We start from the raw sequence: 288358 nt of genomic DNA on the forward strand, positions 1-288358 counted from the left end.
CTCTAATAACCTTTTCCATTCCGCAGAATATGTTTCCTGTACTGTGGCATCCCTTCCCTCTAATCCTGTGCAGCATTCAAAACCCCTAACGAGGAGTGAGCACGCTTTGTTTATAATATGTGTTTTATGTTGTGTCTGTTTTGTATTGTTTAATTTGGATCAAGTTGTACTTCTAGCACGTCGGTAATCCTTGGCACCATCAAAATATAAGATATGAGTAAATCCTAGGCACGTACTAGTTTGCCGAAACGAACCGATAGTCAATAGACCTTGCTGGTTCCCTTTCACACTTATATTGATAGGTGTGTCTACAATCAACCCCAAAATCTTCACTGTTAAACAACACTCAACCACCGCACTTGAGTAGTCCGCTTTAATTGGATGTGGGATGATTCACAGAAAGAGCAGATCCGCCACTTCACTACGTTGCAGGCATGTAACTAGTTTTTTGACTTAAAAAGTAAATTACTTTTTCTCCACAGGTTTTTTCTGCTCTTAATGCAACCACTTTTGGGTTGCCTATTCCTCTGCCCTATAACATATTTGTTATTTGGGAACAAAGGGTTGCAGGTACGGCAGGGTGTTAGTGTACCCTGACCACCCAACACCTTTATTTTGGTCCTGATGAAAAACCGGTAACTTCCCTGACGGTTTGAAACATGTAGACCTCACACATACCTCACAGATACATTTGGTCAGAATAAAACCATCACTGTATCGACACGCACTGTTTTTACTTTTGTCCAGTAGTCTTAGAATAAAATATTGCATAAGCCATACCAGGACAAATTTTAACTCACTGACTTTTTTCTTTACATTCATCACTCACATACCCGCTCCACTGTATCCCAGGTGTTGCAGCACACCTTGATGGCATTCGGCTGTCAAGGTGGCCCCGATGATGAAGCATGTCACCGACCAGGTCGGTGAGTGAGGGGTTCATTAAAAACAAAGAAGGACTTCTTCTTTTTTCATTAGAATTCCATCCCACTGTTATCGCTCTTCAGCCTTATCTATGGTGATACTCCTCCTTTTGTTATATAGTTTCCTACCCAGGGGATTAGGAGTACCCTTCCGTCCACCGAGGTGGATAAAATCCCTTTACTCTCCACTTTTGTTTGTACTAAGCAGTTATACACCTTCTAAGGTCCGAAACATACTGTTGCTGACCACGTGTCCCAAGTAGGCAGTTTCTGGGACTTTCCACTGTAATGTAAGATATCAGTCTGGTACAATTCCAGTTAATAATTGCAACATAATAGTAATGACCAGAAATATTGTGAAATGGGATGTGCTGAATAGTTTGTGTCTAAGCGAGCATCTTCCTTTGTCACGTATCTTGGTTCGAACAAGCCTTGCGTTACTAAAGCCATTTCTCTGAAGCCAATTAGAAGTGCAAGCATCTTGTGCAGTGATTTTTATGTCAACTTAACAGAGCCTGGAAGCTTACTGCATTTGGTATCATAAAGAAAGATGTTTTCTACAAAGGTAGCTGTCACGAAAGATCAAGTGTGAAGCTTAACAGATTACGGAACCTTAGGACTTCTTCTTGTGTGGGTACGAGCGTCTGCCAGTCCGTATCTAGAGAGATGGCCTCGGAAGGACAGTTTTGCTATCCACCTTGCACCCAGGGTAGACATTCTGCTATGCTGATGAGGATGGTTGTTTGCTGCTGAGCTCTGAGTGTGGAGCAGCAGCGTGTTCCATCTGTGATTAGACCGGCCCGTCTTTGGGGTGGGCTCTGTAACTGCCCCGGTATCCAGTCACACATTTTTGCAAGAGGAAAGAGGGGCAAAGCTAATGAGGCAAACACATGCTTCCCCTGTGTGAGGGTTGCTCCACCCCTTTCCCTTGTCCTGAGCAGTTTGGTGGATGGGTTCCACAAAATAACCAGAGGTGCAGACACTGCCCACTCTCTGACTGTAGGTTAAGTCTGCCCGCCTGGAAGAGCTGAATTCAGCTCTAGGCTGCCCGGACTGGAAGAACTGAATTCCTCCTTTGTGGGGGAGCTACAACATACATTTGTGGTTTACTAGGCTATATTTTGTAAGCTGTTACTCCTGCTGCTGCAGGACATGCGGTTACTCAGAGGTTCCGATGTTTTATCTGCAAGTCAGAACGGGATGCTGGAGGTTCAGTGCCCTGTATGGATCCTCATCAAAGCAGGGGCCTTGAAGAGCAACAGAACTTGATCTATCCTGGTCTGCTACTAGATGGAAGATGGCTGCCTGGTGGGGCAGATCAATCACAGCCCTATTAGACTCCTGGGTTGTAGCAGGAGCCAGGGGATTAATGTGCGAATTCTCCAGGCATAGGCTCATGAGGAACTGGCGTTTCTTAGACAATCTCACACATTGTGCGTCTTTTCACCATGCTCAGTTTCTCCTAGTCATGTAAACCCCTCCCCATGGTCATCATGGAACGCAGGCCTCTTGAAATGCTGACAAAGACAGGGAGTGAAGAGTAGGAAGATTCCACACTGGGGATGTGTGTAGGTGAACTGACAGGAAGTAGGACCTACAGGGGTTAGCCTCTGGCTTGGAGCCTTTGGTTTCGGAGCCTGACATAGCATGCCAACATAGTTTCTAAAACCTCCTGTGTTGTGGTTTGGCCCACAGGCTGGAGGCTACCTAGCACAGGAGTGGGGATTTGCAATGTGGTGGATGAAAGAAGCCAATGCTTTATCTTTGTTCTGTTATCACATTATACTGCTTCTTCAAAAGGTCTGGACCCTACTAATGTGCCAGAATATATGATTCTTCACAGTTTGAGGAGCAGTCAAGAGGGTATGCTGCCTCGATCCGCGTGGAAACTGACCTATTCCGGACGGCTCCTAGATGGCTGAGTGGGTGGGTCAGAAACAGTTACTGTTGGGACTTAGCAATGCTGGTCCAGGGTGGCTCTTTAGAAAATTCATACATTCGGTCATTTTGTTACATGCCATAACATTCCACGTATGTTTACTTTTAGCATATTAATCCTTACTTGTTGTGTTGTTTGGTGAGAGAGCCCAGGATAGGCACATACAATAGCAGTCTTGTGTTTGTTTCTGGAACAGTATCTTTCTATGACCATCCAATTCCGAAATTATGTCAGTCATTCTTACATGGCAAGTGTCTATTCTTAGTCATTGTTAGGTCTGGCCTAGACAGCTTTAGCTGTTTCATCGGACTCGTATATTAAAAATATACAAATATACATTTAGTGCCTTTGGGATAGCGCTCTTCATCCAGTGGGCTGTTAAATTATCAATCACAGTTTGCTTCTGGCCACTACTGCATACTTCATTTGAAAATTGGTCAGCCCACTTCAGCGACTGGCTCTTGCTCTGTAAGTAACAAGTGTCAGCATTTTGCTGATCACAAGTGCACAGCTGTTTAAAAAGTAGTATATGTGGGGGTTGGAGGGGGCGGAGTGCAATCACTCCTTTATTTTCTTATTTATTGACTGCTTATTGATTGCTTTTACTGTAAAACATTTAATTGAAAAAAAACATAGCACACTTGTCAAGGCATGACCTACTGGATTGACCAGTGCTTGTTTTACTTCCTAGGCAGAGATGTATTTAATTGGCAACTTCTGGATCATAATAGAAATAGCCCAAATCTGCACTGCAAAAACCAGCATTTCCTCGGACACTCATGTAATTGCATTTCTTTTGTTGAGTCTAAGACTGTTTCTATCTGGTTGGATGTAAGTATGGTAAAAGAAGCCAGAAGTACAAACCCTATTGCAATCACCAAGAATAAGTTACTGGTCTTCGTTAAAGCTCTTTCTGGTGGTTACTCTAGCTAAAAGCATATATTTCACCGTAAGAATATCCTGAGGTGCCACAGTGGATCTGGAGAATTATCTGAGCAGTGGTCCTGCGTGCCACCAAGTAGCGCCATGTGACTCCGCAGTGACTCCGTTCTGCCCCAGAAGTGATGGGGCAGAGCAGCATATAAGCACTACCCTTGTGTGCTGACATAGGTTATTTAATCTTTCGCCTTCCACACCCCATGTAACACTACAAACAAATTGCAGGTGGCAGTATGCTAAATTCTCACTAAGAGCCCAATTATGATGATCCACAGAAAGGAGAGGTGGAAGGGAAGTGAGGGATCAGCAGTTCCAAAGGTAATTTGTTCTTCTGATTGATACTTCTCACTGTAGATTAATCACCGGAAGAATAGATACCAAGCAGCACCTCCCAAAGCAGGAGTGTCTGGGGAGTGGACCCAGACCAGAAGGTTTGCAACACTGAGCGGGCAAAGGCTTATATGGTGGCATTGGCAAAGCGGGGTGCAGATTCCGGACATGTCAGGATGCGATGTGGGCAGTGGCTCTTGAAACACTAGTTCCATGGCCGCCAAGTCCGACAGGCGAGCTATGGGGCCCAGTCTTCAGTGACTTTCATCAGAACTCTAAGAAGAAGAGGCGGTGGGCTGAACACATACAGGAGGCCTGTGTCCCATCGCAGTTGGAATGCGCCTTCTAGTAACTTTCCTGAAGGAAACTCCAGTGGGTTGTAGAGTTGACACTGTACGTTCTCACGGGTGGCTAACAACTAGGGCATACTCACTGGTCTGAGATGTCCTTTGCCACCATGGGGTGGATATGCCACTAATGATCCTCAACCGAACATCTGGTCAGGCACTTAGAGACCCTCCAAGATGGGTGACTACCAGAACGAGGTCCTCTGGTCCAGCCACCACCATATGAGCAGGAGCAGGGCATCTTGGCACTGAACCCAGTACCCCACTCTGTGCCCACAGGTACAAAAGGTTGATGTGGAGCTGGCTCTTTGCCCAAAATCAGAGGTCTCTGATCCCCACCTCCCCCTCATCTCTGCACCCACAAACTGTGACCTGTGTGTCAAAATAGTGAAGTTTGGGTGGGGAAGAAAGAGTGACCTGCCACATGACAAGCTGGTGTTTACCTGTCACCACAGAATATCCTGAGCCATCTCCTAAGAGATCTGCATGGAGTTGGAGAGGTAGCTCTGATGTTGGGCCCATTGAAACCTGACATTCCACTGCGAGGCCTGCATATGCCACCTACAGTTTGGGGTGACCTCGTTTTATGAGGCTAGGAATCCATGAAGCTTCAGAGACCCAGGATTGAGGCCGAAAAACTGGGATTTTATCCTGAATGTTACGGACTCACTTCGGTAGTGGAAAGGCCTTACACGAAACTGTGTCCAGGACCGCACCGGTGAAAGGAATCCTCTCTCATGGGCGTACGGTGATACTTCCGCTTGTTGATGACAAACTCCAAAGATGTCAGGTTTTGTTTGCTGTTCAGAAGTGGTCTACAAATGTCTGTGGCCAGCCCGACTTGAGCATTTGGTCATCAATGTACAGGAACATATGTATCTCCGACCTCTGAAGATGGGAAGCTGCCACCACCATCTCTTCAATGGACTGAAGCCTGAAAGGGAGCACAGTATATTGGAAGTGTTTCAAACCAACTGTGAACTTCAGATAGGTCCTGTGGCATTGTAGGATGGGTATATGAAAGAACACATCCTCGAAGTCCAGAGACACCACCCAGTCTCTTTGGTCCAGAGCAGAAAGCGTCTGGGACAGGGTTAGCATCTAGAATGTGTCCTTGTGCATAAAAGCATTCAGTGGGCGGAGGCAGGGGCGGCTCTAGGCTCATAGCGGCCCTGGGCAGGGAGCGTAGGTAAGGGGCCCCTGAAGAGGGGGTCCGGGCGGGGCGGAGCGTGGTGACCAGTGAAGGGGGGGGGGGGGGCAGGGTGTTTGGAAGTGGAACAGAGCCGGAGGCCCCAAATCGATGCCAGGGCCCACCACACAAATATGTATCCACCCTCAGAGGATTATTATATTAAGGATATATATTGGCGTGGTGGCCCCTGGGGTTTGGTGGCCCTGTGCAGGTGCACAGCTTGCACATGCCTAAGGCCGCCCCTGGCGGAGGTCAAGTGAAGGCCTGAGGCCTTCAATGCAAGGAAGTAGCACAAATAGCACACTTCTCCTCTCTCCTAAACCAGCGCCGAATCCAGGGCACCCTTGGGCAACAGAAGGTCAACTTCCTGCTGCAAAACTGCAGAATGCTTTGCTAACAGTTGCTTTGAGTGGGCCGGAAATAGGACAAGGAAGAAATTAAAAGCAGGACCTATCCCCTTTGAATAATTAGTAAGATCCATCTCTCCAATGTTATGGTTCTTTAGACAGTGAGGAAACTTTGTATTCTGCCCCCTATCGCGTATGGGACTCTAAGAGCAAAATAAAGCTGCTTGGCAGTCACTGCAGCAGCAGAAGAAGAAGTAGAGGAGAGTTATCCCTACTGGTGCGAACGGTCTTGGCTATGATCTTTTCCCCGATGCACAAGTGGAAAGACTGGAGATGTCTGTAGGTTACCCCCTGGAAAAACTACTAATATTCCTGTACCTTTGGTGGAACTGCTTGGTGGGAGACAAGAGTCTGAAGGATCTTCACATGGCTCAACTGTCCTTAAATTGTTTGAGGGCCAAATCTGCCTTCTCCCGAACCTCCCTAAAACCATCAGAATGCATGTCCATAGGGAATCTTTGCATCCCCTGCAAATCCATTTGATCGCTTTCAGACATGCCTTCTAAGCCCTACATGAATCCCATTAGCTCTACCCACACATTAGAAACTAGAGCCAGGGTTTATGTGTGTAGTTAGAAAACGGCGCCTCCCCCTAATGTACGCTAATCACCGTTTCTCTTATCTCTTATCTTGGACGGTGCCAACAGGAAGGGGTTGACCCAGAACCCCCTTAATTACAGACTGAAGGCCTGCTGCAAATGAGAAAGAGCCTGTGCACACCTAAACTCTATAGTTGAGTGAGTACTCTGTGTATAACAATCACAAAAAAACATATATATGTCATGCAAATATTTCAAAAAGCAATAAACATTTCAGAAGTTCTTTTTATGTTCTACTTTTAATCTTGCAAGGTTGCCCAGCCAACACGTGATTTGTCTCGGAAGTGGACCCAAGACTTTATCAGGGCTTGAGGCAAAGTTTAAGATAAAGGGAATCTAATACTCTCAGCCGGTTGTAATTCCATCCCGGCTGGCCTGAAGGTGAATGATGGGGAAATACTGGCATGCAAATGAATTTATATGGATATTCATATATATTTTGTAACAGTGAACGTGTGTGATCCTTCAGCAATATTCCAACCAGGTTCACGGTGAGCAGATGAACAGTAGATGAACAGGCAGTGCGGCCATGATAACGTCCGTTGTAACTGCTGGAAAAGTGATGCCAGAGGAGTACCTCGGCTGACCAGCGAGTGAGCTGCTTCTCAGAAAAACTGGCACTGTGTCTGTGAACCTTCCGGCATCACTTTTCCGGCAGTTCCAACGGACCTTATCGTGGCCGCAATGCCTGTTCATCTACTCACTGCGAACCTGGTTGGAATTTTCACCAGTTCGCAGAGCATGGTTATTAAACATTGCTGAAGGTCTACATACGCTAAACCTTTAGGGCAGCCAGGACGGACTTAGAACCGGCTCAGAGATTCCCTGGGTAGAGTATTGCTGAAGGATCACGCACGTTCACCTTCAGGCCAGCCGGGACGGAATTACAACTGGCTGAGAGTATTAGATTATCTTTATCTTCAACTTTGCCTCAAGCCCTGATAAAGTCTTGGGTTCACTTCCCAGACAAAACACGTGTTGGCTGGGCAACCTTGCAAGATTAAAAGAAGAACATACAGAGAACAACATGGTTACTTACTTGTAGGAGCAGTTTTGCAACCTGAAGAATTTTCTCGATTCACAAGCTGTACATTATTCTGTCATCTAGTGGTTGGGTCTAAAATTCTCCTTTTGCCCAGTAGCCTCTTCTCTTTTTTGGGGAGGGGGGGGGGGGGGGGGGGACGGGGGTTGTTGGGCGTAGACGGTCCTCACCATTTGGTGTTTAGACCAGCTGCTCCTGACATCAAACACCCTCCCGGGAAGTCTCCATCCATGATCACCATCTTCAGATTGTTTTTTTTGCGATTTATGATTGTTTGTCTATTTAATGTCTTATGGCTGTTTCTTTTGACTGTACCCTCTTTATGTCCTGTGTTTACTTGTCTCACCTTATTTCTTGGGGAGGCGGGCGGATCATATGTGAATCCAGAAAAATCTTCAAGCTGATAAACTGCTCCTACAGATAAGTAACCATTTAATTTTTCTGTGTGAATTTTGGATTCACATGCTGTGCATGGACTTCGTATCAGTTTCCTCATTGTGGTGGCTTGACTGGAGATGAAGCTGAGCTTGTAAACAGAGGCTGCAGTACTCTCTGTCGCACTTGTGACTCTCTGTTGACCTATAAATCAAGGCAGTGGTGTTTTGTGAAAGTGTGTACTGACAACCATGTGGCTGCCATACATGTTGTCAGAGCCGGACTGGCCATAGCGGGCACTGGGCATTTTCCCGGTGGGCCGGAACGGTGAGGGACGGTTATGTCACTGGCGGTCGGTTTGCAGTTTCGGGCCATGCAACAAAAGGGGGAGTGGTGATTTCTACTAGCATCCATCCTTCCCACCCCCCGCCCCGCTCCCAGGGCCAGTCGGGCAGCAATCCGGCCCTGTATGTCGTTAATTGGAACGTTAGCTAGGAAGGCAATGTAGCTCTCTGATTTCTTGTCGAATGTGCTCTTGGTTTTGTCTCCAGCTATATGCCAGCTGTCTTGCGACAATTTGGATTGTCTGAGTTATCCACCTTGTGATGGTGTTCTTGGCGACCGGTTCTCCTTTAGTGTCTGCAAACGATGCGAAGAGTTGCTTTCCCTTCCTGATTGACTGTGTTCTCGCCATTTAATACATTATCACCCTTGGGCTTTCAATGTGTGTAGTGTCCTTTCTGCTTGAGTCTTTGGCTCTTGGAAAAAACTTGGAATCTGGATAGCTTGGTTAATGTGAAAGTGGGATATGACCTTTGGAAGGTGTTGTGGGTCAGTCTTCATGCCCACTCCGTCCTTGTGTATTTGCCTGTATGGTTACTTTATGTTGAGTGCTCCCAGTTTGCTTACTTTGTGGAGTGACATCATAGCAATTAGAAATGTGTTTTTTAGCTTGAGGTTTTTCAAGGTGGCCCTATAGAGTGGTTTGAATGGGGCTTTCATCAGTTGTGTTAGCACCACGCTAAGGTTCCACAGGGGCATAGACACACTCCTTGGTGGGGTTATCTTTTTTGCTCCTTCCAGAAACCTTTAGATTACTGGTGGTGTGAAGAAGCTTCTTCCTTTGCATCCTCTTGTGTAGGCCACTATTGCTGCTAGATGTACCTTTAGTGATGCATAAGTTAGGTTTCCTCCTAACAGATGTAAGATATCTGATGTCTTTAGTATCACATGTCCTGTCCTGAAAAATACCATATCTCTGGCGCCATTGTGTGAATCTCTCCCAGTTGCTGTGTAACATCTTCTAAATCTTCAGGCATCCCTGAATACTGCCATTCCTTTCTCTGGCAGTCCCTGATGATCGAATTCTATGTGTTCAGAAGCCATGCTGCTAGACTCAGTGTGCTTGGTTCTGTATGAAGAACCGTCCCTCCCTGTATGGAATGCAGGTTTTGTGACACTGGTAGTCTCTGTGGCATCTCTATTAGATGCAAGAACCACGTTTGTCTTGCCCACTGGGTAGTGATGAGTACCAGCATCATCTGCGATTGTCTGTACTTGTTGATCACCATTGATAATCGTGGCAAGGGGGGAAAAGCGGAAGCAAATCTCCATGACCAGTCCATAGACAGCACATTCCCTAGAGAGTGGGGGTATGGGTGTATGGTTGCAAAGAACTGGAATTTTGAGTTTCCTGGTGTTGCAAACAGGTCTATTTCTGGTTTCCCCACTTTTTGATCACCTTCTCTATCACTGCCGGATTTAGCCCCCAATCATCTGAGGTGGATACTTGCCTGCTCATTTTGCCCGCTTCCACTTTGTCTACTTACGGTAAATGTATTGATGCTATGGTTATCTGTCTGTAATGGCGAGCTTCTTGCATTATAGCCAGAACTCTTTTCTCGCATGGTAATGTTTAAGCTTGTGCTGTGTCTATTTTCACTCCCAAGAAAATCTCCTGTTCTGGTGTGCATGAAGATTTTTCCATGTTTATGGTGAAACCCAGCATATGGAGTGTCGTCATCACTGTTATTATATTGTCTGTACATTTGTGTGCATAACTTGCCTTCACCAGCCAGTGCTCCGAATAAGGGTACACATGTATTCTCTTTCTTCTCAGGTGAGCAGCTACAGCCGCTAAGCACTTTGTGGAAACTCTATGAGCTGATTTTATCCTGAATGGTAGCACTCTGATTTGGAAGTTGCTTTGACTATTATGAAGCGCAGAAACTTCTTGTGCCTGTGATATGTCAGAATGTGCGTATAGGCGTCCTTTTAGTCCAGAGGTCTTCAAACTGGGGGGCGGGCCCCCCTAGGGGGGCCTCAAGTGATCCCAGGGGGGGGCACCAGGCTCTGGCCAGAAGAAACATTATGCTTTGTTTTCAGCCTAAAAAAATGAGCAGCAGTAAGCACGTCTGTAATGGGCCATCATTAACATCCTTTGTCATTTAAATCCTGGATGGGAGAAGGTGTCAAAAGGGAAGGGACTTCAAATTTTCTCCAAGACCCGCACTACCATTTCAAATAATCACACTGTGGATCGTTTGCTCAATAGTAAGGCCTGCCTCACCGGAATAGTATTCATGGACTCATGTATTTGTTTGCATTTCCAAAACAGTGACAGAACTTAGCTGCGATGTTTAAATAGACATATTTAAACATTGCCAGTTAAATAGAATAATTGGGAAAATTTTTGAGGGGGGGGCCCGGCGAATTGTTTTTCTACACTGGGGGGCGCGGAATTAAAAAGTTTGAAGACCACTGTTTTAGTCTATGGTTGCCATGTAATCCCCCTGCTGGAGTTGAGGGGTAACTTCTTGTAGGGTTGTCATTTTGAACTTATGTGTTTTTTATTGAAACTGTTTACGAAATGGAGGTCTAGTATGGACTGTAGTGACTTGTCTGCTTTCTGTACCAGGAAGCTTGTTGGGTAGATTCCCTGGTTGATCTCTTTTAGGGTCACCTTTTCCATTGCCTGTTTTTGTAGCAATTCTTTTACTTCCTAACGAAGATAGTTTTTCTCTTCTTTCGTGTAGGTTTTATGCTTTGGGCCCCAACTTGGTGGGTGCCTTTCAAGTTCTATGCAATAGTCATGTTGGATAATGTTGAGTATCCACTTGTCTCATGTGTCCTCCCTCCACTCCTGAAGGAAGGCTCCTATTCCCAACCCAACAGGTGTTGGGTGTGGGTGGGACTACTGATTTTGCGAGTCACTTGTTTTTGCCACTGCTGTGTTGGTGCTTGTGCCTGACCTGTGTGTTTGAAAGCCAGATGTGTTGCAACGGTTTGAAAACTTCCTTTTCCTGTCAGTCTTCTGTCAGCCCCCCTTCTCCTCTGCCCTCTAAACTGTAGGGCCCCCATAGATTTTGCTGCATTGTTGTCCTTTTTGAGTTGTTGCAGTTTGTCATCTACTGCACTACAAAACAGGTGTTCTCCGTTGAAAGGGGTGTTGATAATGTTGGTCTAAACCTCATTCTTGACCTCGAGATTCGCAGTCAAGCGTGTCTCCTTAATGTTGTTCGTTCCACTAGCTGTCTAGTCACTGTGCTCATGGGGTTGAGTGCTGATTTTGGGCATGTGTTAGTTATGCTCTTCCCTTCCTCTGCGAGGGTGCCTGTCCTCTTCTGGTATTACTCTGGCAGGTGCCTCATTAATTCAGTCATCTTCTCCCAGTGTTGATGGGTATACCTGTTAAGCAGGGCGTTCGAGATTGCGCTGCACCGCTGTGTTGCTGCTCCCCTCTCAAACTTTCTCCCCACCATTTCCATCGTTTTACTCTCCATATTGAGGGGTGGCCCAGAGGTAGTCGGTACATTGGTTCTTTTCTTGGCGGTGCCCACAATGATGGAGTTTGCCACTGCATTGTCCTGAATGTATGCAGGTTCCTTTGAAGAATGTTTGTATTTCTTCTCGACCAGAAGTGTTACTGGCCTGCAGGTAGCTGCTTCCTTGAATAGTTCGCTCACCTGATCCAAGATGCTTGGGAGTATTGGCAGGAATTGACTCTTACTTTGTGAGGGTAGGAGTGTTTCTACCAGAAAGCATGGCTGCGACTTCTCATCCAACTGGACTCCATACCGCTTTGTAGCCTTTTTTACCAGTTCATTAAACATGGAGATGTCATTCTGGGGCAATGGCCTCGACAGATACGGGTACACGTCATCCTCAAGTGAATCTGCATCGAGGTCTTGCCAATGATCTTCGATGTCTTCTATCTGCTTGATGTCCTGGAAAAGGCCCTGTGACTGCAAGATTTACCACTGGGCCAGTTGCTGGCTCATATCACAATACATATGATACCCACTTAGTGGAACAACAACGTGTTCCTATGGTATAAAATGCTTATAGTGTTTGCTCATAAACTTCATATTGCTTAAAAAACTCAGAAGAAATATTTCTGAAAATAAAAGGTTTAAAATTATTAGTTCTGAAAATGTACACTTCGAAAAATGACCACATTTTAAAGTTTTTGTTTCCATATTATACTGAAGTAGGGACAGTTTGAGAGTGATTAGGGCTTTTAGATTAAGGATATACATTTAAGGTTTAGAAGGGGAGATTACGTTTTTAAAGCAAAGGGGCTAAGAATCAGGATTTATGCATTGGGGTATTTGGGTTAAAGAAATAGGGGTTACAGGTACTAAATCAGGGTTTTAGGGTTAAAAGACAAAGCTAAGGCCTTGGGGTATAGGTTTAATGTTTAAGATGTTGTGTTATACAGGTACAGGGATTACAGGTTAAAGATTACTGGTGCACTGAGTCTTAGCGTACCGGGGAAAGAAAGGGTATACAGGTATGTGGTAAAGGTTAACAGTATGTGGTTATGGTCTTGGGGCATAAGGTTACAAGTAAAGGATTCGTTTTCTGGTAGCAGTTAGGGGTTGTCCATTAACTGTGTACGGCTTATGGATAGTGGTAAAGAGTACAGGGCTAAAGGTATTAAGGGTTAAAGCTATGGGATTAGTAATGCTTGTTAGAGGTTAAGCTTCAAGTTATAAGTTTATAGGTACACAGTTTGTGATATAAAGATATGGGGTTAAGAGTTATGGGGTTAAGAGTATAGGGTATAGGATTATCCCCATAAATTATATCTGTTTCATAACAATGTTGTAAATGTGTTTAAGGTGTGTCAATGAGTGTTCAAGTTATGTTTTAGCCTATCTGTATGAGAGAAAAAAGCAAAGTGTTGTTTTTAACTGTAATGCGCACATAATTTATTTTGGTGGAACACACTTCAATTTCGAAGGGATTCAATTCAAAGTGATATATATGAACTGATGCTATTTCTCAGTAAATAAAATGCATATCATATCACACACTGCAATCTATAATTCTAAAGAAATGGCGCAAATCTGGTTTGTTTATGATACTTACATACATTTATTGTTTTTGCACAAAAATGCAGCTCCAAATTTCCCCCAGCTTTCAAAAAGTTTCAAATAAACCTGAGTTCATAATTCAAGTTACAATTTGCAACACAATGAAGTATACACAAGAATCTGCTGTTATGCCAGAGGCATGCACGGTTTAATAAGCAGGCCGGTCCGGCTACACGCATTACCAACAAACACGAAATACACTGTACATTCCGTGAACTTTTAGGATAGCTGGAAAAGTTTGGCAAAAGATGTGACTTCGAGCTCGCACAGCGTATAGGCACACAAGTTACGAACAAACAGAAAGTGACAGCTGTATTTGACAATGCCAGCTCCACAGCCGCTACGACAACCACCGTAGGTGGACGCTAACCATACAACAGATGGCACCTGGTCATGATCCAATAAGCGATGTTCCATACCAAATGCTACTACGCATGTCTAACTGGGAGCAACAGCAAGCGGTGAATGTGCAATTCCAAATAACGAGACACTCAACCGGGAAATGCTGCGAACACACAACGATGAACATTGCTGCGTACAGAAACACAGACAACAAAGAAAATAATCTTTGGTTTTGACCAACTACAGTTAAAACCGGTGACAATTTGATTCGCACAAAGAAAGACTTGGCTACAATTTTGATAAAACTGCAGCAACATTTAATTTTACAAAGTGAACAATACCCACATGAGAACACTATAGGGCTTCCGAACACTTTGTTCAATATGAAAAACGAGTCCATGTAGGGGAGTGGATGTATTGATTTCCCGTATTTATTGCACGCTGTGCAGTTTGCCATTATACTATTTCCAGTAATTAACTAAATATTTAGGTGTTACATCCCTGGAACTCTATGTCTAGGAACGTGAATTACATGCAGTTTTGTCACTTTCTTATGGACTAGGACATCGGAGTGGATCCATGTCCATTCCATTTAGAACAGCAACTATTCCAGTGGTAGATAAAGTCTGTGCTTGCGCTAACAGCCACTAGCTCAGGTGGGTGTGACAGAAATTATTGGGTGCTTTAACAGGACACTGTGAGTCAGATAACACCAGCAATATACTTCCTACTAGAAATCTGTAAGTTCCACTCAGATCTTTAAAAATATTTGGTTAATGTTTATGAGGAAGTTATTTTTCATCATAAAAACTTAATTTCGATCACCAGGATCATAAAAGTACAACATACATGTACTTTTTCAAAAAGTGTCAATTCAGGTGTAGTGGGGGGTCTCACTGGGTGTAGTCACCTGTAACAAGTTGTACTTGGCTGGAAGTGAGCAAGCACATTTTTGAAACTACTGTTGATTTAAAGGTCTAGTGCAGCTGTCTTCTTCTACAGATATGACTCACACTCATCCTGTTGGGACTGCGCTGGGAAGAGAAATTAAGAGGAAATGGACAGCATCTTGCCCCAATTGTCATCATTAATGAACTGAGCAGCATGTTTCATTTATATCTGTGTCCATATAAATCTGTTCCCTAGTCGGTCTTCTTACCAAAACAAGAATCCTTTCCTAGAATCCCGTGTCACTGTGTACATCAGAAAACAACCTTATTTAGGTTTAGGCTTCACCAAAAATCACCCATCTTACTGCTTCGTGAACAGAGCACAAGTGCAAATCGAGGTGGAACAAAACATTTTTTCACATTGAACAGATGGCTGGCTTCTGATCAGAACACTTTTTCTAGCAAACTCTTGTGTGTAAGTAACAGGCTATATCTGTTGCTGCCAAATGGTTAAAAACAATAAAATGTGTATTCTTTCAAGAAACAACTTCCACTGCATGTTCCATTCTTAAGGATCGTACAACAGAAAGACAGTCTTGACAACATTACAGCACAACTTCTGATGAAAAGCAGTCCTTCAAGCGGAATGTCTAAACTTGCGATGGACATTAACGATACATGCTCGCTGTCAGAATGTCCGCTCATCAATCCCACCTCCATCACTCTGCTTTCCTCACTTTGCAGATGATTTTCTGTACACACTCTGCTTAACTTCTGACTGTCCTCCTAGCCACAGCCAATGGTCCCCTTATTACACTTGCCCGAAACATGTTAGCTGCGATACCGTAAATCAAAACACGAGTTTGATGCATGTGTCCCAAATGCAAAAGTCCATTCCATGACAAGTATCTGATTAAAAATAACAGTTGCTTTGCTGGTTGATTCCATAATGTGGTGCGCGTTCAGTCTCTTAAAGAGGCAGCAGCAGTTTAAACGTGCTTCATCAATGTACCTGCCAAACACCATTCAAACGCCTCATAATTGCACTCCATTTCACAGCTTTGTACAAAATGGTCCTATTCCAGCACTCAGTTTGAAAAACAGCCATTTGCGAAAGATCCTTGTGCAAACTCTCCAGGAAAGGTGTATTCAGTGGCGGTGAACATGCCTGTCCCTTTCCCCACCCAAGTGTCAGTAGAAAACGGCCTGGCAAATCCTGGCTGTGAACAATGCTGGTGCAACCCTGAGGAAGCCAGCATGTGAAAAGAAGGACCCTAGGGCTTTTTACAAGCCGCGCTGGGATCCGAACGTGTGTAAGTCTGTCCTGGTATCTCTCCAAAAATGAGCTTCTTGATACTCCTGGAGTGACCCTCCGCCATTTTCTATCAAGCAAAGGCATGAGCCTATATGTACTTAGAGACAGCAACAGTTAGCACACACCGGTCACAGGCTCTGGTGTGTCGAATGCAAAGTAGGCCGGATTCATGTGCTGCAGCTGAGGCATTCGGGCTTCCAGGGGCTTTTCCGACTTGGGGGAGGTCACCTGGCTCTTCTTCCTCAACATCTGTCCAATTCCCATCATGGGGAATCTGCCTCTGCTCCGCACACAGTTAGGGCTGCCCAAGTGGCTGCCATAATTGTTGTTACCAGATGGCGATGAGGGGGATATAGGGGAAACAGGAGAACTGGGGGAACCGGGGGAAAAGGGAGAAGATGGGGAAAGTGGGGAAAATGGAGAGGACGGGGACATAGGGGAGAAAGGAGACATGGGAGATGTGGGGGTGAGGGACATTGGTTCTGGGCTGGAAGGGTTGCTTCGGTCTTCATATGTGAAAGAAGCCTGGCTGAGGTGAACTGAGACCTTAACAGGGGTCGTACTCCCATTGGGAAAGACTGGAGAGAGTGCCCGTTCACTGGAGTGCTTGGGGGAAAAGCTCACTGGGGAGCTCAAAATCCTGTAGTGGTGAGACGGGGACACTGGCTCGAGTTGGTCATCTCTGTCCACGGACGTGAACGAGCGCACAACGTTCACTATGAGGTGATTGTCCTTCAGCCGGCATACAGGGTTGACGTTTTCCTGAAGATCAGAATCTTGGCTCCGGGTGATCTTCGGGGTCCGCGGAATCGGGTGTTGGATCTCCAGATATTCCAGGGAGCAGGACGTGACACAGCCGGTCTTGGTCGTCATGTTGTCGTGGAATGGACTTAGATAGCTACTCGATGATTCTGGAAAAAAAAGGAAAGATACAAATGAGAGAGACACCCAATGCAGAGTGGAACAAAAATAACATCTAATTTTCTTGCTCTGTAGTTGTCTTGCATCTGAACTTGAAAATGTGAAGGCATGGGCACAGGCAAAAGGATTGTAGTAGTGAATATTCACCCACCCAGAATACTATGGAACAAAGATTTTGAGGACAAAATATAGAGGGAGAAAATGTCTAGAGGTATACAGAAAATATAGATTTACTATTCCGAACGCAACATCTCAGTGCCTTAAAGATATAGATAATGTGTATGTACACACATGTGGAATTAGGTATAGAAACTCTATACTTACCTGTAGATTTTTTTAAAAAAATATGTTGTCCACAAAATTGTGTCCCATCAATATCCCTGGCTCAGTAATTAGGGTGCACATTGGCAAAAGGTGACTATTAGAGGACATATGCATTTGATGTTGACAGAGGGTGGCAAATCATCTCCAGGCATTTTGGTACTGGGAACGCGATACAGCGGTGGCAAAGGATACGTTTAAAGAATATCCTAAAGTGAGATGGGATTGCATTGTAGCAGTATGACAGCAGGAACTGTGTTCTGAAATTTCAAATGCACGCCAGCGGCTCCAATGAATGTAGCTCACCAAGTCATGCTGTATTACAGCAAATATGGTTAAACACAGAAATATCAGGGATCTGATAGTACTTGCTCCATTAGGCTAAAAGGGTCAAACACGAAGAGTTACATTTTTTATTCTTTATTTTATTTATTTACTTTCTTTTTATTTTTTCTTTATTTATTTTATTTTATTCAAGGCCATACCTGTCTGCGCTACCACACTCCAAAAGATCCAACTTCTGCTTCTCTATAGGCCCTGACACTCGTGGCCCCCCTGAAACCTCTGGTGCACTTCCCGCCACAGGCTCTCCTGCTCCAAGAACAAGTTTGCTCATACTCCTTTTAAAGCCTTATTGTGCACAGCCTATTTCATACTTTGCCTCGTGTAATGTCGATTCAAGGTACCTGAACACAAATGTTGTGTTCAGGTCACAAATTATTTGTGCCAGACGAGAAAAATGCATCAAAAAATTAAAGTGTGCATTTTTATTTAGCACTTGCTACGACATGCCGGTTAGTGGCGGTATCGGAGCATTCCAACCTTTTCAATCGAAGGGAGCTCCAGCAGCTTGGGTGCGGTGTCCCTCTATGGAAAGAACTTGGAGCTAGTAACTTCAACTAATGGGAAGCTAGGAGTATTCATATCATGCTCTGTCCCCTATACCAGGGGCTCACACTGTGCTAGTAATCGTGGTTTATTTGAAGTTTTTATTTAATGGTTTGTTACACTAGTATATGCATAGCACACGTCCAGATTGGAGTGGGCACCTCTTTATCTTCCGGAGCCCCTGATGCCGGCACGATTCAAAACACCAAAGTAAATTAAGTCATTAATAAGCTGATGCGTTGGGTGGACAGCCATGTTGTCCTGATCTCTGACTTTCAGATGAAACTTGAAATCACTATTAGTAAGAGTGAGAGAATTCCATGTTTTCCCTATACTACCTGCAAGAGTCATTTTCAGTGGTGTTGTTTCAATAAAATCAATTAAGTTACACAACGTGGCTTCTGATACACCTTGACATCACAGGAAGTGGCCTCACACAAATCTGACCACTAAGAGGTGCCCTTTATACTCTACTTTCGCTTTAAAGCAATCTTTACTGAACATAAAAAATGGACTGACGTGACAGTTCGAAATCCATAAAACGAACAAAAGCTAACTTACTCTCATAAACGGTAACAGTAAGTCACCGGCAGGCATACGGGCTGGGGGGGTGGTGGAGGGCGGGGTGGGGGAGTGGGGGTTGGCGAGGGGGCGAGGGGGGGTTGTGGGAGATTGACAGCTGGAACGTCATGCCTCCACTCTCTCATTTTAGGGAAGCGTTCTAACTTGATTTGAGGCAGAGAGAGGGGTGGCCAATTTGTCAGTGACGACGACGCACTTCAAATGCTAGACCAAAACGACACCTGCCTCCTCATCCTTCTTGATCTCTCCTCAGCATTCGACACCGTTAAACATGAGAATCTATTAGAACTACTAAACACAAGAATGGGCTTATCTGGAACTGTCCTCAAATGGTTCACTTCCTTTCTTCACAACAGGTCGCAGAAATTCAAGAGCAACAACCTGATGTCCTCGCCAATACCTGTAACGCTAGGCGTCCCCCAAGGATCCTCTCTATCCCCAACTTTGTTCAACCTAGTCATGGAACCTCTCACCACCTTGCTACAAGCATCCAATGTACACTTTCACATGTACGCCGATGACACCCAACTTTACCTCAAATTACAATCACCCAATGACATCCTGCTCCTGAACTCAACGATCAGATGCACCCAATCCTGGCTTGCCGACAATCACCTCAAACTCAATGCCCTGAAAACAGAGTTCCTTCTGATCTCACCTCCAGCGAAGATATCCACCACTCAACATTGGCTTAAACTCCTAACCGCACTCAATGTCCAACCCACCATCGTGGACTCAGCAAAATCTTTAGGCATAACACTCGACACCAATCTCAACATGCAGCAACATATCAGCAAGGCAACAAAGGGAGCGAACTTCCAGATCAATACTCTGAGGAAACTTAAACCCTACCTCCCAGCCAAAGACTTCCAAACTGCAGTACAAGCACTAGTCATCCCACGAATTGAATACGGCAGCACCGCCCTCTGCGGACTCCCACTAACTACAACCGCACCACTAAAAGCGTCTCTAAATGCTGCAGCGAGACTCATCACTGGATCAAAAAAGCACTCCCACATTACCCCTGACTTGAAGTCCCTGAATTGGCTGCCTTTTGAAGCCAGAATACATCTGAAAATCGCCTGCATGACACACAAGGCGGTACACCTAAACTCACCCGGCTACCTTGCTCAGAAATTGACAATCTCTGGGGGAATCAGAAACACGAGAGGCACAAACAATCTTCTGCTGAAACCTCGAAGATTCCGGAAGGAAAAAACATACAAGCGCTCCTTCTCAGGAATGGCGCCTAGGATTTGGAACTCACTCCCTCCCGAAACCAGGCTTATCTCCTCCACTACACTCTTTAAAAAAGAAGTAAAAACTATCCTCATGGCTAAATACACTTGAACTACTATTTCGAACCCTATTAACACCCTGCACTGATCTGTATTACATGCTTGACCCCTTTACTTATTTGTATGAGTTGTCTTATTACTCACATGATTGGCTTTGCAGTCACCTATTTGTATTATTTGTACTGTGTGATCTATTGATTTACCTATTTGACTTTGTTCCCTCATGTACCCTTCTATGTAAAGCGCTCTGATATCTGCGAAGATCTTGTTCGCGCTATATAAAACTTTGAAAATAAATAAATAATAAACGCCCAAAAATTAGGTTAGACAATTTCTGTCATAAAAGGTTGAGCTAAAGACAGAGCTTCTTCCCTCGTGAGGCTAAAAAACACAAAGGTGTAGAGGCTCCTTTAACCGTCTCTTCAAACTGGCAACTTTCTGTACATGCACCACAATAATCCTACATCGTTTCATTTTCCAGAAAATCCACACGCTGAGCATTGCTAAAAACGTTTGTAGGCACTTTAACATACCTTTCTCAGCGCTTCCAGCCTTTGGCACTTTTCGGTCCTTGACTTGAGCCTTGGAGTTCTGAGTCTGCCCATGGTGATTGACTTGCTGTTTGTGTGAGGGGGGACTTTTCTCCGCTTTCTTCTGTGGCCGCTGGACCTCCCCTCTTTTCTCGGAGTCTTTAGACTTCTTGTCCTTTGGGGAAAAACAAACAGGGAATTAAAGAGTTTCAGGTCAGATTACACATGCATAGCAGAAGAAAGTGAACATGATGGTATGCTCCTGCCTCATGATGGTGAAAGAATCGCACAAAATGGCTAGCACAGGACTTTCACATAACATCCCCTAGTTCAAGGTCATAGAGAGCATAATCCCTGAGGTCACAGATAAAAGACATACTTAGTTTTGAGTTTTAGACTTTTCTAGAGTCACATAGTGTCTAGTGCTAGGAAATGCACAGTGTTATTTTGAATAAAGTTTTTTTTGCATTGAACATTGATGGAGTCTGCAGGAATGCACAGCACGTGCATCCAGAATAAGTGCTCTCAGCAAAGCCTCCTTTGACTACATCACTTTAAAAAGCCTTCTTCAAAAATATATGCAGTGTCCACCAAATGAACAGCTTTGTAAGTAAAGTCGAAAACTAATGGGCAGACTCATCAAGGGTTGCCCAGGAATGCATATTAGCCTACCTGCACTTATGCATCTAATGCACACTGAGCAACTGTGAAAGTTACCCAATTCAATGGTGGAAGTGCACAATTGGGAATAGTCAGCAGCACTGCACCACTGCAATGACGACTGAACTGTCGGAGCAGGGAGTATCCTCTGCTCTTGTAATCACTGGCCCACTGCCTCAGGAGTTTTGTACACATAAAATGGAAGTGCTTTCAATGTGTATATGACTACAGCTTCACACTGGAGTGCTACACCCTGTAGTGGTCGGAACTGGTCCCTGTAAGAAATCTATCGCCATTTCAAAGTACTCCGAGTACTTACTGATGTCGGTGCACACAAATGGAGCACATCCCTTAGTGATGGGACAGTCATGCCACAGAATGTTTACGTCATGTGCCCTTCTCACACTGCAGGGCATAGAAGAGGCCAATCACATTTACACCTTGGTCCCCCGGGTTACACCTATCCAATTGGCGTGCATACCTTCATATAGTTCTGTGCATGCATCTGTACAGAAAGCATTGCTGTGCACATTCACAATGGCTCTATGAGTTTGGCCAACAGTTACTTAACCTATCCCTGAGAAATCTTAACATTTTCGTCTAAAAATAAAAGACCAGGTAACTTCTACTACATGTATCGTAAATGTGATCATTGCTTGAATCAAAAAGCACTTTATTTACCCGCTTTATTTTAAAATGAGTACTTATTAATATAGACTTTGTTCATGATTGACTTACAAGAAATTTCTTCTATTCTGAAAGGATCTTTAGAAAATATTAGCTTTGCAGCATGACAACTCCGCCCTAACACTAGCACTGGGCGTAAAACTGCGCTACGCTTGCGTAGTTTGTACTACTTCGCACTACGTGAGTTGCACGTAGCACAGTGCAAAAACGCATAACGTAGTTGGCATTTTTTGCTCGATCGCGGTCCCCAACGTCAAGTTGGCGACCGTGAGCGAGCAAAATGAGATCCCGGTGAGACTTTTTCCTCGTTCGCGATCAGCATCATCAAGTTGCCAATCGAGAGCGTGGAAAATAAACCTCCCGGCAAGATTCTCAACGCGGGGAGGTTAGATTTCTCATTGCAAGTGGTCGCGTATGCTCGCGACCGCTCGCGATGAGAAACTACCAGTCCGCGTTGAGAAAGCTGCCGCTCGAGTAAAAATCTACTTGAGCGGCAGAAAATGACCGCTTGCACTGTGCAAGATGCCGTTTGCAATGATTGCACAGTGCGGACAAGCATCCGGCACTGTGCAATCATTGCGAACAGCGCACTACGCAGTTCACGTAGTGCTACGCGTAGCTCGAGTAGTGCAAAGTGTACTTCGCATAGCTACTCGTAGCGCTACTACGCGAACTACGCCCAGGGTTACCTAACACCACCCAAAGCTGGGAGACTTCCAATACGCAAAGCCAGAATCATATGGCTGCACTTGAATATATCTACTGCCTATTTAGAGGGTAGTAATATCCAAATTATATTTTGCAGTGAAAATTAGGTGACTTATTGGACAAATTAAAGCATGCAGGCTCACACGCCAGAACGTGTCACCTTAAACTGAGGACTGTGATGGATCAGTTACCAATGAGAACAGCTATATCAATTTCCGCAAGTCGCTAAAAACCTAGCTGTTTCACAAATAAACCACGCGCTGTCCATCTTGCCTTGACCTGCCTCATGCGCCGGTAAACCCTTGTTGGGTAGCTGATGCGCTTTATAAATTTAAAAACTAAACTAAACTAAACTAAACTAAACAGCCAGACCTTTGATGGACTTATTGGAAACAGTTTTCAGTGCATCATGTGGTTACAGATTAGGCAATGATATTACACAGTACAGTAATTACATAAGCATCACATTTTTGGTGTGTGGAATTATGGTGTGACGCAAACAGATTATATCTTTACCCTCAAAGACCACTTAGTATGAGTGAAATTATTCCTGTGAAAAGGGGCGTGAAAAATATAAGGGCCCCATAAACTATGTAAGACAAATGGACTGAAGGGCTCAGTTAACCAGTGTCCCACTATTAGAGGTAGAAACTTGTTAAATATAATCAACCCGAGGGTTTCACGTAAAAATATATCCTAAAGAAATTGGAGACAACAGAACAATTCAAATGCAAGGAAACATTTCAGAGAAGCCCTCCATTCTCGGCAGGACAGGTAGTCCATTGGAAAAACTGAGTTACGTTAACAAAATTCGTGCCTAACTATCAGTTGATAATTGTTCTCAAGGGCACTTCAGCTGTACAGAGGCAATGGTCTGAACACAAGACAAATACCTCACTGAAGAAGATTCCCACTGTTACAGGCCGAAACGTGTCAATTACAATTTCGCTGAGAGGATCAATTATCTCTATGTACTAAACAATGGGGGGTAACTGGGCAATTCAAATGAAAGGAAACATTTGAGGTGGGAGTTCACCCATAGTGGGACAGATTGTTCATTGAGAAAAACTGAGTCATGTTAAAAAAAATAACTCATTGATTATCAGTCCACAATTGTTATCAATATTGTACATTATGTGTCAAAAGCCATGCAGTATATTTTGAAACTTTTTTAACGTTAAGTGTTATTGCAGTGGGTCCCGATAAGCCACTTTGCAGGTGGGTAGGAACATCAAAGCGTGTTTCATTTATTTTGGCCATTTTTTTGTGATTTCTTATTTATGGGTTTAAAAAAATCTAATTGGAAATGGGACACTAGGGCTGAGTTTGAGTGTGCTATCAAGATAAAAAAAAACGTAATCAAAGTCATAATTCAGCGAGAAGGTAGTTTCCGTGGGCAGCTGCGAGTATGACTACATGCTGAAAATAAAAAAAGACACTGAATATGCAAGTTACATAGATTAGAAAGGACAGCCCTCTACCCAGTCTTGTGTGGACCTTTTCTCAGCCTGACTGATTTTAACAGGTAGGGTGTTGCTGCTCTCACTGTGAAATAATCTGCTATCACACCTCTGGTAGTTTATTGTTCTTGATTTTTGGAAATTCTAAGAGTCAGTCTAATGAAGACACCGAAGGACTTTATTAACCAAACAAGTCCTATCTAAAATGCATCCTTTGAGAACGCAAGAGGAGTGAACACCACAGATCTTTGGGGCCATTGTGGACAAGTCTGAAGTCTGAGAAACTGGGTAGCTTTAGAAAGAGTAACAAATTACACGCACCCCTTCATATAACTCCCACTGAGGCAGTTGGTATAACTGAGTGTGCAGAACTGTGTGTAGGAAGGCAATCTCAAGGTTCTGTTTACAGGAACATTTCCAAGAAAGACAAGTTAAACTGTGCCCACAACAAATGAACGACACTTGCGTTCTATTAAAAGGCTGAAATTGAGATTGCGGCAACTGAAATGCACCATATTGCGTGCTGTACATTAATCACTTCCCACTCTTGGAACACTGCCAGCGAAGTTAATGACTTTGGCAATTAGCTGCCACTTACTCTTCTCTCTTATTCTCTTGAGCATCTACCCTTCCTGCCTGAGGCACTTGTCAAACATCTCGGATATTGAAAGCTAAGGAAGCCGCCTCGGAACCTATTGATCCTCCAGCGAATAAACACGAGAAAGCACAGCGATGAAGGGATCACAGGCGGCTGCTTCTCAATCTTCTGATCAATCCTTCATCGCTGCAGGCATGGTAGTCGTTCTTTTCTCCTCGCATGCCAAGGATTTAAGGAAGGCGGGATCTTATATATATATTTTTTTATTTTTTTGCTATACTTTACACATTGTGGAGAGATCTGCATACATTTAACATCTTGGTTGGGTTTGATTTGAGTGAAAATGGCCTACCAGTACCCAACACAAAATGTACCCGAGTGGAGGCGGATGTAGACCACACAGTTAGGTGCGGACGGGTGAAACTCATAAGAATTGCAAAATCCTGCGGATCAAAAAAGCAATTTAAGATGGATTTAAAGTACATGGAATATGTCATTGTGACTTCTTGGTGCTGGACTTCAGTATGTTTGCGCTCGTAAAGAGTAGAAACAGCTGTTTGAAGTCACTCAAACCTTTTACCACCCTGCAGAAAAACAAAACCACAACAAATAAAACAAGAAGATGCTTTTCAAGACGGCACAAAACTAGAAAACAGCTGCCTGCACAGAGAAGGGCCTTGGAGCTTAATTTGTGCCAGGTGGTGGGCACTGGAACTCATTACTGGGGACTGGGGCTTATTTTCCATCATAAGACATTGCCGCAGACCCAGAGAGAAAAGGGCAGAAATTAGAGGAAGATCAAGATGGGAAATCAACAACAACAGGAGAAAGAAGAGATGAAGATGACTTTGTAAGAGCAAGATCAAGAAACCGGAAGCGTAGAGCGGTGGAAGAAAGAGTCATTATGTGGGATCTGCCTGGGTGTTCGACAACACCGGCATTTGGAAGAATACGTCTGGTCCTGAGCCTTTTTTTTTCTTTTTCAACAAATTAGACACGGAAGGATCCGCTTCCCTGTCCCAATTCTTTAATCAGGGTAAAAGGCTGGGAGGTGGCAGTCTAATGTAATGACCGAGCAGTAAGTAGAAAGTGAAGTAGAGAGTTGCAGTACAGCAGACAAGTACAATAACAATCGTCTGCCTCTTGACGGAGCAAGAAAGGAGTCAACTTGTGACTGATAATCCCACAATGAGCTGCTGGACTCTGGGTTAAGGTGACTAGAAAAAAACTTAGATGATTGGTGAAAAAAAAGTTTGACCCCTCTATTACCCACTGCCAAATATTTTGAGTACGATTTTGGTCCCAGCTCATAATTTTGCTTTCATTACGAGTTGGGGTAAATTTTTGTTGGAAATGAACACAAATGCACCTGGTGTAACAACCAAAAGCTGTGCATGAACGGTTAGTGTATAGCGTATATATTCCTCCAAATGCTCTTAATGTGCCAATTCTGTGTACGCTTAGCCACTGATACCATGGTGGCATGCTGGAACCAAAGATCACAACCCCAACACGAACCCATCCATGCAAGATGTGTCATTGCACACACAAGCAGCATGCAACATTAAGGTAGCGCTGAAATGCTTGGAGGGGGTTCGCACTGAACTCCAACGTGGAGTCCCATGACGGGCTGGACTGCACCAGCTCTCCATCACTGCGCGTCCCCATTCACAAGGCGCGTTTTCCCTCCTTATGCAACATATTTGCACATTTTTCATTATACCAGAGGCAGCTAAAAGACCAGAAACAACGTACAACGAGCAGCCCCTCGGTGACCCTAAGCACAGGTTAGGCAGCGGAAGCGCCCAATTTTTTTTTATTTAAACCCTGCCAGCTGGTAGGTTGGCCTGAATGCCATTTTAAGAAGCAGGCAGAGAGGAAAAATACATTGGCAGCATGAGGGAGCGGGGTTTCAAGCACAGGACTGTGACTTCACTAGCAATCTGGAACAATCCCTCAAAGGTGTAGGTTCATTAAAAAGACCGCAGAGTGTTATTTTTACAATTACGCCTCTATGTGCTCGCTAACCGCCACCTATTTCCAGCAGGGGCGGAGGGCACTTTATTGGCCACGTGTGTACTGACAGCCCCGTCCAATTACACACGTTCAAATAAAACAGCCCTTTATAGCAACAAGGGCTGCAATTTGCCCCACCACAAGCCTCCTTCTGAAGCCACGGGAAAGGTGGGGCCTGCGAGTGATTTTACATGATGTGAACACTCTTTTACATCTGTTCCAAGTAGCAGAAAAACACACAAGAAATGTAGGTCAATGGGCAATGCTGTTTTTCTCACTTTTTACGTGTTTGCTCTGTGATCACATCCTTCCTTCAGAGCAGCAAATAAACGTACTCAGAGGAGAATAACATGTCGGTCTGCTGAGCGTAAAGGTGCAAAGTTATTCCTTCATCAGGGAGCAACTTTAACGTTAGCTAATGTGAGCTTCTGCTGTAGCATGTGAGAATGAAAGTCTCTACTCTAATGTGCGCTAATGTGAGCTTCTGTTGTAAAGCACGCTTACGCAAGCTTCTGCTGTAGCACATGCTATGATGAGTTTCTGCTGTAACTAGGTCCAATCCCTGCATATGCTGTAACATTTTTGCAGTGATGTGTGCTAATGTGAGCTTTTGTTGTAGCATGTGCGAATTAAAATCTCTACCATAATGTGTGCTAATGTGACCTTCTATTGTAAAGCACGCTTACGCAAGCTTCTGCTGTAACACATGCTACAATTAGTTTCTGCTGTAACAAGGTCCAATGCCTGGATATGATGTAACATTTCTGCGGTGACGTGTGCTAATGTGAGCTTCTGTTGAGGCATGTGCTAATGAAAGCCTCTAATCTTATGTGTGCTAATGTGAGCTTCTGTTGTAATGCACCATTACGCAAGCTTCTGCTATAATACATGCTACAATGAGTTTCTACGTGCAATGGGGAGCTTCTCCTGTGACAAGTGCCGATCCCTGCATATACTGTAACACTTCTGCGGTGATGTGTGCTAATGTGAGCTTCTGTTTTAACATATTGGAATGTGAACTTTTGCTGCAACGAGCTAATGTGAGCTTATGTTCTAACATGTGTTCAAGTGAATCTCTGCTGTAACGTGCTCTATTGTGTGCTTATTCGCTAACGTGCTAATGTTAACTTCTGATGGAACACGCTCTAACGTGAGCTTCGGCTGTAGAGTGATCTAACATGCGCTTCTCTTCTAATGCATGCTAATGTGAACTTCTGATGTTAAGTGCAATAACGTGAGCTACTACTGTAACGTGCTCTAACGTAAACTTCTGAAATATATGCGTAATACTTTGATATACTTCTGTACTGTGCTCTGGCCTGAACTTTTCCTATAATGCAAGCCAAGACACTCTCACATGAGCTTTTCCTCTAACACATGTTAGCACAAGCTTTTTGTTATAACATGCTAACATGAACTTCACAATTGCTGTAAAACATACTCATGTGAGCTTCTGCCCCTACACGAAAGCTGAAGGGCGGTGAGCTCAAACGGAATGTCAAGTCAAAGACACAAGCATCAGCTGTACGAAGCTCACCGGGTCGGCTACAGCGACTGCCATCTTCAATAGGTTCAAACGAAGTAATGAACTCCAGAGGAGGCTAATACAGTCATCAATTGGTTATTCTTGGCCGAAAAGAAAACACAGAATAAACTTGTCTTTCAAGAAATCATTTTTACAGAGGCCCGGTGGGCGGACTTCTATTTGACTACTCTCCTGGTGCTGGGGTGTGAAAAGCTTTCTTCGCCACAAGAAGCGTTACCCAAGTGATGGCAAGCTCCCTGATCATCTGGGGTGAGTGGATGTACATGAAGCAAGGGTATCAGCGGAGCGGTACGTCTGTGATTGGCATGCAATCAAATTTAGCTGCAAGATGGGAAGAAAGCAGAAGCGGGCAAGGATATTGCGGACAACAAAAAAATCTAATTTCAAACAGTAAAGTGGAAAGTGTGCAGTGAGCCTTGATGGGCCAGTATTGCCAGTCTTACTGCTTCCACTGAAGATTTATCGACTGAATCTTACAAATAACACAACCTGAACATTGGGATGCCAAGCTAGGATGCCTTACACTCCCCACAACCAAAACTCCCCTTCGACCAAAGATGGTTTGTGAACTGTTGCACTCAGTGTGGACATTACACAATACAGGGATAAAATTGGTTGTGCTATGTAGACCAAGGCCAATTTGGCTTTACACAAGCAATCATTTTGTCTATTACTCGATTCTTGGGATGAGCATATTTAACATAATTTGTGCTTTTTATTTATGATTTAAACGTAATTTTCTCCCACAGGAACGTTGTTCAAAGAGAAAATGCCTAACTGGAGCCTGTGAAACTAGATGTGTGCCGCTAGTAACGTTCATTATTTGACTTTAGAAACGCTATAAAAAATACATGCTGGTTGCAAAATGAATGCCTGCCAGCACTTTGGAAAATGCTTAATACCATGCACAACATGCTTTCTTGTTCAGCACTCTCCAGGCCAGTGCTAAAAAATCTATCTAAGGCTATTATGTCCCTTGAGTGGTGCATACGACTCTGTCTGAAGTTAAATATCCCATAAACCCTCATGTAAGAGCCAAGTCTCTATCACTTGGCAAACCCCAGACGTTGGTCTTTAAACGGTACCACACTGAGAATGCTATTTGCTGACCCTAGAAAGAAGATGTGGTCTAGGTACTAAGTCGTTCACTTCGAAGCCTAAAGACTAGGGGTGGGCAGAAGTTGTGGAGTTTTACTCTGTGCACTTACATAAAACCTTCACGACATTACGAGGAGTTCCTCGAACGGGCAGAAGTTGGAACTTCGCACGGCTCGTGCTGATTTTTAGTGCCGGGAGCTTGTTCCGCGCTGCAAAACCAGCGCGAACTGCACCACGTGAAACAACGGAGGGTGCTGCTTCTTTGTTGCATCTCGAGTAGACTTTCTACGCAAGTGGCAGCTTTCTCATCGCTAACGGTCGCGCCCGCCCATGTTGAGAATATCTCACAAGGTGTACTTCTAGCACCCGAAAATCACATTACAAGACCCCATTTCTAACTCACTTCTGCCAACTTAATGTTTCAGAGTCGTGTGAGAGAAAAAACTCAGCCACACAGTGGTTGGTGGAATTTGTCCATAACTCCACGTTCCATGCATAATGCGTAGTGCCCAAAACTCGGTCAACTCCGCTGGCAGAGCTGAATTTATCGCCCACCCCAACTAAAGACCTGTGCTCAAATCCTGATTTTGGCAGTTGATTGATAATGTTGTGATTTGGGTCAAATAACTTAAGCTGCACGCAACTAATTATGTGAAAGGTAATATCTTTTAAAGTTTTAACTCCTCCCCCAACTTCCCAACAAATGAATATGATATTGTATAGCCTCCCAACAGCTGCCTAATCTACAGTGCTTTGTTTCTTCACAGACAGATGTTTTCTCTATTAATACCAATATATGTTGATTCACAATACAATAAAATTATAAAATACATGAGGAGTATACATAAGAGGTGACCGACCATGTCATATGGTCCAATCTTGCCATCAAGGGGTTCTGGTGACACAAATATTGCCCATATTTCATGTTTCCCTGCGAAAGATGGGATTTATACCACTGCATGTGTGCAATGAAAGCACCAAAACTTTAGTAGAAATAGACAGACAGATCAGGTTAGGTCTGCATCCTGCAACTCTTTATGTGCACGCCTTCATTGAATGACTTTTTCCCCACCCATGAATTTTAGAAATCATCCTCATATATATATAAAATGCAACACAAATTAACAGATTTATTCCATGCAAACCTAAGAAGAAACCAACTTAGCGCAGAATTCTTTGGTTTCATCTTCTCAGCCTTGTGTTTACACATTGAGGCCTTCTCTGCCCCATTGATTGCACATTGCTTAGGTGAACTTTCTCGTTGTTAACCCAGTACATTTCGTACTCCTGTAGATGTTAAAGTGCTGTTTACTTATACCTATTCCACCTATTTTCAATTCCCGAGATGACTAGGATACAATAATCACAAACCCCCTTAAATAATGATCTCCAGTAACCAATCTGATGTTGGAGTTTTTCTGCTGTCAGGTTGATTTTCACAGGGAAACCTGTGAAAGCTGAATATTATTTTTAAGATGCTCTTGCATTGACCATCAGCAGCACTCTACAGTTAAGACAGGCATAAGAAGTTTACCTCATAGACGTTCTTGTTCATTTTGTGCAGCTGGTGTAGCTGGTTCCTGTGGCACACATTGTCATTTACGTCGGGTTTCTGCCAGAAGAAAAGAAGTGAATGTCATGCACTGCCTTCACTTGCATTGAAATAAAAATAACAACAACCAAGTACAAAAGCTGCCATTTCAAGCCTGGCCCAGCATGCAGGAGAGAAGCGACAGAACTCCCATTTCAACCCTTATTCACACTGAGCGCGCGCAGGGTCCCAAAGGAACTGAATTTAACTGAGTGAGCAAACTCACCCCTAGGGCCTGAATTCAAATGAGTGTTGACCCTTTTAGACCAAGTACCTCATTAGTAGATCCAGACACATGTATGCCCTGTGTTGCACTAATGATCCCAGAAACATTTATGCCTTGTTTTGCCCTGAGCAAGCAAAATCACATTTAAGCTCAATATATTGAATGAGACGTCACCGTTATGCCTCATTTTGCCTCAAGAAGGTGCAGTCATTCTATGTTGCATACTGCACCAAAGAGGTCGGTTGGGGTATGATAGAGCCACACCATCCTGTGCAAGTCATACTTACTCGAATGGACAGCAGGTAGTTCTCTAACTTCCGGTTCAACAGGAAGTAAACGGCAAGTGTATGGCACGCTCTGTTGGACAGCACTGTGTTGATGACATCGCTGTGCTTGTAGCCCAGTTTTTCAGACATGTGGAGAATCACACTTTGGCTGAGGTCTTCCAGGTGAATCCTAGAGGTGTGGTGAGTCAGAGGCAAGGGAGAATGTGCAAGTGATGATAGGAGGAGGGACAAAAACGACAGGCAAAGCAAGAGGAAATGGATGAAAGCAAAAAAACAGGAAGATAGAGAGCAGTAAAGATGAGCCAAAGGAGAAAGGTAGAGATGATGAAAAACAATGGAAATGAAAAAAAAAATGCATTTGTTATTTATTTAAAACATGTATTTAGTCAAATTCAAAGCACGCTTTATTCAGTTCTTTGCTTAAAAAACATAAAAGCATGAAACAAGAGCAAATATAGGCGTTAAACTAAATACATAAAATATGTGGTTATAAAAACAAAAAAATATCCTGGCTCATAAAAATCCTTCAGTATTCAAATGAATCACAAGTTTTCCTCAATCTCATGGTGGCTTTTAGAAAACATACCACATTAAAAATAACGCCTTCCGGTAGCAATTGTAAATAGAAGAGAGCGGGATGCACTTGTCGGATGTTCCGTTTTTTTAATACTGGTATGATAAACGCCTTCCTCTGTACCTCATAGTATTTACAAAATATTAAAAAATGCAGGGTATCCTGCGGAGACAGTCCACTGCAAGGCTCCAGAGGAGGACCTCCATTCCTCGCCAGGTGATATGCCAACATAAAATGTAAAGTCTAGTCAACAAAAATCTCTCATATGTGCTTTTAACAATAAAAAGATAAGGTTCAATAACAGGGGTAGACTTCAATAAAAGATTGGCACATATACAAGATTTCATAAGAGTGCCCTTTTCTCTAACAGAGGACCTACGACGAAAAAAACTTTCTTTGGCCCACTTGCGTTCCGAGATCACGATTCCCTCCGGTGAGCTATACAGCTCACACCTTCCTAGACTCTGAGAGTATATATTTAATCATTAAATCATCCATCCTCTATAAACATTTTTCACTCATTATTTCAGTTCCTCTCCGGGTCTCTTAGTGACTAGAGGTATATCAGTTTGTAATGTAATCGTTGAAATAATGATAAGTTATATATAAAATATTGCATTGTCAATGTTTTAGGTTTACTACCCATGTGACCTCATGAGTGTTGCACTGGCACTTTAAAAACAAAAATATTGGCACAGGATGGCGTCATGTGATCAAGGACTCAGACGAGTCTGAAACGCGTCGTGGTGGAGGTACGGGCAGTTGCTAAATAAACACGTTATTTGCACATCAAAGCTGGGTTTGCCTTCGTTCGTTGGTGGAGAGGATTGTACACAACAACGTTTCCTGAAAATGCGAGCTGTATATATATATATATATATATATATATATGTATATATATATATATATATATATATATATGAAAACAATATCCAGCTCTCACAGAAACATCCATGAAAAAAGGCACGGACTTCAGGTTGTCAGGATCCGGCATTAGTTTAATGTCATAGGTCACCCTCAACCCATGAGACAAGAGACGCGTTTCGGCTTGCTAGAAGCCTTTGTCAATCTGTTTGTCGCCAAAACTTACAGCATTATATATAGCCCTTCCCCCTTGAAAGGTATACATAGACAGAGAAAACATACTGTTGAGTACGTAATCAAAATATACAACCAAAATGGCATATGAATTCTCTCAGCAGCTACTTGTCAGCAAAGTTACAGGTAAAGATAATTGTTAATAAATTGCATAATGCAACTATAAATCGACAAATGTACCATTGCTATGACGAGCATAACTAAAAGTGAATTGCATACATTGCCAGTTTAACTCCAACACTCACGGGAAAATATGTACATTTAAATGCGACGCCAAACAATTTATCTCGTGTCACCTGAATTATTAAAACAAAATAAATAAATGTGTTAAAACTGCGTGCTGCTGAAAGTCACTTCATTGTCAAAATGAAAAACAGCTTCTGACCCAGGATATCTGCCGGGACACAGATTACTCCTACGTATAATATAGTACTTTCTAACTTGGCGAGGACATCTAGGGAATTCAAGCAACAATAAATCTTACCCTATGGAAATCACTATCAATTTCTCAACATCAGGTAGATGAAAGGCTGAGTCGACCCCATTAGCAATTGACGGTGTTGATGAAGGAAACCCCAGACAGCTGCGCTACCACCATTCACTGTACTGAACAATTGTTACTATAACTTTGCCTACACACTTCATCCACCTCTACTGAAGAAAGGCCGAGCAAGCCCTATTAAATACCACTTTGTGGCAGGTTATACAAAGACCTAAGCACCGAGCCCATCTCTCCCTATGTTGTCCTGTGTTTTTGTTACCATGGTCTGAACGCCATACACAAAACAAAAGCCCTTTATTTAGGTCGAGCATTCGAGACCTTTTGTATATACTTTAGTAGATATTTATATGTGTATGTACTTTGTGTCCCTCTGCTTAGGGACTTTTTTTCTGTTCAACTCCCTCTATTTAACTGCCTTGATAGAAAACGACCAGTAGAGGTCAGTAAAATACCAGAATTGCTTTCTGCTGAGGGGCTTTCTTTTTTTAACTTTTCTGGAAGCTGCCTCTTTTTAACTTTCGTGATAGAAAACAACCAGCAGAGTCAGTAAAATACCAGAATCACTTTTGCCATTCTCTAGTTTCCAGTCCATAGAAATTGTCATCCACAGGCACCCGTAGACAATAACATTTTTTTCAAATCTCGTGTATTCAGTGATATGACCACCGAAGGCCCCGATTTTATATTAAAAACAGAGCTTTGGACTATACTATTTCCCGCTGAAAGGCAATATTTCTCTCCATGTGTTCCCATACCTGGTGTGTCTCGCAGTTTGGTGCTTACTTTCCATTCATGTTAACCGCATCGCTGCGGCGGCTTTTCCCGCTGTGTGCGGCGTTTTTGAAAATACTGTGTTACATGACAAGCTCAGCTCGTCATCAGCATATGAGCGCCGTAGCTGATGACGAAGGGGTTAAAGAACAGTAGATGTCTCAGCACCCAGCTAATGTGCTACATAGCTAAATACATATAGGGTCCGGAAGGCGAGACCGATTGCATTGCAAATGCTTATATTATACTGCAGCTTTGCAGCTCTCCTAGCCCAGTTTTTGCGCCTAAAATCCATCCTGAATGCCAGAGTGTCATTCACAATAACCCAATGGATGCATTACAAAATATGTAAAGCGGTCAACCCATTTAATGCCACAGGGTAACATTCAAACATATGTTGTTGTTTTTTGCTAACAACTGCAAGCACAATTCATATTTTTAGATTCAGTTTCACCTTTCCTAATAAGTACGTCAAGTCACAGATTTGTTATGCCAATGGCTGAAAGTTTCCCACCTGACATGAAGTCAGATGACATATTGGCTTCAGCGTCCTGTATGTTTATATATCGGAATGCAAATTTTACCCTAGCTCGCTCTGACCTGCGGGATCGCGCGTCATTTGAGGGGGGTCATTCTCGCAGCACGCAGTAACCAGACAGGATTCTGCTCTCCCCTTCACCCGTTTGCCTCCGCTCATAATTAACTGAACCCATCCGAGGGCAATTTGCTTCAAAGCCTAGTAAATGAAGCGCGCATCAGTCTACCTTTTGGGAGTTGGAGATCGCGCCCCCCTCTTCATTAATGGATTCGTCGGGGGACTGCCTGCCTGCCTGGCTGATTGATGGCCGCGCTGCCGCGTTGTGAAGACGCGAGAGCGCTGCATTTCATTCTCCTGTTTGTTTCTCTGAGCCAATTACACGCGTACTCAGGGCGATTATGGAACCCCCCGCGGGAGGCCTTACAGTGACGACTCGAGCTCTGATGAAAGCAGCTTTCATTTCTTAATATGACGAGTCAATCTGCCACATCAAAGCCTGAGCTGACGAGGGCCCGCCCTAGGGCCCAGGTTTCAGAGGGCAGTAGATAAACACAAAACATACCCGAGGCCTCGTAGCCAAACACAACGGAGTTGATTAGAACTTTTACCGGACAACTGATTGCGCGGCAAGCGGTGCTGTTTTCAAAGACATTCTTCATAAGTCTGCCATTTTAAAAGAAATCCTCTTTTAGGATCTGAAGCGGGCCCTGGGGATACAGTAACTACATTTGAGAGCATCAATTTTAAGGCCTATTTCTAAAACTACATCTAATTACAATCAAACAGCAGCGGGTCGGTCTTCCCACGAATCGCAAAACATATCCTGTCTTCTAAATGTGAAAGTCTGTTTTCAACTTACATGGACACTACTAGCAAGAAAGCCCCCGGCCATATTTCAGAATCCATATGGGTGCGCTTCAACGAGGCCCACTGGTAAGGGGGCACCCACTTCTCGCCACGTTATATGCCCTTTTGTTTTGCAGTTTTATATAGCGCAAACCTGACCCCAGGATACTGGAGCGCTGTACACGAGCAACTGTTACATTACACAAGGACACATTCAGTTTTGATAGGCACGGGGAGATTAAGTGATTGGCCCAAAATAACAAGATGTAGAGCCGACATAAGCTATGGTTGATGTTGGCTTATGGTTAGTATCTGTCTGATAAATTACAAGGTGCTAAGATCAGCATGGTGATGGACATAGCTGTAGGGTTAAGGCAGATCCATTCTCCGTTTGCACCCTTACCAGTCTTTGACTGAGACAGCATGCCAGTACTAGGATATGCTTTTCTTCCTTGTGTATACGTTTGGCAGATTTCAACCATGGTGGAGATGAGAAAAAAAAAAAAGACGTAGAGCCGAGACCCGAACCTGGATCCTCAGCTCCAAAGTCGACAAGTCTGGCCGTTATGCCACATCCTCTAGGGAATCTGGTGACTATCAAACAGGCTTGTGCCCCAGAAGGCCCGGTAAAGATGTAAAGTTAATCAGGACATTAAAGTCTGGTATCTGACTGAATCCAGCCAGACCTAACATTCCTTCAGGCACAGTGGTACCCTTTAGGCACAAAACTTGCCTGTTACCTGCTCTCTCATAACAAATGGACAGACATTAGACTAGAGCAATGGAGTATGTAACGACCTGTGGAACATTCCTGCCAACTGATGACACACGTGTAGGCTACACACAATCAAAAAAAGAGCTCATGCTGCGTCAGTTTTCTGTAACCACATACAACTGAGAGCAGAAAGAACGCTCAAGGGCCCTTGATTTTTCGACTGGTAAGGTAGCAGGGGCTTTGGAAGTTAAGGTAATTTGCACAGGATCACAGGTTAGGTAAAGTGGCGAGAAGCCGAGATTTACAGCGAGTATTCAATGTGGGAAACCGTTTCTCAGCCGGTAATTCACCCCAGCAATACCCGGGATTTGTGGCCACCACTGCCACCTCCGAGAGCTCGTGCCGGGTGACGAGGACACTGTTTGACCCAGTTAACTCTTGAAATGCCGGTCACACAGGTCAGAAGAACAGCACCACCTCGTGTCCTCCATTCCCTCAACTCGCCTGACCTTCTTCTTACAGCTGAGCCGACTGCGAGCCGTGCCTGGCTGCCCCTCGGTTTCTTTCCAAGCGCCCATCCCCCCACGGTATCCCACTGTACAGAGAAAACCCCGCCGCCTCAGCCAAATGGAAACCTCCCCGGGCACAACACTCATCCGAAGTGACAGCCATGGAAACAGATGCAGCCTTGTTTATCTAGCAGGCCGTGTTTTCGCTAACACTCCTTAATGACAAGGCTTCTGATACTAGGTCAGCCTAGAGTGGGTGGGGGTGACTGGAGGAGCGGGTTGGGATGGGGGGGGTGGTTAATACCCCCTCAACTTGCCTTAGGCCAGCCCCCTCCTTTCCACTATTAGCACAGAGATCCTCCATGCGTTCACACCACCAGTCAGCTTCCCGCTCAAGTACATGGGCCTTTGATGGACATGGGAGGGTGCCCAATGGGGTGAGTGCATATGGAAAATCAACAGTGTTGGCGCAGAGTCAGTCTCATGCGCTTCCTACCGGGCTCCCAGAGGCACTGACAGGCCCATCTAGATAAGATATACATTCCATAAAAAGGAGCACTATGTCTTCGTCCAGCCCTCCGTTCCTTACCTGTTGGGGTAGATCACAGCATTCAGGACCTTGCCCGGATAGTTGTCATTCAGCCAGCGGTTGGCAAGGGCCTGCTGGATGTTGGGCCTCTTCAAAGGGTCGGGCTCGAGCAAGGAGCGAAGGAAGTTTACAGACACTGCAGAGAAAAGAGCCAAAGAAAACGTGAGTTCCACTTATAGGCCTTATAATCAACCTAGCTAAGAAAAAGACACAATGACACATGCTGTGCCCAAAACAGACAGGTACTCTTGAGGGGAAAGGACAATGCACATTCTGTAGTATACTTTTTCAACTCCTGCTAGTAATAATAATAAAAAGGCATCCAGGGTTTTGACGTTTCGGCTTTCTATTGCTAACTGATTAGCAGAGCATTCTTCAGGGCTTGGGGAACCAAGCAAATAGATGCGCTCTCTTTCTTACACTTGGATCCACCACATCCAAAATACTGCAAGGCTGAGCATTGATCTGGGCAGAGGCACTGTTTATTCTTACATCTCACTTGCAAGAATGACTCCATACACATCAGATAGTTTAAAAGAGCCAATCATGGCGAGATCTGAATCAATTCTGCGAAAAGGAGACAATTCCACCAGATCTTGCGAGTAAATGAGCTAGCTTTTTAATTTTCCAACAAGAGCAAGCACCCTGACTTAATGTTTTCTTGCCCATGCTCAAGCAATTTAATTTATTTTCTGCAAATAAGCCAGCTAAAGAATACAGAGCTGCAGAATACTGATTTACCACACCTTCAAGTTCATAAGAGTCTGCTCTACTAAAGTGACATGCCTGATCCGTGATGCCCCAAAATACCTTTAAATGAAAGATAGACTCTACACTAGACAAAGGCGGTCTGGACCACTTGACCAAGCGCTCCAAGGACACCACTCTACTACAACCCCCCCCCCCTCCCCCCCCCCCCCCCAGGTGACACACTCCAAGCAGCATCACAACCATATATGAGGAGCAAGTTAATTCTCTAGTATTCCGTGCCCTAACCATAAAAAGTGAACATTAGCCTTGTGCAACAGTTACACACAGTAGATGTGATCATGCAGAGCACACCCTGGCATCTCAAACCATCTCTTTATCTGTTTTTCTTTTACACTATGATTGTTTAATTTACATTTTTACCATTTATATAGCACAGAAGGAAGGGGAGGACAATACATCCCCAACCTGGGCATTAAACCTATGTCAATGTTAAGGCTTCCCTGGGGATTTTCATACAGTTGGGCTTCGGAAGAGGGACTCTTCCATGATCTCATGTCTGATGGTAATCTTCTTTTACAAAAAACACACACACAACCAAACATGTTCTAATACATATTCTAATGCCCCAGCATGACCACCTACTGTTGGCCTTTGATTCAATAATCCATACCCTCATTTCATGTATTTTACTAGTGTGAGATCTGTTTTCATCTAGGCACCCTCTGCACATTTTAAAGCTGGCAGGCACTTGCACAGAAAGTCAGATGGGGAGGTAGTTTCACACCAAAACAGCTATCTTCGAACACTGTCCTCATATTTCAGCAAAGTAATATTTGACTTTAATCCCCCCAAAATACACGTGGTTTATCATAAAAGGGGCTCTTCAGAATGCGCTCATGCCATCATAAGACTTGGATTTGTATGTAATCCATATTAAAGTATATAATGAGCAGGCAATTTTTATAAGCTACTTGTGCCTTTCTTGTGTTCGCTAGACTCCAATATTCGCCGGAGCTGCAGCTTACAAAGTTTCTGAAGCTGAGCTGAAGTCGTAGGGCGAAGAAGGACACATTTCCTCTAGCATGACACTCTGCTGATATGTGTTCTGTGAGGACACGAATGTAAGAGAGTTCATAACGTCCTTCAACGTCATTAGTTAATTCAGTGCCGGTACCCAAGAGTACCAGGTACAGGAATTCCCAATCCACTCTACTGGAAGCCTTTTCTTCATCCAATGATATTTCTGCTGCTAGCTCGGATTTATTCCTTGACCGGTGCTGCAGACTGACTGCTGCGCCACTATATTCATTAATAAACTAGCCTTTGGGACAATGCTTTCAGATAGTTGTAATTTCAAAAATACCTTGAGTATTGTTTTCTAAAGGGTAAAATCAATATTACTATGCAAATCTGTCAACAACTGTAGGATTTCCACTTTTTTGGGTGAGCACTATACATGCTTTCCTCTGTAGTACACTTTGGTATAATTCAGAGGTACTTTTATATCAGCATTTAAGAGCACAGGTTCCATTCTCTGACATCTTGCGTTCCCATGACACAGGGAGCAGTGGATCTTTATCCAATGTATGCTTTTGGATAGCAAATGAGATTATGCCTTAGCAAGGGAATTTGCATCATGTGTACACTAATCACTGTAATGATCTCAGAAGGTGTAATAGGGGTTTCCAGAGACTGTTTTGCTCAGCCTACTATGAAAGAGCTGATCCAAACGCATTTTTAACCCTACTCTCAATAGTTTCATATTGTTTGGGTACAGCTAAAAGAAGAATTTTAACACCTCAACTACTGGTGAAATTAGATGCACTTAATAAGGCGCCACTCACTAATTTAACACAAGAACAACTTTCAAAAGCCCAATGTTGCATTAATCAATAGATAGCATTGTTCCCACCTTTCTGTGTGATTACCTGAACTTTGACATCAAAAAGAACAGTGATGGTAAACACTATTCATTTTTTCAGTGTATGTGAGCCCCCAGAATTAAATGCCAGTCCGCGAGGCTGGTGAAGTGGAGGACCAGAAGTAATCAGCAAATAGTATTTAATGGAAAGTGTAATCCATATATAAAGCAACCTGTCACCCGCACAAAACTGAGACACATATAAATGGAACAGACTGGAGCAAAGGCAGGGAAACAGTAGTGTAAACGACGCGTACATAAATTCTGTGGGCAAAGTTCAGGTGGGAGATAATCTGTATATGAATGCTTGCTGGGCTTTCTCTGAAGTCATGATTTGTATTCAGATGGGGGCACATTCTGCCTTTTCAGCATAAAGTTTGTTAATTTCTGCATCTGACACGGCCTATGCTTCCTGGCAACAGAAGCAGAGTATTGTCTGAAGTTACTATGTTAATGTTTATAATTTTAGTTGCAGATGTCACATTCACTAAATGTTGTGCAACCAAGAACAAGTGCTTTGAGGAGTGCCGCTACATGCATGGACGGCGGACTCTCTACACAAGATGCATTATCAGCTATATGTCTTGAGGGCTTATATCCCCAGGCATTTCGTTCTGAATCCCCACCTTTCCCTTCTCACGCAGGCTGCTACCAGTGGCCGATATAAGAGAATGTTAGGGCGAGTCTGTAGGCAACTGAGAGAAGCATCTTCAACAAAACCGGATCTGCCCCATTTTGGGAGTACTGCTTCCGGCTACAAAGCTGGAGCTACACAACTAAACTTCCAGGGATTCCAAATGCTCACCTCTAGACTCAGTGAAAGTCGTTGTTTTAAAAAAGGAAATAAAAGGCGCAGCGTCCATGGTGTGGTCTGGCTTTAGGATTTGCTGCAGTTTTGAATATGTGCTTCCATGGTGTTGCTGCATCAAGACCTTGGCACACACCAAACCACACACAGCAGCACAACACTACCACTGAGCTCCGCCTCACACATCGGCTCAGAAGCGAGAGGGCATCACCAACGATGGGAGTCTCTCCTTGCCCCCCGCAAGGGTTGCAGAGGCCCAGGTTACTCTCATATCTTCCATTCCTCACCCACCCTCAAGCATAAGGGGACACGTGCGCCCTACTCACAATCCTACTCTGGTGGTCAATGGGTTGCAAAAACCGGCACACAGTATTCACGGCTAGCCTGACGTATCATGGGAGCGTCCTTGCAGGGGGGCAGAAATTAAGCCCAGTTGCCCAAAGTGTGACAACATGACACAAGGTGAAATGTGTTTCTATGCGTGCAATTTCCACCCTCCATGCAGTGTTGGGTGGAGAGGACGCTGTTCGTATCATGGGAGGGTACTTGCAGGGGGTAGAAATTAAGCCAAGTGTGGCACCACGAAACACTGTAAAACGTGTTTGTATGTGTGCAATTTCCACCCTCCATGCAGTGATGGGTGGAGGGGAGGCTGTCCTGCCAACAAAGGTACTCAGGGGTTCCCGCTAACAGCTTGGTGAGCATTGCAAAGTTGACACATTCTAGAAACAAAAGCAGAAAAAATAAAGAGTCTTCTGTTAAATAATGAACAGGTCACATCACAGGCTAGGGGAGGGGTGCACCTCGCCCACACACACAAAGAAAGGGGCCGTGCAAATCTGGTACGATCAGAGATCGGAGTGATCCGACACAAAGAGTCTGATCAAGGAGATTTGGAGAGCGGGAACAATATCCATTATCCGGGACATTCCGTTGCCATGGGTGACGTAGGCAGGCATGCGCGAGCGCAGGTAGCATTGCTGCTCAATCTTGTGAAGAATTCGTCCCTGGCCGATGGAGATCTCTGCCCCGGGCCTGCCCGGGCGCGCGCCGTCACGCGCCCCACATGAAAGGAAAACACACACCGGGCGAATCAGGCGCAGGCTCGCACATCAAACAAGCCTTGACAAAGCCCGCAGGCCTCGCTGTGTGTTCAGAGGGAAATGTTAGCAAGTACTGAGCACAGTGATGTGTTTTGTTCAGAAAGGTTATAATTACGTAAGGTAGCACTTTGCCGTGAACGCTACTGTCAAAGATGTTATGTGTGAAACAAAAAGAATGGGGACATGTAAGCTGTTACCAGATATGCCTTAAGAAATTCAAAGCAAACACAAGATGATGGAGAGGGCACTGAAACTTTCCAGACACTCACCCCCAGTCACAGATCTGGGTTGAATCCATCATCATTCTTTAGCTCACTTCGCCACCTCAGTCCAGACCCAGCTATATGCAAATCAGTCTTGACCCTGCGCCTCATGGGAACAGTCCAGCCCGAACTACCAAGCCAGGTCCTCCCTGAACAGGAAACAAGCATCCTGGGACTGGTTTCTGGGTAACACCCTTCATCAGCCAGGCTAGCGTGAATCCAGTGGCACAGTGAGCAAGGGCCCATGTCTGGGCATACCCTGAAATTCAACCTGCACTGACTTTCAACCAAAATGACAGCAGCATATAAAAGCAAAGGTAGAGCTAGGAGCCAAGTAGTGCATGCAGTTGAAGTAGGCATGGGCGCAGACAACATGAGCTGGTGGTCCTCCTCTGATGGATTATATCTATTTATTTATGCACCCAACACTACTTGCTTCCCAACTTTTTGTCTTTCTTGCACTTGATGTCTCGTCTGCATGTTGTATGTGAGGAAATCACTTGAGACACAAGGTCACTGCTTCACTTCCTCCGCCCTGACCTAGTGGTTTATGTCCTAGTGTAACTAAACAGTGCTTTAAATGGGCAGGTACTGAGTACATACACTACTTTATTTTTTTTTAAAAAGGACTGTGCCAGCACTTCCAGTCAAGATGGAATATTTCCGATCGGGAGCACTGGCACTTCTAAGTAGGGGCACTGAGTAACTGCACTTCTGTCATTAAAAAAGTGCACCAGAGCACCAGCACCTCTCAGCCTGGGCGTAATGCCTATATTGGCAGAACACAGGCACTCCTCAATAGAGGCACTGAGTACCTGCATATCTTTAACTTGAAAGGAAGCGCACCAGCACTTCTCTGTTGGGAGTGCAATGCTTACAATTTCAGAGTACCAGCACTTCTCAATAAGGAAACTGAGTACCTGCACTTCTTTAATTTAAAAGAGAGTGTGCCAGCACCTCTCAGTCTGGGTGCAATAGTTGTAATGGGAGAGTTCCTGCACTTCCCAGAAGGGGCCCCTAGTACCTGCATTTTTTTAATTTAAAAGGCATCGCGCCAGCACCTTGAAGCTGGGGTGCAATATGGGAATGTACCCGCACTTCCTCAGTAGGAGCACCAAGAACCTGCCCTTCTTTCATTTAAAAAGGAGCCCGCAGTACCTCTCAGCTGGAGTGCAATAAATGTAATGGGACAGTACCAGCACTTCTCAGAAGGGGCACCTATTACCAGCACTTCTTTAATTTAAAAGGGAGCGTGACTGCACCTCACAGCTGGGGTACAATACTTGTAATAGGAGAGTGCCAGCACTTCTCAGAAGGGGGCTGCACTTATTTCAGTAGTGAACTGAGTTCCTGCACTTCTTTCATTTAAAAGGGAGTACTCAGCACTTCTGGGTGCATCGCTTACAATGGCAAGGTGCCGGCACATCTCAGTAGGGGCACTGAGTACATACACTCCTTTTATTTAAAAGGGAGCGATCCAACACCTCGCAGCTGTGGTGCAATACTTGTAATGGGAGCGTGCCAGCACTTCTCACTAGGGGCACCGAGTACCTCACTTCTTTAATTTAATAAAAAGGAGCACGCAGTACCTCTCAGCTGGGGTGCAATACTTGTGATGGGAGAGTACCAGCACTTCTCAGTAAGGGCACTGCATACCTGCACTCCTTTCATTTAAAAAGGGAACACAACAGCACTCTTCAGCCTGGGTGGAATACTTTTGATGGGGACTACTGTCACTTCTTAGTAGGGTGCTGAGTACCTGCACTTCTTCAATCTGAAAGGGAACATGCCAGCATTTCTCAGTTGGGGTCCAATAATTGGAATGGAGTACCTGCACTTCTCAGTAGGCGCACTGAGCATCTGCACTTTTATACTTCTGCTTCAAGCACATTGTAGCCTGACGAAAGCGCCCCATCCCATACCATGGGGCAATTTATTTGAGGGATAGAAATGCAGCAGAATGAGTCTTGAATTAAAGTTTGGTGGGTAGGTTACTCAGTCACAAACACAACAGATATCCAATTTGCCTTATTGCAAGTGCATTATATCCGATGGCGATATTACGAGTTGTAATAAGGCAGTGGGATATTAATGAAAACATTTGGTATGTGAAGTATCTGTTATCCCTTTTCATGAATGAGCTCAGACAAAAATATATACATTAAAAACATGCAGCTTCGGTCTGAGATCAGAGACCTTTAGTTTTCTCAAGCCAAACACTTCTTGTTATGATAGTACAAGAGGGCTTTTATGCTATAGGCCTAACATGGTGGATATCCCATCCCCATAGATAGGAGGCATACCTCTATGGTGTTTGCAATGATAAAAGTGGAGTTATGTCATAGTAACACAAGATAATGGCACAAAATACATGTACATTCAAGCGCACCCTCTCCCTGGCAACCAGCGCTGGTGCTTTCACATAGGCTGAAAGGAGAGGATGCCGCTGGCAGGCACTGAATGCATTCCAAGCTGCAGAAGGTGATTACCTGGGGACAGGTGGGTGGGCAGGGGGTTCATTTCTTTGTCCACCATTTTCTGGTACAGCGCTCTCAGACTGAATGGCTCCACGGTAAATGGTAGCGTTCCCGTTAGCATCGCAAACATGTTCACACCGCTGAAAGAGTAATGAAAGAAACATGAGATTCAGCTGATTGGCCCGCATGCAGGGCGTGAGGGGCGCAAGGGGCGAGTGACGCAAATGCAATGACTCGCCGACTGGCTAGGGGATGGGGGCAGGCGGCTTCTGCAGATGTGAGGGCGCTAGGACCTGCATCTTTCCATCCAGGGACCCAGTCTCTCCCCAGCATCCTCGTCTTCCACATCCACGATGTTACTGCCGTCTACATAACACTGACTACCATTGTTAGGGCATGTTAGTGCTTTCTCAATCTGTGTGCCCTTTCCTCCGGACCTGACGTGTCATAATTCACCTGTGTCTATCATCTGTAAGAGTTTGTGTGTGTGGAGCTAATAGTAGAGGGTTAGTTCGCTGTTCACTACAGAAGTGCTTTGTGAGACTAGTGTAAACGTAAAATGATTTTGATGTTGGGAGATCTTGGTTGGATCTTGTGTGTAGGGTGAAGCGGCCTGGCCTATGCGGAAGAAAATCAGGAGTTGAGATCACAGTCTAGTGCTTCTAAAGGACTGGCAGGTCTGAGGCAGAGTCAGTCACATACCAGCATTTGGCAGCCTTAGACAGGGACCTGCCTTTTGCAAAATCTCCGATTCTCTATATCTGGCTTTCTGCCTTTGCACCTGCATCGCCTGTTCTTCCCTAAAAGAAATCAGTATTGCCCAAAGATAATAATTCTGTGTTTAATGTGTTACAGTATGTAAAAACAGCAATGCACAAGCGTGCTTTTGCGCATGCGTCGACATTGAGGGGCAGAGAGAGGGGTAAGTACGGACAGTAAAATAGTCCCTCATGCATTACAATAGCACGGAAGGTGGAAGGATCCTCTAATTAGCTAATAGCATAGGGTGAGAGAAATATACTCAGCTGAGCCAAGAGGTGACAAGGCCTTCCAGGCAGTGGTTGAACCCTGTTGGTTAAAAAATGCCAATGGTTGAAAGGGACGGCTAAGAAACCCCACTGTAGTACAGTGTGTGCTCCAGTGAAATGTGCCACAGACTGTCTACGCGGATCCCTCTTTCCTCAGCGCCGCCCTTCCTGTCCTTCAAAGGCGCCATTTTGAAGGTTCACACCCAGCAGCAATGATTCATGCTGACAGCAGGTGTCAGACAAAATACAAGCGTGCGCCTCGGGGAGTGGTTTTGGTTAACAGAGTGTGTCTCTTAAAAAAGATCAACACGAAGAACCTTTTCCTAATACTCAAAATTGAGAAAAAAGGTCCATGTGAGAGAGCTTGCAAACTATCGTTCAACTATTTGAACATAGATAGCGCTGCTACTAACAGGAGGTCTCACTACGTTGAACAACCTGCAGACACGCAAGCATGTGCATGCTTTATGATTGAGAAAATGCTGGGGCTGGGGTGACGTGCAGGAGAGTACACAATGAAGCATTCTATGCCAGGGCCTGCTGTCCAGCACTGTGTGTCCACAATGCCCCCGGAGAGGCACAGGGAAGGGCGTTGTGACGTCAGCCGAGAGCAGCCTGCAGGTGCGCTCCACCCCTACTCACATGGGTCCAGGCTTACAGCTGCACAAGGAAGCTCCTTTTAGACCCAGCCAATCAGGGGTGCAACGTGGACACCTCCAGCCCCTATAAACCTTCTAGAAAAACCCCATTTAACCCAAAGACAATGAGATATGGGAGACTAGGGGCCCGCTCTTCACATTATGCGGCGGATGGGGGCATAATTTTGTATTGTGGCACTGGATATGACATATTTTCCTTGCAATGAAGCAGACATTTCCCTGATATCCTGTGCATCTTAATTCTCAAGTTACCCTTGGTGCAGTCAGAGCCCAGAATCCCTCCCCAGAACCCATGGCAAGAGGGAGACTATGGAAGGAATCCTTTTTTGTTGGTGCTTTGTTGAGGCGGTCTGGCGCCTGCTTTGGGAGGTGGATACACCCTGAGAGAAAGTGAAACTTGAACAAAGCTGAAAACATTTGAGGCTTATACTGTTCCTAAGTGCTTAAAAGTTTTTATAGTTCAAGGGGCCGAGGTAAATTAGACAAAGAGATCTTCACAGCATCACACAATTTGTCAGGCGGGAAGCTGGGACTGGAACACTGGTCTCTTATTTCAATGACACTTGATCACTTGGCCTCCATTTGGCTCTGACCATGCCCAGGTTGGTGACAGATAGTACAGTGGAGACAGTGGTGAAGTCATCCTTCTCTTCTCCTGTCTACCTTGGAATGTTTGTGTTCGCCACACTTCATGGGTGCAGGGATGTAACACACGCATGTACAGCTTGCAGTGCAGCCGGGCCATGGCCTTGGATATGTCAATACCTCCCAGGAGTACCATACACTGGCAGTTAGCTTAAATCCCACTGTCACAAAAAATGTCCCAAGCTACTTCCAGCCATCTAGACCCCCTGTCAGTGCAGCTTAGGGCATTGGACACCAGCAGCAGGCCAGAAACTGGCTGCTACACCCGAGGGTGCCGGCCACTACTGCAGGCCACGTGAAGGCTTCGGACACGGGCAACATGGCCAGACCCCCGTTGCAAGTACAACCGAGAGCCTCTGATAATGGCAACAGGCTAATCCCCCACTTTCGGTTAAACGGAGGGCTTCAGACAAATGCAACAGGTCAAAGCCCACTGGCAGTGCAACGGAGGGCCTTGCACGACAGGCTGAACCCCTTTTCATCGCTATACTAATTCACCACTAATCCTTTATGGGTTCCTGAGTAGCGTGCAACTCGATGAAAAAGCACTTTTGACGCCTCATCATGGGTAGTAAGCGCTATGTGAGTGCAATTACAACTGAGGGCTGTGGATGCCTTGCACGACAGGCTGAACCCCTATTCATCGCTATACTAATTCACCACTAATCCTTTATGGGTTCCTGAGTAGCGTGCAACTCGATGAAAAAGCACTTCGACGCCACATCAGGGGTAGTAAGCGCTATGTGAGAGCAATTACAACTGAGGGTTGTGGATAAAGGTAGAACTGAGGGCCTCCAAGTTCATCCGTGGGTTAAAGTATGTCCTTTGCGTGCAGAGAGCAGTACGGTTATGAAAGAGTGGGAATATCTTGTGTAGAAGGGTCTCGGGGACCCCTCCACATCCAGGGGGGGCCGAGGGGGGGCAGGTTATTTTGTGTTAGATGAGGAGAGAGAGGCGAGAGCGCCTTGAGATGGGGTGGGCTTCAGTCTGTGTATCAGCCCACATCCATCTGCTTCAGATGCATTTCCCATGTGCTTTGCTTACAGCCTGCTTACTGCTAGTGATGTCACTGCCGTGGAATGTAAACAAGCCGGCTGACACCAACACACCCAAACAGATGCTAACAGTTCACTCCCCGGCCCAGCACCTCACTTACATACAGTTCAGGAAAAATTGACTCCCCGATTGGGTAACTTCGTTAGAGAGTACGTGAAAGGTTGACGTGGTGTCTGTGGGAGGAGTCCTAGGGGTGACTGACAGGCAAATGTGTAAGGTAGTGAAACAATCCTATCTGGCCGTATCTTTTGGCGCAGAGGCATCAGTCACGCAGCTGATAACAGGGCATTCGAGGCCTTCCCAAGAGACAAAAGCTAACACAGAAGGCGCCATATTAGTTCCAAGCCGAACTGTGCACACCAATCTCAAAAAGTGACGTGTCAAATCTTACACCCAGTGGTCGCTGCGTGGGGGCTCGTCGGCTCCCAGGCCTCAACATAAACAAACACAAAACCCACGTCCTGGCTGTCGTCCTCCAAACAGGCCTTTAGAGAGCTATTCTTGGCAGCGCGAGCGTCCCGAAGGCGCTGCTTAGTTGCGTCGGATCTGCTGGCTCAGCTTTTCCCGCTCTTTTCCAGTCATGGGTGTTTTTAAACCTCAGGCGCCGCAGGGGAGACCCACAGGCACGAAACCATGTCAGAGCCACGGCTGCCTTTAAGTGCAGCGAAAAAAGCATGAATCTGAGCTTGCAAATGCAAAAGATGACGTCAACCTTCATGCCAATGTGCCTAAGGAAGTCATGAGAGGAACTGTGACGAGCACTAGCCAGACATCGATTTGTAGAACAAGGAATAATAGCGTCCAGATTATGTTCCAAACCGAGGCGCTGTCTAAAATGGACAACGGGAAAAGTCTCGACTCGACTTTGAATAGTAGGTAGGGCTGGTGTTGAGTCAGTCACACAAGACTGTACATCTCAAGAGTATGTTGGCCAACTTATGCAGTGAGCCCACTGTTTGTAGAGACCGGAGGCCAGAACACGAGACTACACCACCAGGGTGAGTTTAAGCTACTCAGTAGACCTCAGAATATTGGGACCTCCTACCCATCAAATGAAGATGAACCCCTGTAATCCAGCGGTGTGCAACAAAATGACAAAACCTTCCTAAAAAGGATGCTGCTGGGACACACGCTACCCACCGAAGCCCCCTAAAATACTCCTTCTAATAGGAGTGGTCTTCAGGCATGTAACTATATTTGGGGCTCAGTATGAATGCACATGGGGAACACGTGTGCTGCAGTGTCTGGGTTCCTCAGTTTTAATGACAGTGGGGTTCTGTCCGGCTGTCCCCGTATGCACCCCTTCATTTTTGAGTCTAAATGGGGCTCTGGTCTGCAAGTGCTTTAAGTTGTCCTCAGATTTAATGACACAGGGGCCCAGCCTTGCTCTCTGTGGTCCTTAGTGTTAGTGGGGTTTTGGCCTCTTGCTCCTTTGTGGGTCCTAAGTTTTAGGGCCAGTGAGGTTCCGGCTTGCTGCTATTTTGTGAGGTGTTTATAATTAATTACACTTAACCGCATCGCTGCGGCGGCTTTTCCCGCTGTGTGCGGAAAATTTAAAAAAGCCGCGTTACATGACGAGCTCAGCTCGTCATCCGCACACGACCACCGTGGCTGATGACGAGCTGAGCTCGTCATCAGCAGCGTAGAGGGTAATTCCTGGCTGCCATACAGAATTTGAGCCCCTCAGCGTTAGCGACAGGGAGGTCCTAGGCCTGCTGCCACCCTGTAGGCCTCTCAGTTTTTATGACAATGGGGTCTGTTGCCACCTTGGAGGGGGAGGGGGCTGAGGTTCCGTGACAATTGTAAGTGGTGTTTTCGACTCACACGAATATGGTCGAGTCTAGTATCTATGAACCGCAAATGACGAGTTTAGCAAGTGTGCGCAGTTTCGCTGTGCTAACTTAAACCGTTCGTTTGTTATGTGGGTTTGTCATCTGTACCCACGGGTTCCATCTTAGATACGGCATCCATTTTGTCTCTTGCCCTCAAGTAGCCAGCGAACGGACGCTGTCCGCTTCGCGACCCTGGGACTCCCAAGATATTTGCGGAAGACACATGTTCTTTGAAAGTGTCTTTATGACGAGGGGGATGCTACTGTAAGGCAGATGGCGCCGCTCGAGGCTCATCTTGCCGCACGGGCTTATTGTCTCAGCCGTGCATCTCATTAGGCACGTCCCTTTGATGCCTGTATCTCGTGCTTCTCGACACTCCCCTTTTACACCCTTTCCGATCTCCCCCTGTCCCCGTCTTCCTCTGCACCTGTCTTCGTTCCTGTTTCGATCTACTTTACTGCTGATTGGAATTTGCTAATGGTGGGAAGATGGGTTTTTACAGTTGGGAACCGCCAAATGTTTCCGCACTTATGTTCCGGATCTTGTGTGTTTCAAAGTGATCTAAGCGACCCCTCTGAGAGCGACTTGTGGGAACCAGGTTGTAAACTATTGTGTATCATGTTATCCTATGGGTAGAAACTGTATAAAAGGAGCGATCCACAAATACAATTTGAAGCAGTCTCCCCGAACTACACTCGATGTACTTCTTGTGACTTCTGTGTTCCCTGCAGTAAATAAACCTTGACTCTTTGACGCCGAAGGAAGTGTCCCGTGTCTCTGTGATTTGTACGCCGGAGCAGGTTACCCACGAAGGTTTCAGGTGTTGTGCCCTGGCACCGCTGGGTCCAAAGAACCCAGTCCTTCAGTTGGCGCCCAACGTGGGGCCGCATCAGTGGTACCGGTCCAAGCCTGACGATCGTGAGGAACTTCGTGTGAAATCTCCGAGGGAAGGTGCACCCCGCTTCATCGATCCTGTTGTCGAAATAAGTGGCCCGAAGACTTTTCCCGCGAAGATTCCCGCCTCCTAACGGCTGCGACGGACTGCTACCCTGACTGTAGACCTGTTTTGGCGCCTGGCGTAGACCTTGGTATAGCGAGACGATTGACGGGCCTTCCTGAGGACGCCATTGATCTTTGAGTTAAGTATTTGTGGGTCGCTCCCAGAGTTCTTGGTTGTAGACACTTTAGCGAGTGTCTTTGTTGTAAACACTTTAGCGAGTGTTTTTGTTGTAGACACTTTAGCGGGTGTCTTTGTTGTACACGCTGTGTGAGTGTTTTTGTCGGTGACACTTTGCTAGCGTACTTTGTTGTTGTTGTATTTGTTTGACGACTGCAGCCGCCAAAGACCGAGGGTTTAGTTCTTTGCTGGGACTTGGTAAATCCCGAAATCCCGTAACCCTTGAAGTTTGTGAAACTCGGCTAGTGTGCAAGATGCCTGGTCGCAGTACTTTGTTCAGTTGCTTTAGACCTTGTGGTGCGGATTCCCTGCTGGAGGACTCGTGTCCGATACCTCCGGTTGGAACTCCTACATATGACCTATATAGCAAACATGGGCTAGGCCCGATTGCTTTTAACGATTATTGGATCAAATATACAAAGAAAGACGGCGATCTTCGTTGGCCACCTCACGGTAGCTTCGAAGCGTCGATCTTAGATAATTTGGAAATAAAGTTGTTCGAACGTAAATCAAGGCCGGCCATGTTTGATGCCTTTCGGTTCTGGCGCAAAGAAGCCCGACAGAAAGAGATCAGACAAAATAAACGTAGTCAGCGAGATACTGTTGCTACTATAGTGAAGAAAGCTGAGCAGTTTCAGCGTGATAAGGAGGATAAGGATAAGGAAGTGTTTGAGAGATTACAGCGTATGTCCATAGACAAATGCTATCCTGTTTTGTCTACGGAGTCGGATAAGAAGGAAGAGGCAGTTGAGGATTCTTTAATGTCCTATCTTATGAAGTCGCCACCTCCGTACGTACAGGGTACCGCAGCTCCTGTGGTCCCTGCCGTACCTGTTCCACCAGTTCCTCAACCTGCACCCGCTCTTCCGACTGTTCCTGCTCCTGTGCCTGTTTCTATCCCTACTGCTCCTCCGCTTCCACATACTCCTGTTCCCGCTACTGCTCACGCTACTGCTCCTGTGTTGTTAACCCCTGTTGCTGCTAATGTCTCTACTCCTTCTCTTGTTAGTCCTGTGTCTTACTCTTCTCCCTCTACTCGTAATCGTGATTCTCCCCTTGCGACAAACTTCTTTCAGTCGCTCGGACCTGTTTTTGGGTCTGCTGGTTCTGATGGTCCACAGAGACGTAGCCAGCTTCCTGGTAATAGAGAACGTGTTGCGCTATACAATATGGCGATGGGTTGGATGATAAACCCTGTTAGAAATCCACCTCGTGTTGTCCTCGAAACGTTTGATCAATTCAACATACCTACTCAGAGATATGTGTTTGATGAAATGTGCAAGTTCTTACATGATCAGATAGCGGCTGTTGCGCCTGACGAGGTGCTGACCGCCCTGTCTAATCTTCGGCTTCAGTTCGCAACTGGACTGATAGTCGATACTAATGTCCGACGTGCTATTGAACGGTTGCTATCTCTTCGTCCTGCTCCTATTCCTCATGCATTGTTCGTTGAGGACATTGAACAACGAGATGGGTCTGGCCAATATCCTATGCGAGAAGTTCCGCCAGTTTGGGTACCCGCTGATAATACTAATGCTAATGCTCCAATACCAGCACATTTCCAGAGAGTGTGGATACACCTCCCTTGGAAACGATCGGAAGTGCTTCAGGTGAAACAAACTTTGCCTGATCCTCGCAAAAATCCTGCGGGGTATTACAAAGAATTATCGCAGCTCGTAGACGCTACGATAATGAATCTGGCCGATATCGACATGTTGTTTGGCAATGTCGTACCGCAACCGGTATGGGCCAAGATTCGTCACCAAGATCACGCGAATGAATTAGGTGGTGATTGGGCTGCCATTACAGCGGCAGACGCTGGACAAGTGGCTGCTACTAAACCCGATCAGTTGATTGAACTTCTTCCCCAGCGAATCATTACGTTAATGAAAACGCTTATGCCAGCTATGAGGGTAAATTGGGACAAGTTGTCAGCCTGTAAGCAGAAGAAAGATGAGAGTGTTTCAGACTTCTTTACGAGGTTTGAGGAAACATTCGTCGATCATAGTGGGCAGGATATGGGTACTGAGGGTGGACAGAGGTTGTTTGTGGATAAATTTGTATCGAACTTATTGCCCGACTTGTGCAATAAATTAAAAAATTCAGAGAGTGCGTGGGCCGTTTCTACCTCAGCTCAGATTCTGGCTACGGCACAATATTACGAAAATAGAGAAAAAGAGGAAAATGACCGTGCCGATAAAAAGACGAAAGAACTGAAAACTAAAGTGTTGTTACAACAAGCATATCCGCCGCGTTCTAATCAGAATGCGCCTCAGCAGACTAGATCGCAGTCGCAATCAAATCGATCGCAGCCGCGTAATGATTCATCTTTTCAGAGATCTTCGTTGGGGTACAACCAATGTGCTTATTGTAGACAGGAGGGACACATTAAATTCAATTGTCCTGCTTTAAATGACCGTAGTGGTGGTAATTCGTCTAGAGGAGGTCGTGGTGGTGCACAGCACGCATCACGTGGTAGAGGTCGTGGTGCTCAGAACGACCGTTCTGATAACTCGTCAAATTCTAATAATTGTTTCGACCAACGTGGATCATCGCAAGGACGATCTGCGCAGTACAATGTAGACGATTATTACGTCGATCAGGGAACTGACGATAGTAATTACTAGGACAGCCAAAGACAAGGAGAGGGAGTGGTATCAGTTCCGGTTGATCAGAGAGGGCCTTACGTCGCAGTTGCTACATCGGGCGTCGTTGAGCCTTTTCTGTTGGACACTGGTGCAGCGAAAAGTTCTATCATGCATTCGAAACTCCCTGGCGCACCTTTGTCTGGCTTAACAAATGTATCTGTTGGATTCTCTGGCGCCCCCGTTAGCAATCCAGTTTCGCGCCCTTTGCCCCTTAAAATTGGGCCTCGTGAGCTCGAAGCTCCGTTGATTTTAACCACTGGTTGTGGTGAAAATCTTTTGGGTCTGGATTTGCTTAAACGCTTGTATGCGACTTTGTATTGTTCTCCTGCGGGTGTAAAGCTTACGTTCGGAGAGAAAGTAGTCTCTCCCATGTATTTGTCCCTCGATAAGCTTCCACCGGAATTGAGTTCTCTTCCTGCATCTTTGTGGGCGACGGGTCCAAACGACGTGGGCCTACTTGATATCTCCCCTTATGTTGTTCAGTTGAAATCGAATGTGCGATTGCCACGTATTCCCCAATATCGTATCTCCCTGGATGGTGAACGAGCTTTGTTAGCGATCATCTATGATTTGATCGAGAAAGATGTCATTGAAGAAACTCGGGGAAACGTGTGCAATAGTCCTGTACTGCCCATTCTTAAACGTACTGATCCTACCAAACCGCCTGTTTATCGTTTTGTTATTGATTTACGGGAGGTGAATAAAATTGTGGTTCCTCAATTCCCTGTTGTGCCTGACATTACGGCGCTACTGACTCTGATTCCAGCTACGGCTTCATGGTTTTCGGTGATTGATTTGAAAAATGCGTTTTTCAGCATCCCGATTGCCGAAGAGAGCAGGGACCTTTTCGGTTTCTCTCTTGGTGGACGTAGCTTCCGGTTCAAACGCGCTCCTCAGGGCTACTGTGAAAGTCCATCGATTTACAGTCAAGCTTTGAAGGGTCAACTAGATGCGTTTAGGTTACCGGTTGGTGCGGCTTTAATCCAATACGTCGACGACTTATTGGTGGCTGCTGATACTCAGGACATTTGCAAAATTGCTACAGTGTCGTTGCTGCAACATCTCTGTGAGTTAAATCACAAGGTGTCACCTTCTAAACTCCAATATTGTTGTCAAGAAGTAACCTATCTAGGTCACTTATTGTCAAAGGAGGGAAGGAGATTGACCCCAGAGAGAATTGCAGCGATTGCGCGCATGGCTGTGCCACAAACCCAAAGAGATGTGCGTGCCTTTCTAGGTATCACATCGTACTGCAGGCAGTGGATTCCTAATTTTTCATTGCTAGCGAAACCATTGGTGGCTCTTACGTGCAAGGATGTTTCGACTCCTTTACCATGGACGGAAGAATGTCAGAAACGTTTTTCTGAATTACGTGATTCATTGTGTTCGGCCCCTGTGTTAGGTACCCCTGATTACAGTAAACCGTTCACGTTATATGTTCACGAGAGGGAAGGTTGTGCTTTAAGCGTCTTAACGCAACCTTTTGGTGGTAAGCAACGTCCATGTGCATATTTTTCCTCGACCTTAGACCCAGTAGCTAGAGCATTGCCGAGTTGTTTGAGAGCAACTGCGGCAGCTGCGGTCTCCATCCGACAATCAGCAGGATTGGTCATGGATAATATGCTTACGGTGATGGTTCCGCATGCAGTCGATACTCTTTTGAACCGTACGAAAACTCAGCACTTGACGAGTGCGAGGTTATCTGGGTACGAATTGACGCTCTTGGCAAGCCACATTCAGATAAAACGTTGTAATGTCCTAAATCCGGCAACTTTGTTACCAATTAGTGCAGAGTCAGATGCAGTAACAGAACATGACTGTTACTTGCGTACAGAGGAGGAAACAAAAGGTCGTGTGGACCTTAAAAACACCCCATTGGAAGACCCGGATGGCACCCTGTATGTGGATGGGTCATGTTTTAAATTGCCGAATGGTGATGTGACTACTGCTTATGCTGTGGTGACATTGAATACTGTTGTTGAGACTGCGAGATTGAATCAGAATTCTGCCCAAGCTGCAGAGCTGATCGCTCTTACTAGAGCATGTGTATTAGCAAAAGGTAAACGTGTGAATGTGTACACCGACAGTCAGTATGCTTTCGGTGTAGCGCATAGTTTCGGACGATTGTGGCGAGAACGTGGTTTCTTGACGTCACATGGCACGAAAATACAGCATGGCCAGCTTGTGAACGATCTTTTGGATGCATTGACTTTGCCTGCTCAAGTTGCAATTGTTAAATGTAGTGCGCATCGTAAGGTGACGGATGATGTTGGTCGTGGTAATGCGTTTGCAGATGAGATTGCTAAGGAGACTGCCCGGAACCTTAGCACTCGAATGTATGTGACGAATTCGGTTAGGTGGCCTACAGAATCAAGTATGTGTGAGAATACTATAGAGAGTGTGAAAGCAATTCAGAATGAGGCCACCGACACTGAAAAGATGAAGTGGAAAGAAAGTACGGGAAGGTTGGATGTGAATGGTTGCTGGATTGATTTGTCAGATCAGAAAAGATGGATGTTGCCTGATGCGTATGTACTGGCCGTTGTGCAAATGGCACATGGGTTAGCACATATTAGCGCGAAAGGTATTTGCAAGTTGTTGGCTGATGTGTGGAAGAATGATGGAATTACTAAGTGTGCTGAACGTTTGGTGAAGAATTGTATGGTGTGTATAATGTACAATCCTGGCAAAGGAACCCCAACTCCCCCTGGCAGTTTTGCTCCTCCTTCGTATCCCTTTGAGGTGATCCAATTGGACTTCATCCATATGGAGCGATGCAATAACCTGAAATACGTTTTGGTTGTGGTTTGCGCATTCTCCCGATGGATCGAGGCCTATCCCCTCAAAGATAATACTGCTTTGTCTACTGCGAAAATCCTACTGAAGGAATACTTTCCTCGGTATGGAATGCCTAGAGTCGTGTGGTCAGATAACGGAAGTGAGTTTGTTGGAAGTGTGATGAGGAGTGTGTGTAAGGGCCTTGGAATTAATCAGAAATTCCACAGCGCCAATCATCCCCAGTCAGCTGGATTGGTTGAAGGGTACAATGGCACCCTTAAACTGAAATTAGCGAAGATCCAGGCTACGACTGGACTTTCGTGGCCTGACGCTTTGCCTCTAGCATTACTGTCAACTAGGGCGACTGTACACTCCCGAATAGGGCTTAGTCCCTATGAAATAGTGTTCGGCCGTCCTGCGAATGTGTGGGGGGTTCCTAGGCCAGGTATATTCGTTGATCTTGAGTACCCGATGTTGATTGACTACTTACATGACTTGACTGCTAAACTGAGGTTAATTCATCAACAGGTTTACGACGCCTTGCCGACGCAGACGGAGGGTCCAGGCCACCAGCTCCAGCCTGGTGATTGGGTTGTCACCCGAAATTTTTCGCGCAAGAAGAATCTGGACCCCCGCTTTGTTGGACCTCACCAGGTGCTTTTGGCCACGAGGACTGCCGTTCGTCTTGAGGGACGGAAGAACTGGGTACATGCTACCCATTGTAAGCGAGTCCCTATTCCTTTGCCGGCAGACCCGTGGGTGAGGAAAGGCATTGCGTCAACAGAAGCAGCGACATTGCCGGCGTTTGTACCTTTCAGTGACGCACAACTTGTTGGTGAACACTCAGCGCAGCAGAAAGCCATTGTTGGAACATTGTCAGCAAAAGACTCAAGACCAAATCAGCAAACTGATCAACAGGACGCTGTCTCTTCGACAGATCCTTTGTTTGACGAGCAGACACGTCCTGGGAAACATCGATATTCTTTGCGTTCTCATACTAAGGACAAATAAATTTTTTTCTTGCTTTGCTGAAATTGATAACTGCAATATCTTCGTTTCCCATGATCAACTTTGAACATTCGTATCATTGAAAATTGTTTTGTACATATATCAAGATTTTTTTCTTGTATCTTTTTCCTTCCACAGCTGAATTATTTGTGCTAAATAAAATACATATTGTGTATTGAGGGCCGTAGGGCCGCGCGCGTACTTCCTTCTGGACAGTAGGTCTTGACGCTAGGTTAAAGGCCGTCGGTTCCTAGGAACTCCTGGGAATTGACTATTGCTGCACAGAACGAAGTGCGTCAAGAAACGTTGCGGACGGTCGTAGGGAAATGGCATTTTTGAAGCTGAACGATTTGGAAGGAACGCAGGCGTATAGAGTCAAACTGCAGAAACTTAGTCGTACTAAATGTTTTGTATTCCAATTGTTTGTACTGTTTTTAACTGCTTCCGCATTTTTGGCGGGTGGGGTGTATTACACTATGTCTTACTTCTTACTTCCTACCCCTACTCCTACTCCTTACCCTAATATTACTTCTACTGCTTCTCCTCATTCCTTTCATATGTTACCAGAACACGAACAGGCTAGACGTGTAGAATTCCGCAACAATTCCTTTATCCAGCTCCTCCATCAGCATCAGTTAGTGGTTAACACTACTAATTGTTGGGTGTGTGGGTTGATGCCACATACTACGGGTAAGGGAATTCCATATCTGGTGTTACCGTATAGTTCCCAAGGGTCAGCTCGAGCATACCAAACAATGCTTCGAAGCGCACTAGGTTTCCACCCCTCTCCAGAACGTTCCCCCAAACCGGGTCCTACCTCATGGCAGTGGGTGGTATCGATGATAATACAGGATTTGGAAGATGAGATCCATGATGCTTATCTCATCCCTAAGGCAGAGGTACAAGCCTATAGGGCACCGAATAGAGGGGAATATAGTACGTTCACTAATGAAAAGCAGCTTAAAAGCTCGTCTCCAATATGGGTCGTACCCCACACTGGTAATCTTTGTCTTGTGGGTCGTGGCTCGCAAGCCTCACTTGGAGTAAGTGCTTGCACTGAAAGTTACGTTCTGTCAATGTCCCCGATCCCTGTGCTTCTGGCTGCCAAGGGTACGTACTTCATCTGTCATGATCGTGCATACACATGGTTGCCCGCAGACTTCATGGGCTCATGTTTTGTTGCAAATCTGTTGCCTCCGACGTTTACTGTAGATGCCGATTATCATAAGACTAGAGTTGTACGAGGCGTAATTAGTGAAGAGGATACTGCCGGTCAAGAGGCAGGAGACTTTTTCAAGGGTTTCCTCCCGTTTTGGGGACCTATGGTTAATAGTAGGAACCTGAGACATTTGACTCGAGTGGTAGAATCGACAGCTAACATTACTGCCAGTGCCCTTGGTAATATCACCACAGAACTTCAGGCGGAGAGACTTATGACATTACAAAACCGTATGGTTTTAGATGTTGTCTTAGCAGATCGCGGTGGGGTATGTAAAGTGATCCATTCGAGCTGTTGCATTTTCATTCCAGATAATGCTCCTACTGTCTATCAAGCCATCTCGAAGTTGCACAAGATCTCCGAATCCATACACGTGGATGTAGGGGATTGGACGCTACTTGGTTGGTTTTGGGGCCTGGTGTCGACTTGGGGTTGGAAGATTCTGACGATCATCGGGGTTGTGGTAGTGTTCCTGTTCACGTGTTGCCTTTGTGTGCAGTGTGGTCCTGCCTTATGTGGCCTCTGTGCTACAACGTGTATGAGACAACCATCTGTTACCAAGGGGACTCGGTTGGACAGAGCTATGCTACAACGACATCTTGATGGTCTGATGAATATCGAGTATGATTCCGACTAGTGCTTGCCTACATGAGGGCAAAAGGAGCGTCTGAGGTTCCGTGACAATTGTAAGTGGTGTTTTCGACTCACACGAATATGGTCGAGTCTAGTATCTATGAACCGCAAATGACGAGTTTAGCAAGTGTGCGCAGTTTCGCTGTGCTAACTTAAACCGTTCGTTTGTTATGTGGGTTTGTCATCTGTACCCACGGGTTCCATCTTAGATACGGCATCCATTTTGTCTCTTGCCCTCAAGTAGCCAGCGAACGGACGCTGTCCGCTTCGCGACCCTGGGACTCCCAAGATATTTGCGGAAGACACATGTTCTTTGAAAGTGTCTTTATGACGAGGGGGATGCTACTGTAAGGCAGATGGCGCCGCTCGAGGCTCATCTTGCCGCACGGGCTTATTGTCTCAGCCGTGCATCTCATTAGGCACGTCCCTTTGATGCCTGTATCTCGTGCTTCTCGACACTCCCCTTTTACACCCTTTCCGATCTCCCCCTGTCCCCGTCTTCCTCTGCACCTGTCTTCGTTCCTGTTTCGATCTACTTTACTGCTGATTGGAATTTGCTAATGGTGGGAAGATGGGTTTTTACAGTTGGGAACCGCCAAATGTTTCCGCACTTATGTTCCGGATCTTGTGTGTTTCAAAGTGATCTAAGCGACCCCTCTGAGAGCGACTTGTGGGAACCAGGTTGTAAACTATTGTGTATCATGTTATCCTATGGGTAGAAACTGTATAAAAGGAGCGATCCACAAATACAATTTGAAGCAGTCTCCCCGAACTACACTCGATGTACTTCTTGTGACTTCTGTGTTCCCTGCAGTAAATAAACCTTGACTCTTTGACGCCGAAGGAAGTGTCCCGTGTCTCTGTGATTTGTACGCCGGAGCAGGTTACCCACGAAGGTTTCAGGTGTTGTGCCCTGGCACCGCTGGGTCCAAAGAACCCAGTCCTTCAGGGCGAGTTTTAATGACAGTGGGGTGCTGGCCAGGTGTCATCGTTTGTGTTCCTTGAATTTATTAAAACTGGGGCTCTGGCCAACGGGTGCTTTGTGACGTCCTAAGTTTTAATGCCAGTGGAGTTCGGGGTTACTGCTTGTTATATGGTCCTCCTTCTAAATTAAATGTAAGATTATGGCTTGGTTTTAGTGGCAGCAATGTTCTAGATCTTCTGGTGGAACTTGTAGGTGGAACTCCAGAGGCCAGAGCTGCAGGGGTGCTTGGATTCCACCCCTGCTATATTAACTGGACCTCTCTTTCGCGATCTATTATTATCCCCTACCGACACCCGAAGAGGACATACAACAGTAAGGACCTCTTATGGAGGAGACTCCGTCCTGTACATCTAGTGCCACCGTCAGGCCATCAGCCACATTCTGTATTCACCTTTCATCCGCCTCAGTGCTCGCTGGATAGAGCTCTCGCTTGAGAGGGGGAACGCATGTCCTTGTGGCAGCCATTTCTCTGGGGTGTGAGAACCTGAATAGTGCGTTCTTGCATTTCAGAGGCGACTCGACACACTGGCATCACAAGTGGAAAAAGAGAAGCAGGATTCTTCTTTTCAAACTCACATTGACCACACGTCCACTTTGGGGCCATACTTCTTCCTGGCGAGCAGCTCGGGGGCCGCGTAGGCTGGGCTGCCACACTGCGTGCTGAAGGGGTCCGAGTAGCCCAAGATGCCCGCACAGTTGCTTAACCCAAAGTCTGCAGAAACAGAAGAAGCAATACAGGATCAGTCGACAGGCCCGAACAAAATGGGCGAGTAAAGACAACAAAATGGCATGTAGCGTACAATACATAAAAAATGTAATTGAAAGGAAATACATTTGTTCCCATATGTTAATGCCTACATTTTGAGTAAAATATCAGACTTTAAAGAAATTCTGAAGGAATTCCTGGAGCACTTATTGGAAGCTAAGACTGTCACAGATTCCCAGGACTATGGTCATTGACCCCAATTTAGGCACACGGAAAAGTACAGGAGTATTAATGCATTTGCACTTTCCAATTTTTCCATTGGGGATCCCTTTCTGACCCCCAATTTTTGAGGGTGTTCTCTTTCCAATACCACAATGAAAGGAGATTTAGCCCTGCCCTTGTCAAGAGTGGATGTACCAAGATGTTTGGGGTGGGAAACTGCCTGAAGAAGGTTAGTCACCATTTAAAAACTCTTAAAGATGCTCCCCAGGTTTTAGAGGCAGTGCCACCCTAACACACTACAACACACCCCTCATTGCAGAATTGCTCCCACAGAAATTCCACCATATTGTGAATCAAGAATGGGATTCTTCCCCTGTAGATACTTGTATTTTGGCACCTTGGTTCACACTTAAGATACACAAACTCGTTTGTTAAAGACAGAGCACCATTTGGTCTCAGCATTAAGAAAACAGTATCACATTTGCTGAAAACAAAAAGGATGTTTGGTTTAGCCTAAAGAGACCCTTAGTAACTTAGCTGAAATATTTTATATTTTCCTTTCCCTTAATGGCGAGAGAGAGTTTAGGTCACACACTGTGCCAAATAGACTGTACAATAATACAATATTGAAATAGTGTTCTGTTATCAATGGTGTTTTAACATGTATTAGAACATTGGAATGTTGGGAGCTCCATTGCAGACAATGGAGTGCTCCCTGCTTCTACGGGCCGGTAAAGGCCTGCAGAGCAACATTCTAATGTTCTACAAAGGCTTCTCGAAGCTCGAGGGGATTTATATCCCCTCAGGGTTCGAGAACCCTTTGTTTAATTTGTTAGAACATTCTGCCCTCTAGTGGCAGAATGTTCTAATAGCCTTATAGCCCTTCGTAGCAGGGCTATACCGGCAATTAAAGTCCCGCTGTCTCTTTAAAGTCCCTCGCCTTCGGCTCGGGCCTTTAACGATTCAGCGGGCCTTTAATAGCCGGTATAGCCCGAAGGCTATATTAGAACATTGGAATGTTGGAAGCTCCATTGAAAACAATGGAGTGCTCCGGGCTTATAATGGCTGATATACGCCTGGAGCTCCAACATTCCGATGTTTCTTTGTACACAGCTCTGGCTGTGAACAAAGGCTTCATGGAGCCTGATGGGATTCCAATCCCCTCACGCTCCCATAAGGCTTTGTTTTTTTTGTTAGAACATTCTGCCCTCTGGTGGCAGAATGTTCTAATAGCCTTATAGCCCTTTGTAGCTGGGCTATACCCGCTATTAAAGTCCCTCTCCCTTGTTAAAGGCCCTCGTCAACGCTGGAGAAGGTCTTTAATAGCCGGTATAGCCCTCTACGGCGGGCTATAAGGCTATGTCGCCTGCCATGATTCCCCCCTCACAAAGGGGATTAATTTAATAATGGGAATCTATGAACGATCCAAGTCTGGAGAAAAGTATGTCAGAATGAAATGATCCCAATTTAATATCTGTAATCGCATGGCTTCTGGTGAGGTTTTTAAAAAAACATTTCATGAGATAAGCTCTCAGATTATGACTGTGTGGTTGTTTCTACTGTGTCAGAGCCATGGTGGTTAGCCTGAACTATTTCCCTGCTACCCTGGATGATTCAAGGCCTTGAAAAAACAGAGCCAGGTTTGCCTTTCGGGCTTGTGGTGACCTTGGGAAAACAAAGGGCTGCAGAGTCAGCAAAAGGCAGAGCACGCCTAGAAAAGAGCAGGCCTTCAAAGGAAGGCAAAGTTCATTTGGTTTGAATTTCTCCAAGATGGTACAAGTTCACTGGCTTGCATGACTTAAGGGAAGTTGGCCATCATGCTGAACTCATTAAAGGCGGCTGTGTGCTTCATTCGCAAGGGCCCTGAAAATGGTGCTCGCGTTACAGGCACGTACACACTTATGAACTCCCTCTAGTTTTGTGGAACAACTATTTGTGCCTATTTCTTTCCCAGATTTATTATTATTTTTATGGTTGTGCTCCTTACTTCTGCAGTAATCACTTTCCTTCAATGCATCTTAAAGGGGAGATTAGAGATTTTCCCCAATGTTCCAGACAAATTTCCCTGAAGTGATCTGATAAGTACCGTGAAATGTGCGCCCCTGTGGGATACCTGGATTAAGAAAATGTTTTAAAATGTGAATTACTGACGCATAGGAGGCACACGCCCTGTCTCTGGGGGTAGAACACATTCATGACAGGACTGGGTCGAAGATGGGAGAAGTAGTATTGTCCTATCGCCGTAGAGTATCACTTCCTACAATTTCTAGAAAGTGGTAATAGGGCAGATAAGGGCAGGAAGAAGTCACAGCAGACAAATGATACAAGGAAGCCACTGAGAGGTTTGATATTGCTGTCATTGTACCTTATAAAGACTATCCTGAGATATTTTTCAAGAATGGAGTTTCAGTTGCACTTCTGAGACTGTGCCACACTACGAGAATCACAAATGACGCCTACTAAATGTAGGTGCTCTTGGGAGGATAGTTAGTAGCTTTCCAGGACACTAATCTAGCAGATTAGCTTCCTGGCAAAGTTCTCTGTGTGGCTTTTGTGGCATGATTTGCAATTGTGGAAATCTGTTTCTACAACATAATACATGTGTGTATGTAGTGTGTGATAATGGTCTCGGTAGCCACAATTCCACTTAAGGTATCTGTTTAACCCAGGTATTCCACGTGGGGTCTGGTGGCTTAGTGGACTAACGCGTCCACTATAGGGGCCTGTGTTTGACTCGTGGTCACAGGCTTAAATCTTGGCAGGCCCACTCAGCCTTTCATCCTTGTGAGGTCGATAATGTAGATGTAAAAACATCTTTTTGAGTGCAGGGGTGGCCGCACACACACTATTTCTGTACCATAGGCAGGGTCACAGGAATTTTGCAGCAGGGCAGAGGCAAATTATGCAGCATGGTTGACTAAATTATGTGGCAAGAAAAGCCAAGCGTAAATCAGTATTTTTTTGATAGTATTGCTCCGTTATTTTGCCATTTTAAAAGTTGTTAACACTGTTCATGGGTTGCACCTATTTAGTACCAGTTTAACCCCCAAACATAGCAATAAACTACAGAAAGGTGAGCAGTAATTAAACATTTGCAAAGGGCCCTACACTGTGTGGCAACACACGTTGCTGCATTTTTAGTAACTTTTGAACCGCTTAACCTAGAAAACATTTTTTTTGTTAAAATCTGCAGATCATGCAGATTTCGGATAACGCGGCAAAAGCGGCAGGTCCATAATTATGCCAGAAACGCCACAGCCGCACAATTGCATAATTCATGTGGCCCTGAACATATAGTGCTCGCCTTCCATCGCTCCACAAGATTCACAGTTTGCAACATACCTCTCAGAAGCATCTGTGCCGAACCCACCTTTGCGACCGGAAGTCCTGCTGTGCACAGGCACGCTATCCCTGCACGCTCTTGTTCGCGCGCCCCCCGCAGCTCCCCCCGCCCTGGGGCCCAATGCTCAGGTTGTGCAGGCCTCTCGCGCGAAGTTTCCCCTCAGGGCTCTGATGAATAGGTCTCAGAGCCATTCATTTCTTTCAGAGAAACGTTTTGCTGGCAGGGGCTCAAGAAAAGGCCTCCGAGTACTTCCTGTTTGCCACAGAAGCCGCACAAGCTGGTGGAAAGGGCGCGCACTGTATCCTGCCTGGAATTAGCAATTCAGATGAACATGACAACGCCCACGTGTGATCGTGTAATTATGCAGACCTGGCATATTGGACAGATGCACACGGGGTGGGAACGAAGGCAAGAAAGCGACAGAAGGGGGCTGGGTACACTACACACAGTGTACCAGAGCAGATGCAATCTGGGGTATGCAGGGGGAACCGGAGACTTCACACAATAGCGCTCTTAAAGGCAGGCTGGCGTTGGGCCACACACAACTGACCCCGACACAGCCCCATCGGCCTATCTTTTGTGGAATCTCACAATCTTCTTTTATAAAAAAAATATGTCTCCCTATACCAGGCCCTGGGTAGCTGTGTGGGCCTCTGTAACCAGCCCACTCGGTTTATATACTTCATTACCTTGTTTTTTATTTTTTATTTTTAAATGGCTGAATGTAAGGCCGAAATTTCTGGTACGAATTTGTGGACTCAGGAGGGGAGAAGTACATTTTTGTGACTTATAAGGAACTTAACATAAAGCAAACAGAGACAATAGAATAATATAACATGCTGGTCATCATAACATCTGAGCTCCTGAGCTTGCATTGAAGGAGATCAAAATATTACACAATATGGCTATAAATACGTTTAAAGGCCCTGCAGCTGGTGCAGCAAAACAGGATATGCTATTACCACCATTAGAGGACTTCAAAGCTAACCTCTGGAGTTGGCAAGTTAATTTCGATTCCCTTTCATTAAAAGAACAAAAACAAACAAAAAAAGATTAAACGATCATCAAGTATTTCGTCCTGAAAATATATTCTTGGGATTAGGTTTAGAATTGCTAATTATAACTTCTAAAAAGTTTAGGGTCTAACTAGATAATCCAGAGGCCGCCATGCAGCCTGACACGTTAGCTGAGGTAGGCCCAAGCCTCTGTTCCTCTGGGAGAAGGCTGTCCGCCATGTTATGAGATCCTGTTATGGCCTGGTGGAGACCTCTGTACCTCCAGTGCTCTGGGGGCGCCATCTTAGTTTGGCTTTCTGTGCTTTTTGTTTCTGTTATATAAACAGTTTGTGTGTTTTTTGTTTTTGTTATATTACCTCCTTAAGTAAGAGTGTGTTTAAAAAACCCAAAAAGGAGCCGTCTTGGCACGCAGAAGGTTGTCTACCTGCATCTCAGGGCCTTAGTGTGTTTTCCATGGCAATGGCTGGCGGGGACCGTGAGACCTGGCGGCCCAGTGGTTGGTGGGTAGCCCAGTAAAAGGTTTCCAATAGCAAAGCCATATGTGGTTCCACTTACATTAACCCAATGGTCCCCCCACCTGCAAGTGAGGTGGTAGAACCCGAAGACAGGTTCTGCTGACCTTTAAATGGTCACTTAAGGTACTTGAAACATTAAGATAGACGTAAGAAGGGAAAAAAGGGATTATCTGTTTAGGCAAAATGGCCCTTTTTCATTCAACTAGGTAAAAAGGCATCAGCAGGCTAGATAGCTCTCAACTTTAAGAAGGTGCCTACCAATCAGTTTGATGTTGTTGTTTTCATCCAGTAGAAGGTTTTCGATCTTCAAGTCCCTGTAGAAACAGAATAAGACACCATGGCGTCAAATGATGAAAACCAGCAGGCTACAAAAGGTAACTGAATCTCACATGCTCCTCTATAAAACTGCCCATTCAACAGGTTCATGACTATATTATTTCATCTCTTACCTCACCAATCCTCCCCCACCACAATTGAGCTCCACATCAGTGGCATCACGAAAAATGCTACGGTCCCTTTTAAAAGGTTAGGGGAAAAACTAAAAAAATCCACCACCCTGGATGTAAGCGGAAAACTTGAGTCACCTCTAGATATGCAAAGGCTTCTGTTCCAGCGTCCTAAACAGCTTTCCCATTGGGATCCCTCATGAACAGTGCCCCTACCTGCAGAAGCCGATATTACACATTGCACAAAAGTAGACACATGGCTGAACTGTCAACACCCGCAAATACAATTCACTCCATTTTCATTGGTACCTGCTTTCAAAAGATGTAAATCAGGATTTAAGTGGAACAGCACCGCCTCCACAGCTCTGGTCTAAAGACTAGGCTTTTAATTGAGGGTTTCAAATCCAGTTCAATCTCCCGCTGAATTTATATCAGTTTACACTTCCTGAAGTTGTCGGGTTTCCTTGGGAACATATTCTGAAGTTTCAATGCTGCCACTCCAGTGCTTTATAAAAGAGCATCCCTAGGGCGAGCTGGAAGGTGTACATGTTACCAGTAACTAGTGTAAAGTCAGTTGTTTCAAAGCAACTCTGATGAAGCATGACACTAAGAAGTGTGTGAGGTTTCCTCTTCCAATAAGGATGACTTTTCACAGATAACAACCTAAGTTGAAGCTCGTGGTGTTCTATATACATGTATGAGCCAAACGCCTTGGAACATTGTATACATGGCTTATCATTCCATCACAGGTGCCACCATACAATTATTTTGTGTTATGTGTGCAGCTTTAGGTCCGCCATTTTGTATCCCCGAACCTCTATGTTTGTTTATTCAACTACAAATGTTGGAGTGTGAGGAACAGGGGGGCATCTGGATGTGACCAGCCAGAGACAGTCAGACCAATATTATGTCATGGTAGTGAGTCAAGAATGAAAGAGGGTGCGGCAGGACATAGTGACACAAAGCGGGTGGTACTTCTGAGAAGCGGGGCAAGGAAAGGGTGGGAGGCTTCAATAGAGTAAGGGCAAAGATGAAGTGTGCCCCAGAGAGAGTAGGGGCTGGATCTGGGCAAGGGCAGAGGTACAACATTAAATTGGTAGGGGCGCGACTGAAATGGCGAAATAAGTCCTTACTGAACACCTGATACAGTAAAGCATGAATTCAGTTGCTGTGACAGTGATCAATCACCCTTGTGACAGTAGTACATGGGACATTCTTTATAATAAACATAAAGATTACAAAGCAACGGTTGACATTCACTCTAAAATGATTTGTGCCAGAGCTGAAGCACAGGAAGGCTAGATTACAAAATGATAAGTCTAAAAACAGAAAAAGGACACGATTTTGGGGGCTTAGTTTGTTTCTAACACCCTTGAGTACTGTTAGATAAACCTTGGGATAAATTGTGATTTGTCCACTCACCAAGGGAACAAAACCGGATTTACAAATTCTTCTGGTTCAACATCATCCCAGAACACATTTACACCACAGATGCCCTCCAAACCTCAATGACGTATTAAACATTTTTAGAGTTCTACTGGAAACAACGAAAGAGCATTGGCAATCTCGCATTATTCCAGCTGCACAGCTGTTTCCACCCTCAACAAAATGATAGGGTGGAAGGAAAGTCGTCAAACTGCAGCCAGTAACTAGATACTTGCACACATGGAAACAAAGCTGCCTCCTCAATAGCAGGAGCCTTCAGAAGAAGCGGCTCATCGGACTCCGGCATGTTTCTCATGGGGTGTAGCGCTGTAATCAAAGTCTCATTCATCCCCTCCTTCATGTCCTAAGCTAGGAGTCTCTGTAATTGCATCTTAGGCACATTTAGTTGTGAAGATATGAATGCATTTTGTCAAGCACAGGACAAAAAATCTGGGGTTGTCGACAGCCCTCCTCCTCCAGCGGTACATTCTGGGACTCGCGTCAGTGACAGCCTGACAGTAATTGCAAAGAACGTATCAGAATTCGGTCACAGTCTCTTTAGTGTGGCAGGTTAGGCGCTCCGCGTGGGATGCGGGCCTGAGGAAGCGCGAGCTGCGGCAGCAAGTCTCGCTCGTGCACACGCTCCTCTAACATCTAGACTTGCTGTTTGCCTCTTTGATCACAGAGGACTGGTGAAGGCCTCGTCCCAATCTGAACTCCATCAAATTTAAGTCGAGTAACACAAACTTTATATAATGGAAAAAAATAAGGTATCTATTTTGGCCATAGAGTGCCTAGGCGGACACCAACAATTCAACTGGCTTGTGTGGGTGTCACTGCACTAAATGCCATGAGTTCTAATAAGGACTACGGTGATATATCTTTCCTGCTGTACTAGAATTGATACTGTAGCCCTTTCTAATTCCGCTAGAAGCATGCCGACGTCACCGGAAATACACCAAAGGTGGGATGTTGACGCCCACCTGGCTACGAAAAAAAAAAAAAAGAAAGAAAGAAAAGACTACGAATCCGAACCCAACCACAAGTCTGCGGAATAATGCACAGCATAGTGAATCCAGAAAGATTCACGCTGCAAAACTTGAGGGTACAGGCATGTTTGGTGCCTCAGAAGTGTGCTTAGATGTTTTGTTGGATACTGTCACACTGCAGCTATTTCAGAGGGCACTTCAGCTCGGCTGGAGTAAGGACAGAAGTTCTGACCTATTGATGGTTGTACTACCAGATCACACATCCCAAATGGACTGTATTGTGAGTGGTGGTCCACAGTGGTGGCTTGTAAGGGCTTGATTTGGTTGCTAAGAGCCAAAAGCTGTGCCTCGGTCATTTAGCTGCAAAAGCTGAGAGCACTTAGACTGCAGGTCAAGGGTAAGCACTATAAAGCAGAATCAGCCCCAGGAGCATACCACTGGGGCAATACCTGACAGAAGAGGTGGACAGTAAGCGGAACGAGAACCTGATAATGAGTCAAACATCAGGATCATTGATTTGCATCCATGATGTCAGGAAAGGGAATAAGTGCCCCTTACTATGTTGTTGCATATATGCTCTTAAAAGCACTCTGGTTTTTAAGACAAGAACATTCTTTTCACAATTCTCCTTACAAACGTGAATTCCCAGTAGTTGGTAAGGAGGCGGGCTTTTTCATGAAGGTATACAGCAGTGCATGAAAAAGCCATCCAATGCCTTGCGGACTGCGACAAGGCAACTCTTGGTCCAGCTGGGCCTGGACGTCAGGAACATCCGTAGTGAACTAGGGCTATCAATGCGCTTCAAGCCGAGAGTACTGACCAGGATAAAACAGAGAGGCACAGAGACTGTTAACCTACAGGTAGTAAAACCAAGCTAGACACATCTTCGTGCAGGGGCTGGTGCCAGAGCGGCAGATTCAGGTGCAAAAGTACTTCCAGGAAATTTACTCTATCAATACAGGAGGTAGGAGCAGGCAATCTTTAGTAACTGGTGCTTCTGAGAAACCTGAAATTCGAGATTCTGGTGCCAGAAATGTTGCAATAATGGAGGAAAGGAAAACTGCATAACCCTGTTGAGTCCAGAAATAAAGTGAGCTTTAAACTGAAAAAAAATGATTGCATTTTGCATGGTTTATGGTGAGAGAAGGAGAGAGAGTGACCCCCCAACATGTGGCGCGGATCAGAAAGAGATTGACATGATTGCATCTGTTGGTCTATGGCTCCATGACGAGTGGGTTTTATGTGCTCGACCTGCTCAAAAATAGAAGCTGGTGTTTAACAGTTCTCCCGAAAAGTTAGCAAGTGGGCAAAAACGTCCTGATGGGAAAGATTCCAGTATTTGAGTTCTGAGGCACAGGGGGAGAAGTTCTTTTTTTGTCGGATTGATAAATGACTGACCATTGGGTTCTGGTTTCAGAGAGTCTTTCGTCACACCTGTACTAGAGTGTGCTTTGCGAATCACTGTGGCTCTAAGAAGCGACAGTGAGCACAGCCTCTACCTGGACAGTGGGTCTGCTGACCAGCAGGGTCCACTGCCCTGGTAGAGGACAGGACGGAGGGAAGGCACAGAGCACTTCAACATGGCACCCTTTCAACAAGAGGCTCCATTTAACTTCTGTCATTGAATTGATGCCCTATGTCAATCAATCAATCAATCAATCAGTGACACTTGTAAAGCGCGCTACATACCCGTAGGGTCTCAAGGCGCTGGGGGGGGGGGGGGTGCCGCTACCGCTCGAACAGCCAGGTCTTCAGCTTCTTCCTGAAGGAGAGGTGGTCTTGGGTCAGGCGCAGGTCGGTCGGGAGGGAGTTCCAGGTCTTGGCGGCCAGGTAGGAGAAGGACCTTCCTCCTGTAGTCGCTCTTCGGATGCGGGGGACGGCGGCGAGGGCGTGGTTGGCTGATCGGAGGTGGCGTTTGGGAGCGTAGAAGTTGACTCGGCTGTTGAGGTAGCTCGGGCCTTGGTCGTGTAGGGCTTTGTGTGCGTGGGTGAGGAGGCGGAAGGTGATTCTTTTGTTGACGGGGAGCCAGTGAAGGTCTCTCAGATGTCCAGGGATGTGGCTGGTTCGTGGGATGTCGAGGATGAGTCTGGCTGAGGCGTTCTGGATCCGCTGGAGTCTCTTCTGGAGCTTGGCGGTGGTACCGGCGTAGAGGGCGTTGCCGTAGTCCAGTCGGCTGGTGACGAGGGCCTGGGTGACGGTCTTCCTGGTCTCGGTGGGGATCCACCAGAAGATCTTCCGTAGCATACGTAGGATGTTGAAGCACGCCGAGGAGACGTTGTTGACTTGCCTGGTCATGGAGAGGGAGGAGTCCAGGATGAAGCCCAGGTTGCGTGCATGGTCTGTTGGTTTGGGTGCGGTGCCCAGGGCGGGAGGCCACCAGGAGTCGTCCCAGGCGGAGGGTGAGGAGCCCAGGATGAGGACCTCCGTCTTGTCCGAGTTCAGTTTCAGGCGGCTGGTCGTCATCCACTCGGCTACCTCTTTCATCCCTTCGTGCAGGTTGGCTCTGGCGGCGGCGGGGTCGTTGGTCAGGGAGAGGATCAGCTGGGTGTCGTCGGCGTAGGAGATTATGCTGAGGTTGTGTTTGCGTACGATGGCCGCGAGGGGGCTCATGTAGACGTTGAAGAGGGTGGGGCTCAGAGATGATCCTTGAGGGACGCCGCAGATGACTTCGGAGGCCTCTGACTTGTACGGTGGTAGGCGGACTCTCTGTGTTCTTCCGTCGAGGAAGGAGATGATCCATTCCAGCGCCTTGTCCTGGATTCCGATGTTGCTAAGGCGCCGTACTAGGGTGCGGTGGCAGACCGTGTCGAATGCCGCGGAGAGGTCTAGGAGGATGAGGGCCGCTGTTTCTCCATTGTCCATCAGGGCTCGGATGTCATCGGTGGCGGCGATGAGGGCGGTCTCGGTGCTGTGATTGGCTCGGAAGCCGGACTGTGAGGGGTCGAGGGATCCGTTCGTCTCGAGGAAGGCGGCCATCTGCTTGTTGACGGTCTTCTCGATGACTTTGGCTGGAAACGGGAGGAGCGAGATGGGGCGGTAATTCTTGAGGTCGGTGGGGTCCGCTGTTGGTTTCTTGAGTAGAGCGCTGAGTTCGGCGTGTTTCCAGCTCTCAGGGAAGATGGTGGTGTCGAAGGATGTGTTGATGATGTCTCGTAGGTGGGGTGCGATGACAGCGTCGGCCTTGTTGAAGACGTGGTGAGGGCAGGGGTCGGTCGGTGATCCGGAGTGGATGGAGTTCATCGTGCAGATGGTATCTTCGGTGCTGATCGGGGTCCAGGCGTGTAGGGTGGTGGTGGGGGGTGGTTGTTCGGTCATGGTGTGCGTTGGTTGGTTGTTGAAGCTGTTGTGTATGTCCGCGATCTTGTTGTGGAAGTATGAAGCGAGGGAGTTGCAGAGGTCTTGCAATGGGGTGATGTCTTTGTTTCCTGCGCTGGAGTTGGAAAGCTCTTTCACGATGTTGAAGAGTTCCTTGCAGTTGTGTGCGTTGTTGTCCAACCGGTCCTTGAATGCTGTTTTCTTGGCGGCGCGGATCAGCTGGTGGTGTTTCCGGGTGGCAAGTTTGAAGGAGGTCCTGTTGTCCGGTGTCGGTTCCCTTCTCCAGACTTTCTCGAGGGCTCGGCAGTTCTTCTTGGAGCTCTTGAGTTCGTCGGTGAACCATGGGGCCTTCTTGCTGCCGGGTCTGCTAGGCGGGGTCCTCAGTGGGGCGAGTTCGTTCGCGCAGTTGCTGATCCACTTCGTGAGGTTGTCGGCGGCCTGGCTGGGGTTCGCTGAGCTGGCAGGAGGGTGCTGGCTCAGGGAGGTGGCGAGCTGGTCTGCTGTGATCTTGTTCCAGCTTCTGCGGGCGGCCTGTTGCTGGTGTTGGTGGGTCGTCGTTCTCTTGAAGGTGAAGTGGACGCAGCTGTGGTCCGCCCATTGAAGCTCTGTGGCGTGGCTGAAGTCGATGTCTGTGCTGGAAGAGAAGACTGCGTCGAGTGTGTGTCCGGCGAGGTGGGTGGGGGTGGACACCAGTTGCTTGAGTCCAAGGTTGGCGAGGTTGTCGAGCAGGGTGCTGGTGTTGCGGTCGTTGTTGTTCTCCAGATGGAAGTTGAGGTCTCCCAGGAGGATGTAGTCAGCGGAGGGGAGGGCATGCGGGCTGACGAAGTCGGTGATGTCCTCGCTGAATTGTGTGCGTGGTCCAGGGGGTCGGTAGATCAGTGTGCCTCTGAGGGTGGTGTTCGGGTTGGTGTGGATCTGGAAATGCAGGTGTTCGGCGCTGGTCAGGGTGTTGTCGGTGCTGGTCGTGAGACGGATGGTGTTCCTGTGGATGATGGCGATGCCTCCTCCCATCTGGTTGGCGTTTCGGTCCCTCCGGACGATCTTGTAGCCCTCTGGGATAGCGATGGCGATGTCGGGAGCTGAAGAGGCGTTCATCCAGGTCTCCGTGAGGAAGGCAACGTCAGTGGCTGTGGCGTCTAGAAGGTTCCAGAGTTCGATGGCGTGTCTGTGGACGGAGCGGGTGTTGAGCAGGATGCACTTGAGGTGGGTGCTGCTGGTGTTCGTCTTGGCGGGTGCTGGTGCGATGTCCATAATCTGTTGCTATAATATATTGGCACAGTTCTTGTACAAATAAAAGAAGCGGCCTTTGTGAGAAGAAACATGGCATCTACTCATTGTACATGGACTCATGAAATCTGGGCCCAAACTTCAAATAAATCTTCTTGTGAACATTTTTTGATCTGGAGTCTGAAATTACTAATTTCTCTAAAGTATAAGCAATCAAAAATATTTAAACTAATCAGTGTTTGGAGGACTCCAGAGATTTGGTGGGGGACATTTGCATTTGCAGATCTCAGCAGCATGGGTGTTTAGATATCTCAGCCTATCCAGGAAAGGGTATTGATGTTTGGAGGACTATAAAGGTCCATGGAAAAGCATTGCTGTTTGGAGAGCTCGACAGGGCCAATGGAATGCATTAGTGTTTGGAGGGCTCTGCTGGACCAGCGAATGGCGTTAAGAGTTTGGAAGACTCTGCAGATCCAGGAAAAAGCAATACTGTTTGGAGAGCTCTACACGGCCAATGGAATGAGTTTGTGTTTGGAGGGCTCTGTGGGTCCAAGCAAAGGCACTAGTGATTGGACGGTTATTTAGGTCCAGTGGCTTTCATTAGAGTTTGGAAGACTCTACAGATCCAGGGAAAAGTAATACGGGTTGGTGAGCTCTGCAGGTCTAGAAGGAGATTTGTGGGTGGAAGGCCTTAGAGGTCCAAGGGGAGGCATTAGCATTTTGGAAGGCTCTACGGGTCCAGGGATTGGCCTTAGAATCTAGAAGGGTCTACAGGCCCAGGAAACAGCAGTAGCCTTTGGAAGGTACTGCAGATTAGAATGGGGAGATTACGGTTTGTACAGCTCTATAGGTATTTATGACACAGCAGAGGTAGTTTTGGACTGTCAGAGCAGCTGCCATCTTTTTATCACCATCTCCAGAAACGGTCTTAAGGTGAGTTCCCCTTCGTGACTACATATTTCTACCTGCCTCGCTTTCACCTCCGATCTACCTCTCACTGGCAATTCTGGATCTTCCAGGTTTCCAATAATAAACACTTGACACTGCTGAGATGTATGTAGATATTGTTCGCACAGAAGAGCCTGTGACTCATGGAATGTCAACTTACATCATTTTATTTTGGGCTACTGGAAAATACGTGCTATTTTCTGCCATTCCGCCCTCTATAAGCATCATCGCGGAACAGCATGGGCGACGGGTTACGTGGGTAGGAAAACACTGTACATAAACAGCTTTCTGTTCCCCTGGCTCAAGGTAGGGAGTTGACAGGAAACCAAGCAGGCCATGTAAAGGCACATACCGAATTTATTAACCTCTTGCCCGCCATCACACTGGGCTCCCACTTCGAGCTTTAATATATTGTGAATAAGACATCGGTGATACTTGCCACAATTGAACAACAGACAACAGACGACAATAGTCCTGGGACAAACATATCGGTAATACAACTTCATATACTAAAACATGGGAATGGGGTGCACGCACATACTGGAAGTTAGGGCAACGAATAGCAGAATATATCAATTTAAAGAGGGAAACATTTAAAAAAAAGAAAAAATGCAAGTTATAGGGAAGAGGTAGGAAAAAAAGTAGCATAAAAAAAGTAATATAAAAAAGGAAACTCCAATACTAATGAACGTTAATTAATGAAAAAAGGACGGAAATAAATTAGTTCCCGATATTAATTGCACCAAGATGAATTACCGACATTAGTCTCAGAATGATTAATACACCAGATGTAATGACATTAACCCGTATCCCCTACTCCTCCCTCTCCCCACCTCCCAGGAACTGCAGTTGTTGAAAAAAAAGAGCCCACAGATGGAGTCTCTCAGATATTTTTCATGAAGGTTCCTCTGAAGCATGTCTTTGTTAATAACAGTGGACATCTTTCGAACATGTTAGACCTCTTTGGTACTCAACAGTATAATGTCTGGGTTGGAATATACTGCAGCCCGCCCTGATCTTCCCTTGTGCTCACATTCTGTCTCATGTAGTGACATTTCATTAAATCCCCTGGTGCCCGCTGCAGTGGCCCTCCTAAACTTGGCCCTCCTTATCTTGTGCTCCAATGCCAGCAAATAGGGAGTGAGCTCCCAGATCCGTTCTGATCTCACTGAGGTCCAATGGGCCCTCCCATGCAGAGATGTCACTGAGAACCAATAGGCCCTCCCATACTTATGCTACACTGCCAATGAATGGGGAGTGAGCTCCCAGATCCGCACAGACGTCACTGAGCTCCAATGGGCCCTCCGAAGCTTGCGCTACACTGCCAATGAATGGGGAGTGAGCTTCCAGATCCGCACAGACATCACTGAGCTCCAATGGGCCCTCCCATGCTTGGGCTCCTCTGCCATTGAACGAGGAGTGAGCTCCCAGATCCGCACAGACGTCACTGAGCTCCAATGGGCCCTCCCATGCTTGGGCTCCACTGCCATTGAACGAGGAGTGAGCTGCCAGATCCGAGCAGACGTTACTGAGCTCCAATTGGCCTCCTATGCTTGGGCTCCACTGCCATTGAACGAGGACTGAGCTCCCAAATCCGCACAGACGTCACTGAGCTCCAATGGGCCCTCCCATGCCTGGGCTCCACTGACATTGAACGAGGAGTGAGCTCCCAGATCCGCACAGACGTCACTGAGCTCCACAGGGCCCGCCCATGCTTGGGCTACAATGCCAACAAATGTGGTGTGAGCTACCATGTCAGTGCATATGTCACTGAGCATATTTTATGAGGCGTTTCTATTGCAGCAAAATTCAGGAAGTAGGTCTAGGGCACGTCAGTATGCAGATTAGTGCCTGTGCATGAAACGTCACAAGGGGTATGCAGTCAGTTGAGTGCATCGTCAAGGAAACAAGCTTGCGTAGGTGTGCAGTATACGTATCCCTGATTTTGAAGTAAAATGGGTGCAGTGCTGTGCAGCTCAGTGCTTGTGCAGGAAAGCGCCCCTAAGGACGTGCTGCACAGGTATAAGCAGAAACACCTCTGCAGAGGTGCACAGGCCTGGTTAGTCCTTGTAAAGGTTGTAGGCGTGCCAATCTGATAAGTACCAGATAATTCATGCGTGGATGTGCACACATGCCCACGCGTATACACACAAACATAAGCAAATGCGAACAAATACACTCAGACTGCAGAACATTTCATGCAATTATTCGTGCATTGAGGCTGTGAAATTCAACCTTCAGCCTACAGGCATTCAAATGCAGCTTTCAACAACTTTCACTGAGAGAAGTGAAAATATCACTGTTCCATCAGACCTCTTCCACCTCCTTTTGCATTTCCACCTTACTTACATACATGTGACACAATGCCCCCTCCCAGGTAGCCTTAAGCAAGTACCGTGCAGCCAGCGAGCTGCCTAGTTCCAGGAATGAAGCCTGTCTAGCATGCAAAGATGGAAATACACATGTGCCTGAGTGCTCCATCTCCTCCAGATTCTGAGATGAATGTGAAAATGAGAGGGACGTGTTTAGATCTGGCTGAGGTTCCTCACCTGTGCACCACGCCAGCACGGTGGAGGTGCTCGACGGCCAGGATGAGCTGCCGGATGTACTTGCGCACTTCGTGCTCCTCTAGTCGCTTCTTCTCGTAGATCTTGTGCATGAGGTTCCCTCCGGAGCACAGCTCCATGACCAGGTAGTAGCTGTTCTCCGTCTCCAAGATGTCCAGAAGTTGCGTGATGTTGGGGTGCCGGATCATTTGCTGGATCTGCCCTTCACGCCGCAAGTTCTTGGTCACATAGCTGTCCTTCTTGGCCTTCTTCTTGTCAATCACTTTGACCGCCACCTGCCACAAAGCAAATATTCTCTCAGTTACTAGGCCATCGGGAAACATTCAACAGTACACACAAGGTATACAGGTACTAACTTTTTTGTGACCAACGGAAAACAGTCATAAGAACTTCATGATAGCTGTCTACGCATAATATCGACTATTTAAAGAGAATTCAGTATGGACTGACTTGTCTCTTTGTGCTTGAAAATCAGTACGAATTGATATTTCATTCAAGGGTACTCACTTTGTAGAACCCAGAAGGGTGAAAGGGAGGGTGAGTTCTTTTCAGGGCTGAAACCTGTGACCTGTAGGCAACTCATTACTGTAACTAGCATAAGGAGTCATTAGGAGTCAATGTGACTTTATATAACATATACATACTATGGGACAGAGTGGTGCAGAGACAAAAGCATGCAGGGAGCAAAGAACAGTGTTTATGGCAGGGTAATAGAGCTCTATTGAAGGCCGTACTTATGCACAAGGGAATTAAAACCAATGTATAGGATATAAGTGACCAGAAAATACATCCAATCTTACAAACAGAAGGAAAGCGAGATGTAAAGTCCAGCTGACCAAATTACAAATGGTTTCCAATGGTTCTAAGTTGGTCAAGCATGTCTTGTTGGAACATCCACCTAAAATGGTGTGCCCCCTGAATATCGGATCAACAGTATCGAAGGCACAGATTATTGAGGCTACAATATCGAAAATAAAATATTGACAGGTAAGGCTAGACTTTCTATACCTAACTCCACTAATATGCAAGTACGCAATTCATATATCTTCAAGATACGTAGATGTGGAGTTAGGAATAGTAAATATATAGTTCCTTAAAAAATCCATTCAAGCAGCGGATTCAGCATCTCGCAGAAGCCAAGTAAGCTTTTTTACTCACTTTCTTTTGGGGTAATCTTTATGAGACAAAATGTGCCACTACCTGCTGCCACTAGATTCAAGCAAGCCGGGCTGAAGAAGGCTGGAATGCCAGAAACCAGTCCTCGGAAGCTTGTTTCCGGTCCAGGGAAGGCATGGCTTGGCAGCTCGGGCTGGACTGTTCCCATGAGGCACAGGGTCAGACTGATTTGCATATAGCCATGTCTGAACTGGGGTGGCAGAGTGGGCTAAAGAACGGTGATGGATTAAACCCAGATCTTTTGACTGGGTATGAGTGTTTGATTGGTTCAGATGCTCCGTCCATTACCACCCCCTTTTGTACCACTTTTGGCCGCCATAAGTGTGGCAGGGTATGCTCAGACGTGAGTCCCTTGCTCACTTTGCCACTGGATTCAAGCAAGCCGGGCTGAAGACGGCTGGAATGCCAGAAACCGGTCCTCCGAAGCTTGTTTCCGGTCCAGGGAAGGCATGGCTTGGCAGTTCGGGCTGGACTGTTCCCATGAGGCACAGGGTCTGATTTGCATATAGCCATGTCTGAACTGGGGAGGCAGAGTGGGCTAAAGAACGGTGATGAATTAAACCCAGATCTTTTGACTGGGTGTGAGTGTTTGATTGGTTCAGATGCTCCGTCCATTACCACCCCCTTTTGTACCGCTTTTGGCCGCCATAAGTGTGGCAGGGTATGCTCAGACGTGAGTCCCTTGCTCACTTTGCCACTGGATTCAAGCAAGCCGGGCTGAAGACGGCTGGAATGCCAGAAACCGGTCCTCGGAAGCTTGTTTCCGGTCCAGGGAAGACATGGCTTGGCAGTTCGGGCTGGACTGTTCCCATGAGGCACAGGGTCAGACTCATTTGCATATAGCCATGTCTGAACTGGGGTGGCCGAGTGGGCTAAAGAACGGTGATGGATTAAACCCAGATCTTTTGACTGGGTGTGAGTGTTTGATTGGTTCAGATGCTCCGTCCATTACCACCCCATTTGTACCGCGTCGCCATCAATGCCTGGGTCGCCACACTTCAGGCGAAACACACTCAGGCTCGACAAACGGAGAGGGGTGTTCAAATAACAGCGCCTCTGGTGGCAGCCGGAAGCACCTTCACCAAGCCCACTTTGCAGAATTGATACTGAGATTGACTGAAACCGTGCCAGCCAGTGTCAGCGCCCTATGATGAGTGGTGTCAGAAAGGTAACACGTGCCCACTGACAGACCATGGTCATCCCTATCCAGGCGGCACAGGGTCACCGAAGGATGACGAACTGAGGGCCTATGCTCGCCATGAGCGGGTGACCCGTGGGTGACAGCAACCACTGACGGTGTTCAGAGCTTTTCTACCTTTCCAAAGTCTGTTTCTGAGGCTCAGTGACAGATGGACAGCACGGTACAGGGAGAGCAAAAATCTAAGGGACATGTGCCTTGCCCAGGATCACAAGCAGTGTCAGTGGAAAATGGAAACCCAGGACTCTAAGGGGCTTATCTACAAGCCGCCGGTGCGTCACCTTTTCCCATATTAAAAGTGACGCACCGGCAGTGCAACGGCCTTGTAAATAAGCCCCGCAGTCTCTCAGCCCACTGCCCTGACAAGACTGGTTCCTGAAGCTCTGAGTACTTGGAAACATCGTTTAACCTTTTGTTCCGGAGTTTCTTTTTTCAACAATGTTCCAAAGTGTTTATGCAAATAATAATAAGGACCTCGGAGAACATTTGTACAATGTATTCATGAGCACGGTACAGGCAGCGGGCGGCTGACTTCACGTTACAAATGCTTCACAATGTCGGAAAAGGCGTACAATATTCGGATTGTGTATAAGGAACAAAGGAGAGAAAAGCATTCTGCTGGGAAAGGCACACAAGCCGATTCCCGCCTTCCAATGAACTGCGGATTGGACCGTCTTGTTCCTCCCTCACGAGGGCGTCCGCCGTGGAAGACTCGTCATTGCAAGTACATTTGTTGCATCATTAACATTAATGAACACCTGCTATTGCGGTAAAGGGAAAAGTGCATGCTGGTAATATAGCTTGGGAGGTTGAACACCTACTGTTGCGGTAAAGTGAAAAGTGCATGCTGGTAATATAGCTTGGGAGGTTGAACACCTGCTATTGCGGTAAAGGGAAAAGTGCATGCTGGTAATATAGCTTGGGAGGTTGAACACCTGCTGTTGCGGTAAAGTGAAAAGTGCATGCTGGTAATATAGCTTGGGAGGTTGAACACCTGCTGTTGCGGTAAAGTGAAAAGTGCATGCTGGTAATATAGCTTGGGAGGTTGAACACCTGCTGTTGCGGTAAAGTGAAAAGTGCATGCTGGTAATATAGCTTGGGAGGTTGAACACCTGCTGTTGCGGTAAAGGGAAAAGTGCATGCTGGTAATATAGCTTGGGAGGTTGAACACCTGCTATTGCGGTAAAGGGAAAAGTGCATGCTGGTAATATAGCTTGGGAGGTTGAACACCTGCTGTTGCGGTAAAGTGAAAAGTGCATGCTGGTAATATAGCTTGGGAGGTTGAACACCTGCTGTTGCGGTAAAGTGAAAAGTGCATGCTGGTAATATAGCTTGGGAGGTTGAACACCTGCTATTGCGGTAAAGGGAAAAGTGCATGCTGGTAATATAGCTTGGGAGGTTGAACACCTGCTGTTGCGGTAAAGTGAAAAGTGCATGCTGGTAATATAGCTTGGGAGGTTGAACACCTGCTATTGCGGTAAAGGGAAAAGTGCATGCTGGTAATATAGCTTGGGAGGTTGAACACCTGCTGTTGCGGTAAAGGGGAAAGTGCATGCTGGTAATATAGCTTGGGAGGTTGAACACCTGCTGTTGCGGTAAAGGGAAAAGTGCATGCTGGTAATATAGCTTGGGAGGTTGAACACCTGCTATTGCGGTAAAGGGAAAAGTGCATGCTGGTAATATAGCTTGGGAGGTTGAACACCTGCTGTTGCGGTAAAGGGAAAAGTGCATAATTGTAATATAGCTTGGGAGGTTGAACACCTACAGTTGCAAATCCGGGAACTTTTGAATCCGTGGAACGGACTCACTTAGCCTGCCACGCCCCTGAGCTCGAGGAAACAAGCATTGCTTAGGTTAGTAAAATAGTGAATTTTCAGTTTTGAAAATGGCAAGTTACTGCAAGTTCTGTTTGCTTTTTCACAGTTCTCCTTCACACTATAGTCAGCTGAGCATTGGCCAGGAGCTCTCTGCGCGCCCCTAGAACGGCATATCTGGCCCCCCGTTCCAAGAGGTGGATACGCCCCAACAATTATGGAGAGGGTTACGGCTTGGCTCTAAGAGCCAGAACACGAGCCGAGTCAGCAAAAAATGGTCATGTTGTGCAGGCTGGTGGTTGGGTGGGCAGTCGGTCTGGACAGTGGAGCCGGAGGCAGGCTGGCCCAGGTTGGGTAAGGCCATGCTGTGCCAGACTGAAGCCCCTAATAGGCCGGTAGCACAGGCAGGCCCAGTCAGGCATGTGCCACGCTCCTGACTCTCCCCATCCCTACCAGCCTGTCACAGCCTCGCCACTCTTCCATGGCATTGCTTTCCTCCCTCATTTCTTACTGCTACCCATGCCAAACCCCTCTCTTCTCTCCCTGCTATGCCCTCGCCAGGCTGTCACCTGTATCCTTCTATGCCCTGTCTCTTCTTAAACACTATGCATGGTCTTCTGCCCTGTAACTCTTCTTTTCTCCTGTTTCTTCTAGTGCAGTCTCTCCCTCCTCTTTCACTCATACCGCGCTCTAGAGGTTCATGGGTAGGCGCTCAGAAGGGGAGCACCTTGAGGCAACAACAGCATCGGTGGAGCACAGCCGTGCAAAAGATGCGTGGGTTTGTGCGCTTTGAAATGTTTACACTCACAGCTCGACTCGGCTCGTGTTTTGGTCAAGGGTAAAGAAGGAGCTCAGATCAGGCCGAGCCACAGCCGGGCGTCCAGTTCACGCCAGGTCTGAGCGTTCAGTAACCTGCTCACCTCTATCAATCCACTAACTCTACCCGATCATCATCATGGTGGTGTGCCCCACCGGGTCAGCCATCTTGGTTTCACCTGGGTGTCGAAGGCCGGCTTGGTAGCTCCAAGGTGCACAATGTAGGCCTTTACGCCAATCATAATTAGCAGGATTTACAGCGCTGCGTTGGAAGCGAAGGGCGGGCACCGCCAGTATAGGGGCCACTCCAACAACAAAAGACCACCAGGGCAGTAATTTCCTAAAACATGTTCAGTTTCATATTCACACCAGCTCTGTGGTCATATATCCCACAAGGCAATGACCATAGTGTGAGCAGAAACTGAGCAGGAGCCTAGGCTGTAGCAGGAATGGCATTTGTATAGAGACCTCCATCTGACTACATGTGTTCATCGTTTGCCAGAGATGACACGATTGCAAGTCGCTGCTCGTCAGCGATGGAACAGCGAATATAGCGGTGGGAACCTCCTGTAGAGAGAGCAATGCTCTTTTCCAGTCTCTGCTCCCTGGATGGCACATGGTTAGTTCCACATGCCCACTTCCACTCATGTCTACGTGCTGGGACATGCTTTCTACTACTGCCCGCCAGCTGTATGGGTGATATGGTCTCTTCTAACACAGTAGCCTGATGCATGAAGCGTCCCTACCAATAAGGACCTACAATATGTTTTACAGTAGCTGCTGCAAAGTGGATGGATGCTTGCAGAAGTCCCTTCCAAACACCGAGGTTTGCATAAGGACTGCGGCTGGCGGAATCCATTAGTGGCACGCTTTTGGCAACATAAGAATGAGGGACTGGGAGCGTAATATAGAGAATCTCAGCCTCTGTGATTGGCTAAATTGGAGGACCTCCCTCTTCTTTCTCCCACTTACCTGTCAGTGCCATGTAACCTCATTGTGTACAGGTGCTTAAGACATAATATGAACATAACATAGCTGGTGGCGAAGCATCATTCTTCAATATTGAACTTTCGCTTTTTCGCCATTCTAATAGGATATCGACTGTTTTCACCGGTACTGCAGGGTAGTAAAGTGTGCAACCTCGCAGTGGCCATAGCTCAGTGAGTCAGTGGAGGAATCTTTCTTTGCAGTACACAACTGTCTAACTCAAGTGTGTTTGTGTGTATTTTCGCCGTTAAACAAAGTGAATCAATGTTTACCCAAAGAGGCCTCTTTTATCCCACCATCAATTCGTTCATTTTAAAATGCACGTTATACGAGTATATATCGCATTAAAAAGATTTGCTAAATGTTTTCAGTGATGTTAGAAGCACACCTGACACTTTTAAAAATATTTTTTTTATTTGTAAAGTACCAAAAAAGATAAGAACACATTTCTGATACAACTGCAGCAAACTCCCACGTATAAAATGTATCACACCACTAGAGAGCAGAAAAGCAAAAACAAGTCAATTTGTCAACATCATAAAGAGTACTTTTCTGCTGCTCAGAAATGCTGGTACTCTTCCTTTCAAATTGTGCAGGCTCTCAGTGCAAAACACCTGTACATTTAAAGCAACGCCTCGTGTCAATCCTGACTGTCCTCTTATAAGCAGATGAACACAAAGTATTTCAATATGCTTTGCATAAATACGTTTATTATAAAGGCCCATCAACACCATGTCAACAGTTCCGAAACAGTCAACAGTTTCAGGGAAATCTGAACTCTTTTCTTGCTTAACAGAGCAGCTGTCTGCAAGGCCTACTGTAAACATTGCTTTAAAATGTACATGGAACGTCCTGGGGACTATTCTAGAACCATAGCCCTCTCTGTCTTCTCCTGCTGGCTCGCTCCAGTATGCCTCGCTCTAGTATGCTGAAACGCATGCGTCAGTGCGTTAAGCCCACAACTATTGGCTTTGTCAATCTTTTTTGCATCTGCTTTTTCTAATCATTCAGATTTTTAAGGAGGGCAGTAAAACTAAAAGTATAATGTTGAAAAGAAAAGAACACAAGCCAAACAACTGCCCACCTGTCACGAGAACACTTGAGAATACAGCAAGAAACAAGGCTAAGGCTAAAAGAAGTGGATGGAATAAAAAACACACAAGAAGATACAGAGTTCTGTTATTGTGTTTTGATATTATTGAAGTGTATTACACTGTTATTTGATTTGAGCAGCGCGTGCTTCGAATGTTGGGAATTGCAGCAAGAAACACGTTCTTCTCCAACTGGACTAGCACTAGCACAGGCGAGGAAGCTCCGATCTTGTGCAGAACTACATTTGGAAGTTCTGTCACACAGAGAGGAAAGGGGTGAAGTAATTATGTTCCTTTAAGACTGCGTTCCACATTAGGGAACATCTAAGAAGATCATGAAACAGAATGGGGCAAAACTATATTCCGCCACTGGCGGACAGTCATGTGATGAACACATACTGGGGAAAAAAAGTAACAATAAGATGACCAATGTATATAAAAAATAGGCTTAACAGCCTGTGACTAATATCATAACAGGATTTTAAAAAAAACAACCAGACACATCACCAAACAAATGGAAATTCCTGAACTCTTTTTATTGTCCGTTCTTGATGATGCAAGTATGGGGAAGAGAGCTAGATTTTGATATTTTTATGGGATGGACCCTTTAATAATCATGAGGAGCATTCACCAATAAGCAGAGTTACTGTCAGCAGAGTCTTATAAACTGTGGCCTAGTTCTTATGGGGGCATCTGGCTAACGACCAAACGAGCAGTTTTCATGGAAGCCCTAGGATTAGTGGAATGACTTTCTTAATGGAGAACATTTTTTAAGTAGCCTAAGGTGACTGGGAAATTTGATTTCGTTTATACATTTATGGAAAGAACCTGTCTTGACCAGCAGTAAACAGGCCAGACGCATTCCACAACAGACTCTCCCAGTCATTATCTGTCACAACAATCATTAATGTATTATTATTAATACTGGTAATATTGATTACTGGCATGTTATATTTCAGCACGATGTGGCAATTATTTAATATTCATGATTTAGTGGGAATGTGACTGGGAAGTCGCTGAAGCTGAAGCTGGTTTAGCCAGAGCAAGGTATTTTAGGAATTTTAAGATTGTGGCAACAGAATATGGTTTCATTTTATTGTTTGACCGTTTGTATGGCCGTGAGAGAGCGTAATTTGAATAAAAAAATATGTATGAACCATATTTACAAGCATATCGCATAAACGTAGAATCTATAACGTGAAGTTAACACTTGTAGCGTAAAGTTAGCCGATGTAACATGAATAATAGGAAATGTATTTTGTATTCACTTTAGAATGTATTAGGATTTAGAAGGCCTGTATACATAGTGGACTAATGTAGTAATGTGTAGAAATGCTTACGAACAAAAGAACGTGCAAAACAGAATCCATGTACGTGTAATAATTAACAAAGGAGAAAGAAGACGACGGAAAACGTAAAGCGAAGAAATGTGTAGAACCTGTATAACACGGTGTAAACACGAGAATATAAAAGTTGTATTCTATGTAAAATGTATTCACTTATAATCAAAGGATTTGCTAAATGCGATTATATATAAATGTGTGTTAAAGGTTATAATGTGTAGAGGAGTTTGTAAGAATGTTAGAGAAGGTTTAGGTCATATGTGATTTTAACCTGACTGACCAAGGGTTCGCAGGAGTGTAGTCCGCTGTATATAATTTAGTGGGCTCACAGGAGTCGTGAATAGCTTGATCGAATGTGCGAGCCGAGAGTCAAAAGGTCTTGTTAGATTTAAGGTGACAATGTTGGACGAAGTTTATGACCTAAACGTGATAGGAGACGCTTGGAATTTGAGTCTTGTTTTGAAATGACCATTCACAGGACCAAAGAAGGTTACGAATACAGTCGTAAAGAGTAGAGTTCTGCTGAGGTGATAGACTTTTGCTTGGAAAGTGTCAAATGGAATGTCAATGAAGTCACCAGCACGAAGACGAAGATGGCACCGAGAAAAGGGGTCAACTTAACGGACGAAGCAAAGAGATGAAGTAATGGAAAAACCCAAGATGTGTAAATGTATACGTGGTGGGCGTCACGGGGCGTTCCACCCATACTGTGATTGTGTATTTAGGGACAGCACCCCGAGGAGAAGATAGCGAAAGGCGAAAGGAGAAGTTAGGAGCGAGCGCTGAGAGAGATCAGAGCGCAAGAGAGCAGTAGGCCGAGGACCCTTAGAGAGCGGATGGGTAGGCAGAGAGGGTACTGCTTCTCGATAAGTTATCATTAGAGGCTAAGAGAGTTTGAACTTCTTTGGAAGTCAAACTGCTGACACCTTTTTAGGTAAGGAACTTGCGAAGTAGGGATGTCACTTAGTATAGAGTAGGGACAGACTTAACTTGTTTATTCTTTCTTTAGATGATGAAACGGAACCACTTAGTGTATATGCTTTAATCTGTAAATCCTGAAATTGATATTGATCGTGTACTTGTTGATTATATCCTGAGAGGATTGTATATGCCTATAACTCTGATTTTATATAAAATCTTAAAACTTCATCAGTTGTAAGTGGTTCTTCAGAGTTGTGTCCGTTTATTTGGGGTTGATTTGACCTATGCGGGGTTTGTCTTTTACTCAACGACAGAAAATAATCGATCCAAATTTGACGAATGAGATAGGTATCAAAGTAATCAGAAAAGATATTAAAATCTCATTCCCCGCAGTTGGTAGCAGAGAAAGATGGTTTTCTTCTTGAGGAAGACAACCTAGGTCAGGTCTAGATTACCCCAAGGTCCCTAGTCATCGACGACCAGAAGAAGAATCCCTGCCGAAGACGGTGCTGACGGTGCGTCGAGAGAAAAGCAGCAGAGTCGGTCGAGAGTGAGTATAAGGGTCATGCGTTGTAAGATTGCGGTGTTTTATGTTGTACTTGTGTTGTAATGTCAAGCGGAGTTGAATGCCTGTAGTGTGATTGAGGGAAGGTTGTGAGCGCGCGCAACCGGATAAAATCTTAAGTTCAAGGAAGGCTTGAGTGGTTCGGGTGTATCGAACACCCAGAGTAATTGTTCACCATTGTAAAGGGGGTCATGAGGTACCATTGATCGCCCGTCGGACCGATGATAGGGGGAGCGTAAGAGTGAGTGTATGAGTAACGGACGCTGGTCGTACGTTTACTGTGTGTAAGTAACCTATCAGTTAAGGCGAGCGTCTGACCGTGAGAGGAAAGACGTCTCGTCAGTTGAGGTGACAATTACAGTTAGACTGTGGCCGTACAGTCAGAGAAAAGTGATCGCTTGGACGGAAGTAGTCATTTTTCAGTGTATGAATGAGACGCATGCAAGACCGCGAAACGAGTTGAGAAAGGAAGGGAACTGCTGCAGAGGGGACGAGTGACGTCAGCGTAGAGCCGCGCTGAGATTGGTCGGTCAGTGTAGAGTCGCGCTGGGATAGGCTGATCAGCGAGAGCCGCGTAGGGATTGGTTGGTTGTCATCGGGACGTAAATAAGGAAGAGAATAAGAGAAAATCGTAGATTATCAAAAATGAAGTGTTTTAAGCGTTTAAGGGCGATCTTTAAGAGGGATAGAAGAAATTTGTATGCAGGAGAAGAAGCTCCACCAGAAGGCACACCAGCTTATCATATGGCAGTGAATGTAGGCTTACACTCGATACTATGGATCTCCGAGTGGAATAAGCTAACAGAAGGGAATAAGGAACTGACGTTTCCGAGATACGGAACGTTTAAGCTAGAAGTTTTGAACCAACTGAAAGCGGTAATGCTCGCAACGAGACCTCTACCGAGGCCAACACAGTTCGAAGCCCTTAGTGCATGGTTTAGAGCAGCACACGAAAAGAGCTTAAAGAGGCGCCAAGAAAGAGTGAGACGATCAGTAAAGGCAGTGCAGGATGCTAAATGGGACGATGAAGCTAAAAAGTGGAGAGTGCAAAAGATAGAAGCAGACAAACTGTTCACCATGATAGAGCCTACGGGAGAAAAGAAACCTCTAGAAGAAGATGAGGATAGCGAGCCAGATGAGGATCTGATAGAGAGGCTATTAACAGATAGACCACCTCCGTACAACAGCGAAGTCGCAAGTTCCGTACTACCGCAAGGGGACGGAGCTAGATGGGGAGAATATAAATCGCTCCCAGTAACAGAGTGGGATCATAGGAAAGGTGACGAAGTACCTCAAGCAAGTCCTCAACAGAGAGTAGTTGGAAGATTTGTGGTCCAGAAGGTACCAGAGACACAGCATGTAAGGTCGTATCAATTGCCAGATGCTCTACAAGTACCTGTTACCATAGGTCCAATAGTGTCAATCTACAACCCGGAGGGAGTCCAGCAGGAGGAACAGGCACAATGGGACAGGGAAAGGGCAGAGATGGAGAATAGGAATAGAATGATCAATTCCCAAAGGCAGTCGCTAGGACCAATGAGTCGGAGTACCACATTAGATTCCGCAACGGGTCCCAGGATAGAACAAGGGGGTCAAAGAGGACAGATGGATTTGAGGGGACCGAAACCGAAATCCTTTAGGGAATTAAGTGAGTATTTGAGAGAATGGGATGCTGCCGAAGAGACTCAGAATAAAAAGTTAGAAACGGAAGCAGAATGGAGAGATCAGGATAACAGGATTCTCTCGCACTGTGGTGCTGGCGAAAGCAGCCCGGAGTGGGAGAGAGGGAGTCAAGGAAGCAAGGGAGACACTTGCCATACCACCAGTGGCAGTAGGCAAGTGTGCGACGACAGGAGTACAGGGTGTGGGGGAGTGCCTCGCGTTATCCTTAGTGAGGGAGAACGAAAGACGCAGGATTACCGAGATAGTTTCAGGTGCACTCATCATGCCCCGGGAGAAAATGCGCGACATTGGAGTCACGAGAATATAGAAAGTCGTGAAATGTCTCGCCATACATCCGGTGATCACGGACGAGATCACGGGAACATGGAGGACCGTAAAGGACCCTTCATTTTATTGAGCGACACCAGACAGCAAGGGAATTTCAGTGGGTTAGAACAGAACGATGGATCCTATCTCGTATCTGGAGAAACCGAGCCGAAGAGACGGAATGTAGTGATGGGGGATGGAGCATTGTTCCACCATACCCCAAGGGAAGATGGAAAGGCTTGGGATCTAGAGAGGTGGGAACAAAGAGATGGAAGAAGAACTTCTCATAGCTCACCTGTGCGTAGGCGTAGGGCGCATAGTGGGGGCGAAAGGAACGTAAGCGAACAACCTAGGACTGACGTACTGAGAGCTGAAATAAAAGCCAGACGGCTTGATGTAATGAGTTTAAAATCAGACTTGGATGAGATAATTGACGGCACAGTGGCAATAGAAAGGTTAGAGCTGTATGAACCAGACGAAATACTGTTTTTATCTAAGGATGTTACTCGAAAAGCAAGGGCAGCTCATGAAAAATTATCTGAATTAGCAGACAGGTATATGATAGACATGTCTCGAACTAAAGCTTTACAGGCAAACCATAGGCTAAACTGCACGGATCAGGATCTAGATGAGCGGAGGACGATTGGGCTAAGAGTACACATAAGGGAACTAATCATGTGTATCAGAATATGGAGGGATCTGGATAGATGGGAGGAAAGAGGGTCCAAGAGGGGAACCGTCAGAAGGAGTACACTTGCGAAGTCCCAGGATGGAGACCTAATGCGAATGGAAGCTTTCCCTTTGCGAGAAATCGCGAACGGAAACTACGTTCATGTGCCCTGGAGTAGGGGGGATTTAGCGGCCTTCACTAATTCCTTCCCAAAGTTAAGAGAGAACCCCGTGGAGTGGTACAAGCAGGTAGAGAGATTTGTGAAGATCTCTAAGGTACTGTGGATCGATTTGAACACTCTGTTCGATATCGTAGTACCCGGAGATTTGTGGACGGCATGCAAACTTAGTATCGAATGGCCCACTTGTGAGCCTCCGAGGGATGCTCAGACGAACGGTCCATCAGATAGAGTCATGGAAAAGTACGAGAGGGTCATTGCCTGGTTAAAAGAGAAAGTGCCGGTGCAAGACATAGACTGGGTTAAGATAGATCGAACAACTCAGGAGCCTAAAGAGACAGTTCACGAGTTCTACGAGAGATTGCTGAAAGCATTCAAGCAGTACAGTGGTTTGGATGTGATGGATCCTAAAGACATAGGACAGTTCGTGTCGAAGTTCGTTCTAGGATTGAGGCCAGACATAAGCTTAATGATTCAACAGCACTTGATTTGTTGGCAAAATAAACCTTTAGATGAGATTCTGAGGTATGCGAGGTACTGTAGCGACGAAATAGATTCAAAGGCAAAGAAACTTAAGGAAAAGCTGATGTTGGTGCAGATGCAGTCAGCTGGAAAGGGTGGACAGCGACAACAGGGAATAGGAACACAAGGAAAGAAACAGAATACTCAAAATAGAGATGAGGAAGAAAGACCGAGACCGAGAATAGATATCGCGACACTGAAAAAGACAACGAGATGCCATCAGTGTAACGAGGTGGGACATTGGAGACGCGAGTGTCCTTATAATGTTGAGACAGGGGAATTAGAACAGGAGGAGGATGAGGTTCAGAACAACGTGGTTAAGGGAGCAGCAGTCCAGAAGGGAAAGTTTGTCAAAGGGGGGACTCAGACTCCTCGAGCCCCGTTTCCTCAACCGCCTCGCATTGCAAATGGAGGGAAAACCTATAGACAAATGCCATTGTTCGTAGGAGGAGAAGAATGCTACTACGTTGATCCTCTTACAGGGCAACGAGTGAATAGGGAAGAAGACTGTACTTTAGGAGCAGCCCTGGAAGTAGATCAGAGAGGACCATACGTAGAGGCTCAAGTGGCTGGATGTCCTACGACCTTTTTGGTAGACACGGGGGCCACTCGATCCACGTTGAGATCAGCGGTAGTCCCAGGTTTGCCAATGTCGGGAGAAACGATTCAGGTGGTAGGAGTCGCAAACAGGAGAATGACGAATCCTCTAACAGAACCAGTGTCAGTGAAGATAGGGAACTACAGTGATGAACATCAGTTTGTGATCTGTGATTCTAGCCCTGTGTGTTTGTTAGGGAGAGATCTGTTGTGTAAACTGAATTGCACAATACATTGCACACCTGAGGGAGTAGAAGTGCAGACCAACGATGAGGATGCTGATTTTAAGGTTGTAAACTCGCAGGAATGTGTGGAACTATATCCTACCTTGACAGTGGAGGAGCTTCCACAGGACTTGAGGGAGAAAGTGTCAGCTGAGGTGTGGGATTTTACTGGAGAGGAAATAGGATTGATTAAAGGGGTAGAACCGGTAAAGATCATGGTAAGACCCAATGCTGAGTATCCAAGAACACCACAATACAAGTTGACACCGGAGACGATTGCAGGAATAAAGCCTGTGATCGAATCCATGATTAAGCAGGGAATACTGAAAGAGATCGTGGGTAGTCCATGCAACTCCCCGATTATGGGTTTGCAGAAGCCTAGTGGGAAATACAGAATAGTGCAGGATCTTCGAAAGATTAATAATATCGTTGTCTCATGTTGTCCAGTGGTACCGAATCCATCAGTGATAATGTTTCAGATACCGTTCCAAGCTGAATGGTTCACCGTGATAGACTTGTGCCAGGCTTTCTTTTCGATTCCTTTAGATGAGGAGAGCCAGTATTTGTTCGCTTTTAAGCTGGAAAATCGCGTTTTAACATGGTGTCGTATTCCCCAGGGGTATATAGAAAGCCCATCGATTTTTAACCAGCTGCTGAAGAAAAATCTTGAAAGTATAGTACTGCCCAAGAACTCAGTTCTAGTCCAGTACATAGACGACCTCCTAGTTGCGTCAGAAACTGAGGAAGCTTGCAAGGTAGACACCATCACCTTACTAAATCACTTGGCCGAGAACGGACACAAGGTGTCTCCAAGTAAATTGCAATATTGCCTGACCGAAGTGCAATACTTGGGCCACAGGATTGAAAAGGGAAAACGGAAGGTGTCTCCAGACAGAATAGAGGCGATCATGAAAATGAACGCGCCTAAAACACAAAGAGAAGTCAGGATGTTTCTAGGCATGGTCGGTTATTGTCGGCAGTGGATAGCCAACTTTTCACTGAAGGCAAAACCTTTACTACAACTGACGCACAAAGGAGTGAGTGATCCGGTACCATGGGACAAAGATTGTTTGATGGCATTTTTGCAGCTGAGGGAGGACTTGTGTCGTGCCCCGGCTTTGGGAATGCCTGACTATGAAAAACCATTTTTGCTTTATTGCTGCGAAAGAGAGGGTTGCGCTTTAGCAGTTTTGGCCCAGATACACGGAGATGCGCGTAGGCCAGTTGCTTATTTTTCGGCTACATTAGACCCAGTAGCCGCAGCGTTGCCCGGATGTCTCAAATCCGTAGCTGCAACGGGTGTCAGCATTGAAAGGAGTGAAAGTGTGGTAATGGGACATCAGTTAGTGGTGTACGTACCGCATTCTGTGGAATTGTTAATGACCAGGACTAAGACTCAGCATCTGACGAATAGCAGGCTCACACGCTACGAGCAAGTCATATTGGCTGCCGAGAATGTGACCCTAAAGAGATGCTCCGTCTTGAATCCTGCTACGTTGATGCCACCTCCAAATGATATTGATGATGAAATTTGTACAGATCATGACTGCCTTGATGTGACTGAACTATGCACCAAACCGAGACCTGATATCGTAGATGAGCCATTGACTGACCCTGATGAAATTTTCTTTGTTGATGGTTCATGCGTAAGAGACGATATCGGTCAGCTGAGAGCAGCATATGCAGTTTGTACTATCACCAGAGTTGTGGAAGCCGCTTGCCTGGAAGGAGTACATTCCGCTCAGGTAGCTGAAATTATTGCTTTGACGCGTGCCTGTTTAGCAGGTAACAAAATTCGAGTCACCATATACACCGATAGCCAGTATGGTTTCGGGGTAGTTCATGATTACGGGCAGTTATGGTCTCAAAGAGGTTACATGACCTCCTCGGGTTCTCCTATTAGGAATGGAGAATTCGTGAGACTATTGTTAGAGGCATTGCAAGGCCCGACAGCCATAGCCGTAGTCAAATGTGCCGCGCACACGAAGAATGTAGACTTTGTGTCGCAAGGAAATCGTTATGCAGATGAAGTTGCACGTTACTGTGCAGAACAGGGATATTCTCACACCAATGTAGAAGTGGGGGGAATACAGGAAAGAACTGAATTAACAATGTTGTTAGACACTGTGGATACGTGGGACGAGTTAAAATGTGTTCAGGAAAATGCACCAGATGATGAGAAAAAGGGCTGGGAAACAGCTGGATGTACTAAAAGTGAGATGAACTTTTGGATTTCTGCAGATGGGAGAGCAGTTTTACCAAACGAACTTGTTAGTCCAATGGCAAGGAAATTGCATGGATCAGCACACATAGGAAGAGATGCCATGGTGAGAGTATTCAGACAGACGTGGTTTAATCCAAAGTTTAGAGTAGCGGCAGAAGCAGTATGTCAGCGTTGTGCAATCTGTCAGCAACTGAACGTGGGAAAGAGAAGACCAGTTACTTTGAGTCACATAGGAAGGTCTGGGGGGCCTTTCAATAGAATGCAGTTGGATTTTATTGAAATGCCAAGGTGCAACAGACTCAGATACGTTTTAGTGATAGTCTGTATATTTTCTAGATGGGTCGAAGCTTATCCTACACGTAGATGCGATACACTTACAGTAGCAAAATTGTTGCTTAGAGAGTTGATACCGAGGTTCGGGTTGCCATCCTCTTTGGAATCGGACAGAGGAACTCATTTCAACAGCGAAATAGTGAAGATGCTGTGTTCAGCTTTGAGTATCGATCAGAAGTTACACTGCAGCTATCGACCAGAAGCTTCAGGGATCGTAGAGCAAATCAACAGTACGATAAAGTCTAGACTCGCCAAAGTTTGCTCATCGACGTCTCTGAGTTGGCCTGATGCACTTCCATTGGTTCTGATGAGCATACGTAGCACACCAGACAGAAAAACAGGTCTCTCTCCACACGAAGTGCTAATGGGGAGAGCTATGAGATTGCCATCGGTTCCGACTGCAGCGTTATTGAACATCACAGACGATTTGATCTTGGACTACTGCAAGGGACTATCTGATGCCATTAATTCTGTGTCCCTCCAGGTCCAGGCTGCAGAGGTTCCATCAGCACAAGACTTGTGCCATGACCTGTGTCCGGGGGACTGGGTCCTGGTGAAGAAGCACGTCAGGAAGAGCTGTCTAGATGTGCGCTGGCGAGGACCATTTCAAGTCATACTAGTTACGAACACTGCAGTAAAGTGTGGAGGCTTGCCCAACTGGATACACGCCTCACACACCCGAAGAGTTCCAGCACCTCTGGAAGAAACAGCCCCTCTCTCGGATGAGAATCCAGCAGAAAGTGGAGAAGCCACAGAGAGGGAAAGCCAAGCTGTACAGGTGAACGAAGAGGCTGAGCCTGTGTCGGAACAGGTTGACGACGGTCAGGACACCAGTGGGACCGAAGTCGTCTCGGAAGAAGAAAACAGCTGGGAGTTCGAGTCAGATACCGAACAAGCTGTAAGCGATCAAGAAACAAGTCCAAGAACAAGGAGCAGGAGGACAAGGAGTGACGAAGCTAGTTGGCCAGAGAGAAGGAGAAGGCCAAGCTTAAAAGCAAGTCAAGAAAGAACCCTTGTCCCGATTTCTGAAGAATCGGATCAAGAAGAAGAAACTACAGATTCAGGATCTGAGAGTCCAAGGAGATCAAGAAGGGTACGTGTGCCCTTCAGAAGGTACGCCACCCCTGAATGGACTTATTTAGCAGATGTCTTGGGGACAGAAATCTGGGAGAGTGAGAGAAGTGAAGGTAATCGATCTCGATCCATTTGTGGCAGTGGAGATATGGATGTTGACACCTGGACTCGAGACTGAGGGGTTACTGACTTTCACACTTCCCATACCCCCTTACCTGAGTCGGATCAAAGATCTAGTGCTAAATAGATTACAGTTTCCGACTTTTGGTCATCAAATACCAGAAGAAGAAGAAAAAGTTGTTCGTTTTGAATTATTGGAACATGTTATTAAAGCTGCAGGTACGAGAATAATTGTAGATGCATAAAGACTTTTGTGTTTAAGTTATAAAGAAGAAGATAACCTAGAGCCGAGTGGAAAGAAGAATAAAATTAGGGATTACATTTAGAGGACGGAGAAGGGTTAGGGTTGTCTGTTGCAAAGATAAAAAGACATTGTAGAGAAAAAGAGACTTTGTTGATAAAGAGCACTTTACAGACTGAGAAATTGAAAGCAAACAGCAAACAAAGACCTGAAGAAGAAAACTTTCTTTGCTAAGGAAGGAGTGACGCTGTTTGATGACATGGAGAACGGCAACCCAAACCGAAAAGCCAAATGCATAATAGGTACACTAATAGCAGTAGTAATTTTTCTAATAATTACAGTAGTAACCATATCATACATAGTAGGACATGAAAGTGAAAAAGAGATAATAGATGTAAAGCCTGTAACGACTTTGAAACCTGCTCTTGTTGGGAAGAAGGAGGAGAGCAATGTCATCCGTGAAAAAGCGTTACTGGCAGGTGAAGCTCGTAGGTTACACGTAGACGAGTCACAGGGAAATTTTAGATCAAATGCATATGCCAAACTATTGTATGAGTATATCGATGCCATGGAGGCCAAAGAATGTTACGTTTGTATGCAATTGCCGGCTTCCGTAGACGAAGGCATCAGATATCATCATCTCCCACTAACTTATGGGATAGCATGTAGTTTACTGCTTAGTATATTTTATGGTAGAGAAGGATTCGAGTACTACTTTTCAAATTATGATTCGGTACTGCCTGAAGTCCCGAATTATAAACAAATGAATAAGTGGGACTATCACAAAAAGGAGGATAGACTAGCCAAGTTCTTTCTTCCTTGGGATACATTAGATACATCATACGCACGCAGAAATAATCTGACTTGCAAAGTGTCAGAGGTTGAGAAAAAGTTCATAGGACAAGTAGATGACCGATACAGAAGGCAGAAGATTCTGAAAATGTCAGGACAGTGGAAAACTGATTGGACCGAAGAAGAAAAGGCACATAAAAAGAAAGGTAGCAATGGTCCAATAGCTTTGGATAGAACGCAGAAAGGAAAGTTATGTTTAACTCGAAGCAAGACATATTATGAGAGTGTATTTGTAGGTGAAGTTAATTGTGAACATGCATTCAGATTAGAGTACTATACGAAAGATTTTATGAAAGGGATGCAAGCGATTCCTAATGTATATTTTGTATGTGGAAGAAATGCCTATGTAAAACTGCCTGACAATTGGTATGGTTCGTGTTACTTGGCAATTGTCTTCCCCAAAATATATCATGCAAAGGATTTAGCGATCATAGAAGGAAAGGCTTCGATAAGAACGAAAAGGGAAGTAGGTGATGCAGAGGTAGTAGGAGACATATTTGGAGCGATGTTTCCTATGTTAGGTTTAATACTTAACGATGTTAAGATCAGGAGACTAGCTACGGTTGTAGATAGATTATCTGCAAGTACTGCAAGGTCATTAATGCTAGTAGAAGGAGAGATGCAGTCGATTAGAGCAATGGTTCTTCAGAACCGTCTTGCTTTAGATGTTTTGCTAGCAAAAGAGGGCGGAGTCTGCAAGGCTTTGAAGGTCCAAGAATGTTGTACTTACATTCCAGACAATTCAAAACCACTTGAGAAGGTCATACAAAACATTACACAGATACATAAAGAAATCGAAGATTTAACAAAAGTGAATGTTTGGGAAAAAGTAGGTCATGGAGTAGGAAAGGTTGGGAGTTGGTTCGCCAATCTTGGTAAAAGCATTATATGGTACATATTAAAGCCTGTATTAATAGTATTAATTTGCATAATCACATTGTTAGGTTTAGTGAAATTGTATAAATGGTATAGGTCGAACCGGTTACAAAGGTCTATGAGAGAGCAAGAAAGGAGATTAGCTGCTTTACAAGACCAACAGTATAAAAGTTTAAGAGCTCTCGAGACGATAAAAAGGGGGAACCTTGTAACTAGTTCTGTGTAAAAATGTTATTCAAATTGCATTTTAGTGATGACTCCTAAAAGTCATCAAAGGGGGGAACTGAGAGAGCGTAATTTGAATAAAAAATATGTATGAACCATATTTACAAGCATATCGCATAAACGTAGAATCTATAACGTGAAGTTAACACTTGTAGCGTAAAGTTAGCCGATGTAACATGAATAATAGGAAATGTATTTTGTATTCACTTTAGAATGTATTAGGATTTAGAAGGCCTGTATACATAGTGGACTAATGTAGTAATGTGTAGAAATGCTTACGAACAAAAGAACGTGCAAAACAGAATCCATGTACGTGTAATAATTAACAAAGGAGAAAGAAGACGACGGAAAACGTAAAGCGAAGAAATGTGTAGAACCTGTATAACACGGTGTAAACACGAGAATATAAAAGTTGTATTCTATGTAAAATGTATTCACTTATAATCAAAGGATTTGCTAAATGCGATTATATATAAATGTGTGTTAAAGGTTATAATGTGTAGAGGAGTTTGTAAGAATGTTAGAGAAGGTTTAGGTCATATGTGATTTTAACCTGACTGACCAAGGGTTCGCAGGAGTGTAGTCCGCTGTATATAATTTAGTGGGCTCACAGGAGTCGTGAATAGCTTGATCGAATGTGCGAGCCGAGAGTCAAAAGGTCTTGTTAGATTTAAGGTGACAATGTTGGACGAAGTTTATGACCTAAACGTGATAGGAGACGCTTGGAATTTGAGTCTTGTTTTGAAATGACCATTCACAGGACCAAAGAAGGTTACGAATACAGTCGTAAAGAGTAGAGTTCTGCTGAGGTGATAGACTTTTGCTTGGAAAGTGTCAAATGGAATGTCAATGAAGTCACCAGCACGAAGACGAAGATGGCACCGAGAAAAGGGGTCAACTTAACGGACGAAGCAAAGAGATGAAGTAATGGAAAAACCCAAGATGTGTAAATGTATACGTGGTGGGCGTCACGGGGCGTTCCACCCATACTGTGATTGTGTATTTAGGGACAGCACCCCGAGGAGAAGATAGCGAAAGGCGAAAGGAGAAGTTAGGAGCGAGCGCTGAGAGAGATCAGAGCGCAAGAGAGCAGTAGGCCGAGGACCCTTAGAGAGCGGATGGGTAGGCAGAGAGGGTACTGCTTCTCGATAAGTTATCATTAGAGGCTAAGAGAGTTTGAACTTCTTTGGAAGTCAAACTGCTGACACCTTTTTAGGTAAGGAACTTGCGAAGTAGGGATGTCACTTAGTATAGAGTAGGGACAGACTTAACTTGTTTATTCTTTCTTTAGATGATGAAACGGAACCACTTAGTGTATATGCTTTAATCTGTAAATCCTGAAATTGATATTGATCGTGTACTTGTTGATTATATCCTGAGAGGATTGTATATGCCTATAACTCTGATTTTATATAAAATCTTAAAACTTCATCAGTTGTAAGTGGTTCTTCAGAGTTGTGTCCGTTTATTTGGGGTTGATTTGACCTATGCAGGGTTTGTCTTTTACTCAACGACAGAAAATAATCGATCCAAATTTGACGAATGAGATAGGTATCAAAGTAATCAGAAAAGATATTAAAATCTCATTCCCCGCAGCCGCGTATTTGGAACAGATGGCATTTAAGCTGAGCCAAATCCAACATAAATGAATAAAAATATATATGTGTTACTAGTAATAAAATATTAAACAGTGCAACCACCTGAAATAAATAAAATCTAACAATAACACAGGCAACGGTGAAGTGCCGCATATGGGAAGCAAGAGGGATTTCGAAAACGGACTACAGACATGGTAAATCACAAGGAAGGCCTCTTTATAGCATCAGGGTCCGCGTGAGCACCTTCCCGTCATGCAACACTCATCATTTTGGTAGATGGGAAATTGTCGGCGGGGGCCATTTTGATCTCGCGATGAGGGATGGGTGCACGTGCGTGGCCTCGGCTGGCTGCACGAAAAGGCGGCCTGACAGGTCTGTTACAAAGCACAGCCCCCCACAGATTGAAGGCCAGATGTACAGGCTCCAAGGGCAACTGATTGCAAGAGTGCTTTATTCCCGGTCACAGGTAGGCCGGGCCACGACCCCAGATGTTTCCGATAAAGAATGGCTTTACTTTCCATGCTGAAAATGTCATCTGTCACCGTGAGATGGATAAGGCCTCTCCTGTTACAGGAAGCGAATTAAAAAGGGGGAACTGGATATGAAACAGTCAGAGCTCTCTTTCCCTGGGCAGCAAGTGGTGCCTCTGAGGCCTCATTTATTAAGCTTCCTGCGTTCCCACCTGCAAGGCCTTCTAATGAGTAACATATTAAAATGTTCCTGTTTCACAGAGCTGAGCTTCGGCAGGTCACAACGTGTTTATTTATTTTTACTAGACCGATATCACTCTCACACACACACGTGCACGCACGCAATACATCCCTGCTGGTACGGGCGGTACCCGCCTGAAAGGGTCAATGTTTAGGCTTCTTCACCGGATGTGCAGATGTGAACTGACACACTGTAAAATGTGGAAAGTGACAGTTAGACATGTGTCTCTGATAAGCCAAAAGGGCTAACGAAAAGTTAGTCAAATGTCAGGGCAGGCACGTGACTGACAGCTCTTAAGACCTGCTGACCTGTCGTAGGCTCCAGCCTATGTGTATAGCTTCTATACAGGCATGCAACCTAGTAGTGATTGTGTTTTTATTTTTAAGTAGTGCAGACTGAGAGCGGGGAGGTGGGAGGGAGACAACATCCAAGGGGTGCAGAGGAGAGTGGAGGGCTCCTATGGGGAGGGAGGCTTCGATGGAGGGGAGTGGAAGAGATGGTGGCAGAATAGGAAGTGGGGGGATGGGTGTGGGAACTCTTCAGGTGTGGTCCAACTTATGAGTCATTACCCTATGATGACATATTGACATTTACTGCTCAATTTACCTGACATGTGACAGACATTTTCCCAGCCGTACTGAGGGGATACCTTTACATTTCCAAATAGCTCAGGCGGCCTCTGTGCACATTCACAGATGGTGTTTGGATTACAAGTTTACAGATGTTGAGGTTTATGAACTGGATGGATGACACCTACTGTCCAGTGGGAGAATGTCCATGTTTTCCTGCCCCAGCGGACAACAATATAGCATGCTGCATTGGATGACCCATTTAAGCATCTGGGCTTAAACCCGGTCAGATGGCTGCGTTAAAGGCATTGAGACCGGTTTCGGATGGTTGAAGGATGCTTCTTTGCATAGAATCACATACAGTGTTCTGTGCATCACTACAAGTAAATGTGCGCCTTCTGCCCTCTCCCAACCTCCTTTGTGAACGGAAGCTGGCCACTTAAAGGCACCTGGAGTACTGTATGCAGCGTATTGTTCTCTCTTCCAATCTCCCAAGTAAGTAGATGCTGCCCACTTAAAGGCACATGTATGCAGCTTATGTTCTCAAGAGTGTAGGGCTTTGCAAGGGGCTTCTTGCTCGGCCCACTCAGATATTCCATCTCGACCAACGTAGGTATCCCAATCCACTCCTGCCCTAAGACAAACTTCAAGAAACCTCATTAGGTACCATTGGCTGCTGAAACTGGGAGAGGAGGAAAATGGCACTCTGGCTAGCCCAGGCCAGGGTGCTTAAAGTAGCCTAGCGTGAGCTTCACAGCCTCTTAAACTTAATTTTCAAATCTCCCTTATTAACTTATTTGATGTCCTGTGTCTTCTACTCCAAGTGTTGATAGATGCTCTTTCATGTATCAGATTTCTTTACTGCATTCAGAGAAGGTCTAAACTCATTTCGTGACCAAGAACTGGAAGAGAGCACACCTCATTACCTATCCCAGCGTGCTTCTTCAGGGTGATACACCGTTTGCCCACCACAAAGCTTGGAACAGGAGTATCTAAAAATCTGATTTGTATAATTCTTCCAATTTGATATATGCTCTAGGCTGAAATCAGATTACTGTGGGGTCCCGGCACATGCTTTTTTGTCTGTAAAACTTGTAATGCCTTTTGCACTGCACAATAATACTGACATAGAACTGTGCTGTGTGCCACCAGTCTCATCCTCGGGTCTGAACACGGGTTTGATTCTTGTAAGAGCCTTGGCGTCCCTGGCGTATGATCATTGAGTACCTATCCCCAAAGGCTACAAGATCTTGAAGGGTGCCTCAATGTTTAAATAAAGTCTATTTATTGATCTATGCCCATGATTCTAGAGCAAGATGTCCCAAGGGCATGTGTAGCCACAATCCCCTGATACCAGTACAAGAAGCTCCATCAGTGTCTGGTTATAATGTGGTTCTATGACAGGGGAAGGTAATAGGAGCCAAATAGCTAGCAAAAAATACCTTTAGAATTAAGCACAAACAGCAGATTAAAAACCAGACTGTGGGTATGTCAGCCATCACCCAGGACAAGAGCACTATAGATGAGATATATTTTCTCACCTGATATCTTTTCCAAGTGTCAACAATTGGTCAAGGGAACTAATGTTTTGTCCCTGTGATAATATGTCTAAGCAATCAATGATTCGCATTTTACTTTTTTGTAAATTTTACTCTGATCTGAAGAGATCTTTTATTGTACCCTTAATGAAATCTCTACATTTTAAGCAATGTAGACCAAGGTTATTGTATTTGCAATTACTTCCTAATCTGCATATATGTGTGATACTAGCAAGGTTTCTCAAGGCTTTTTTAACCAGAAGAAAATCAAGTCAAGTCAAGTCAAGTCAGAGAATTTATATAGCGCACTACATACCCGGAGGGTCTCAAGGCGCTTAGGGAGGGGAGGAGGATTACTTGTCAAATATCCACGTTTTAAGTTGCTTTCTGAATGCTAGGTGGTTCTGGGTAAGGCGAAGGTAAGTGGGGAGTGAGTTCCATGTCTTAGCATCCAGGTGAGAGAAGGATCCGCCTCCCATGGTGGTCTTGTTGATGCGAGGAACAGTGGCGAGGGCCTGGTTGGAAGAACGTAGTTGGCGGGAGGGGGTGTAGAAGGACAGTCGTGAGTTGAGGCATTCTGGTCCGATGTCGTAGAGTGATTTGTGTGCGTGGGTTAGCAGTCGGAAAGTGATCCTCTTATTGACGGGTAGCCAATGGAGGTCTTTCAGGTGAGCAGAGATGTGTTTGTTGCGCGGGATGTCTAATATGATCCTGGCTGATGCGTTTTGGATTTGTTGTAGTTTCTTCTGGAGTTTAGCGGTAGTACCTGCGTAGAGGGTGTTTCCGTAGTCCAGTCGACTCGTGACCAGGGCATGGGTCACAGTTTTTCTGGTTTCGGTGGGGATCCAGCGAAATGTTTTTTTGAGCATGCGAAGAATGTTGAAACAGGATGAGGATACGGCGTTGACTTGTCTGTTCATTGAAAGTGAGGAATCCAGGATGACGCCCAGGTTCCGTGCGTGGTCTGTTGGGATGGGTGCTTTTCCAAGGGCTTCTGGCCACCAGGAGTCGTCCCAAGCGGAGGGGGAGGAACCTAAGATGAGGACTTCTGTTTTATCCGAGTTCAGTTTCAGACGGCTGTGTTTCATCCATTCTGCAACTTCTTTCATTCCTTCGTGTAGGTTAGTCTTGGCGGTGCTGGGGTCATTGGTGAGAGAAAGGATTAGTTGCATGTCATCCGCGTAAGAGATGATGTTGAGGTTGTGTTGGCGGGCGATGGCCGCGAGGGGGCTCATGTATACATTGAAGAGGGTGGGACTGAGTGAGGATCCTTGTGGTACGCCACAGATGACTTCAGTGGCCTCGGACTTGAATGGTGGGAGGCGGACTCTCTGGGTTCTTCCGGTGAGGAACGAGGTGATCCATTCAAGTGCTTTTCCTTGTATTCCGATGTTTCTGAGGCGTTGTAAAAGGGTGCTGTGGCAGACTGTGTCGAATGCTGCAGAGAGGTCGAGGAGGATGAGGGCGACTGTGTCTCCATTGTCCAGTAGAGTTCGAATGTCGTCTGTTGCTGCGATGAGGGCGGTCTCAGTGCTGTGTTTTGCTCGGAAGCCAGATTGTGAGGAGTCGAGGGATTTGTTGGCTTCGAGGAAGGCGGCGAGCTGGTTGTTGACAGCTTTCTTGATTACTTTGGCCGGGAATGGAAGGAGCGAAATGGGGCGGTAATTTTTGAGTTCGGTGGGGTCCGCTGTGAGTTTTTTCAGAAGGGCGGTGAGTTCAGCGTGTTTCCAGGTTTCCGGGAAGGCGGCGGAGTTGAAGGAGCAGTTGATGACGTTTCGGAGGTGCGGTGCTATGACGGAGTCTGCTTTGTTGAAGATGTGGTGTGGACATGGGTCTGTGGGGGATCCTGAGTGGATGGAGTTCATCAGGCGGATGGTGTCCTCAGTGGAGATTGGGTTCCAGTCGTTAAGGGTGTTCAAGGGGGGAGAATGTTCAGCATATGGTCGGGTGGGTTGGTCTCCGGGTTGGTTGTCGAAGCTGTTGTGGATGTCTGCAATTTTGTTGTGGAAGAATGAGGCTAGGGAGTCGCAGAGGGCTTGAGAGGTGGTGATGTCGTTGGAGTTGGCCGAGGGATTGGTAAATTCCTTGACGATGTTGAAAATCAAATCCTGCTGTCGTTAAATTGTGACTGCATTTCTTTTCTTCTGTTTTGGGATTTTATAATACATTGTTACTATATGTTTGTGATACACTCTGTGAATAGAATAAAGATAAATTGAATTGAATTGACAAGAACACTGCAGATTAACACCTTCGATGCTGATGACGAGCTCAGCTCGTCATCAGCTACGGCGCTCGTATGCTGATGACGAGCTGAGCTGGTCATGTAACGCGGGTTTTTGAAAAACGCCGCACACAGCGGGAAAAGCCGCCGCAGCGATGCGGTTAAAGCATGGAAGGTGTTGATTGCAACACGTTTTCACATATTTGCATATATTATGGATTCTGAGGAACTGCTCCTCTGTAGTTTTTTAGATTTCAGCCTCAAAGCTTTAAAACTAGCTCAGCAGATCATGCACTCTCATTCCAGTAGGACATGTAGGATCTCTGAGGGGCGTGGGTGATTCAATTTATTCTGAAACCAGCAGGCTTGTAGACGTTCCATCAGCTACCTGCATATGGTTGCCCACGGGAGCTCGCTCGGAACCATAGGTTGCCCTGAAAGAATGAAGAAGGGCTGCAGTAGGAACTGCTGTGTGGTTACTTTGCTACCTTGGGTTTATGTCCATGTTCAGAAAATATTGAGGCTTGAGTGTTATGAAACGTGCCACGACACAACTGCGTCTTCGAAAGCAGTAAAAGGGGACAGGAAGTGTTTTAATCATGTACACAAAAGACTTTTGTACGGCTGTGTTGAAAAATATAAGATGGAAATCGAGATGAGGCAAATCCTACAGCACTTTTACAGATGGAGACTTAAATAGTCAGACACACAGAACAAAAGAAGTTAGGGTAAGGATCCCACCACTTTGTGACCACTGAGACTTCCTCTGGGCGGAATTCCATTCCACCGTTTGTTAGTTCCTGTGCGACATTGCAGAAGTGACTCTCTCTGTGTTAATTTGTCTGATCCCCAATTCCAAACAAGCAGCATGTCAGAAATACCGTAGTGAGTGGGGAGTTCAATGACTTCTCAAACTTCAGCCTAAACTTTGGAACAACCTGTTTTTAGGGTGCACGTTCCACATACTAGCCATATATTAGAGGAATTAATTTAGGAAATGTACTCTTTAAAGACCAACTAAAATCACACAACCTTTAGGAGCCTTTTGGGCACTCACACTGCTATTGGGAAGGGTGGGCACCATCTTAACAACTGGCAAAAGCAGTGTGGAAACAGATTTAATGCTTCCGGACCACATTTTTCCACACGGAAACCAAATGGGAATTCACTAGGACTCATACTCCACTAGTACCTTTCTCTCAATCAACTCACTGGCAAACAGCTGAATCAGCAAAATGCCATTCACACACGCTCAAGAAACTAAAAAAAGTATTAATCTTGAAATCCGCAAAAATCAACAGGTAATAATTTCAAGAAATCGGTTATGGCAAAGCATTTTCAGCAGGACCTCCAGCCGGACACCTTTCTCCCCTCAAAGCAGTATTCCATGCTTCTGCAAGACCAGTCACTGATAAAAATAAATTCACCAAGTCAATTCAATTCTATCTGATCTCCATTGGCTTCCACTAGAGGCCAGAATACAATTCAGAATCAGCTGCATAACTCACAGAGCAAGTCTTCAGAGAAGGCCAAAGTATCTGGCCAACCTCTTGAGATTGTCTGGTGGATCCAGAGTTACAATAGGGAAAACAAACTACTACTGCTACCCCAGGTTAAAAAAAAACAAGCACAGAACAAATCCTTCACCGGAGCAGCAACATTTCTGTGAAACTCTCTGCCAGTCCATCTGTGACAACCTGACTTTCTCTCCTTCAGAAAGGGCTCAAAATCTTGAACTGCGCTTTTCTCACCACTGCTGAATCAACTTTTTTCTGCCTTGTTTTCTCGCTAGTCTTAACTAAGCCTCTATCCCCCTATGTTTTACCTTCAACATAACACCCTTATCTCAGCCCAACCTCAGCACTATAATATGCCTATTGCAAAAGTTTTGCCTCTATATACCTTGTATAGGTTGTTTAACCCCTCCCATGCTCGTGACGGAACTATTCCGTCACGAGCCTCGGGTGGGCTGTGCTGGTGACGGAACAGTTACGTCACGGCCCGCTCGCCGCGCCTGTGCGCCGCAAATTCAGCACTGACGTTCTAAAGAGCGGGCGGGGCCGTGACGGAACCGTTCCGTCACAAGCACAGCTCACCCGCGGGCCGTGACGGAGCGGTTCCGTCACCAGCGCGGGAGCGCCGCACGGCCCCACCTCTCCCTTAGCGCTGTGGCGGAATAGCCGCCGCAGCGAAGGGGTTAAATTAATACGGCGCACTAATGCCGCAAGGTGCAGTCATGCTATATAAAAATGTCAAATAGATAAATAAAAATTCTCCTTCTTGTACCAACATCCTAAAGCTTCTTGCTGGAGGCAAGTCTCTTGAGGGAGGTGAGGTGTTTTCCGCACACAAAGTGACATTTTGCCTGGCTGAAACGTAGCAGTAAATCAAAGGGCAGGAAAGTGCTGCTATGGAGATAGCGACAGAGCTGATGCCTTTTGATGGTGACCTTGAACTGACGATAGGAGATGGCTGTCTTTGTGGCAAGCGAAGTGACAGGCACAACAAAGAGCTGTCTGAGCATCCCTGCGAGAAGTGTGCCGCCCTGTCACTGGGTCGGCCCAATCGCACAGGGGCAATGATGTTGCAGCACAGCAGGGACTCCGGTGGTATATACACTCGGCAGGCCTGTGTTTTTGAGTCTGGGCTTCGATGGACTGAAGGAAAGCAAACACAACAGAGGCAGTGTAAAGAAGTACGTCATTTGGATGTGTGGTAAGCTACCCATCGATTGGCTCTTCAAAGTGTCCTGTCACCCTAGGGCTCACAGAATGTCCTGAACCCCCTAAATAATGCAAAACCCAAACAAATAAAATGTCGGCAGACCACTTCGCATTCTAATGATGAGGAACCTAGAAAAGTAAAGGGCGCAATTTCGAAAGTGCTACGAGGCCATACAAATGGTAGAAATGTGCTATACAAATACACACAATATAAAACCACATGTGCAACCTTGGTCCACTGTGACAGTGATATATATGGCTTAGTTTTTAGGGCGCCGCTCACTTTGTAAACTCTATGCATTTAGAGTCACAATAAGTGAATTTATCTCATGTGGATATATTCAACCTCTGGCACAGTTCTGACCCATGAATGAGGGTGTGGGTGGGACGCTCCAAAAGGGACTATTTCAAAATCGCCCTTTCTCATTCCGAGGGTCTTAAGCTAGGCACCTGCTTGTGTCCACTGTAAGGTTTACCACCTAACTACCACTCGAAACTTGTGCGTAGTCGGGCATACATTTGAGGCTTGCTTTGTGAGCTGACCTCCACTAAGATGTGCCGGGGGAACTTCTGACTGACGATATGATTCACAAATTCTTAATTTCAATTTTGTCAATACACCGTTTCAGATTCTGAGTAGTGTGTGAGGTGAATTGATGCAGTAGAATATATACAGTTCCATAGCCAGAGCTGGTAATGAATACCTAGAACACAGTTCTAGGTATAATAACAGATTGTGTTTCACAAGAGCAACTCTAATCTGGCCCTTGGTGCGTCCTGGTTGGACATATAGCTCCAATCTCATATTAAATCAATAGCGCCATCATGTAAGACAGTCGTTGTATTCCAATACGTGTCTCAACTATTGGTGTAGCCTGTGCATAGTAGTGTGGCTTGTGTAATTGTAAGAGTTAAGCTTCCGCCAAATTGCATGGAAATAGCAGGCGGTTGAGGCGTCCCGTCTTCTCTTCTTGGTACAGACTGTGGCCAACTGGAAGAACAGGAGGCAGTCGGCTGAGTCAACCGCAAGACTGGGAAGGCTGCCGCTTTGAGCAGCTGATGGCGATGGGCCGCTGCGGCATCCTGATGATTTGTGGTCCAAAGGAATTGTTATTTTATGTAGTAAAAGCCAGACAAGAAGCAAATAACCCAGACATTAAAAAAAAAAAGTGATCACGCATCTGAACATTTATGTTGAAAATAAGTTGGACAGCACAAAAGTGGTGGAAAGCCTGAAGCAATTCGAAACACTAACAAATAATATGGATGCATTCCATTCCTTTGTTGTTTAGTTTGTTTGCTCTACTGCAGAGAGGGATAAATCAGTGCAAAGTATTGTCCGGCCTCTCAATGGACCAGTCCAGCCTGACCAGCCAGGACATGTGCCCACTTCTTGAGCATGCAAGCAACCTCAGGCGTGTTTCGGCCTTACTGGGCCTACTGTCTTTGGTGCAGCGTCAGGTCATGATTGAATATGTTGTTCAAATTAACAGATAAAATATGAATTCTTCAAACATAGGAAAGTCAAATTTCTGTCCTATCAGAAGCACCAGTTAAAGAAGCAGAAAACATCGAAGAGCAACTAGCCGTAACCAAGATATTAGGATGCCAGGATTTTAACGGATGCTTTTACCAGCACCCAAGATACAACGTGCATACAAATGCCAGGTTTGAGATGGTAAATTTTCAATATCTTGAATAACTACTCAAAAGGTCACTGTACTATATACAAGTTCTGGGCAGAGCATGGTGGAGCTGCTGGTGATTTAAGGAATGTACATATAGCGCTCTTGATTACACCATGACTCACTACAGTGAAAATGTTGGGCGTCTTAATCAACCTGTGATTTTGAAAGCAAAATATTACATTGAGTACTGCTCAATGTAAACTAAAATGCAATGTTTTATCCACGACTTAGATGTTTAAAGAGATGTAACAGATTGATTGACAGGGCTGCCTTTTAAACTGCTGAATGGGAATCTTCAAAGCAGATTACCTCAAGCGGATCAGCGCCTCCTACAGGAGCGCCCATTCAGATCTGTACGCAGCCACTCCCTCATGTAAACAACATGACTTTTTTCACAAATACCAGATCAAATAGAGGACACGTGTCCCCGTGCACACAGTTACTTACACACCCTCAGAAGAGGCTTAGTTTTAGCAGAGGTCATGCCACAGCCTCAAGGTGCTAGGGGTGGAGTAAGTACATGCTAAAACGGAGAACGGTGAGAGGCGCAGACAGCTCGGTGCAGCACGTGCACGCAGTCTTGGGTTCCAAGCCAACAATGATGCATGTCAGCTCAATTGGACACAGGTGAGAAGCACAGGTGAAGCGCGTGGACAGCCCGGTGCAGCGCACGCACACAGCCTGGCGTTTCAAGCCACCAAAGCTGCACAGTAGGTAAAATGGAGGCAGTTGAAGCACGCAGACAGCCCCGGTGCAGAACACGTACATAATAGAGTTGTGTTACCAAGCCGTCAGTGCTGCAGCTACAATGGAGACAGCTGAGAAGCGCAGAAAGCCCGGTGCTGTGAATGCACATATCCTTGCATTTCAAGCCACCAGTGCTGCACAGTAGACAAAATGGAGTCAGATGAGACCCGCAGACAGTCTGGTGCAGCACGTCTACTTTGTTATCAAGTTGTGTTATCAAGTTGTCTGTGCAGCACGGCACGTAAAATGGAATGAGGTAAGAAGTGCAGACAGTTCAGTGCAGCTTATGCAGGCATCCTTTCCTTTCAAGCCATCAAAGCTGCACTGCAAGTGAAATGGAGACACGGGAGGCATGCAGACGGCCTGGTGCACGCGTGGCGGTTGCCTTGTGTGTCAGGCTGTCAGTGCGCTGCACCTCTTGTTAGCCCACGCTGCTCCAACTGTTCAGAAAGTGGATTACTAGCTCCTCCCACATGCATTAAAAGCAATATGAACAACCACGACTCCCACACCTGCCTACTCTGCTACTCTCTACACGTGGGCTCAACATTGATAATGCATTGTCCAATTCTTGGAAGCCCCTATGACTGGGGTCTTTTTTAAATCCACCAGGGGCACTTTCGGAGAAATGTTTACAGCATACATACAGGCTGCCCGACAGGGTGCAGCAGCAGGGCGACGTCTATAAATACCAAGATTGTAAGAACTGGAACAATCAGACCTTTAACAAAACACTTAATGTTTCGGCACAGCACGTAGTGAGGGCTTCATCAGGGAAAGGCAAGCAGGACATTTACACAAAGTCTGATGGATTTCACAAAGTGCTCACATGGCTGCCCACTTTGCATGTGACACGTAAATATAGCCTGCTTACTGAGGCAAGCTGTTCAGAATGAAATAGAGTTACCTGGCAACAGGTATTTTAAAAATTCAGACATTCATTAAGTCCTGAGAAAACTGCGCTATGGGGTTCCGTGAATACTGAACGCGCTGCTTTTCTGTCACCTTCCACACGGCGCTAATTCCGATATTAATGTGTTAGGAGTGTTGCTGCACACTGCTCACACCCCCGGAGGCGCCCACCTCTCCCACACGGATGCCAGGCTTGGCTCGGTGCTGCAGCAGTGCCCTGTGCCCATGGCAGCAGCGTGAAGCTTCCTTCAAAACGAGTCTGAAAAGCTGCTCTTCAGCCGTGGAGTGGGTGTTGTCATGGCAGCCGTGCTAAGCTCGACAGCCCCTGCACCCTGCGAATGGCTGCGAACCGCTTCAACAATACAGCAAACAACCCTTGAGCCAGAGAAACAAACCGCATCTACCCTCGGTCGGAACCTGCACCCAAACTAATGTGCACCCCTGGCCATGCCACAAGATGGAAACGAAACAATGTGTACCCCACACCCATGCCAAGAGCTGGAACCGAAACAATGTGTCCCTCACACCCATGCCACGAGCTGGAACCGAAACAATGTGTACCTCACACCCATGCCACAAGATGGAACCGAAACAATGTGTACCTCACACTCATGCCACAAGATGGAACCGAAACAATGTGTACCTCACACTCATGCCAAGAGCTGGAACCGAAAAAGTGTGTTCCTCACACTCATGCCACAAGATGGAACCGAAACAATGTGTACCTCACACCCATGCCACAAGATGGAACCGAAACAATGTGTACCTCACACCCATGCCACGAGCTGAAACCGAAATAATGTGCACCTCACACCCATGCCACAAGATGGAACCGAAACAATGTGTACCTCACATTCTTGCCGAGACCCGGAACCGAAACAGTGTGTACCTCACACTCATGCCACAAGCTGGAACCGAAACAATGCGTACCTCACACCCATGCCACGAGCTGGAACCGAAACAATGTGTACCTCACACTCATGCCACAAGCTGGAACTGAAACAATGTGTACCTCACACCCATGCCACGAGCTGGAATAGAACCAGGGTGTACCTCACACTCATGCCACTAGCTGGAACCGAAACAATGTGTACCTCACACCCATGCCACAAGATGGAACCGAAACAATGTGTACCTCACACTCATGCCAAGAGCTGGAACCGAAACAATGTGTACCTCACACCCATGCCACGAGCTGGAACCGAAACAATGTGTACCTCACACTCATGTCACAAGCTGGAATAGAACCAGGGTGTACCTCACACTCATGCCAAGACCCTGAACCGAAACAGTGTGTACCTCACACTCATGCCAAGAGCTGGAACCGAAACAATGTGTACCTCACACCCATGCCACGAGCTGGAACCGAAACAATGTGTACCTCACACTCATGTCACAAGCTGGAATAGAACCAGGGTGTACCTCACACTCATGCCACTAGCTGGAACCGAAACAATGTGTACCTCACACTCACGCCACAAGCTGGAACCGAAACAATGTGTACCTCACACCCATGCGACGAGCTGGAACCGAAACAATGTGTACCTCACACCTATGCCACGAGCTGGAATAGAACCAGGGTGTACCTCACACTCATGCCAAGAGCTGGAACCGAAACAATGTGTACCTCACACCCATGCCACAAGCTGGAACCGAAACAATGTGTACCTCACACCCATGCCACAAGCTGGAACTGAAACAATGTGTACCTCACACCAATGCCACAAGCTGCTACCGAAACAATGTGTACCTCACACTCATGCCACAAGCTGGATAGAACCAGGGTGTACCTCACAATCATGCCACGAGCTGGAATAGAACCAGGGTGTACCTCACACCCATGCCTCGAGCTGGAATAGAACCAGGGTGTACCTCACACCTATGCCACGAGCTGGAATAGAACCAGGGTGTACCTCACACTCATGCCACGAGCTGGAACCAAAACAATGTGTACCTCACATTCATGCCACAAGCTGGAATAGAACCAGGGTGTACCTCACACCCATGCCACGACCTGGATTAGAACCAGGGTGTACCTCACACTCATGCCACGAGCTGGAACCGGACCAATGTGCATCGCACACTCATGCCACAAGCTGGAATAGAACCAGTGTGCACCCATAACCCACGCCACAAACTGAAACAAATAAAATGTGGGCCCTTTAAACGGGAACAATGTGAAACTGAAACAACGTGCACCCCCTAACCCATGTTAAAAGCTGAATCTAACAATGTGCAACCCAAGCCAGTGTTAGGAGCTGAAAGTGACAAAATACGCACTCCTAACCCATGTTAGAACCTGAAACCAAAACAAAGTGCACCCCAAATCATTGTCAGAAAAGGAACAAACAATAAAGCACACCACAAACCAGTGACAGAAACTGAAGGACTATGCACACCCATGACCCCACCTGTGAATGGCTCATGCACAAGCTGAACCCAAAACACAGTTAATCTCAAATCCCTGTCAGATACTGAACCCAAAACGAATCACACACCTATCAGTGCATCAAACTCCGAGCACAGCCTGAACCCACATCTATTGGTGTCAAATCTTTAGGCACAGGCTGAACCTACATTTATCATTGTGCAAGCACCAGGCACTGCCTGAGTCCACACCTATCAGTGTTCAGGCAATAGGCACAGGCTGAGCCCCCGCCTATCGGAAAAACATAACCTGGGGTGAAAGGGTAAAACCAGAGGGTGCAGGAGGTTTGCGCAAAAGGGTGGAGCGGACGTTGAATTATCTGAATTGGGCCATTTTCCTGCATGAGAAGAAAGGGCAGTGAGTGGCAAGGGTGTCTACAAAGAAGGAGAGACGCCTATCAGTCTGTGAGGCTGCAGGCTCAGGGCAGGCGAAGCAATGACTTGGAAGGGCCCACTTGATTCCAGAAGCCCATGAACCGCCCTAAGACACTCTGGAAGGAATTGCACAAGAGCAGGGGTCACAGGCAACCCTTGCACTGTTGAAGCTACTGAGACTCAAAGTGATAAGGAAGGGTGGAGATAGCTGGGCCTTGGCTCCTCCTGGTGCTCAGACATTTCCAGGAGAACCTTCACACGGGTTGGCACTGTGTATCCACAGTGTGCCTCGCATGCAGAGATCATGGCACTCTCCAATGACCACTGTGTGCCTTTCACAGGCTGCAGTAGTGAAAGGCTGGGAGGGTCACTCTTCCTGGCTGCCTCTTTGCTACCCTAGCAGAGATATTTGGCTCAGAAGTACTTAGGACAGGTGTGTCAAATGGAGGTCCCAAAAGGACAGACCCCTGTCATATTTTCAGGGATATCACATTACATACATGTATTTACATGCAATGGAGGCAAAGTGAACTAACGTAGATGGTCTGCGAGTATCTTGAAAATATGCTACAACCCAAAAAGGGACTAGGGTCCAGAAGGAATGTTGCGACTTCCCAATATATAATATAATAAAGAAGGAGAGACACTCTCCTATCTGTCTCTGACTCTCCCTAGAAATGGACTGGGAAGTCCCTTTGTTATTTAAAAGGACTTTCACCATCATATGCTCATGTGGCCTTCTTCGGCATAGAGTCCTCATCCAGATACCTTCTGTATCTGGACGTGCTCAACCTTGAGAAACAAGGGAGCTCTTTTAGTAAGGAATGGGATTTTAAGATTAAAAAATGCCTGGTGAGTACGTCTATCATTTCCTTTTATTCAAAAGTACCCTTGCATGGGCGGAAAACGAATTTGGAGGGCTTCCTACCTGTGGGCAGACGCTGGTTCACTTGCTCCTGGGTTCCTGACGCTGTAGTCTCGCCGCCGCCGCTTTCCACCTCGCGGCTTGAGACTACAGCTCCCAGGGTGCTTTGCGCCCACTTCCTACTTCCGGCTTCCGGCCACAGCGCGCCCGGAGGCGCTACTTGAACTGGACGCTCCCTCGGTGGAGCGGGGGCGGAAAACGAATTTGGAGGGCTTCCTACCTGTGGGCAGACGCTGGTTCACTTGCTCCTGGGCTCCTGACGCTGTAGTCTCGCCGCCGCCGCTTTCCACCTCGCGGCTTGAGACTACAGCTCCCAGGGTGCTTTGCGCCCACTTCCTACTTCCGGCTTCCGGCCACAGCACGCCCGGAGGCGCTACTTGAACTGGACGCTCCCTCCGCGTCGCGGGACGCGCGCGGGACCGCGCCGGGCTAAGCCCGGGCAAAGGGCGGGCCCTCTGTGGCCCTCAGAGGCACGAGGAGGCCGGGACGGGCCACCCCACTAGGCCTTCTATGAGGAGGTAAAACCACTTATTGCCTACTCCACTGACTATCACAACTGGCCTGATACTATTACTTATACCTATAAGGGAGTTGTTACATATTATATCCCCCTGGTTGAACTTATGCCCTAAGACACAAGACGGGCTTGACATTGTCTAGGTGGTGCGAATGTACAAATAGTACAGCTGTTTGTTTTGTTTTCTTTTACATTGCTCACCTTAAACATACCCCCACCAGTATGGATACCCCTTCTAAAACGTCTAGTACAGCGTCCAATCCCCCCTGGCTAGACGATCTAAACAGCATGTGCAATATCAGGTATACCCTAGTTACTTCACCCCATCTGGTATCTAACGCCAGCTCGCTAGCCCACATCGTTAGCACACAGGGGCTTCTACCGACACCCACAAAAGCAAATGCAAAAAGTACAACTCCCGTTAAGGTTACACCTGGTAAAGGGAAACATGACGGGGTTGGAAAAAGTGGGTCCCCAACCAAAACATCGAAACTGCAAAGTGCGCCATCAGATTTTAACCCGCCTGTTAACATGGCTCTGTTAACGTCAGAGATGGGCAAAAAACTTGATGACCCTGCATCCTCTCCCCAATTGGTCTTACTGACCATGATCGAACAGTTGATCAAAACTATTATCCACCCCCTGATTGACAAAATCAACATCTTGGGGATAGATTGACGGGGATTGAGGAAACTGTTAAACTGTTGGCCGCTCCATTTGTGTCCATCCTATTGGGGGTTCCTCCCCTGAAACATGGGAAATCTGAGAGAACGACTGATTTGCTAAATAAAGTTAAATTCTGGCTATCAAAGAATAGACCCCTACCCCACAACCTTGATGGCAGGATAGTCAGCGTGAGGAGAGTGGGATGGTTGAGTCCCCTTCGTAAAGATATCGGTGGGGATCTGGTTTTAATCAGATTCAGGAGCAGACAAGTTGTCCCCTATCTCCAGTCTTGGCAGCCCCAGGAAGGTGATGGTCCTATAAAAACTTGGGACCTACATGACTTTTATCCAAGTGAATCATATACCCCCTTCCGGAAACAAACTGTCGATCACAACAATAAGCTGGGTTATAGATTCTGCCCACCAAACGAGCGCCTTTTCCCCTCTCTTAACTTTTATCCGCAATGTCTTTTTAAGCATAGCAACCTACCTCAATTTAACCCTTTTACGCCATATAACAACTGTCAATATTAGGCGGGTGCATACCGTGTAAACTTCTTAGACATTAATAACAACTGGATTAGCTAATTTTACTGGACCTATCGAGATTTTGTTGCTTTTAAAATTGTATGTTGTTTGTTAAATTTTGACTGTATTTTTTATATTGTATGCTTTTATGGTTTGAAACAAAATCGAATAAAGCTTAATGAATGATTAAAAAAGATGATGCATAGGAAGATTAGAAGTTACAGCATAACAGGGGGGTCTACATGTTTCAGCCACATTTTTGCAGATACAGGTTGTGTGTCTTTCTTCAGGACCAAATAAGATCCTTCTATCACCCTACTTTGATAGATATGTATTTATTTGTGCATTTGTGCACACTCGCACACCTGCAATTCATACAAGTCGGTCAAAAAGAACTTCTCTTCTGTACATCCGGTATTTCCTACTTGCCCTATAAGGCACAAGTGACGGGCGTACCTTATCATAAAATAGTCTTCAAAGGTCTGCGCTCGCTTTTGCACCTATTTGAAGACTCGAGCTCTTATGTTTTTTAGGTCGAGCCTGGGCAGCGCATGCGCTGCTCTGCAATGCATGCTATATTCAGGTAGGGGCATGAAGCTCCGCCCACATTTTTCATTGACTTGTTTCATTGTCCACTGTAAACGGTGAGTGTTCATTGGTCAATAGGCTTAGAAATCCCTCCTTAGTACCACCTTGTCTCATTTTGTAACCTCCCATGGCAACACCCCATTTCGTGTTTTGTTGTTCGGTAGGCTTTAATTACAGCCTCCGAGCACTATTTTCTCAAATAGCTTTGGACACGCTCTCTCCTAGCACTTTAAAAAAAGTTAAAGCACTAACGCATTTGCAATGCAAAAGGTCTCGCATTTATGAGAGTTTAAGCTGTAGGCATTGTAAATGACAATGCCTTATATTTATCTGTTTTGAAAACACCACATAAATAAAAGGCATTGTTATTTACAATGCAAATAGCTCAAACTCTCATAAATGCGAGACCTATTGCATTGCAAATGCTTGTTATATCCTGGAACTTAGTCCTGATTGGACCTTCCTGGCCCTGACCCACAGCATTTATATAGCGCCCACCCCCCTGTAAAGCTATCTTGGCGCTTGGTCTCCATTTGGGCACCACTAATCTAGGATCCTCCTGTTCTCCAAGTAATGATCACAGATCTATTGTGCCTACAAAGGAACATTAACAGCCATTCTTTGTCGAGCGTGAGAGAGAATGAAAACAGCGAGGCGGGAACAGAAAGAGGCGGGGGTGGGGGAGAGAGAAGGCAAACATTACATTTCTATCAGTAAGAGCATCGCCCCTCACTGTGTTTCTCCCATCATGACAGCTGAGGAGGCAGCAGCTCGTTACCGTCCCTGGGTGAGGCGGGATATAAGAGAATGCACCGCTCACCCCCCCACCTTCCTCTGAGCCTATTTCGGTTTCTGCGCCTTTGCGATTTAAGGACATTTTTTTTGTTGCTTTTACACAAATCTGAGCGCGGGAGCGTGTCAGCGCCTGACAGGCTCTAAAAACAGCCGCTCTTCACAGAAGGGCACGGCTATGAATAGCCTCACCTCGCCATTCAGGCGCTAATTTTAGAAGCTCTTTCCCGTGTACCTGCCTGATGAAGCAAAACACTCGCCTCGGCCGCTGCTTCCACCGCCAGCCCCGGACGCGCGGATTTGTACCTGCGTCACCATTGCAAGCAGATGCGCCCTCCAAATGAAGTGTCTCGAATCTTCATGCGGTGCAGAGGAAATACACAGTGATCACTTATATTTTGTTTCTTTAATGCAAAACACAGGACTGGCAACATACATGTTCACACTGTTATATAAACTCTGTAACAAAGACCGATGCACTATTTCCCAAAACAAGAAGTCGTTTGTGGAATCGGAGCTTTGTGTTTTCTCGGTGGGGGGGTGGGGCTTCTTTCAGGCTCCACAACCACCTCATCCCTGCACTGAAGGGCCTGTCTGGCTGGCCACAGTAGAGAAAACGCATTAACAAACCCTGCTCATTGCTCAAAGGGTCTTACACAGAAGGGCCCCATCCATATATCTGGTGGCCACAGCCACCCTCTACCCAATGTCGCCTGCCTGGCACCTGAGGTCCTCCTGACCCTACCTGCAATCCAGCCTCACAGGCGCGCGGGACGTAGAGGGCTACGGGGAGGTACACTCAGATCCAAGGATCCTCCCTCCCTTCTCGCCCATTAATACCCCAAAACAGGGTCCTCTGAGTCCACAAAGGCCTTGCACCTACCATCCCTGCCTGCCTGTGGCCCCCACGCCATACGACTGAGGCAAGGACTCGCGTGAGCCCAGGCTGTCCAGACCAGGGGCCCAGTCATCTTGAGCTCCTTATTCCTGAACTCTAACCCCTCCTTTGAGTGCTTGAAAATGGCTGGTAAGCAGCGTAAGCGCTAGAGCAAACCCCACTGTTTGCAACATAGAATAGTATGCTTAATCTGTAACACACAATGATGTGCATAATGCACCCACTGAAGGTTATGCTTTATCTGTAACACAGAAGGGTATGCATTATGGCCCCACTTGACGCTCTGCTTCATCTTTGATACAGAGGGGTATGTCTTATGGACCCAGTGAAGGTTATGCTTTGTCCCAGCACACAAAAGGCTATGCATTATGGGATCACTGGATGTTATGCTTTATCTGCAATAAAAAGGTGTGCATTATCGCCCTACTAGAGGTTACGCTTTATCTGCATCACAGAAGGGTTTGTAGCGTGACACCACTGAATGTTATGTTTTATATGCAACACAGAAGAGTCTGCACTATGATCCCACTGAAGATTATGTTTTATGTGTAACACAGAAGGGTACGCATTTTGGCCCTACTTCAGGTTATGTATTATATGTAACACAGAAGGGTACGCGTTATGGACCCACTGGAGCTTAATTGGCAACATAAAAGGGCGTGCATCACCTTCAATGTTGAAGGGTATTCTCTATATGCAGCACAAAAGGATATCCATTATGTGCGACACAACACGGTGTGCACTATCTGCAACACAGAAGAATGTGTGCTATGTCCACACAGATGGGTGTGCATTATCTGCAAAACAGAAGGATGTGCATTAACTGCAACACAGAATAATGTGTGCTATGTCCACACAGATGGGTGTGCATTACATGCAACAGATTCCATTGTAACTGTAACACAGAAGGGTGTACATTATCTGCAGCACAGAAGGTTGTGCATTAACTGCAACACAAATGAATGTGCATTATCTGCTACACAGTAGAATGTTCATTAACTGCAACACAGAAGAATGTGCATTATCTGCACCACAGAAAATATGCATCATCTGCAACACACAAGAGTGTGCATTATCTGCAACACACACTTGACTTGCAACACAGAAGTGTGTGCACTGTCAGCAACACAGAAGGGTGTTGTGAGAAGTTGGCCTGATATATGATGTCTCCAATTCTGGGGGCACCTTGTATCAGTCCAAACAATCCCTTATGGTGGTGGTTCATCCATAATTGTGCAACTTTCATATGTTTTACTATGCTTTTGTTTAAACGCTTGTGCTTCTAGACTCATAAAGAGTATAGAGGATTATTCTGAGAATAAATACATATATTTTTATAATATATAACTTGTGTGGTGTCCTTTCATTTGATATTACAGGATTGTGATTGGTAAAACAGCTGGCTTCACATGCCCTCTTGAGTTTAGCCTGAAGGCTGCTTAGTCCATGCTACCCCTAGGATAGCTTGTCTATAAGGTTGACTTACAACCACCACCATAAGGGATTGTTTGGCCTGATACAAGGTGCCCCCAGAATTGGAGACATCATATATCAGGCCAACTTCTCACATTGGTGGCAGCGGTGGGATTATAATGCACTTAAGAGAATATGGTATGGCAATATCCCGGAACAGCTAAAGGAGTTGGTCCCAACAGCTGCAGACAGGCTCAGCTCATGCTAGAGCACCATCTCACATAAAACCAAGCACTTTTCCTCCAAGATTGTTAAGGCCTGTCATAGGAGTGACTTATAGGTATATATGTGTCCAGATATAGGTTTAGATATAGGTATACTATATCTAAGCAAGGGGTGATTACACCACCTAGCCCCAGGTGAGTGAACAGCCAGTTGTGTCAATTTAAGGACCAGCCAGGGGTGGCAAAAGATATGCTGCAGCCCCTGGTAGGCATTGGATGCACCTATGCCCTGGGCACCTCTAGTGCACTGTATAGGGGCTGACAAGGTGTCCAGTACCAACTTGGTTATGTACCTATAGTACATGTATGTGAATTTAGAGAGAGAACAGCAGGCTGTGGGTCTGGTTAGCAGGCCCACAGCCACATTAAGTCGAAAACCAGTGAAGCAAAAATAAAAATTGAGGCGACCATAGGAAAGCAGACCCTACTCTCCTACAGGTGTGCACTATCTTCAACACTAAATAGTATGCATTATCTGCAACACATAAGAATGTGCATTATCAGCATCACTGAAGAGTGTGCTATATCTGTAACACAGAAGAGTGTGCACTGTCTTCAACACTAAATAGTATGCATCATCTGCAACACAGAAAGATGTGCACTATCTGCAACACAGAAGAATGTGCATTATCTGCAACACAGAAAAGTGTGCACTGTCAGCAACACAGATGGGTGTCCATTATCAGCAACACGGAAGAGTGTGCATTATCTGTAACACAGAAGAATGTGCATTATCTGCAACACAGAAACGTGTTCATTATCTGCAGCACATAAGGGCGTGCACTGTCTGCAATGCAGAAGGGTGTGCATTGTCTGCAACACAGAAGAATGTGCATTATCTGCAACTCAGAAGCGTGTGAATTATCTGCAGCACATAAGGGCGTGCACTGTCTGCAACACGAAAGGGTGTACATTATCTGCAACACAGAAGAATGTGCATTATCTGCAACTCAGAAGAGTGTGAATTATCTGCAACACAGAAGTTTGTGAATTGTCTGCAACCCAGATGGGTGTGCATTATCAGCAACACGGAAGACTGTGAATTATCTGTAACACAAAGCAGTATGCATTATCTGCAACACAGAAGGGTGTACACTGTCTGCAACGCGGAAGGGTGTGCATGATCTGCTACACAGATGGGTGTGCACTGGCTGCAACACAGAAGGGTGTGCATTGTCTGCAACACAGAAGGGTATGCATTATCTGCAACACAGAGGGTGTGCATTATCTGCAACACAGAAAGGTGTGCATTGTCTGCAATACCGAAGGGTATGCATTATCTGCAACACAGAGGGTGTGCCTTATCTGCAACACAGAAGTATGTGCATTATCAGCATCACAGAAGGGTGTGCACTGTCTGCAACGCAGAAGGGTGTGCATTTTCTGCAACACAGAAGAATGTGCATTATTTGTAACACAAGGGAGTGTGTATTTTCTGCAACACAGAAGTGTGTGCACTGTCTGCAACACAGATGGGTGTGCATTATCAGCAACATGGAAGAGAGCATTATCTGTAACACAGAAGAATGTGCATTATCTGCAACACAGAAGGGTGTGCATTATCTGCAACACAGAAGGGTGTGCATTATCTGCAACTCAGAAGGGTGTGCACTGTCTGCAACACAGAAGGGTGTGCATTATCTGCAACACAGACGGGTGTGCATTATCTGCAACTCAGAAGGGTGTGCACTGTCTGCAACACTGAAGGGAGTGCATTGCCTGCAACACAGAGGGTGTGCATTATCTGCAACACAGAATGGTGTGCATTGTCTGCAACGTAGAAGGGTGTGCATTGTCTGCAACACAGAAGGGTGTGAATTGTCTGCAACACAGAGGGTGTGCATTATCTGCAACACAGAAGGGTGTGCATTGTCTGCAACACAGAGGGTGTGCATTATCTGCAACACAGAGGGTGTGCATTGTCTGCAACAGAGAAGGGTGTGCATTGTCTGCAACACAGAGGGTGTGCATTATCTGCAACACAGAAGGGTGTGCATTGTCTGCAACACAGAATGGTGTGAATTGTCTGCAACACAGAGGGTGGGCATTATCTGCAACACAGAAGGGTGAGCATTATCTGCCACTCAGAAGGGTGTGCACTGTCTGCAACACAGAAGGGTGTGCATTATCTGCAACACAGATGGGTGTGCACTGTCTGCAACACAGAAGGGTGTGCATTGCCTGCAACACAGAGGGTGTGCATTGTCTGCAACAGAGAAGGGTGTGTATTGTCTGCAATGCAGAAGGGTGCTCATTATCTGCAACACAGAAGGGTGTGCATTGTCTGCAACACATAGGGTGCGTGTTATCTGCAACACAGAAGAGAGTGCACTGTCTGCAACACAGAAGGGTGTGCATTGTCTGCAATGCAGAATGGTGCTCATTATCTGCAACACAGAAGGGTGTGCATAGTCTGCAACACTTTGGGTGCGCGTTATCTGCAACACAGAAGGGAGTGCACTGTCTGCAACACAGAAGGGTGTGCATTTGTCTGCAACACAGAGGGTGTGCATTATCTGCAACACAGAAGGGTGTGCATTATCTGCAACACAGAAGGGTGTGCATTGTCTGCAACACATAGGGTGCGCGTTATCTGCAACACAGAAGGGAGTGCACTGTCTGAAACACAGAAGGGTGTGCATTGTCTGCAACACAGAGGGTGTGCATTGCCTGCGACACAGAGGGTGTGCACTGTCTGCAACGCAGAAGGGTGTGCATTATCTGCAACACAGAAGGATGTGCATTGTCTGAAACACAGAGGGTGTGCATTGTCTGCATCACAGAGGGTGTGCAGTGTCTGCAACACAGAGGGTGTGCACTGTCTGCAACGCAGAAGGGTGTGCATTATCTGCAACACAGAAGGATGTGCATTGTCTGCAACACAGAGGGTGTGCATTGTCTGCATCACAGAGGGTGTGCACTGTCTGCAACGCAGAAGGGTGTGCATTATCTGCAACACAGAAGGATGTGCATTGTCTGCAACACAGAGGGTGTGCATTGTCTGCATCACAGAGGGTGTGCATTGTCTGCAACACAGAAGGGTGTGCATTATCAGCAACATGGAAGAGTGCATTATCTGTAACACAGAAGAATGTGCATTATCTGCAACACAGAAGGGTGTGCATTATCTGCAACACAGAAGGGTGCTCATTATCTGCAACACAGATGGGTGTGCACTGTCTGCAACACAGAAGGGTGTGCATTGCCTGCAACACAGAGGGTGTGCATTGTCTGCAACAGAGAAGGGTGTGTATTGTCTGCAATGCAGAAGGGTGCTCATTATCTGCAACACAGAAGGGTGTGCATTGTCTGCAACACATAGGGTGCGTGTTATCTGCAACACAGAAGAGAGTGCACTGTCTGCAACACAGAAGGGTGTGCATTGTCTGCAATGCAGAATGGTGCTCATTATCTGCAACACAGAAGGGTGTGCATTGTCTGCAACACATAGGGTGCGTGTTATCTGCAACACAGAAGAGAGTGCACTGTCTGCAACACAGAAGGGTGTGCATTATCTGCAACTCAGAAGGGTGCTCATTGTCTGCAACACAGATGGGTGTGCGTTATCTGCAACACAGAAGGGAGTGCAGTGATCGTGGTGGAACTCGGCGGTAAGTGCACAGTAATCGTCCCTCGCTCTGACAGCCAATGCCCTCAGGCACGCGGCTCCACGGCCGCGGCTCGCTCCCGGTGACACCACCCCCGAGCCCGGGGAGCGGGGCAGGCGCATCTCGCTCGAGTATCTCAAAGGGGGCGCTGCCTACGCATTCGACATTAGCGCCTGCGGGCACAACTTCCTTTCAGATCTATTTTTAAGTCTGACTCATGCGGCGGATTCTTTAACAAAAAGAAAGTAATTCTGAATCAAAGCTGCAGCCCGGGAGTGAGGACGTCTCGGGGCAGACTTCGTGCTCACAGGAGAGATTGCATCGACCTCCTTAAACCGGGGATTTAAATGCAAGCCTCGCGTGCTTTGTATGAGCTTTGCATCTACTATTTGACTCGGATTTAGACTTCAGACGGGGATGGGGGTGCGGGGGAGGGGGCAGAGGCAACAGTGCTGTGGAGATGGGTAGTGTGGTCGAATGCTCGCTGGTAACAGCAACGCAGTGATGTAAACTGCGCGAAAGGTGCATTTCTACAAATGTAGGCCTTTAAGTGCCGTACATTGTTTTAGGTGCTTTTTGAGACCAAGAAAATATTTTTACTTTTTGCCATTTATATAATTTTATATTTGTATGGGGGGAGCAGTTTCCCAGCAACAACGGTTTAAAACAACAACAAGACATGAACAGGCCCTGACAAACCCAAAGGTCTGCAGCCAACGACAGACCGAGCATTGTCTATAAAATGTAGCCAGCAGTGAAAACGAAGCAAAGCATTTACGTTGTTGGTTTCCTGCAGCTCGTTCCGATTCCCCACCATAGTTGCACACTGTGAGCTCCTAAAGCGCTCTAACAAGTTAAGTTGCCTGACTCGTGAATGAAGCCAGCCCTTCATGGCTTTTAAGTTATTCGCACTAGGCATTGTGGGACTTGTGGTTTTGCTTTTATTATTATGTTATGGGCACTTCTATAGCGCAGAGACTCACGCTAGTAGGTGAATCTTGGCGCTATGCTACTCGGGGTCAGGCCGTGTCACAAAGCTTTCTGAAAGGTAAGCAAGGCCCCTGGAAATATTAACAGTGGAGTGTCAAATTAATAGGGTAGATTGACTAAAATACACGGTGGGGGAGGGGGGGGGCAAACAATGCAACAGTTATGTCTGATGGCTGCAATCAACAACTGAGGGTGACCAGTAATCTTTGGTTACGTGTTGCTACACTGATCACCTCACCCCATGCGAACAACTTTTTCACTTTTTATCCGTTGGAGATAGAAATAGATTATGCATGCAGAAGATGATACATTATGCGGCGAGTGTGGCAAACTTAAATATATGGAAAAACACTGGGGCAGCACAGTCACGTTTTTCAGTGGCCCGGGGTGTCGTGAAAGTCAGCCTCAACTGAAAGTGATAATATACGCATGCGCACACGATTCATAAAAAGATCCTGTTGCATATATGTAAATAATGTACATTACCCTAGGCATATTTAAACGTATTTCGCACATCTCATTCAGAGAGTGTCAATGCTGCTTAAGAAAGCACACTGCACAATCAGTGCACGCCCACAATGTAGTAACTACTTAGCAGTTGCAAATTGAGGGAAACGTTTTTACATATATCTGAGCTCCCACTGCACACCCAAATGGGCCCGGTGCAACACGTGCACCAATAAAAGTAGAATATTCCCACCCCATGGCCCACCCCTTGTCAGTGGATTACGTATTGCTAGGAGACGGGAGGGGCTTAGCAGCTACAGTAGAAGGTATTGCTGCGCGCGCGGACAGCCAGACAGGAAGTGGTGGAATGAAAACTACATGTCAACAAGACACAGGAGCCCCGAGAGACAGGACTAGGCCAGATTTTGAGATGGTGAAGGGTGCACGTGAGACGAGGCAGTGGTCGCTGGGCCTGGCTGCGCGCGCCTGGGTCGCTCTGCTGTGGCATCCTGTTTCCATGGCGACGCTAAGGCAGGGATCTGCAATATGCAGATGACTGTAAGGCAGGCAATGGGGGAGGCGTGCGGAGGAGGAGAAGGCAGGTCACCCGGCGTATAATAGAGGATCAAGCAATTGCTAAGTAGGTAGTTCAAGTGTAAAGTATTGTTTCCCACGTGCTTGGAAGGAAGCAGGCGGGAGTGTTGTCTTTTAAATGTAAATGAGGGAGACAGAGGAGGGTCCCGTGCAAAGGGAAGAGAGAAGCAGGTCCTGTGAGGAGCTATGACCTTATTGTCTGGGCCACTGGAATGACACAATTCTGTGGCCACGGCTGTTTTAGCATATTTATGGATTTGCTGCATATGTCACATAATCCATAATCTGCTGCATAGATTTTAACAAAAAAAATTGTTTCTAGCTCAAACTGTTCATAAATTACTAAAAACGTGGCAACCTCTGTTCACCAGCAGTAGAATGCCCTTTGCAAAGTTTAACTGATCATATTTCAGTTGCTTATTTCTGCTTTTGGTTTTTAAAGTGTTACTAATGAGGTGAAATATTTGCCCCAGTCAGTATTAGCACGTGTAAACATTACAAAATAATGAAGTAATACTACTGAAAAATGTGCCGCATAATTTGCCTCTCTTCCTGCACAATTTAGTAAATCCTGCGGCATAATTTGATGCTCCCCTGCCTCATAATTCCGGTGAGCCTGCCTATAAACAGTGAATATGAGGGACAGTGTCGGGCCCTGTGAAGAGATGTGGTTCAGCCTGTGAACACGAGGGGCAAAGGCAGGTACTTTGAGAAACTGTGGCCTTTTGTCATTGCACTTAAGGGACAGAGTCAGGCCTTCCAATGAAATAAGGGCCCCGATCAGTGGATGTGAGGCACAGGGGCCTACCTTTACTCTGAATGAGTGACAAGGGCAAGACCTGGGAGAAGCTATGGGCTATTGTCCGTGAGCATGAGAGGCAGAGCAGGCCCTGCGAGGAGCTGAGGCATATAGCGAGTGAATATCAGCGGCAGAAGCAGCCCCTGGGAGGAGCTACCTTCCCATCGGTGATTGTGAACCACATCCGGGAAGGAAATGTGTCTGTGATTGGAAATAGGAGAGAGGCGCGGGCGGGGGTGGGGGGGAGCTTTGTTCTATAATGAGTGGGTGGGGTGGACAGAGGCTGGCCCTGGGCGGTGAGCCTGCCGTAAATTATGCGAATGGGAAACTGAAAGGCGTGGCAATCTGTCCTGCAAATACCTATGCAGCGCTCTGTTGGTATTCAAACAGGAAAAATACCCCTCAGGGGTGCAACCCTTAACTGGGGTGGATCAGAGTGGACAAGTGCTGGCCCGCGTCCTTCTTTGCAGGTGGAAATCAGGAAATGCAGGTTGCTTGTCTTCCTTCACATCTCCAACTATCTTTCATGACGCAATAAACCATAAATACAAGTGGCCACCCTCCCTGCGCAACAAATAAACTAAAGCTCAGATGGAGCAATGATGCACCCTGCCACAGGGGGGCGCGGCAAGAGACTGCACGGTTCCTCCCTTCTAGCGCACTGAAGCGAAACTTCACACAGAGCCTTTTCGTTCTGCAAACTATACTAGTTGCAGAGGAGGCCTGTGCACGGCCACCACCCGGGGCATTTGTCAATCCATTCTGCAAAGCAGAGGGGGGGCCGAAAGCCAAGCCCCTCGGATTACCAATCTAGTCAGTGTGGCAAAGTGTGAACTCTCCAGCCACCAGTGGGACCAAGAAGAGATATCCTTGCTTCTCTATCTGATCTCGGGCACAATGTTTCGGATGACCACAGAGACAGAGGCATCCCCATCCTGCCCAACAAAGTACCAACTATGTGAGCCGCATTCCTGTCCCATGGTGAGGGCAGTTGTCCATTTGAATAAAGCAGGCCTCCTCGACGTGTTCAGACATTAACACGTGTCACTGGTGGGACACAACCACGTTCTGTGCAGACAAGTGCACACAGCACGGACTAACGTGACGTCTATTTTTACGCCAGAACGCTCTTTAATGGACTACAGTGTGCTTAACACATTTCTTAACATAACATTTTGAGTCCTGGTGTTCTCAGAACTATACCCAGCCCTTGACACCGTCCACGATGACCCTCCATGAAGAGGCCTCCACGCGTTGCCATCTGGGAGCACGCCTGGCATGGGAGTGCCCTGCCCTACATACTAATCGCAGACGTACTCACTGTCTTGGGGTGCCACTGATGTATAGGGTTCTGCACTTTGTTTCATACTACTTTAAATCCCCTTCACTCCCCCTGATTAAGCTTGAAGTTCTTCAGGGTTTGTTTCTGTGACTGCGACTCTGAGTTATGCCTGCCTCAAACCCTCCTCAAGATCCCTTCTTCCACTGCCGTCAGCTATCCACGGTTGGACGTGAGCAGAAATCTCTAAAGCAGAGATACTTGGGTTGGGATCATCTACAAAGTTCTGGCCAAGGGATCGGGGAGCCTGCCCAGCACCATCAGTGGTCGCACAGGACATGCGTGTCTTTCCAGGTGTTGGTTTTTTTCTTGCACCCCCAGGGTAGCACCATGAGTCAAGACTCAGGGAGGCCACTCATGCATGGGACGTGAAACGGGATGCTCCCATTCCTCATGTAGTCCAAAGAGCACTGGCCGTGATCCACCTCAAGAGTAGGTAAGGTGAAGAGTCTACACCAGGGTCACCGCCTCAATTTGGTGGGTCGCCAAGAGCGAGTAACGAATGCAGTTGCACATGCCCTCCTCTGCCTGAAGCTGATAGGTCTCCTTAAGACGCTGCATCGACTTCTAGGCTGGAACCGGATCCAGAATACAATCTGGGCTTTTGACCATCAGGCCCACCATGTGGTAGACCTTCCATGTCTTGCGGATCCAACGCGGACCTAGGTTCTCTGCGGAAGCCTACGATCCTCAGCCCTTTTTCAGCATCGCCTTCCTGCAGGAAGGAGCGCGTGGGCTGCCCACGCTTCGTTGCTCGGGTAACCACCCTCTGGAACGTATTTCCTACTAACATAACTGCTACCGGGAAATTGCTGAGAACTTTGCTCCATCCTCTGAAGTCCTTCCCTCCTCCACTTATCCTCCCCTGCTGCTCTGCTCTTTCCTTGGACTTCACATGCAAGAGGCCACTAAAGAAGTCCTGGAATTAGAAGGATCTCTGACTTGAGGCATACTTTGATGTAAAACTGGTGCACAATTTCAGGCTATCTGGGGCAAATTCCCCAAGGGAAAGCAGAAAAGAATATTCCTTCTGGAATCCCTTGGCCAATACTGTGAAATCTCTCTCTTGTGAAGGTGTTCTACAAGGCTCGTGCGCCCATTCCGTATGTTACAGCTTTTTACGGGAGGTGAACGTAACTGACGAATAGGAGCTGCAACACCCCGTGTCAGTAGGGAATAGACTGTTGTTGATTCGAATGCCAAGCTGAGGTTTGAGAGCTACCTCTGCAGCCAAATACAGACTAATTTCCAAGAAGAAGCAAGTCGTGCGCAGCATTCATGTGCCCAAAGCAAAGTATTGTGCCATGCAAGGGGTTACTATGCGCCCCCACGTGTGACCCGACTACCCCCAAAAGTGGTGCAACAAATGCGTTGTGAGCCTCAGCCTGTGAGCTCTTGGCTGAATCTGGAGAGGCGTGGGGTCTCTCTGTGTACCTGCCCCCCCCCCCCCCAAGTTTCATTACGCCAGGGACCCCTAATATACAGCGCGCGCTAAAGTTGGCAGGGTATGCTCAGACGTGAGTCCCTTGCTCACTTTGCCAATGGATTCAAGCAAGCCGGGCTGAAGACGGCTGGAATGCCAGAAATAGGTCCTCAGAAGCTTGTTTCCGGTCCAGGGAAGGCATGGCTTGGCTGTTCGGGCTGGACTGTTCCCATGAGGCACAGGGTCAGACTGCTTTGCATATGGCCATGTCTGAACTGGGGTGGCAGAGTGGGCTAAAGAACGGTGATGGATTAAACCCAGATCTGTTGACTGGGTGTGAGTGTTTGATTTGTTCAGATGCTCCGTCCATCACCACCCCCTTTTGTACCGCTAAAGTCCTTTAACTTCACAAACAGATTCCACCTCTGAGCAGCGAGATAGTGCATCACAGGTCACTCAATGCACGGTGAGCTCGCGCGCGTGATGCGCTGCCAAGGAACTCTGCGCGTGCGGCGTAGTTTGCTCTGTAGTGGGACTACTACGCACGTTGAAAGCTTTGCGCTACAAAGGCTGAAAGTGACATTTGCTCACGCGCTTCTGCCCTGAACATGGCTGCGATCCCTAGAGTGCACGAGCTTTGGCTGTACTAGGGTCACCTGCATAACTAGTCAAGACGCTATACGTAAAGACAAACTACAGCATCCGGAGCATACCAATAAAAACAGTGCAACAAATGTAACTATACAACTGATCACGCCAAATGGATGTGTTTGTTTTCGCTGTCTGCATGCAAGCATCGCAAAAAAATAAAAACTCGTAGATACACAGCATGCAATGCAACAATATAAGATTACAATGCCGAACGGAACACAGATAACGGACATGCGCTGTGTGCGCGCCAGCAATGTCCTGGTATTCAATGCTGTACATTAAGCTACAACATAATGTCACAGTGTACTACCGGTGACAGCTAACAGTTACCAGCTGCTGCCACATGAAATCAAGAGCTTGCAGACGGTGACCAGGTGATCTGTCACTAGGGCACGAGTTACTCCCTGTGAGTTCATCTAACAAACCATTGCAATATCCTTCAGCTCGCAGAACACCTCTACTGGGTGCAGTCTGCTGAACAGACGAGGAAAGGGCGCCTAGAAGGCTCACCGGGTGCAGCATTGGCAAAAATGTCACCAGTCCGTGCCGCTGCTGTCAACACGGTGACTCTGGCAGCGCCCCGCCATGCTCTACAGAGCACCCAGCACAACAGCGGGAGGGCGGTGTGAGCCTGCAGGGCTGGGAGCGACAACAGGACTCCCGGCATGTCCTCGGGCTGACCGGGCTCTCAGGACTCGCCTCGCAGCTGCAGAGGCCCCCATCCCTCTGGGCGTCGCGATTGGCAGAGGAGATGTCCCCATTTCTATGTTTTATCCTTTCTATTGTACTCTTCCTATCTGCGTTCTGTCGGCCAATCACTTGTTTTAACAACCGGTCAAATACAAAAATGCGCACAGTACGGGGTCGCTTTTTGCACGTGGGTCAACCTGCATGGCCGTGAAAATAACATGCACAAAAGGCCGGAGCAACGTTTTGGGCACCCGTAACCTCATAACTAAACTAACGTCTGCATAGTTTCACCCAGGCACTAACCCGAGGAACTATCCTTTTGGCAAAACTCGGGACTGAGGCCAAAAACCGTGTCCTCGTCTTTACCACACCATTTCACACTAAGCCAGGGGCTCATAATAAAGCATTTTGGTTCGAGACAACCCCCCCAATTACACTCTCCCAACAACTCTATGCTACTTATCTGGACAGCACCTATAGAGCCCGCCACTCTCCCGGGTACAAACAAACGCGCGACTTACCTTCTCCCCGGTGACCACGTGCAGCCCCTCGCGCACCTTGGCGAAGGAGCCCTCGCCCAGCTTCCGGCCGATGAGGTAGCTGCCCACCCGCTTGGTGTGCTGGAAGCTGCGCAGGCTGTCCCGGGACACGGTGCTGACGGAGGCCGGCAGGAAGGAGGACCCCTCCTCGGGGACCGAGAGCGAGCGCTCCCCGCTGCCGCTCCCGAAGAAGCAGTCCGGGGAGCTGCTGGTGGGGGAGTCTCCGAGCCCGTCCCCGGCTGCGGCCGGCATGGTCCCGGGGCGGAGGGGCGTGTGCGGGGCCAGGGGTGCGGGCACACAGGGCGATGGATCGCCGAGCAGGAGAGAGACAGTGTCCAAGCGCAGTCCAGCACGCGCGCTCTGAAGTGCGTAAATGCGACTCTAAACTGCAACGCAGCCTTTACTCCTCCAAAATAGTGTGTCCAAAATGTGTGCACCCACAGCAGCGCCAATCACGAAAAATATCCCAGGAGACAGTCTAGGCGCTAGCAAGCTCCAGCGCTTTTAATGGTGTCCAGCACAACTGTGCGCGGTGGCGCTTCAAATGGCACAGCAACGGGACAGCAAACGTTGCGACACCGAAGATCTCTGAAAGCAGCACTCCCGGAGTCGTCTGGGCTGCGCAGAGGTGATCTCCCGCTGAAGACGACGGCCAATGTGCGTGTGTGCAGGGCAGCGACTCGGGCACCACGGGGAGACTGCGCCACACGTGTGCGCAACGAGCAGAGTCTGGGAGCTGTGCGCGCAGAGCGGCTGTGCCAGGCGCCCCTCCTGAGATCGGAGTATGCTTTGAGCGCGTTGGCAAGGAGGGGCGACAGAGGCGGGCGCAGGCGTGCAGCAGCAGACTGTGCCAGGAGGTTGTATACACGGCGCGCACACACTGCAGCCTCTCAATTGTGCCACAGTGCGCACCGGCGTGGAGTGAAGGTTGCAGGGACTGAGGGCAGCTCTGCAGGTTCTAGCCTGGGAGCGAGGGTCGGTTTGCAGGGTCCGGGCTAGGAGAGGGTAGAGCCTTGCAAGGTCCAGGCTGGGTGGGAAGAGAGCTCGACAGGGTCCTGGCTGGCACTGGGACGAGGCTCTGTCTGCAGGATCCAGGCGGCGAGAGGGGTCGAGGCTGCCAGGGAGGCAGCATTTGCTATGTTGGCAGCAGTCCCACAGCTTTCTCGGTGTGAAGTGGGCTGGTGCGGGGCTCCTTCCTGGAAAACCTAAATATCCGTCTGTGTGACAGCGGGGCTGGCTCTGCTGCTCAGTGTAGGAGGCGCACGTGCCCCCCGGGCTGCCTCTCAGCCTGGCCTGGCTCCCTGCCCCCAGTTCAAGGGCTGTGCCAGGGGAAGTAGTGGGCGCAGCTTGCAGAGAGGGTGCAGAAAGCCCGCTGCGCACCCGGACAGGCGCCTCTCGCCCGAGGTTTGAAGCTGCAGTAACCTAATCCGCTCACCGTCGGCGGCGGGAACAGATGTGCTCTGAGCTCAGCCTTTCGAACAGCTCCAGATCCCAGCTCCCTGCTGCAGTCCCCGCCCTCCCCTCCCCTCGCACCGGGAGCCTGGGAACAACAGGCTGTGTAGACACCTGAAGCGCCCGCCTGCCTCGCTGCCCACTGGGCCTCTCCACACGCTCCGCTGCTGCCTCGGGGTAGCGCGCCCTCCACCCACAGACCTTTATTTTTGTCTGATTTACCTGTGTGTGGAGGGCGGGGGGGTCTAATTCAGACCTATTTAGCATACACAATTGTGGCCTCGCTTTCTAGTTAAATAACATCGAGGGGGCGTGGTGCTCAGGACCGTGTGTCCATCGGTTCTCACCTGGATGGCGAGGGTGCCGCCCTTCCAGCACGTGCGTATGCACGAGGAACGCCTCTCCACCCATCTTACAACTGGCACGTGCCCTTCAGCATTTTAGAGCTTGTAGCAACCAGAGCTCCAGAGACCCCCCCATCAAAGTGCTGTTTTTATGCCACATTCGTTCACCACCCTGGCACTTTACACCAGGATGTGCCTGGCACTGTAGCAGATATCGAGTTTCAATATGTAGAAATCTTGTGCATGCAGTTTTATACAGCATGGGCTCACTGTGCCACTGGAACCAAGCTGTACCCAGCTGATGAGCCCATAACTAGGGCGAAACCGGTTCTAGGTGATTGTGTTCTGGTTTGGGGAGTTCCCGGCCTGGCAGTATCGAGCTGGACTGTTCCCATGAGGAGCCGAGTCTAGACTGATTTGCATATGGCTGGGTCCAAACTGAGGTGGCATGGGGAGCAAAAGACAGATGGGCTGAAGTGCTTCTCCGAGCTTTTGTCAGTAGTTGGACTTATAGCAAGCTGCCTCCATCACCTTTTGTGTGTTTTATGCAGCGCGAGCATGACCTAAAGACGTCAGAGCACTTTCCACAGCCAGGAGATGCCAAAATGAATGAGATGAGCAACAACAATAACAGTAAGGGTGAAAAACAAAACAAGCAATTGAATGCAAATACTGATCCCTACATTATATATACAACAGTATAAAACGTATTCTACAAATCGTGCACAAAAGTGAACAAGCATTTGCAATGCAATAGGTCTCGCATTAGGAAAGTGTGAGCTATCGGTATTGTAAATGACACATTTTTTTTAAATATGTGTTGGCTTTGAAAATATATAAATTAATAGCATCGGTATTCACAAAGCCAATAACTTACACTTTCCTAATGCGAGTCCTATTGGCTATGGCAATGCTTGTTGGTAGCAAGCAAGGACAGTGCTGTTGTGGAGCTGAGTGATGATATGGTTGGGCTGAGTGATGTGGTGGTGTATTAGAGTGATGTGGTGGTGTATTAGAGTGATGTGGTGTGCACCTGAGTGATGTGGTGGTGCCCCTGAGTGATGTGGTGGTGTCCCTGAGTGATATGGTGGTGTCCCTGAGTGATGTGGTTGTGTCCCCGAGTGATGTGGTGGTGTCCCCGAGTGATGTGGTGGTGTCCCTGAGTGATGTGGTGGTGTCCCTGAGTGATGTGGGGGTGTCCCAGAGTGATGTGGTGGTGTCCCAGAGTGCTGTGGTTGTGTTCCAGAGTGATGTGGTGGTGTCCCCGAGTGATGTGGTGGTGTCCCTGAGTGATGTGGTGGTGTCCCTGAGTGATGTGGGGGTGTCCCAGAGTGATGTGGTGGTGTCCCAGAGTGCTGTGGTTGTGTATTAGAGTGATGTGGTGGTGTCCCTGAGTGATGTGGTGGTGTCCCTGAGTGATGTGGGGGTGTCCCAGAGTGATGTGGTGGTGTCCCAGAGTGATGTGGTGGTGTCCCAGAGTGATGTGGTTGTGTTCCAGAGTGATGTGGTGGTGTCCCTGAGTGATGTGGTGGTGTCCCAGAGTGATGTGGTGGTGTCCCCGAGTGTTGTGGTGGTGTCCCCCAGGTGATGTGGTGGTGTCCCCCAGGTGATGTGGTGGTGTCCCCGAGTGATGTGGTGGTGTCCCCGAGTGATGTGGTGGTGTCCCCGAGTGATCTGGTGGTGCCCCTGAGTGATGTGGTGGTGTTCCTGAGTGATGTGGTGGTGTCCCTGAGTGATGTAGTGGTGTCCCTGAGTGATGTGGTGGTGTCCCCGAGTGATGTGGTGGTGTCCCTGAGTGATGTGGAGGTGCCCCAGAGTGGTGCCCCTGAGTGATGTGGTGGTGCCCCTGAGTGATGTGGTGGTGTTTCTGAGTGATGTGGTGGTGTTCCTGAGTGATGTGGTGGTGCCCCTGAGTGTTGCCCCTGAGTGATGTGGTTGTGCCCCCGAGTGATGTGGTGGTGTCCCCGAGTGATGTGGTTGTGTCCCCGAGTGATGTGGTGGTGTTGCCCCTGAGTGATGTGGTTGTGCCCCCGAGTGATGTGGTGGTGTCCCCGAGTGATGTGGTTGTGTCCCCGAGTGATGTGGTGGTGTTCCTGAGTGATCTGATGGTGTCCCCGGATGATGTGGTGGTGTCCCCGAGTGATGTGGTGGTGTCCCTGAGTGATGTGGTGGAGCCCCAGAGTGGTGCCCCTGAGTGATGTGGTGGTGTCCCTGAGTGATGTGGTGGTGTCCTTGAGTGATGTGGTGGTGTCCCAGAGTGATGTGGTGGTGTCCCCGAGTGATGTGGTGGTGTCCCTAATTGATGTGGTGGTGCCCCAGAGTGATGTGGTGGTGTCCCTGAGTGATGTGGTGGTGTTCCTGAGTGATGTGGTGGTGCCCCTTAGTGGTGCCCCCCAGTGATGTGGTGGTGTCCCCGAGTGATGTGGTTGTGTCCCCGAGTGATGAGTGGTGGTGTCACCGAGTGATGTGGTGGTGTCCCTGAGTGATGTGGTGGTGTCCTCGAGTGATGTGGTGGTGTCCCCGTACATGTATGTAGTGTGGAATTATGTAGGTTGGGTTGGAATTGTTAGTTGTGGAATTGTGTGACGGGTAAATGTGTGGTGTGGAGTGGATGTGTGTAGTGGAATTATGTGACATAGAGTGCAGTGGCATTGTATGGATAGTAATTATGTGATTTTGAGTGTACTGGTATTATGTGTAGGTGGATTGTGAGTTGGAAAGTCTGGAAGGGCTGGGGCAGTATTAGCGGAATAGCAAAGCCTGCTTGACATGCAACTCACTGCCACTGTAAAAGGTGAAAACTGTGGTGCCTTCTAGTAAAAGTAAACAATTCCATGTTGCCATTTCAGATACACTGTAAGGGCTGGGGACAGTGTCAGTGGCATGGGAAGCTCCTGCTTGAAGAGCAGCTCCCTGCCAGTGTAAAATACGAAAAATATGGTGGCTTTTAAAACTAGATATGCTATAAATGCGTGTCTGCACACAGACCGCATACATGAAGGGCTGCATATTCTGTAATCAGTAGTTGCACACAATATATCTCTTAATGCAAACAATATATCTCTTAACACAGCTGTTCGTTGCCATTCATGTCACAATGTGAAGTGACATTGAAAATGTGCTTGTTGATGGAAAAAGATTTGACTTCAATATACAAACACTTTGAAATAGCATTTGCGCCTGACTAGATTTGTGCGTGTGTTATCTCCAAGCCACAAAACACGATGAACTTAAGCACTTATAAAAAAAGACATTCATATCATGAGCCAGTCGTGTTTCGGATCAAGTTTCTGAAAGCCCAGCTATTTGTCCTCAAGGCCTCCCTGGTTGACACAGGCGCTCTGTCAGATTAATTTGCAAATATGCTTTTATCCTTAATGAACGATTCAAATGTGAATTTATTTCATGTATGTATTCCCTGCTTTTTAGGAACACTTCCATTTCGTTTGTGTGCACAAATACAATATTATTGTATGCAAGCAGGAATTCACATTCAGGATTAAAGTGAATAGAACAGCACCGGGCAAATCAGTTTGAAAGGAAAACGTTTCTCTCCTGGGCAGAGTTGTGAGAATTCAAAGTGGAAAACATCTATTAGAGTGTCAGCATCACTTGAACATATGGCCACTTTGTGTGATCGACAGTGTTTGGGGCCCATTTGTGATGGAGATGGTTATAGAGCCGATAAGATCTCTGCAGACTCCAGAGCAGCCAGCCGCTTTGTTTCCGCATTGTCACTTTCATGTGCACAACACGTGCTGTAGGCTTTCAACCTATGTGTCACTTCCTTTTACAACCAGGGGCACGTGAAAGGGGCGTGTCTTTCCGTTCTTATCTATGTTTTTATTTTAATTTGCAAGCCTTACACTTAAATTAAGGGGACAACTTGAAGAAAACAAGTCTGACTATGCTGCTGGGCATCTCTGCCTACTATATTATAATGTATATTATTTGTACGAAAGGCTGTGTGACTACTGGCTGTAATGGGAAGCAGAGTAAACAAAACATGAACATTAATTAACACGGCACCCAATGTAAACAAAAAAACAAGGGGCAGGAGAGTGAGACGGAAACTGAAGAAGAGTGGAGAGGCCAAGACAGTGAAGGGGCAGGAGAGAGTGAGACAGAAATAGAGGAAGAGTGGAGAGGCCAAGATAGTGACGGGGCAGGAGAGAGTGAGACAGAAATAGAGGAAGAGTGGAGAGGCCAAGATAGTGACGGGGCAGGAGAGAGTGAGACAGAAACTGAAGAAGAGTGGAGAGGCCAAGACAGTGAAGGGGCAGGAGAGAGTGAGACAGAAATAGAGGAAGAGTGGAGAGGCCAAGATAGTGACGGGGCAGGAGAGAGTGAGACAGAAATAGAGGAAGAGTGGAGAGGCCAAGATAGTGACGGGGCAGGAGAGAGTGAGACGGAAATAGAGGAAGAGTGGAGAGGCCAAGATAGTGACGGGGCAGGAGAGAGTGAGACAGAAACTGAAGAAGAGTGGAGAGGCCAAGACAGTGAAGGGGCAGGAGAGAGTGAGACAGAAATAGAGGAAGAGTGGAGAGGCCAAGATAGTGACGGGGCAGGAGAGAGTGAGACAGAAATAGAGGAAGAGTGGAGAGGCCAAGATAGTGACGGGGCAGGAGAGAGTGAGACAGAAATAGAGGAAGAGTGGAGAGGCCAAGATAGTGACGGGGCAGGAGAGAGTGAGACAGAAATAGAGGAAGAGTGGAGAGGCCAAGATAGTGACGGGGCAGGACAGAGTGAGACAGAAATAGAGGAAGAGTGGAGAGGCCAAGACAGTGAAGGGGCACAAGAGAGTGGGGCGGAAACTGAGGAAGAGTGGCGAAGCCAAGACAGTGAAGGGACAGGAGAGAGTGAGGTGGAAACTGAGGAAGAGTGGAGAGGCCAAGACAGTGAAGGGGCAGGAGAGAGTGAGACGGAAATAGAGGAAGAGTGGCGACGCCAAGACAGTGACGGGGCAGGAGAGAGTGAGACAGAAATAGAGGAAGAGTGGAGAGGCCAAGATAGTGACGGGGCAGGAGAGAGTGAGACAGAAATAGAGGAAGAGTGGAGAGGCCAAGATAGTGACGGGGCAGGAGAGAGTGAGACAGAAACTGAAGAAGAGTGGAGAGGCCAAGACAGTGAAGGGGCAGGAGAGAGTGAGACAGAAATAGAGGAAGAGTGGAGAGGCCAAGATAGTGACGGGGCAGGAGAGAGTGAGACAGAAATAGAGGAAGAGTGGAGAGGCCAAGATAGTGACGGGGCAGGAGAGAGTGAGACAGAAACTGAAGAAGAGTGGAGAGGCCAAGACAGTGAAGGGGCAGGAGAGAGTGAGACAGAAATAGAGGAAGAGTGGAGAGGCCAAGATAGTGACGGGGCAGGAGAGAGTGAGACAGAAATAGAGGAAGAGTGGAGAGGCCAAGATAGTGACGGGGCAGGAGAGAGTGAGACAGAAATAGAGGAAGAGTGGAGAGGCCAAGATAGTGACGGGGCAGGAGAGAGTGAGACAGAAATAGAGGAAGAGTGGAGAGGCCAAGATAGTGACGGGGCAGGAGAGAGTGAGACAGAAATAGAGGAAGAGTGGAGAGGCCAAGACAGTGAAGGGGCACAAGAGAGTGGGGCGGAAACTGAGGAAGAGTGGCGAAGCCAAGACAGTGAAGGGACAGGAGAGAGTGAGGTGGAAACTGAGGAAGAGTGGAGAGGCCAAGACAGTGAAGGGGCAGGAGAGAGTGAGACGGAAATAGAGGAAGAGTGGCGACGCCAAGACAGTGACGGGGCAGGAGAGAGTGAGACAGAAATAGAGGAAGAGTGGAGACGCCAAGACAGTGAAGGGGCAGGAGAGAGTGAGGCAGAAATAGGGGAAGAGTGGAGAGGCCAAGACAGTAAAGGGGCAGGAGAGAGTGAAACGGAGAGAGTGAGACAGAAATAGAGGAAGAGTGGAGAGGCCAAGACAGTGAAGGGGCAGGAGAAAGTGAAACGGAAACTGAGGAAGAGTGGAGAGGCCAAGACAGTGAAGGGGCAGGAGAGAGTGAAACGGAAACAGAGGAAGAGTGGAGAGGCCAAGACAGTGAAGGGGCAGGAGAGAGTGAAACGGAAACAGAGGAAGAGTGGGGAGGCCAAGACAGTGAAGGGGCTGGAGAGAGTGAGACAGAAATAGAGGAAGAGTGGAGAGGCCAAGACAGTGAAGGGGCAGGAGAGAGTGAGACGGAAACTGAGGAAGAGTGGAGAGGCCAAGACAGTGAAGGGGCAGGAGAGAGTGAGACAGAAATAGAGGAAGAGTGGAGAGGCCAAGACAGTGAAGGGGCAGGAGAGAGTGAGACGGAAACTGAGGAAGAGTGGAGAGGCCAAGAGAGTGAAGGGGCAGGAGAGAGTGAGACAGAAATAGAGGAAGAGTGGAGAGGCCAAGAGAGTGAAGGGGCAGGAGAGAGTGAGACAGAAATAGAGAAAGAGTGGAGAGACCAAGACAGTGAAGGGGCAGGAGAGGGTGAAACGCAAACAGAGGAAGAGTGGAGAGGCCAAGACAGTGAAGGGGGAGGAGAGAGTGGGACAGAAATAGAGGAAGAGTGGAGAGGCCAAGACAGTGAAGGGGCAGGAGAGAGTGAGACAGAAATAGAGGAAGAGTGGAGAGGCCAAGACAGTGAAGGGGGAGGAGAGAGTGGGACAGAAATAGAGGAAGAGTGGAGAGGCCAAGACAGTGAAGGGGCGGGAGAGAGTGAGACGGAAACTGAGGAAGAGTGGAGAGGCCAAGACAGTGAAGGGGCGGGAGAGAATGAGACGGAAACTGAGGAAGAGTGGAGAGGCCAAGACAGTGAAGGGGCATGAGAGAGTGAGGCGGAAATAGAGGAAGAGTGGAGAGGCCAAGACAGTTAAGGGGCAGGAGAGAGTGAGACAGAAATAGAGGAAGAGTGGAGAGGCCAAGACATTGAAGGGGCAGGAGAGAGTGAGACGGAAACTAAGGAAGAGTGGAGAGGCCAAGACAGTGAAGGGGCAGGAGAGAGTGAGACAGAAATAGAGGAAGAGTGGAGAGGCCAAGACAGTCAAGGGGAAGGAGAGAGTGAGGCGGAAACTGAGGAAGAGTGGAGAGGCCAAGACAGTGAAGGGGCAGGAGAGAGTGAGACAGAAATAGAGGAAGAGTGGAGAGGCCAAGACAGTGAAGGGGCAGGAGAGAGTGAGATGGAAATAGAGGAAGAGTGGAGAGGCCAAGACAGTGAAGGGGCAGGAGAGAGTGAAACGGAAACTGAGGAAGAGTGGAGAGGCCGAGACAGTGAAGGGGCAGGAGATGGTGAGACAGAAATAGAGGAAGAGTGGAGAGGCTAAGACAGAGACAATTTATGGAGGCTTTGAAAAAAAAGTCAGGAAAGTGAAAATCAGAATTAGAAGCTGAGATAAATTCTAAAAAATGTGCCTTTAAGTTCAACTACAATGGCAGTAAGTGCGCGTGAGTAGGGGGGGAAGGGGCACAGGTCGCGGGCGGAGGGAGTAGCCAATAGGCTGTCTCAAGCAACTAAACAAGATGGAGGGAGGCCCATGTGCCAGCCTACTCTATCTGGAGTACATGCGGCATGTTTTAAGCAGGCAGTGGCACATGTGGTCTGCAGAATCACAGGGCAGGTTACCGAGTGTCCCACATGATATGCATGTTTTTATAGCTCGCTGTCTCTTAGCTCGTATCGTTCAAGCTGCACAGCACTAGCTAGATGCAACAGTGTCACAACACCCGCTATGAAGAGGGGTTACAAATAAAAACAACAAGTCATTTTGCGCAGAAGAATTATCACCAGCATCACTAAGGAATGTAAAAGGTTTTTCATCAAAACACTGGGATGAAGAGAAACGGGTATGTGGTTGAGAAAACATGGTTTATCAGCAAAACTATAGTATTCAAAAGGATGACAATGACTTTGGATGCATTTTGGTTTATGTAAGAGATTTTGAGCAGTTTCTTGAAAACCATGTTTTTATACCAGAAGCATGTTAGATGGTGGGTCGGGCTCGACCTAATTAATAATCAATCAATCAATCATAGACATTTATAGAGCGCTCTACTTACCCGGAGGGTCTCAAGGCGCTAGGGGGGGGGGGTGCTGCTACTGCCCGAACAGCCAGGTCTTGAGCTTCTTCCTGAAGGCGAGGTGGTCTTGGGTCAGGCGCAGGTCGGTCGGGAGGGAGTTCCAGGTCTTGGCGGCCAGGTAGGAGAAGGACCTTCCTCCTGTTGTCGTTCTGCGGATGCGGGGGACGGCGGCGAGGGCGTGACTGGCTGATCGGAGGTGTCGTTTGGGAGCGTAGAAGTTGATGCGGTTGTTGAGGTAGCTCGGGCCTTGATCGTGGAGAGCTTTGTGTGCGTGGGTAAGGAGACGGAAGGTGATTCTCTTGTTGACCGGGAGCCAGTGCAGATCTCTTAGGTGTCCGGAGATGTGGCTGTGTCGTGGGATGTCGAGGATGAGTCTGGCTGAGGCGTTCTGGATCCGTTGGAGTCTCTTCTGGAGCTTGGTGGTGGTTCCGGCGTAGAGGGCGTTGCTGTAGTCCAGTCGGCTGGTGACGAGGGCCTGGGTGACAGTCTTCCTGGTCTCGGTGGGGATCCACCGGAAGATTTTCCGTAGCATGCGCAGGATGTTGAAGCATGACGAGGAGACGGCGTTGACTTACTTGGTCATGGAGAGGGAGGAGTCCAGGATGAAGCCCAGGTTGCGTGCGTGGTCTGTCGGTTTGGGTGCGGTTCCCAGGGCGGGGGGCCACCAGGAGTCGTCCCAGGCGGAGGGCGAGGATCCCAGGATGAGGACTTCCGTCTTGTCCGAGTTCAGCTTCAGGCGGCTGGTCGACATCCACTCGGCTACCTCTTTCATTCCTTCGTGAAGGTTGGCTCTGGCGGCGGCGGGGTCGTTGGTAAGGGAGAGGATCAGCTGGGTATCGTCGGCGTAGGAGATGATGTTCAGGTTGTGTTGGCGTGCGATGGCCGCGAGGGGGCTCATGTAGACGTTGAAGAGGGTTGGGCTCAGCGAGGATCCTTGGTGGCCTTTGATTTGTACGGTGGTAGGCGGACTCTCTGGGTTCTTCCGTCGAGGAAGGAGATGATCCATTCCAGTGCCTTCTCCTGGATTCCGACGTTGTAGAGGCGCTGCACTAGGGTGCGGTGGCAGACGGTGTCGAAGGCCGCGGAGAGGTCTAGGAGGATGAGGGCCGCTGTTTCTCCGTTGTCCATCAGGGTTCGGATGTCATCGGTGGCAGCAATGAGGGCGGTCTCGGTGCTGTGGTTGGCTCGGAAGCCAGACTGAGAGGGGTCGAGGGATCCGTTTGTCTCGAGGAAGGCGGCCAGTTGCTTGTTGACGGTCTTCTCGATGACTTTGGCCGGAAACGGGAGCAGCGAGATGGGGCGGTAATTCTTGAGTTCGGTGGGGTCCGCTGTTGGTTTCTTGAGTAGAGCGCTGAGTTCGGCGTGCTTCCAGCTCTCAGGGAAGGTGGCGGTGGTGAAGGAGGTGTTGATGACGTCCCGCAGGTGGGGTGCGATGACAGCGTCGGCCTTGTTGAAGACGTGGTGAGGGCAGGGGTCGGTCGGAGATCCGGAGTGGATGGAGTTCATCACGCGGACGGTGTCTTCGGTGCTGATCGGAGTCCAGGCGCGGAGGGTGGTGGTGGGGGGCGGTGGTTCGGTCGTGTCGGACGTGGCGTTCGTTGGTTGGGTGTTGAAGCTGTTGTGTATGTCCGCGATCTTGTTGTGGAAGTAGGAGGTGAGGGAGTTGCAGAGTTCTTGCGATGGGGTGATGTCGTTGTTTCCGGCGTTGGGGTTGGAGAGGAGGAATGCCGAGGAGCCAAGGACCCAGAGGGGGGAGGAGGGAAATGCGAACAGACTTCAAAGGGATGGGCTGAAAGGGAGGGGAGAATGCACGGAGCGCATTCCAATGAAGTCCTGGTGCGAGTCGTGGGGGGCGGGGGAGTGGGAGCAGGCATATGGGGTGTGAGTGAGGCCAAGCGCGCGCCTGGGGAAGCTTCACGCTCCAGTACACAACATGCATTGTGAGAAATCTGCTTGGTCAAGAGAATAGTTTTGAGTAATAAATTACTCGACCTAAAAACAAAAATGTTCCAGAAATCCACTCACTACACAAGAGTGAAACTGGCACTATGGAGCCAAAGAAAGGTGGGGAGAAACTGAAGGAAAACGGACTCTAGAAAAATAAACAAAGCAACAGGTTTAACTTTAGTTGGAATTGGATTACTTTTGGAAGAGTTAAATCTTCACCTCTTTCGTAAAGGTGGGCAAAGAGGTGGTGGACCCTAAGCGGGGGCCATGGGCACTACCAGACAAGATCTGTGCCGCAAGGTGTTCTCATCTGAAAGCTGGGTTTCTAAGAGTTTCAGAACTACAAAAGCATCTTGGACCGCATGAACTTTTTAGTTTTGAGGCGTTTTTGGGGTAGATTTGTGAAGTATCATATTGAGGCATTTGTATAGCAATTACTATCCCTAAGTGAGGCTCTGAAGCATGTAAGTACCTCTTGTCTCCAGTCCTGAAATGTTTACATACAAATAACTGATTCCAGATCTGTTAATCTAATTAGACAAACAGAAGCAATACAAAAGGACAGTACCCAAAACTAATTCGACTGTCACAGTGTCCATAATGAGCTGGAGGAAGGTGGTCTCCCTTGCCTCAGTTGAAAGTGAATGCTCTTGGCAATCGCATTATTTTGTGTTAGTAGGTCATGTGCCGTTCCTACGCACACAAGGTATAACGTGTCCGTCTCGTAGGCATCTCTGCATTTCTTCAGTGCTGCACCTCAAAAAATGTGTTAAATACAGCAAACAAATGATGGACGGAATGCTGACAATGCAAACATTCTCCCACAGTCAAAAGATCTGGGTTAAATCCATCGCTCGTTTGCCCATTACGCCACCCAGTTTTGACCCAGCCATATGCCAATCAGTCTTGACCCTGTGCCCCATGGGAACAGTCCAGACCAAACTGCCAGGCCAGGTCCTCCCTGGACCGGAAACAAGCATCCTAGGACCGGTTTCAGGGTATGTCACCCTTCTTCAGCAAGGCTAGCTTGAATCCAGTGGCACAGTGAGCAAGGGACCCACGCTTGGGCATACCATCCCACTTAGGTTAAAAAGTGTTACAGCAAACAAATGATGGACGAAATGCTGACAATGCAAATTTTCTCCCCCAGTCAAAAGATCTGGGTAAAATCCATCGTTCTTTTGCCCACTACGCCACCCTAGTTTGGACACAGCCATATGCAAATCAGTCTTGACCCTGTGCCCCATGGGCAGTTCGGGCTGAACTGTTCCCATGGGGCGCAGGACCAAGACTGATTTGCATATGGCTGGGTCCAACCTGAAATGGCATGGTGAGCAAAAAAACAATGGATGTAGGCCCAGATCTCTGTACTGGGGTGAATGTATGACATTGTTCTGCATTCTGTCCACAATTGTTCTTTTTTGCATTTGGCACCTCAAAAATGGCAGTGGGTAACTTTGTTATACTTTAATTCTAAAGTCCAGGCAAATGTATTTCTATGTCTTGTTATTTCAGATAACACTTTCGTTGAAGTTTAATGGTATGTGTGTTACGTTGAAGGCACCCTGGCACCTGGGGATTTTGTGGTCATCTCCTTAGGATAAAAAGTCATCTAAATCTGAGCTCACCCTATAGATTTACTCCTGTGAGTAATTTTGTATCTAGTCCTAGGGCAGCTGCATTACAGTTATGATGTCAACCCCATAGATCTACTACAATGGAGGTCTGTTGCCATCCCCCTGGGTGACTATACATCTTTTTTTAGGGCTGGCCCACTAGACCTACCTCTGCGGTTCTGCACCTATCTCTGTGGTAGATGCATCTCAGCCTTGCTCTGGGTGGGCTGTATAGACAGTGGGATGTGTGGTCATCCCTCTCCTGGGTAATAACATATCTGCTATTGAGCTTACAACCATAGAGCTACCATTGTAGGTTTATTAAATAAAATAATTTTCTGCCTACTCAAAATCTGAAATATGTTTATTAATAAAAAGTGCGAGCGTGGGAATCAATTTAAATACAAATTGTTCAACATCTCTATCTCACACTAATAAGGTTGATTCCCACTTTCTCTCTCCGGGTGGGCTTCACTCCCATGCGACAGACCTGTGCCACCGTTTTTGGGAGACCAGAAGCTAAAAATCAAAATAATTTTTAATCACAATGCTATTTCTAAGTTCAGACAATAATGATATTTTTTATATGTTTTAAGCATTTTATTATAGTTGAAAAGGTTTAGTAAATTCTTTTTCTTTTACTCAATCAATCAGATTACAGAGTTGACAATAAAAATATGGTTAGAGCAAGTCATAGCAAATAGTGAATTAGAGAGTGTTCTATAAAGGAAAGACTCTATTCTGAAGAATGGGTGAAATGGGTGTTAGCAAGAACCCAAAAAAGAGCTGAAGTTTGAAAGGCAAGAGTGAGAGTCAGAGCATGAAGCGTACATTCAATTAATCAGTATCAGCTGAACTTCCTATAAAGAGAGGTAATACAAAAGCAAAAATGATCATGAAGGATCAGTAGCGACTGCAATCAGCGATAAGATCAGGTAGTATAACAAATCAGCCTTCAGCATCAAGCTGTTAGCATTCATTTTTGATGCAGACAAATAGTATGGGTATGGGAAAGCATCAGGTAAAAGCATGATACTCTACTCTATGAACACACACTAATATAATCAGTCAAAAGAAATGCTGCAGTTAGTTTAGCAGCTTCTGGGTTCAGTGACAGAATATCGAAACCATAAATATCATGCTGCCAAAATATTGCGGCAAAAATATTGATCACAAAGATATTGTTTCTCTGTACATATAATGGTAAGTACAAAAATATTGAAAAAAACGGTCGTTATACACTAATATTGAAAAAATATATATATATATTCACTGAAAAAAACATAGGTTTCAGGGATGGACATTTCGCTCGTATAAAACCATTTAAATTCCCCTGTTATAGTTAGTTGTACTAACTATAACTTGCGCACCCGCAATCCACTGCTGATGATGTCACATATTACATCGTTCATGACATGGTCAGTGACATCACTGATGACATCTCAAATTACATCACTGATGACATCATCCAGTGAATGTGGTTTGGTTCGATAATTAAATAAGTATTATATATATATATATATATATATATATATACATATATATATATATATATATATATTCTCACAACGTGTCAGCATCCATTTCGAGCTGAAAAACATGGAAAGCACTTTGGTCTCCGATTTCAAAAGTGTTTATTGCAGGTCCCCTGCCCCTCCAAAAAAAAAAATATATATATATCCATACTAATATAATAAAGAGAGAGTCCAAACCTTTGAGGCGGGTAATCTCAGGAACCACAGCACCAATCACAACACCCAATACAGCGTTGGAAAGGGCAGTTGCAGCAGAAGGACATAGGCTATGCAGACACCCACCATATACATTGAAAAGGTAAAAGAACTGTGCCAGCGAAGTAGTCCCTTGTGGGCGTGTCTGCGTTGTGCTGTGGGCGTGTGCTGGGGGCGTGACAACCGCTGGGGGCGTGTGGTTTGTTCCGCCCTTCATGCCATTTCTCATATTGTGTGGTAAACCCACCCTGCTCCCTTTAAATACCTCTGCACCCCATAATCATAACCCACCCATACTCCTTAAAATACCCCAACACCCTTAAACACTAACCCATCTTAACCCTATAAATATACCCTGTACCCCAAAACCCAAACCTATCCCTAAACCCTAAAAATACCCCTGTACCCCAAAACCCAAACCTAGCCCTGAACTCTAAAAATACCACTGTACCCCAAAACCCAAACCTACCCCTGAACCCTAAAATACCCCTGTACCCCAAAACCCAAACCTAGCCCTGAACCCTTAAAATACCCCTGTACCCCAAACCTACCCCTGAACCCTAAAAATACCCCGTACCCTAAAACCCAAACCTAGCCCTGAACCCTAAAAATAACCCTGTACCCCAAAACCCAAACCTACCCCTGAACCCTAAAATACCCCTGTACCCCAAAACCCAAACCTAGCCCTGAACCCTAAAAATACCCCTGTACCCCAAAACCCAAACCTAGCCCTGAACCCTTAAAATACCCCTGTACCCCAAAACGCAAACCTACCCCTGAACCCTAAAAATACCCCTGTACCCCAAAACCCATACCTATCCCTAAACCCTAATACTACCCCTGTACCCCATAACCCAAAACTATATCTAAACCCTTAAAATACCCAAACACCCCAAAACATATACCTCAGTGCCCCAAAACATATACCCCTATACCCATACTTACCTTATCCAAACATAAAAAAAAACGTGCCTTTACCATTCATGCATTGACAACAAATATTGTTGTAAATGTATGCGTGGTAAAAGCATATAAAATGTAATGCCATGCGTTATAATGGCATTGCGGAGTCATTGTACTTTTGTAATGTAAGTATGCGAAGTGATGGTATGCGGAAAGAAAGTTGCAGAATAATCGGTGTTTACCCTCCCCCGGTAAGTACATTGGTGGCACGGCGGCCCACATCTTCAGCAACATACTCATATTTTTTCACCACCCATTTGAAAAATGCACAGGTCTCTCTCTTTGATGGCCAGCACTGACATACACTTTTAGACACACCTCCCGTTCTAGAATTGCGAACTTTAGAGCTGGGGAGCTACGTTCGAATCTTGGCATCAGCTCAACATCCTGTGATTTCAGGCAAATCGCTTTGTCTCCCCGTGCCTACCACAAATGAATGTGTTCTTCTGTAATGTAAATTGTGCTCATGCCATGTTGTCGAGTTCGCGCTATATAATATTGCAAGGAAAAATAAAGTAGGGAAACTGGAGTTCACACACTACTGAACGCGCACTCTTAAGTGCATCAGCAGTGCACGGTGAATCGGAGCGTTTCACAGACCTGTCACAGATAAGAAATGCTATCAAAACGAAATCCTACAAAACAATATACTACTGGCCGGCAGCAATTCATACCCGGACAACGTCGGGACGGGCTGCTAGTATATATATATATATCCACACTCCCTTTCTGTGAACAGAAAGTAATCAGGTCGTACTCCAGTAATGATTTCAAAGTTCCATTAAGTTTATTTTCAAAAAGGTTAACAAACTTCCAAACACCAACGCGTTTCGATCTCTGACTGAGATCTTGCTCACGAGCATCGGAAGCATATATATATATATATATATATATATTGTAACTTGTTTGGAATTGCAGAAGACGCGAGGCAGCCGTCGCCATTGAAAGGATACTTTGTAGCTATCGAGCAAGCCGAGGAAAGGAGAAACAGCTCAGCAAGCCGCATACGCAATAGAAACTGACATGGACAGAAGACAGCACATGGCGGAGGAACCGAACCGGAGGGTTTGAGACCGCGTCGTCTACTGAATTCTGGTAAGAGCGTCAGAAATCAGCTGCGTAATCTCCAAAGGCTTTGTTTGAATGCAGCAAAACGAAGTATAATAAGTGCGATTAAAAGCGTCCACGGAGCAGTATTGTAATCACAATATTTGCCATAAGAAATGCCAGCAGACCGGTGTTGAATTCTAAAACTTTATAAAACTTACAACACGATCATCTAAACATACGAACTGGGCAATTCTTAATCAAGGGACTCAGATATACAGAAGCAGCGCCTCATTACAGATTGACAAATCAATCATACCACAAAAAGCTTTTAAGCCATGGAGGTAAGGGAAGCAAAACGGATAGCAGAAATAAGAAATAGGGGAAGAGTGGAGAGGCCAAGACAGTAAAGGGGCAGGAGAGAGTGAAACGGAGAGAGTGAGACAGAAATAGAGGAAGAGTGGAGAGGCCAAGACAGTGAAGGGGCAGGAGAAAGTGAAACGGAAACTGAGGAAGAGTGGAGAGGCCAAGACAGTGAAGGGGCAGGAGAGAGTGAAACGGAAACAGAGGAAGAGTGGAGAGGCCAAGACAGTGAAGGGGCAGGAGAGAGTGAGACGGAAACTGAGGAAGAGTGGAGAGGCCAAGACAGTGAAGGGGCAGGAGAGAGTGAGACAGAAATAGAGGAAGAGTGGAGAGGCCAAGAGAGTGAAGGGGCAGGAGAGAGTGAGACAGAAATAGAGAAAGAGTGGAGAGACCAAGACAGTGAAGGGGCAGGAGAGGGTGAAACGCAAACAGAGGAAGAGTGGAGAGGCCAAGACAGTGAAGGGGGAGGAGAGAGTGGGACAGAAATAGAGGAAGAGTGGAGAGGCCAAGACAGTGAAGGGGCAGGAGAGAGTGAGACAGAAATAGAGGAAGAGTGGAGAGGCCAAGACAGTGAAGGGGCGGGAGAGAGTGAGACGGAAACTGAGGAAGAGTGGAGAGGCCAAGACAGTGAAGGGGCGGGAGAGAATGAGACGGAAACTGAGGAAGAGTGGAGAGGCCAAGACAGTGAAGGGGCATGAGAGAGTGAGGGGGAAATAGAGGAAGAGTGGAGAGGCCAAGACAGTGAAGGGGCAGGAGAGAGTGAGACAGAAATAGAGGAAGAGTGGAGAGGCCAAGACAGTGAAGGGGCAGGAGAGAGTGAGACGGAAACTAAGGAAGAGTGGAGAGGCCAAGACAGTGAAGGGGCAGGAGAGAGTGAGACAGAAATAGAGGAAGAGTGGAGAGGCCAAGACAGTCAAGGGGAAGGAGAGAGTGAGGCGGAAACTGAGGAAGAGTGGAGAGGCCAAGACAGTGAAGGGGCAGGAGAGAGTGAAACGGAAACAGAGGAAGAGTGGGGAGGCCAAGACAGTGAAGGGGCAGGAAAGAGTGAGACGGAAACTGAGGAAGAGTGGAGAGGCCAAGACAGTGAAGGGGCAGGAGAGAGTGAGACAGAAATAGAGGAAGAGTGGAGAGGCCAAGACAGTGAAGGGGCAGGAGAGAGTGAGACAGAAATAGAGGAAGAGTGGAGAGGCCAAGAGAGTGAAGGGGCAGGAGAGGGTGAAACGCAAACAGAGGAAGAGTGGAGAGGCCAAGACAGTGAAGGGGCAGGAGAGGGTGAAACGCAAACAGAGGAAGAGTGGAGAGGCCAAGACAGTGAAGGGGGAGGAGAGAGTGGGACAGAAATAGAGGAAGAGTGGAGAGGCCAAGACAGTGAAGGGGCAGGAGAGAGTGAGACAGAAATAGAGGAAGAGTGGAGAGGCCAAGACAGTGAAGGGGCGGGAGAGAGTGAGACGGAAACTGAGGAAGAGTGGAGAGGCCAAGACAGTGAAGGGGCGGGAGAGAATGAGACGGAAACTGAGGAAGAGTGGAGAGGCCAAGACAGTGAAGGGGCATGAGAGAGTGAGGGGGAAATAGAGGAAGAGTGGAGAGGCCAAGACAGTGAAGGGGCAGGAGAGAGTGAGACAGAAATAGAGGAAGAGTGGAGAGGCCAAGACAGTGAAGGGGCAGGAGAGAGTGAGACGGAAACTAAGGAAGAGTGGAGAGGCCAAGACAGTGAAGGGGCAGGAGAGAGTGAGACAGAAATAGAGGAAGAGTGGAGAGGCCAAGACAGTCAAGGGGAAGGAGAGAGTGAGGCGGAAACTGAGGAAGAGTGGAGAGGCCAAGACAGTGAAGGGGCAGGAGAGAGTGAGACAGAAATAGAGGAAGAGTGGAGAGGCCAAGACAGTGAAGGGGCAGGAGAGAGTGAAACGGAAACTGAGGAAGAGTGGAGAGGCCGAGACAGTGAAGGGGCAGGAGATGGTGAGACAGAAATAGAGGAAGAGTGGAGAGGCCAAGACAGAGACAATTTATGGAGGCTTTGATAAAAAAGTCAGGAAAGTGAAAATCAGAATTAGAAGCTGAGATAAATTCTAAAAAATGTGCCTTTAAGTCCAACTACAACGGCAGTAAGTGCGCGTGAGTAGGGGGGGGGGGGCACAGGTCGCGGGCGGAGGGAGTAGCCAATTGGCTGTCTCAAGCAACTAAACAAGATGGAGGGAGGCCCATGTGCCAGCCTACTCTATCTGGAGTACATGCTTCATGTTTTAAGCAGGCAGTGGTGCATGTGGTCTGCAGAATCACAGGACAGGTTACCGAGTGTCCCACATGCTATGCGTGTTTTTATAGCTCGCTGTCTCTTACCTTGTATAGTTCGAGCTGCACAGCACTAGCTAGATGCAACAGTGTCACAACACCCGCTATGAAGAGGGGTTACAAATAAAAACAACAAGTCATTTTGCGCAGAAGAATTATCACCAGCATCACTAAGGAATGTAAAAGGTTTTTCATCAAAACACTGGGATGAAGAGAAACGGGTATGTGGTTGAGAAAACATGGTTTATCAGCAAAACTATAGTATTCAAAAGGATGACAATGACTTTGGATGCATTTTGGTTTATGTAAGAGATTTTGAGCAGTTTCTTGAAAACCATGTTTTTATACCAGAAGCATGTTAGATGGTGGGTCGGGCTCGACCTAATTAATAAGAAGCGTGGGCGAGAAGTGAGGAGGAATGCCGAGGAGCCAAGGACCCAGAAGGGGGAGGAGGGAAATGCGAACAGACTTCAAAGGGATGGGCTGAAAGGGAGTGGAGAATGCACGGAGCGCATTCCAATGAAGTCCTGGTGCGAGTCGTGGGGGGCGGGGGAGGGGGAGCAGGCATATGGGGTGTGAGTGAGGCCAAGCGCGCGCCTGGGGAAGCTTCACGCTCCAGTACACAACATGCATGGTGAGAAATCCACTTGGTCAAGAGAATAGTTTTGAGTAATAAATTACTCGACCTAAAAACAAAAATGTTCCAGAAATCCACTCACTACACAAGAGTGAAACTGGCACTATGGAGCCAAAGAAAGGTGGGAGAAAACTGAAGGAAAACGGACTCTAGAAAAATAAACAAAGCAACAGGTTTAACTTTAGTTGGAATTGGATTACTTTTGGAAGAGTTGAATCTTCACCTCTTTCGTAAAGGTGGGCAAAGAGGTGGTGGACCCTAAGCGGGGGCCATGGGCACTACCAGACAAGATCTGTGCCGCAAGGTGTTCTCATCTGAAAGCTGGGTTTCTAAGAGTTTCAGAACTACAAAAGCATCTTGGACCGCATGAACTTTTTAGTTTTGAGGCGTTTTTGGGGTAGATTTGTGAAGTATCATATTGAGGCATTTGTATAGCAATTACTATCCCTAAGTGAGGCTCTGAAGCATGTAAGTACCTCTTGTCTCCAGTCCTGAAATGTTTACATACAAATAACTGATTCCTGATGTGTTAATCTAATTAGACAAACAGAAGCAATACAAAAGGACAGTACCCAAAACTAATTCGACTGTCACAGTGTCCATAATGAGCTGGAGGAAGGTGGTCTCCCTTGCCTCAGTTGAAAGTGAATGCTCTTGGCAATCGCATTATTTTGTGTTAGTAGGTCATGTGCCGTTTCTACGCACACAAGGTATAACATGTCCGTCTCGTAGGCATCTCTGCATTTCTTCAGTGCTGCACCTCAAAAAATGTGTTAAATACAGCAAACAAATGATGGACGGAATGCTGACAATGCAAACATTCTCCCACAGTCAAAAGATCTGGGTTAAATCCATCGCTCGTTTGCCCATTACGCCACCCAGTTTTGACCCAGCCATATGCCAATCAGTCTTGACCCTGTGCCCCATGGGAACAGTCCAGACCAAACTGCCAGGCCAGGTCCTCCCTGGACCGGAAACAAGCATCCTAGGACTGGTTTCAGGGTATGTCACCCTTCTTCAGCAAGGCTAGCTTGAATCCAGTGGCACAGTGAGCAAGGGACCCACGCCTGGGCATACCATCCCACTTAGGTTAAAAAGTGTTACAGCAAACAAATGATGGACGGAATGCTGACAATGCAAATATTCTCCCCCAGTCAAAAGATCTGGGTAAAATCCATCGTTCTTTTGCCCACTACGCCACCCTAGTTTGGACACAGCCATATGCAAATCAGTCTTGACCCTGTGCCCCATGGGCAGTTCGGGCTGAACTGTTCCCATGGGGCGCAGGACCAAAACTGATTTGCATATGGCTGGGTCCAACCTGAAATGGCATGGTGAGCAAAAAAACAATGGATGTAGGCCCAGATCTCTGTACTGGGGTGAATGTATGACATTGTTCTGCATTCTGTCCACAATTGTTCTTTTTTGCATTTGGCACCTCAAAAATGGCAGTGGGTAACTTTGTTATACTTTAATTCTAAAGTCCAGGCAAATGTATTTCTATGTCTTGTTATTTCAGATAACACTTTCGTTGAAGTTTAATGGTATGTGTGTTATGTTGAAGGCACCCTGGCACCTGGGGATTTTGTGGTCATCTCCTTAGGATAAAAAGTCATCTAAATCTGAGCTCACCCTATAGATTTACTCCTGTGAGTAATTTTGTATCTAGTCCTAGGGCAGCTGCATTACAGTTATGATGTCAACCCCATAGATCTACTACAATGGAGGTCTGTTGCCATCCCCCTGGGTGACTATACATCTTTTTTTAGGGCTGGCCCACTAGACCTACCTCTGCGGTTCTGCACCTACCTCTGTGGTAGATGCATCTCAGCCTTGCTCTGGGTGGGCTGTATAGACAGTGGGATGTGTGGTCATCCCTCTCCTGGGTAATAACATATCTGCTATTGAGCTGACAACCATAGAGCTACCATTGTAGGTTTATTAAATAAAATAATTTTCTGCCTACTCAAAATCTGAAATATGTTTATTAATAAAAAGTGCGAGCGTGGGAATCAATTTAAATACAAATTGTTCAACATCTCTATCTCACACTAATAAGGTTGATTCCCACTTTCTCTCTCCGGGTGGGCTTCACTCCCATGCGACAGACCTGTGCCACCGTTTTTGGGAGACCAGAAGCTAAAAATCAAAATAATTTTTAATCACAATGCTATTTCTAAATTCAGACAATAATGATATTTTTTATATGTTTTAAGCATTTTATTATAGTTGAAAAGGTTTAGTAAATTCTTTTTCTTTTAGTCAATCAATCAGATTACAGAGTTGACAATAAAAATATGGTTAGAGCAAGTCATAGCAAATAGTGAATTAGAGAGTGTTCTATAAAGGAAAGACTCTATTCTGAAGAATGGGTGAAATGGGTGTTAGCAAGAACCCAAAAAAGAGCTGAAGTTTGAAAGGCAAGAGTGAGAGTCAGAGCATGAAGCGTACATTCAATTAATCAGTATCAGCTGAACTTCCTATAAAGAGAGGTAATACAAAAGCAAAAATGATCATGAAGGATCAGTAGCGACTGCAATCAGCGATAAGATCAGGTAGTATAACAAATCAGCCTTCAGCATCAAGCTGTTAGCATTCATTTTTGATGCAGACAAATAGTATGGGTATGGGAAAGCATCAGGTAAAAGCATGATACTCTACTCTATGAACACACACTAATATAATCAGTCAAAAGAAATGCTGCACAAAGGAAAAATAACTATTAGCAGTGGGCAAAATGCCTCCGAACGAATTTGTCTGTTATAATTTGTATACATTTTTTAAAACTATGTTGCTTTTATATTAATTTGTGATGTATACTTTTGTGGTCCTCTGTTGAGTACCAAAACAAATAAAAACTTTTGACTTTTGACTTTGACTGCAGTTAGTTTAGCAGCTTCTGGGTTCAGTGACAGAATATCGAAACCATAAATATTGCGGCAAAAATATTGATCACAAAGATATTGTTTCTCTGTACATATAATGGTAAGTACAAAAATATTGAAAAAAACGGTCGTTATACACTAATATTGAAAAAATATATATATATATTCACTGAAAAAAACATAGGTTTCAGGGATGGACATTTCGCTTGTATAAAACCATTTAAATTCCCCTGTTATAGTTAGTTGTACTAACTATAACTTGCGCACCCGCAATCCACTGCTGATGATGTCACATATTACATCATTCATGACATGGTCAGTGACATCACTGATGACATCTCAAATTACATCACTGATGACATCATCCAGTGAACGTGGTTTGGTTCGATATTTAAATAAGTATTATATATATATATATATATATATTCTCACAACGTGTCAGCATCCATTTCGAGCTGAAAAACATGGAAAGCACTTTGGTCTCCGATTTCAAAAGTGTTTATTGCAGGTCCCCTGCCCCTCCAAAAAAAGAAAAATATATATCCATACTAATATAATAAAGAGAGAGCCCAAACCTTTGAGGCGGGTAATCTCAGGAACCACAGCACTAATCACAACACCCAATACAGCGTTGGAAAGGGCAGTTGCAGCAGAAGGACATAGGCTATGCAGACACCCACCATATACATTGAAAAGGTAAAAGAACCGTGCCAGCAAAGTAGTCCCTTGTGGGCGTGTCTGCGTTGTGCTGTGGGCGTGTGCTGGGGGCGTGACAACCGCTGGGGGCGTGTGGTTTGTTCCGCCCTTCATGCCATTTCTCATATTGTGTGGTAATCCCACCCTGCTCCCTTTAAATACCCCTGCACCCCATAATCATAACCCACCCATACTCCTTAAAATACCCCAACACCCTTAAACACTAACCCATCTTAACCCTATAAATATACCCTGTACCCCAAAACCCAAACCTATCCCTAAACCCTAAAAATACCCCTGTACCCCAAAACCCAAACCTACCCCTGAACTCTAAAAATACCACTGTGCCCCAAAACCCAAACCTACCCCTGAACCCTAAAATACCCCTGTACCCCAAAACCCAAACCTAGCCCTGAACCCTTAAAATACCCCTGTACCCCAAAACCCAAACCTACCCCTGAACCCTAAAAATACCCCATACCCTAAAACCCAAACCTAGCCCTGAACCCTAAAAATACCCCTGTACCCCAAACCTAGCCCTGAACCCTAAAAATAACCCTGTACCCCAAAACCCAAACCTACCCCTGAACCCTAAAATACCCCTGTACCCCAAAACCCAAACCTAGCCCTGAACCCTAAAAATACCCCTGTACCCCAAAACCCAAACCTAGCCCTGAACCCTTAAAATACCCCTGTACCCCAAAACGCAAACCTACCCCTGAACCCTAAAAATACCCCTGTACTCCAAAACCCATACCTATCCCTAAACCCTAATACTACCCCTGTACCCCATAACCCAAACTTATATCTAAACCCTTAAAATACCCAAACACCCCAAAACATATACCTCAGTACCCCAAAACATATACCCCTATACCCATACTTACCTTACCCAAACATAAAAAAAAATCGTGCCTTTACCATTCATGCATTGACAACAAATATTGTTGTAAATGTATGCGTGGTAAAAGCATATAAAATGTAATGCCATGCGTTATAATGGCATTGCGGAGTCATTGTACTTTTGTAATGTAAGTATGCGAAGTGATGGTATGCGATGGTATGCGGAAAGAAAGTTGCAGAATAATCGGTGTTTACCCTCCCCCGGTAAGTACATTGGTGGCACGGCGGCCCACATCTTCAGCAACATACTCATATTTTTTCACCACCCATTTGAAAAATGCACAGGTCTCTCTCTTTGATGGCCAACACTGACACACCTCCCGTTCTAGAATTGCGAACTTTAGAGCTGGGGAGCTACGTTCGAATCTTGGCATCAGCTCAACATCCTGTGATTCCAGGCAAATCGCTTTGTCTCCCCGTGCCTACCACAAATGAATGTGTTCTTCTGTAATGTAAATTGTGCTCATGCCATGTTGTCGAGTTCGCGCTATATAATATTGCAAGGAAAAATAAAGTAGGGAAACTGGAGTTCACACACTACTGAACGCGCACTCTTAAGTGCATCAGCAGTGCACGGTGAATCGGAGCGTTTCACAGACCTGTCACAGATAAGAAATGCTATCAAAACGAAATCCTACAAAACAATATACTACTGGCCGGCAGCAATTCATACCCGGACAACGTCGGGACGGGCTGCTAGTATATATATATATATCCACACTCCCTTTCTGTGAACAGAAAGTAATCAGGTCGTACTCCAGTAATGATTTCAAAGTTCCATTAAGTTTATTTTCAAAAAGGTTAACAAACTTCCAAACACCAACGCGTTTCGATCTCTGACTGAGATCTTGCTCACGAGCATCGGAAGCATATATATATATATATATATATATATATATATATATATATATATATATATATATACTAGCAGCCCGTCCCGACGTTGTCCGGGTATGAATTGCTGCCGGCCAGTAGTATATTGTTTTGTAGGATTTCGTTTTGATAGCATTTCTTATCTGTGACAGGTCTGTGAAACGCTCCGATTCACCGTGCACTGCTGATGCACTTAAGAGTGCGCGTTCAGTAGTGTGTGAACTCCAGTTTCCCTACTTTATTTTTCCTTGCAATATTATATAGCGCGAACTCGACAACATGGCATGAGCACAATTTACATTACAGAAGAACACATTCATTTGTGGTAGGCACGGGGAGACAAAGCGATTTGCCTGGAATCACAGGATGTTGAGCTGATGCCAAGATTCGAACGTAGCTCCCCAGCTCTAAAGTTCGCAATTCTAGAACGGGAGGTGTGTCTAAAAGTGTATGTCAGTGCTGGCCATCAAAGAGAGAGACCTGTGCATTTTTCAAATGGGTGGTGAAAAAATATGTGTATGTTGCTGAAGATGTGGGCCGCCGTGCCACCAATGTACTTACCGGGGGAGGGTAAACACCGATTATTCTGCAACTTTCTTTCCGCATACCATCACTTCGCATACTTACATTACAAAAGTACAATGACTCCGCAATGCCATTATAACGCATGGCATTACATTTTATATGCTTTTACCACGCATACATTTACAACAATATTTGTTGTCAATGCATGAATGGTAAAGGCACGTTTTTTTTTTATGTTTGGATAAGGTAAGTATGGGTATAGGGGTATATGTTTTGGGGCACTGAGGTATATGTTTTGGGGTGTTTGGGTAGTTTAAGGGTTTAGATACAGTTTTGGGTTATGGGGTACAGGGGTAGTATTAGGGTTTAGGGATAGGTATGGGTTTTGGGGTACAGGGGTATTTTTAGGGTTCAGGGGTAGGTTTGCGTTTTGGGGTACAGGGGTATTTTAAGGGTTCAGGGCTAGGTTTGGGTTTTGGGGTACAGGGGTATTTTTAGGGTTCAGGGCTAGGTTTGGGTTTTGGGGTACAGGGGTATTTTAGGGTTCAGGGGTAGGTTTGGGTTTTGGGGTACAGGGTTATTTTTAGGGTTCAGGGCTAGGTTTGGGTTTTAGGGTACGGGGTATTTTTAGGGTTCAGGGGTAGGTTTGGGGTACAGGGGTATTTTAAGGGTTCAGGGCTAGGTTTGGGTTTTGGGGTACAGGGGTATTTTAGGGTTCAGGGGTAGGTTTGGGTTTTGGGGTACAGTGGTATTTTTAGAGTTCAGGGCTAGGTTTGGGTTTTGGGGTACAGGGGTATTTTTAGGGTTTAGGGATAGGTTTGGGTTTTGGGGTACAGGGTATATTTATAGGGTTAAGATGGGTTAGTGTTTAAGGGTGTTGGGGTATTTTAAGGAGTATGGGTGGGTTATGATTATGGGGTGCAGGGGTATTTAAAGGGAGCAGGGTGGGTTTACCACACAATATGAGAAATGGCATGAAGGGCGGAACAAACCACACGCCCCCAGCGGTTGTCACGCCCCCAGCACACGCCCACAGCACAACGCAGACACGCCCACAAGGGACTACTTCGCTGGCACGGTTCTTTTACCTTTTCAATGTATATGGTGGGTGTCTGCATAGCCTATGTCCTTCTGCTGCAACTGCCCTTTCCAACGCTGTATTGGGTGTTGTGATTGGTGCTGTGGTTCCTGAGATTACCCGCCTCAAAGGTTTGGGCTCTCTCTTTATTATATTAGTATGGATATATATATTGTAACTTGTTTGGAATTGCAGAAGACGCGAGGCAGCCGTCGCCATTGAAAGGATACTTTGTAGCTATCGAGCAAGCCGAGGAAAGGAGAAACAGCTCAGCAAGCCGCATACGCAATAGAAACTGACATGGACAGAAGACAGCACACGGCGGAGGAACCGAACCGGAGGGTTTGAGACCGCGTCGTCTACTGAATTCTGGTAAGAGCGTCAGAAATCAGCTGCGTAATCTCCAAAGGCTTTGTTTGAATGCAGCAAAACGAAGTATAATAAGTGCGATTAAAAGCGTCCACGGAGCAGTATTGTAATCACAATATTTGCCATAAGAAATGCCAGCAGACCAGTGTTGAATTCTAAAACTTTATAAAACTTACAACACGATCATCTAAACATACGAACTGGGCAATTCTTAATCAAGGGACTCAGATATACAGAAGCAGCGCCTCATTACAGATTGACAAATCAATCATACCACAAAAAGCTTTTAAGCCATGGAGGTAAGAGAAGCAAAACGGATAGCAGAAATAAATGATCTGTTTTCAGTCGCAGTGACAACTCGAGCTGAGAGAGGCCAAATTACAACTCCTACTAATACAAACAAAGATAAATTAAGGTACTGGGAAAGACTTTCCAAAAAAGAAATAAACAAATGGTGGGAGTTACTAACCTTACAGAAATATGTTGAAGTTAAAAGGATCCCACGAGGCCTTCGCCTAACATTAATGCCTAGCCATCAGGATACAAGCGGTGACCTACTCCAAGAGTGGGGGGAACACTTACTGGAATCCTCCACAAGACTAATGATTATTCTGATCAAACATATTGACAAAGCTTTGAAGGAAATAAAAAATGAGTTGAAAACTGTGGAAGAGGAAATAAACAAACTAACTCTCACTGATGAACAACAAAAACTCAAATCAGACATTCTTAAAAACCTGGAAAAACGTGAAGCACGAGTAAAGTCACGCAAACAATTTAAATTCCAGAGGGACAAAGCGGACTTTGAAGAAGGACGAATCTTTACATTCGGGAAACAATATGAGCTGAGAAAGAATAAAACACAATCCAACAAGACAGGAGAGGAAACCTCAAGTTTTGAATCTATATCCAGCACTGACATAAGTGAAACAGAGGACAACACTCCACAAACATCAGAACTGACAAAAAAATCAATTTTTTTAATGGAAATGCGGCTAGAGCTAGAGCAGCAAAACAAAGGAAATCAACCAAAGAGAGACAGAGGCAGGGGACGTTCCAGAGGAGGAACAATAAAACCAGACGAGGCCAGAGAGGCCAGGGTGGAACCAAAGGAAGATACTTGGTCGAAAGAGAGACTGAGACAACCTCGGCGATAAGAGAATTAGATCAAGACTCACAAGAATTAAATGTTATCAATCTTTCAACAAGAACTTTAACGACAACAGAAAACAAAACACTGAAAAAAGGTTTAAACTTTTGTCCTACATCCCACCTGAACGCTGCAGAAACACGCATTGATCTGTACAAATATACTAGAAAGTTAAAGCTAGCAAAAATATATGCTGAAAAACCATCTCAAAACAAAGAGGCTAGCAAAAGATCAATGAGCGCGCTTAATGTGGAAGACATGGAAGGGCTAACCTCTCTAATGACAATGTGTACAACATCTTTATCCCAAGAAGAACAAGCACTAATGGAAATTGAGGAAACACTCCAAATGGAGGGAGCAAGTGAAAGTGGTTTGAAGCAAAAATCAAGATTCAATCCGATATTACCACCAGGAAACAAGATTGATATATTCCATGAGCTAATAGTTGAGGAATAATATAAAATTACACCAAAGAAAGGACACAACAATTTAACAAAAAAGGAAGGAAAAATGTAAAAAAATCTGGCAGAAGACAAAACCATAGAGATAAAGCCGGCAGATAAAGGCGGCAACATAGTAATTATAAACAAAATTGAATATGTTGCAGAAGCCGAGCGCCAACTAATGCTGTGCATTCCAGCATATATTGAAAGTGAAAAAATGAGAAGTGAAAACAATTTTCCTCGTTGTGCTTTGCTATACCAATAGAAGGATGGTGTAGCATTCACAAACATGTCCAGATTTATGATAAATCTGGAAATGTGTCTTCTTTTATGAGTGCTCTGTGCAAACACGCACAACAAAACCTATAGAACACCTTTTCAACACAAAGTACTGTGTATAATGAGATTATATTTACATGGAAAAGAAAAGGTATACAGAATGCCTTTTCCTCACCTTATAAATAAGAAAGAGAGTTAATGGCTAGGCCATTCGTTATTATAGGAGTAAATTTCGGTACTGATAACAGAGAACAAGATACATTTACAACTGTTTACATTTTAGGGAACTAATAGGACATGTTTATATATTACTGAAAGGAAGAGATGTGACCTAATATGACATTTGCAAAAACACTGACTGATGTGGTTTAAATTAAACAGTTTCATTTCTTTTAATTCTAAATTACCAAGACCTCCAAAAGAACCATATTAGTCTATTCTGTAGTATACCATATATCTTGCAGACAGGTGTTCTGAAGCTGTCCCCTATTTTATACCTTTAAGCATTCCAATTTTCTGACAGAAATCTAGTCCATCCATGTTCCTTTTCTTCCACTGTGTGGAAACACAGTCATTCTCCATTTTAAGACTTACTAAAACTTGCCTCAACAGTAATACACGTAAAAAACAGAACACATTTTATTCACTTGTTTTTTATAATCTAAATGGTGGTAAATATGATAAGATCTGTAAAAAAAAGAAAAAATAGTTATAACATATAATAATAAATTTTAACAGCACAGCATAATTTGAACATTTTACAAAGTAATTTCTTTGCCTTTTTTGCTGTTCTCAGATTATATTGAATTTCACTAGAAACAGTGATTTCAATTGTACTCATCACATAACAGCGGGCAAAAAAAACCAATCAATTAGATTGTTTAAAAAAAAACAATAATACATCTATAGTAAAATATTAGATAATACAAATCACACGTATATTAAATGATTACTGCTAAGAAAATGTTATAACTTAGATTTATAAACACTATAAATAATGCCACTTAGAATTATACATCGAGACAATGTGCAACAAAAAGTCCATAATTCAAATAAATACATTTCCTTGAGGCCAAATTTTATTTTTGCAGTAATTGTTATGTAAATTGTCCAATGATAATCCTATAAAATGATATCAATAAATTCCTCAAAGGCTGAATTATCTTCTAAAAACTTAAAAATATTAGATAGGAATTTGGCAATTCGAAAGGCAAAGGTTGTTTGAAAACCCACTCAGCATCATTACAAAAATTCCAGCCTTTCTCACTTTTGAGATATGCAGTGTAATGTCCTGATGTTATTGAAGGACCATTGTGGAAAATTATTGCTACTGCTACAAAAGTCCTTCCAGATATTGATAGTTGTGCAGGAACAAAATGTTTTATTAAAGTGTCTAATTTTCTTCCATCAGCTGTACAACGTTACATCATTAAAATTAATACATTTTCTATATCTTTGGATAAATAATGTTGATAACATTTCTGATTTGCATTGCCTACACTCAATGTTTTGGTTTTCAGCTTTAACTAATTTACTGAAAGACACTGATTTACAGTCCGGTAATGTCAAATATAAAAATCTTTGTGTCTACATTAGTGCTACATGTATACATACAATTTTCACATTGATGTTCCCATTTATAACAAAGGCCAAAATATTCTCTATATCTACACATTCATTTTCCAATTCTGTAAGCAAATACACTAGAAACTCCTGAGCATCTTGTTGGATATTTTGTGTAAATTGTGTAGAACCAGAACATACATCCAAAAGATTACGAACATTAGAAACGCTTTGTATTTTACTTTTATCTGTTCTCATTTTTTCATAAAGAGCATGTAAAAAAAACAAAATCTTTTTTCCTGATTCTCCATAATTTGCTGTTGGAAACCTTAAAAAAAAAAAAACAACATTGACGACTACATTAGCATAGCAGTTGACACCAGAACTGTTTTCAAACTGAAAACCAACAATCTCTTCAACAGTGTCCTTTTTGGTTCTCGGCTAGAAGCGCGCGAACCATAGTCGTCGGCTCAGCCGACAAGACCCGACAAGGAGTGGAGACAAGAGCTGGCTCGCGCGCAGCATTGTCTATGGGAAAGGCGGATTGGGTCGCGTGCCTTGGGATTGGGGCACGCGCGTGAGCTTGTAACTTAGACAGGTCACGGGCGCAACCCAATCTCAAGGCGCGCGTCGGAATGTCGGGCAGGCACGGAGCTCACAGGCGCAGGGTTCACGGGGAGGACAGAGGGATCCCGGCAGACTCCGAAATTCAAAGACTGCTTCGTAAGCAAGTAGTAAATTATACACCGCCATCCCTTCCTAAAGCCTGCATCCCTTCTGCTCACCAGGGCTCAGGGCTCAGTATTGTAGCGTGCAGTACACGGTCTGCGAGCAGAGGGACAGCGCTGCCTAATTACATACGTGAGTATGTAAAGTATTTTTGTCTCATGAGCACTGATCGTTTCCGTTTCCGGGCTAATATACGTCTATCCTGTTAATGCCCCAATGCCTCTTTTAGGCATTTCCTTAGATTTATTTTGATGCGCTACCCTCTGTTTCCATCAAGGGGCTCTTATCGTGGGTGTGATATGGGCTCTTCACAATGACTTATGCATTGCATATTTAATGTGGGTGTTTGGAATAAGTTGTGGTGAAGGGTGAAGTAGGGATTGAGAGACTTTCTCCGAGTCGAACGCTGGCAGATCCTGTCCTGCACAAGGTTGTGGTTTAATCTAGTACCACCCCTTTTCCCCTTAGATCAGCGGTTCCCAAACTGTGCGCCGCGGCGCCCCGGTGCGCCGTTATGAGTTGCCAGGGGCGCCGCGCATGATGTGGGAAAATAGTGTCTGGCCGTGTGCTGAGCAAGACTCTCTACCAGGGCCTGAATGCAGCCAGCAATTGAGGGTTATTGTAGCCGCAGCGCGACATAAGGGGGAGTTAGAAATGCAGCCTGCACAATCCAGGAACATGGTTTGCCCAGTAAGAGCGCACTGCCGCCATACGTGCATACCTACGTGCTTGCTTTCCTTCACAGACTTAGACCTCCGCATACGCTGGCATACACAGCAGATTGTTCAGCGTTACTGCTGCCAGCCGTGTTCTGCCGTGCCTCGTGGGACCCTCTTCTCAAGTTACATTGGTAAGAGGACAGAATCACGGCTCACTCATGGTTAACAGGCACGCACTGTATCTTGTATGTACCGGAGCAGCCTGTGACCCAGATTTGAAGGACACAAGCCGTTAGCAGAAAATGCGTTTTGCACATAAACTGCTGTCAAAAAGGAAAATTGTGTAGTTTGTTTGCTTGAGCAGCTGCACTTATTGGCTGCAGGAAATGCAAGTTTCTTGGCACCTTTGGCACCACTAATGACAAGATGGTGAGAGAGAGATAAGATGTGTGCGCCATGGAGTCGGTAAGTCTGCTCTCAGGGAGGCGCACATAAATGCTCCACTCTGTCGCCATCATCAGTAGTAGTTGAGCAGCACCTGCGCTGCAGCACAGACCACCACTTCAGCTACCCAGCTACCTGTTCGAGTGCTGGCCTGGTGCTGTCCACAGCAGAGAAGTTCTGGTACTCAAACGAAAAAACATATGAAGTGCCGACCTAATTAAAGAACTGTTGGCAATTCCAAACAGCAACTTGACAAGATGGGACGAATTAGAAACAGGATAATTTCATATTAGAGCTATAATGAGAGCTTGGGATTTCTTTACCACATGTTTCAGTTGTTGGGCAACATCTGTGCCATTAGCGGGAATTGAAATCCGCAGCAAGACTGACAATATTCGCTGTTTGCCAAGTAGAGTGTACATTTTTAGAGGCATAAAGTCATGGTTGCTCTTCGTTATCATGTTTCGAATTCCACTTGGGTGAGTTGATTAAAATCTGTACGGGATCTCCTGATCGTGTCAGTGTCTCAGTTTGGAGCAGAGCACAGCTCCCACTGGCTTACGCTGCTGCATTCTGGCTCCAGTTCTAGTTTAAATATGCCAACATTACATAAAGCATTCGGTCTCATTATACCATGGTATGCATTTACCAAAAGGTTGCTTCTTATGTTATTGAAAACAGCTTCAAATTGCCTCATCATTCTTTTTCCTCAACAACTCTCTCGATGTATTGCTTATTCGTGATGTAATGTGTAATTGTTATCATTTTCCATAACATTGTGCAACCTAATGTAAAGCGCTCTGATACCTACGGGTCTAGCCAGCGCTACATATGTAATGTTTATATCCATAAATATCTGCTATTCTTGTTCATTGTCTCTGTGCCTTACCATGCTTGGATATAACATGTAACTTGTAATTCAATTGATCCTCATGTAAAGCGCTCTGATATCCTTCAGGATCTGGTTCACGCAATATACAACTTTATAAATAAAATATATCAGTGCCCTCCGTACCCAATGCACATGAATACAGAGTAATCCAGAGATGTGGATGTGGAGAGTAAGGAATATTCTTTAATTAGGGCTCTTGTATTGCAGGATATAATGCACAATTAGGCTGGCTCTACTCCTGGAAGCAACTGGCAGAAGCCCAGGCCTGCATCCACTACTACTGTACTAGCCTCTCATGCCACTTGTTCTTCTGCTGCCCTGCTGTCTTGCCATGTGACTTGCTCGGTTAAGATGTACTGAACGGTGTGCAAAGTGACTTTCTCTTCCACCATCCAGCAGACTTGGCTTGTGACATGCTCGCCACATGAACTTACTTTGTGCCTGACTGTAACCCAGACCTACTTGTCTGCCCTGCAAACAGAATTAGCTTGGTCCGCCTTATTCACCTTCCAACTCACTTTGGCCAAGTTCTTCTTGCTTGTCCCACTGACAGTATATTACTTGCTGTTCACCAGCCCTCCCAGTCTGCCATCCAACTGACTGCCCCATCCCTACTGTACTAACTTTACTAGGTGACTGACTCTGCCCATACACAGCGACATGGCATGCGACTGTCACTGCATCACCCGGCATACTGGCATAAACCCATTTTTGTAGTAACTTCATCTGACCTGGTTTGGCCTGCCAGGGAATCTTTAACGATCATAAAATGCTCCAAAACATGACTTCCTCTGCTTGTCATCAATTGGAAAATCCAAAAGCGTACTCACATATTCGACAACAATTTGAAAAATGAAATAAAGTCAACAGGTGATTGTATCGTTCCTCACTTAACGAGTTCTTATTTAACAACTGTTATATTTTCATTTTGTTACAAATATGATTATAATACATTCATCACATCCCAATTAATTTCAGGAAGATAGCTGGAAGTACTCCTGAGGTCGGGCTTACATCCCCCCACCGGTAAAAAAATGGTGGGGAGCCACGGCCAACTGACAATTAGGTCAAGGGAGCCACAGGTCAAAAAAGTTTGGGAACCACTGCCTTAGATCTTTAGCACACATTTGAGGCTGGCATGGTAATACCATGCTGTTATGATTTTGGGCATGTGCTGTTACAACCTAAATTAGCATGATCTTATCATCAATGGAAAATAACGGGTAATGCTGTCTTTCAGCCGTGGTGCAGAACTCAGTGTGTGCTAATTAGCACGTGTGTGTACGCCTTCTACCGCTTTCTCATGCTGTAACGCTGATTTTCGGTTGTTGAGGGTGTATAATTATGCAAACGCTTTCATCACATGTCGGAGTCGGGTTCAGGTTTGTGGAAGCAGGAAGCCAGCAGGATGAGTGTCAGTTTTTGGTGCATCAGACGAGAGTGCTGTGCCATATTCCTTACGTTTCCTCAGTTGGTAGGAGTGCATGTTTTCCGACAAATGAAGTTGCGTTGTATGTATTGGCCTGTAGCAAGTTTTATTTTTGGATGCTTTAGCAGACAATAAATTGCATGTTCATTCTGTCTGATGATGCACATCAGGCAGGGGCTCACAGCTGTTATTATTCACACAGCTCTGATGATGCACCTCAGGCACGGGCTCACAGCTGTTATTATTCACACAGCTCTGATGATGCACCTCAGGCACGGGATGATGCACATAATATTCACACAGCTCTGATGATGCACCTCAGGCACAGGGCTGATGCAGTTATTCACACAGCTCTGATGATGCACCTCAGGCACGGGGCTGACACTGTTATTATTCACACAGCTCTGATGATGCACCTCAGGCACAGTGCTGACGCTGTTATTATTCACACAGCTCTGATGATGCACCTCAGGCACGGGCTGACGCTGTTATTATTCACACATCTCTGATGATGCACCTCAGGCAGTGGCTCACAGCTGTTATTATTCACACTGCTCTGATGCGCTCTCTAATACTCTTTACTAATACCTCTCTCCTACTCACTATCAACTTCTCACTCTACTACTTACTCTGTGTGTGGCTGCCTGCTGTTATTATTCACACAGCTCTGATGATGCACCTCAGGCACGGGCTGACGCAGTTATTATTCACACAGCTCTGATGATGCACCTCAGGCACGGGCTCACAGCTGTTATTATTCACACAGCTCTGATGATGCACCTCAGGCACGGGCTCACAGCTGTTATTATTCACACAGCTCTGATGATGCACCTCAGGCACGGGCTGACGCAGTTATTATTCACACAGCTCTGATGATGCACCTCAGGCACGGGCTCACAGCTGTTATTATTCACACAGCTCTGATGATGCACCTCAGGCACAGGCTCACAGCTGTTATTATTCACACTGCTCTGATGCGCTCTCTAATACTCTTTACTAATAACTCTCTCCTACTCACTATCAACTTCTCACTCTACTACTTACTCTGTGTGTGGGTGCTAATGCAATAGGTCTCGCATATGCAAGCGATGAAGCAATTGGCAATGTAAATGACAATGCCATTTATTTATGATTTAAAAAAAAATCATGAGCAATGCCAATAGCTCTACCTTTAATGCTGCCGAGACCATTGCATTGTAAATGCTTGTTCTTTTTGCTTGCAATCACAACATTTTCTTGTTTTTTCCCTTCTCTACACCTTCAGGACAGATATTCTCATACTTTCTTTTCCAAGCAACCACACGCTTTTCAAATTCAGGATATTGACCTAAATTAGGAGCATAAGTTCTTCTTAACCTATTGTATTCTTTGACACAGTTGGCATCTGCAGTAATCTTGGTATCATCAAAATCAATCAAAAACAAACCAGATAATGTTCTGACTCTGTACAAAGCAACATATGCCATATCCTCTTTAAACACAGTACTTCCAATGTTCACCAAAGCACTGTCAACACTTAAACCTTGAGATTTATGAATAGTCACTGCATATGCCAGAGAAAATGGAAACTGTTTTATACGGACATATAAATCTTTAACAAGCAGAAAACAAACAGAACAATGACCAATTTGTTTCACTTCTTCAATCTGATCAAATTTAATCTTTAAGAATTCAATACTAACTTAAATTTGGTAATAAACAAAATCCACAACTTTGCCCATTGCTCCATTAACTAAACCTTTTTCTACATCCAAATTACACCTTAAAATGATCCGACAGTTCTTACATGCATAAAGATTCTTTTCTAAACCAGCAGTTTTAGATATTGATTTTTCTAAAGAATCCAATTTTGTCTTCAAATTTTCGTTCAGAATAATAGTGATTCCTTCATGTTCTATTTTATCGATGGCTTCCAATTTTATTATTTCTTCATTTTCCAGTTTCAAAAGTTGTTAGTTGAATATAGAACACTCACGCTGTGTTGGCATTAAGCAGATTACAGATTTCTTATCTGCAATTTCCATGTATATTTTCTCAGGTACTATATTTTCATTTGGAAACAAATTGGAAAGTAATCGAGTCTGTAAAGCCATGTTCTGTCAGTAGTCCAATTCTTATATCTTGGAGAATAGTTCCATAATCAACATCATTTGCCTGTCGCATATTTGTAATGAGTTCTTTGTATTCAAAATATGACCAAATGTTCACGTTTCCAACACTACCCAGAGATTTTCTGGTATCTTCATGCACAAGTGTTTTAAAAACTGGTTGTCCTTTTACAGGAGTCAGTTGCAGTAGATCTCCAAAAACTAGGACGCGTTTTTCTCCAAATTATACATCATTCTCTGTTTTAAGAATTTGCTGCATTCTTAAATGCACAAAGGCAAGCATTAAGTTTGAGACCATGCTTACCTCAACAATAATGAGAAGTTTCATTTCTTCAAGACTCTTGAAACTTCACAGCAAGCTTCTCCAGATAGCTTGTGATATTCCAATTTGTTTTCATGCTCTCCTGGTAGCATTAGTAAACAATGTAAAGTAATTCCTTTAATGTTGTGTGCTGCCAACCCAGTTGGAGCAGTGACAACACAAGACAAATGCGACTCAGTTGTTTTCTGTAGATAACTTGGAATTACTTTAATTAAAAAACTTTTTCCTTTTCCAGCATGTCCACTCACGTACATTCGGATAGGTTGAAATGACGTACAAGAGCACTCTTTCTTTTCATGAAGTAATCCATGGTCAATCTGTTGTCTCACTTGCTCACATATTTCTTTCTAGTCAACATTTAGTTGTTCTTCCAAATTTCCTAAGTTTGTTACATCTTCTTGAGCTTGATACATTACTGTTTCCACCTCATTCATGGCGATTGCTGCTTTGTTTTCAACAATTGATTGTCCTAGTGGATCTTGACTCTGCGCAGCAGAACTTTGACTGTCTTGAGAACTGTCTCTAGCAATCTCAGCTGCAATTGTAGCTTCTTGATCAATTTCATTGTTCAACATTTTCACATAATTTGCAAAAGCACTGCATTGTATGCTATCTTTACAAGCATTAAAGGAATCTTCATAGCTCTGGAAATCTCCAAGTAATTCCAGTTCTGAACGCCATGGTTTGAATAGTTGTAAAAGAGCTAAATAGTAAAATTCCCTTTTATCAGCAGTGTCACAACTCAGCTTCCTGTGATTAATCAAATTTCCTTTTGTTTGTTTCACCAAACATCGTTCGCAATCAATGACTCCATATTTTCCATCATTAATGTTCTCTATAGTATTCCGTTTAAAAGTGTAGTTTTGCTGCACTTCATAGAGACACATGTTCTCAGGATGATGACTTCTGTTTGGGTAATATGTGTCCAACATATTCGTTTTCAAAATATATGTACTTTCTGGATCTTTTTCTGCTAAATATTAAATTTCTTGAACAGATTTCAGTACCCGATTTCTTATTGCTGCAAGACCTAGACTCACATAAAGGATTGTTCTAGATTTGGAGTATAGACTTGCCGATGATAACCGATCTGAGCATTCATATGCTCCGATTTCTCGATGCAATAACATCTTCAAACTGAAACTGTATAATTTCTTGAGTCTTCTCGTGAGAAATCTCTTCCCACATTTCTTTCAATTCTGTCTTTTCTGATTTTGTAATATAAGATGTTAAATATCGAGCAACAGCAATGGAATTGTCCGCAACACATTGAATATCCATGTTAGCAATCCACATGGAAAAAATGACTGGGTTGTAGTCAATGTATTTTGACTCTTTATTTCTTAAGTTGTAGGTATTTTTTGGGGACTTTCTTGTGATAGCATGTCGCAAAGATGACATAGAACTATTCACTCTTCCTTTCGATATTACAGGACGCGGAAATCCAAAACAACATTTGGTGTAGAACTAGATTTGTACTTTTGTCGGCAGTATTTTCCACATCGGTGGCTTTGGAATCGTAACACTTGTGCTCTTAAGTTGTTTTCTTCTGTGCTTTTTGGTACAGCACATGTTGCATATTCTTCAATAAAACTCAAAACAATATCATCCGCATCTGTTCCAAATTTGGGAGCGTCCTTAATCCATAACAGCATATGTATATGAGGAGCACCTCTTGCTTGATACTCCTTTCTCCAAATGAAATCCACAACTTCTCCAAGAGGAGGATCTTTTTTATTGCAGATAAAAGACATCATAGCCTCAAATCTATGATTGAAATACCTGCATACATTAACAGGATCCAAAGAGCACAATTCTCCAGGTGTCTTGTATTCAATGTTTTTTATATTCGAATTTGCCTCTCGAAGAAATTCTAGCAAATCATCCCAAGCGCACTCAGCACAGCTTAGGGTAAGGAACCATGTTGGAGTTCCTAAGTTCCGTAGCATACATTTCAGTTCTCCATGACAACGGTACCAATATTCATTAGTCCCACGCTGACATACCATCAGATTTATGAGCTGAGATTCTAGATGATCATCTCTCTGGTGCACTTTATCCATAAAATCTGTTGCAGATACATTGTGCAGATGTATTCCAGATCAACACTACTAGTCTGATTTTTGTAGTGAGTTCGGCGACAACAAATAGAAGAAAAATTTGGCCTTTCACCTGAAATCACCTTAAACTTTGGAATTTCATTTTCAAAATTTTTGGTACAACTATGTTCAACATTCTCCGCAACATTTTCTTCTATTAATGTTTGAGTTTCTTCACTCTTTTCTTCAGGACCAAAGTAACAAAACTCAATATCATCACAAACCTTTTTCACATCTGATACTGACCCTCGCAAAAGAGCACTGTTCAACTCACTTAACTTTAGTGCTGGACTTTTTGCATAATACAATCTTCTCACTAACTTCCGCATTTGAGTATGATGTACTTCCAACATCCTGAAATGGTGAAAAACACTTTGACATACTTTCCTTGAAAGACAAGCCAGAGAATGACCTTGCAAACCAGTATGTTTTCTCACTCTGCAAGGGTCTAGTCCTTGCAACAGCTTAATCTTTTGTTTAACACTTTTTTTACAATATGATTGTAAGAAATGACGTAATTTATCAATAGATTCTTGCCGTGCACTACAAATACTACTACAATACCAAGTGTACACTGGGGCTTTAGGACGTCTGCCTAGAACTTCATCAGCTATCACTTCTTCTGCATTTCTAGGAACCATTTGCTCTTTCTCATTTGGACAACCATCTCTAACCTCATAAGCTCCACCACTGGTGTCAACTGCATGCAACAAATCATTGGTCTGTAAATAACTCTCTTCTTTAAAAAAAGGCTCAGAACTTGAACTGTGTTTCCATTGTCCTAAAAAAATATCAGAAAAATTAGTTTTGTTAATTACTCTTTTCCTCTTACTTTTGGCCTTCAATAAATGTATTGGTTTAGCTAATGATCGAATTCTCTTCAGTACTAAAATGAAGAGTTTTCTCTTTACTTCAAACGCCTTTTCAACAATGGATTCAATATGCTTCTTCTTTTTATAAAATTGTGTTCTCTTTCTATATTTTTTTGTGTCTTTCAGTAAGTTATTCACAACTCTGTTGTAAAATAATTTCTGGCAGATTTCTTTATATTGATTTTATCTTCTTTTACTATAAGTTGTATCCTTTGTTTTTACATTGCTTTTTTTGCCTTTCCTATTCTTTTCACTTTTTCTTGTGCTTGGAACATTTTCACTGCTTTCCACATTTCTATTTTCTTTCTCAGTCTAGTAATCTTTTTTATAAAGTCTTTTGAAGTCTTACCAGAAATTGTTCTCTTTTCCTTCACGTTATGTTGGTCTTCCAATAGTTGTGGTTGAGTTTTTTTCAAATAAGTATCCTTTTTCTGCATTATCTATTGTGCAATGGATAACAGCCATTACCTTCCACTCTAATTCCAAAGAATGGATGGAGTAAGTCTGGACCTCTGATTGCTCAAAATCAAACTAAAGTGCAAAGAGGAAAAGGAGGGAAAAGAAGAAGGGATTTTTAGGAAGGCTTCTGAAGGAGAGAAATGTATTTATAACTCTGTAGAGTTAGGGCAACGGTGGAAAAAACAACAAACTAACCCTTACCAATGGGTTTTCTATACGCTTGTACCGTATTCTGTAGTGGTTTATGGACAGTGACTTTCTTTTTCCTTTGGTAATTTTCATAAAACGAAATAGCACTATGCATGAGCAGAAAGGGGAAATGAGTGAGACACAAGTTAATATTACAAAGTGCTATTGGATTATTAAAAGCAGGTTTGCTAGTTCTTATGGGTTGGATTTACCGTTTGCCAAAATGCTCTACAGGAATAAAAATAAAATTTACTGACAGGAATGTGCAGGGTTACCTGTTTGTTGCTATGGTGTAAACAGAAAAGCCGGGAGGGGATTCTTGAATGGCGCCAAAAGAAGAAACGGGTACGTTTCTTTAGCGGTGGTGTTCTGTGTTTCACTTTGGCGCACAATCTACAATTCTTTGCACTCCCAATACACATGCACAATACATCTAAACCAATCCGGCCGCACCCAGGCCTTGCCCTGCATGTTTTTAACGTCACATTTACTCTTTAATTTCTATTTGCGTCTTAAGGATTACTCTCACGGAAGTAAAAATGACAATAGTGTTTTTTGGTCGCCTTGCGACTCATTAACGTTGCTGACTATACAACATCAAGCATCAAATCAAAATGAGCAGTTAGTAGGAATTTACTCATTACTTGCATTCTAGTAGCATGCATTCATTCTTTTTTCACCAGTTCCCTTCTTTTGGCGACCATTAAATTATAGGACGATTATCATTTTTTACACATAGACTCAACACGCCCACCCTTTTCGCCAAAAGTTTCTCCCTTTCCAAAATGGCGCGGCGTTTTTACTCTCAGTGAATTACTTTTTCTATTTCGCTCTTTCTCTTCATAATCCCTCCTCCCCCGGGGTCACGTGTCCGTACACGAGAGACGACCGCCGGGAACTGCAAGAGGAGGGATTGCCTAGAGCGGGTAAGTTTCGTTTTCCTTACCGCATACAGAAACACCGCGCACCGGCGTCTTATACTCTAAGCGTTGGGTGCGCTACGATATACGCGTTCACACAAGAAAACGTTTCTCATTGTAGAATCTGCTTTTCTTGACAGAACACCACCGCTAAAGAAACGTACCCGTTTCTTCTTTTGGCGCCATTCAAGAATCCCCTCCCGGCTTTTCTGTTTACACCATAGCAACAAACAGGTAACCCTGCACATTCCTGTCAGTAAATTTTATTTTTATTCCTGTAGAGCATTTTGGCAAACGGTAAATCCAACCCATAAGAACTAGCAAACCTGCTTTTAATAATCCAATAGCACTTTGTAATATTAACTTGTGTCTCACTCATTTCCCCTTTCTGCTCATGCATAGTGCTATTTCGTTTTATGAAAATTACCAAAGGAAAAAGAAAGTCACTGTCCATAAACCACTACAGAATACGGTACAAGCGTATAGAAAACCCATTGGTAAGGGTTAGTTTGTTGTTTTTTCCACCGTTGCCCTAACTCTACAGAGTTATAAATACATTTCTCTCCTTCAGAAGCCTTCCTAAAAATCCCTTCTTCTTTTCCCTCCTTTTCCTCTTTGCACTTTAGTTTGATTTTGAGCAATCAGAGGTCCAGACTTACTCCATCCATTCTTTGGAATTAGAGTGGAAGGTAATGGCTGTTATCCATTGCACAATAGATAATGCATGATTTATGCCTTCTGGAACTTTATCACATATAGGCACCCGTATCATCACCACTCCATGAGGCCACACAAACACCTCTTGACGCAATATATTAAATAGAATGCTTTGACATCTCACTTTTTTCACCCACCATCACTATAGATGCCCTCGATAATATAGGACCACTGTGTACGAGTGACACATGACCACACATGGGTCTTCTTTAATTTCCTTCTCACTCACTACGTACACGCTAGCACAATTGATTAATCACTTGCTCTACCATGCAAGTGTTATCACCATTGTTTCACCAACCATGTGCGACATCCACGCACGTCACAAACTGCATGTTGGTTGCACAAGTGTCACCATATGCAGTATTTAGCTGAATATGTTTGGTCAGTAAAATGCATACACTATTTTGTATTACTAGCCCTGAAGAGTCGTGTGACTCAACCGCACACGACGAAACACGTGTCGGCGTTTGTATCATTTCCAAGTCTGGAGAAAATTAAACATCTTGCAGAGACAAGAAGAAACACATCAAAGAACCTGCTTCTGCGTTTCCTTTTTGAACTTTTGGTCATTGTACCTTGTTTTATGAACATAAATGTAGTTGCGAGAGCCTAGCTATGTATCATTGTTTTGTCTTTTGACTTACCTAGACGGTTAAGGGTGTTTATCCGTCTGCTCTTTACGCACTACATAAACAACTATCTTGTATCTCACACACTTTGTAACGTAGCAACCCAGGCAGCGCGCCCATCTAGTCCTTTTGTCTAAAAAACCTCCACGTCTCATAACAAGTATCCTTTTTCTGACTTTTTATTCGTCTTTCTTTGTGCGGCATGATAACTTTATTTTAAGGATGATAAACAGTATCTGTAAAAAATAAACATACATAAGTATTTATTAAAAACTTAAAAAAATTATTCATTTTTATTACTATACAAACACATTTTATACAAATTCTAACAAAAAAATTGTAGACCTGAAGCAGAACTGTGAGAATTGTAAGAGCACTACATACATAGTGCATACCAATTTGAAGCACTCCATAACACTAAAACCTGAAGCAGTCTATGAGTACATACTTATTATCTAAATGATCACAATACTATAAGGAAAGACACTGAGTTAATTCATAATTGGTTCACTTTTACTTTAGTAAATAGATTACTACATGGTACATAAACAGTCACTATGGTTTTGGAACACTACAGATTTAGAATTTAGAGTAGTGCAGTGTTGTTTGTCTAGTGTAAGGACTCGTGCTGGGGAAGTGTTCTAGGGTAGCGCAGTGGTATTTGGGTAGTGTAGGAGATCGTGCTGGGTAAATGTATTAGAATTTAGGGAACTGCACTGGTGATTGCACAGTGTAGGTGATCGTACTAGGGGTAGATTTAGGGTTTAGAGTAGTGCAGTGGTCTTTGTGTAGTGTAGGGGGGTCCTGCTGGAGTAGTGTTCTAGGATAGTGCAGTCATGATTGGGTAGTGTAGGATGTCATGCTGAGATTGATTTAATGTTTAGGGTAGTGCAATGGTGTTTGGGTAGTGTAGGAGGTTGTAGATTTTGGGTTTACGGTAGTGCAGTGGACTTTGTGTACTGTAGAGGGTCCTGCTAGGACAGTGTTCTAGGACACTTCAGTGGTCTTTATTTAATGTGCAGAGTCATGCTAGGGATAGTGTTTTAGGATTTAAGATAGTGCAGTGGTGTTTGAATACTGTAGGTGGTCATGCTGAGTACTGCAATGATGTTTAACTAGTGTAGAAGATCGTGGTGAGGTACTGTTCTAGGATAGTGCAGTGGTGTTTATGTAGTGTATGGGGTCATAATAGGGATAGGGTTTTAGAGTTTAAGGTACTGTAGTGGTGTTTGTTTAGTGTATGGAGTCGTACTGCAGTAGTGTTCTACATTAGTACAGTAGTGTTTCAGTAGTATACGGGTTATACTGGAGTAGTGTTCTACAATAGTACAGTCATGATTGGGTAGTGTAGGAGGTGGTGGTGAGATAGATTTAATGTTTAGAGTAATGCAATGATATTTGAGTAGTGTCCCGGGTGGTGCTGTGTAGTGTTTTATTATTCAGGGTAGTACAGCGGTGTTTTTACAGTGTAGGGGGTCATACTAGGGGTAGATTTAGAGTTTAGAGTACTGCACTGGTCTTTCTGTAGTATAAAGGGTCATGTTGTGGTAATGTTGTGGAAAATAAACTGGTGTTTGGGTAGTGTCGAAGGTTCTGCAGAACTATATTTAAGATTTAGGGTGGGAAAACCGCAACATTCTACTGCCAATAACTTTGGCGTCGATTGATGAATCTTCCTGAAATTTTCCAAACTTTTGTCCAGCTCAGTTCCGCTCCTTCCTTGAAAGTTTGGTGGTGATTGGTGAAGTGGGGACTGAGAAAAAAGGGGGGGTCCCAAAATGCGTTTTCCCCATGCAATTTCCCATAGGACCTTTAGCTACGGCTACAGCCCGAACGGCTGAATGGAATTATACCAAATTTGGCAGAAAGGTAGTCCTCAGTTCCGACTTGTGCCTTTGGCATATCTGGAGTCAATCTGTTCTGTAGTTTCTTTGAAAATTACGGTTAAAGTCATTTATATATCTATGGGTACGAAGGATCCGCAGATTGTGCGAGGATTGGCCTTGTAGGATAAGAGCACCGTCCCAATGACGCGCTGAATTCTAAGTGGCTGTCAAGCGGTTGTAAACATTAAAAAACAGCAACTGTTGGCAGCCATTTTGGGCCTCGGTAGAAGCGAGGCTGAGGAAGTCAGTGAAATATGTGTGCAAAATGTGAAAAGGGGACAGAGTAGACACACCCTGACACCCTAGTCCTGCTCTGGGGGTCACATAAGGACACATGAACTACCAAAATACTTCTCTAAGACTGAATCCTAAATGCACAGACTCACTGTGTGATTCTAGACAAATAACAATATTCCTTATAAATACAGTAGTAAGATACTATAGTAGGGTTTGGGTAGTGTACGGGATCCTGCTGTGATAGATTTAAGCTTTAGAGAACTGAAATGGTGATTAGATAGTGTTGCAAAGTCATCCTGTGCCCTGGGCACCCCCCACATTTTTGCTGACTGGAACTGGTGGTAACTGACTCTGACTGACCCTGGGCTCTGTTTAACCAGGCCCAGGGCCAGTGCCAAGCTAAAAGGAACACATTAGAACACAGTTAAGATACCCAACATACACTAGGGTACACTATAGTATAGTGGGGTACCCCTGTAGTTGGCATGACCTACCACCTAAGCCCCTAGTATGTAATAGGGCAGGGGATTGAAACTACCTAGAAGTCTCCAGTGTCCTGGGACATGGAAGTTTAGAGGCCAGCAGATTCTCTGCACCAGCATGTGTGCAGAGCTGAAGCCTGAGGTCAGTTTAAAAGCTGCACTGGTGGCCAGGACAGCTTTTAAACCTTAAATTGTGCCCAAACTCGACTTTGGGGGTAGGGGTCCTTAAAAATTAAAAAAACCTACCATGTGTTTGCATATTAGTGACCCCCAGGGTCACCCCTAGGTATCCCAGGGGTGGGGGGGTCAGTTATCTATAAGGAGCGCCCTTATAAAATGAGTTTTTATAGGCCTGGGTAAAGTGAAATTTTACATTTCACTCCCCACATTGTATTAAAGAGATGCTCAAATTTGACTTTGATGCTGGAAGAATTGGGTAAGTATGATCTGCAATATTTCTGCAGATTCAGAACCCCTGAAGTCTCCCCTAGTTGCACAGGGGGTGGGGGTCCGGTAGAAATTAGGGAAACACTTATAAAATATGGTTTTATAAGCCCTGGTGCTACAAAAGTGGCGCAAGTCATTTTCCCCATTGCAAACCCCATGACCCATAGGTTAACATGGTAGGCAGTGATTGATTAATAAATATTGATAGGAGAGGACTAGCCGGACCATTCAAAGACTTCCCAGAATGGTCGTAGTAAATCCAACAATATTATATTGTTGAATTTCTCCTAAAGTGTACATACAATAACTTATGAGATTTTCTTGTTTGTAAGTCCATATTCAGCCTTTCAGTGGTCTGCCCTGATTGGTCAGAGTTAAGTGGATTAGCCAGGCTGCTGGGAGGGCAGTGATCTGTTCTATAGGAATGCCAGGCCAGGAGGTAGCTTTGTAAACTACGTTCTTCAAAGGCAGAAGGGAGGCCTGGGTTTCAGTCCACTAAGACAGTCGTGACCCAGAGTCAGGGCTAGGCTTAAGAAAGGTATGTGCAGATGTTAGGGGGTGTGTTTAGCCAACTCTTACCTCCTTGCTGGAAAATCAGCCATTATGGATTTGGAAGAATGATGCACTCTGGGACAAACTAATGCCACACTCCACAGGATGTGGTCATAACCATGAGGAGTTGCCCTGCTCTCATTGGTCAGCAGTGACCTGGTGCTTGACCCAGAGAATTTTGAATAAGTATCTGAGAGGGACAGAGCCCTCCAGATCTGCTGCTTGAAACTGAATGAAGCAAGAAGTGCCCTGCTGAAGATTTTGCTGTGTGCAAGGAACTCTAAGGCCTGACCTCTGAAGACTGCACCATCTTAAACTACTTACCTTGCTGCCAAAAGACTCAAGAGTGGAAACTTCCTGCAAGCTACAGGTTAACAGAGCTCACCTGGACAGCCCCACAAAGAATTCAAAGCCTGGAGTACCAGTGGATTTGTAAGGGTTATATTCAAGTGGATTGCGGAATTGAAGTTTCACACTTTCAAGGACCCTCTTGGAGATTCCAGAACCTTGGATTATGTGTTAGATACTTTGGGACCCGCAAGCAGAACGCCAGGAAGGTGTTCTAACTGGACCCCGCTTGCTGAAGAAGGCGGCCCACTACAGTGGTGAGAATTCTTCAGAACAATTTATAAAGGTGTGTCCCTGACAGAGAAAACGAAATGACTTAAGGGGCACGGTTGGTTTCTAAGCACTGGAAAGTGACTAATCTTTAAAAATGTATATCTCTGGTTCCCTACAGTGGATTATTTTCGTTTTGGTGTCATTTAATAGATAAAAATATTACCTATTTTTATAAATTGGTGTTGGATTTTTATGTTGTGTCTTAATTATTTACTGAAATGGTGTTTTTAAATGCTTTACATACCTGTCTTTGAAGTTAAGCCTGTCTGCTCGCAGCCACGTTACCAAGGGTTGACCAAAGGAATACTTTTCTAAGACCTATGCTGAGTCCTATCATGTGTTAGTGGCCTTATTGCCAGTGGCAGACCTACATTTGCCCCTACCAATAACCCACTTTCCAACAGATAGTATAAGGACTCATACTGGGGTAGTGTTCTAGCATAGTGCAGTGGTGTTTATGTACCATAAGAGATCATGCTAGGGATAGCGTTTCAGGCTTTAAGATAATGCTGTGGTTGTAGTATTGTGGGATGCAGTCTAGTGGTTGCGGGGTGGAGTCAGAGGGAGGAGCAGGAACAGGAGGAGCCGGGGATAGGAACCAGGGAACAGATAGAGTAGGGACGGGGATCTATGCAGACGTTAAATAAAGGGCTTCCAGATAACCAAAAAAAAAAAAAAAAAAAGGACGGGGATCTATGCAGACGTTAAATAAAGGGCTTCCAGATAACCAGTCAGTGTCCGTGTATAATTAATGTGGGACACGACAGCTGGCGACGAAGGTGGGATAAGACAGACCCCCATCCAAGAGTGCCCCGTCCTGCAGCGTGGAGCGAGCTCCGCTGCCACCTTGCCCCTGCGGCGCCGGTAACGAGCCCCCAGGGGTGGCCTGATCTCCCCTCGCAAGTGGAAGAGGGTCGAGAAGAGACACGACAGCCCAGCGAACGAGCGCCGAAGCATCACGAAAGAGCGCTGAGTGAGAGCACAGAAAACACTGCAGAAAAAGCGCCAAGAGAGAGAGCCGATCGCGCTGGACGCGCGAAGCCCGCCAGGATCAAAGGCAGAGCGCTGAGCGTGAGCGCCGGAAGAAGGGAGCCGGTCGCGCTGGATGCGTGAGACCCGCCAGACCCGCCGAACCGTGAGTGAAAGTCGGGAGCCCACTCCGACATTGCCCCAGCTCACTGCGAGACGCTGCGCAGGCGAGGGAAGCAGTTTGCCGCCTGACGCGCGAAAGTTAATGCCAGGTCGGCGCGCGCGTGATGAGGAGTCTGCGCTGAGCAACCAAACGCCTCACAACTCGAGCCTACCTGAAAGACAGGAACCAGCAACCGCTTGCACACGTGAGCCCAACAGCGCAGCAACGCGCGTGTGCCCACGGCGAGAGGGAGAGAAAACCTCGTGCTTTACAGAAGGGGGCGGCCATCTTAAAGTCAGGCAGCATCAGAGACAGACCCTATCTAAATAGAGGGCGGCCATCTTTGGGTCAGGCGAAAACCCAAACAAGCACCGGCAGCGCCAAATTAATGTATTGAATCCTGGCCACCAAGCAATCATTGTCAAGTGAGTGCCAGTAACAAAGGACAAACAAACAAACATTGACAAAGACCAAACAATCATTGGCAAAGGCAAGAGACATACAAACAAGCATTGGCAATTGCATACAAACAAGCATTGGCGGAAGTGAATAAACAAACATTGATACATGCAAATCAACAAGCATTGGTACATGCAAAGACAAGTGAATCAACAAGCATTGGCACATGCAAATAAACAAACATTGATACATGCAAATCAACGAGCATTGGTACATGCAAAGACAAGTGAATCAACAAGCATTGGTACATGCAAATAAACAAACATTGATACATGCAAATAAGTGAGCAGTGACACATGCAACTAGACAAACGCTGATACGTGCAAATCAGCAAGCACTGATTCACGCAAAGAGACACAAGCATTGATACACACAGATCAACTACAAAGACGAGAAGACAAATGAACAGCCCGTGCTCTGTGAACATGATCCATCAAAATTCTCCTCTTATGGCGGGGGAAGAAACCGCACAACAGTTCAATCCCTGCTTTGACGCACCACCCCCAGGGATGCAGACGGATACCTGGAGTTTGTGTCTCCAACGGAACCAATGGCTGGCCACATTGAGTGATTTCCTGGATGCCAATGGAGAACAAAGAGAGAGGAAGTGTCTAATGCTGCTCCTCCATTTGGTGGGTCCAGAGGGCCGATGCCCACTCGAAACATTTTCCGAAGAAGACACAGACATCTATAAAAGACTCCAAGAGAAGCTATGTGCCCGTCTCTCCGCACAAACGGAAGTGGATCGAGAGCGCATCGCTTTCAACACAGCTCGGCAGGAACCAGGTGAACCACTGCCAACCTTCATCACTCGGTTAAAAAACCTGGTACAAGGCTGCCACTTCAACACCTTTACGAATGAGGACGCAGTCCGACTCCGGATAATTGAAGGCTGCGCAAACCCCGACACGAAACTCAAGATCTTGCGAGGAAAGTGGTCACTGGAAGAAATCATCAGGAAGGCTGAAATTGGACTGCACGTCAAGGTAAGAGACAAATCAAAGGCCCCGAATCTGAAAGCAAATTATCAAGACGCCCGGACAGACAACCCTCAGAAAACAAACAGAACTGAAAGGAGAGAGAGGGAAGACAGACCAGCAAAAAGACAACGGGAAAGACACAGTGACAAAGAAAATAACACGGATCACTCAGAGTCAGATTACTCAGCATCCGACTACTCAAGGTCAACCAGGAACTGCTCGGAGTCAGATGACCCAGAGCCAACCATCCAAAAGACAATTCCAAAAAGTTATTCACCCCCAGGAGTTCCTCAAAGAGTCATTCAAAGGAGGAAGAAAGAGCATCAAGTGGGACAGATCGCACTCCTGGACAAGAAGGCATCCCACACAGCACGTGGGAGAGAAAGACTAACCATAGAAGAAGGGGTCGCACTGGTCAACACCGAAAGTCGGCGCAGGGACATCAGTCGACAAGCAGTGAAGACGAGTCCAAGGAAACATCTGGCCGGAGAACACATAAACCCCAAGTCAGAGGTGTTGGAACATCAAGCAATTGGGAAGGAGAACCAGATAACACAAGACGGACTGGTCCCTCACAACAACAACCAGCAAGAAAAGATCCATGTCTTCATGGGCCCCAAAGCATCCATGGGCCCCGCGACAACGAAGAAACAGAGCGTAGATGGGTAACATCAGACGAGAAGGACGAAGAGGCAAAAGCTTGGGATCAAGCACAAGGAACAAGCACGGAATCTTCAAACAATCTCCCAAATGAGACAGCGTTGAAGATATTCCAACAAAGACACATGGAGAAGCTTTTCAAAAACAATTCCGAAGGGGAAAGCAGCTCGTCACGGACTACCCGGTTCCGAAGACCACCCAGTAGGACATTCCCAAATGAGCACTCACAGAAGGAACTGACGGAGCACCCCTCTGATTCAGACAGCACGTCGGTCCGATCTTTTGAGTCGGCAGAGTCATGGTCCCGACAACGACCACGTGCAACATTCTTAAAGAAACATTCTCAGAGGGAAGTGAGGGAGAGCCCCTCTGATTCAGACAACACGTCGGTCCGATCTTTTGAGTCGGCAGAGTCATGGTCCCGACAACGACCACGTGCAACATTCTTAAAGAAACATCCTCAGAGGGAAGTGAGGGAGAACTCCTCTGATTCAGACAGCATTTCAGTCCAGAACTCCTCTGATTCAGACAGCATTTCGGTCCGATCCTTTGAGTCGACAGAGTCGTGGTCCCGACACCGGCCATGGCACCAAGCACCTGAACACATCAGTGAACCAAGGGACACTCTTCACGTCGAGAGCGACGTGTCCCACACCAATGCCAATGCACACTCGATCACTCCACCAGACAACCTGTCGCATCGAGCACAGGTGCATCGTGACACTAATACCACACCGTCGCCCCGGCTAGGGGCAGCGAGGTTGACTCGAAGGCCCTGGTCCTGGTCCTATAAAACGGAATCCGGTATCGTGGCCAATAGCACCCAAATAAAAACGGACCAACCAGTCAATCCGCAAAGGAAGCCAGACATGTCAGGAGAACTAAGTCATCATCGGAGGAGAACAAGACACCCTAACATTCAGCCGACCCCAGGGTCTGCCTGTTCCAGGCGTGAGCAGGTGTGGGAGAAACAACCTGAGACAGCAAATCAACCCCATCATACCTCACCGGCCGGCATCCCAGACTCGAAACAGGAAGACAGTGTTGTTCTTGACCTGACGAAGCAAAAGGCAGTAAAGATAAAGGCGGTGAATGAATTACTGAACCAAGCCAAGACAGTCTCATCAGATAGCACCATACTGTCTGGCATACATGACCCTGAACTGGAGGACAGTGTTGCCTTCAACCGGACAAGACAAACGGAAGCAAAGGTGGATGCGGGTGCTCGGAAGAGGACCAGAACACTATCCACCCATGAAAGAGATCGAGCGCCCAAACCAACAGTAGTTACACCACGGGAAAGAGACATGCTGACTGCGGAACGTAAGAGCAGACAGTTCACACGCAACGTGATCAAGAATGCCCTGACTAAGACAACAGAAAGATTGACCAAAGTCAAGCCCACCGCGGATTCGACACTACTGAGGCTCGAAGAGCAGGCTGTCCGCCAACCTGTGTGGCGGATTGAAGAACTGCGAACACTAAGGACATTAAGCTCATTTTGTTAAGAAAGGGGGAGATGTAGTATTGTGGGATGCAGTCTAGTGGTTGCGGGGTGGAGTCAGAGGGAGGAGCAGGAACAGGAGGAGCCGGGGATAGGAACCAGGGGACAGATAGAGTAGGGACGGGGATCTATGCAGACGTTAAATAAAGGGCTTCCAGATAACCAGTCAGTGTCCGTGTATTATTAATGTGGGACACGACAGTGGTGTTTGTGTAGTGTAGGCGGTCGTGGTAGGGGAATGTTCTAGGAAATAAACTGGTGTTTGGCTAGTGTAGGAGGTTCTACTGGTGTAGATTTAAGGTTTAGGGTAGTAAAGTGGTGAATAAGTAGTGTAGGTGGTCATGCTGCAAGTAGATTAAGGGTTTACAATAGTGTAGTCGTGTTTGGGTAGTGTAGGAAATCATACTGGTGGAAGTGTCACTGCAAGACTACATATACTTATCTGTCGGCAAAAACTTCAACCATACATTACACATATTTCAGAACAACATTTTACTATTAATACTAAACTCATTTTGGAAACATATAACCAATGACTATTTTCTAATTCTACCAAAATGTGACAACACTATACGTTTTTAACTAATAACATATCGGAAAACACATGACGGGGCATATTATCAATCAGAGCGTTAAAATTATCGCTGTATTAGCGACAGAAAAGTGCAGCAAAAGTGGCGATAATGGCCTTAATAATATGCCGTCAAGAATTCCAATAGAAGCCCATGTTCACACTAGAACATAGGTTTCTATTAGAATTCACAAGTCCATATTATCAAGCCCATTATTGCCGCTTTAGCTGCAGTTTTCTGCCACTAAAACGACGATAATTTTTAACGTCCTGCTTCATAATATGTCCTGAAGTACCAAAATGCTTCTCTCAGAGTGATTCCTAAATGCACAGAAGACACACTGTGGGGCATATTATCAAGAACGGCGATAACATTATCGCCGCTTTCGCGACAGGAAACTGCATCTAAAGCGACGATAATGGGCTTGATAATATGCCCTTGTGAATTCCCATAGCAGTCCAGGTTAACACCACAACCTGGTCTGCTATAGGAATTCACAAGAGCATACTATCAATCCCATTATCGCCACTTTAGCTGCAGTTTCCTGCCACTAAAGCAACAATAATTTTATCGCCGTTCTTGATATTATACCCCTGTGTGATTCTAGACAAACAACACTATCCCTTCTATTTTACTAAAACACATTTCGTAGTCTAGAAAGAATACTACATTTTAATTTACAAATGAGTCATTTTTGCACATAAATAAAAAATAACTGGTTTCTAATTCTACCAAAAAAAGAGAACAGCATAGTTATCTGTGTGCAAAACTATAAAATAAACAAATGCTTATCTCAGAATGCTTTCTAAATGCACACATACTCACAATAAAATTCTAGAGAAAAAAAATATTCCCTTCACTTTAGCAGAACATAGTACTCTAATAAAAACCAAAATGCACCATATACATTCCCTCAGAAATTAATAACTCATCTTTCCAATTGTTTTGTAGAATAAAAAGTATGTTAGTCACCCAGCAGATTTTCTTATTCAAAATCTCTGTTTTCAACACCTCTCACCGGAACCATAGAATGGCAGAGCTTTCCTCTCATTTTCAACACATATACACCTTCACATCAAATCACATTCCTTACCACATTAATACAAAACCAAACACACATTTCTATTGGTTAGACATTTCAATCCTTTCCAAACGACATACATTTGAACCCTACCCCCATTCTGCGTTCTGCCTGTTACCATAGAAACACTTCATGAAACAGTTAACTGAGCACACAGGTCAAAAGTTCATCACACAATGTTACTAATCAAAACAGCAAGTGTGCTTGACTTCTTAATATACCAGCTTATCTTATGTAATGTTCCTCTCTATCAATTTTTGTTAACCAATAAGAATCAGGCTTTCAAAAAACAGAAACCTGGACCCTAGTTTTCAATTTAGAATATTGTCAAACAACCAATCATTTCTCTTCTTTTTTTCTCAACTGCATCTTATCCACCATTTTACAAAAATGTTACTTTTCAAGCTGGCACTTCATTTACAGAGACCATCTGAGTAGAACCAGACCTCCCTTCAACATGCTTAGAGTGTGGATTGTGGGACACAGCTATATTTTCTGGAGCCAAAGGTACGCAGAACAGAAAGGAATTCATAAAGACCTAGCTTTACCTAACGTAGACATTAAATGGATTGGACAGAGAGGGTTAAGTGGCACCAATTGATGTCATTGGTGTAATCCTTTTTACATCTCCAACACCCTGACCTCATAATTGTGCACTGTGGTGGCAATGACCTAGACACTTTGACTGGGGTAGGTCTGGAAATACTTATGAAGGACACCTTTGGAGAATTGATTTTCCCCCAAACTGCCTTCATATATTCTAACATATGCCAAAGGCAAAAATGGAACTGGTCCAATCAATTTTGTCCACAGATTGAGAAAACTAGAAAACATGTGAATAAATCTGTTTCTGCTTTTCTCCGAGACTATACATTGGGGTCATATACCACAACAATCTGCGTTTCAATATACATGGCATCTATAGGACAGATGGTGTACATTTTACAGATGAGGGAAACAGAGTCTTTCTCTTGAACTTTAGACTCTGCATCGGTACTTACTTGTAAGTATTAAAATCTCTCAATAAACACAAGGGCTCCTTTTAGAGCCACCCAAGATCTAAACACATAAGCTTGATGTATATCTCAAAACTACATGCTTTTTGGGGGCGGCGAAATGCGCGGATCCTACGCGCATCCCGCGACTTTTAAAAAAAAAGAAAAATACTACCGTACTTTTTGGGCACTACGGGTTCCTATGTCACAATCAGCGGATCCTCCGCACCCATAGATATATAAATGACTTTAACCGCAATTTTCTCAAAAACTACTGAACAGATTGACACCAGATAGGCCAAAGGCACAAGTCAGGACTGAGGACTACCTCTCTGCCAAATTTGGTTTAATTCCGTTCAGCCGTTCGGGCTGTAGCCGTGGCTAAAGGTCCTTTGGAAAATTGCATGGGAATTTTTTTTTGGCCCCCGCTGGACCAATCACCCCCAAATTTTCAGAAAAGGAGCGGAACTGAGCTGGCCAAAAGTTTTGAAAATTTCAAGAAGATGCAACAATCGACGCCAAAGTTATTGGCAATAGAATGTTGTGGATTTCCTATGGCTAATAGGTCCTAACTATAACTATCTACTGGCGACCGGCAGTAGATAATATATATATATATATATATATATATATATGTATATATATATATATATATATATATATATATATATATATATATATATATATATATATATATATATATATATATATATATATATATATATATATGCATACATATATATATTATTTTATTTTGGGAATTTGTAAAGCGCGAACTGTCACCATTGCAGGCATCCTGGCGCTGATAAGATCAGAGGAGACAGAAGTGAAACACAGGGAGTGTGAGCTTTCAGGCGGATTGACAAGGAAATAACCAAGTTATAATCCTTCAGGCGGATTAACAGGGAAATAACCAAGTTTTAATCCTTCTTCTAAACGGGAGGAGTTCAGTAAGGTGACTAATCTGGACAGGGAGAGTATTCCATAGTCTGGCAGCTGCCACCTCAAAGGATCTGCCTCCGGCTCTGACTTTCCTGAATCTGGGTACAACTACCAGCTTGGCCTCAGAGGATCGAAGCTGTCTGTTTGGAGTGTACCAGGCAAATTTCGATTGTAAGGGGGCTGGGCCAGTTCCATGGAGAGCCCTAAAGACTATGCAGAGGGCCTTAAATTGTATCCTCTGTCTTATCGGTAGCCAGTGCAGTTTTCCCAGGGCGGACGGTCCATGAGATCTTCTCGGAAGCCCCAAAGCCAACATAGCAGCTGCTGATTGGACCCTCTGGAGCCTGTCCAACAGGAACTCAGGGGACCCGAGCAGGAGGGCGTTACAATAGTCCAGCCTGCTAAGGATGGTACATCTTACCACTTGGGCGCGAGCATGGGTTGGTAGGAGGGGCAGAATTTTCCTAAGGGAGCGAAGGATGGCAAAACAACAGGCAGACGTCTTTTGAACATGCGTCTCCATACTGAGCCTATGATCCAGCATGACCCCCAGATTGCGGACTGATTCCACCGGCCGTACCTTGGTCCCTGTTTCCGGGGGCCAAAAGTTGTTTGGAAACGGTCGGGAAATCCTAGTTCCGGCACTAAAGAGCACCTCCGTCTTCCCTGCGTTGAACTGGAGGGAGTTGTCCTTTAGCCACCGAGACGTGTCACGCAGACAGTTATGTAGAACCTCCACAGATGTTGAGTCCTCCCCTTCCAAGGAGAGGATCATCTGCATGTCGTCAGCGTAGTTGACAATCCTGATGTTAAAGCTTTTGATGAGCGAAATCAGGGGTCTGAGGTATAGATTGAAAAGGATTGGGCTGATTGCAGAGCCCTGAGGAACCCCATGCGTTATCAAGGAAAAGGCTGACTGAAAAGGTGGCATGGACACTGCCTGCTGCCTATCCTGCAGAAATGATTGAAACCATTGCAGCGCTGTGCCTCTCACTCCCGCCTCAAACAGCCGCCTCAATAGTATCTTATGGTTCACCGTGTCAAAGGCGGCAGGACATTTTTTGATCTTCTTCCTCTGCCAGCCAGGAAAACGGTGGCAGTTGCGCTAATAACTTTGAGGCTGGACTACTGTAACAGCCTATACGCTGGAGTTAATAAGTCCATACTCCATAGGCTACAGATGGTCCAGCACGCAACTGCCCGGTTGGTACTACGGTGGGCGCCTAAGTCATCTGCTTCGGCCGCACTTAGTGCGCTTCATTGGCTACCAATTGGCAAAAGGATCTTATTTAAGATCCTTCTGATCACATTTAGAGCCTTCAAACAGCAAGGACCTAAATATCTGACCAGTGGCTTTAAACGGTATTGCCCTACCCGCTGTTTGAGGTCTGCTGGCCATAATCTGCTAATAACGATTCAGAAAAGGGGGTGGTGATGAACAGAAACCGGTCCCCGGTAGCTTGTTTCCTTCCCAGTGTAAGAATTGGCTTTTGTAGTTTGGTTTGCCCTGTTCCCATCATGCACTGGGACAGGAACAGACTAATTTGCATACAGCCAGGTTCTGAAACTGGGATGGTGCAGTGAGCTAAAAAACGGTGTTGGATCTAGCCCTGATCCCTTGACTGGGTGAGAGTATTCTGTTTAATTCAGAGACTCTGTCCCTCACCACCCCTTGTTGTAAATATTTTTGTCCACCCTAAGCGTGGAAGGGTATACTCAGATGTGAGTCCCTTGCTCATTGCACCATCAGGATTCAAGCAAGCCGGGCCGAAGACGGCTGAAATGCCAGAAACCGGCCCCCGGTAGCTTGTTTCCTTCCCAGTGTAAGAATTGGCTTTTGTAGTTTGGTTTGCCCTGTTCCCATCATGCACTGGGACAGGAACAGACTAATTTGCATACAGCCAGGTTCTGAAACTGGGATGGTGCAGTGAGCTAAAAAACGGTGTTGGATCTAGCCCTGATCCCTTGACTGGGTGAGAGTATTCTGTTTAACTCAGAGACTCTGTCCCTCACCACCCCTTGTTGTAAATATTTTTGTCCACCCTAAGCGTGGAAGGGTATACTCAGATGTGAGTCCCTTGCTCATTGCACCATCAGGATTCAAGCAAGCCGGGCCGAAGACGGCTGAAATGCCAGAAACCGGTCCCCGGTAGCTTGTTTCCTTCCCAGTGTAAGAATTGGCTTTTGTAGTTTGGTTTGCCCTGTTCCCATCATGCACTGGGACAGGAACAGACTAATTTGCATACAGCCAGGTTCTGAAACTGGGATGGTGCAGTGAGCTAAAAAACGGTGTTGGATCTAGCCCTGATCTCTTGACTGGGTGAGAGTATTCTGTTTAATTCAGAGACTCTGTCCCTCACCACCCCTTGTTGTAAATATTTTTGTCCACCCTAAGCGTGGAAGGGTATACTCAGATGTGAGTCCCTTGCTCATTGCACCATCAGGATTCAAGCAAGCCGGGCCGAAGACGGCTGAAATGCCAGAAACCGGTCCCCGGTAGCTTGTTTCCTTCCCAGTGTAAGAATTGGCTTTTGTAGTTTGGTTTGCCCTGTTCCCATCATGCACTGGGACAGGAACAGACTAATTTGCATACAGCCATGTTCTGAAACTGGGATGGTGCAGTGAGCTAAAAAACGGTGTTGGATCTAGCCCTGATCTCTTGACTGGGTGAGAGTATTCTGTTTAATTTAGAGACTCTGTCCCTCACCACCCCTTGTTGTAAATATTTTTGTCCACCCTAAGCGTGGAAGGGTATACTCAGATGTGAGTCCCTTGCTCATTGCACCATCAGGATTCAAGCAAGCCGGGCCGAAGACGGCTGAAATGCCAGAAACCGGTCCCCGGTAGCTTGTTTCCTTCCCAGTGTAAGAATTGGCTTTTGTAGTTTGGTTTGCCCTGTTCCCATCATGCACTGGGACAGGAACAGACTAATTTGCATACAGCCAGGTTCTGAAACTGGGATGGTGCAGTGAGCTAAAAAACGGTGTTGGATCTAGCCCTGATCTCTTGACTGGGTGAGAGTATTCTGTTTAATTCAGAGACTCTGTCCCTCACCACCCCTTGTTGTAAACATAATCTGCTAATAGTCCCCAGATTTAGGTTGTCAACTAAAGGAGGGAAATCTCTGTTTGTCCTGGGAGCTAAGGCCTGGAACAAGCTCCCGTTGCACCTTCGATCACTGTCCCATGAAAGTCACTTTAGGAAATCCCTGAAAACTTGGGTGTTTTCCCTCACAGACGCTCCGTGCAGGGCACTAGTGTAAGGTATGTGTTCACCGAATGGCTTCTTTCCCTCCAACCTATTTTCATCTGGGTTGGCGGAGCGCCAAGATACTCCTTGGAATGGTAGGAGCACTATATAAGTGTCCATTACATTACATTACATTACATATCAAGCAGGATCAGGAACGCTGCCTGCCTTCTGTCTGCGCGCCTTTGAAGCTCGTCCATAGCGGTGATAAGGGCTGTTTCGGTTCCATGGGCAGGCCGAAAACCAAATTGGTCCCCATCTAGTAGTTGATGACATTCCAGATGGTTGGAGAGAGTGTTACTAACTAAACGCTCAACAATTTTGGCAGGAAAAGGCAGCAGGGAGATGGGCCTATAGTTTTTTGAGCAGTCAGGGTCTAGGGAAGGCTTTTTTAACAAAGGAGAAACTAACGCCCGTTTCCATTGAGCTGGAAAGGTACCAGTCACTAGGGATTGGTTACAAATAAGGTGGAGTGAGGGGAATAATTCATCCTCAAATTCCTTCCAAATTTTGGGAGGCACAGGATCCATAGGAGACCCGGAGGAAATCCCTCTAGCTAACTTAGTGAAGGCCTCATATGTAAGTGGTGGGAACTCGAGTAACATATCTTTCGTAGCCATGGCAGGGCCAGCCATCCAGTCCACAGGAGAGCCAGGTCTCAAGTCGGAGGGAGGGACGAAATCCCGGGGAATTTCCAAGTCCCTAAGGATGAGTTAAATGTTTTCCTTGAAAAAAACAGCAAGGTTATCGCACAGGTCTTGAGACGGGACGATAGCGTTCTTGGAACATTCCGGATTAGTGACGTTATTTAGTATATTAATAATGCTCCTGGAATTGTTGGTGGAGTTACAAATCAGAGAGGAATAGTATTCTGCCTTAGATTTTTTAATCAGATTCTTATATGCAAGGACCTTATTTTTCCACACCTCTTTAAAGGTATCATTATAGTCACGTCTCCACCTTCTCTCAGCTTGTTTGCATCCCTGTTTTAGGTTTTTTAGATCGTCATTAAACCAGGGGGCGGAGTCCTTACCCTTACAGCTATGTGTTTTTAGAGGGGCATGGGCCTCAAGGACCGCTGTGATTCCAGTGCAGAGAGAGGTGTAGTTTTCATCTATTTTCTTATCCTCATTAAAGAGCTGTTCCATATGGAACACCTCCCCGAGGGGGTGCAGAAGTGTAAGAGCCCTCCAATCTCTGCACTTAAATTCCCTAATCGTCACAGGAGCCTTGAGAGGACCACCGTTCATGTGAATAAAGAATTTAACGAGTGAGTGGTCTGTCCACTCCATAGGTAAGGTTTCCCCCATCGCCACCAAGTCGGGTGCCGCGAAAACCTAATCTAGAAGATGACCCGCTTTGTGGGTGGCTTTAGTAGCCAGTTGAGAAAGACCAAAACTTTCACAGGCTTGAAGTAAGTTGCAGAGACCCGAGTCAAGGGTACCATTGCGCCAGAGATTAAAATCACCAAGGATAAGCAGCTTATGATGAGAAAAGGCGATATTAGTCAGGGTAGTCAGTAACGCTTGTTGCTGCTGAAGGCTAAACGCCCCTGGCGGGCGATAGCATACTATCCCAGTAACAGTAGTCCCGGAGTGGGCCTGAATTGATAAGCCTAAAAGCTCAATGCCCATAGTAGGGTCTAAAGCGAGGACCTTAATGCTGCAGGACGCTCTAAAAATAACTCCCACCCCCCCACCTCTTCCAATAGGCTAGGAGAATGAAGAAATTTGAACCCAGGAGGACACGCAAATCCAGGGTCAACCAAACAATCAGGACGAGTCCATGTTTCCGTCATGAAGAGAATGTCTAATTCATGAGTATCAATCAAGAGTTGGATCTCTGTACTGTGTTTAGGCAGGGACCTAACATTCAGAAGCCCACATTTTAGAAGATCGTCGCTCAAAAAGTCGGCTCGTGGGAGTGCCGTATGTAACAGGGTAAATGTTCCTTTATCCGCATGGTGCTTACCGATTTGGATGAGCGTCTCTCTAGAGTAGGGGGGCCCAGAAGGAAGCTGATCAAGATTTGTTGAGCCACAACAGGCAGCATAACTGGCGCATGGCGCTACCTTGGCGCGGACGGGCGCAGACGGGCTTGCCTTAGGCGCACCTTCGGCGCGCAAACGTCGCTCCCGCTGCGCTCGTCCGCTGCGCGTCCGGAAGATGCACATTTTTATAGGGAGGTGGCCGGCAGTAGGGGGGCGTGGCCTCAGAAAAAGGGCATAGAATGGCGGCAAGAGTTGTAGTGGTTCTTCCGCGGCAGCGCTGAGATCCGCTGCGCGGCCTGGCCAGGAGCAAGCTGGTGCCTTGATATGGTGCCAGGAGGGGAAGAGGGGTGAGTGAATAAAATACACAAAATACACAAAAGTGACTCTCAAATTTTAAAATTATTCAGGTCGCGCTCCCGGCTTCCGCCTCAGGAGATCTATAGTATAATACAGAAGGCGCTTGTATTCAGCGTCTTATATATGGGTTCGGCGGTGGGCGTGGCCTCTGGGAAAGGGGCGTGGCCTCAGCAAACGTCAGGAATGGCGGCAAGAGTTGTAGTGGTTCTTCCGCGGCATCGCTGAGATCCGCTGCGCGGCCTGGCCAGGAGCAAGCTGGTGCCCTGATATGGTGCCAGGAGGGGAAGAGGGGTGAGTGAATAAAATACACAAAATACACAAACGTGACTCTCAAATTTTAAAATTATTCAGGTCGCGCTCCCGGCTTCCGCCCAGGAGATCTATAGTATAATGTATAGAATAATATATATATATATTCACTTAAAAAACCATAGGTTTCAGGCCTTATATAGTTAGGAATTAGCATTTAAAAAACCATTGAAATTGCTCCTATATAGTTAGTTGTACTAACTATATTTCGCGCACCCGCAATCCACTGCTGATGATGTCACATATTACATTATTCATGACATGGTCAGTGACATCACTGATGACATCTCAAATGACATCACTGATGACATCTCATTTAACATCACTGATGACATCACTGATGACATCATCCAGTGACTGTGTGTTTCTGTAAAGTTTAAATATGTTTTACATATTGAAGAATGAGTGGATGTATAATTGTCTGGATGAAGGATTTAGTAGGTGCGTGACTGACTGTATGAGTGAGTGATTAAATGTGTCTTACTAAATGCATGGGTTAGTGACTAAACTGTCTGAATGTGTGCATCAGTATGTCTGTTGTTGTGTAAGCTGCTGCATGTGTTGATCAGTAGCTATATGAGTGGCTATATGGGTTATTGATTGGTTGCCCAAGTATTTGAATGGGAGACTGAGTGTGTGTGTGGGTGGCTGGGAGGTGTGTGACTGTGCATAGATGTGTGAGCAGTTGATTCACTAGGTGTATGAGTTCAAGAGTGCATGGGGAAACAGCTATATGGGCGGTTGACTGTGTGCATGCGTGTGTTGGTGAGTGAATGGATATCTCAGTGATACATGTGCAAGTAAGTACATATGTAAAACACAGTGCATGTGAGAGTTGGCATATATAAATGACTATACATGAGAGCCAGTGAATGTGCGAGTGGCTGTATGGATCATTGTGTACTTGTATCAGTGATTGTATAAGAGAGTAAGTATGTGTTAGTATATGTTTGAATAAGTAAGGTGTTGTGTGTATAACTGTATAGTTGAGGAAATGGAAGTGTGATTGATTATTTGCATGACTGACTAGGTGTGTGAGTAACTCCATGGATGAGTGGCAGTGTGTGAGTGTCTGCATAGGTGCATGAGTGCATATGATAGTATTAGTGTGTCAATGGTTTCAAGAATGGTAGTCTGTATTTAACACTGGTTGTATCAAAGGTTATATTAGAGTGTGAGGAGGTGCATCGTATTATCACATGAATGATATCATCAGTGATGTGATCAGTGATGTCAAATGAGATGTCATCAGTGATGTCATCAGTGATGTCACTGACCATGTCATGAATGATGTAATATGTAACATCATCAGCAGTGGATTGCGGGTGCGCGAAATATAGTTAGTACAACTAACTATATAGGAGCAATTTCAACGGTTTTTTAAATGCTAATTCCTAACTATATAAGGCCTGAAACCTATGGTTTTTTAAGTGAATTTGCAAGGTTTTTAAAATGCTAATTCCTAACTATATAAGGCCTGAAACCTATGGTTTTTTTCAGTGAATTTGCAAGGTTTTTTAAATGCTAATTCCTAACTATATAAGGCCTGAAACCTATGTTTTTTTAAGTGAATTTGCAAGGTTTTTTAAATGCGAATTCCTAACTATATAAGGCCTGAAACCTATGGTTTTTTAAGTGAATTTGCAAGGTTTTTTAAATGCTAATTCCTAACTATATAAGGCTTGAAACCTATGGTTTTTTCAGTGAATTTGCAAGGTTTTTTAAATGCTAATTCCTAACTATATCAGGCGTGAAACCTATATTTTTTTTCAATAAATTTCAAAGGTTTTGTAAATGCTAATTCTATTAGCGGACAACGTTTATATATGTTATTATCCTTCTGGGACCACCTGGGCAGCCATCTTGTTTCTCAGGAGAAGTGAGGCACAAGAGAGCACAAAACAAGAGTGGAAAACGCAAAAAGGGGGCAGGGTGGAGACCCCCTGACCCCCTAGCCCTTCTCAGGGGGTCCCAGAAGGACCACCAAGTGCAAAAAAGTATTTTTTTTTAAATCAAGGGGTACGCGCACGGTGCGCGTACCCCGCGATTTTCTTGAAATTGATTTTGCCCTTGGGGTCCTTTTGGGACCCCCTGAGAAGGGCTAGAGGGTTGGGGGGTCTCTACCCTGCCCCCTTTTCGTGTTTTCCACTCTTGTTTTGGGCTCTCTTGTGCCTCAGTTCTCCTGAAAAACAAGATGGTGGCCAACACTTCCTGGTTTGGACAGTTTGGAATGTTGACAGTCGACTGCCAGCCAATAAGAAACTCACTCGCGCACGTAAGGGTACGTGCATGTACGCGTGCGGTGAGCGCATATAGATATATAATTTGCTCAAATTCAATTTTCTCAACAACTACTGGAGGGATTTTCACCAAATATAGAAAAGGCACTACTGCATACCTGTCCCTACCATTTTGCCAAGTTTGGTGTAATTCCGTTCAGCCGTTCGGGCTGTAGCGTGTCTAAAGGTCCCATAGAAAATGCCATTTGAAAATTTTCAAATTCAATTTTCTCAAGAACTACTGGAGGGATTTTCACCAAACATAGCAAAGGCACATCTGCATACCATGCCCTACCATTTTGCCAAGTTTGGTGTAATTCCGTTCAGCCGTTCAGGCTGTAGCGTGTCTAAAGGTCCCATGGAAAATGCCATTTGAACATTTTCAAATTCAATTTTCTCAAGAACTACTGGAGGGATTTTCACCAAACATAGCAAAGGCACATCTGCATACCATGCCCTACCATTTTGCCAAGTTTGGTTTAATTCCATTCAGCCGTTCGGGCTGTAGCCGTGTCTAAAGGTCCCTATGGAAATTAACATGGGGAAAACACGTTTTGGGACCCCCCTTTCGGCCCCCGCTTGACGAATTCCCCCGAAACTTTCAGGGAAGGAGCGGAGCGGAGCTGGCCAAAATTCTGGAAAATTACACACAGATTCCTCAATCAGCACCAAAGTTATTCCCAATAGAATGTTGAGCACATATAGATATATAATTTGCTCAAATCCATTTTCTCAACAACTACTGGAGGGATTTTCACCAAATATAGAAAAGGCACTACTGCATACCTGTCCCTACCATTTTGCCAAGTTTGGTGTAATTCCGTTCAGCTGTTCGGGCTGTAGCCGTGTCTAAAGGTCCCATAGAAAATGCCATTCGAAAAATTTCAAATTCAATTTTCTCAAGAACTACTGGAGGGATTTACCCCAAACATACAAAAGGCACTGCTGCATACCATTCCCTACCATTTTGCCAAATCTGGTGTAATTCGGTTCAGCTGTTCGAGCTGTAACCTTGTCAGAATGTCCCTATGGAAATTAACATGGGGAAAACACGTTTTGGGACCCCCCTTTTTTCTCAGCCCTCGCTTGACGAATCCCCCCGAAACTTTCAGGAAAGGAGCGGAGTGCAGCGAGGCAAATTTAAGGAAAATTACAAGCAGATCCCTCAATCGGCGCCAAAGTTATTCCCAATAGAATGTTCAGAATTTCCTATGGTAACTAGGTCCTAACTATATATACCTACTGGCGACCGCCAGTAGGTTATATATATATATATATATATATATATATATATATATATATATATATATATATATATATATATATATATATATATATATATATATATATATATATATATATATATATATATATATATATATATATATATTTTATATATATATATATATATATATATATACATATATATATATATATGTATATATATATATATATATATATATATATATATATATATATATATATATATATAACTTGAACACTTTACAGAGAAAAGAAAAGAGGCCACACGGGGAGTAAGGAACAGGTAGCCGTTCAATTCAGAGGTCCAGGTAATGGCGGATGCATTTCAGCTTAAGAGCCTTCTTCAGCGCCTTCCTCCTAAACGAATCAGCCCCAAATGATCTCCTCCTGTGACTAAATATCTGCAGGCACTGAGTTCCCTCCCCCTAATGAGTTCTGCACAGCATTGACAGCCCGTGTTGAATGTTGCGGACTCCAAGTCCCAGTATGCATTGTCTCGGCACAGCTAGGTTGCTGGTGTGGGGGAGTGGAGAAATGTAGTTTTGTGCCCACACAGGAGGGCGGGGTGGTCGATGGACGACGAACATCGCGGTGCCTGTCCCGTGTCCCCATTGACTGCAGCACCCTTCCTCCCAGGTCAGTGATGAAAACAGGGACGGTCAAATGCGAGACTGTTTGCCTATCGAGATATAATACCTCAGTCTGTGTCCGCTGCTCTGAGATTCTTGGCGGACTCCCGGGATTATCGATTCCTCGATTGTCTCTATGCTGCAAGCAGCGTGGTGCCAGTAAATCCCGTAGTCACTTGAAGCTGCAGGGCCATCTCAACTCCAAAGTTATTCCCAATAGAATGTTCGGAATTTCCTATGGTAACTAGGTCCTAACTATATATACCTACTGGTGACCGCCAGTAGGTAATATATATATATATATATATATATATATATATATATATATATATATTTGCCACTGTTCCCTCTCGAAGGAACAAATTGGGTCGCACTCCACGGGTCAATTTTGCAAATTTTTTTTTTTTTCATTACATTCCACAGACTCAGGCAGATGTTACGATCTACGCGTTTCGGTATTACAAATACCTTGCTCACGATCAACCGATCACTTGGCTCCCCCTCCCTGATATACTTGCATTGTATACATTACATCACTTCCTGTTTGGGGTTTGCCAGTGCCTCATTGCTTTATGGGACATGTAGTTTTTAAGTTTTGCTGAGTTTTAAATTTACTACCTTTTGCCCAATATTGAACATTTTACAATTACAATTGACAATGGTTTGGTCAAAGATATCAAAACACGTGAAAATTGAGAGGATCCCTCTAGTGGGACGAGATAACTGATATATTAATTTCATATATAACTCAATGATATAAAGTTATCCTCTGCAATTAGTAAGCAGTTGCGATGTTATCTACTGATATATTCCCTCTGGTGGGATGACATTACTTACATTATTATATATGTAACATAACAGTATCAATTCAGATTTGTTGACATGGGTATCACTTAGTCATTTTAAACTAGACAATTGTTTCCCTCTAGTGGGAATACCTTATTGTTACGGCTGCTCAACATTATTTAAATGCATTGATTGCCAACTTCCTTTGACTACCCGGGTGACAGTATCGCATACAAACCCTGTTTACTGTGCTCAGACATTGATAACATTTCCATCATCTCAATTTTACAGTTTATGTGTCATACCCAATCCTGGTATTGTAAAAGTATATTGGGCAACAAACAATTTATCAAAGCGAAGTCCTCACAAATGTATATATAGCTCTTCCGACTGGTTCAGCCCATAGGGCGTAAGGGTTCTTAGGTTTAGGATATGGCGTGATTCTTTTTGTCTCAGGAGCCTTTCCCTGTCCCCCCCTCTTTCTTTCTTGGGGACACTTTCGAGACCAAAGAATTTCAATTGGCTCCAGTCACTTCGATGGTATAGTTCCATGTGTTTGGCTATTGCATTAGCCTTGTCCTTATGAATGGTCGCTCGAACGTGCTCTAGGATGCGTTTTTTTAGTTCGCACACTGTGCTGCCCACATACCTCATGGGGCATGGACATTCGACGACATATACAACGTGTGTTGTTTTGCAAGTGATCAATTCCTTTATCTCCCAGTTTTTCTTATTAGACATTTGTACTTGTTTTGTCGGTTTGGCAATCTGACAGACCTTGAATGCATAACATTTCACAAAACCCGTTGTTTTTAGCCACTCATCTTTTTTTGTTTTTTTTTTAAAATGGCTGTGAATGAGATGATCTTTAAGGTTCTTTGCCCTTCTGTATGTAATTGTCGGGTGTGATCCCACAATGTCTTTCACTGTCTCGTCCAATTGTAAGATTTTCCAATTGCGCTTTAGAATGTTAGCAATCCTTTTACTCTCGTTCGAGAAGTTCATGATCATGCGTATTGGTTCTGATTCTTCTGTTGGTTTTTTGGATTTTCTTTGGAGACATTCCTCTCTGCTCTTTTGATCTGTTCTTTCCCAGCATTTTTTGATTATGCCCTTGTTGTATTTGCGTTTTTTGAATCTCTCCGAGGTTGCCGCACTATGTTTTCCCCATTCATCTTTTTCGCTGCAAATCCTCCGGATTCTCAAGAATTCCCCGTAGGGGATACTGGTGATCAGGGATTGCTGGTGGAAGCTGGTTGCTTCTAGTGTAGCGTTGGTGGCAGTACATTTACGATGCAATGTTGTGTGTATTTGACTTTCTCGTATTAAGATCTCTGTGTCCAGAAATACAATTCTCTCATTGCTTATTACATAGCTAAACTTGAGGTTTGGTATGCTGTTATTCATGATATCGAAGTATTTCTGAAAATCTTCTTTGCTGCCACCCCAAATGATGAGTAAATCATCAATATATCGCGTCCAGCTTATCACTTTGTTCAGTGATGTTTCATTGCTGTTGCTCCATGCGATTTCCTTTTCCCACCATCCCATCGCTAAACAGGCATAGCTGGGACTAAAGGAAAATCCCATCGCCGTCCCGCTATTTTGGCAGTATATTTCATCCCGGACACAAAATCTAAATTAAAAAACTGGGAGAAACTGAGCAGAAAAGAAATAAATAAGTCTTGGGAATTGATTACCTTAAAGGAGTACCTGGATGCAAAACGGGTCCCCAGAGGATTGAGAATTATGCTCATGCCCAGCCACCAAGACAGCTCCAATGAATTACTACAAGAATGGGGAGAGTTTATCTTACAATCATCCCTAGGGTTAATAGTAATCCTAGTTAAACACATTGAAATCAGCTTACAGAAAGTGAAAGAACAACTGCACGAAATGGAAAAGGAGCTTGCAACACTCAAGCTCAATGCAGAAATGACAAAGTTTAAGGAAGAACTGGAATCACAAATTGAAAAACACGAAGACACTGTAAGAGAACGTAAGCATCAAAAATTTATCAGGGATGCAACAGACTATGCAGAAGGACGAATCTTTTCATTTTCAAAAAAATTCGACCTAATGAGACAACAAGTATTGAGCACAAGCTCCATAAGCTTATCAAGCAGTGCATCTTCCCTAATATCAGAAAACAATGAAGGAGAACCTGGAACCTCGGCCAGTATGGGACAGCTACCTTTTTTAGGGGACATGCGCCTGGTACTGCAGCAAAAACATTGGGAGCAGAACCAACCCCCTCGCCAACAACAAAGGGGGAGAGGGAGAGGACGCAGATGGTCCCCAAAAGACAAAAAAGGAGAGGAAAAAGGAGCAAAAAGCAACGAAGGGACAAAAGTGGGGACAGAAACGCGCAGCATGCGCAGGAAGATGAACCCATAAAGGACGAACTCCAGGTGGTCAATCTATCCAAAAGGGAAATATCAAAGACAGAAGAAGGATTACTGAAAAAGGGTATCAACTTCTGGCCAACGAGAAAAATGGACTTAGCGCAAGTCCGGATAGATTTCTACTTATATATCAGGAAGATAAAACTAGCTAAATACTTTGCGGAAAAACAGAAACCTGGAAAGACAAATAAAATACCCGTGCAGGACAGCGGCACAGCATTGTCAGTCAAAGATTCAGAGGCTCTGCTGACCCTGATAAACCTAAATGACGATGAAAATCATGAAATCCCCTTGGAAGAGGCCTATAAACAAACAGTTTGAATGGCATGAAGCCCAATTCAAAGTTTTACCCTCAACTAGCCCCAGGAAACAAAATTGATCTTTTTCAGGAGGCGGTAACCCAAGACTTATACAAGTTGAAAAATGCAAAATATAAACACAATCTAACGGAAATGGAGAGGAAGGCACTCTTGGAGCTTTCGACAAACAATCAAATAGAAATTAAAATGGCTGATAAGGGCGGAAACGTGGTGATACTGGAGAAAACAGCATATATTACCGAAGCGCATCGACAATTAAGGGACACCAAGTATTATGACAAATTGAAAAGAAACCCCACCATGGAAATAAAAGAAATGGTGGATGCTAGACTGTCAGAATGGACAAAAAATGGTCTAATTGATGAGGAGGAAAGAAAATACCTCACAGTTGCGCATCCAGTAAAGGCCACTATATATTTCCTCCCAAAGCTGCACAAACATCAAAAAATGCCTCCAGGACGCCCAATCCTGTCTGCCAAAGGCTCACTCCTGGAACCGATTGCCAATTACATCGACTATTTTTTGAATCCGTTTGTATTATGCCTGGACTCATATATACAAGATACAAGTGATCTACTCAGAAAACTTGAGAACACCCCTTGGCAAGACACATACCATTTGGTATCTATGGATGTTATTTCCCTTTATACCAACATAGGGAATGACATGGGACTGACAGCATGCAATCACTTCCTGAACGAAAGGAAAATAGAATTTGCAAACCACAATCAAATGATATTGGATATGATCAAGATCTGTCTGACTAGAAACATCTTCATGTTTGGGGATGAAATATACTGCCAAAATAGCGGGACGGCGATGGGATTTTCCTTTAGTCCCAGCTATGGCTGTTTAGCGATGGGATGGTGGGAAAAGGAAATCGCATGGAGCAACAGCAATGAAACATCACTGAACAAAGTGATAAGCTGGACGCGATATATTGATGATTCACTCATCATTTTGGATGGCAGCAAAGAAGATTTTCATAAATACTTCGATATCATGAATAACAGCATACCAAACCTCAAGTTTAGCTATGTAATAAGCAATGAGAGAATTGTATTTCTGGACACAGAGATCTACATACGAGAAAGTCAAATACACACAACATTGCATCGTAAATGTACTGCCACCAACGCTACACTAGAAGCAACCAGCTTCCACCAGCAATCCCTGATCACCAGTATCCCCTACGGGGAATTCTTGAGAATCCGGAGGATTTGCAGCGAAAAAGATGAATGGGAAAAACATAGTGCGGCAACCTCGGAGAGATTCAAAAAACGCAAATACAACAAGGGCATAATCAAAAAATGCTGGGAAAGAACAGATCAAAAGAGCAGAGAGGAATGTCTCCAAAGAAAAACCAACAGAAGAATCAGAACCAATACGCATGATCATGAACTTCTCGAACGAGAGTAAAAGGATTGCTAACATTCTAAAGCGCAATTGGAAAATCTTACAATTGGACGAGACAGTGAAAGACATTGTGGGATCACACCCGACAATTACATACAGAAAGGCAAAGAACCTTAAAGATCATCTCATTCACAGCCATTTTAAAAAAACAACAAAAAAAGATGAGTGGCTAAAAACAACGTGTTTTGTGAAATGTTATGCATGCAAGGTCTGTCAGATTGCCAAACCGACAAAACAAGTACAAATGTCTAATAAGAAAAACTGGGAGATAAAGGAATTGATCACTTGCAAAACAACACACGTTGTATATGTCGTCGAATGTCCATGCCCCATGAGGTATGTGGGCAGCACAGTGTGCGAACTAAAAAAACGCATCCTAGAGCACGTTCGAGCGACCATTCATAAGGACAAGGCTAATGCAATAGCCAAACACATGGAACTATACCATCGAAGTGACTGGAGCCAATTGAAATTCTTTGCTCTCGAAAGTGTCCCCAAGAAAGAAAGAGGGGGGGACAGGGAAAGGCTCCTGAGACAAAAAGAATCACGCCATATCCTAAACCTAAGAACCCTTACGCCCTATGGGCTGAACCAGTCGGAAGAGCTATATATACATTTGTGAGGACTTCGCTTTGATAAATTGTTTGTTGCCCAATATACTTTTACAATACCAGGATTGGGTATGACACATAAACTGTAAAATTGAGATGATGGAAATGTTATCAATGTCTGAGCACAGTAAACAGGGTTTGTATGCGATACTGTCACCCGGGTAGTCAAAGGAAGTTGGCAATCAATGCATTTAAATAATGTTGAGCAGCCGTAACAATAAGGTATTCCCACTAGAGGGAAACAATTGTCTAGTTTAAAATGACTAAGTGATACCCGTGTCAACAAATCTGAATTGATACTGTTATGTTACATATATAATAATGTAAGTAATGCCATCCCACCAGAGGGAAAATATCAGAAGATAACATCGCAACTGCTTACTAATTGCCGAGGATAACTTTATATCATTGAGTTATATATGAAATTAATATATCAGTTATCTCGTCCCACTAGAGGGATCCTCTCAATTTTCACGTGTTTTGATATCTTTGACCAAACCATTGTCAATTGTAATTGTAAAATGTTCAATATTGGGCAAAAGGTAGTAAATTTAAGACTCAGCAAAACTTAAAAACTACATGTCCCATAAAGCAATGAGGCACTGGCAAACCCCAAACAGGAAGTGATGTAATGTATACAATGCAAGTATATCAGGGAGGGGGAGCCAAGTGATCGGTTGATCGTGAGCAAGGTATTTGTAATACCGAAACGCGTAGATCGTAACATCTGCCTGAGTCTGTGGAATGTAATGAAAAAATAAAAAAAATTGCAAAATTGACCCGTGGAGTGCGCCCCAATTTGTTACTTCGAGAGGGAACAGTGGCAAATGGATTAGCAGCGTGGTTCAGCTGCAGGGCGCCGCACCCGTTCCGAGCGCTGCACGAGTGGTAAAGGGAACCAGCAATGGAGAATATATATATATATATATATATATATATATACATATATACATATATATATGATTTCCAAGTCCAGCTTGGGACCATCCATGCCGTTGCGGTGAGACGACCGAGGAAACTTTTCCAGGTTCACGACTTTGGAACCTACAAACGACTGTGGGAGGAGGAAGAGACACAACTTCCCTTACCAGAAATTCTAAGCACCGGAGCGTGAGACGCCACCAATAGGGGATTCCATATTATCCCTACCATGAGAAATTCAACCGTCAGGAACAGAAGATATAAACTCTGTTTATGAATTTGGAGGATCCATACGTGCGTTTCCGGTGAAAACTTTAGTCGCCCTGAAGAAACTCCCTGGTCGGGAGTGAAACGCGTTGGCTGATTTGTTTGTAAAGGGCACGGTGATTACTTTTAAAAGAATGAACAATAATAAATAAAGAACTTTTCCATATACACAGTGACTATCTTTCTGGACTTCTTTTCTTGTGCGCCCCCATAGAAAACCAAACAAAGTACTTTTGATCTGGAAAGCACAGCGACGCTAATTAGCAGCTGACGTCGGGGTTGGCGGCACAAAACTTTACAGACGTTTTTGGAACTGAGTGTTAGGTGTGGCATTGTAGGGTCCGCTGCTATAATCTTTGTGCTTATCATGATTTCCAAGTTGCTTAGTCAAGCTATTACGCACTCAGAGGCAGGTTTTGAAGAAAAAAAGGTTTTTTATTCCCAAATTACGCTACGCGTTTCAACACAATGCTGTGTCTTGTTCACACCTTGACACAGCATTGTGTTGAAACGCGTAGCGTAATTTGGAAACAAAAAACCTTTTTTTCTTCAAAACCTGCCTCTGAGTGCATAATAGCTTGACTAAGCAACTTGGAAATCGTAAATAGTAAACGGCGTTGGGTTCGCCGTAGGAATACGCCACCTGACTATGGGAGAAATTATCTTGGAAGGACCCTAACTACTTTGGATATATATATATATACAAATCTGTCCGTGGGAATGATGACGAGAGGAAAAGCGGCAAAGGAATAATGGAGGAGCTAACTGTGGTACATTTATCAGACATTATACTTACTGATACCCAAATTAATGTACTCTCTTTGGGGTTAACTCTCTGCCCGACGAACAAATTTGACTATACTGGTGGGAGAATAGATCTCTTCCACTTCACACGTAAACTAAAACTTAAGAAGTGGTTTGAGCATAAAAAATCATTACAGGGGGTGAATAACATGGGAGATCCCAGTGAATTAACAATTGGAGATTTCTCTACTGTACAATTGCTACATGAGCTTAGATATGATGAGACTAATGAAATTGATCCAGCTACAGTAGCAGCTGAAGAACAGCTTATCATTGACAAACAAAGTGGCAGTAGCTTTAAACCCCGTTCTGTATTCTTACCTCAAATTCATTGCGATGCCATAGACATTTTTGAGAAAGGTGTCAAGGTGTCAAGGATGAATTTAAAAAACTTAATCTAAGTAAAAGTACAATTGTCCATAATCTCACGGTAGAACAGAACAAAGCTATTGTGGAATTGAAGAATAACACCTCATTAGTCATAAAAAAATCTGACAAAGGGGGGAACATTGTTGTCTGGCCCTTAAAAATGTATCTAGAAGAGGGTCTTAAACAGTTGAATGACAAAGATAATTACTGTAAAACAACAAGGAAATGTTATGAACAAAGCAATGAACAATACAAGAATTGCTTAAAAAGATGGAAAAATGAAATGTTGATTTCTGATGACGAATTTAAATTTCTGTACTGTGACCATCCGAGGCTACCCACTCTATATTTACTGCCAAAGCTCCACAAAAACAATAAGGTACCACCTGGTCGACCTATAGTTTCCTCTATAGGGAGTCTGTATGAGATGACGTCCAAGTACATTGATCATTTTTTGAGACCCTATGTACAATCACTACCATCGTACATACGAGATACAGGACATTTCCTAAGATTAATTGATACCATTGAGTGGGATGAGGGGATGTGGCTAGTAACACTAGACGTGAATAGTCTATATACCTGCATACCCCACTCCCTGGGTATAGAAGCCAGTAAACACTATCTAAAAAAGAGACAGGTGTCATACCTCAAACACACTGACATCTTAGTAGACATGATGATGGCATGTTTAAATAACAATTTTTTTCTATTCAATCACTCCATCTACTGTCAGACCCAGGGGACGGCAATGGGAACATGCTTCGCCCCCAGTTATGCTGGATTATTCCTGGGCTGGTGGGAGGAGCATGTGGCAAGTAAGATCCATGCCTTTTCCCATAATGTCGTCCTCTGGGCCAGATACATAGATGATATTTTCTGTATCTGGCGTGGCACAGAACAAGAAGCATTTGACTTCACCGATACACTAAATAATAATGAGTTGAATCTCAAGTTTACAAGTACAGTGGCTGAGAAGAGAATTGAATTCTTAGACGTAGAGATTTCGGTGAATGACAAGAAATTAGAAAGCAATCTGTTCAGAAAGGAAACATCAGGGAATAGCCTGCTTCATTCATTCCAGCAGTTGCCACCCTAGGAATTTGGTTAACAGTATTCCGTATGGAGAACTGTTACGTGCAAAACGTAACTGCAGTACGGAAGCAGGGTTCCTAGAAGAGATGGAGGTCATGTCCATACGTTTCAAGGAAAGAGGGTACCCTGACAAGATTGTGAAAGAGGCATGCAAGAAAATTCTACTGGTGGACAGAAAAGAATTGCTAGTAGACAGATAAGAGGAAGTAGAGGCCAACGCTCCATTACGTTTTATTACAACTTTCAGCAGCCAAGCTTGGGAGGTGTGCCGCTGTTTGAAAAAGTTCTGGGGTGTGTTACAAACTGATAATACCCTAAAGAAATGGATAGGCGATAATCCCAAAATCACCTATCGCAAATGTAAAGCTCTAGGCGATTTGTTGTGTAGCAGTGAGGTGCAAGACAAGCAGGACAAACCACCAATTAAAGGGTTCTATACTTGCAGAGCTTGTAAAGCCTGCAAGTACAGTAAAAATATGAAACAAATTGAGCTGTCGACACATCAAAAACCATTTGTGATAGACAAAATCTATCATGCAAATCGGATTACTGTGTATATGCCCTGATCTGCCCCTGCCCAAAGATTTACATAGGCAGTACTATACACGAAGTCAAGAAGAGGGTCCCAGAGCACAGACGAGCTATCGTCAATGAGGATAAACAATACCCGATAGCTCGGCATTTCAAGGAGAAGCATAATAAAAATGTTGATTTCCTTAAATTTTGTGCATTGGACCGAATTGCAAAGGATGAAAGAGGGGGGAATCGCCTGAAAGAACTTAGACGCAGGGAATCTAAAATGATCATCAAATATGAAACAATGTTCCCAGTAGGGTTGAATAAGGCCGAAGAGCTTGCGGTCCATCTAGGATAGTATGTTAACTGTTGTACAAACCAAAGTAGCCTGTATTGATTTTATTTGTTTAGTATGAAAAGTTTTTAAGAAAACCATGAACTCACTTTACGTATATGTATATTTTATCATAGGAGACGGAGACACCAGCATCTGTAAAATGGACACTATTGAGGAAGCCAGTATTGCCATATACAACAGCCCACTGGGGCAGAATTGTACCAATTATTTCTTATTCTGTTGCTAAGTATACTTGAGTATTTAATTATCCCACTGGGGCAGAATTGACAAATGTATATAACATCATTACTGTTGACCACCAATTGATTAATTGGAAATAGGATAATTTTTCTAAAAATTGAATTCCTAATGTAAAGTATATTAATTTGCATTTGGTCATAGTATTTGCTTAGATCAATTCTAAACAATGAATTGTAATCATATTTAACTAATATGAGACTGATACAAACTATGCTTTGGATAAGGAAGTATAACACTGCAAAATGGCGCCCATGTTTCCTTACCTTTTGATGTGGTGCAGTAGTCCTATGTTTATGTTGATTTTCTGTGTTGTCCACACTTAGGTTTTTTTCATATATACTTTATTGAAAAAACAAAATAATGACCCGTGACCAAGGAGCTGGGCTCCGAAACGCGTCGGGCAGGACTGCCGATTTATGACTGAATAAATCCAATTCACATGCAAATACGGAGTTTGGGCTCGGTTCTTTCGTTCTTTATGTGCAAAGGTATCCACGAAGGAAGCTGGTGTCTCATATATATATATATATATATATATATATATATATATATATATATAAACCACACGCGCTCATCCAGCAGCGTTAAACAGGCCACACCAACTGCTTCTGGTAGAATCTTTATTTTATTAAAAGCCTCCAGGCATTACGCGTTTCGAGTCTAACCAACTCTTAATCATATGCCAAATGCTGCAATCACGAAGGGTTCGTTTAGCTTTTTAAATAACGTGACTAGTTGACATTGAGAAAGGACATTTCTTCCAGTTTTAAAGGAACAGTCTATTTTCGTTTTGTAAGTATAATAGTCAATTTTAACACACATCTTGGATGCACACAAGGGTAAGTACAGTCTTTTATATAGGATTGTCCTCTTAACTCCTTAGTGGTGAATATTTCAGGTTTCCCTTGTTATGCCCATTTCAAAACGCTCTTTGTTGTTATTTCCGGGACTGCAACTCCCATAATGCTGCATACCTGTTCGTTTGCCTTACTGGTTCTCAATGTCAGTTTTGGGTGAAGCTTCGCTCATTGTTACTGTGTGCCAAATGCAAACTTGCTTTAAAAGGAATAGTTCCATACCTTGGCCGCAGTATACAACGTTGAAATCCCACTACCATCGTGTCCTTTAGCAGCTCATAATCAGCCTTTTAAAAAAAGTCACAAGCACGAAGTGCATACGGAGAAAATCTCCTGCAGATCCTGGCTGTAAGACAGTTCATTTGCCGAGTTCAGGCGGGCCTCACACAGGGGCCCTTCCAACCAACTTAGTCCATGTTCAATACTGCAGCCGGTGGGCATCCCTTTAATTAAGCTTCAAGCTTCCATTTAACGATCTGACATCAGGAATGCCTCTGCCTCACGGATCATGGGCCTGTCTTCAGGTGTGTCAGACACCTTTAATACAAAAACCACACGCGCTCATCCAGCAGCGTTAAACAGGCCACACCAACTGCTTCTGGTAGAATCTTTATTTTATTAAAAGCCTCCAGGCATTACGCGTTTCGAGTCTAACCGACTCTTAATCATATGCCAAATGCTGCAATCACGAAGGGTTCATTTAGCTTTTTAAATAACGTGACTAGTTGACACTGAGAAAGGACATTTCTTCCAGTTTTAAAGGAATAGTCTATTTTCTAACACACCAAAAAATCTAGCTTCCTCAGACAGAAATCCAACGAAGTAGGCACGGACCCAAGAGTGTAGGTTAAAAGGCTTCTTTTAATGAATCAGGTGTGGTATCTCCCTCTTTCTTTCCACCCCCGGCGTCTCCGCGTGTGATGGTGCTGCTCGCGGTGACATCACTTAGAATGTCACCGCGACCAGCGTTCCAAGGCGAGCGCCGGGGACACCAGCTGAGGAGGCTGATTGCGAGGCTGTGGCTGAGGTCACAGGAGTTTGTATCGTGGAATAAACCTTCCGTTGTTAATCACCATCCTGAGTCTTGGTCGTTCCTTTGGTGATTTCTACACTGGCGATGAGGGTAAAAGCCTCTTGTGACCTCAACACGCCCAGGGAAAGTGAAAGAGCACAGCCGTCGGAAGGAAAAATGAAGAACAGCTGACTCGAGTAAACCCAGCCGGCTGACTGGGAAAGGTGTCGAGTTACAGTGAAACTGACTGCAACGCGAAGAGCTGACCGGAGCAAGAAGCAGCTCAAGAAAGGAAAGTGTTTGTCGAACACTCGAAGGAAGTCAGAAGGATTGAAGGTGCCCCGGGGAAGAACGTGTGAAGTCTTCGTCTGACAGACACCCTGGATGTGAGGTACGCCTGCATGTAACCCTGCGCGCTGACCCCAGACCTTTTTCCTACGTCTTGTGTGGCGAGTCACGCCACCGGCAGCTGACAAGGTGAGGGAGACTTCCTGTTCATGCCGGAGCCTGCTAGCGGCCAATTATAGCGCCACCGGAGTAGAGACTGAAGGCGAGAGCCAGGCGCGTAGTCATCAGCCTTTCATCAAAGACTTTCACCGCGCGTCCTTTCAAAGAGCAACAGGGCAGCGTTGTGCGTTGACGCCTCAGGGGCGTGTGAAGCCTGACTATCCTGTGTGAAACCACCCTCCTCAGAGACCCTTGTCATTGTGGCGTGTGGCACTTTGCGCCTAGGTATGAGAAAGCACACACAGGGCAGCGCGTGAGGAGAAATTAGCGGGGATGGAGTGCTGATATCCCTACCGCATTTGATGTCTGAGCGAAGTGCTTTGGGCTGCTGCTAGAAGTGAATTTATCAGCGCTGCAAGGAAGCAAGGAGCGTTTAGGCGGCTGCAAAGATCGTGAGTGGAACACCAGGAGGCGTCTAGGAGCGCGACGTGGGAGGAGAAAGGAGCCTAGGAGCGCAGCGGGACAGAGCTTTCATGTAGAAATTCGAAGCCACATTCCCGAACAACTGTGTGTTCAAGTGACAGCGCGGGAAGTGAAAAAACATTAGAGAGAGTAACTTGGTGTGGTGGCACGTTTTGAGAGCACAAGCAGGGGGACAACTTTGACTGTGCATGAGTTTCGTGCTGAATAGAGCTCAGCATGATGCACTGAAGATTTCTGGCTTTGTTTTGTGTATCTCCATCACTGCGTGGTTGAAGTCAGGCTACACTGGAAGATGGGTGTAGCGTAGTGGTGTGCATCAGAGAAACGTAACAGTATAACCAGCACTATTCTATGGTTAAGGCTTCTGCACCCCACCCCCTCATTTTTTTTATTAAGGATTGTGCAAGCATTCTTCTCTTCGTCTGCTCCTGTTTAATGTCACTGGGGAAACTTGAAGTATAGAATGTATACTTTTTATGGTGTATGCTAACTTACCGTTTTTCCAGCGTCACTGTATCCAATGTGTGCGTAGTTCTTTTGGGTGTCAACAGGGGAAGACTTAGCACCCAGCATGCAGAGCGTGACCCCTCCACCATTTTTCTTGACCACCCCTGGGGATCCCAATATTCAGTGGAAGAAATGGAAAAAAGTGTTCTTGAATTACGCCACTGTTTGTGGGCCAAACCTAGGTTTAGAGAGAAAGGTTGCATTATTAGCATACTATCTAGGCGCAGAGGGAGAGGAGGTCCTGGATCATCTCCCAGATTTAGGGACACAGGAGGCGAGAGGTCTGAACGAGTTTGAAGTGAGCCTTAAGAAGTTAGATTTACACTACCTTCCTAAGACAAGCACAATCATGGAGAGGTACCACTTTGGGAAGAGAGCACAGAAGGAAGGAGAGTCTATAGAAGATTTTGTGTCTGAGTTGAGAAAATTAGCCGCCACTTGCAAGTTTGGTGGAGCGAGTGAGGAGAGAATTAGGGACCAGTTTGTCCTGACTTGCAGGATGGAGCGGGTGCGTGAAGAGCTATGGCTTAAAGATGACCCGCCGTTGAGAGAGGTCCTCATCATAGCCAAGCAGGTAGAGCACATGTTGCAGTGCGTCAAGGAGATTAAGCAAGATGCAGGGGAGAAGAAGAATGATGACAAGACCAATGTCAGTGAGGTGGTGTCCGAATGCGAGACTGTGTCCGTAGTTAAAGGTCAGAAGGTAGTGGGCAGAGAACAGAAGGAAGGCAGGCCAGGAGGATCATTCAAAGGTACCTGCTACAGGTGTGGCAAGCAAGGGCACCTAGCCAACGACAAGGAGTGTCCCGCCCTCAGATTCACATGTAACAAATGTGGTAAGAAAGGCCATTTCAAGCAACATTGCAAGAGTGGGCAGGGGGCCAGTAGACAGAGTAGAGACAGAACGAATGTGGTGTGCGACGAGATTGTAGTGCAAGTACAAGAGTTGAAGGCACAAAGTCCCGGAAACCCCACGTGTGCGGAAATTACAGTACAAGTTGATGAAGATCAAGTCAGTAGTCCAAAAGACACCATAAAAGTAGGGGAGGTTGACCTAGAAGCATTGTTTGACTCCTGTTCTAGAATAACAATTATCAATGCTAAGGAGTTCTCACGTGTGTCTAAGGGAAAGATAATCTTGAAGAGGTTAGACCTAAGGCCAGGAGGGTATGCGGGGCGCCCCATCTCCATGAAAGGATACTTTTTGAGTAAAATTGAGTACAGGAATAGGACTACTGTGTCTAAAGTATATGTATCCACTGTAGGAGACAACATCTTGGGGTGGCGAGCTCAGAAGGGTTTGGGTGTGTATCTCAATCCCAACAGCAATCCCCAGATTTTAATACAGGAGATACAAGAATGTAAGACTGACATCACTAAAGAGTTTGAAGAGGTGTTTAGGGATGGGCTTGGATGCTTGAAGAACTACTGTCACAAAATAAGATTGAAGATGAACGCCAAGCCCGTCGTGGCTAAAGTTAGAAAGCTCCCCATAGCCATTCAGGAGGAGGTCAAATCCGAATTGGAAAAACTGTGCAAGGCTGGAGTCATCGAACCTGTGGAAGCGACTGAATGGTTGGCACCCATCGTGGCAGCGAAGAAGAAGGATGGGTCAGTCCGGCTCTGCATTGATTTAAGGGCACTAAATAAGGAGGTCGTGGTTGACCGATACCCCTTACCGAACATCACCCAAATGATGAGCATGCTAGAGGGTGCCAAGGTGTTTTCCACCCTCGATCTCACCTCGGCCTATTTCCAGATAAAACTGCACGAGGAGTCTCAGGAACTCACGGCTTTTGTGACACCTATGGGCGCTTACAAGTTCAAAAGGATGCCTTTTGGGTTAGTCTCGGCAGCCGCCGTGTTCCAAAGAATCATGGGCAACATCCTAAAAGGCATCCCAGGCATCATGTGTTACCAGGATGACGTACTTGTTTTCGCAAAGAACAACACAGAGCATGATGAGAGACTGAGATGTGTGTTGAAGAGGTTTTTGTCCCAAGGCCTTACCGTAAAGAAGAACAAATGTGTATTTAGCTGTGCAGAGTTGGATTTCCTGGGTCACAAGGTGACGACGGAAGGCATACGTCCCAAGGCCGAACTGCAAAACACCATTGTGAATCTGTCACCCCCCAAAAGCAAGGACGAGATTAAATCATTCATGGGGATGTTGGAGTTCTATGGAAAGTTCATAAGGAACCTGGCAGGCAGGACTTACGCCATCAGGCTACTGTTGAAAAAAGATAATGAATTCAAATGGAGCCAGGAGTGCCAGAGAGAGTTCGAGGATGTAAGGAGAGCGCTCGCTGAAGCCCCCAGCTTGAAGTCATACGTGCCCAACCGGGCAACGATCCTCACCACAGATGCAAGTGCAAAGGGGCTGGGAGCTGTCCTCACCCAAAAAGGCGAGGAAGGAGAAGAAACCATAGCTTTTGCCTCAAGGTCGCTCCAGAAGTCTGAGAACAACTACTCTGTTATCGAAAAAGAGGCATTAGCGGTATCATGGGCAGTAGGAAAATTCAGAGACTTCCTGTGGGGTACACAGTTCGCCCTCCGAACCGACCACAAGCCGTTGATAGAAGTATTCAACAAAAAAGGTTTGGATGCCATCTCCAGCAGGATAAGGCGTTGGGTGGTCAGCCTCCAGGAGTACACGTTCAATGTTGAGTACGTCCCAGGAACGCAAAACCTTGCAGCTGACTGTTTATCCAGACTCGTCAGTGAAAAAGAAGCGAGGGTAGTGCAAGAAAAAACAGATGAAGAAGAAGAGGGATTCATGGTGGAGAATGTCTGCACCATCCAGAAGGCGTTGGGAGAAGAAACATGGAGAAAAGCACTGGATGAGGACAAGATAATGGAGGAAATTTGCAGAAGAGTGAGAGATGGATGGAAGCACGGCGACAAACGAGATGAAGACCTACGGCCTTACCAGGCTATTAAGGACGAGTTGACCATAGTTGACGGATGCCTGTTCAGGGGAACGAGGCTTGTACCACCGGCGACTGTGAGAGACAACCTGGTCGAGATAGCCCACGAAGGGCATCTGAGTATCACCAAAACCAAGCAAAGACTCAGGGAGAGTTATTGGTGGCCGAACATGGACCTGGTCACCGAAAGGAGAATCAGGGAGTGCATTCCATGCAGCAATAGCGACAAGGTCCTGAAGCAACAGACGCCACCCATGGTGTGTAGGCCGCTCCCATCAGGACCATGGAATGAGTTGGCATTAGACATCGTGGGCCCTATGTCTGGTGAACTGCGGACGCCCTACATATTGGTGCTCGTAGATTTGTATTCTCGGTGGCCGGAGATAAAATTCGTCAATGAAGTCACGACCAAGACTGTCATCGGATTTTTACAGGAGGTGTTCATCAGAGAGGGGCTCCCCAGCAACATCCTCACTGACAACGGAGTACAACTATGCTCGAAGGAGATGGAAGACTTCCTAGAAGAAAGGGGCATCAGACACAAGCGTTGCGCGTTATACCACCCCGAAACCAATGGCATGGTCGAACGTTTCAACAAAACCCTCAAGGAGAGCATCCAGTTGGCCAAAGCCAGTGGCATAAGCTGGAAAGAAGAGGTGTGGAGGCGCATAGAAGCATACAGGTTCACGCCGCATCAAACGACTGGCGTCACCCCGTTCGAACTACTCCGCGCCAGGATACCCAACACTAAGCTTACCCCAGGGTGGATGGAATGGCACAAGGGGTGGTCGGACCGAACCAAAGAAAAGGATAGCCTGAAGAAGCATGAACAAGCCATGAAAGTGAGGAAGGAAGGATACGACCAGCGCAAAGCCACACGGGAGGTCGAATTCAAAGTAGGAGACAACATTAAAATCAGAGCTCCCACAGGGAGGGCAAACTGGTCAGGGTACAGCAGTCCTACCAAAATCACTAAACTATTTAAGAATGCTGTCAAAACTCAGGAAGGGAAAATATGGAACCTGGGGAGAGTTGTAAAATACCACCCTCCAGCGGAAGTCCCTGGAAGTGCAAGGGGGGAAGAGGGTGACTCAAGACTGGACCCTAGTTCCACCACCTTGAGGCCGTCAAGTGTCCCTCACCCTGGCCACAGGCCCAACAGGAGAATGACCAGACCCCCCAGGCATTTTGATCAATATGTAATGTTTTAACCTTTGCTACCCTGCCTAATGTAAGCTTGCACCCTCACTGGGTCTGGGTTTCTGTGTGCTTCACTCCCCCATACTCGTTCCTTTAGTCACCCCACGTTTTCTCTCTGCACGTGTTGTATTTAATGTTTTCAATTTGCAGGGAAGGGGGATGTGTGGTATCTCCCTCTTTCTTTCCACCCCCGGCGTCTCCGCGTGTGATGGTGCTGCTCACGGTGACATCACTTAGAATGTCACCGCGACCAGCGTTCCAAGGCGAGCGCCGGGGACACCAGCTGAGGAGGCTGATTGCGAGGCTGTGGTTGAGGTCACAGGAGTTTATATCGTGGAATAAACCTTCCGTTGTTAATCACCATCCTGAGTCTTGGTCATTCCTTTGGTGATTTCTACATCAGGTCACCCTCAACCCAGGATAACGAGACGCGTTTCGACTCCACAGGAGTCTTTGTCAATCTGAGAGGTGCTATTACAAAGCAGGTATATATAGTCCTTCCCACAATGGGTTAGAGTAGACATGGAAGAAATACTTGCAAGCACGTTACATCAATGAATACCCTATGCAGTATATTCAAATATAACGACAGGAAAAACATCTAACATTTTAAACTTTGCATAATGCTAGTATATTGTCTGCATGTTTAACCTTGCATTTTAAAGACATGGGTGATGAAAAGCGCCCTTGAAAGTAAAACTAAATCCCCCAACAACCAAAGTGGGAACATTTTATGCAATTACATTTTGGCGCCCTTAACTCGTATACATTGCCTATTGATTTGACACCTAATATGTGCAAAACTAAAATTAAAATTAAGACACCCACGACCCTGCTGTTTAAAGAATTTCTCGACATGGAACCACATTTAGCTCGAGTAGTTTTGCCGCACTCATTGTTTGCCTTCTGGAAAAAAGACATTTTGACCTCTCTACCACTGTCCGTATATGCTTGTTTACTGTTGCTGAAATGTTGCACCGAGGTACACCGAGGCCCAAATTCTATCCTTGCGCCCCATGACTCAACTATAACTAGTTGAAAAATAGTGAAACACCAGAGTCAGACACCCAGTGCGTGCCTATAGGCAACCAGGACTACTGTTCCCATAATTCATCATAATGGGTAACGAAGCCATGCAACAAAGTCCGAGAGAAAGTCACTGTTCGTTAATGCAAAATACAAGGGCCATAAAGCAAAACTGAATGTTCAAACTGTCACTTAATGAAACCAGGTTACCATGTCTGTATTAGCAAGCAGGGTTAAGTGGAATTTCATACCAGGCACAAGTTCTGGGTGGAGGGGGACTGGCAAATTAAAAGTTCCAAATTCTGCCACACACTCATCACCGCTTTGGCATCGGCGTCGGCGGTGCCCGGTCACCAGAGGGCATCAGTATCATGGGCAAGGCATTTCTTGCAAGGGAAATGCAGACCCAGTGCTGGCAGTCATCTAACCACCTCGCTGCTGCGTCATAGTCTCCCACTGCTGTCATCCAAAGTCCGCTTCCTGGCAACCCAACTGGGGGCTCAACCTATAGTACTCCTGCACTTCTCCAACCAGTGTTCCGCGAGCAGCGCTAAGACCCAAAACGCTGTATATGAATGAGCACACAACTATATATATATTCAAACAAAAAAGCTGCCCTTGTAGATATGCCACACTCGGGAAGGTGAATGCACAAAACGCCATCTGCAGCACCAAACTCGACTTCTCATCACGGCTTCCACTGCGGGCCAAACGTGTTTAGTTTAAATATCTTACAAAGTTAAAATTCTTAACATACAAAATTAAATGCAAAAAAAGTAATTATACATAAACAATATTAACAAAACAATTAGACTTATGAAATAATAAATATACTATTTCCACTCCAGTCGATGCAACAGTAGCTAAAGCGTTGGACTCAGGAGGAGTAAAAATTACTATTCCTACTCCAGTCTATCCAAAAGTAGGGAAAGTGTTGGATTCAGGCAGGGTAAAGTTTACTATGTCCACTCTAGTCCGTGCAATAGTAGGGAAAGAATTAGACTCAGTAGGGGTAAAATTTACTATTCCCACTCTGGTAAGCGCAACAGTAGGGAAAGCGTTGGACTCAGGAGGGGTACAATTTACTATTCCCACTCCAGTTGGTGCAACAGTGGTGAAGCGTTGGATCTGGAGGGTTAACATTTACTATTTCCACTCCAGTCGTTGCAACAGTAGGGAAGTCGTTGCCTACCTACATCCGGAGCCTCACCAACTACTTGGCATTCAGGAAGGCCATTAAAACATACCTGTTTCCCACCATGTAGCCTTTGCCTCACTGCTCCCTCCGTGTCAGTTGCTCTGCTGTCATCGCCGGGATGCCCGTTTGCTGTGGCAGCTGTTGCGCTATACAAATTGCATAACATTAACATTAACTCAGGAGGGGTAAAACTTACTCTTCCCACTCCAGTCAGTGCAACGGTAGGGAAAGCATTGGACTCAGGAGGGGTAAAATTTACTAATCCCACTCCAATATGTGCAACAGCAGGAAAAGCGTTGGATTGTGGAGGGGTAAAATTTACTATTCTCTCTCCAGTCTATGCAACAGTAGGGAAAGCGTTGGATTGCAGAGGGGTACAATTTACTAATCCCACTCCATTCTGCGCAGCAGTAGGGAAAGTACTTCACTTCAAACACATACCATATTTTGAAACATGTATTCATTGAACAAAAATAAAATCTATTAATATAAAAACATTATATATATATATATATATATATATATATATATATATATCCACGAAATCCACGTTCGAATTTCCACAAAGGCGCGGCGTCCTCCCACACCTTAGAAAGACGCAGACACGGTCCAATTTTGTGCAGTCAATTTATTGCGAGCAGGCACAACGCATGACGTTTCGGCTCCGAGGAGCCTTGTTCACATGACAGTGTCATAATTCTAGAGCCGTTCTTTTAAAGGAGCAGCCATTAGAAAAAAAGTTTGTGATCACATGCTCGGTTTAGTGATAGACATGGAAGACATATTTTCCGCTGTGATTTGCATGACAATATATCTTAATTAAATGAAAGATAGCAAATCTAAAGCACATTTTACACATGATGTTATGGTATAATACCATCTGGTACACAGTGGTTAAAATTAATCTGAATTCATTAATTCTGGGTTAAATACAAAATTGTATGAATCACTCTATAATAGAAAATTGCCCCATTATATTTCCAAATACAAAAATAGATTAAAACATATCCATATTAATACCTGTTTTTACATATTGTTTACAAATATCTACATATTATAACATTTTTACATATATACATTATCAACAATAAGGTGCTTGTGCTATATAACTATAGATTCATATAAGCTTTTGCACTCTGTGCATCAGTAAACGTCTTGATGTTAAACGTATGATGATAGATTGTGCCATCAAAAGTGCCAATCAAAGCAGGCTTGTAATGTAAACGTAACCGTGTTTTAATGCAAAGGCAATGCAATGAATTCAATTTTGTGTTATCCACCTGCACCACCATAAATTGACCCAAGGATCAATTTATACTTGTAAAACCTATATTTACTCCCATGTCATTGATAAAGTGCAAGTGAAGTGCAAATAAAGTACAGATAAAGTGCAAAATAAATCATAACAATTCTGTCCAGTTTAAACCAGCCCCAGGAATAAGGACCTGTTAGCTGGAAGGTTCAGATAATATTATTTCTATAGTGAGTACTATTTTTGTTATATTTTATTTGCTATTTTTTTCTTCATTTTAAACTTTTTTTTCTCTTTTTCATATCTTGTTATCTTCTCTTGTTATTCATATTTCTGTTTTAAAGCAGTTGCCGTAACATCTTGCAGTACCTGATTGACCGTTATAGGATGCTTTAGGTAATCCTATGTACATAATTAAGGTAAATTTCTGTCCCAGCCCAGATATTTTCCATATTATCATAGGGGCGCGAAGTAGTATCCTAGGTACCAGAGTGTTTACTTATTTAAAGTAGACATGTATATAAATCTTCAGTGATGTTCAAACCTGATGGCATCTTGGTGTTTAACATGAGGATATACTTGGTCTCAAGTTTTCTCAAACTGGTTTCCCTATCACCTCCCCTTCTGTTTGTGTTAACACTATCTATCACGAAGTACGAAAGTGTTTTGTTGTTGCTCTGGTGTACTTCCCGATAGTGTCGGGCAACAGGGTAGGTGTTGTCCCCATTTGAGATCGCTCTTAGATGTTGGAGGATTCGCTGATGTACAGGAAGCTTGGTACTTCCTACGTACATCAGCGGACAGGGGCATTGTAGGACGTACACCGCATGGTCGGTCTTACATGTCAATACCTGTGTTATTGGATGAACTGTGTCACTGAATCCATCTTTATATTCCTTAGTATTGACCCCATGGGTGCAGGCTTTGCATGTTTTACACTTGTAAAAGCCTCTGCCCGTTTGCCACCAGCTGCTGCCTCTGATTGGTTCAGGATTGGTGTTCACAATTTGGTCCCTTAAGGAAGGAGCTTTACTGTAAGTCAGAGAGACCCTGCCAGGCAATTCCTTGCCTATAACAGGGTCTTTCGTGACCAATGGCCAATGCTTGTTGACAATCCTGTAGATCTCTTTAGATTGTTTACTGTATCCTGTGATTATCCTAAACTCATTTTGGTTTGGACTAGTTCCTAGTTGTCTTTTTTGGTGCTTGCCCGTTAGTAGCTCATCCCTGGACATTAGCTCTGACTTGGCAATAGCCGTGTCAACCATTTTGGCTGAATATCCCCTCTCTAGGAATCTCTTTTTGCTTTCCTCTTGTGCCAGTTTCAGTTCTACAGGGTCACTGCATCCTCTCTTCATCCTCAGCATTTCCCCATAGGGAATGCTTGCTATGAGGTGCCTGGGATGACCACTTGCAGCATGTAAACTGCTGTTTCCAGCAGTTTTCTTTCGGAATATTCTAGTGTGTAGTTCATTATTCTTAGTGTATACCTCTGTATCCAAAAAGGTCACATCACTTTGACTTAATGTAGCAGTGAACCTTAAGTTTAAGTTGTTTACATTGATTTCAGCAATGAATTTTTCAGCAGACTCCTTGCTGCCTCGCCAAATAATAAACAAATCATCAATGAAACGAAACCAAACAATAATGTTGTCCCTCATCTCATTCAGGTAAGTGGTTCCGAGGACCAGCTCCTCCCAAGCTCCCATGTGCAGACACGCGAAACTTGGTGAGAAGCTGGCCCCCATCGACACTCCCTGTATCTGACGGTAAATCAAATGATTAAACATAAAGATGTTGTTAGATAAACAAAAATCCAGCATGTCCAACAACATGGTATTGTGGGCTTTACAACCTTCAGGTCTCCTAGAGAGATAATAATCAACTGCTTCCATACCCTGAGTATGTGATATGCTGGTATACAGCGAAGTTACATCAAGGGCTAAAAGCCAGTCCCCCTGTCTCCAATCTGCCTCCTTGAGCTTTATATATATATATACACGCAAAATGCAAACTGCAACTCCGGTCTCCCAGGAACAGAAAGCCAGCACGAATTCAAATATAAGGCAAGATGTTATCTATTCAGGTAAAAAGCAGCAAACAAAACTGACGCGTTTCGGGCAGTTGCCCTTGTTCACAGTCAAGCATTACCCACAATGCCTGGTTTTTTAAAATGCAAGTGCACACCATGTGACTTCAATAAACATAGAGAAAATACTATTACGGTATATGTGTGCGTCACTGAGTATATGGGTTGCAAATATATACTCCTAATGTTTAATTCACATGGAAATACAAAAGTTATTATGACTGAATAAATTCATTGGATTAAAGCAAGATTGTATCTGCATAAATGCATAGATAAGGTCAAAACAGTGTAATACCATTAGTGCAAAGTTGATGTGCAAATTAACGCAAAATGTAAACATATCACTCTGTGCAAAAAAGGCAATTCAGTTATAGAAGTATAAATACTTAAAAACTTCTCAATACAAGATTAATTGTTATTATAAAAAACTGCCTTATGCTGATGTTTAAAATATACAAAATGTGAACTTCCACACTCTGTGCAAATTGCCCAAATAAATACTTCTAATGTTAAGACCAAGCAAACACTATTTACAATCCTGCTGGGACATCTCTAAATGATGGCAACCCTGTATATCCAAAACAAATATTTAGGGACATCTCCTAATGATGGCAACCCAGCAGTTCTCATAAGTCCACACCCCGTCTGGTAAATCTCTATGTTGTAACTTAAATGTGCTAATAACACCATAATGCTATGTGTTAAACTCAAAATGGAAAGTAGTATAATCCACTCTTAATCGAAATAACCCCCAGGGCAAAGAAAAATTAAAAGGAAAAAATTACTGGTATAAACAATGAGGGATGGCGAGAAACTTAACAGGAGGCCTCAAGGAACAATAAAGCAACCAAATGGGTGGATGGGCTAGAGTATAGATGCATCTCTGATCCTGATTACATGAACCATCCTATAAGAAGTGATATAAATCTTCCGTGGTGTTAAGCCCATTTGGTACCTTAGTATCTAACTCTAATATCATTTTCGACTCCATTTGGCGTAATAACTTGTCCCTGTCCCCTCCTCTGCGTGGTTGAGTAAGAGCTGTCAACACAAAATAATTCAGGCACTCCAAATTGTTATTGTGGACCCTTCTGAAGTGCCTGGCGACTGGATACGTGTTGTCATTGTTGACAATAGCACGTAAGTGCTGTAATATCCTGGCGTGTACCGCAGGCCGAGTGCTCCCGACGTACCTCAGGCCGCAAGTACACGTCAGGACATACACTGCGTATTCAGTCCTGCAGTTGTAGTTTCCTTTTATCTGCAGTGGAGCTGGGCTAAATGGGTCATGTAGGAGCAGGTATTGATACCAAATGTACATGCCCGACAACTGTTGCATTTGAAAAACCCGTTTTTTGGTGGCAACCGGGTTTTCTGTGTAAGGAGTTCTGGAAAGGGATTGGAGATGTGACTACGTAAGGAGGGCCCCCTCCTAAACGTAATGATCGGATTGGCAGGAAGATCCCCTGCCAAAACCCCATCCGTCTGCAGAATGGGCCAACTCTTTGTCATGATAAACCTGATTTTTCTGTCCTGGCAGCTAAAGGATGTTAGGAACCTTATTTCAGAGTTCCCAAGATCTTCCTTGTTCTTCATATTTCCATTGGTTTGTACCAATAGGGACTCTCTAGTTCTTTGCTGCATTTTAGTGAAGCTCTTTTGAGGGTTTGGTCATTATACCCTCTGGCCCTAAATCTGCTGACAGTTTCTGCTATACACTTCTCCATTTTCTCAGAGTGGCTGCAAATTCTTTTTAATCGAAGTAACTCCCCATAGGGGATGTTATCGATAGTATGTCGCGGGTGGGCACTACTTGCGTGCAACGTTGAGTTGCCCGCAGTCTCCTTCCTGTAGAGGGTGGTTGTCAACAAGTCCTTTTTAGGATATACCTTGACATCCAAAAAATTGACCGATTTCTTGCTGATATGGTGCGTAAACTTAAGATTATAATCATTAATGTTTAATTTCTTAATAAAATCTACTGCACTGGCTTCAGCGCCCCTCCAAATTAAAAACACGTCATCAATGAACCTTACCCACTGTTCCACATGTTCAGAAAAAATATCTGAGTGGTCCCCCATAAGGACGTGCTTCTCCCAATAGCCTACGTGCAAGCACGCATAGCTAGGGGAAAAGCAGGCCCCCATTGCCACCCCCCTCCTCTGTAGAAAGGCATCCCTACCAAACATGAAAAAGTTATGATGTAGGCTCCACTTAATCAGTTCAACTAGCATCTTATTATGAATATAGCAGTTAGCTGGTCTAGTACCCAAAAAGTATTCTAAAGCTTTGAGTCCTGTGGAGTGCTCTATGCTCGTATAAAGAGCTTCGATGTCCAATGTTATCAACAGTGAGTTCTCTGTCCATGTGGTATTCTTGATTTTCTGCAAAAAATGCCCCGTATCCCTGATGTATGTGGGCAGACTGGAGACCAAGGGTTGCAGGAAATAGTCAGTGTATTGTGCGAGATGTTCCCCAATACTGTCTATTGCCGATATAATCGGCCGTCCTGGGACTGGTGTCACCCCCTTATGGACTTTGGGGATTAGATAGAATCTGGGCATTATTGGCAGCTCAACGTGCAGGAATTTAAACTCTTGGATGGAGATTAGGCCCTCCCTTCTATACTTGAAGAGCAGTTTTCTTAACTTCTCCCTGGCTACATCAAATTCTTTCAAGCACGTTTTCATGTAGCAGGTGGCATCTGACAATTGCTTGGTAGCCTCTGCAATGTATTGTTCTTGGGGCCAAATGACTACATTCCCCCCCTTGTCAGAACCACAGACTATATTTCGATGGTCATTTTTCAGTTTGTTCATCAGCTCCCAATACGGCTTTTCATGGTCTCGCTTAGCCCTCCTGCGATGTTTGACCTGATGGTACAGTTTTTTAAGGTCTGCCGTCACTATATATATATATATATATATATATATATATATATATATATATATATATATATATATATATATATATATATATATATATATATATATATATATATGTATATATATGTATATATATATATATATATATATATATATATATTTATATATATAACTTTTGTATGTATGTATATATATATATATATGTATATACATTTTAAAAACAATTAAACAATGTCCACAGTTTAGCATTTTTAATAATTAATATCAAACAAAAAATGCCGTTAATTATTTAGTTAAAATCCCACAATATATTTCCACAAACCTAGCAGCCCACATGTAAAATATAATTAACATACAAAACTACAACACAGCATATTAAGTAATCAATAAAATATTAATAAATGAACAAGTAATTGTTAACCACTTAAATATCTTTCCACCCCATCCCCTAAAAACACAAATACACACCTAATATATAATATAAATATATTTTTATTCAATAATGTACATATTCATAAATAAATTACACATCTTAATTACAATTATTAATTCATTACAATTTAAAATTTGCTTAATTAACTTCCCACCCAATACCCCTACAAACCCAACAACCCGCACATAAAATATAACTTAAAAAATATGATAATTACACAATTGACATGATTATCAATTAAATAATTAATTATTAATTAATTAATTATTACTTCATTAACTTCCCATCCTGTACGCCTACAAACACAATAACCCGCACTTAAAACATAACTTCAAAAATATTTACACAATTTACATAACTATTAATTAAAGAATTAGATCATTATTAAAGTATTACTTAATTAACTACTTGCCCTATACCTCTACAAACTCAACAACCCACACCTAAAACATAATTTACAAAATAACAATTACACAAGTGACATAATTAATTATCAATTAAATAATTCATTAATAATTTCTGCATGATTAACTACTCACCCAATACCCCGGCAAACCCAACAACCCACACCTAAAACCTAATTTAAAAAATAATAACTACACATCTTACATGATTAATTGTCAATTACATAATTAATAATAATTCAAAAATCATTATTAATTATTTATAGTTAATTTACTTCCCACCCTGTGCCCCTATAACCGTGACAATCTGCTACAACACTATAAATTACTATACGAAATTCAATGAAAATGATAAATACCTTAAAATTACACACTATATAAAAACATTAACAATTCTACTAACAATATATAACATATACAATTACAATATTATTTAAAATATATAAAGATAACTACAAAACGATATTTTTACAACAATATTATTATAAAACGATATCAACAACAACAATATTCTTTAAAACTATATGGCTTACCTTAAGAAATCAATATTTTTATCAAAAATATCCCTGCATAACTATATTTCAGTGACACAATATTAAACGTCAACGTGCTGGTAGACAAACTCAAGAGGGGAATAGTGCTTCAATAAATAAAGCGGCATAGACCAAATGTCATCCTCTTACATGAAACACACAGCTGGAAACACTTGCAAGGCATGCGGTACCTGAGGATATAGATTAATAGCACACGCTGGATTCACCTCTGGGTCCAGATGGATGGGACTACTTCTGCGTAACCACTCTCTCTTCATTGTTGACCAGACATGGATAGACACGCAGGGTCGATTTGCTGTGATGACAGGCACATGGGAGGGAAGATGTTTTAATATCCTTTCAGCTTATGTTCCCCCAGTGCTACACAGCACAGCTCTCCCAGATTTGGACAAGATAATATTAGACCTACCTGATGGAGATCTATTGATAGGAGGTGACCTGAACATAACACTGTGCGATCAGAAAGATAGTCATCCACCTAGATGCACCCGATCTGACTTCGCTGACTTTAGGGTGGCCCTGGGGTTCGTTGATGTATGGCATGAGATAAATCCTCACTTACTACAGTACACATATTTCTCTGAAGCCCATAATAGCCTGTCCCGCATAGATCACATAATGGTGCTGGCTGAGAAAACACACAATTTTCAAGAGGTACGACATTTGTCCCGGGGAATTTCAGACCGTTTTCTGATTAAATTGTGGGGCCTGTCACCTCCTCGCAGACTCACTGGGAAGCTTACAAGACTGTGCTTAGGGTCAGGTGCTCTTTCTCACAGAGGGTCATAAGAAAGACAAAAGCGAAAAGCTGTGGAGATATAATGCATATGGAATCAAGTCTGGTGCCCACTCATGACGAGAAAGCCAGACACATCTTGGACATAAAGTGCATTAAAAAAAAATTGTAAGAGAGGCGGTGTAATGACCAGATTCTCAGACCAGATAGAACCAGCTCACTGAGCAACACCAACCTGGCCAAAACGTAACCACCTCCCTCCTCAGGACCCATCTATCCAGGCACCTGGGTACCTACCTGAGGATGGGGAACTCGCAATATACAAGCTCATATCATCAGAAACACCACTAAATCTATAGGGATTACTAGGAATACTCACTGATTACTAAGGGCATCCATGCCCTACACCACACTCATACCTCATAGTCTCGCGACCACATGGGACCAGACTAATCTACCCTGGGGCAGTTCTGATTATTTACCATTACACACTGATCACCCTCAGTGCTCACTCGACACGCAATCCGGCGTGCCATACACACTAATCACCCTCAGTGCTCACTCGACACGCAATCCGGCGTGCCATAAACACTGGGCTGCAGCCCCAGTGCTCTCTCTCTTTATCCGGTCCACAATCCGGTGGACCTATACACTGGTCTCCCTCCCAGTGCTCGCTTACGTACAACCCGATCCACAATCCAGCGGATCTAAGCACCAGTCTCCCACCTGGTGTTCTCATTAACGCCACTTACCAATGACGACCACTTTCCTATGAATACCTTCAGCTCTCTCTCTATGTTGGGAAGTCTCTCTCACTATTCACTAAGGGTTCGCTACTACAATAATATTATGGGATGGCCGAATTACTTAGTGTCTGAATATTTCCCTAGCTCAAGGGCTCCTCTCTCTCCCTAATTATTCAGTGGCTACTTACCGGATCAGGGGCAGCATCTGTTCTGGCTGTAACACCTGACTAGAAGGAAAGGTTACCTGTGCTTTAAGAACAATAGACACACACTGTATGCAAGAGTTATTACCTGCATAAGAACAACACATGCACACTAGTTCACTAAGAACTGGGGTTTCTTTATTACAATAACAATAGAAAAGGATTCATATACAGATCTGCGGGGTCTCTATAACTAACAGGAACTTTAACACACCGCTGAAAGAAAAGGATTAGACATACAGTAGCCTAGGGAATAAAGACAAGATTAAGGTGTAAGTGTAAAGCAAGCTAATTTAGACTACCTCACCTATTAGAGGGAATATCTCTCTCTCTGGTAGGATCAGGGCTCTCTGTCTCTCCCTCCGTCACCACAGCTTCACGCCTCTGGCTCAACTGCTTCAGCTGACAGCCTCAACTCCTCCATCTGCTGTAATGCATTCTGATAGCCTCTCTCCAGCTTCAGCAATCATCTGCCTTCTTTCTCCATTTCAGAAAACCAATAGAACTGCACTGTACTCTGCAGCTCCAGCAGACATCCTACTCTCCACTCTTCAAGAACCAAACTGACCACTCCTCCTCTTCTGCACTTCGCTGATATGGATTCCTCTCCCCTCATGGAAATTTCCAACAGAGGGCTGCCTCCCACCGAATTCCTGTGCTAGCTCCAGAGCTCTCTGCGCAACCGCAGTGGCCATCTGCATGTTACGTCTGGGCCCAAGAGACAAACACATTCTTCCGATAAGAACCAGTCCTGGCTGGTTTTCCCCTAGCAGACAACAGGCTTAACTATAAACATTACCTTTCCCCTTCAAGCATCTCATCTCTGCAGGGATAGGAAGCAAAATGGAGTCTCTCTAGTTCTGGGCCTTGTAGGCCTGAGAAGGATGAAATAACCCTTAGCTCTGTCAGAGTACCTACACAAACCATACCAATGTGTAATATAAAGTCAGGACCACAGGATCCACCCTCTACTATAGGCAGGATAATGAAAGGCAAAGCCAATAGGCAATAGATGGATTAGAGTCAAGAATAAGGGATCTATCATCATATAAAGCAGCTATCCTCTTCTAGGTCTGGAAGAAAGGGCTTAAAAGGGCCAACACAAGGTAAGAATACAGCCTATAGGTGTGAGCAAGTTTAAAGTCTTCATCACTCCGAAATAGAGCCAAAACAACGGTCAAGACAGGCGGCCAGGACAAAACACTTAGCGACATAACACAAAATATACAAGCTTGGGGATACTGCAGGAAAACTCCTAGCCTGGCTCGACAGGCGGGAACGGGCGGACCTCTGGGTAATCACTTTAAAAGCAGATACCAGAGAAATATGGAAGAACCCACAGGCGATAGCGGAGGCTTCTCATCCCATTTAAAACAAGTAAGTTCTCCCGCTACCTCGGCCACAGCCAATGAGTCTAGGGACTTATTGGCAGATCTTCCTATACCAATCCTCTCTCCAGACTATCAACTGACACTGGCGACTGACCCAACAGAAGAGTAAATATTTGTCCCAATCCGCAGTATACAATCCGGGAAGGTGATGGGACCAAACGGCCTCCCAATAGAATTCTTTAAACTCACTGCCACCAAAAGAGCCTCACACCTGCATCAGATGTACCTAGAAAGCAAAGAAAGAGGTATAATACACAGGAAAGGTAAGCCTGAGGAGGGCTGTGGCTCCTACGCCCTCCCTCTCTGCGAGAGTTAAAATCCTGGCTAAACTACTAGTGTCTCGTCTACTTCAATTTGTCAAAAAACTAGTCCACCCGGACCAATCCCGCTTCATGCCTAGGGCGCAGCACGACCCTCAACCTGCGCTGCCTCCATGAAGTGCTGGGACAAATCGGTATGATCAAAGAGGACACAGTAATATTGTCCCTTAACACCTACATCGCCTTCAATAGAATCGAGTGGCCCTATCTGTTTGCGGTCCTGGAGTGCGTGGGATTTGGTCAGAACTTCTTGGCATGGATCCAACTGCTATATGGAGAGCCTTTGGTGCTTGTGGTAGTAAATGGCCATACCTCACAGGTGTTTCCTCTTCGACCAGGTCCACAGCAAGGCTGCCCCCTGTCACCACTAATATGTGCTCTAATTCTAGAGTCCTTTTCAACCTGGATAAGGGGGGACTTATTGGTCTGAGGACTAAGATGGGCGGAGGGGTGGGAAGACAAAATCCCTTCATATGCAGACAATGTGCTCTTATATGTCTTTTAATCGCCACAGTCCTCTATCAACAGGATACTCCAGATCTGCACTAACTTTGGGAAATACTCAGGGTATACCATAAACTGGTCTAAGTCAACAATATTTATCCTGGGACAAAAAAGCGGATTCGGTACTACTGGTCCAACACTGTCTATCTTCCACCTTCAAATGGCTGGCAGAGGTGCAGCTTAAGTGTAACGATGAGAAGTCAGAGGTCCTGCTATTTGGCAAATTCCCCCCTCAACTTTAGAGAGCAGCTCTGGCCTCCTGAGTTTCCATCACCTACTCCATCAGGGAATCCAGCGAAAAACTTGGGGGTCTGGTTTGATGAATGCCTTTCCTTCTCGACACACATCAAGAAGCTGGCTGGATGTTGTTTTGGCCTGCTTAAAACTCTCAGAAGATTCTTTCCCGTCCTTCCTCAGGTAGCGAGGAAAACGGTTATCTGTGCGCTGATTCTGTCATGGCTGGACTATGCCAATGCCCTTTACGCTGGTATCCCTGGGTACCTGCTGAAAATGTTGCACGTGGTTCAAATTACAGCAGCCAGACTTTAATTGGGCATCTCAGCTAGGAACAGTGTCCGTCAACAACTGCGGTCTCTCCACTTGCTCCCCATGGTGGATAGAGTGAAATTAAAATCATTGACCCTGGCCCACCATGCTCTTCATGGTTGTGGCCCTCTCTATTTGCAGAGGCATTTTTCTTTTTATGTTCCCGCACGTCTTCTGCGGTCCTCGTCCCTTTGTTATGCTCAGGTCCCTCGTTTCAAGTTCCAGAGAATAGGGGGTAGCTCTTTCACGGTGAAGGCAGTGGCTGCCTGGAACGCCCTTCCCCTTGCCCTACGTACCATTGAAGACCCAGTTGTGTTCAGGAGGAAATTCGAAGGCAGTACAAAAGGGGGTGGTGATGGACGGAGCATCTGAATCAATCAAACACTCACACCCAGTCAAAAGATCTGGGTTTAATCCATCACCGTTCTTTAGCCCACTCTGCCACCCCAGTTCAGACATGGTTATATACAAATCAGTCTGACCCTGTGCCCCATGGGAACAGTCCAGCCCGAACTGCCAAGCCATGTCTTCCCTGGACCGGAAACAAGCTTCCGAGGACCGGTTTCTGGCATTCCAGCCGTCTTCAGCCCGGCTTGCTTGAACCCAGTGGCAAAGTGAGCAAGGGACTCACGTCTGAGCATACCCTGCCACACTTATGGCGGCCAAAAGCAGTACAAAAGGGGGTGGTGATGGACGGAGCATCTGAATCAATCAAACACTCACACCCAGTCAAAAGATCTGGGTTTAATCCATCACCGTTCTTTAGCCCACTCTGCCACCCCAGTTCAGACATGGCTATAAGCAAATCAGTCTGACCCTGTGCCCCATGGGAACAGTCCAGCCCGAACTGCCAAGCCATGTCTTCCCTGGACCGGAAACAAGCTTCTGAGGACCGGTTTCTGGCATTCCAGCCGTCTTCAGCCAGGCTTGCTTGAATCCAGTGGCAAAGTGAACAAGGGACTCACGTCTGAGCATACCCTGCCACACTTATGCCGGCCAAAAGCAGTACAAAAGGAGGTGGTGATGGACGGAGCATCAGGGCCGGCTCTAGGCTCATGGTGGCCCTGTGCAGGGAGCGTAGGTGGGGGCCCCGGAAGAGGGGGTCCGGACCCTCATGGACATCGATTCGCCAAAATGTTATGGGTGACAAAAGCGACATGTCACTCCCTTTCACACCCAGTGACATCACAGGCGTGTCTAACCTTGGCCTTTCGACGGCCTCTTATTTACTGCTTGAGGTGTTATGGAAAGAGCAAGAAATGGAGACAACAGAAAAGTAAACAAAGCTCCATGGGCCCTCTTTAGTTTCTGTTCTTATCTCTCTCTCTTCATAAGCTGAATGTGTGTGGTGTGTTTGTGTGTGTGTGTGTGGTTGGGGGAGGGGTAAACGTAGGGGATGGGGGAAGGACTTTGCTAAGGAGACCGGTCACCAAAGGGCAAGGTGGAGGTCAAAAGGCAACACACTGTAGCAGGTGCTTCCTCTGGGCACCCCCAAAATGTCATCCATGTCTATCTCTCGCTTCCACTCTCTCCCAATCTCTTTGTCAGGAAACCGGCACTGCTCTCGAGAGTAAAGCCTCTTTTCAGACTCGTTAATCATAAATTGCCCTGACGTATACAAGTGTACAGCCGATGCATGCGCAAGAGCGCGAAGGGCAGGCGGTGCAACAGAACAGGTGTTCTAATGCAATTTAGTGGTCGCCCGATATCCTCACCTTTTACCCCCGCCCCTGCGCTCATGCTTACTGCTCTGCACTTCGACCTGTAGAGTTGTAAATGCAGCGCGTATTCAGTGCAGTCTGGATCAGGTAATGGCAGCGACGCTCCGGGCTCCTGCTATGTCTGGCTCAGGAGAAGCCTCAGACCAAGGTGTGCACTATGTGATTACACGTTTACAGCACAACTGAAGCTGTGCGTGTGTTGCTCGGGGGTGATGACATTCACTTACAGACAAACAATGAGACAAATGGCAGAGAAAACAAGAAGAGGTAGTAGTGAGCATACCACAGGCCCACTCTGTTAAACAACTTTAGTGGGGCATTAAAACATGAAAATGGCAACATACGAACAATAACATACAACACGTTCTGCAAGAAAAAGTTACAATAGGATATGCATCGATTTTGACATTCGAAATGCGCCAACAGCGTTGGTTGCGTTGTTGAACCTCAAAAGCATCTTATTATCTGTGTACAAACGGGATTCTGTATACACTGAAAAAAATGGGTTGGTGCTTATGGAGTAAAAATAAATCTGGCATTTCACATAAAAACTGCGAAGTTCTGTAGGCAAGATAAAGCGTAACTTCTGACGAAAATACCTTGCTGCGTTTAGGCAGCCTCTGACAGAGCACCAGGCTGAAACATCTGCAAATAGCACAGAAAACCCCTGGCACTGAAAAACCATCTCTGGCTGCTCTAACGTTCTGTGGGACAGGCACCCCAACGACACCGAACAATCCCCTTCTGGCCGTATAAGTCAATATTCTGTATTATGTCAACAATTTAGGACAATGCATACGGTAACTCTGGAACTACACCCTGCATAAATTCACACTGCCCCTCGTAGTAAACGGACACTGCCCCCTGTTGTGAAGGAGCACTGCTATGGCCAGTATTTCCTTAAGTGAAATAAAGCCGTCCCAGCAGTAAATCGACACAAGACCACGAGGTGCATTTGAGCTCACATCATCAGTGCACGTGCACTGCCACCAGTAGTGATTTGGCGTGGCTTCCTAAAGAGAGAAGACACCCGACTACGCAGTTAAGGGGCAGTGTTCTTGTAGTGACCGTTGCCTGCCGTGCATGAGCACTGCTCCCTGCACTGCATTGGTGACAACGCTCCCTGAAAAGAGTGGGCACTGCTCGCTGCAATAAACGGTTCTGCATAAGCACTTCACAGCTAGTAGTGTTCTCCTGCTGCACAATCCCATTGTGTATTAAAACTTATAAAAAGAGGCCACAGAAGGCATGCACACAATAGAGGCAATTGGTAACAAGCATTTGCAATTCAATAGGTCTCGCATTATTAAAGTTTTAGCTATTGGCATTGCTAAAGAATGCAACACCAATAGCTCAAACTTTAATAATGCGATACCTGTTGGATTGCAAATGCTTGTTTTTTTTATAGCACGCAGTTTCCCATTGATATTGCATCACAGAGCTTTTCTGTACATGATTTGAAACATGTAATGCAAAAGAGAAAAAATCTAGGGCCATTAGCTCAGATTTCTATAGAAATTTTCAAGGAGGTCTATCTTTGAATACGTTATCCAAGCCTAAATGTTGCTTTTTATTATTATTTTGTTTTCTATTATTCAATTTAGAGTTTCTTGGCAAAATGTGTAACACTAAAGGTTTGGTGGCGTTGAGATATCAAACTGTGGATTTACCTACGCTGACAAATGAAGGAAAATGTTTTCATTTTTTTACTGAAAGAGAGGTTAAAAGGGTCGTGGGGTGGGTGGGGGAGCCGAGTATTTCATGCAGAAGGAGCGATAAGGGTCTTCCACCAGGTCCTGTACATGAACACATAGTAGTTGCGAGTTTCCAGAAATGCAGAAAATGGGTTGGAAAATAGCCAAAGCTTCTTTTGGGGAAAATTAGGGCGCAATGCCACACACTGCACGGCGAACTTAACTATAATGCGGCAGTGAATTGGAAAACAATATGAAAAATATTGAGAACATGAGTCAAATATCCAGAGATTTAGAATATTCCTTGCCGTAGCATTCTGGCTATTCCCATCTTTGGTGGAAAGATTTTCAGAGCCACAGATAAAATTTTATTTTGCCAATTTGTCTCTCCCCTCTCACCTAGCAGCGCCCCAATTTTGGAGTACTCTGGGTGCAACCTGGTGCCCTTTTATGGTGGAATCCTGTGAACTAAGATACCTGAACAGTCAATAAATAGTAAAAGGAAATGATTCATCCTCTATTTCAAATATTTGATTTATTGTAGGTTCCCTCGACTTAATGACAAACACTCCTTTACGTGCCATGGCTTGATACTATGCCAGAGTGTGGAAAGGCTAGAGTTTTGTCCAAGTGTGTGCCAGCGTTATGCAAAGAAAGGGGTTTGTGTGTGTGTGGGTGGGGGGGGGGGCTACGTATCCCTTGGCTAAGCATTAAAAAAAGGAGCCACATCAGTGGAGAGCAGTGTTTCTTGTATGACGGGCAGTGCAAACTTAGCCAGGCCTCTCAGCTTTCACAGTATTTACCAGACTTTGAAATATTGCCCACGATCACACAATTCATTCAAGCAGCCGGTGCTCTGGCATTTAGCAGATTCTGGACACTAAAGCAGGATGCATTACCCGGATCACAGAATATCCCCTTGTAATAAGAGTGGTCATACCTGGTTTGGAGTATCCCCTTGTAATAAGAGTGGTCATACCTTGCTTGGAGTATCCCCTTGTATTAAGAGTGGTCATACCTTGACTGGAGTATCCCCTTGTAATAATAGTGGTTGTACCTTGCTTGGAGTATCCCCTCATAATAAGAGTGGTCGAACCTTGCTTGGAGTATCCCTTCGTAATAAGAGTGGTCGTACTGTGCTTGGAGCACCCTTCTCCCCTCTGCCGTGCACCCTTCTCCTCTCTGCCGTGCACCCTTCTCCTCTCTGCCTTGCACCCTTCTCCTCTTGCACCCTTCTCCTCTCTGCCTTGCAACCTTCTACCCTCTGCCTTGCAACCTTCTCCCTCTCTGCCTTGCAGCCTTCTCTACCATGCACCCTTCTCCTCTCTGCCTTGCACCCTTCTCCCCTCCCCGTGGCACCCTCCTCCTCTCCACCTTGCACCCTTCTCCCCTCCCCCTTGCACCCTTCTCCCCCTCCCCGTTGCACCATTCTCCCCTCTTCCTTGCACCCTTCTCCTCTCCACCTTGCACCCTTCTCCTCTCCGCCTTGCATCCTACTCCCCTCTGCCTTGCACCCTTCTCCTCTCTGCCTTGCACCCTTCTCCTCTGTGCCTTGCACCCTTCTCCCCTCTGCCTTGCACCCTTCTCCTCTCTGCCTTGCAACCTTCTACCCTCTGCCTTGCAACCTTCTCCCTCTCTGCCTTGCAACCTTCTCTACCGTGCACCCTTCTCCTCTCTGCCTTGCACCCTTCTCCCCTCTGCCTTTCACCCTTCTCCCCTCTGCCTTTCACCCTTCTTCTCTCTGCCTTGCACCCCTCCCCGTGGCACCCTTCTCCTCTCTGCCTTGCACCCTTCTCCCCTCCGCCTTGCACCCTTCTCCCCCTCCCCGTTGCACCATTCTCCCCTCTTCCTTGCACCCTTCTCCTCTCCACCTTGCACCCTTCTCCTCTCTGCTTTGCACCCTTCCCCCTTTGCCTTGCACCCTTCTCCTCTCTGCCTTGCACCCTTCTCCCCTCTGCCTTGCACCCTTCTCCCCTCCGCCTTGCACCCTTCTCCTCTCTGCCTTGCATCCTGCTCCCCTCTGCCTTGCACCCTTCTCCTCTCTGCCTTGCACCCTTCTCCTCTCTGCCTTGCAACCTTCTACCCTCTGCCTTGCAACCTTCTCCCTCTCTGCTTTGCACCCTTCTCTACCGTGCACCCTTCTCCTCTCTGCCTTGCACCCTTCTCCCCTCTGCCTTGCACCCTTCTCTACCGTGCACCCTTCTCCTCTCTGCCTTGCACCCTTCTCCCCTCCGCCTTGCACCCTTCTCTACCTTGCACCCTTCTCCTCTCTGCCTTGCACCCTTCTCCCCTCTGCCTTGCACCCTTCTCCTCTCTGCCGTGCACCCTTCTCCTCTCTGCCTTGCGCCCTTCTCCTCTCTGCCTTGCGCCCTTCTCCTCTCTGCCTTCCACCCTTCTCCCCTCTGCCTTGCACCCTTCTCCTCTCTGCCGTGCACCCTTCTCCTCTCTGCCTTGCGCCCTTCTTCTCTCTGCCTTGCGCCCTTCTCCTCTCTGCCTTCCACCCTTCTCCCCTCTGCCTTGCACCCTTCTCCCCTCTGCCTTGCACCCTTCTCCCTCTCCGCCTGGACTCCAAAACGTAAGCTGATCACTTTCTTCAAACAAAATAATTTTGACCTAATAGACAAGCTTTTTATTTTTAGTAAATGCATGGCAGGTGCTCTACTACCAGTTTGCAGTTTTCATCCAGTATCCATATGTACTCTGGCTATACAAGGAAAGTGCCACCATCCCAAGCCAAGGATACACACTAAATACTAAGAACTACCAACAATATATCGCCCAAACAAGGGTGGGCAGAGAGCACATCACCCTCACATGCATTCATGTTTTAATGAGGATGCTTTTCTCTCACAATAAAATTAATGTTTGTACAAATGCCATTTTGACACCTCTAAGTGCTGTACATAACAATTGTCACTGTAACTCAGCTTACCGAACTCAGAGGGAAGGTTGACTTGGTACACCGAGAGAATAACAAATGACTCGGAGGACTTAAACAGATGTCAGGGTGAGCGTGAAACGGACTACGATAAAGCAAGCAATTAAAATTGTATTTTGTTTAAAAGAACCATGACTTGTCGGAAAACACAATTTCTATTATGTATAAAAGTTCCTAAAAATGCACGTATGTTGGAGAAAGGACCTACAGGCTGTCTGAACAGAGATAATCTTCCCTTCCTTGCAGGCCCCTTATCCCATTCCACCGGGACCTCTGTTTCACCTTTCAACAATAAAAAGAAACTTACTCACTGTCTCATTCCTTGTCCCAAACTTGGTGGCTGAGGAAGTGCTTCTGCATCTGGAGCGTTCTTTCTAATAATTATAATTCACCATGGGCCAACCTGTGCACAAGCACATAGCAGAACACTGCGTCTTCGCCACATGCCAGCTCTCCACATTTACCGAGGCCCACTCAAGAGGGGTGTGCAAATCGCTTTCACTTTCGCAATGTTAGACATGCGTAGTCGAGCCGGCTGAAATCATCCAGAAAAGGTAAACATGCTTTTAAAATGCTGATGTGGAAACACAGAGCCAGCTTCAACGTTGTAATTGTGTCTTTAGATAACTTGTAGGGGGTGGCAGGGAAGCAGTTTTTTTAAGGGTGCCACAATCACATTAAGAGGTCCCCAGCCCATGTAGGCCCCCAAACCCTGACAACCCCCCCTCCCCCACCCCTCACCCCTCACAGCCCTGGCCTCCTCCCTTCTCAAAGGAATAGTGCCCTGAGGAGAATGCACTCTCCTAGGGCCCCCACCCCCTCCTCTTTCCGGGCCTGGCTCGTGGCTTTGACTGAAGAGAAACAATAGAAGTTGATACTTTGTTTCTCTTCAGTCAAAGGTCAGCAGCGCGAGGAGCGAGGAGCAGGCTGCAGACAGCAGCAGCTGCTTTAGAGAGAGAGAGACAGCTCTCTACCGAGAGCTCAGCTGAGGGGCCCCCTTCATGGACTGGAGACGTGGCGGCCCCTGGGGTTTGGCGGCCCTGTGCAGGTGCACAGTTTGCACATGCCTAGGGCCGGCCCTGGGAGCATCTGAATCAATCAAACACTCACACCCAGTCAAAAGATCTGGGTTTAATCCATCACCGTTCTTTAGCCCACTCTGACACCCCAGTTCAGACATGGCTATATGCAAATCAGTCTGACCCTGTGCCTCATGGGAACAGTCCAGCCCGAACTGCCAAGCCATGTCTTCCCTGGACCGGAAACAAGCTTCCGAGGACCGGTTTCTGGCATTCCAGCCATCTTCAGCCCGGCTTGCTTGAATCCAGTGGCAAAGTGAGCAAGGGACTCACGTCTGAGCATACCCTGCCACACTTATGGCGGCCAAAAGCAGTACAAAAGGGGGTGGTGATGGACGGAGCATCTGAATCAATCAAACACTCACACCCAGTCAAAAGATCTGGGTTTAATCCATCACCGTTCTTTAGCCCACTCTGCCACCCCAGTTAAGACATGGCTAAGTTTAATAAACAGAGTTGAAAAAACCCATTACACATGTGTCCTTAACTGTATTGACTTTGCATTTTAATAAAACTTTTATCAAAAGCAAAGAAGTTAGTAATCACAAAACAAACCAACATAGCTTTTCCCGTACCAATTTATTGAGCATATAATCCTAACACATCTAGAAATCACACTACTTTTATACATTTTCTTCACCTGAGCAAAGAAGAAGTCACATGGTTATAAACAAAACTGCATATAACAGGGGCTAAGACAGGCACCTCGGGTTTTCGTGAGGAAACAGTGAAAGGGACCTTAGGTAAAGATACACAGCAGAGGTGTCTCTCCTGAGCTAACAGGATTTTAACTTTCTCACTTACAAGTGCTGAGGTGAAAATGGGGCTTCGGTACTCGCAGATGAGAAGGCCTGCAGATCTGGTATAACACAGGAGTACATTATAAATGCAGTTTCAGAATAACATGATGATGTAAAACTGGTAGACCAATAAGCGTAAAGCCATGCATACATTTACAGGTTCATTGGATCGGTGGCTATCCCGAGGGGTAGCCCCATGGATCTATTACAATGGGTTCAGTGGTCACCCCCTTCTTTCCCCCTGCTCCACCCCAGTAATAAGACATATCATCTGCTTCTTTGCTGAGCCTATAGACCATCTACTGTGGGCTATATGGCTCTGGAGCTCTCCCTAGTTTAGCAACATCACCTTTACTGGGTTGACCCCCCATTGACCCATTACTTTGGATTCAGTGAGTATGTAGCTACCCCTCGGGTAGCAACATCACCCCTCTGGGGTGACGTCATAGGCGTACTACAATTGGGTTTTTGGCCACTCCCTATGGGTAACGACACGCTTGCAACTGGGCTAGTCCAATAGACCTCTTACTGTGCTTGTGCTACTATCCCTACGGAAGCGACATCACTGGTTGTGGGTGGGCGCTGCTATAGATCTTCTTCAGTGGAATCTGTAGTCACTCCAACCAGGGTATTAATTAATCTGCTTCTGGACTGAACCTGTAGACCTATCAGAATTAGCTCTGTGGTTCAGAATGGTATCAGCCAAAATGCTTTCGCTCCCTGAGATGATAACTCACTCTGAAAGGCCCTCCTTGTATTTCCCGAGCAGCACCCACCCCACTGCAGGTATTACTACTATTGGTGCAGAGCAGATAAACAATATGTTGCAATATGTTGCAATGAAAGACTAAGCACCAAAATTCATCCCAGTCTTCTTGCCTGTACCACACCTTCATATCAGATGTATTTGCACCCAATATCTTTCCTGATCCTGACCTCCTTTTTACTCAAATTTCATGTTTATTTTCATTGACTCTAACAATATTCAGAGTATACTCTGTGGGCTCTAGTAGGCTTTAAAAGTGAGCATGAAAGGTCTTCAAATGCCTAAAACATAAAAAGAGTCCAGAAAAGTCATGTTGGTTCTTATTATGGAACCATTAATTTATTCTCTCGGGTCTGCACCTAGTGAGCTGCCATGCTGCAGCAACATAAGCTACAATGAAGAGAACAATATGGGATAGATTGGTCCATTTGCACAGTGCAATCTCTTCAATGAGGGTGTTACCTCACTGAAGTCACAGAAATTGTGAAAAATGTAAATATGACACACAAAGAGCAAGTGTTCCAAATGAGTAATGCCAATGCAGCAGGAGATTGGTAAGAATATGGAATGGCGCTTGCGGTGCTTTTTGGAGCACACTGTTGCAAATGCCTTACTATATCCAAATGCAGTTGTGCAGCGATTTTCACATAATTATAGATTTGCCATATTTGCCACATAATCCATAATCTGCCGCATAATCTGCAGATTTTAACCAAAAAAAATTCTTTCTCAAATGGTTCAAAAGTTACTAAAAATGCAAGGATGTGTTGATGCGCAGTGGAAAGCTGTTTGCAATGCTGGACTGGTCACCTTTCTGCTGCTTATTATTATATTTGGGTATTAAATTGGTACTAATGAGGTGCAGCCAATGCCCCACAGAGTGTTACCAAGTTTAAAAATTACAAAAAAATGAAGTATTACTATTACAAAATGTGCCGCATTATGCAGCGTAATTTGCTTTTTCTTGCCGCACAATTTACTCAACCCTGTTGCATAATTTGGCCACCTCCTGCCGCATAATTCCAGTGGCCCTGACTATAGCACTTGTAATTTATTTATATGACCACACAATTCACAATAACAGATAGTTTTACTAAAAAAATACTCAAAATAAAAATGTGTGGCAATCGCGTTCCAACAAATATAATTTGCAGATCATCAAGTGTCCTAATTTGTTTTGCACCTAATGAAATATTTGTATACATCACACTTCAAAGCCACAAATAAAGTCTCTCTTTGTGCTTTCCTAACTGCTGATACATGTTGAAATGTGTGTGCAGTTAATATACAGGTATTTAAATATTGTTGTGTGTTAGGAAAACACTCACATCTACAGCCTTTAATTTCACGCTTCCTGTATCTCTGCAAGATGGTCAGATAGTTCACTTCACAAAATGTTCTAATTATGCAGTCAGAGAAACACCACTCTCCAGTTAAAAGAATTAGCAGCAATTTGTCAGAAGATATAGTCTGACATTCCACCTCTGTCTTTGAAGATAAAAATAAAATGTAAATTCATCTTTATTGCTCATTTGCCTTCGGAACTCCAGCATAGTTATTTTGGGGGTGCTACAACACCCCCTGCGCCCCTACTTCCAGCACCTTTGTGTTTCAGGCTTAATGGCATAGAGGTTAAATTCAGTGCCCATGTATAATACTACTGCAAGATAGTGCTTAATTTGTGAACAATATATGTCAAGGACCAACATTTTGCTTAGGAGTTTGAGCCTGATGCTGTCATATGTCCGCATGATGAATTCCAAGGCTGAAAAGTCTCGCCTACATCTCATGCCTTTTTCATCCTCCACCAGACACTCTCTGTCTCTTTATCTCAATCTTGTAGGTTCCTTTTCATCCCTGTTTTCTCCCTTTGTCACAGTTTTCTCTCTTTTTCTTTCACCCTTTACCCGTTTGTGTCTTTTTTTTCTCTCTCTTATTTTAGGTCAAAGTCTGATGGGGAAAATAGGTGGAAGCCTCAAGGGAAGGGTGCCGGTGAGCCCTGCCTGCTACCCCTGGTTCAAATTAAGCACTGCCTAGGTAGTTCCAAGACAATGTCCTTACTTTAGCACTACACGTTCCTTGTTTTTGTCTGCATGTAGTTCTCCTTGATAGTCACTGCACTTATTAATCTTGGATTAAATGCATTATTTATTTTATTTTGCTGCCAAGGATGAAACATATGGACGTGCTTATAAGTGGCTCCTTCTGTAAAATCTCAGGAGATATAAAGCTTCTGCCTGTTTATTAACTAAGCCTAGAAGAAGAGGCGGACGGATATTTACTATGATTTGCAGGGACAAACTGCTATAAAAAGGTACACTTCAATACAACGCGTATGGCAATTAGTGTCTGAATTATGGGTTTAGCAGTATAATATCACTCATTTTAACAAGTATACTCCCCTAAGGCAATCTGCTATAGATTTAAAAATGTTTCATGGTCAGCATTGCAGATCATTGAAAATTGAAAATATTAGGTATGAAGCAACGTGGGTAATTGTTTAGCTCTCGCCTGCGAGACCGAAGGCATTGCATGCGCTCTCGCTTACGAGAGACATTGTATACAGCAAGGGGCTTGCAGCCCAACCTTTGCTTAAATTTGTTGGCTTAATGGTCAGTCTTCTTTTCCGCCTCCTAATTGGCCAGCGCATGCCTGCTTCACTTCCTTTTCTTTCGGCTCGAGCATGTACCAAGTACTGATTGCTACAGCATGATTGTTCTCCTCCCGCTGATGGTGCTGTGATAGAGGTACTACTTTTATGTTTTCTTCTTCCCTGTCATGCTTGTTAAACCTTTTGCCATTTGTAGCTCTGTTTTACTGTGCCACATGCGATTCAAAAAGCCATTTTATCCTTTGAAATGGATGTTGTGACAATAGATGTTGTGGGCTTTTATTGTGACAACAGATGTTATCTGCCTCCAAACGTATTTTCGTTTAGTTTTTTTCATCCATGGGGAGATTAACTGATTTTCTCAGAATCACGGGGGTGTTGTGCCGGAACCTAACAGGTATTGGCAAAGCCAATAGGTCTAGGCTTTGAAACTATTCTTTCTACCATTGCCTTTTGTTCATGCGTACAGCATTGGCATTGCTGACTTTGCTCATGATTTGTAGCCATGCTGGATAGCAGTGTGGTTGCTGTGCAGCATGCCTAAAAATGATAGTAAAAAGAACTATGATGCATTTAGCGCTAATGCACTTTAAAAAAAGAGCATTAGCCCCAGCAGTGTCATAGCTTTTTTGTCTTTTTTCAATTTGTTCATGCATGGCAACAAACGATTGCCAATCGCTGTCCTAGGTAAGACATATTAGCTTTGCCAATGCTTTTTATTAAAGTCTCAGTTTTTACCCCTGCCAAGTTTCAAGAAAGGTTTCCTTTACTCAAACATGCATTTTTAAGTAATTTCAAATTCGTGATTTGTTTAGAAGGCTAGTTATGATGAAACTAAGCTTAACCTAAAACCCATTATTTAACTCAGTCTTCAAAGAAAATACAAATCAATGATTGAGGGTTTATTATTCATTTTTTTGAAGACTGAGCAGCCATCTAGATCTGCAAACTAATTATTAGAGGGTTACGCCGAACACTGAAGTAACTCTGTCTACTCTGCAACAATAAATGAGCAAATTATTGTCGTCAGTGAACCGTAAGACACATCATCATAAAAGTATGTTTTACTTATATTGTACTCCTGAAAGATTATTTAAATGTAGTCGAGATAGTATGTTATGTTATGTTATGTTAAACTTTATTTGTAGAGCGCACGTACACTGGGTTGGTTTCTTGGCGCTGCTCTAAGGGACTTATACTACGGTGTGACTAGTATGCCTGTTTGAATAGCCATGTTTTCAGGAGTTTGCGGAAACTCATGAGGTCAGTGCAAGATCGGATCTCCAAAGGCAGGGAGTTCCAGAATTTGGGGTCTATGGTGGCGAACCTTGCCCCCCGGCGCGTTTTAGCCTGAAAGGAGGTGTGAGCAGGAGATGCAGGGGAGCAGATCGCAGGTTACGGGCAGGGATGTATCTACTTATCAGGCTGTTGATGAATTTGGGGTTTTTACTATTCAGGGATTTATAGATGATACATCCTACCTTGAAGGCGCATCCCTGGTTATTGGGAGCCAGTGTTGTTTTTTCAGCAGAGGGGTGATGTGTTGGCGCCTATTACCTTGAATGATCAACCTTGCCGCCTGGTTTTGAACCATTTGAAGGCGGTTGGTGAGGTAGGCTGGAATACCAAGGTAGAGGGAGTTGGCATAGTCGATGTGGGATATTACCATCGCGAGAACTGCCCGTATTTTTGCTTCCTGATTAAGGAACCTGCTGATTTTCCTTATTTTCCTTAACTGGAAACAGCAAGTTGAGATCACAGATCCGATTTGATTGTCCAAGATATCAGAAGACAGCACCAATATTTTACATATGTTCGCACAATGTCCACGGCTGCAAGAATATTGCAGACCGATATTCCATAGGTTAAGTGTAATATAACAAACACAGACATAAACCCTAAACACAAACATAAACCGTAAATCAATATATGTCACCATTCTAGCTGTTAGAGCAGGCTTCTCGAAAGAGTAGCTCACGAGCTACTGGTAGCTCCTTGGGTACCTGTGGGTAGCTCTAATGTGCACAGCCCAGCCTACTAAATTAAAGCTTTTGCTAGGTTGAATTAATATGTGTTTACCAAAATTAAAATTGTGTATTCAAGATGAAATGTGTGTATTTTCAGAACTCCTAAACTGATGTTTTGAGAAAAATTATACTCTGTAAAATATTTTTAAAGATAATATTCGAGTGATAAATCATGCAGCATCAGAAAGACTTATGACTCGTTATTAACTGGGCACTAGGGGTCACATGTATGGCCATTCCATTTTGCGAGTCGCAAATTGTGTCTTTTTGTGAGTCACAATTTACGACATGCAAAATATAATATACAACAGTGTTTAAGACATTGTTTGCGATTCCCAATGGGGCCGAAAACCTCATTGATATCATGAAGCAGGCCGCAAATTGCGACCCCATTGGGAATGGCCAGCACGCACACGGATGGTGGTCTGCTGGGGACAGCAGTCCACCATCTCTGTGACCGCTTTTAAAATAAAGCAGTTTTTTTTAATACTGCTCGTCTTCCTTAAAGGAAAATGGGATGCATTTAAAAAAGAAATATGAAACATTTGTGTTTCATTTTTTAAGAACCACTGCCTGCTCTGAAAAAATATTTTCGCTGCCAGTCGCAAGGAGGAAGGGGTTCCTTGAGGACCCATTCCCATTTGCCAATGGCTTACCACCTTTTTGAAATAGGTGGTAAACTACAGGTGTTTTTCGACCGCAATTGCTATCGCTAAACAATCCTACATAGAATTGCAGCTCGCTATTAGAAAGGGACACCCTTGGCACACCACTTCCTAATAGCGAGTCCCAAACCCTATTTTGCGAGTCGGTAATAAGTTACCGACTTGCAAAATAGGGTGTGTACATTGCACAGTCCTATTTTGCGGTCGCAAACGGGCTAATTTCCGGTTTGCAACCACAAAAAAAGCTGTACATCTTGCGCTAGGAGTATTACAGCTACGGCTGTTATGTATTAACCACGTAGAAGCATTCCAACTCTATAAAGCCTTTTTTTAGGTTACTGGTAGGAACTCTGTCTGTGGCACTGAGGTGATCCCTGTTTGTTATCTTGTATGGGGAGTTTGCTAATGTAATCTTATCCGATATGCTCACTATTACTGTAATAATACCACAGTAAGAACAGTTGCTCAGGATGATATTCATTGAACATAAGTAGCTTTATTACAGAAAAGGCTGGAGAGCCCTGTGCTAGACTTATATTGCTGCATCCTGGCTTATCCCGTAATCTCCCTCAGTCTGGCAATCATGGCCAAGATATGCGGCAAGTTTTCCACCGAATATGGTAGGTAAAAAAGGTAAAGTCAGTAATAAAGTCAGGAAATAGCCTACTAAAGAACAGGATTAATTAGAATTTAGCATAAATAGAATGTTTTCTCATATATTTTAGATGGTTAATAATAATGCATACTCTAATAGGGTAATAGGGCATCTGGTTGGATTTGCAAGAATTCGTTTGGTTAGGTTAGTTTTGGGTAAAAAAAAGTTGGTGATTGACAATTGCTAATCTTCTTGTGTGTACTTGTGTCTATCTTTAGGGGGGGTGGTAGTGTTTTCTAATCTGTAAATGATCCGCTGAATTTGCCGGCTGGGATGTTATTTTAAACCTTTTTAAATATTTACTGTGTTAGTTTTAACTCGCACATTACACTTTATTCAAACTCCACTTTTTAAATATTTACTGTGTTAGTTTTAACTCGCACATTACACTTTATTCAAACTCCACTTTTTAAATATTTACTGTGTTAGTTTTAACTCGCAAATTACACTTTATTCAAACTCCACTTCTTGGGCTATTGGAGTTTTGGTTGGAGGCACTCTAGTATTTTTCTTGCCGACGTGCTATATAAGGGGGTGGATGCCGTGGACGTGCACAGCAGGCACGCCAAAGGTGTACCAAAGGCAAGCCCATCTGTGCCCGGCCCTGACCCGTGCCAGCCACCCTGCCCATTTTGTTCCAGGTAGGCCTATACCATCTGATATATTAAAAGCAATGAATACACAAAGTAAGCAGTGTGATATTCTACACTCCGTGCTAAACATTGAAAGCCCATTTTTACGCCTGAAATGTGGAACTGTGCTCGGGGTCTCCCCCGTGTCACCCCTTATCGTTCCCTAGTTGTTCGGGGGGAGGCCATTTGTGGGGGGTGGGGGGGGGGTCATCAAAGCATGGTCCTTGAGTATATAAACCCAAGAAATATTTGACCTAATCATGGACTCTAGGTTAGACTTTCTGTCCATCACTGAGTCTAGGCCCAAGGACTAGTGTAACCCTGACATTGTAAATACGCTTCCACAGGGATACACCACGCTTAGACAAGATAGAATAGAAGACCGTTCGAGGCCTAGCTATATAATCTTCAGAGATACCTTCCAATGCCAAACCTTTGATCTAGGTCCCATCACAGGGGCAACAAGCCTAAGGTTTTGTCTCAAGTTTAACCTTTCCATGTCCTTTGCTGGTGCCCTTATTTGTCGACCCCCTTGTTCATGTTCTACCTATCTAACATCTTTGGGAGAAGACATTACTCCTGTGGTACTGCATTATGCGAATTTCGCAAATCTGTAAGATTTCAATCTCTATTTAACCCCTTGAGAGCTGGTGACGGAACCACTCCGTCACGAGCCACGGACGTGCTGTGCTGGTGATGGAGTGGTTCCGTCACGGCGCGGCCGCCTACGCAGCATCAATACCGCGCCTGCGTGGCCGTTTTATTGAGCGGGCGTGCCGTGATGGAACAACTCCGTCACAAGCACAGCGCGCCCGTGGCTCATGACGGAGTGGTTCCGACACGACCATGGCGGCGCCGCGCGGACCCCCCATCCCCGCGGCGGAATTACCGCCGCGGCCAAGGGGTTAAGGCATTTTAAGTTTGCTGGCTCTCGCTCAACTGATTACCTCACCTACACACACTGCTGGGCACATCCATGACGGAGTTTGCACAATTATACTATGCTAACAACCCCCCCATCAGGCAGGCCTGGTCATATGTTGATACTGCTTAAAATCCATCCTGAGTCAGGGAACTCCTGCTCCTCCCTATTAGTGACAGGTCCCCAACACTCTCGACAATGGGGAAAACTATTAAGAAACCTGACCGTGGCTAGGGTGCTTTCTTTGAACACCCCCACTTTTATAGGCAATGTGGTAAAAGATGCTTCAGCTTTTACAAACTGGATCAGCCGTTGCATTAATGAATTTGCTCCAGTAAAACCTTTCAAGAACAAACCGAAGTCTCAGTTGTCAGCCCCATGGTATTCATAGACCATAGCAGAATATCACCTTAGATGCAAACAGCCTGAACGTACATGGGTAAGTGTCTACAATGCGAAAGATCTAGTTCAATATAGAAGGGCCCTGAAAACATATCACAGTCAAATCAAGATGGCAAAAATACCTATTTTACAGCCCAGATAGACAAAGCTCAGCTTAATCAAAAATTATTTTTAAAATTACTAAATTGTTCCTACAACTGACAGTAATGACTAGGGATATCCCACCCTCTCAATCCCTACGTGATAAAGTATCCCCATTTTGTTAGGAGAAAATACGTACCATCAAGCAGGAGTTTAGTACATCTCACCCGCTGGATGAGGCCTCGATATGAAACATTCCCTTGACAGGACCATAATTGACAGCTTTTCAGACTGTCACTCTATCTCAGTCTCTCAGCCTTGACAGCCTATTCTAACCTGCAAATCAGGATCTCCACATGATCTTTGCCCACCCAGTGTACTCCATACAGTTGCAGAGTGTGTAAATCTGGTGATTAATGAGATTGTGAAACTTCACTGGCCATGGCTGTAGTCCCGCCCAATTGGAAATTAGCAGCGGATAAATCCTACTGTCCTTTCAAACCTTTGTCCAATTCACTACTTTTGAATCTAAGCAAAACCACCAAACAGTTGATCAACGACCAACTAATAGCATTTTTAGAGGAGGCAAATATTCTTCACCCATGGCAGTCCAGTTTCTGTCCAAGACACTACAGAGTCAGACCTGTTGGAAGTTGCAGAAAAGTTGAAATTAACATGCGATGCAGGGAAAAATGCAGTGCTGATTTTATTAGATCTATCAGCTGCATTTGATTCCATCTCCAAATGACATCCTGCTGCAAAGACGCAAGGACTGTGGGATTTCCCACTGAGCACTCGCTTGGGTTATATCCTTACTCTCTGACCCCGGACAGACGGTGATGTTAGAAACTTTTTTTTTCTTCAGAAAAACCTGTCACATCAGAGGTACTCATGGGCTCTGCGCTCAGCCCTGCATTATTTAACATCTATATGGCCCCTTTGATATCGTTGATCACCTCCTTTGGTATTCAATCCACATCTTATGCTGACTACACTTCATTTTGTCGTTGGATGAAGGTTCGACTGGTTCTGAGACAAACTTTAAAAGCTGCTTAACTGAAGTATTTTGGTGGATGCACACCAACCATCCCAAGAGCAACACTGATGAAACAGAGATTAGGCTCCTCCGGAAGTCCAACTCCTTTGACCCAGCACTATGGTGGACTAATGCTACTCCCCCACCACCTCCTCCAGTGGAGGTTGTGAAGAACCTTAGTGTCAACTTTGATGCTCCTTTGTCATTTTGCCCACAAACTATAGCAGTAGCCGGAACTTGTTTCAGTTTTATAGAAGCATTGAAAAATGTTTTTAAATATATACCATTATCAGCTAGAAAAACAGTTGCTTTTGCCTTGATAACTTTTAGACTGGACTATTGTCATAGCTTGTACGCAGGTTCTTCAAAACAAACTCTGCAGAAACTCCAAGTGCTGCAACACTGCGCGGGCAGCCTGGTACTTAAATTCCCTCACAGCTCCTCTGCATCAGCAGCCTTGAAAGTAATACAGTGGCTGCCAGTGCATAAAAGGTTTTTTTTAATTCTCATTCATTTTCTGAGCCTGTAGAGGACTTGGGCCAAAATATTTAACTTCCAGTGTCACCCACCATACAACCTCAATGCGGCTTAGGTACTTGCAAGCCAACCTGCTCAAACCACCCACGTACGGATTTAAAACTCGAGGAGGTAAATCTTTTCGAGCCTGGAACCTACTCTCTAGGGAGTTGAGCTTCATTTGGCATCTCTGATGATCTGTGCTATTCACTCATTCCCTTATGCTTTTCCTCTCCAAGGTTTGAACAAGACTGATTAAGCTTACACAGCCCTACTCACTGCCGCTTAGCGCCAGGATGTTCCCTTGTGAGTGGCAGCGCGCTCTATAACTACAATATTCTATTCTCTTCTATTTAGGTCCTCTTTATCTTCATCACTAGCTGATGGGGTGTGTCTTTCGAGTTGGGGTGCTCTTTCAACCTCTCATAATCTTTGACCAGCCATCATCCTTAGGCTATCTTGAGTAGAAGTCCAGCTGCTGCTATGAATTGCTTAAGGATGGTGGGGTACCGAATGGGTTCGTATCAGGGGTAGCAAGTGGGGGTCTTCATGTGAGCCTCTCATTCCATTCTCACACCTGCCATGCTCTTGCTAGCCACATTCACCCCACTCACCTCACTCGCTGCACTCACTTGTGAGGGGTTTCTTATACGCCTCACACCAGCACATTGAACAGTGCTGGCCTGATCCTAGATGGCCCTTGTGCTGCACCCATGGCAACTTCTTCAAGTATGGGTAAGCTCAGAACATCTAGTATATAGAGACATATAGGAAAGAAAAAACTGTAACTAGGTCTTCCTACCTGAAACTAAACTGAGCCACACCCAGTTATGAGTCATCATAAGGGAAGGGGTGTACCCTGCTCCATTGATTCAAAGTTGGGTTTGCGCTATGTAAATTCCAATATGTACATGCATGCATATATACATACATCCTCCTGCAGCATCTATGGGGACTGCACAGATGAGTCTCCATCATGTCAGAAAACATGAGCCAGGTAGTGAATGTAAGCATGCACCGCTCATATGATTCTCCTACAGAGAGTAAATCAATATTTGGCCATTTTGATGGCGCCTTCCTGCACACTGAAGGCTGTCAAGTAAAAGTAAAAATTGCAGTGTACCTAACGACTATACAAAAGCCTGTCACTTAATCAACATTTGCTCTGCTCATGCAAGGACTCCCTCAGATGAGGATTGTTGCACTGGAGGAGTCTAAACTCACCTAAGGTTACAAGAAAGAAGATGATGATGAAGAAGGCACAGTGTATATATAAATAGTCTGTGCTATAGACAACCACATCTCACAGCAATGGCCCCAATAAAAATGCAAGGTTTTGGCTCAGGGCTACCCCATCACTGCACTGATCAACACTGCCACATCCACCACTGTCGAGGCAAAGCTTCAGTGCAGCCACCTCACTCAACAGCCAACACTGATACCCACCACATTCCTCACATTTACCTATGCCAACTTGAGTCCTCCCTCTCTGCCATGTTTCCTGGGAGGACATATTGCCTGACAGTCTATTGGTAAAGTCTAAAGTAAATCTGTCAAATTTCTGGTATGTGATTTTGATAATATTCTGGAAAAGTTTGGATCCCTCTGCTTATGGTCTCCCTCTGCCTCTGAGGAAAGATGATCATTGTTTATCCTGTCGCCATATGCCCGTAGGTGTGGCATTCAGCATGAAGTAAAAGGTAGAGACAACCTGACCAAGCTTGGAACTGCACATATAATAAAGAAGGCTGGTTGTCCTACCATAACTGTAGCGGGAATTCCGTTCTCCTACAGAACTGTGCATAGAGATTTGGAACCTTAGTGAATTAGGATGGCCCAAAACTCACCTCAGTACCCAAAATCCCCTTACCGAGCTCGCTACAGTGTCTCATTGGTCATAACAAACTCCCAATGTTTAGACAAACCAGAACATGAACTTAGAATACCTCAGGTATCGTGGAACACATGAACACTCTTTCGCTATATAATCATTTTAAACAAGAACGTGAAGTAAATGAGGACACGTGCATATTTGAAATATTTATTTACTAATGCAGGGTTCTCAAACGCAGTATCTTATATAATACAAGCAAACATATTATAAGAAACAAAGTTATCAGCATAGTTACTAGTCCATAGAAAGCGAAAGGTGACAGCATACTAAGATGCTGAAATGAATAGGAATTAACAACACCTATTTCTCACCCTCCCTATTTAGCATAGTATTTTATATCTATGAAGGTCTCATTTGGGTTTTAGCAGGGCGGGCTCATACCTCAAAATCTCAGTGGCAGAGGATCACATCATCTTCCACCAGCTCTCTGCATGCAAAGCACCATCAAGTGTGTTACGTGTGTTTTCAGCAAAGCAATATAAACCCGATTCGAGCCAGATTTTGGCAGCAGCTGCATTTGTGTTATGTCTAGGAAGGTGCGAAGATCAGACCTCACAACAACACTGTGTCGAAATATCCTTGGAAGCTTCAGCACTCACAATGCAGACAGTGTACCAAGCAAAGCTGATATCAGAGCAATATTATTTCTCAAGTAAATCACAACGCTCTTCTAGGTTGAAAGCTAAAATAACAATTATGTGTTGTGTGCAAAATGAAGCAAAAGGAAAAATGGCGTTTAAACATTTAATAAGCTCATGCTAACTTAACACAGTATATAGAAAATAAGTAGCTATATGACATAACGCTGTCCTCATATTTGTAACCCATGAGCCTTAGCAACTAGCTGGAGTATGCCTGTGCATGGACAACTGTTATGCGCCTCCTTAAAATTGCCATCTGTGAGGAATGCCAAATCATTCTGGCAGTGGGCATATTTGTTGTGGAGGTCAACCCGTGACATTGGTTTTCCAAGACAAACCTTAACTCTGGAGAATGTCAGCTCCTCCTTGATCCACAGTCACGCTATATGACAAACCTCTGGACCCATGTAGGTTTGTGGTGATGTAAGCTCCTAAACAACTTTAGTGCCACTGAGGTTTTCCACAACTGTTCGAGGAAAGTGCTATCTCGCCTAGTAGGAGTGATTAGTTTTATGGAAGATATTTTGCTCAAGGGCAGAAAACATCAATCAAAAAATGAATATAGCACCTGAGTTGAAGAGATTCTCCCAGTCTATGGAGAGAAGACACAGTTCCAGGAGAAGACACTTCAAGCATTCATATAGATGCAGTGCTCAATTTGAGCCAGTGGTTTCTGGTGCTTGGCACCTGCACTTTATTGTTAACAGCTGCACTTTTGGCAGTCTGCCATATGGTGGCACTGTTTGCTTAATTTTGTGATGCGCACAATCACATTTATTAATTAATTCAACATACATTAAAAATGACTAATACCTGTCACCCAAAGCAATCAAGAATAGCTTGGGTGTCAGATATTATTAAGTTTTTATGTATATTAAAAATCTGAATTTTCACTCTTGTAGGAGTGTGATGGTTAATAGTTGTCTTGCTACTGTCATTGCCAGCACTGACAGGGGCAATGGGTGATGCAAGCTGCAGTGGCCTCCTGACAAGGGTCCTGGCATTTATTTTGTCATACAAATTAAGCAATGAATAGATGTAACTCTGTTTCACCTATTATTTCCACCCTAGCACCTGTGTCATTGCCTCCCGGGCAGGTGCCTGAGACCCCTGCACCTCTGCCAGCCCTCATGTACCTATGCCACAGAGGCCTGCAGTCCAGCTGAAACGGTCATCAAATTCACAATCCAGGTTGTCTTGGATCATATATTTGCTGTCCCACCCTGCTCCTGTTACTTTGAGTTGAAACTTGTATGGAAAGGTAATTTGTTTTACATGTTCACGGCACCCAGGCACAGACTGGCCATAGCGGGAACCGGGCATTTCCCCAGTGGGCCGCTAGGGTGGGGGCTGGTTTTGAGCCCTGGGGGGCCAATTTTGTTACTGGGGGTCGGCAGTATCGGCCCCCTGTAACAAAATTGGCCGAAACCGGCCCTCTCAAGCTGCTCGGCTGCACCCACCTCACCCCAGGGATGGGCTGCCGAGCAGTTTGCCAGGGCCAGTTTCGGTTCCCAGTCCGGCCCTGACAGCACCCTCAATTTCTGGGATGTTGCTGCTGGTGAATGGATTTTTTTCAACACTGGGGCCCTGCCACCCAGTGGCCAGTGTTTGAACTCTGATCGCTAAAACCATGTAGATTTACCTAATCCCTGATTAGCAAATTTAATTACATATGAGTCCATAGCCCATAGCAGTGGCATCTGCCGTCAATGAAAAGTGGTGGGGCAGGGTGGGGAGGCGAAGGAAAAAAATAAAAGAGTACTTACCTTATGCTGCCAGACACCGCCTCCTCTGCTCTTGGGCTGATGCACACTGCAGAGGCTCCCAAACTCCCCTACCCCAATCCAGACGCTGCTCTCATGCTGGTAATACTGGTCTGGCATTGCTCCGGGACAGGGAGCCTGTGCCTGTTCTCCACCTGTCTGTGCAGCACAGCTCGGGTTGCAGAAATCTAAGTGCGCATGTCGGTTTGACCATCCTAAGATAGCCGGCCAAACCGGCATGTGCACTTGCAGTGCCCACTACTCCTCCTTCCTGCTGTTGTTTATCAGGATGGCCCGCCCTAAGACTTGGCAGGCTCACTGAAAAATAAAATAATAATAACATTGTTTTATAATCATTTTATATTTCATCTTTGCATCTGCTGGCTCTCAGCAGTGGGGTGATGCTCCTCTGCCCTAACAGGGGAGCCGCCGCTGGTCTACAGTACTCTGTGTATCCAGGGCCTGTAAGTTACATGACACTAGTGGACTGCAGCACCTATTGTACCACTACTAAAGTGCCATTGCAAAGCATGTCTTCAGACCGTCCCCTGTAGTCTGAGTGTGCAGTATTTAAATTGCAAATTCGGCCTGGCACAATAAACCCTTTGCCAGGCCCAAACCTTCCTTTTTAATACTTACAAGCCACGACTAAGGTAGGCCCTAAATGCCTGTTGGGCAGAGTGCAAGGTATTTAAGAATTAGGGCATGTGCACCTGAGTTTTACATCTTCTGGCAGTGAAAATTCAGCAAAGTTGTTTTTCACTGTGGCAAGGCTAGCTCTCCCAGAGAAAAGCATTGGTAACATTGTAACAAGGTATCATGCAAAACCTCAGTTCAGAAATAGCTAGAACCATGATACAAGGACTCAAATTTTAAAAGGTATTTAAAATCTAAGCTGTTAGTAAAGTCAGATTTTAAATTACTATTTTGAAAATGACTTTTATAGACAGTTGATATTTTCCTACCAGAAAGCCCCTAGTAGCTCTTTCAGAAATAATTCCTGCTTTCACTTGACAGCTTGCTGCGAGCTGTGAATTGCTCCAGGAAAGGGAACTAAATGAGTTTGGCTGGGAAGAAGTGTGTCCTCCTCCTGACATGATGGCCTGGGGAATGTGCCACCAACTATACAAGCCTCATAGGGGCAGCCCCTGTCACAGGTTAATGTAACTCACATCTAGGCATGCCCCTGCCGTTGTCCAAGTAGTTATCACTCCAGGTAAAATTCTGCCATTCGTAATCAGGGCCTTAGATTACTCTGAAGATTCTAGTGTTTTTTCAAGTCGTGTTTTAGAGCCCCTTCAGATCAATTGGAGCTTAGAATAAACTTTGCACCAAGGCTAAAAAGGACTTTATTGGGGGGTAAGTTGGCTGTTTCGGATCCAGCTTCGGGTAATGTTGCTTTATTTTGCAAAGAGTAATGTCTAGCAATATGTTCTGATTATTTTTAGTTTATTTTTCTTTTATCCTGACTTCATGCTCATTGTGCTTCGATTTTTTTTATTTTTGCTTCGTTGAATCTTGCATAGTTCAAACACAGACATTAGCCAAAACAGAAAACTGAGCCAAGAATGCCTTAAAAGGACTTGGTTCATCTTCTGAATAGTTGTGTCAAGTGGCGGCAGGAGCTTGGGCAGAGTGCTCAAGCCGTACTCCCTCCCTACCCCTGGTAGTACTTGTACTTGGAAAATGTTTGCATCACATTTAACTATTGGAAGTTAATGTTTTGTGCCTATTTAAGATTGACAGGCCACACCTTTGTACAGTTTGACTCTTTCCACTATTCCGCTTTCTAATTAGGGCCCCTAGTTCTCCATTTTATTGTACTGATTTTTAGACATAAGTGTATGTGGCAAACAATCTGCTGACCTGCCATCTTTTATTTTTATGATGGAAAATACAGAAATGCTGTCTTCTTTTGAGTGTCTGTCCATGCTGTCAATCAAGACCGTCAGGCCATTCATTAGTGGTCCATATTAGAATAGGGAGCTAAAAAAGGGAATATGATTCTTTATTGAAGCTTAAATAGATGCAGAAGTGCACATTTGCCAGTAGCACAATGCTAATAATTTCACAATGTGCAATATTTCATTATACAAGGCTTCCTAGTGCACAGATATCAAAGAGTTTTCTCTTTTATCAAGTTAAATAGATCTGAAGACATCGCAGTTGCCACTTCGTTTTCTCATAGATCCAAAACTAAATAACCCAATGTACCAATAGGAGGAGAAAAAATAAATAGGATAAATTCAGATGGAAGTATAAAAAAGAAATTCCATAAAACTTCGGACCCTGTTTGCAATTCAGGTGCTCTAGTGCTTTGAAAGAGCTCTGGAGGAACTAACATCCACTTCAGCCCCACCAGCCAATCCATTTGGAAGGACCACCACTGCGTCCACTTTACCTTCAACACCACCACCGCACCCAAGCCCGCCCGTGCCCACCAGCGAAGGAACTGGAGCAAGGTCACAGAGGAACCCCTCATCACCACCCTCCATCAAATCCCCCCTCAGCACTATGACCAACACCAACTCCGCAGCCAGGGTATTTCACTGCTGGGTCTCCAGCTGCGCTGACGAGCTCGCCCCCCTCCGCCTCCCCACCAAACAACACCCTCTGAAGGCTGCCTGGTTCACCACAGAACTTCAAGAAGCCAGACGCTCCTGCAGACACCTAGAGAAAACCTGGTGAAACCAGAAAACCACAGAAGCATGGAACAAACACAAGAGTGCCCTGAAGGAATACCACCAGCGCATAAGAGACACCAAACAGACCTTCATAAGAGACAAAGTCCAGACCAACGCAACCAACGCCAAGGAACTGTTCAGCATCATACAGCAGTTCCCAAAACCCACCTGCAAAGCCACAGATGTCACACCATCTCAGGAACTCTGCGACAAGCTCAGCTCCTACTTCCATCTGAATATCAAGGCCCTTTACGACAACTTCAGCGAACCAGGGCCTGGACAATGCCGCAATAAGCCGACCATCACGTCCTGGGATCCCGCTACCGTCGAACTCATCACCGTGACCATGAAGAAAACACACTCAGGAGCCCCAATAGATCACTGCCCAATGCACATATTCCGCAGGGCAGCTACCGCCACCGCACCCGAACAAGGACGTACCATCAACGCATCCCTCAGATCCAGCATCTGCCCAGATGACTGAAAACGGGAGTCAGTGAAATCCCTCCTCAAGAAACCAATAGCTGACCCAATGGACCTGAAAAACTACCGGCCCATCTCTCTCCTCCCCTTTGCGGCCAAAGTCACGGAGAGACTCGGAAACGCCCAGCTGACTGCCTTCATCTAGGAGAACTCCATCCTAGACGCCGCCCAGTCTGGATTCAGAAGCAACCAAAGTACCGAGACCGTCCCTCTCGCCGCCACTGACGACATCCGCATGTTACTAAACCAGGCAAAACCAAACCAGATGATGGACGGAGTGTTGAACAATGCAAACACCCACCCCCAGTCAACTAATCTGGGTTTAATCCATCATCATTCTTTAGCTCACTCCCCATCCCAGTTCAAACATGGCCATATGCAAATCAGTCTGACCCTGTGCCTCATGGGAACAGTCCAGCTCGAACTGCCAAGCCATTTCTTCCCTGGACCACAAACAAGCATCCTGGGACCTGTTTCTAGCTAATCAGCCATCATCAGCCAGGCTAGCTTGAATCCAGTGGCAAAGTGAGCAAAGGACCCTGCCAACTTAGGGCGAACAAAGCAAAACCAAAGGGGATGATGGACGGAGTGTTGAACAATGCAAGCACTCACACCCAGTCAACTGATCTGGGTTTAATCCATCATCTTTCTTTAGCTCACTCCGCCACCCCAGTTCAGACAAGGCCATATGCAAATCTGTCTGACCCTGTGCCTCATGGGAACAGTCCAGCCCAAACTACCAAGCCATATCTTCCCTGGACTGAAACAAGCATCCTGGGACCGGTTTCTGGCTAATCAGTCGTCATCAGCCAGGCTAGCTTGAATCCAGTGGCAAAGTGAGCAAGGGACCCACGTCTGGGCATACCCTGCCAACTTAGGGCGAACAGGGTAAAACCAAAGGGGATGATGGATGGAGTGTTGAACATTGCAAGCACTCACCACCAGTCAACTGATCTGGGTTTAATCCATCATCATTCTTTAGCTCACGCCGCCAACCCAGTTCATACATGGCCATATGCAAATCAGTCTGACCCTGTGCCTCATGGGAACAGACGGCCCGAACTGCCAAGCCATGTCTTCCCTGGATCGGAAACAAGCATCCTGGGGCTGGTTTCTGGCTAATCAGCCGTCATCAGCCAGGCTAGCTAGAATCCAGTGACAAAGTGAGCAAGGGACCCACGTCTGGGCATACCCTGCCAAGGGAGGAACAACAATATCCCTCATGGTGAACATGCCCCGAGGCAACGCGTAACCAATGAAAGAACAGAGACTGCCAGGGCCAAAGATTGAGAGTGCGGTGATGCCTAGTGGCCACATGTAATCACCGCAGAAGCAAGACTACAAGACAGTCGCTCAAAGCAGCAAGTCACGGAAAGGACAGGAGTGCACTGCAACTGCGGAGAGACGACGGAGCGGTTGCGCTGCCCACCAGAAGCATGAAGATTCGCAAGACGGAATAAACCGACCACCCAGTTGGTCGCAAGGGAGAAGAAGCCGACCAACCCGTTGGTCGCAAGGAAGAAGAAGCTGACCACCCAGTTGGTCGCAAGGAGGACGAAGCTGACCACCCAGTTTGGTCGCAAGGGAGAAGAAGCCAACCACCCCATTGGACGCAGGAAAGAAGAAGCTGACCACCCAGTTGGTCACAAGGAGGTAGAAGCCGACCATCGAGTTTGGTCACAAGGGAGAAGAAGCCGACCACCCCGTTGGTCGCAGGAAAGAAGAAGCCGACCACCCAGTGGATCGCAAGGAGGAAGAAGCCGACCACCATGTTTGGTTGAATGGGAGAAGAAGCCGACCACCCGTTGGTCGCAGGAAAGAAGAAGCCGACCACCCAGTTGGTCGAGAGGAGGAAGAAGCCGACCTGCCAGTTCGGTCGCAAAGATGATGCTGACCTGCAAGAAGTCAGCGAGCGAAGAAATCTGACAAAGACATCTGACAAGAAGAATGGAGAAGACGTCGGTGAAGAGAACGACTGAGGAGATGTCCACGAAGAGGACCAGGAAGAAGACTGAAGCGAAGTCTAACGACATCAACTAAAGGTCATAAGTAATCAAGCGAGAGAAGGTCGCGACGACAGGTCCAGTCATAGATGGATGTGAAGATTGTGTCCTAGGGGAGGACAAGACCATGGAGGCCCGGGTAGAGTGCACGCTACACAGGGATGCCTGGTGAGGGACGGCCAACCAGATAGAAGACCAGACCGAGTCGCGAAGGAAGGAAGAGAAGACCAATCCTGAGTGGCACAACGCCATGACGAAGGAAGAAGAGAGGAAAGGAGAAGAGCAAAGAGGTGGGCATGACATACCACCACAACACACACCAGAAGTGTAACACCCGATGGGGAAAGTGAAAGGATGCACGGACATCTGAACACAGCACCTGGAAAACATCCGCACCACTGGGAGTACACATCTACGTTCAACCCAAAGGTCACCCAGGGACGACAGAGGCGAGCAGGCCAGTCCGTTGGTAACAACCTCCTCTGGGCTGGAACAGACACAGAACCCTGGCTATCCAAGGGGAAGAGGCCTCAGGGACACCGGTGGCAGCGGGTCCCAAAACAAGATATGGCCCGTTGAAGCTTGCTCTGGAGATCCAGGAAGAACAACGGTAGCATCCAACAGAACAAGTGCCAACAACACCCTTTTCAGGTGGAGCTTCAGACACGGAGAAGGGACCCGTAGCTACTCCTCCAACGCATTTGGAGTGACAAGGTGGCAGCCCACCGGTCCAGTGGAAGCCTGGCAGCAAAGGGCCTCCGGGTCGTCCAGTGAGAGGGTACATCCACGAGAGAGGGGTATCCATGAGAGGGATATCCTGCTACTGCAGATCCGGTTGGAGACAGCCACCAGTTGGAGAAAACATCTCAACCAGGACTATACAGTGGACAGCAACACACCGATGATCCACCATCATTCCATCTGGACTTTTCACTGACTGCGGTGTCGGAAGAAAGGAACTGTAAAGCACACTTCCACGGTGCAAGTACAAAAAGAGCACATCCACAGGGCACCAGAACATTGTGACAAGGAGAATGAGTGGTCCCGGCTGCAAGGATACCCTCGCCGGCAGATGACCAGCAGCGAAGAGACTATGTGTAAGTCATCTACATCGAGTTATGTTTGGTTTGCAATTTTGTATTCTCTCCCACAGGTTTAGACTTCATTTTGTTTGGACCTTCATTAAAGTTTGGGAGGGATGTAGTATCGCGCTGGATACGTTCTAGTGTTCAGCATGTTGGAAGACACACTGAACACCCACCCACCACAGGCGTCATCGGTCAGATGACCCTGCTAAATAAAAAGGGCTGAGCGCACGTGCTCATGGCCAGTTAACCAACTATTACACCTGTGTCTGCGTCACCTCATTTTAGCAGTATGAGGGCCTAGGGCCCAAATACCACACTCACCAGTCACAACCTATAACATTTGGTTAATTTTACAACTTTATACAAATGTAAATACGATTCTGGTAATAAAAACGCCTTTGAATTTCACGGATGTGTTTGTCTCCTGCAGCCACACTTCCCCATCATTATCTGTACTTCATCACCTTGTGTGTCAGACACTGGTCTCCTCAGGCTGCTCTAGTTGACTCCTTGATTTTTAAAACACATTTGGCACATGAACGAATTCCAAATAGGTCGTTTAAGGGCTACCACTGCCAGGGGGTGTAACTGCAACCCTGTACCCCCTCTCTCTCCCCGCCCTTGGGACTATAGTGGCTGCTATTTTCAACACGTTTCTGTGAGCCCTTAAAGTTTTTAGTGGCTTGTGCTTGTTCTCGTTTAGGATAAGTTATTATCCGCTTCCTGTGATTTCATCAGGGTCAAAGGCTGCCTGTTGGAATGCTGAGGGTCAAAGTTCAGGTTATGTCACTTCCTGGAACACCACTAGTTACAAAGGTAGGACAAACCTGATACTCCGAGGTAGAATTAGGTAATTGATGATGCAACAGAAAGGAGCTATGTATGTAATTATTCACAGAAGGGCTCAGTCACACATGCTGTTGAAGTAGGTCTATGACGTGCACAGTTTAATTTGTTTTGCACTTTTCAAAATTAAACTATGACACTCACTTTTCCTGATATGCACTTGCGAGCCCTAACACTATACAGATTGTCTTGAAAGTAAGAAACGCACAGTTATGGGGTTGTGGTTGTTTCCAGGAGCCTCTTGAAACAAACATTGGCAATGCACACTGTTCTGGCTCTTGTATAGAAAGAAGGTTCTTACCAAGCTTCACTGACACACAGTACAGGCACACCATGGGCAGCAGTAGTGGAAGCTTTTCTAAGACTGAGCCCTGGGACAGGGCAGATAGCAGCAGCAGTGGATGCCTCCTGTCACCAAAGCCCACAGAGATCTGTGCCATCACTTTCTGCCCGCATTGAATTGTTGGCCCTTCTCTGCAGCTGTCCCTGCACTGGATTATCAATTTTGGAAAAGGTGGTGGACAGAGTTTCTGAATGATGCAGAATACGCCTACCCAGTCAAGAGATCAGGGCTTGATCCATCACCGTTTTTTAGCTCACTGCACCATCCCAGCTTCAGAACCTGGCTATATGCAAATTAGTCTGTTCCTGTCCCAGTGCATGATGGGAACAGGGCAAACCAAACTACCAAGCCAATTCTTATACTGGGAAGGAGACAAGCTACCGGGGACCGGTTTCTGGCATTTCAGCCTCGTCGGCCCGGCTTGCTTGAATCCTGATGGTGCAATGAGCTAGGGACTCACGTCTGAGTATACCCTCCCACACATGGTGTGGATAAAATCAATTTTGGAAAAGGTGGTGGACAGAGTTTCTGAATGATGCAGAATACTCCTACCCAGTCAAGAGATCAGGGCTTGATCCATCACCGTTTTTTAGCTCACTGCACCATCCCAGCTTCAGAACCTGGCTATATGCAAATTAGTCTGTTCCTGTCCCAGTGCATGATGGGAACAGGGCAAACCTGCACTGGATTATGCAATACCCCTGAAGCTCAGCCCCTACCTCTCACTGCACTGCTGATGCACGGAAGCAGAAGGGAGTCTTAACAGGCCCAGGTGTCATTCGGTTGTGGGCGAATGTATGACGTTACAACACATACTTTTACAACGCATACCTTTACAACGCATTTTTTACAACGCAACATCCGTTACAACGCATGCCATTACAATGCATGCCATTACAACGAATTTGTAAAAACTACGTTTACAACGCATTCCATTACAACGCATACCATAACATTGCATGTATGGTAAGTATTGGATAGTGTAGGGGTAAAAATTACTATTCTAACTCCAGGGGGGTGCAACAGTAGGGTAAGTGTTGGATAGTGTAGGGGTTAAAATTACTATTCTAACTCCAGGGGGTGCAACAGTAGGGTAAGTGTTGGATAGTATAGGGGTTAAAATTACTATTCTAACTCCAGGGGGTGCAACAGTAGGGTAAGTGTTGGATAGTGTAAGGGTACTATGCGTTGTAATGGTATGCGTTGTAATGACTGCATTTTAATGACATGCGTTGTAATGGTTGTGTTGTAATGGCATGCATTGTAATGGATGTTGAGTTGTAAAAAAAAATTTGTTATAATGGTAGTGCGTTGTAAAAGTAGCGTTGTAAAAGTTGTTTCCCGTTTTGTTCACACCATGGGACAGCGGCGTAGAGTGGATTCCCAGCACCCGGGGCAAGGTAAGTATCCTCCCACTTTTCTTTTTAAATGTTGCACCCCTAATAAAATTTGCACCCCTAAAACGCCCCTAAGAATTTTGTGCCTGGGGCAACTGCCCCCCTCCACGCTACGCTATTGCGGTGGGAGGAGGCAGCAAGACTCAACGACTCTACATGTGCTCTGAGCAGGCCCGGACTGGCCTTTGCGGGCACCGGGCAATCCACCGGTGGGCTGCATGGTTGGGGGCCGGTTTTGGGCCCCTGGGGTCCGTTTTATGTCAAAGAGCCGTTTTTGCAGCTATGCTGCAAAAACGGCCCTGTAACAAAAACGGCCGAAAACCGGCCCTGGCACAGAACGCGGTCGCATCCCCCCGCCCCCCCCCCCCCCCCACCCCACCCCTCCTCCCGGACGGGGGGAGGGGGGCCGGCCGAGCACTTTGCCAGGGCCGGTTCTGGTTCCCAGTCCGGCCCTGGCTCTGAGAAGAAGATGGTGAGGCTAGGCGGACTCAATGCAGCAAGGGTCAAAGGGGACACCTGTAAGGAACGGAATGGGACATAAGCAGACATGCATGGCCCAGACTGAGGGTCAGTGGGTAGTTGGGAGAGGTGGCATATGGCAAGGAGGAGAGGATCAGGGACCAGGTGTTAGTACGCACCTTACAAACTCACATTATGCTGTGGTATTGCCTTAGTGGGTGGCAATGCATGCTGCATAACCTCTGCTGATGTACAGGTAACGGAAACAGTGAGAGGTCTGCAATAACTGCAACAGTAGCTTGGATAATTGTGGCCAATGGAGCAACGTTATTTCAAGATGGCAGCTACTCACTGGCATAAGGTGGATCAGTGCGCATATATTGAATAGCATAGACACTTCTCCATCCATACATTGTAATGGAAGCAATACTTTGGCAGTCCTTTATCTCATAAACCAATTTCAACAAGTCAAGATTGGAAAGAACCGCAAAACTCATCTCCTCACCTTTTGAACGGTAACAAGGCGCCATCTTGACACTTATTCTTTTGGCCTTCCTTTGAACCATTACGTTTTCACGAGCGTGCAGACAACACCCATCTATAACTGAAAATGGATTGCCCAAACAGCCTGTTGACAGTGACCTTCTGAATATTGAAGATACAAGCCAGGATAAATATAGGCTCAGCTCTCAGAAGACAGAATGCCTCATCCTGTCTTCCAAACAAAACTTCAAACTCGTGTCTGATTGGATTTCACACCTTATAAAAATGGGTATTGCACCCAAAACCATCTTCTTAGGAGAAGTAAACCTCGGCAGAATTTGAAAGAGTGGTATATAAACCTAATGATAAACTGAAGGGCAGGTACTCTGGGGGGATGTTTTTTACTGGCCGCACAGGTCCTGAAACGGCCTGATCTGCACTCTTTATTTCCTCTTTCTCTTCGACAGGCAAATTGCACAAAGGGATTTGTGGATTATTTGCCGTCACTTTTGGGGGGGACACAAAACTCCTGTTTGCCTGTTTCCTCTGTAAGCCCACATAGTTGTTGTAGTTTTAGTAATGCTCACACTGCCGAGGGAGCATGAAAGTTGCGACTGTATGATATAAGGAGTTACTGTCTCTACCAGGGACAGGTGCTTCCCATACTCCTCCTCTGTTGTTCTTGGATACCGTTGTCCTACTGTTCCACGGTCCCTTCCTGAGGTTTCTATTAATGGACCGCTGCAGCGGGTGATACAAGGTCTTAGGTGAGAACCCTCAGGTTCCTGTTCTGGTCTACTTCTTAGATACCTCATTCTTAAAATGTTTCCAGGCCAGGCCTTGTTGGACTGGCTGCCACTAGCAACCCACACAAGAAAGCCTGCATCAACTATAAGGCTCTACTACGCATAGATACCATAAAGTACTTGGCGAGTGAATACGTCATCACAGCAATTCGAGCAGGGGACTCCAGCATGTTTACGCCAAATGGCTTTATTTTTGCTTTCTCATGCCTACAATTGTCACCTTTACAATGCACGTTCAGTGGGGAAAACCAATTTCCCTGATTTTTTTCTTCAAATTCCCCTTCTTTTCGGTTTCCAAATGTTGGCATGGAAGTAATTAACCTTACAGTTTGGAGGAAGCAAAGGCCTGGTAGGGATGGGTTACATTCCTACATCTCAACCTTCCAAAAAACAAAATTACATTGTGAAACACAACTTCTGCAGTAACGGCACAAAAATTTGGAACTCCCTGATGACTAATATTTGCAAGGCTGGCGCGCTCCTTTTTATTTCTCAAAACCAGCCTAAGTCTGGTTTAACACCCACCTTAGACAAAACAGGATTACTGCAAGAAAGTGGAAGTGTTTTCCACATGCTTGTATTGTCCTGTTATGACTTATTTTTATGTTTCTCTGCCTCGCCTTAATGTAAAGCTCTGTGTGATCGTTGGATGCAGGGACTGCTCTTAGCCAGTGAGATTCGAGTGGTGTGAATCTCAAATTCCCCAACTAAAAAAGCAGTGGGTTACAGGGTGGAGGGGGAGATGAACAATGCTTTGGGATCGACTGTTCCCACAAGGAACAGTGTAAGTACTACTTTGAGTTAGGTGGGCCCCTATCTACAAAGGCACAGTGGATGAAAAATGAATGGCTTAAATGCTTCCCAGAGCGGCTGCCACTGGTTAGAAAATTTGCATGCATTCATCCCATCACCTATTGGGTGTTTGATTGCCAGTAGTATTCCTGGAAACCGGAGACTGTCACTGTTTTCCATGTCTACTACTGCCAATGTTTGTGAGCTCCAAAAAGTAGTACATTTGCACCCATTCAAGGAGTACTTCTATGGGTGCAATTTATTTGGAAAACCAGTCACTATATACATTTAAGTAACTGCTCCACAAACTGAGCTAGTTAAAAACTCATGGCGAAATAAGGAGTAAAAACTGACACAGACATAGCAAACCTGTCTCTTGACCCTCAGACCCAACTATCAAGCCACAAATGCATTTGGGGGGAGTCACTTGTCAAATGCCTCCTCTCCGCCGAAACTACGTCCTTGCCCATTCAACTTGGGCTTGGTATCTCTCCCTGGCTACCCATGACTATGGTCATGTACATCACAAAGGCATGGAGTACCGCCTCTGGGATCACTTATTTTAAACATATTTTTCATTGTATGCACTCTTCTTTGTCTCTGCTAGGAGAAGCCTTGATGGTAGAAGTGTCATATTGGTGGATGTAGGCAAGGATCGTTGTTTACAGTCCTTGCCTTTTACAAATAATTTTATTAGACACTGATGGCACTAAGTCCAAGTTGTAAACAGAGGTGGGCATGCCAGCATATTATTAGGGCAAGTTGAGCCAGAGCCGAGCCAAGGGTCTGGCTTGGCTCCAAGAGTGCATGCAAAAGCCAAGCCATTAAAAGATTTGGCATATATATTGTGCAACAAACATAACATAAAAATATGATAGTGATACAGTCTCTTCAAAATAAAAAAAAAGTCTCTTTCTTTAACATGCAGAAGAGTTTCATCTAAGTACATCAGAATATATCACTCCACAAACAGACATCTAGTGGTACATCCTGAAGGAAGTGACCCAATTAGGGCCACCTGGGTCACTTGCGACCACCTCTCAGCCTTCCATGCAAATGAAGAGTCAGTCAGACAGTAAAGAATACAAACCAAATATATTTTATTCAGGTTCACTCGAGCGGAGTCTAGTCAGACCATCCACCTAGGATTGCTGCAGAGGGACTGACTTCAGCAAACATAGAGATACATTTTGTACATTTCTGAACCACAAATTTCTTGCCCATACTGGAAATCTACTAGCAGGTGCAGCTAAAACAACGTAGTACAGTAAGACGAGTCTCAACTCTGAGACCGGGCACACATTATCTTTATACCAAGGTCGTTCTGTTTGTATCTATCGCTAGGCTAGTGGGAGAAAGCCTCTATCTATGGGAAAGGAATGCGTTAATAAGAACAGTGTATTCATTAGCAGAGCAAGGCCTAACCTTGGAGAAATGAACATTTCTACAGCCAGCTTCTCGAGTCAGAGAATACATAGCTGACGACATGATTAAAAATGGCGGCTGAACATAAAATGGTGCCGCAAATGCTAACTTAACACGAGAACAAAGCACAAACAAAATGGCAAAAATGTTTAATTTCATTAGTCCCGTGGCTCTCTGCTGGACTCTTTCTTGGCAAGAGCAATTGGGGTCATTTCTAAGGAAATCGACCTAGCTGAAAAGGTGCCTTTCTCTGCTTTTATGTGAGTAATCATGTACTTCCTGTGCATTTGGTTTGCCATCACATGTGACTGCGGAGTCACCTGTAGTGGATTTACTGAGGAAATGGTAGCACAAGATCAACATCCGGTTGGAATGAGTTTCAGTGATTCCATCACCTCCCAATCAGTGAAGGAAGACCTGCAGCAAAAAGGGAAAGACAAACAAAGCTGGGCAGTAATGTTAAAAAATGTGCTACTAAGTGCCAGGTAAGACTCTTCCGGTTATTGATTTGGATGAACCCACTGGGAGTTCAGCAAATGGAAACATCAACCTCAACTGGGGCCAGCTACGCAAGCAAATTAACGTCATTGTTGAGGCCTGCTTTACTCCCTTGATTGAAAAAAGTGACTAACTTAGAAAAAGCTGTCCAAGAACTAATTAGGGTACGCAGGGAGGAGATAACGGTCACTGCTGGTGTTCTGGTGTTGTACCATCAGGGCCAACAGACAATGTTGCGACCTTGGAAGGCTCTATTCCGATTTCACCTACAAGGCCTATCACTGAAAAATCTTCAGCTTGCTGTGACAACAGCTTTTCTGAACTTCAGAAGCCCCAGAATAGAGGATGTCAATCTAAGCGGAGAACCGTAGATTGAAGTGAAGTGGAGTAAATTGGGGTGTGGTGGAGTAGTGTGGATTAGAGTGGGGTAGATTGGGGTGGAGTGGAGTAGATTGAAGTGAGGTAGATTAGAGTGGATTGGGGTGTATTGGGTCAGATTGGATTGGAGATGGGTTGATTGGGGTAGATTAAGTGGTGTGGGTAGATTGGAATGGGGAGGGGGAGATTGGAGTGGGGTAGATGGAGTGGGGTAAATTGGAGTGGAGTGAGGTAAATTGGAGTTGAGTGGGGTAGACTGGAGTGGAGTGGTTTGGGGTAGATTGCAGTGAAGTAAAGTGGTCAGACTGGGGTCGATTGGAGAGGGTTGGAATGGATTGGGGTAGACTGCAGTGGAGTAGGATTGATTGAAGTGTAGTGGGGTAGTGTGGAGTGGGGTAGATTCGAGTGGGGTAAGTAGTGTGGAGTGGAGGGGCATAGAGTAGAGTGGCATTGAGTAGAGTGGAGGGTGTGGAGTCGAGTGGCGTGGTATGTTGTAGCGTGTCTTAGAATGAAGGTGCGTAGAATGCTTGTAGTACAGTGGCATGTCATGGAACGGAATGGTGTGGCATAGAGTGGAAGGGCAAAGAGTGGAGTTGAGTGTTGTAGAGTGAAGTGGTGTGAGTGGAGCAGCATAGTGTGGAATATGCATGGTGTGCTCACGCACTGCCATTACAGACAGCACATTATCAGTTGAAATGACTATTACATTTGCATACAGTTTTACTGCACACAAACGATAATGTGTGGAAATGTCATCACCTACTGTATTGATGTGTTTTGATCATATTCAAATATTTGTTGTGATCACAGTTCAGAATTACTCAGAAAATGTGCTCCATTTGTACTTTAATTTATTTATTTATTTATTTATATTTATTTATTTATAAACAGTTTTCTATAGCGCGAACTAGACCCTTAGGTATCAGAGCGCTTAACATCACGTGGCATAAGAAAAAACATCATGAAGTTAGATAATAAAAGACGAAAATGTACAGGACTGCTACAAAATTCCGATACATGAATAATACTGTTTTGAGGTAGTAGTTGAAATGATTTCTCTCATCTCCTTGATTGTCTCTTGCCTTCAGTCCAGTGATTCTCTTATCGTGTGTCATTCTTCTATAAATATCCCAATTTGTTATCTAATATATTTTAACTGTCTGGTTACACATGGCAATTTGCCTACCTATGGGAGGAATTTGCTCATGAGAAAAATCTTAGTTTCTTTCTTAAATGATGCTGTGTTCGAAATGTTTCTGATGTTCGTAGGGAGAGAATTCCAGATTCTAGGGGCTGCACCAGAGAACGCTCTCTCATAAGTTTTTTTCTTCCTGAAAATAGGTGGTCTCAGCAGCAGAAGATTGGCACTCCGGGCAGGTCTGATTCTTCCTGATATTTCCATTTTCTTGGCAAGATATCAGGGTGTGTTGTGATGAATCGCTTTATGGGTGATACATGCCAATTTTACCTGTATTCTAGCTTCGTAGGGTAGCCAGTTTAGAGCTTTCAAGTGAGGGGATATGTGGTCAAATTTCCTCGCCCCTGTGACAAGTCTTGCCGCTGCATTGAGGCATGCTTTTAGAGGAGCTATGGAAATTTTTGGGAGACCTGCTAGTGTTGTGCACCCATATTCAATTCTTGAGATAACCAGTGATTGCACATCTAGTTTTAGGGCATTCTCCGATAGAAATGACTTCATTTTTCTTAAGTAGTTCAGGTGGAAGCGTGCGTTTTTTGCCATTACTTTAATGTGGGTTTTCATATCAAGGTGTTCATCCAGTATGATTCCAAGGGACTTCGCTGACTCAACTAGAGTCGGGGTGCAGTTTAGTGCTGTGATCAATTTGGACCATTCTTTCGCTACTGCTTGTTTCTTTTGTGGTGCGATGAGTAAGAATTCCGTTTTATTTGCGTTTAGCTTTAGATGATTGCTAGTTATCCAATTTAGGGTCCTTTTGAGGGCCTCATTCATGATGGTTGTGTCTTCCATTGATGCAATCTTGATGTAAAGTTGCGTGTCGTCTGAGTACATAATTCCAATGTAACATCAGCACAGATAATGTTTGTTGGGTGCTAGAAAAAATAATATCCTACACCCTCTCGTCTCACATGGATACTCTGCAGGATTGTCACATAAACATTTCTATCACTTTGAAGTCAGAGAAAGAAAAGTAAACACCAAGCTCCCTTGGAAGACAGAGTGTGACATTTGACCTCTGTCTTTCACTGCACAGCAAATGTGACAAGATAAGAATTAAAAGCCTGTTTACAGAGAGGCAGTATTCGGAAGCATCCAGTAAACAAGGAATGCCAACAAGAAAGAGGAACTCAAGCTGGACAGCCCAAAGCAAATAAAACGAGATAATAGAAAGCAGGCAACTGTGCGTTACAAACTACAAAGATAATGGTAAGCAATAGGTGAAATGTATTCCCAGAGAAGCTCTCAGAATTTCCCCACGATGTCGTAAGCAAACCAAATAGCTGCACCGTCTGGTAGGCTTCGACCTAAAAATGAGGCTCTGTGGAATAAAATATTTGCCTAGGATCACACAGTTTGGATAAGCAGGGAAGCCGGTATTGCAATTATCTGATTTTATGTTTTGAGATTTGGCCACCAGATGTCTGTCTGTCTGACTCTCTCTCTCTCTCTCTCTCTCTCTCTCCCTCTCCCTCTCCCCCTCTCCCTCTCCCCTCCCTCTCTCCCTCTCCCTCTCCCTTTCCCTCTCCCTCTCTCTCTCCCTCTCCCTCTCTCCATCTCCCTCTCCCTCTCCCTCTCTCCCTCTCTCTCCCCCTCTCTCTCTCCCTCTCTCTCTCCCCCTCTCTCTCTCTCTCTCCCTCACCCTCTCTCTCTCTCCAAAAGTCACTGCTTGTCTTTTTTTCTTGGGGCAGGATGATCAAAACCAACACAGACATAGTAGACCCAACTCAGGACTCCCAGACCCAACTAACAAGCCAAAAATGCATTTATTTGGAGGGTTCCCCACCCCAAACATCCTCCTGAGGCTATGCCCCTGCTTATATGGGATTGTAACCACAGTATATAAAATATATAAAAAACAGATACATGCATTTATAAAATAAAATACGTGATAGATTAACCAGCTTCTTCTTGATGAGTGATATATTTTATGAACAATGCACTCCAGTATATTCTGTCTGGTACACCCAAAATGAAAAAAAAATTGGAATTTTGGTGTCCTTTTCGACAGATGAAGTATGGGTACGTTTAGCACTGCGTTGGGTGCAGGAAAGGAATTGCAAATATTTGTGAATATCTACAGTTACAAATGTGCTGTTCACTACCTTGACAATACCAACCGCAGTTTTATTGTTTCCATAGTGATTCAATCATAATGTAATTATCGTCTGTGACTAATTGAGGAACAAGTGATTTATATATATACATCTACATATAACATCTCATTTTTTGTGTGAAATAGATTGAACAAATCACATCATAAGAATAAACCAAAAGGAGACGCGTGGAAACAATAACAGTATAAACATGATTTATAATGTACACAAAATGATCATATTAGCTGTTTAAAGCAGTGGTCGGTATGTTTATTTTCTGTGGCTTTTGCTTGAATGAATGTGCCTGTAGACGCACATTAGAGGAAACACACTGAGCAGACAGGTTTGGAACTGGCAATCAAACAGAAAGGGGGCTTTCATGATCCTTACAAATGTGACCAAGTGTGATCAAAGAACAGTGCCGGGCCCCGGGGGAAGCAGAGTCACAGACTAGTCTTCCCCCGGGGTCATTCGCGCAAGACCAGGACTTAGGCAGGGGGAAGGGGTGGAGTTAGGGGGTGGGTATAAGAGCGCAGGGGAGGAAGGTAACTTCCTCTTCCTGCGCTCAGCACCATCGGGAGGGGTTTCAGGAAAGGCCACCCACCCACCCTGCAATTCTTAGGGTTTGGGGATAGGGTTGGCTTAGCGTGCCAGTTTAGGCCAGGGCTGCGGGTAGGCGATACTTTGGAGGGGTATGGGGGTCAAGAGCAGGAGCATCCATCCCTCGGGGGGGAAAGTTTGAATGATGGGGGGAGCTGGAGGCATGACTGGAATGCCAGAGAATATCGGGGTAGGATGGTAGGTGATTTGTGCATATGGATGAGGTATGGAATGGGCATGGAGTGGTTGGAGACATGAGGCAGAGTGGGTGAAGAGAGTGAGGCAAGAAGAGTTGATATGGGGGTTGATGTTATTTAATGTTGATGTTATTGGTTTATTGTTTAATTGTGCAGCCTGGTCTATTAAATGGCCTTTTACGCTTTAACATCTGCGTGGTCTGTTTATTGCTCGAATGCCAATCACGCACCCTCCTAAGAAATATTCACAGCAGAGCAGCCACTGTGAGTGCAAGCTGGAATCTGGACTCATTCTCCAGATCGATTTTGGATATGTTATGGTTGTCAGGACATCGTACTGGAGCCCCAAATAATCTTAATTATTAATTAAGCATTTTTTTATTCAATTTACTTCGTACCCATATATAGAGAGACAGCGAAGTCTGCAGCCATTAATCTTAAGATTCAGCGACTTCGAGGGACTGCCAATACCTAGAAGAACGAATCAATAGGGACTCAACCTGTAACTTGAATAAAGATTGTAAGCTCTGCATTTTTCTCAATAAACATAAAATGAATTTATTTTCTGTTCTGTAAGCAACAGAATAAGCGTTGCGCATTATTTGGGAATAAGATTGAGAACTGCTGTCTCAGACAGAATTGCAAGCATTAAGACAGTGCTTCTGGTAAGGGAAGGGTGAAACTGCTTATATAAGGGAAATACTTTTTTAATAGCATTTTCTTTAGAAAATACAATTCTGCGCTGGCTTCCTCGCAGCGTAGTAGTCGGTGGAGCATTAATCAGTTTATAAATGTATTTTTCTGTCACCAAAACAACCCAAATGTAATGGTGAGTTTGTAATAAACTGGGCAATTAATCCTACCTGTGGCCTCACTGTTTTTGTGTACATTAAGTCTCTCCGCAGAGGTAAAACTCCAACACAGAGAGAAAGAAGGTACTTGGGTGGCCAAATTATTGTTTCACATTAATACACATCCGCCTTTAATGAACCGCAGATGTCACCAGGGCGGGTCAAAGGGCATGCAGTCTCACTTCCGCTACCCATGTGAATTTGAAGGCATGACGTCAGTGCTCAGTTGGTATGTCACGGCGTAGTACGTTGGCAGTGGCAGGGTTGTACTCATTCATCGCACGTACATGCATTTATTTGAGTTTACTTGCTGGGGCCTAGAAATCGTAGGAGATAACTGTAGCACCAGGGTTGGCATAATTGTCCTTCCGCGGCAGCTAGGACAATGGATCGCTCCCACATATCGTGGGGTGTGGGGGAAGGGCGTTCTCTACAGAGACCCTAAACACTTGAACAAGTGAGTCCTTTTCTTTTGTAAAAAGTTAATCGAATCTAACCTGTGGAATCACGTGATTCTCAGTGGAATACACTGGGAACCGTCTCGAAGCGCAGCTTTCCATGGTAATTCCAATAAGAGTTGGTGAATTACAAAAAGTCGTAAATCTGTACCCACTTTTAGAAGTAAATCTGCGGAGGCAGATTTCCTATTTCTTTCGTGACTGTGGACCCAAATGTTACAGTAAACTCATTTGTGCTTCTTTTAAAATACTTGTAAATTGAGGTGTGGTCTCGTGGGCCAAAATGGCGGACGAACCTTGATCGTACTCTGCCCCACTCCCTTAAGCATTCTTTATTAGCGTCTTGCTGGCCTCCTGTTGTGGTTTCTTCTCCTATCCAGCAGGGAGGGTGTGCGAGGGGGTAGAGGCTCCTGAGGAGCATTTACCCTCGCCCTTTGATGGCTGGTAGACACCCGGGACCCCCCCCCCCCCCCTCCGAAACTCCTCCTCACAGCCTTGTAGTCAATAGTACAAATGCATAGTACAAGGCTTAATTGTACTAGGCACAAGATGACGGCTGAAGAGCACAGAGACCTCAAAGCAACTTTGAGAGGAGAGGCCCAGCGGCCACACTCTTTGCTACCCGAAGCGCTGGATTGAAAGTCTCTGTTTAGCAGCTCATGGCCTGACTGATTCTGTGCCCTGGCGGCCAGGAGAAGCTATGGTAACTTGCATGAGACTCTGTGTTCGCATGGCCTGAGTTTGGAATCTGGCAATCCTTACATGGGTCTGAGATTAAGAGCCTGGCCGCTGCCCTATAGTTCATTATTATGCGGTGTGCAGACCTAAGGAGGGTGGTGCTATCTTCTATCAGTGTCGAGAGGTGGAGTGGACCTTGTTTTGATTGCACCACTTGCACAGGGGAATGGTAAGTGCCAGGGGCCGGTATCGGGCTCTCGATGGTGAAGTCTCCAAGTACACACACAGAGCGGTCCATCACCACGTATATCTTGGGGCCCTGGTCTAGAATAAGTTCAAGCCAAACCTGGCTTGACTCACATGGGAGCAAACAGAAGTAGCATACCGTGCTTCCGCCCGGAGACCCACCATTCATTGACGAGCCCTGCCCCGGCTCTACTTTTTGGCCTGGAGCAAATTTATTTCGCAAGACATTTGGAGCTAATACTTATTGGCAATTTGTACAATTCTTTTAGCCTATCTTCCCTGCCATGTATGTGGTGTTTGGTTGACACCACTTGAGAATGGAGACCATCTCTGGTCGACTACGTCCACAGCTGTTTTCCTCCTACTCACCAGGAGCAACAGCCCTTGATTTTTTTTAAATGTATATCTTCGGCCCTTACAACGTCCCACAGGGCTTTGCCATTCAAGTCCTACCGAACAGGATATCTTGCCCTAAATATCTGTGCTCCAAATTTCACTCTTGTCATGATGATGACCGTATAATAATTTGAGGTCCAAATGCTGTTGATTACAGATGCAATATAGACTGATTGACCCGACTTCTTTAAAGTAACTGCAAAGCCAAGAGCCATACATGTTCTCCGCTTGTTTATATGCACTTGTCACTTTAGTATTCACTGTGCACCCTTTGACCATTTGAGCACTTTCTTTAAGTAATTTACATATTATCTTCGACTGTTATCAATCTTGTAAAAAAATTCTAGTAATTTCTTGCAATGGCTGGTTTCAATAATTCAGGATTATGCTTCTTAGTCTTTATTGCTTATTTGTAATTATTATCTCCACTGTGGATTGAAGCTATAGCTCCCAATTGATTGAAAATGATTTGTGTGAATAAGTCTACAGTGAACCATTGGTGTCTGATAAATAGTATTGCCCCAGGTTCTGGTTTTAGCTGATCGGGCACCCCTTTGTTTTTCTTCAAGCCCCTCCTTCGGCCCAGCACTCAAGGATGCTGATGGTGTGACTGGAGCTCAATGTGACATGCGGCGGGGGGCTGGTGAAGGGTATGAGGGTTATTAGGTGGGTTAGATTTGTGTTAATAATGTTCTATTTTAGCTCATAGTGTCTCTGCCTTCAGTGGCACTTCTCCCAGAGGGTTCCATGCATAGGTGCTTTTGCTGCGTAAAATGTGCACTCTGTCCTTGCGCCCCGTTATGGTTTGGTCCTGCCTCCACTGCCCCCATGGCCTCCTCTAGAGTGATGCCTAAGAAAGTCAACTGCCTTAATGACTGTATTAAAAGAGAATTCGTTCTCAGTTTTGGCAAACGCCACGCCCCACCCACAACCCACCTGTTCGGTTCACTCTGCCCTTTCATGGGCAGATTTGCACATGACAGGGCATGTCATGCCACCCATACCAGGTACTCCAGGGCTTCAGCTATAATTGCTGCACAGATCCTTTACCCTGTATACGCTCATGTCACCGCTGATGCCCAGGGAAGATTTATGGCAGTGAAAGGAGCGCTAGAGGGGAAGCAATATAAACGTTTAATAGCGCTTACATCCCCCACAGCTCCCCAAACAGGCTCACAATGACCTGAAGAATGTATTGACTGGACTGCCATTCTTGGGGGTGATTTCAATGCAGTTATGAATGCAGAACTGGATATAACTGGTGCTCAGGCTAAAGATCCCCACAGGGGCAGCCTCTCGCTGACTGGGTGGCCTCCTTGAGCATGCGTGATATGAGGTGGGTGTAGAAACCAGGCGCGCAATGCCCATTGGGCTCCAAGGGCTTCAGCCCCCCCAGTTGTGTGTGTCAGCCCGGCTGAGACAGCTAACCGGGCACACACACAGCCGCACTCGAGTACTTTACAGTTCTTTAAAAGACCATTTACTTGTTAATGAGGCTTTGTTGTTCTTTCACCCCTTCTTAGAGCCCTCGAATCTTCACTCTGCAGATTGCTGGAAGAAGTATCACCCATGAAATTTTTATTAGCCCCCCCTCCCCCGATACTTCACTCTTGTTGCACCTTAGGTGGAAACCCCATGGTAAAGAGGGAATCTCAGCCGCTCACAAAACCATGTACATTTCTACCGGCTGCAGATATCTGACCATTCCTCTTTAGTGATTAAAATTGGGGTCCCCATGGAGGGTAAGTGTCCTATGTGGCACCCGAATGGCACACTAGGGGCGTCAGGAAAAGCCACCCTGCGCAGCAAAGTAAAATTGTTTCTGAAAATAAAAGAAAAAGAAAAAAAACCAATTCATTTCCCATCTCGCGGCTAGATACTTAAACTAGAACATGAATATCTCATCAATAGTGAGGAGGGGTTCGGTATATGGATTGCCTCCGTCTTTGCCTTTTACTACCAAACACTATACAAGCAAAAAGAACTTTCCAACTGTGAGCCATCCACCCCACTCATTGACACTCTCCCCGTTGCGGTTCTGAGGAAGCACAATAAGGCAAGATATACTTAGACATACCTGCCAACTCACATGGTGCCACCGTGTGACACACAATATCGGCTCCCATCACACGGTCTCTCGGTGAAGAGCTGATATCACACGTTGGCAGAGAAAACAAGCTGAAAACCACTGTAAATAGTGGTTTTCCAGCCTGCTTTTTCGAGGCTTTGAACTGCCGACGTCCATTAAGGGTTGTGAAAACACTCCAGGACATCGGCACCAGCCTCAGCAAGTTTTTATTTTTTGTAAGGAGGGGAATTGGGGGCGGGTTGAGATTCAAAAGTGCCTTGTAGGTACTTCTTAGGACGAGGCCCGCCCCCTCCTCACGCAGTGAGATTGTTCTTCAAGTTGGAAGGTATGATAACAGGCGATATTAATGTTCCGATTACGTTCAGATTTGGGAGTACAGCCCAGTACCCATCTTGATCCTCAATAAGTGGATATTTTGCTTGCAAATGTTTTTTTTTTACAAAAATCGCAATTCCCCTTTCGGAAGTTTTTTTAGCCAAGGAAAAAACAGCAATTCCTTTGCCTCAGTGATTCCACCTTATTATTTGTATTCCCCTTTATAGAATGAGTCTTCTGCAGTAAGATTATACTCGGATTTAATTGCCCGCACCAGGCATAGATGTCCTCTCTTTTTAATTTATGAATAAGTCTATTGGCATTAAAGCCAATAACTGTCAGCCCCACCATAGACAAATATCAACTTTACTCACAGGGGACCTAAAAACAATGCTAGGTTTGCTCATGGGTAGCCTGAAGGATAATCTATAACTAGGGGCTCTTCCCCTCCTGTCTAGCCCTCCATGTATCTGTGCGATTTCCTTATTGAGAAAGAAAGAGAAAAAATAACTTTTCCTTCCCTCCAACCACTTGTCCCCTCCACAATTCACCACCCTTCCCCAGCCTTTCACCACAGTGCTCCTCGAACTACTCCCCCAATCGCTCATTGACCCCCACCCCCTCCCAGGACCTCCTAGCCCCCAATGGCTACCTATTCCCTTCCCCACATGAAATGGGTGTCTGAGTGTGAAGCGGCCCATCGTCTGGCCCTCTTTATAACCCTAACCTCCTTCTCCATGGATTTCCTAACTACCACCCTAAAACAGTGCCCCTTATCTCTCCATAGCTCTTTTCTCATATATATTTAATTTCTTTTATAGTGCTACTTATACCAATGTAAGGTGTCAGAGCACTTTACATCACACACATATACAGGGAATAAATCATGCATGTGTAAATCAACTGTGGGGACTATGGACCAGGTTTTCAGGTTTTGGGCAATTTACTGGAAAACCGTCAGTGTTAGAAAGGGAAAACTCTACCTGGCTTTTGTTGATTTAAAAAGCGCCTTTGATTTGGTACCTCGTGAAAAGCTTTGGAGGGTGTTACTGGACATGGGCTTCCCACGATGCCTCCTGGAACTGATAGTCAAACTCCACGAGGATAGCTATGCCAGGATTAGATGGGGAAATCAAGGGCAGCTAACGAGGAGGGTGGCCGTGAATAGGGGGGTACGCCAGGGCTGTGTGATGGCGCCAACACTGTTCTCTCTCTTTGTTAATGGGGTGGTGGAACGGTTGATGGAGGACAGTGCGAATGCCCCGTTCCTGGCAGGAGAAAAAATACCAACTCTCCTGTTTGCGGACAACACCCTCCTGTTGGCCAAAACCCCGGTGGGCCTGCAAAAACTTTTGGATAAATTCCATCTATTCTGTGATGAGCGTGGTCTCACCATTAATACGACTAAAACTAAGTTAATGGTTTTACCCCCCCAAAAAATGGAAAGATTCCCCAGTTCACCCTCAATCGTAGTCCTCTTGAGGTGGTGGAGGAATTTGACTACTTGGGTATAAGGATAAACAGCAAAATGAGGTGGGATTCCCATATAGCTAAGATGCATTTAAATCTCAGGAGAGTGTTATGTGTTATACCAAGGAGCCAGCGGTTATCAGTAAGTAGACCGATTGGCCCTGCTCTGGCTGTATATGAAGGTAGGGCGATGCCCTCAGCCTCTTACGGGGCAGAACTATGGGGAGGTGAAAATGTTGAGCTATTGGTAAAGGCAGAGAATACATTTATTAGGGAGCTGGCTGCCTTACCTGCTTCCACCCCATTTAAACCATTATATTTGGATATGGGCAAACGTCCAATTTCAGATGTACTTCACTTGCGCCCACTGTTGTTCTGGGTTCGCTTAAGGAGGACCCCAGAGCTGGCACATTATGCTCTAGAGCTGGACGAGCTGATTGCCTTGAACTCGGGTGGTAAAATACGCTGGCTAAATAAACTCAAAGAGATGATTACAAAGCTGGGTTTGACTGAATTCTGGATTTCCCAGGCACCACCCCCAAAACAAGTAATAAAGAAAATTTACTTGGAGTGGGTGGAGGCCCTTGAACAGAGGAACCCAAGTAGGGGAATATTAACTATGCAATTTTTGGAACATAAACCAACAAGAAGGCTGGAACCCTTTCTTGACGTGATAAAAACGCCCAGAGACAGAGTAATTTTCCTAAAGATGAGATATGGAACCCTGCCTTTGAATCATTTTACTACAGGTTGAAAAGCCTCAAGGTCACTGAACGGTGGATGCCCATGCTGTCGTGCAAAACAGAATCCCTTGCGCACTTTATGTTCGGCTGTAAAAACTACAAGGGAGTAAGGCAGAGATGGCTTAAACCGGTTTGTAGGGAGCTTGGAACCAGAGACTTTCGGGTTGCTTTACGTATTATTACAACCAATACGCTTCCACTTTTCATGGTTTGTGGTGTGGCAAAATACCTCTCAAGTGCTTGGCTAACCCGTATAAGAATGTCTAAACTTATTGCTCCTTAGGCCGTATGATTATGATTGTAAACTATAACTTATTTTAAGTGTTTGATAGATATAATGTCATGTATTTTTTTGAGCTGTTTCATGTTTTTAATGTATCCAGGGTTTTTATTATGAGCAAAATGTAATGTATTTTAATGCTAATGTTTTATATGATCAATGTACTTTTATGATATGATAATATTGAATAAAGTATCAATCAATCAGTAAATCAACTTAAAGGAAATGTTGCATAACACAATGAGGAGTGCAAGGTGTAGGATTCACATGTCTTCCATTCTGGTGGGTATTATATTTTAAGGGTGCATGATAAGGAGAAGTACAACCTCAAGATATAAAATGTTACACAGTGGTTGGGGTTGGCTTTATTAATAAGAATTTATTTCCACCCAATCACACCCTTTTTTAGCAACCTTAGGATAATTAAAGCCATGGGAAAAATATAAGATTCTAATCTATGTCTTGATGTAGCCCCTTGTTGCCAGTTCACAACTCACTGTGCTACATTAGGAGTTTAACTGAGGAACTGCAAGTAACAAGAGGATCTCTTAGACACAAGCAGTAACCCATTGAGCTATGTGATCTGCATGGAACCCATATTTTACTTCAGGCGCCTTAACCCTCTGTGCTACTTTATTGTTAGTCATAACAGTGACTAGACAAAACTCAATATCTCTCCAGCAGGTACACTAATCACCAGAGTTATCTTGAACTTTTTATCAGTGGCAGCTCCTCCATTATGGCGGAGGAGCATCGCCCCACTGCTTTCAAGCAGTGCGAGAAGAGGAAACACAACAAGATAATAACATTCAGTTAATATCATGTTATGTTTCCTTTGCAGGCGGGAGGGTGGGTGGGGCTGCTCTGCTCACGGAGCAGGGCAGGGGCGGAGTGGTTTGCCCGCTCAAGTGCACAATGACTGTTTGGTCGCCCCTCTCGGGCTGCCCAAAGCAGTCATGCGCACTTCCCTGCCCACCCCTACAGCCCCTGGCACTGCACTGCAGTTTTGTGATTGGCTTAGGGGAGGAAGCCTGGCTGCCTGCTTCCTGTTCCTGGAAGCGGACTCAGGAGAGCAGGAGGACAGAAGACGCGGGACCCGGCCTCAAGGTGAGTTTTTTTAAAATATATAAACCCCGCTCTCCCCGCAACCCCCCATGACACCTCCCCACGACCCAAGTGGCCCCCGCAACCACCCCGCCACCAGCGAGCCATGCAGGCCACTCCTGCTTTTTATTATTGCCTGAATATTGCTGGGCGCCCCATGCACCATGCAGCAGAAGCTTTTAATCCTTTAAAACATTTCAGAATGCAGTTTCCCCCAAGATTGATGCTAGGTGTGGTTGCACTGGTCACACTGCCATAAATGTAGCCCTACCCTTAGTTATAAAACCTGGGTGATCCCTCAAACTTTGTTTATCTTGGAGAGGAGCATGTTGGCTTCCTGCCCTTCAGATAAAAAAGAAAATCTACCACACCACAGGATTTTCAGCTTGGCTGGTTGAATAATCTGAGGCTGCACCTTTCTGGCCTTGAACTCATCTTTCATTTGCTTTAGCTTGCACCATTAGGGAAAATCTGAAAAGAAAAATCATTCTCCACATATATAGTTTTAAGCTGCATAGCATTTCACAAGACTTTCTCCTGAATCCTGAGGTCTTCAAAATACACCGATATAGTTCAAAGTTTTTTTCATTTTTGGGAGCCACTGTGGAGAGTACTCTGTGAGCTCTAGCAATAGATAAATCTCACGGGGATTTTTTAAGTTCATGAGTGGAAATCAGTTTGGACACGGTTTCCACTATTTGCAAGCCTCTTACCCATCTTTCATGACTTCCACCAAGTGCAAATTAGAGCTGCAGGATCAGTTTTCCAAGTCCTCAATTTTCTCATTTATGCCTTTCATTTCTTTCTGTACTAGTTGGACCGCCTTCGACAAAGTGATGAGTGTATCCTCCAAAGTTGACACTGTCTATATCACTTCTGCATGATGAGGATTCGGATCCAGCATTTCTTCCTCGATCATCCCAGTTTGGCTTCTGCTTACTTGCCAGTGCTGCTTGGGCAGCTTTTATTTATTTCGCTTCCTTCAAAAGGACCTGGAACACTGTAAATATGTTGCCTCCTGGACCTGGCACAACCAGAGTCTGCACATTTGCCATCCCTTGACCTGGCAGACAGAACCCCCAACAGAACTACTGCCTGCTCAATAACTGGTATACTGAAGCCACAGAAAGTGCCAGATCACTGTTCTACACACCTCTCAAAGTAGCCTCCCTAGAATGGGATATTTGATGAATGTTGTGTATGGTCCAGGAATATTCTTTACCCCCCTTAAGCATCTGTGCATAGTTTCATCCCTAAGATAGTATACAGCATGTCCTCCTAGTATTGGCATCTTGTGTTAATTGTGGCTCTTCACTGCCCCCTTTCCCAGATCTGAGAAAGATTGGATACTGTGCCCTACAGGGTATGATAAGCCCACAGTTGAGTAAAGAGCTGGCCTCTAGTACAGGCTTTATTGTGCATTATTTTCTTACGTGGTTTGCCTTTATCCCCACCTTGTCAACTGCTAATTGGTAGATTCGGATTCCCAGCTTCCCCTTGCAGGTCTGTGGTACAAGATGCTTCACTGTGATAAGTGGGCCCCTGTGCCCTTTGTGGTTTCAGCCATTCCACTCTCTCCTTTCTGCAGGGCAAACGTCTCCTCGATGAGTTCGACAGCAGATTCGCTGAGGGATGCGAGTCTAGTTTACCAAACTGGCTTAGCTCTCATTGTTACTGTTTTTTGTCCTTACCAAGGGGGGTTGCATACCTGCCACCTTTAAGAGCAATCTCACCATGTGAGGAGGGGGCAGGGCCTTGAAGGGGGCAGGGCCTCGTGCAAAGAAGTACCTACGAGGCACTTTTTAAACCCATCCGCCCCCAAGTCCCTTCCTCCCAAAAAAACGAAAAAGTTTGCTGAGGCTGGTGCCGATGTCCTGGGGTGTATTCAGTCCCCTTAATGGACTTCAGCAGTTCAAAGCCTCAGAAAACAAAATGGAAAACCACTATTTATAGTGGTTTTCAGCTTGTTTTCCCGGCCACCATGTGGTATCGACTCCTCACCGGGAAACCGTGTGATGGGAGCAGATATCGTGTGTCAAGCTTGGCACTGTGAGTTGGCAGGTATGGAGTTGTCTTGATAGGGCTTCTCTTTCCTCAATATGGACTTACTCTTCAGCATTCCTTCAGCCAGGATAATTTTGCGGATGTTTGTATTTATATCCTGCCTGTAATGCAGATCAGACCCGCAGTCATTATGGTTGTTGTGGTCGTTCACATTGATTGGGCGACCTTAATCTGCTGCAACTTACTGCCCTTACGTCCTTATGAAGCATACTACTCACCTCTTGCCTACCACTTCAAGACACCTCCAAGAGATTACAACCTCTCAAAAGCAAAAGCTTGTTTTTCCTTTTTTTGGGAGTAAACATTTAACTGGAACCAGGGGAGGTTGATAAAAGAGCAGGAGGTAGTAATTTCATAAATTGTGGGAGGGGCACCAGCACAGCGAGTCCAAATGAACAATAATGAATGCCCCAGGGGGCCCAGGGATATAGAAATACTGAGCACAGCATGTCAGTAAACAAAAGTAGAAAATAAAGGAGCGACTTAAGAAAGGAACGTTTTGTCACCAGTGTTCCGTCCACTTTCTCCTTCAATGCTGTAGGTTGCCATACTGTGGAGTGCTGGCAGCTCTCAGTTTCTTCGCGTCCTCTCTGTGGTGGGCGGGAAACCTGGACATTGTAGGCCCCAATGGGGCCTGAGGAAGAACGCCGGTAAGGAAACACTGCACAAAATGCTTGGTGGTAATGAGCTCTGTCCACAAGCGGGGCCAGACTGGCCATAGCAGGCATCAGGCATTTTTCCCGGGAAACTAGAAGTGTGGGGTTCGGTTTTGCAAGTAATGGGGGATGGTTTTGCAGCAATGCTTCAATATTGACACCCAGTAACAAAAGCAGCAGTGCATCACACTCGCAGGGGGGAGGGGGGGGGGGGGGGGGAACTGGTCCGACAAGATTGCCAGGACTGCTTTGGGTTCCCCGCCCAGGAGCGGTAAGAGCACCTTCATTTATGCCCTCGGGCCACTCCCTGTCCTCGAGATACATGCTGGCAACATTGTCGATAGGCTGCCAAGTTTCTCAGATTCATGCATGATGTGCTGCTCCAGTCCAGGTTTTTTTTTGCGTTATGGAACTTTTAGTCCTGTTTTATAATGGACTAAACAAGACTACAAGTCCCAGAATTCAAAGTAAAAGCCTGGACTGGGGCAGCTCGTCACACAAGAACTCAGAAACTTGGCTGAGTTTTTCTTATTGCTCTAGTATTTAAGCATGGCAACTCTGTGACTACTGGCTCCAAACCAGCTCCTCTATCAAACCCACCTGAAACTATTCAGCATGGTGTTACTGGGCAACCCGATGTTGGGAGTCAGGCGCGAAGCCTGTCGGGAACTCCTCTTCCTGTAATTGAAAAATCGCTTCAAGTAATTCATGATGTACAGAGCATCCAGAATGGTAAAACACTACTACTAGAAGTAAATTTGCAGGAAAAAAATACTCAACATATTTTTCAAGGGAAATTCTCATTAAAAAGTATTTTGCTTTGCAAAGTGCCCTGCAATGAAATTTCGATGTAAAATGAAGCTGTGTGAAGATGACATATAGCACAACTTTATAAAGTTGCCGGGCGGTTAACCTTGCACTGCCCCACCAGTGGCATTTTATTTCCGCACACTGTAATAGCTGGTGCCCCATCATGTATCACTTGTGTGTGTGTGTGTGTATAAAGATTTATAAGTAAATATGAACTCCCTCTGTTCCCCCAGCCTGCTTCCCTTGCAGGCAGTTATTAAATGGATCTGCAGTTTGGGTGTTGGTTGTTGGACTGGTTAGGATTATCCTTATTCCTTGTTGGAAATCAGAGGATAGGTGTGCTCTGGCTTCCCCAAAGGGTGTTCTCCTTTGTTCCTGTCCTTGAAGCCCCTTCCTGTCAGCCCTACATTTTAGGTCCCTGGGAGGGGCTTACCCCACAGCACAATCAACTGGGGACCCCCTCAGATATCCCCCTGGAGGCACTGCTCATAATGATGAGTTCTGATGAACTCGGGTCACCTGGTCCCTTTTCGGTACATCTCGCGACGAGGGAGGCTTTCTGTGGTTACCCTAAGAGTGTCACCTTCAGCAAACTACCTGCCTCACTGTCACTTCTATAACTGATACTTGTTTGAAAGATAAATGGTGTTCAATTGTCCTTAAAATACTAAGATTACCACTGCACTCAGTAAATGAACTGTTAATAATTGCACAGATTATCACTTTATGGCACACAGGAACCCAAAAGTGTTTTTTTGTTGCTTCTATCATACAATTTTACAGTTTCTCTTTGTCAGCTTTAGCACTTTACGCCTACTCATTGATTCTAGTTGTCTGTACCTACTTCTCCTGCTCTCAGTATACTGGGCCTATTTCATAGTTTATAGCACTATAGTGGAGCTTCTTGCCGGCACCAAGTGTTGCTCGGCGCGCTCTCCGTGATCTCTGTTGATTTTCTATACTGTGTCTGTTTTTGTGTGTGTAGTCTTGTATTCTCCTGGTGCCTGTTTGAGGTCAATTACTGTTAAGATTGTGCAAAGTGGTGAAAAAGATTTATTTCGATTCCACACTGTCACAATGTTAGAACCAGTGTCAATGGGATCAGGGGAGTATGTTCTCCTTGCCTTCATACATCAATCAGTCAACATGTTTCTGCCTATGTTTGTGCGCCCACCCAGACGTCAGCATTCTTCAGGACCATCTAGACCTCCAACACTTTTGCTACCCTATTTTATAAGATGAAAACAAAATAAAATAATAAAATAACGAACTGATCTCTTTTTGTACAGATGAATATAGCACCTATGCTACATTATATTTCTGCCCCAAGTCGGTGGATTTTGCATCTGATACCTAAGCAAACATCTTTCTCCGACTGTAAGCATTTTCGGAGAAGGACACCCATTTAGGTTTAAGATGGGATGAATACACAAAAGTCCATCCAAATTGGGAAAGCATTAAGAGTGGGAATGGTTGTATGTTGGAACAATGATTTCCTTTACAACACCTACCTTAACCACACGGTCTCTACCATGACTGCGTCTTAACCACAAATTGCTTTACCACGCATTCCTTTACCAAAAAAATTCGTGGTAAAGGCATGCAGGGTAAACAGTTATCAGTGGCTAAGTTTACCACCCACTCCCTCTCCCCTGAGCCCTAAATATACCCACAACTTCATTAAAACTACCCCAAAATCCCCACCAGCCGGAATACTACCCCGTATTCCCCACCCCCAAAAAACTACCACGAACCTCCTCACACCCCCTAAAAACGACACCTCAAAACTTTCCCAAATCCCCCACTCCCTAAAAACTACCTTGAACCCCCTCCCACCCCTTAAAAACTACCCCCCAAAACTACACCAAATCCCTCCACCCCCTTAACACCATCGATGCTCATGGTATTCTCCTGCGGTGCTGAACAATTGGAAATCCCATTGTTCATGACGAGCTCAGCTCGTCATGAGTGTGTGGAGGTTTACATCATGACGAGCTCAGCTCGTCATGAGCGTCCAAGGAGTTAAAACTACCCCCAATCCCTTCGCCCCCTAAAAACTACCCTGAAGGCAATGTCGTTGTTCAGGCAAGTCGTTGTTAGGCTTGCGGGCTTCCGGAACTCGTGGCTCTTGCCCTGTTGTTTCAGATGTTCTCCGAAATCCGCCCTAAAATGCTACAGAAATACACCAACATCACCAACAAATTACCATCAGCTGCCACAAAACTCCTTTTTAAAACATTGACATCAGATTTACCCTCTTCCACTGAATTGATGGAGAGATTGGCCCTGAAACTGTATAGCCTTTGTCTGCTTATTCCAAGTATTCAATTGTGGGAGGGAGAATCACATGATAAGTGTAAGGTGGCACACAACTGAGCTATATATTTAAACTCTTGCAGCTCAGCGTCCCACCACCTAAGCTTCCTTTGGTTAAGAGCATCAGCGTAAAAGGGCAACTCTCCTGGTGCCAGGAAAGAGCCCACAGAGAGCTATTTTGCCCTTTTTGCCCTCATTGTCTGTTAAAATCTAAGGAGCACTGCTTCAAAGTGTCCTAACACAGACAGAAAAAGACCAACCATCCCAGTTCCCACCGCAAGCTCCATGTATCTGCTCACCTTGCACATGCTTCTCTCTGTGGGCAGCTCCCCTGGTGATCAGCTTCTGTCTGCAGATGCCTTCATCATCCTGAGAGAGCGGATGGTTTAATGTTCTGGGATCCTGTGACCGTCTATCCCTACAGATTATAATAATGTTGAGACTCTCCTTTCTCTAATCGACTGGTCCTCTGGTTATAAGACTAATTATTAGCACATTTCTCCAAGTAGCCATGATTCCGTGAAGGTCCGGGGTGATGTCGTCCAGCAGGTCCCAGATTTCAGTGGCATGCTTGCTGAGCGAGCAGATGTTAAGGAAGGATCACTGAAACAATATCGAGGTCAAGAATATCGAGTTACAAAAATATCGAGGTAAAAATATAGAATACAAAAATATCGACCTCCTATCTCCAAACAGGTAAGTACAAAAATATCGAATCAAAAATATTGATGTAAAAAATATAGTTAGTCAAAATATCGATTTTTTAAAGTGCTTTAAAATAATAAAAAAATTAATGAAATAATGAATATAATATAATTAACTTAAACATACTTAAAATACTTAAATACCCTTAAAATTGATAAATAATTAATGTAAGTAAAAAAATACAAATTGATTTGTTAATACGTATATATATAAAATTACAATATTTTTACTGTAGGATAGCGGAAAGGGTAAAATTTACTATAACCACTCTAGTGAGTGTAACAGTAGGTAAAGCATTGGATAGCGTAGGGGTAAAAATTACTATTCCAACTCCAGGGAGTGCAACAGTAGGGAAAGCGTTGGATAGCGTAGGGGTTAAAATTGCTATTCCCACTCCAGAGAGTGCAGCGGTAGAGAAAGCGTTTAATAGCTTAGAGGTAAAAATTACTATTCCCACTCCAAAGAGTGCAACAGTAGGGAAAGCATTGAATAGCGTAGGGGTAAAAATTACTATTCCCACTCCAGGAAGTGCAACAGTAGGGAAAGCGTTGGATAGCGGGAGGGTTAAAATTACTATTCCTACTCTAGAGAGTTCAACAGTAGGGAAAGTGTTGAATAGCGTAGGGGTAAAAATTACTATTCCCACTCCAGTGAGTGCAACAGTAGGGAAAGCGTTGGATAGCATAGGGGTAAAAATTACTATTCCCACTCCAAAGAGTGCAACAGCAGGGAAAGTGTTGGATAGCGTAGGAGTTAAAATTACTATTCTCACTCCAGTGAGTGCAACAGTAGAGAAAACGTTGGATAGCGCTAGGGGTTAAAATGACTATTACCACTCCAGAAAGTGCAACAGTAGGGAAAGCGTTGGATAGCGGGAGAGTTAAAATTACTATTCCTACTCCAAAGAGTGCAACAGTAGGAAAAGCTATGGATAGCGTAGGGGTAAAAATTACTATTCCCACTCCAATGAGTGCAACAGTAGGGAAAGCGTTGGATAGCGTAGGGGAAAAATTTACTATTCCCACTCTAAAGAGTGCAACAGTAGGGAAAGTGTTGGATAGCGTAGGGGTCAAAATTACTATTCCCTCTCCAAAGAGTGCAACAGTAGGGAAAGCATTAGATAGCGTAGGGGTAAAAATTACTATTCCCACTCCAGTGAGTGCAACAGTAGGGAAAGCGTTGGAAAGCGTAGGGGTAAAAATTACTATTCACACTCCAGAGAGTGCAACAGTAGGGAAAGTAAATACTTCATATATGAATAACAATAAATTAAATATTTATACCAAATACAAATTAATTTAAAGTAATTAACAATTTTATATAATATAATAATTAATCAATTAAAAATACAAAAAAATATTACAAACAATTACCTATTAATACAAATTATTTACCAATTGACAATTAATTAACAATTAAAAAAATATTAAAAATTACAACAAAACAAAACCAATAAATAAATAACAATATTTAATTATTTACAATTAAATTACTTCCCACCCTATTCCCCTATAAACCCACAACCCCTACAGAAAATAAATTAATACAATTAACATAATTAACAATTAAACTGTTAATTAAAATGAATTACCAATTATATTTTAATTAATTACCAATTAAAAATGTAAATATCAATTAATTCAAAATAAATACCAATGCATTTTTAAATGTAATTAATTATAATTAAATTACTTCCCACCCTATTCCCCTATAAACCCACAACCCGCTACAGAAAATACATTAATAAAATTTACATATTTATCAATCACCCAATTAAAATAATTAACAATTATATTTTAATTAATTACCAATTAATTATTAATTAACAATTAATTCAAAATAAATACCAATAAATAAATTAACATATTTAATTAATTATAATTAAATTACTTCCCACCCTATTCCCCTATAAACCCACAACCCGCTCCAGAATTATAATACGCAAAAATTAAATACCATAAAATTAATTAATTAAAATAAATTATAAAATAAATATACACTTTTCACACATATACTAACATGAAAAATACTTAAAAAAAGTAATATTAACTTACCTCAAATTCGATATTTTTGTTGTCTATATTCTGTCATTCTATATTTTTGTTGTCTATATTCTGTCCATTCGATATTTTGTCCATTCTATATTTTGATTCGATATTAATGCTATTCTATTCAATATTTTTGTAGTCTATATTCTGTCCATTCGATATTGTGTCCATTCTATATTTTTAACTCGATATTATTGTAACTCAATATTAAAAACTCGATATTTTGACTGTATACCGTTAATTAATTCTTTCTTTATTCGGTTTTAGACATTGCAAAACCATAAAAGCAACATAATAAATTATACATTTACATGTTTAAAAATATCAGGTCTATCATAAAGATGTTTTTTTAACAAAATTCTAAAATATTAAAAGAATCAATTTCAATTAAATAATTCAGCTTTTAAAGATTGTTCCTGTGCCTTATAATACATTTTAAGAAGTTTAATACATGATAACAAGTGCATTCAGAATCTAACATTTGTAGGGATAACAAGGCGGGACGACATTGTCTAAAACCGCAGCGTTTTAACAGGGGAGGTAACCAGATTTTTCTATGGGTATTAAAATATTTACAGAACAATATGGTATGTATGCAGGACTGTGGCGACATGTCATCACATGGGCAATGAGCCAAAGTTGGTTCCCATGTATTCTTTACTGGGAAGGCTACGAGTCTATGAAAAAGGTTGCATCTAAACCTTGTCAGAAGCATCTTGTCGTAAGTACTGATCTCTAATGTCAGATAAGGCTGGATTTGCGGGGTGAGCTGTACCATGTTTGCATGTAATACAGATTGTTTAGATGATACCAGAGTAATCCTAAGGGTCTCTAAATGATTCAGGGCTATTTGCTTCAACTCTTTCTTTGATACTTCAGTTAGCTTGTCAGGTGTAAGATAGTACTTTTCTAGACCCAGGTCTAGAAAGAAGTGCCTGACATAGGTAAGCCATGTTATTTTGTACGCGCGGTCCAGCGCCATGGAATCCGCTAAGATGTTTTTTGTCAGCGCGTTTTTGTCCGAGACCCAAATGCGCCTCCAAAGTAACAATGGTTGGACCCTTAACAGGTCTTCTAAATATGGGATTCCTAATTCTACATGACAGGCATAGATAGAGGAGCATTTTGGATCACATAGGAGAAATCTCATGAAAGCGTTCTCTACTATCTGGAGAGAACCAACATCTGCATGGCCCCATACCCCCGCCCCATACAATGCAATTGCTTGACATTTCGCTGCGTAGATTTTTCGCAGTTCAGCTGGTGGTCTCCTTCCAAGTCGTTGGGAGAAGTTCATCAGTGCTACGATTGCTCTCTTAAAAAGATGCCTCCTGGCCTCAATGGCTGCCTTCCAGTTTAACCTTTCATCGCTCATTATGCCCAGATAGGGGTACTGGTGAGTCCTCTCAAGTTTTTGTTCATTTAAATAAATGTTCTTGGTTCGTTTTCGTCCTCCACCGGCCACCATAACAAATGTTTTTTTAACGTTTACATGTAAGTCTAAGGCACTCATAAAATCAGCGTACTTGGTCAGGGACTTCTGAAGTTCAATTGGTGTGCGGGCCAGGATGACTGCGTCATCCGCGTAGAGTAGAGCGGGGATCATGCGTTGGTTTAATCTGGGGAGGTCCTGCCCCCCTCTCAGCATCGCCTCCTCCAGTCCATTTGTATACAACGAGAAGAGAAAGGGGGCCAGGACCCACCCCTGCCTGACTCCCCGCTCCACTCTGAAAGACGCGGTAAGTTCCCCTTTTGTGCCACAGCGCACTCTTGCAGAAGCCTCTGCATATAATTCTCTCAGGAAATCCAGGAGGGTGGGATCCACCCCCATGTTTCTCAAGAGAGTCCATAGCTTCGCATGAGATACGCAATCAAACGCAGCGGACAAGTCA

General features: G+C 45.1%; 1 protein-coding gene across 1 annotated transcript; it reads right to left on the minus strand.

Annotated features, from left to right (window-relative positions):
• Positions 1-13448: 13448 nt before the first annotated feature.
• HUNK (hormonally up-regulated Neu-associated kinase) lies at positions 13449-131946 on the minus strand. Its single transcript, XM_086934001.1, has 10 exons — positions 130468-131946; positions 77230-77522; positions 66589-66644; positions 61105-61240; positions 44873-45000; positions 37578-37713; positions 31436-31604; positions 30866-30943; positions 20562-20733; positions 13449-16929 (listed from the first exon to the last, which is right to left on the minus strand). Exons 1-10 carry the CDS (start codon positions 130735-130737, stop codon positions 16133-16135), a joined length of 2235 nt encoding a protein of 744 aa, XP_086790127.1. The 5' UTR covers positions 130738-131946; the 3' UTR covers positions 13449-16132.
• Between the last annotated feature and the right edge of the window lie 156412 nt (positions 131947-288358).

The sequence above is a fragment of the Lissotriton vulgaris genome, chromosome 8 (assembly GCF_964263255.1).
Source record: "Lissotriton vulgaris chromosome 8, aLisVul1.2, whole genome shotgun sequence".
Classification (NCBI taxonomy): Eukaryota; Metazoa; Chordata; class Amphibia; order Caudata; family Salamandridae; genus Lissotriton; species Lissotriton vulgaris.

Excerpts from the sequence above, each read along its gene's own strand:
- HUNK (XM_086934001.1), bottom strand. The coding sequence starts at position 130,737 with ATGCCGGCCGCAGCCGGGGACGGGCTCGGAGACTCCCCCACCAGCAGC. Across the intron at positions 77,523-130,467 it reads ACGTGGTCACCGGGGAGAAG|GTGGCGGTCAAAGTGATTGA; the intron begins GTAAGTCGCGCG and ends GCTTTGTGGCAG. Across the intron at positions 16,930-20,561 it reads GGCTGGAAGCGCTGAGAAAG|AATCATCGAGTAGCTATCTA; the intron begins GTATGTTAAAGT and ends TTTTTTTTCCAG.